The sequence below is a fragment of the Phyllostomus hastatus genome, unplaced genomic scaffold, assembly GCF_019186645.2.
Source record: "Phyllostomus hastatus isolate PE091 unplaced genomic scaffold, TTU_PhHast_1.1 phas_contig_159, whole genome shotgun sequence".
Taxonomy (NCBI): domain Eukaryota; kingdom Metazoa; phylum Chordata; class Mammalia; order Chiroptera; family Phyllostomidae; genus Phyllostomus; species Phyllostomus hastatus.
The window spans coordinates 15,888,611-16,132,403 of NW_025333640.1; the positions used below are offsets into that span (position 1 = coordinate 15,888,611).

The following is a 243,793-nucleotide window of genomic DNA, read 5'->3' on the forward strand; positions in this document are numbered from 1 at the left end:
TTTTATGTTTTTTTCCAAATTTACTTTATCTGAAAAGAAAGATTATCTAGAAATGTTTTATAAAAATGCTCCCTATTTTGCTAATATAAAAATAATCACAGAAAGGCTTTGATGCAGTGAACTTGGGTAGATTTTGTGTGGATTATGATATGCAGGAAGTACTATCTACCTTTAGTCATTTGCATGATTCAATGGAAGTGAGCACCACTTAATGCACTAATCTGAAAACTTAAGTGACCCATTCATTAGGTATATGGACCAAAGGGAAAACAAACACATAAAAACCACCGAGTCCTCCAGGGTGCAAAGTTCTCAGATGTCTCAGCTTCTTTCCTCTTGAAATAGATGGCACTGAAAGAAAGACATGTTTAGGTTCCTCCCGGGCAATCACAGTCCAACTCAAGTTCTCATCTGTCTCTCTGTGAGGGAACAGAGGAGCGGTCAGTGTTAGGTCTCCAGGCATCATCCTAACAGCAGATGTGTAACACGCCAACAACACCAGCCTCCCTCCGACCCTCAGGCTCAGATCTTTTAATAACAAGAATCTCCAGTCCAGAGAAAAGACAACCTCTCCCTCCCCCGATTCCTGTTCCCTTAAGGCATGACTTCCTAGGAAGCTTATCTTTCCTTTGGTTATAGCCTCCTTGGAGCCAAGCAGAGAAGGTACATGGAATGTATGTATGTGTGTGTGGTACGTGGGGAAGGGCTGGGGAATCTAATTACTTTTGGTTCAACTTTTCGATGACTTAGGAAGACCAGATTGATGACCTATCTGTGTAGCACTGAATGGTGGAAAGTTATCATTTGATTCATAATATGTTCATGACTAAATGTAAAAGCAGACTAATTATCTGGATCCCAAATATAAATATGGGTTTGGTTTTGTTTTCAAGAGCAGAAAATCACTTCAAAGGAAAAATCCCCCATTTTCTTGTTTTCTTTTATTTATTTTTCAAAACTAGAAGACTAGCTAATCAAAAAACAATTCAAATATCTTTCATAATACAAAAGCTGTACTTTTAAAAACTATTATAAAGGTGTATTCTGTGTGGAATTGAATAACCAGAACTTCTAGAAAAAATGCTAAATTCAGGCAACTATAAAAACATTTCAGTCAAACAACTGGCTATTCAGTGAAATATCCTTGATCTGTCTTATTTTCTCAGTTGTTAGTGCATGAAGATGATGTGTGTGCATGGACATTGGCTTTCAGACATAGTTCTGTCCATGCAGGGATTTCTGCCCTGCTATTTATTATGCACCTATTCTGTGCTAGGAATTATGCTCCATACTTCAAAGATCTAAGACCTATGTTTAAAAGGTTACTAAGAAGAAGCCGCTACCTGCAGTGCCTGCCCTACAGTGGGTGCTCAATACTATTTGTGAAATGAATGTGTGGTTGAATGGGTGTTCATTAAACAAAACCTCACTTCTATTATAATAATTTAGTTTTTCTATGTTATTTTCATTCTAGGAATGAAAGATATGAGGATTAAATGCTTTTTCTTTCAGGTTATGTTTTAAAAATTACAAAGAGCATTTTTAAAAATATTAAAACTATTATGAGTCAGTGAAAACATCCATATATAAGAAACTGGATGAAAACGGGGAAGGGATTAAAAAGTTCAAATTGGTAGTTACAGAATAGTGACATGATGTAAATTACAGCATTGGGAATATAGTCAATAACATGTGTAGGGCCAGGGGGGTACTTGAAATATCAGGGGGACCACTCTGTAAAGTACGGGGTTGTCTAACCTCTATGCCATATATCTGTATCTCATACAGAATAACATTGAATGTAAGCTATAATTTAAAATAATATTTAAAAAGAAAATGTTTTATATTTAATATCAGAATTACATATAACACAGTAAATATCACAGCCAGTAGGCTCCTCCTTGACAACATGTGGATCCTAACAATTTAACTCTCAGAATCCAAATAAAAATTTATTGTGATTGAAATGCAACAAAATATTTGAAATTGTCAACTAGTATAAGAAATATTCATGAAATTGTATAAGTAATGCAATTATAAAATGGTTTATCATTTAAAAACTGATATTTTTAGCTAGGATTTTGGGACACTCAGACTTTCTTTGACTTTATTTAGATGAATTGAAAGCACATTTTGGGGGGCTAGTTAAACAAGAACAACAACTAAATCAGAATAATGCATGTGTTCCTTCAGCTCCTTTTTCTTTTACTGAAGACATAAAGTTTACTAAATTGAGCAACTTGTAGTCAGAGGCAGTCAAGTCTCACTTAACCCCATAAACTTGAAAACCTCTGCATAGATTCACAAAAGAATGAGTGTAACAGGATCAGGTACACTTACTTATGTGCTACAATTTTGCTTCAATTGTATTTGTCTTTTAGATTTTTAAAATGTTCCTTATTTAATCTTTTCTATCAATGTATCTTAACTGCTGAAGTATTTTTAAGATCAATTTTTTTGGAAACTGATTCTGAAAATCATTGTTTCATAAGATAACAAGTTCAATAATCTCATGTTGATTGATAAAAAGTCATGAACTCAAAAGCATTATTTAAAACATAATTTAACATTAAAATATTTTAGTATAAGAGATGATTAAGTTGAACCTGCAAAGAATTTTGTTTCCTATGTTAAGATACTGAGAAAATTCTAATATACTTTATTTGTTTCTAAGACTCATAAACAGACACATCATGCCATTCTCACACTGAGAGAACCAGAAAGAGCCAATAGTAGCAGAAAGCTGTAAAAGTACTATTCAAAAGCTCATGTGATAGCTTCTCAAAAAGTATTTTATTGAAAAGAAAATGGACAGGGAAATTTGTTCATTTTAATTTGCCTCCTCTAAACATGCTCTGAAATTCATGTAAAATGTAATACAACCAGATTTGGTTGGTTTGTTTTGCTGACGTAAGAGTTGTCAAAAATCACAGTGGAGTAACACGACTCCTATATGATGCTATCTTTCAAAAACTGAATTCATACCTAAAGCAGTACAGTCAGGGAAGCATGTGCAAGTTTAGTTTGAATAGCACATCTCATTAGCAATATCTTGATTTTGTGACCAAAAATAAGTACACTCTTGAGCTATGAACTGAATTCTCCTTGTCATCCGTCACTCAGATAAGATGACTTTCTGGTGGTCTGTTACCATTTGGAAAATAAGCCAGCAAAATGTCAATGTCACTAAACTGCAACAATAGTCTGTAACTCTGAAAAATAAGAATGCTATAATCAGTTTATTTTCAAATATTATGGTATAATACACTCCAGTTTAAATGATCCAATGAATAAAACATGATAATCACCAGTAAGCAACATGAGGAATATGATCCCTTATGATATTTTCACCTTTCTTTCCAGGTTAACATTTAATTGGATTTTGGAAATCACAGCCATAAAAGCTTATTAAAACCTCAAATCATACTCATACACTTTGGCAGAGTTTTCAAACAAAGAATATTTTGAAGGGGGTAGGACTTGCATTTGGTTCCTTTCTACTGATTTCCAGAGGACAGTCCACAGTTAAGGGAAGGTTTGAAGAGAGGAAGGAAACAATAACAGAGTCATCCTAGAAAGGCTGGAGGGGGCTGGCTGAAGAATGCCAAGCATCAGGGATGATGAAAGTAGTGGACGTTCATAAATTATGGGGGAAAGAACTTAGAAGAATTTTTAAGGAAAGGATTTACAGTCCACAGTCACAATAGTGCAGGTATCACAGAAAAGTCAATGTCTGTGATACCTGAAAAGCCAAGTTCTTCTGAAACAAGGGCTGACAGCCATGGTGCAGTTTGCCAACAGGAAATGGCAGAGCATGGACAAACATCCCACTGAAATGACTCAACAGTCCTATGAACACATAATGGCTGTACCTATATGGCTATCAAATAACCCACTGTCTTGCTCTGACTGCCATGACAAAATGCCATTCACTGGATGGCCTAAGCAACACACTTATTTTTAATCACAGTTCCAAAAGGCTGAAAGTCTGAGATTAGGGTGCCTGCAAGGTCATTTTCTGCTGGGGACTTGCATCCTGACTTGGAAATGGCCGCCTCACATGGTCTTCCATGAGTGTGTGTGTGTGTGTGTGTGTGTATGTGTGTGTGTGTAAAGAGATATCTTTCACATCCTCTTCTTATAAAGCCCCTAGGCTCATCGTGAAGATGCCATGCTCATGACCTCCTCTAACTCTAAATACACCCCAAAGGTCCTGTCTCTAAATCCCATCATATTGAAAGCACAGTTTCAACATATCAATTTTGGAGGGACATGAATATTCAGTCTATATACCCACCTCTGCTGAAAGTGGTGCTTATTGATTAAAACTAAATTAGTGAATCTGACATACTAAAACATAATTCTTTCTGGTTTGTACTTTGTGCAAGCTATTTAAAATTTTTATCTGATTACTGCCAGCACAAACATTATCCATGTCAGAGAATTTTCAGAATCAAAAAAAAAAAATTCTCTACCTTAAGTAAAAATGTTTAACTGAATTAAATAGTAGTTTTTATTGATAAATTCTTATTGCTAGCAATTTTGTAGGGACCATTGTCAAGCATGTATATTTCTATTAAACTACTACAGAGAATTAGATATGTGTCATATATTAACAAATTAGCCTTTAAAATGCATGTATTTCAATAATGCCTTCATAGTAGGATTAATTTTTAAAAGTCTGTGTGTTTATGGCATGCTTAATTTAATCTTTCCTGACAAACTGGAGCACATAAATAAAAAACAAAGCCATTTTAAAGTTTTATTAATTACTTAAAAACAAAACTTTAAAAAATAATTTTTAAAACAAAACCACTTTAAAGTATTAGTGAATATTAGTTTCATCTATAAATAACAGAAAATTCAAAATACTAGGGCTTTAAGAAGTTTAATTTCCCCTCATATGTAAGTCTAGATTTTGATAATTTCATGGGTGGGCAAGATAGCCTACTAAGGCAACAAAGAAGCTCTACAAAGATCTCAGACACTTACACTCTTTATGAGTTATTCCTGTATTTCTAGATGTGGGCCTCATGGTTTATCGTCCATGATGGGGCTCCAGCCATCACATCTACATTCCGGTTGGAAAGAAAAAAATTTTCCCTTCTTCCCTTCTGGGTTTTCTGGCTGGCCTACTAATTAAATTGACACAAGACATATTAACAGGAGAAAAAAAATAACTTTAATGATGTATGTATGGTAGCCCCACAAAGACATGAGACTCACAGGCACTTAGGCAGCTGAGGCTCATATACCATCCTGAGCTAAGGAAAAAGGGGGTGGGGCCTGAGGCTTCCAAGGTGGGAAGACCATTCCAGAAAGATGAGAAGAATAAATGTCTGGTAAATAGATGTTTGCCCTGCCATCAGGTAAGTCCTTCTGATATAAAAAGGTAGGTTTTATAATAGCTCTTTTCCTGGTAGAGGCTCCCTATCTAAATTCATTGATACAATTAAGAGAGAGGTAAGAAGCTCTTCCTGCATCTGTTGGTCCCCAACTGTCTTCAACTTGAAACAATCCACAGGCCAAAGTAGCACATTCAGCCTGTCCTGAACCCCCTCACTCAAAACCAGGAGGGAAAAAGGGAAAAACAGGGCAGAAAGTGTCCTCAGGTCTTTCTGACGGGATGCTCCTAGAAGCTGCTGCAGACTCTTCCACTTACACCCCATTGGCCATACCCCATCATCAAGCCTCACCTAAGTAGCAAGAAAGGATAGAAATGTGGTCTTTACTCATGAAGGCCCTATATCCTGCTGAAATTTTCATTTCTATGAGAAAAACATATTGAGGGCCAAGATTAGAATGACTTTTTTTTTCATATTTCCAAGTGAACATGTTGTCTTTTTGATAAGACTATCATTTTCTCACTCTGAAATGCAGTCTTATGAAGAAATAGGAACATCTGATTGCTGAGCTAGACAAAGAAGTAGCACAAGAAAAAAAAAACGATAAAATTAGCCTGGCATTTCATTTTAAACAAAACAGCTCAACTGGCAGTTTTTGCCTGAGGGGAAGCAGGATGAGAGCCAATATTGAATTACCTTTCATCTATGGAAAACTTGGCCTTCACTCAGGGTACAGATTTGGCAATTCATAGCAGGTTTGGAAACCACTTTCTGTTATTTTGTTTGCCAGATCTCTTCCACTGGCAAACATTATCCTTCTAGAGAACCACATGGTGAGTATGGGAAGAGAATTTTCAAGCATGGAGGTTCTAAGGGCTAGAACCTTGGAAGTCACTCAAAATGCACTGTCAATGTTAAGGCCTAATGAGCAGACAACTTCAACTAAACAATTAAATCAGCTATTTTTAAACTGAGCTGCACAGGCCAGAAGCCAGTCTATCACCTTTGGGATAATTACAAACTACCAGCTTTGCTTTTTTCCTAGTGCATACCATACTTTTACCATTGACCTTAAAGCAGTTTTAAAGCTCTGGGAAAACCATTCCTCCCTTGATATGATATGTAATTTCCAAACATTCAGCCCTAAATTTGTTAGTCCTTTTGATCAATTTATAGTGTCATTTAATTAAATTTCAGTAGTAACTTCTGCATAATGTCCGCATTCAGTAACAAATAGCAGTAGTACTTAGTGGCACCTAGTGAGGTGAAACTATCTATATACCAATAGGCACCCTCCACTCCCTTCACCTTGTGCTATGGGAGCAAGAGTCAGAGTAACTAGTTTCTTCCATCATAGCAGTCAGCTAAGCATCACAATCTGTCATTTTGATTTCTAACATCCGTTTATGATTAAAACACTCAGTACACATAAAATTGGTGTAGAAGGAAAGTACTTTGACATAATAAAGTCCATATGTGACCTTTATTATGTGACAAATCCTCAGCTAAGAAGAAACTCAATGGTGAAAAACTGAAAGCTTTCCCTCTAAGATCAGGAACAAAACAAGGATGCCCACTCTCACACTCTTATTCAACATAGTATTGGAAGTCCTAGCCAGAGCAATCAAGCAAGAGAAAGAAATGAAAAGCAACCATACTGGGAATGAAGAAGTAAAAGTGTCATTTTTTGCAGATGACATGATTCTTTATATACAAAACCCTAAAGACTCCACCAAAAGACTATTAGAAACAATAAACAAATTCAGTAAAGTTGCAAGATACAAAATCAATATACAAAAATCCATTTCATTCCTATATACTAACAATAAAATTTCAGAAAAATAAATGGAAAAATGTATCCTTTTGCAATTGCAACAACAAAAAAAATTCTTAGGAATATGAGGGGAGACCCTAAAAATGGAATTTAATTATAAAAATTATGTATGTATTCTTACCTGTTTAAACTTCAGCAAACTTCAAAGTACTCTCCCTTTGTTGCAATACACCTATTGACTTTTTTTCACTGCTCAAAACAGTTTTTGAAGTCATTGATTTTTTTATGCCTTTTAGTGCTTGTGCCATTTTTTTAGTTTCTCCTCTTCCACATCTGCAAAATGTTTCCCTTTGAGGATTTTTTTCATCCGGGGGAAAAAAAGTCATTCAAAACAAAATTGGGTGAATAGGGAGGGTTGGGCACAGGGATCATGCCATTCAGTCAAAAACTGCTGAACACTCAGTATAATGTGGGCAGGTGCACTCATACATCACCCATCATGAAATGGGCAAACACACTGAAAGATTCTTCAAAAAAATTCACTGAAGCCCAATACAGCCTCTCACAACAACACCAGCTGCTACACTGATACAGATGGGTTCCTAGAACACTCACCTAGCAGGGGAAGCCTGTACTACAAGGGGCCTGACCTCCAGAAGATAATTCCATTTTTTTAAAGTTTCCCCCTCATAAACTTAACAAAGGGAATGAAGGACTTATATACTGAAAACCACAAAACATTATAAAAGATATCCAAAAAGGCAATGAAATGGAAAGATATTCCACGTTCATGGATTAAAAGAATCAATGTAATTAAAGTGTCCATAGTACCCAAGGCAATATACAGATTTAATGCAATCCCCATTAAAATCTCAATAATACTTTTAAAGAAATAGAACAAAACATCATCAGACTTGTATGGAACCACAAAAGAACCTGAATAGCCAAAACAATTCTGAGAAAAAAAGAACAAAGCCAGAGGTATCACACTCAAATAAAACCACATGTATATGGGCAAACAATTTTCAACAAAGGAACCAAAAACGTACAAAAAGCCCCTTCAATAAATGGAAAATTGGAGAGGTACATGCTAAAGAATGAAACTTGACTGCTATTTGTCCCACATACAAAAATTAACTCAAAATGGATCAAAGGCCTGAATATAACACTTAAAGCAATAAATAACATAAAAGACATAGGTACTAAACTTATGGACCTCGGTATTAGAGAAGATTTTATGAATTTGACCTCAAAGGCAAGGGAAATAAAGGCAAAAATAAATGAATGAGAGACTATATCAAACTAAAAACTTCTAAACAGCAAAAGAAACTATCAACAAAACAAAAAGGTAACAAACCAAATGACAGAAGATATTTGGAAACAATAGCTCTGACAAGGGATTAATAACCAAAATAAATAAAGAACTCATACAACTTAATACCAAATGATCCAATTTTAAAAATGGGCAAAGGACCTGAACAAACACTTTACCCAAAAAGACATAGAAGTTGCCAACAGATACATAAAAGATGCTCAACTTCATTAGCTATTAAAGAAATGCAAATTAGAACTACAATGAGACAGCACCTCACACCTGTTAGGGGCTATTATTAATAAGACAAGTAATCACAAGTGTTGGAGAAGTTGTGGAGAAAAAGGAACCCTCATTCACTGCTGGTGGGAATGCAAACTGGTACAACCACTATGGAAAATAGTATGGAGGCTCTTCAAAAAATTAAGAATAGAGTGACCATATGACCCAGCAACCCATCTTCTGGGTATCTACCCCCAAAAATTGAAAACATTTATTTGCAAAGATACACGCATCCCTAAGTTCATTGCAGCATTATTTGCAGTGACCAAGACATGGAAACAATCAAAGTGTCCCTCAATAGATGATCAGATAAAGAGGACATGATACTTATATACAATGGAATACTACTCAGCCATAAGAAAAGATAAAATACTGCCATTGGCGACAACATAGACGGAATTTAAGAATATCAGGCTAAGCAAAATAAATCAGACAGAAAAAGTTAAGAACCATATGATTTCACTCATATGTGGGATAAACTGAAAGCAACAAATGAAAAACAAGAAAAGCAAACAAATAAAAAGTACAGTGGTTACCATAGGGAAGCAGGATGGCAGGATAGTAAAGGGTAAAAGGGGTCAAATACATGATAATAGAAGATGATTTGACTTTGGATGGTGGACAGCCAATGCAATATACAGATCATGTATCACAGAGATGCACACAGGAAACCTGTAAAATCTTATTGACCAATGTTACCCCAATAAGTATTATAGAACAAAAATATTAAAGTGTAGAAAATTTTTTTAAAAACTTTCCATTAAACAGAAAACATAAAATGGGAATAGTACTTGAAATTCCTGAAATCAGGTTTATGGTTTTACCTGCACTAATCAAATAATTGGGATCAAGAAGCATGAATTTTGTTACAAATGTGATAAAACTTACTGCTGTGGACATTTAACTTCCCCCTAAGTAAAATATTTATTTTTCTTAAAAGTCATACATGCCATCCATAGTCTCATGAATCGTTTGAATTACTTACTGAACATTCAAAATATTCCAGCATAAACCCTGACATGCTCTTGTCTTTTGTTTCCTTATTTTCCTTCCACTATCACCATACATCTTTTGACAATATCACAACTATATATCATCTTTCTTCATCTGCAAGACTCAAAAGGCATGTGAAGTTGAATGAAATATATTTTCCTTTTAATTGTTGCTTACCCAGGTTTTACATATTAAATTACTTTGCTATCTTTCATAAATCAATGTTTCATCTCTTTATGACATCAATAGCAGTGTTCAATTTATTAAAGTATGTCAAGCCAATTTGAAGTTTTATAATTTGATACTATTTCTATAAGACACCAGTCTGAACTACTAAATAGTGTTTTGCAGGGACCTGAGATTTTAATAGTAGTGACTGCATGAAAATATGAAGCCAGCTTAATAATGCTCTGGGATTTTTCCTGAGGCAATTTAAAATGAGAACATTTATTTTTATTCTATTTTGTCCAGAATGGTATTAGGTAAACAGCTGTAATTTTTTATTCTCTCTTACTCTGACAGGGGCTGACAGTCGCTACTTGCCTCCCAAGCAAACCACATTTGACTAGAGACTAATGAGGTGATGAAGGCTTGCTCGTGAACACATTTCAGTCGAGTACAATCAACCTGACATGCCCTGATGAACCAAAAGTTGGACGGGGAATAAAAATGTATCTTGGGTAACAACTAAGCAAACAATTTCTAACTGGCCCAACCACCTTGAAATAACAAGTGTCAGCAGATTTCCTTCCAGAAATAAAAAAGATAAAGCAAAACATATATTTTTTCTAAAAATGGAAAGACGCTTGCAAATAACTTTTTCAACTTTTACTTTCATTACTTATTTATTTCATTTTTAAATTGATGATCAAAAACACACCTACTTCAAAGGATTCATGTGAGAATAAAATAAGCACAATGTTATTTATGATAAATTTCTATGCAAATATTAAATTAACGCCATTAAGCTAAAAAGATGACAGTAGTAGCTTTTTTTGCTATCACAGTGAGCATAGTAACCAGTTGGTGTATTTTTAACTGATTTGTTGGCAAAAGGGCTCAATCTAAGTTCTTTCCTAAGAGTCCTCCTGTTCCTTACTTTCAGGAGATCAGCATGCCCTTGTGATAATTATCATAACCAGCTAGAAATACACCCACTTGACTATCACTCTGTGTGTTTATATTGTTTCTGGTTTTTATTTTGGTTCCCAAGCCATATAAAAGCTTCTCAAAAATCGAGAGACATTGATCCACATATCATTTGGCTGCACAGTAGGCACGAAATCAATTCACATTCTGTCCATAAGAGCTGCTGCACACAGAGGTCTTTAATCATAAATCTCTATTCCAAAATCCAAACAGTTAAGCAAAAACATAACTAAGCTATAAAAGATCATCCTCTTATTCAGACCTGTTGCAGTCTTGATTCATAAAAAAAGAGAATACAGGTTGTTTCTCGAACAGTAATATGTTTCCCTTTACAGAAAGACACACTCTCAATATTACAAGTGGCTCTAGTAATGGAGAGATGATTTTTAAACCACCTCATAAGATAATGCCATTCAGATAACGCTCTCACTTCATGAATATCCCATAACTTTAGGCCATAGGGAACAGGCAGTGAAACAGCCCGGATGGATTCTATTTCTTCCTAGCTGCACTTCTACTTTCTATGTAATTTTAATGGCCAATTTCTGACATGCATTGTGTCTAGATAGCTTTTTAGAAAACTAATTAGAGCCTAGCCACTTTAATCCACACTGATTTTATATCCATCCAATTCTCATTATCACATTCAAAAGCACTTATAAATTGACATTTATTATTTACTAACATATCTGATATATATATATATTTAGCATAATCTTTAATAAATATATAATGTACACTATTAAAAGCCTGATTCTCCATTTAGATTCTGTTTATTGAAGTAATAATAAATTCCAGGACCTGTAGTGTTATCTTCACATAGGAAATACTCAACAAACATTTGTTGATAAAATTCGTGATGCTGACAATATTCTTAAAATCAAAAGAAATACACCAATTTAATCAAAACAAAATCAAACTAGCCCAGTCCATCCATTTTCTACATAAATTTAGAATAAACATAAAAATACCACATGCATATTTTTGCCATCTTGAATATAGATTTATTAATTTTCTCCTTAATGAGTAATAAAAAAAGACATATGTCACTCTATTTACAGCTCTTTCAGAAGACTAATTTAGACCTTTCTCCCTCAAATATTAAGAATTTGTATTAAGAATTTATATTATCTTAATATATATAATTTATATATTAAGAATTTTATCAAAAGAATCTAAGTCAAAGATAAAAACTCTTATCAATTATATTAAAATTCACTTCACTTTTAGAATGCAGACTCCCATATTAGCAGACACAATTCTTCTATTCCATTACTATCACTATTTTTAGTGTTTAAGAAGCAAACACAGCTTCTTTTTGTTTCTTCTGTTTCCACAGAGCTACAAATATAGTAGATTAGAAAGCAGTTGATTCCGTCAAATTCTTCTCAAGCAAGTAAGTCTTTGCAAGCAAACAAGTCTTCGAGAAAAGGCTTCATGGCCTGACTCCCCTCCTCCACACACAGCCGTGAAATACTAGATCCCAGGCATGTGCTACCACACCCAAAATTTTACCATTGTGGGTTTATTTAGCTTAACCGATGCCTTTTTCAGGCATCTCCTAATAGAAAAAACAAATTGAAGTACACTGTTATTTATTCTATTTTCTCAAAGAATGCCAACTTCACCATCTTCGTGTGATCCCTAAGACAAATGAATTCACCCTTCCTTGTCACAGAGACCTGCACACCAGACCAAGAGTAGGGAGTAACAATGCTAAAAGTAGAAACCGTTTGCAACTGTCTTAACTAGATCTTATTATATTGGCCTTTACAGAATTACTCCCCAGTAAGTTGTGTGTTTAAAGTAAGCTCTGAATTTTATCAGGAAAAAAATACCTAAAATAGCCTATCAGAACTTATATCTTCATTTGTTAAAAAAAATTTTAGATGACTTTTCTTAGGTTTGCTTCACATAGAATCCCATTAAAATCCAAACAAAACAAAAACAAATTATTTTAGACTAAGTACTAGGAAAGATTTTGTTTCCTTGAAGAATGATACACATTTTATTCAAAAATATGGAGAACTGTGTAAACAGTCATTTTTTCTTACTGCTTTAAACCTCCGTGGATAATCAAAGTTTTAAAACAGACAAATTAGAATCATTCATTTCAAACAGGAATTATGTGACCTGTTTATTTTTGTTGCTGTTGTTATTCTTCTGTTATGGTCCAGCATGTGAAGAAATCAGGAGGGAGAAGTGGTGAATTCAAGAAAGAAACCTGGAGAACATGGCTTCCCAGATGACCCCCAACGATGCCCCTCACCTCCTGGCATTTGTGCTCTTGTATAATGCCCTCCACTTGAGGGCCAGTAAGATCCACGACTGGCTTCTAACTAATAGAACTTGGCAAAGAGGGGCTGGATAGCACATTTTTCATAGGATAGTGACCTCTGCCTCGCTGGCCAGCTCTCTCTCTCTCTTACTGATTTGAAAAGGAAAGTTGCCATACTGGAGAGGCCCACTTAGCAAGAAACTGAAGGAAGGTGGTCTCTAGCAAACTGTCATCCGGAATACATGCCCTCAGTCTCACTACCCTAGGGAAGCTGAGCCCCATTGACAATCATAAAAGGAAGCTTGGCAACAGAACCTGCCCAAGTCAAGGCTTCAGATGAGGCCTCTGTACTGGTCAGCACATCAATCATGGCCTCAGGAGAGACCCTGAAGCAGAGAACCCTGATAACCCACAACCACCTGACTAACCCACAGAAGATAGTAACTGTGTTCTGCTTTTATCCAATAAGTTTATGGTAATGTGGTATGTTAAAATAGATAACCAACACACAAAAAAAACTCATACCATTTACTTATAATTAAATCCAGTACCAATCTTGCTTTGTGGTTAACACATGAAGAAATGTGCTCAGCTGGCTACCAAATAGGTATCTTACCTCTGACTTTATATTTTTAAATCAATCAGATGGGTATTCCAAATTATTTTATCCTTTTTATATAAATCATAGTAAGATTATTCCTTCTTCATGTTTAAGCCATTTTTAATGCTATGCCTTATAGTGGATTTCCATTTTATAAATCATGTTTGTAAAAAAGCTATTTTCCACATAGGACATTTGAGTGCTTGGATAACAGAAGATTTTAAAAGTCATTTCCTGGTAGTCAGAGGCCTGAGGGACAAAATGTAAATGAATGATGGCATGTTTTTTTACCCTCTACTTTCACAGACTTCTCATAAAGCAAACCAGAAACACTTTTCAGTTTCTTCTGATTAAAGATACTGTCCTCTGTAAATAATTATATATTCTTTTTTTAATGTATTTTATTGATTATGCTATTACAGTTGTCCTATTTCCCCCCTTCTCTCCCCTCCACCCTGTACCCCCTCTCCCACCCATGTTCCCCCCCTTTAGTTCATGTCCATGTGTCATACTTATGAGTTCTTTAGCTTCTACATTTCCCATACTATTCTTGCCCTCCCCCTATCTAATTTTCATCCTACTTTCTATGCTACTTATTCTCTATACCTTTTCCCCCTCTCTCCTCCTCCCACCCCCCTGCTGCTAACCCTCCATGTGCCCTCCATTTCTGTGGTTCTGTTCCTGTTCTAGTATTTTACTTAGTTTCTTTTGGTTTTGCTTTAGGTGTGGTTGTTAATAATTGTGAGTTTGCTGTCCTTTTTCTATACATGTCTTTTCTTTATCTTCTTTTCTTAGATTCTAAGTCCCTTTAGCATTTCATAAAATAAGGGCTTGGTGATGATGAACTCCTTTAACTTGACCTTATCTGAAAAGCACTTTATCTGCCCTTCCATTCTAAATGAGAGCTTTGCTGGATAGAGCAATCTGGGATGTAGGTCCTTGCCTTTCATGACTTGGAATAGTTCTTTGCAGCCCCTTCTTGCCTGTAAGGTCTCTTTGGAGAAATCAGCTGACAGTCTGATGGGAACTCCTTTGCAGGTTACTGTCCCTTATCTCTTGCTGCTTCTAGGATTCTCTCCTTCATTTTTACCTTGGCTAATGTAATTATGACGTGCCTTGGTGTGTTTCTTCTTGGGTCCAACTTCTTTGGGACTCTCTGAGCTTCTTGGATTTCTTGGAAGACTGTTCCCTTTGCCAGATTGGGGAAGTTCTCCTTTATTATTTGTTCAAATACTTGCTCAATCTGTTGCTTTTCTCCTTCCCATTCTGGTACCCCTATAATTCGGATGTTGGAACGTTTAAAGGTGTCCTGGATGCTCTTAAGCTTTTCCTCGATTTTTTGAATTCTTATTTCATCATGCTTTCCTGCTTTCGTTGATTCTATCTTCCTTCTGGTCCACTGTATTGTTTTGAGACTCAGATTCCTTCCTTTCACTATTGGCTCTCCTCCACGTATCTTCCTACATCTCTTTTATGGTAACCTGCATCCTTTCATCTAAATTGTGCCCAAAAATCAACCAATTCCATGAGCTTTCTGATCACCAGTGTTTTGAACTGTGCATCTGATAGATTGGCTATTTCTTGGTCACTCAAAAGGATGAGTCCTGGGGGACTGATCTGTTCTGTTGGAAACATGTCTTATGTCTTTCCCTGTCTCTCCTCTTTTTTTTTTTTGGTCTGGTCACTCTTGTTATGGTGTGGGGGCGGAGCCTTAGGTGTTCACCGGGGCTGGGCACCCCGGTCGCTAGATTGTGAGGTTGTATGTGGGGGCGGGGGTGGGAGCGGGAGGGAACAATGGCGGTAGTTCCGTTATCCTGGGTTCAGACCCCTCTCTGGGGTCCTGGGCTGCGAGCTCCGCCCTGGTCCACAATCGCTGCCCCACTGGGTCCGCCAGCCGCAGCTTGCATACTCAGGGATCACTGCTGCACTCCTGCAACCTGGATGGCTGTCACGCCGATTTCGCGCCAAATTTTCCCCGACCTCCACGCGCCGCCGACCCGTGCCAGCCCGGCTTGTTGTCTCCTACCAGTCTGGATGTACGGGTCTAACTTCAACCTCCTGGCTGTCCAACCTCCACTCAGACAAATCCTCTATCAGTTCTGAGTGATGTTCTATCTGTAAATTATTGTTGTTCTAATCTTGGTTGTGCGAGGAGGTACGGTGCGTCCACCTATTCCTCCATCTTGCCAGAAGTCCCAATAATTATATATTCTTGATGATGAATAAAGTCTGTGAGTCCTAATGCCATCACTGGAAATTGTTTCTTTTTAACATTGCAGCATTGAAGTATGCATGCTGTTAAATCCCTAGGAGGCTAGTTGTTTGATTAGCCAATACTGTTCATCCTCTAGAATACACTGCCAAAAAATGGTTCTGTGAATGTTTTTCCCAAAAGTAACCAAGACTTCTTACACTATGTTCATTCCAGTCAGCCCCCTGTGTATCACAGGAATCCTACTTTCTAACTAGTTCATACTATTTTATTGCTTCTCTCTGACTTCTTCAGTCTTTTTATAACAGACCTCAGATTGCAAAGCAGTTAAAATTAATGACTTAGCCAAACAGGGTAGGAGTTTGACTCTGTGTTCTTTGCTCTCCTTTTCAGCCTCTGTGGGAGATTGGATAACTTCTCTGCTCCAGAAACTTCTAATTGAGCATAAAGAAGGCTGGTAAATCACCGTACTGTAGCAACAGAGATCCAATGTTTTCTCTGCCTAATGATCCTAAAGCACATTCAATACATGTTCTTCACCTGAAATCTTAGCACTGTTCAAGGCATATTTATAGGTATTTGGGAGCGGGTTGCACAAATCCCCTTTGCTCCATTTCACAGTTTACTTCCATTGCTTTCTCTTTATATAGGTCAATGAAACCCTAGAAGATTTACTGTGAGTAAATACTCTAGATATGGGATTTGCAAGATGCTAATACCAGGCACCAGCTGGTCATATAACAGAGATTATCTACACTGGAATAGGAACTAGTTTACGAAGTATGTTTCATCTCATAGTCCCAAATCTCATACTCATTTACATCTGTATCACTGCACTGGTTTAGTAGCTAGCAAATTCTGCTATTTATTATTTATATCCTGCTACTTTCATAAAAGCTCTAAATTTACTTGAAAGCTACTATGCAACCAAATAACAATAGAGTAGAAATACATATATTAGACAGGTCTTGAGGCTGGACATACTCACAGAACCCTTATGGAGACCTTCCCGGGTGACCCATCTGGCCCAGTGTTCCAGTTATTCTCTAGGACAGCACCCACACGTTTCTTCCTGAGCACTTTTCAAGAATGATAATTTCTTTAGTTACTCATTTGCTTAATTTTCTATCTTCTCCCTTCAACATAAGCTCCATAAGGACTGGGACTTTGTGTGTGAATGTGTGTGCTGTTCAAGATTATAATGGGACACCATAACTCACGAAATATGGCAAAGCAACTGGCATGTAATAATAATATAAGCTCAATAAGTATGTTACTAGATGTTTAATTTATATGGAAATGGGAGAAAAGGACTGTCACTACGTGAATGTCAGTGCTGTGATGAAGGCCTGTGGCAGCCAATTGCATTAGAGGAGTTTCCAGTGAATTAAGCTTTGTAAAGGCTTGGTCTCAGTGCCAGACCAATTGCCTGGGTCAATCAACAGGACCCAGCGGTGGAGGACATGCTTCCAGAGATGTCATCCTTAGCTCGCCAACAGCAACCACCACCACTGAGGCATCTGTGCCAGCTATTTCCTGGCGCTCAGATATAACGGGAGTGAGTGAGTGATCATAAGAAGTCTTCATAAAATCCCATCTTCAGTCTCCCAGGTTAGGTGAGGCACAACATGGAAGTGAACATTTTATTTTCCCAACACAAATAGAGACTTTGAGACCAGCTACTCCTCTTTCCACTGCAAACCTTGATGATTCAAATATTTAGGAAGTAAGCATATATCCTAGCTGTGCCCTATGAAATCAAGAGGTTCTGAAGGATAAATAAAATTAAAAAATTATATTTTTACATCTCCTTGGAGTTTATGTTTTCCCTTATCTTTAAGCTCCAATGAGAGCTGGAATTAGAGCTTAAAGTTATAAAATAACATATATATATATATCCATACACACACACATATAGATAATCATTGAGTGCTGCTAAGTGTTGTACTTATCACTGTTTGTACCCTAACTATATATTCATCTGCTAAAGCCTAGAAAATATATCTGTTAAAGAAAGAAAGAATTATATCAAGACATGCTGAATAGAATAACAGAAGGCCAGAAGAGAGAGCATGTGAAAGTGACTTGTTATACCGTTTCTATGGTTACAATGCAAATATGTCTCAAACTACCTATCAGCCAAAAAAAATCCTAGATTTATTGAGAAATAAAAATGACTAATAAGAAAAAAAACCTTCTAAATATGTAATTTTATGTAAAATATTCAAGTCATGGAACAAAATAATAAATTTTACCCATGGATTTAGTTACTGACCTTCAACGGCTTATACTAATCCTATTTTTGTCCAATTGATCAATATAAAACTAAAGCAAATTGATAATTACTGCACAAATTTGACTTACATAAAAGCAATTGCAATATATGCTAACAAACAATTATATCAAATTTTCCTTTCATGTAACTATACAAAACAATATCTGTTTTAAGCCTGGCTGGTGTAGCTCAGTGGACTGAGCACTGTGCTGTGGACCAAAAGGTTACCGGTTCGATTCCAGTCAGGACACATGCCTAGGTGAGGGCCAGGTCCCCAGGTGGGGATGTCCAAGAGGCAACTAATCAATATATCTCTCAAACATCGATGTTTCTCTCCCTCTCTTTCTCTCTCCCCCATCTCTAAAAAGTAAATAATAAAATATTTTAAAAAACAAAACACAATATCTGCTTTACTGATGGAAGTTTTTGAATAAGTGATTTCATCAGGTTGACCTTTGAGAGCCATACAACTTGACTAAGTAATGAAAAAGCCCACTATCATGTCATCATAAGGCATTCAGTGACTTAAATAATCAAAAGACATCTAGTATTACCTTTCTTTTTGATTAATGGTTGGAAAGAAATTTTCAGAATTTTCCATTAAAAAAGCTTTTTCAAAAGCTAAACAAAGATTCCCTTTTTTTTATAACTATAATAAAAATCATATTTGTAATCTATCTAGTTAAAATGTCAAATAATATTAGGTCCTCAAAATGGGTGTGAGAAACCTCAAAATGTTTTATTAGATTCAATTTTATTTATTTATTTATTTAAAGATTCAATTTTAAAAACCCATAAATATCGCATAAACAGTAATCAATTTAATTTAATTCCAGTTAACGTATGGTCAGGGTGTGGACATAAAAGGAAGGCTATATGAATTGTATGCCTAAGTACCAAATCAATTAGTTAATCATTCTAATAATGATTACTACTACTATTTTATGCAAGCCCATGAACTTGAGTGTCAGAAGCATTCCATCTGGCCTTGAATCACTCATGAAGAGGCTGTGTGGTACTGTGATGAAAAGCACGAGCTCTGGAACCTGTGTCTGGGTTCGATCTGTGACCCCACCATTAATTCACCATGTCATCTCAGATAATGCAATCAATCTCTCTGTTCCTTGGTTTCCTCATTTCTAAAATGAGAATGATATCAGTTTTTTATAAGATGTTAAGGAAGTCAGCACATAAAGCATTCAGAACAATTCCTATTTCCATAGATGTAATGGTTACTTCTACTAACTTGCCTTTTCCCTTAGCTTGTGTGTATTACATGTTCCCAATAAAAGTGAAACATTGGGTAGTATAAATATGTTTTTAAATGTTTATTCTGCCTCAGCACAAAGAAGAAGTATAATTAAAACTATATACATTATATAAATATAATATTGTATCTTACGTGTCAACATGATTTTTTACTTGTAGAAATAATAACATGGTGCTAAAAATACCTACTAATGATATGGCATATGAATGAATACAGTATTACTCTTTTTTTTTTCTGAGCTAATTTTGTAGGGAACCCCACCTCCAATGCACACACACACTCACACATACACACACACTCACTGGGATCACCTTCGAGGCCACCCATATAAAGAGACCAAGAAGACTCCAGGATTATAATTGGTTCAGCTTTGATACCTGAAGGCTCTGTTCAGTACCTGACACTCTTCATCTAAATATAGTAGACATGAGCTACTCTACTGGAATTCTTAGTTCATAAAATTTTAGTTTCACTTATCAGAGATTGCTATTTAAAAATGGTGAAACCGGTATATTTAAGGCAATTTAATCTAAATATAAATATGAGTTGACTATTAAATTTCCTTAGCATACTTCAGTTAAGTCACCATACCAAGCATTGAGATACCCAAACACTTTGCTGGGGACAACCTCAGCAAGTAACTAGACCTTAAGCACTTCTGTGTTGCCCAGCAGCCTTAAAATTTTGCCTTCTTAATTTTTTTCATGAAAAGTTGCTATTTTCAAATTTTAAAACAAATACCCTAACTCTGAAGATTGATCATTCAAACTTCAAATGTCATAGTCCCAGAAAAGTAGCATTGAATAGTAGACTCTGCTTTCCTGGTAAAAAAAATTCAGCAATAAGATTCTGACTTACTAGGAAAACGCAACAGAATCCGGCTGACTGTCACGGAATGGATGTCACGGAATGGATGGCCCAGGAAATTACCCCCCTCAGAAATTTTCCCACTTAAATAGGACTCTGAAATGTTCAGAAAATGATTAATGAATGCTTGGGAAATATAGCTCTTAAGTATTATTTAATAGGGGAATGACTGTACCGCAGGTGCTATTGTAATTAAGGCTCTCATTTATATATAGTAATACATTAGACTCGTTCAGTCAATATGATCCTTAAATTATAAGTATAAAAGATAGACACCATTTTCAGAAAACTAAGAATGAAAGCCTACATTTTACAAAGAGACAAAGTAGGATTATTTTTTGTATTGTCAAAGGATTTTTTACTTTGAGAGTAATTTTCCGGAGTTCTTTTATTAAATAGTGACTAGTTGGTACGTGGGAGTGTTTTTAGGTTGTTTACTTCCCAGGCACAAAAACCTCAAAGCTAAATGTTTAAAATCACTGACAAATAATAAAGATAAAGCATCAATGAAATTTTCATATGAATCAGTAAAAAATATATGATTCCATTTATTAAAAAATTAATTGATAGATATCTTTTGAAGAATACAGCTATAACTTAAAGCAAGGAACACATATAGTCAAATTCTCTGCTATTCTTGTTTCTTCTTAAATTTGAAATATACTCTGAAAAATCTACAAACACATTTTTCCATGTTTGCAGTCATGTCTTAATTTTTTCTAATGGTTGAATAAAAAGTAAAAACATATAACCAGTTTAAACACTAAGAACGAAACTGCTATTTCTCCCTAACAATACAAGTCTTTCCACTAGATTCTTTTTTAAACCATAACAAAATGCCATCTTTATAATCCTCTCAAACATCTGCCATACTAAAAAAGATGACTTGATACTAAAAACACATTTAGAAACTGAGAAAATTCTGAATTTTAAGGAAGATACAAAAACACTTCAGTCACAAAAATCCCTTGTATCTTGAAAAGAAGAGAAATAAAACACTTCGTCAAGATAAAATATCTCATCTTGTTTGATGTGGTAAATTTAGCTAAAATACTTAAAACAATAGAAAGTCAGTAACTCAATCACTATTGGTGACTTGCTCAAGCTAAAGGGAACTAATTAGGTCTTTGAAATAGTCATCAGAGAGAAGAAACAAAAAGAAAAAAAATGGTTCAATTACCTAAGTCCCATACCTGTGCTCATAAAAGTACCAGAGAAAAGAGTTCAAAATATAGGAACTATGTGGTTGGAAATCTGTTGCAAATCTATGACTGCTACTCATTTCACTATTTACATTTTTCAGACATTCTCTTAGACATTAAGAAATCCATTTTGTATAGTTCAGCATTTGTCTAAAAAACAAGAAGAAAAAAATCCTTATAAGTCTCAACTTAAATAAATGTTTACAGTTCCTATAGTTCGTTTTATAAAAATCTGAGAATTTCTGCTATAATTCTTTTAAAGATATGTGTAAATAAACCTTCCTTTTTTCCCTCACTTCAATACTTCAATGAAATGACTCTGCACTATAGCATATTTCCTTCCATTCTTCCATCTTTCTTAACAGGGTGGGACTTATTTGGGGGGGACTGGGTAAGAGAAGGTCTTTGTTAAAGACTATTTCTTCTCAGTACTCCATTGCCCTCTAGTGGTTCACGGCTAGACGTTCGGAGGCTTCCACCATCTACAAGGGAAAGACACCATTTTATGCTTCACTGAGAGACTAGGAATGTTCATGCTGAGTTATCACAGTGATTTTGTCTCTTCATGAGAAGACAGCCTTTGTATTTAGCCAATTTTTATGCTTTTTGCCTAAAACATTTTAAAATGCTTGGAGTTTTTTATTGCATGCCTGATTCTTTCCAAGTTTCCACTTTCCTTCCTTCTTTCCTCCCTAGCCCCGTCCCTTCCTTCCTTCCTCCCTTCCTTCTTTTCCCCAATAGTCAACCTAATTTATTTAGAGAGGAACCACTTGTGACAAATGGGTACTTAAAATCATCCTGAGCTACAAACTTGTTTGTAGCACTTGCAAATTCTTCCTCACAAAATTCCAATTGGCACATTACATTTACAGAGGCTGGACAAAGTCTGAGACTGCAGTACCCTGACTAAAGACCACGAGTTACTCCTCTTTAAGAAACTCAGATTTGTGTGCTGAGTATTTCCATAAAAGTTACCAGAAGACCAAACGATAAGCATGCACCCCATTTTACCATAGAGAGACTAATTTTAAGTGGTATGATTTTTAACGGCACTCTCCTTTGTTCTAAAACATACATTGATTTGCATGAAAAATTATATAGTCACCCTGCTTAGCAACTCTCAAATCCTACTACTTTAAATCCCCTAATAGCAAACATAGTGCTTCCCCTTTTTCCCTTCTGGGCATGATTAACAAGTGGCAAAAATACTAAGATAGAGAAAAGCAGATTAGCAAACTGTCACCAACAATGGTCATTTAATGAGTACTTTACTGTTCTATATTTAAACATTCATTATGAAAACATTCACCATGAGAGAACAAACAACCCTAGAATGGATATTTAACAGTAGGCAATATATATCATTACCTATTATAAGCAACATAAGCTTTCATCTACATAAATCAGGGCTCTATTATAAGCAATATAGATTTTTCTCTTCATGCCCTGATTTGTAGCAGGCATGTCTGAAAAGACGAATGTGAAAGCGAGCAGCATGGGCCAGCAAGTCGGACTTCACAGGTTGTCCTTGTTCCCATATTTGCTCTGATCTTTCTAAACTCCGTTTTGGTTTTTACACGAACACAGGACCATTTTTCTTCAGAACCATGTCACCTGCTCCAAGAAGCTGAGTGCTCCAAATAACTGAAAGCTTGGAGCAACGTTTGAAAAATACAATCTACATGCTTTGCTTCTTAGAGATACATAACAGTTGGGATATCCCCTCCACACCACTACCATCTCTCCATTCATGAGAAGGCGACACTCGATAAACTCAGAAAGGTGTCCTGAGAAGCCCCGTGCACTGGGAGCCAGAAGCCCGCAGTCATCCACAGGATCCTCTCTGGTCTCTGTTGCAGAGTGCCACATGTGATCTTGACCCGGATTTCTGGGGGTTTGGGCCTTTTCTGGCCTTTTCAGGGTGATATGCTGGCGCCTACAAACTACTGTCAGACCTTATGGTTCCAGCCATTTGCTTCGGATCATAAAGTTTCCATACATTACTATCTTCTCATGCCTGCTCATGTCTCTGCCTTTTCATTGGCTCTCTCAGCACTTCTCATCTTCCCATTATTAACTGGTAACTTCTAGAATCCCTGTACCATTCACTTAAGTCATGAAGAGTTAGACATGGACTGCCGCAGGTTCATCTATTTAGGTCATCAAATCAAATATCCCTTCCCTTTAGAGAATACAAAGTATAATCTTTTTCAACTATGGTGAAGAAGTAAATTACCAATTAGCAAATCTGGCCCTCTGCCTAGCAGACTTCTGTTAACATGTATTATATATAGAGCAATGGCATTTGCTATTATGAGGAGGTTTAATAGAAAAGAAAATGCAAATCATAGTCCTAAACTATAAATTTACAATCCAAATCCACTTAGAGACATAGCTGTTTGGAACAATTAATCAGTTAGAATGCAAAGGTCTTTGAATATGAATTCAGAATTGTCTGAAAGTACATTAACTCTTAATTGTCACTCAGTTCTTAATATCTGTATGAGTAGAGAAAATAGAATTAAGTTCTTACCAAAGCAAACCTGACCAGGTTTGATGCCATCAGGTAGACAAATATGAACTATGACAGCCACAAAGCCAAATGAAATTAAATTGAGTTTGCAGAGGAGAAAGCTCTTTATAAATCCAATAAATAAATTAATGGAAAGAATGGTGAGCATGCCAATATTGAGTATGTGTCAGGACTGATTTTGTTTAACCAAAAGAGACATAAATGTAAGATATTTCTCAGGCTCTTCATCTTAACTGGTGTCAGTTTTTTATCAGGACAAATTGTTGTCAGACTACTTATACTCTTACCCTTGGAATGATATTTTTAAGACAAATTTTCTGCTAGGCTGAAAAATCAAGACTTATGGACTAAACAAAAACAACATCTGTCTAACCTGCAAATGAGAGCACATTTTATAGCATTATATTAAAGAAACAGTGCATTTAAATGCAAGCAGATGTCTAATAAAACTTCTATTTAATAGACAAATATCCACTTGTATATATTTACATATGTGTATATGCACATATGTATTGAAACTGTAAAGTAATAACACAGACAAAAGGTGGCAACCAAGAAAAGCAATAATTATTTCTAAACACTTAGTCTTCCTTCGTGCCTGGGTATCTAGAGCTGGGGCAGCCATTCTGCAACGCTGATACGCAGGCCCACAAATACTGCCTCTAACACACTGAGTCCTGAGGCAGAACCAGGTACTGCCTGTCTCCAGACTTCTTGTTATATGAGGGGAAAAATTAAAATTATTTCTATGTAATCTGCTGTGAGAAGACTTTTCAGAGATGTGCAGCCGAACACACTCTTAGATGACACCCAGCTTCAGAATAATTCAGCAAGGTGAAGTAGAATTACCCAACTAGTGGCTATTACTATATGATCTGGAAATCCAGGCACCGCCCATCATCTGATGCCCAAAGGAGAGAGCAGTCTGACCTCACGGAAGTCTGCTAGCAAAGACCCAGGCTCTGGATTGATCAAAGCAGCACTCGCAGCCTTACAAGAAGAGAAGAAACCAAGATAAAAGAAGCAAGACCTGGATGGGGTCTCTCCTGTCTCTAGAAGTAAATGTATAAATAATTTAGTTACCAGATCTGGACCAAGGGTCAGAGTCAAGTAATGGGAAAAGAGTGCTTCATGTTGAGCCTTGTATTCAGCAGTGGAAGCTTCTCGAAGCCTTCAAGGACCAGAGAGTAAGAGGGGATAGACAGAAACCATGGGTATTAGGAATTCTGGACCATTCTATACACTATGTAAATAATCAGCAATGTCAAACTTAAATGTTACTAATAGATAAAAAAACTAGATAGATAATATTGGCATTAACTCCGTTCCAGGGGTGTCCAACCTTTTGGCATCTCTGAGTCACACTGAAAGAAGAGTTGTCTTGGGCCACACAATAAATATATTGCAACACATAATGACAAAAAAATCTCATAATGTTTTAAATAAGTTTACAATTTTGTGTTGTGCTGCGTTCACAGTCATGCTGGGCTGCACACGACCCGCAGGCCACAGGTAGGACACCCCTGGTAGACTATCTAAAAGTAAAAATCACCTTTCTCCCTCTCCCTCCTTCTCTTTCTCCTCTGCACCCTCCTTCTCTTTCTCCTCTGCAATAACATTTTATTATGCAATAGAATAATGAAATGGGGCTAACATAGTCTCAACTTTAGCAGAAGCTACAAGGCAGTTGATTTCTGCTCTCCTTATGAGATGCCAGCAGTCAGCCAGAGAGAACACATCACACACATCAGAAAGACACAAGAGAAGGAAAATGAGCTTTAAATATCTCACAGGCTCGCAGTACAGAATGCCAGCTCATGATACCGTGACGTAAGAACCTTCCCACACTTCCCTGTCACCCAGACTGTCCCCACCCAGTGTCAAACACTGGAGGGGTCAGAAATAGCAATATGCAGGGAGAAGGATTGAACATGGAAAAGAAGCCAACTTATGGCCCCTTTCTCACTAGAGGAAACCAACATGTAATAACCCTGAACTGACAAAATGGGCCCATTTTATCTTTGCATAAAGTTTAAAGTTTTAATTATCACTCTGGACATATTAATTACTCATTGAGGGATTTTTATTAATAAAAATGACTGAAGAAATGCGGTGACTTGCCATGATTTTTATCCAGTAGAAGGCAAGGCTGGCCCCACTGAATAAATGTAAAGGAAGGCAAAGACAAAGTTGGCTAACAATAACATCCCATGAGTCCTGTTTGTTCAACACAGCAGATACATTTGTGGTAGCCCCGATCATATGCACCTCGGATTTGGTACATCCCTCTGTCTCCTTCACTGTATTTTAAATGCCTTGAGAGCAAGAAACTACTGCCACACCTCCATGTTTACTGACAACACAGAAACTGTTACAAGGGCTTCCCGCCTCCACATCTTCCCACCTCCTTTCAGTCGGGAGTGCCTAACCCTCCATCTCTCCTATTTCAAAGGAAAAAAATGATTTGCTCCTTGTGAATGTGAAACCTACCTGAGATCCTGGCACCTCTCCCTCGAGGATGTGACGTCAGCTATTGTCCTCTCTCTGACTTCATCATTTTTTCCTCTCTGCTGTATTAGTTCCATCAGCATAAGAAGTAGGGTACTTATCCTTTCTTAATGTGCACCTCCCTTCTTCATTCCTTCCTTCTTATCCTTTGTTGAACCCCATACCAGTCAGACTCTTATCATCGCCATTACAATTACTCTTGAAAATGCTACCAAAGAGCTCCTGTTGCTAAATCCAGAGCTGGACACTCAGTCTGCACCTCACATGATTCATCCGAAGCATTGGCACAGTTGGAAACTCTTCCAGGATGCCACGCTGGCTCTCCTCCTCCCACGCTGACCTTCCCATCTCACTCTCCTTTGCCACTGTCTCTCCCTCCCCAAGCCCTTCACATTGGAAAGCTTGAAATCTAGCAAAAACAGAAAAGCTTTTCCTCCTTTCTAGGTACACTCCTTTCTTTGGTGGTATCCTTTTAAATGGTATATAAATATACAATTCCTGAACATTGTATCCCATGATAACTCCAGGCGAGGCTTCTCTCCTAGAATCCAGGTTCATCTGTCTGACTCCTTACTCTCATTCTACTTAGAGGTCTAATCACCACTAACATGTTCAAAACCAACCTCCTAATCTTTCTCCTAAAGCATGAAACACTGATTTCCTTTTTTCATTGCTGTTAATGGCAACCTGTCTTCCCATCTGTGAATGAGCCCAAAAGCCTAGAGTTTTGGCTTATTTTTAATTTCTCTCTATCATACTCCATATCTATTTATTAGAAGATCCTATGAGGTGTGTCTTCTTCTGTTAAAAAATCTGCCCATGTCTTACCACCTCCACTTTACTAGTTTGGTCCAATCCATTATCAACTCTTGAACGAATTACTGATAGATGCATCAGTGACCATCTCCTGCTCCTACACATTCTTCTTCTTGGTCTTTTAAAATTTTCTAAGTGACTCAATCAGAAGAATACATCCACAAGCTCCCACCTCATTCTTCTTATTAAAAATTATTCCTATCATCTCACTCATGCTTAAAACCTTTCCACATCCTCCAGAATGGGAGCTAAAGTCTATACAGTGGTCTATAGGACCTATTTGCTTTACTGCCTTCTTTTTTGTCTGATATCATTCCTGTCACTCTCCTTCTCTCCAACTCTGCTTCAGCTGCATGGAACACTCCCTTGTACCACTCAACTGGGACACACTCTGGTCTCAGGGCCTTTGCACTGCTGTCTACTCTTCCTGACGTGCCCTTCCTCAGGTAGCCTCATGGCTGGCTCCTTCACCTGTTAAGTTTTTCACCTTATATCACCTTCTCAGAGAAGTCTTCCTTGTCTACTCTATTTGGAATTGTAACTCTCTCTGGACGCTCTACCTCCTTGCCTGCTTTATTTTTCTTCATAACTCTCATCACTATCTAATCTGCTATACTTACTTTTGTTGCTTATTGTCTGTCTCTTCATATAATACAAACTGTATCAGAGCAGAGCTGTTATACATGATGGTCTAGGTATTAAGTAGAAGATCAAGCACCTGGTACACACTCAAAAAATATTTTTGAAGAAGAATCTGTGCACTCCTCTACCCCTACCACCCTCCTGTACATATATGCAGGTGTTATTGCAAAGAAGAACCAACAGATCAATGAAATGGCACAGACTGGAGCAAAGAAGGAAAGGAAACCTGAAATTAGCAGGAGAATGAGGAATACTGCATGGTAGGAAGCATACCAGACTTTTGGCAGCCATATAATGTGATTTCTAATCCTTGTCCATCACCAATTAATTGATGAGCTTCATCAAGTAAATTTACTTTTATAGCCTCAGTTTCTTTAGTTTAAAAGTGAGTTGAATTCTGTGATCCCTAACATCCTTCCAATTTGGGGGAAGGGAACTTAAATTTATCCTTGTGTTGGAGTTGACAGTGGAACAACCAAGGGGCATGCATGCAGGAGACCACTCTACATACAGAATGGGGACTGAGAAAACCAGTCATGGCTGGAGAGGCTGGCTGGAGAGGTATCTACGTGGAGATAATTCTTAAAGAGAGCAAGAACATAGGAATGAAATGAAAAGACAGAGGAAAAACTTTATAAAATACCCACCCTAAGGATAAAAAATAGAAAGTGGTAACAAATGAATCATAGATGAGTATTTCCAGGAGGGAAAAATAGAATGGTGGAGGTATGAATTTCAAAAACTATAGAACAGGATAGCTCCAGGTATTCATCCATTTGTCTTTAGAATAGGATGAGGAGTTTGGTGGTGTTATAAATTCAATAATGACCTCTACACTTAAACAAGTCAGGAAATTGTGATGGCAGGCTAAAGAGTTTTAGAATTTAACAAAAGATAAGTCCCCCCTCTGTTTTTTATTGTCATTGTAGGCATTATGGTATAGATGTTACCATTTGGGGCATCCATTGAATAAAAGAGAGCTTCCCATTTTTCACCTTTAGAAATGTGGAAGTGATTGAAATCTTACTTGAAGCCGTGAATTTTTCATAACAGCCAGGTGGCTATTCACCCAGCACTCTAACTTTCCAAGCCCCAGCTGTGATCCAAGCAAAGTCAAATGGAAATAATATTTGAAGTATTTCACTGAGCCCTATCATGCATGCACGTGCCACTTTCTTTAATTTACTTTTCATGCACAATTACTCACTCATATACTAAAAAAAAATCAGTAAACACAAAAATACAAATTTGCTTTTCATTCACAAGCAGTAAAACACCTTTCTGAATTTTATTGTTCTTCATTGTTACATGCTGCATTATTTCACACTTTAAATTCTATATTCTATACATTTGAGAGTATCAGGTGATTATATAATCTGTATATTTTCTATTTTAATGGCAACGTGATGATGTAATTTTATTATATAGTAACATACATTAACACACACATGTGTATATATACCCTTTCATAAGAATTTCTCAATTTAGGCCATTTTTCTTAATTCCTAACTTTTGTGCTATTATGTCTGTCAAAGTTACTAATACCTTTGTAAAAATACTTACATTTGTTTCAGTTTATATTTTTCAGTTGCTTTCTCAGGAATTAATTGTACCTAATATGGTATGCTTAGCATAAGAAGCAAAAAAATGTGTATGACTCTATTAAATACTGTTTTATTGCCTTCATCCCCAAAATAGTATTCCAATTAACATTTCCACTCCTACTACTTTAATAACTTGGAATATTGCTTTTCTTTTTAATAGTTTTTTTTCATATTAGTGAGTAATTCAGCCAATTTATTCCTTGAGACCACTGGTGTTAACCTTAAAGCAAGATGAACATTTTACCTGTACATTGGGAATCTTAGAATTTTGGCTGTCCCTAAATATTTAGTTCAACACAATAATTAGAATATTAATTAGATACTGATTGATTTAAAAAGAAAAAATACAATACGAGCCACTAGAGGGCAGCAAAGATCAGAGAACAGACATGAATTCAAATGCTGATTCTCAATCCAGGGTAAGACAAAACTGAAAGTTCTAGAGCTATCAAAGGGCCAAGTGCTTTCCCCAAATGTCTCTGTGAATCTTAAAGCCTTGGCTCTTAATATCATCTTGGAATAAAAAGCTGCACAATCCTGTCATCTTTTGCAAGGTCGACTGCCTTTAATTTGCTTATCTGTGAACAATGAATACTCTCAGGCATTCTCAAGATATAAAAAAACACTTTTATGGGTAACTTCCCAACAGTTACGGTATTTCCAATTTTTTTAAAGAAATAGTTATGAAATAGGTCAACTGAGATTTTCTGTGGGATTTCTGTTTCTTCAGAGAGACCAGATGTTTCCTAATGACTTTTGTTTCCCCGTCTAGGGCACTTAAAAATGAAACATTTTTATCTCTTTAAATATGGAGTTATTTTATGGGTCTTTAAGAAATGCACAAATGTGTATAAAGGAAAAAGTATTACACAACTAATCATTTCAGTATCTGTTACTACTAATAGAAATTGTTTAACATATTTTTAAAATTTTTTTAATAAATTAATAGGAAAGTCCAATAATCTACCTCTTCCTTTTTGAATTCTCAACATGTTGTATATACATATTCAAACATTTAATAAATAAAATCTACTCTTTAACATCAGAAGGAAATTCTAAACTTATAACAAATTCTGCTTGCAAGTGATTCACCCTACTCTTATTCTGCATTTCAAAATTCATATTGGAAGTCCTAAGTCCTTAGTATTATTATATTAGTATTTACTCTAGAGCAGGGATGTCAAACTCATTTTCACCAGGGTCCACATCAGCCTTGTGGTTGTTTTCAAAGGACCAAAATAATTTTAGGACTGTATAAATGTAACTACTCCTTAACTGTTAAGGAGTTGAAATTATATTCATCCCTTTGAATGCAACCGCAAGGCTGATGTGGCCCTGGTGAAAATGAGTTTGACACCCCTGCTCTAGTGGACTTTAAGATCTCCCAAAACATCAATTATATGGGGATTTCTCTGGATATAAAACACACAAAGTAACAGAATTCTAGAAGTAAAATAAAATTATGGTTATTTTATAATGTCATCCTTCTAATACTACCCTTGACTTTGTGATGTTGACTTTGCTTAGTGTCTCCTGAATACCCTGGCAACGAGCGGTTTATGTCCTTAGAACTTGGAAATGAAAAGTGAAACAAGAGATACTTAAGGAGATGTGTTGGGGGCTTAGAAGTGGCTGGTTAATTTGAAAATTGAGAAACACATAAAAAATTTAAAGACCTCTCAATATCATTATAGGTTTCCCATTTATCTGCATGAGGGAAAAACTAAATTGGTTTGAAGGCTTCTTAAATAAGACATAAAATAGAACACAGGGAAAAAATGAGGGCACGGTGCATGAAAAAACCATTTTCCTTGTGACTGCAAAATTTAAAATTTCACCTTAATGCTAATGGACCCCAAATCTACTTTCCAGCCCATTTTTCTCCCTATAACTAAATTACTGCTGCACATTTCCATGAGGATTCAAGTGCTCTGAAATTCCTCAAGATCAATGTGTTGAAAACTGAACTCATTACCATCTCATCTGAACCTAAAACCTACTTCTCTTATTTTCTCAGCTTTACATTGGGGCATCATGCCTCACCCCTTATGAAAGCTGAATAACTGAAAATTATTCTTGATTGTTTTCTCTCCTTCATAGCCAATCACTAAATCCTACTCTTTTTATTTTGTGAATATTTCCTAGATGTTTCTTCATTTTTAAAAGACCTGACATATCATCCGTAGAAACTTCCTAACAGTCCTCTCAAAGACATTATCTATATTGTTATCAGAACACTAATAGAGATATCATTATTTTACTCCACTGCTCAAACATCTACAAAGTCTCCATTAACCTAGAGAACACACTCTGACTGCCCTAAGAGGGCATACAAGATTGTTACTACTTTTGCATTTAAAGTATAGTCTTGATAAATTTTTGTTGAATAAAAAAGAATTCAATGCCCAATATTTCTGTGTTGACACAGCATTGGTACAGAAACAGAATTATTGTTGGGGGTTGTATCAAAAGATTTAAGGTAAGAAAATTAAAAAATATATATGTGTGTGTGTATATATATGTAAAACATATATATACATATATATAATGTCAGTTTTATTTCTTAGCATCAAAGGAAAACCTGGTGAAAAACAAGCAGAGTAGGCAGTAATCATGACAAAAACTGATGAGGCAAGTATTTCCCACAATATTGCCAAAAGCAATACAGAGAAGCATGGAACCGTACTGGAGATTTAGAGATTTAAATCCAACACTTACAATCCAAATACAGTATTTCTGTCTCTTAGCTACATTTTTTTTTCATCACATGTCCCTTTCAAAAAGCAATCATCAGCTCTGGAAAAACCTAATTCCTTAAGACATTTATAAACAGGGAACAGTCAGGACCGGACACTTCCTCTGAAGACAAGATGGAAACCAAACAAAGCCACTTTCATCTCCCGTTGCACTCGGTGAGCTGGCAGCACTGGGAAAGCTCTGTGTGTTCACTCGGCTCCTCCTGTGTCCAGGCATCCACAGGAGGTGTTTACAGAGCAAAACAGCTCATTTCTTTCTCCAGAAAGTCAAACCACTGCAACTGGTAGTGATTAATTAAAACAGCATGAGTGTGGAAAAGGAAGTAGCTGGTTAGCCAGGAAAGAGTCAAGACCAAATGAGCCAATCTTTCATTAAATCTTAAAAATGATCAAGGCACATGTCTCCCTGGATCCTGAACTCCTGAATATGGTTTTTTTTCTGCCTTGCTTAATTTTCAATTTGCATGAAAGTGTATTTTAATGGTAGAGTGGCCTTTAGTTGGTCCACTTGTAAAGAACTTTTCCTTTCCGTTATTTTGTACATCTTAAATATTTAACTAAGCAAGATTAGTTCTCTCATTTAATTTATTTGGTATCATATGTGCGTATTTGATCCATGAGACACCCCAAAATTACTGATTTTGACTAAATTTAACACTATCCTGAGACACTTAAATAATCAATAAGTAATGTTAAAATGATCAATGTAAAAAAGCTCTCTAGGATAGTGGTAAACCAGAGTAAAGAAAATACATGATGAGGTACTATTCTTCAATAACTTGAATATAATTAGAGTAAAAAATGGACACAGAGAAAATTAAATGACACTATGAAACACCAGTATAAAATTTCATCAAGCACTGATTGGTACATCAGGTGATTGAAATCCTGTTCATACTGAAAATTACTAATGAAATCTTGAGTTCCAACCCATGCCATGCCCCAATTTTGTCTTTTTCCTATATTTAATTTATCCAGTCAATACAATGTGAATGATATCAGCACTTGACAATACTTATTTGCATTTAAAATGCTATTGTTTTTCTTCTGTTGAACGTGAGATGACTACACTCACTTTTCTAAATAAGGAGATGCCTGATTATAAACTAGACACATAAGAATTTGGCGGGGGAGGTTAATGGGGGTGAAAGAGGGTACCAGGGGATCAATGGTAATGGAAAAAATACAATAAAAACAAAATAAGGATTTTTTACTTATATCTTCATCATTTATTAATTCTTCATTTTTTCCCTAAAACTCACTATTAAAGAACATGGGTTCATGTTAGATGTGGGGAGGGTTTGAGGAAATGGGGTACTACTATAGATTAGAGGATGATGGGAAGGAGTCATTCTATGATGACTTATCTTCCTTTGAGTACAGTTGATTGAATTATTTACCCTGACACATATTATCTGGAAGGAGAGAAGACCAGGCTGAGACGAGAGCTGTTGGTAGAAAAGCAGTGGCAAGCACTCGCCTCAGCCAGGACAAGGAAACGGTCTGGCACTTGGTAGCCCGGGTAACATTCATGTTTTGTCTCTGTTCAGACAGGACTACTAAGTGGTATTGCTTTTCTCTCCATTTATCCTGGTCACATAGTGGCCTCTTCTGATGTTGATATCCTGTGAAATTGTTTATGATCAGAAGAGAAACACAAGGCCTGGCCACAAGTGTTAGGCCAGCTGGTTGCACCAGCCACGCCAGAAGCACCAGGTCAGCAGAGACAGCAGACACTGCATGCTCCTTCTCACTTTCCCCTTGGCCCAAGTAAGATGTTTCTGGTCTGAGGGTTTTAGAGAGAACACAGACAACAGCTGTACTAGGGTTCATCACCTGCCTGCTGCTGCTGTTGCAGGATGACTTGTTGAAGACTCTGGTGTGGCAACTGCTGTGTGGTAGCAATCAAAACTCAGGACAGAATGCATCTGCCAACTGCAACGTGACAATTAACAATCAGATACAACACGATCATTATTAGTCCTTGACACAAATCTGGAAGCCAGAGTTCTAGATTATAAACCAGGCAATACATGTATCTGTGTTTGTTTTATAAAGTCAGGTACTTCGTTTGTCTTAGTTGAGTTATGGATTTATGCATTTGTCTTGTAAGAGAGGTGCCACAGAATTGTTTTCACTGTGGCAGAAATCTTGGTTAATCAAGAGGAAAGTGGGGACGAGGCAAAATGTCCATGATCCTTGCTAATGAATGTAGACTAGTGTTTGGGGCATTCAGAGTGGAAGCTGTATTTATGGCTTTTGCTAGATTCAAAGTCAAGTTCTGCACCATTTTGCCAATGTATTGTCTCAAGTGTGAAAATCACAGCCCATATATTATGTCTGAAGGGGTCAGATATCTCTTCTGAGAGTTTTTTAAAGAAACATGCATGAACCTTCATTTGGAGGTTTATGGGCGATATTTTCCCCCAAGAAAACATGATTTGCCAGACAGATAGTCTTAAATATCTAAAAATCTCTAAAAATGACCCTGAATATAATATATAAGATAGTGTGTGGCAGGCCAAAATAAGTCACTCAGGGAGAGAGTGTAGCTGGAGAGAAGAAAAGGACCAAGGGTATTATTACAACATTTGAAAGTCAGGTAAAAAAAAAAAAAAAAAGCCAGCAAAGTAGACAGAGAATAAGTACCTGATGAGTTAGGTTTAAAAAAGACTGGAGAATATGTCAAAGAGGCCACAAGAGGAGAGATTATCAAGAAGGGTAGGTTAAATATATGGTCAAATGCTGCTGAAAACAAAATTTAAAAAAAAGAGAGAAATGATCACTGGCTTCTGCAAAAGAGAGGTCATAGTAATCTTGTCAAGAAACACATCAGTGACTGGTAGTGACAAAGGCCACTCTTGAGTAAAACAGGGATCAGAGCAATGAGCAGCTGGAAAGTATAATTTTTAAATATTCTTGGCAGCATCAAATTACGAAGAAGTCTAATGGCTTCACAAAACCCATATTAATAAAATATTAAGTAAAACTACCCAAGTTATAAAAAAGAAGTTAAAGTTGAAATTTCTATTGTGGTTGTTCTTTGATGAAATATCATAAATATGTCTATTTCCCTGAGATAATTTATTCATTTAACTTGATCCTAATACATTTACTCCAGAATTTTTCATGGAACTTTGCAAGTTGATTCTAAAGTCTATGCAGAGAAAATGAACTTACAACAATATTCGGGAAATTCTGAAGCAGAAAATAATGAGCATTAGCCATATGAGATGCTAAAAATTATTATAAAACAGTAAGAAATATTAGTACTGGCCACAGGTATTCAATATAACAGAAACCATAGTCCTAAAGATATGGATTGTTAGTTGCTGGTGAAAGTCTCATTCTAACTTAGTGAGGTAGGGGAACAGGGTGAGTGTTGATTAAATGGTGCTGGAATAACTGGATAGTTATTCAGGGGAAAAGAAATGAGGTAGAGTCCTCCTTTCAATTCTCACACTAAGTGATTTTAAGAAAGACTAATGTTTTAAAAATAATAAGAATCAAACCATAAATATGAATGGAAAATTCTCTTATATTCTTGTGTTTGAAATGTCTTTCTAAGCATGGTTCAAAACCTCTCTAAGTATAATACAGAATCTACTAGAAAAAAATATTAATCAATTTAATAAAAATTAAAAGCTTTTTCATGGAAAGGAAAATTTTAAAAAAAACACAAATTGCAAACTTAGTAACTTGGTTTTTTTTAGTAGCACACATGCTAATAAGCTAACACCCTTAACTATATGTCTGCCCATACATATCAATTGAAAAATGATTAGTAACCCACTTAAAAAATATGTAGAGACATGAATTCACAAGAAAAATATGCAAAGACTTTTAAATTTTGAAGGTACGATTAGCCTCAATCATAGCAAAATGAATGTAAGCTAGAATTTATGCTCCAACTGCACAAGTGAAACTGCACCCATTGGACAACTACTCCCATCTGCTGCACAGCGTGGCGCCTACAGTTAACAATACAGCATTGTGCACTTCAACACTGGTTAAAGAGAACAGACCTGGTGTTAAGTGTTATTGCCACAAAAGAAAAAGGGGGTGGACACCAGGAAACTTTGGGAGATGTTGGATGTGTCTCTCTCCTTGACATTGGTAATAGGTCACAGGTATTTGCATATGTCCAAACTCACCAAATTATACACATTATACATGTGCAATTCTTTGCATATCAATTATACCTTAATAAACCTGTTTTTTATTTCAAGTTTTGGATACCAAGTTTTCAATTAATGCTTTTGGCAAAAGCAAAGTTCCTTTCATACACTGTATCAGTGAGACTATGGGGAAACAGTCTCCCTCATACAGTGCTGGCATGAACATAGGTTGATACAACCCTCTAGAAGGCAATTTCAGAGTATCGATCAAAGTTGTAAGTATATCCTTTATTTGATAATTCCACTCCTGAGTTTATCTTTAAATATATGCCATACAAATATAATTTAAAATATTTTTAGAGCAGCATTTATGAGACAGCAAGCCATGAAGTTGTTAAAAGGAGTGAGGTGTACCTATGTACACATCCCTGAAACACTCCTATATAAACTGTTTAGTGGAAAAGCAAAGTGTATTATAACTTGTGCAAAACAAAACAAAAACATAGAGAAGAGAAACCTGAGTACTGGAGATTAAGGGTAGAAAAGTTACTTACTTCTTACTGTCTAACATTTTGTGCTGCTTCAATTTAGTACCAAGTCATGCATTGTCTTCCCCCCCAAAAAATATTTAAAAGATCTTTTGAGAGGACAAAAGTGTGAATTGATGAAAAGTGAAATGATGGCAATGAGTGAGGACAATTATGTGTAGCTTACTGAGGACACAGAGAAACTGAATTAATGTGAGGTCAAAGTTTTGCTGTTTTTGTGGTGAGTGTAGCTGTTCTTCAAAAGCAAATGAAACACTCTGAGGGTGTGGTTGTGTCCCCATCGGAAGGAACCAACTGGCGAGGAAGAGACAGGTGATTCTAATAGAGGTGGATAGCGAAGTCCTTGAGGAGGCATAAGGGACTAAATTCAGGTGAGCAGAAGAGTCTGCCTGTGATTAGTACAGGGGTGCTTCCATTTTAACAAGTAAAATGAAGAAAGTCGGTGGTGGTGGGGTGTGTGTGTGTGTGTGTGTGTGTGTGTAAATGACAAAACTATGGGGGAGAAGGAGGCCTTGTGGAGACAGGGACACCTCTTCCATTTTTACAAGGAGAATACAACACTATAGATACAAAATCTTCTGAGAGCTTGCTGGAGGTGGCTGGAGAACTTTGAAGAAAGAAGGTCATGGGTGACATACTCATCTTGGATCATGGGAAACTGAGAACTATCAGACAGGGTTGAGTATGTTCGGAGACTTGTGGTTAACGTACAGTGAAATTAGATTTTTTTCTGTGTTCAGCTATTATGTTACAAATGCAGTGGAGGTAGGTAGTTGGGTTAATTGAGGTTAGGGTATCAGCAATTATACAAGGGAGTAAGAGAGTAATAAAGGAAGTGAATCTGTTTACCAGGGAGTATGATGATTCACCTTGCAATCTCAACGAGGCTAAAAGTAAGTGAAACTGAAGATCAGGAGAGGCAAAGAAGGATGTAGTGGTAGGACAAATGGATTGAAGATCTGTTCTACTTCAAATGATAGTCACTCTGGGGACTGGTAGAGAAAGTTAGCCAGGGGATAAAAAGTAGGGCTAGAGGGGATGTCTGAAATAGCGATCCAAATAACAACAGACTACAGAGTAGAACCATGAAGGTGGGTGGCTAGTGTGGACCAGAGGAAGAAACTGGAAATAAAATGAGATTTTCTATTTCTCATTTTCTAAGAGCTTTGACAAGTAGTAGGTATTGAACATTATTAAATACATTTTAGCCTTTTAGAAATGAGCTCTTTTTTCTTAGTGGATATGTATATAATGTCTGACCAGAATAAGTCCAGCCATTGTTAATATAACAAGAATGGTTTGTGCAACATCCATGTAACCAGGCAGCCAAGGAGAGTGACTGGAATGCACATGTGTGAACAATGACGACTTCACTGTACCAGTCAGTAGGGGTGGTAGACAGCACTTGAGTGAGCATGTGTACTGTGTGGCCGTCACATTTAAAATGAGCAAGTAGAGCAACAGACCTGCATCCAACTTTGTGTGAAGCTTGAACATTCCTTTGTGGAAAGTATTTGGATGATTCAAGGCTGCAGCTATGGGCAGCTGGTGACTGGCAGTTTCTTCAACAGAATGTGCCCACTTATGCAACATGTTTTGTGCAGAGTTTTTTGGCAGAACATCAAATCACCCAGGTGACTCAGCCCACCTACAACCAAGATTTGGTGCACTATGACTTCTAGCTTTTCCCAAAACTAGAATCACCTTTGTAAGGGAAGAGATTTCAGACCGTTAATGAGAATCAGGAAAATACGACAGGGTAGCTGATGGTGATTGGGAGAACTGTGTGAGGTCCCAAAGTGCCTGCTTTGAAAGGGACTGGGGTATCAATGTCCTATGTACAATGTTTCTTGTATCTTGTATCTTCTTCAAGAAATGTCTCTATCTTTCATAGAACGTGGCTGAATAGTTTCTGGACAGACCTCTTATATACACATATATGTTGTATCTTTTGTTTCTAATATTAAGCTATCTTCTCAAAGAATAAAACTACTTGAAAATAGTATAATTTTCTTAATGATGTTTTATGTAATTTGCTAGGATTTTATTTTCAATTTTTATATTTCTAATCATAAAAGTGATTATACTTTCAGAACAGTATTATCGTCAAAGGCTTAATTGGAGAATTTTCTATCCTTTTTATACTCTTGACCATCTGATTTGGCATGGAAATGTTAAATCTGTTCCTTGTAAATTTGTAATAAATCATCTGTTTTTATTTAAGGTTCTATGTGAAAATAATTTTTCAATTTGTCTTTTTTATTTCCTAATTCTTGGTATGCTTTAGAAATTTATTGTCTTCCATAAAGGAATTTATTTCAAAAAATTTTCAAATGTATTAGCATTAATGAGTATTCAGAATTGTCTTATAATTTTAATATCTTATTTACATGTGGATGTATTCTTTCTCTCTCATGAAAAATTTGCAATTCATGAACACAGTTTCTAGAAATTTAACTTTTTAATTGTCCCCAAAGAATCAACTCTTATCTTTCCTTTGCAGTTCCACTATTTTTTCTTGTTTTTAATTCACTTATTTTAATTCCTTCCTTATTTTCCTTCTTCTTCTTTTCCTTGCTCTTGTCTTTATAATTTTTTTCTGGACCATTCTAAGTTAAAGGCTTAGTTCATTTTTGTGTTATTGATTAATCATAAAATCACATCCAAGTTTAGCTTTGAGAAAATTATATGGGTTTTGTATTGTTGGGTTCTCATTTTTATTATTTTTAAGTAGTTTATAATGGTACATTTTAATGATTATTTTTATCCTAAAAGTTAGGTCAATGAGAGTTTACATTTTATGGTTATTGCTTCTGCTGTACACACTGTTCATGTTTTAAATTTTGGCTGACACACATCAGAGCTTTATTTTTGTATGTGTGTTGAAAGAACTGACCTGGAGAAATCTTATGTGAGGACAAGCCTGAGAGCCACAGAAATTACTTTGATATCTGAGGCACTGAAATACTTAGTAACATTACTTCGGTTCGCACTTGGACAGTCTCTAACTCGCAGTTAACTAGCTGTTCGCTTTTTTGTTTAACTGTCATGGTGGGAGGTTGTATGTTTGTTGGCTTTTTTAACAAAAAATTGCTCAAATAAAAAACTCTGGGCAATGGTTAAGTTTTAGTACCTTGGGCAGAGAAGAACAAAGAATAAATAAAATACCATTATCACTAAGGCACCTATTATCTTACTAAATTGATTTAAAATGTATGTGGCATAGCAACAATTGTTATGCATATGTGCTCATATTCTGAGAACAAAACAATACTGTTAGTATCTCTGGATAATGCTTTGAATTTTATAATTGATACTTGACAAGTGCCAATTTTATGTTTGAAATTCCTGGATCAATCATAACATAATTTGTTGTGAAATGTCTGTAATTATAGAGTCAAGCCATGAGAAAATAGTTCACTATATCCATAAGAAATAGACAATACAAAGATATTACACAATTTCATGCTATTTTCCTGAGAATCTACCATATAAACCACAAAGCCTCAATTTCCCTGAGGTTCTCTGTTAAGGTGGTAGCCTTAAGTGAAAACACAGGAATCAATTTTTTAAAATTAACTTTAAAAGTCAGAAATAACTACAGATAATTTATTTATGATGCATATGTTTCTTGTTAGGAGACATTTGAAAATGTTACTAATAACAAAATTACAGTATCCCAAAATGTTACAGTACTTACTGAAAATTATTTGGTATCCTATGATAAACTTGCATAAATTGTCAAATATTCATATAACTTTTTTTCCTAAGAACAGATTACTTTTTACTCAGTTCCTATCTTTAAAGTCATTCTTATTTTCAAATAAAAGAATTTCCTACTATGTGTGGTTATTAATCCAAACTTTTCTTCCTATTATAAGATCCATTTCTCATTTACTTATTCAGAGCTGTGCATTACCATAAATGCATTTAAAAAATTGCTTAAGCATATAAACACTGAATTTTCCTGAGCATCTATGTACTAGTCTAATGAAATCATTAAGAAAAGACTTCCATTTTCTTGATATATTTTATTATTGTTTCTCAGTCTCCTTTATCATCATCCTTCTTCCTTTACCCTTAAACACTTGGTCAACCCCAGAATTTCAGCCTAGTGTCCTTCTCTTTACACTGACAGCTCTATGTAAGCAAGTCCATGATTCTGGCTCAATTACGTCCCACTAATCTATACTCCACACCATAGCTGACCATCCTTCAACAGCATAGATCATTTCAACTATCTGATGATTTTTTGAGCAACCACTCTGTTGCCAGCACAATGCTCAGATAGAGAAGACAAAATTAAATGGAAGAGTTAAAAGTCCACTGGGTTATGTCAGCCCTCTACTTTTTAGAATTCTCAATGACTCTCCATTCTATAAAACGTGTTCAGACTTTCAAAGTATCCACAGATTATAGTCCACCCTGTAATGAACACTTTGTGCCCCTCCCCCCATAGCAACATCTTAAACTTTTTTGGAAATCAGCCCCTCCCTATACAATGCACCCAGTTTCATTAGAATGGGAACATATGACTCAAGTCATATGTTGGCAAATCATATGATTTATGATTTAGCATATGATTTAGCATATCATATGCAAAACGATATGCATTGGCAAATCAATACACTGAATTCCCTAGAATACAGTGATTAATTTAAGGATGGCCATACGAACCATGCTTAGCCAAGAAGCGGAGTTTTCCTAGTTATAAAGATTTATAGAAAATTACCAGATGAGCCAAGTTAATCCAAGCTGGACTCGTGAACAGACACAAAACCTTTCCACTGGACTTGAACTTGGGAAGATGTCAGTTGAAGTTACTCTTCTTATATTGTGAACACAAAAAAGAGAACCTATGTGTATTAGTTAGGGTTTGACCAGGGGAAAGCCCTTCTCAACATTCTGAATGGATTAATATGTTTCCAGTCATTACTATTTCTAAGGTGACAACTAAAATGGCTGGTCCATCTATGTGTATGTCTCTTAGATGTAATAAAAAGCTTTTGGTAATCAGTTGGTGTGTTTTTGTTTTTCACACCCTACTAGTAGTTATGGCTTAAAATTACTATGTAGGATTTAAAATAATTTATAATGAGATCCTGGCAACAGCAGTTATATTGTCATTTCTAAAAAATATATTCCTTTTGTAAGATCACTTTTTTTTAAATGTATACCACTTCTTTTCTGGGTAAAAAAAGTTATACTTTTTAAATAAAATTCTGCTTATTGTAATATTTTTACACAGAGACTCAATGAGTGTTAACTCCTAGTTATCTATATTTTATGCGTTTTTCTTTGTTGCATCCCTCCACAGTATTTTCTTTTTTTTTAATATATTCCCATTTCAGTAAGTACTGGAAAACGATACTTTTCCAAAGTCTCACGAACGAGAAAGGTATTTTAAGGTTGACAACACTCTATTGTTAAGAGTTAGGTTTTCTACCACCTACTTTATGGGGCATGATATCCTTTCTAATGCTCCAGGGAGAAGGTGACACAGTCGCAGACTATGATTATCAAGACTATTTTAGATGCTTTCCTCATGACCAAAAAAAAGAACATTTATTTTTAAGTTGGGATGTTACAAAAAAAAATATCATATCCTCCGCTTCCTTTTAGCTCAACAAGTTCCAGATTGGTGTTTTATAAGCTATTTTTCAGATGTTTATGGCACAATGCAAACTGTTTTTATTAGGAAATGGCCTGTTGGCTGAGAGCCCATTCATTATATTACAGCATTTTCTCTCAGCTGTATCAGAATAACAAACCAAGAAGTTCATACTTCCTCATTAATTCTGGAAAACCCATTACCATGAATAACATAGCATGAACCTTTTTATGTCTTGACAATTGCTGGAAGTGTTTTATTTTATAACAGAATTAAAGAATGTCCAAGTTAAATAGCTAACAGTGGTTTACTGTGGAAACCAAGTCTATAAGTCTCATAACTCTCTTAAAGGGCAATAATTGTCTTTCAAAACCCCATGAGTTAGGCACTAATAATTGTAAGCTTGTTGTTTTCTTTTCAATGGTTTCTCACTTACAGAATACAGTCTCCTAATTTGTGACTGTGAAGGATACTATAAGGGATAATTTTTAAAGTCTTGATATTTCCTACAGTTTATAGAAACAATTGAAGTCACTTGAGTCATAAAGATAAAGCTGGAAAGCCTGTGACTATTAGCATCCAAGTGAGAATGTTTGTTCACATTTAGGATAAAAATAATACCAAGAGAAGGAAAAGTGTGGATTAATAGGAAATAGTCTTATCCTATTCATAACTTTAGTTCCCATCCATTTGCTCTTCCATTTTCTGCCTTTGTATCAACTAAAATCTCACTCTTTCTACATTAATATTTATAATATGATATAAAAGAATGACCTTGGGCCCTGGACACAGAATAATCTGGGTCTGCTTTCTGATTTCCTATCTATGTCCTTTTGTTCAATTAATTTACCTAAACCTCAATTCCACTCAGTATACGATGAGAAACTGACTTTGCTCACAAATGTTATGGCTGTATTAGAGAAAATGGATAGAGAAAGTTCACTCAAAAAAAAGATGAGACTTGGTGAAACTCAAGTAGGCATTCATAATAGGTCCTCAACTAATAACCTCAACAACAGCAGCAGTATTTATCAACTGTAATTGCTTCGGGCCAGGCATCCTTACAAATGCTACTTCATCTATCATGTAAAAACTAGTAGATGCTGTTGCCTTGTCATTGCTGCTGTTTTGTTATTTTGCCATTAGTCCCCCAAGTTTACACACAGTGTACTCTACTAAATTAAATTCTTAGATTAGAAGAAAAGGTCACTGATACTCTGGAAAGAAAGACAAAGCACAACTTAAGAAGACCACACACATTTCCTTTCCTCCCTTCAAAAACAAACTCACTATCTACCACTTCCTGATCTATCTCCCAGATGAGAATCAATATTAGCTGTTCTGGACATATATTTATTTGTTTTGGTACAGAAAGCTTCGGACTGACCAGTAACCAGAGATTACAGACAGATTCATTGGCCCTCTGAGCACAGGCTGCTGTGGGCTTTGGGGCAGGTCTGCCCAGTCCGTTTGTCATGTTCATCCATCAGCGCCATCTATTTACCGCTGACTTACACAGGCACAGAAGGGCCTCGAGAAATATCTATCCTCAGAGACCTCCCCGGCCCCCAAAATGCAGAGAACCTTTTTCTTTTGAAATGGATGTTTCCCACTCCCAGTTCAGCAGTTTTGAACTTGAGACAGCAGAGAAACGGAACAGTGGCTTGGTTCGTCAGCTGCAGCCCGGCCACTTCCCCACCCGGAGGGCGAGTTCCTCAGCCTCACTGCCAGGCCTTGTGCCCTGCCTCCTCCGACCAGGCTGGGCATCGTGAAGGCTCCCCGCGAGTCCTCGGCACCGCAGGCACCACTCCCCCTGGGTTTCCCCGTGTGATCTCACCTATATGCCAGTGGACACGCAATACAATATACAGACGACGTACTATAGATTTCTACACTTGAAACCTATATAATTTTATTAACCCATGTCACTCAATAAATTCAATTTAAAAAAATTTTTAAAGAAATTTAAAAACAGTGTGTCCAGGAATATAAGTATACATATAAAATACAATTAAATAAATAGTCATTCTCATTTATAAAGTCACAAGAGCAAGCTTTGTCTAAATTTGTCAAGGGCAGAGGTTCACATTATGGTTAAGAACAAATGGGTCAGGTTCAGGCCCAGCTCCACAGCTCTCTTGAGACCTTGGGCAAGTTACTTACCTTCACTGTGCCTCACGATCCATATGCTATCCATACACTTGAACACACTCAGTAGTTTGTTTGGATAAGGAACTTTATTGAAAGGAGCTTAGAATAATGATTTGGAAAACATGTAATAAGCGCTAGCCAATATTACCTTAAGAATACCCAGGAAATGACTATTATTCTAAATAATTTATATGGTCCAGATTCAAAATTTTTAAAAATAACATTTTTTAATTTTAATAGACCATAGCATTTGATTGAACAAAATGTAAACCAAATGTTTGGATAAATGCAGTAATCTCTTTTGGATTTGCATTTGAATATGTTAAAATATGACAATATATTCAATCTCTGATTAATTCATTATAAACTTTTATTAAGATGCACACATGCTGAACTTCTAATTTTATGTGTATAAAGCTTGTTTCCAATTCAGATTTTCTGTAGCTGGTTTCTTTCCATAATTCAGGTACAAACTCTGAGAATGGCCTTGCTTGATTACCCTGTCTAAATTAGACCCTGGCTCCCAAGAATTCCTTATAGCACTGTCCTATTTTATTGTCCTTCTAACCTTAGTTAGAATTAGAATATATCTGAATTAACTGTTATTTGTTTCAATCTGCCTCCCTCCACTATTGTTTACCACTACATCACCAGAGCCCAGAATACTGTCAGACTCAAACAAGTAATAAAGGTAGCTTACCTTTATATATTTTGTACATAACTTACTTGTACACTTCATGTGTACTGACAAATCAATCTTCACAGCAACCCTGCAAGATAATGCTATATTACAGTCATTTTAAAGATAAGAAAGAAGGAGGTGAAGAGTGGTAAAGTAATCACACAAGTAAAGAGTAGTCACACTGTTGTTAAGTAATGACTAGCTGTGTGAGGTTTGGGGCAAGGAGCAGAATATGCCAAGGTGAGGAAGTCCTACTCTCTCAGGGCACAGGATGCAGTAGTCAATGAAAGGGAAGGAGACATGGTAAGTTAACAAGCAAGGTAATACCTTAAATTTATATGTTGGCATATATCAGTTATATCTCAATAAAACTGGCTAATAAGGTAGATTTCATGAACCACTATAGAGGCTTTGATGGGAGCCTCTACAGGACACAAGGATAGTATAAACGGGGACACGGCACTGCCTTTAGCAGTAAGGTCCAGTTTCCTCATGGGAAATGATGGGGAGCGTCTGAGGGAGAAGAGTGAATATGAGGGTCTGAAATTGTACAGCACTGAGAATCTCTAAATTCAACATTATACAATGCAGAGGTTCTTTTTTGGCATAAAGTGGCATAGCAAGTTGGATTAGTGTGCTGAGCTTGGCAAGGTTTATGTAAGATTTCTTGATCTTAGCAGGCAATAAAAATATATTTTTCTGTCAAAAGTTTTCTGTTAATATTATGATAAAGGAGTAAGTGGCCTTTAAAATGTACTTCCAATTAGCCTTAAAGTTTATATTATATAAGGCAAAAATTATTTGGAAAATAATGAGACAAATATTAAGAATACATATAGTACCCTGAAAATATGCAGACAAACTACATTTTAATTTCTCTAAATAAGTCATTTTCTGCCACTTAATGGTATTTGGAGGAGCAGGAAAATGAGAACAAAGAACACATAAAATATGAGCAAAAAGAAAGGAAATTAAAGGATCTGTGGTATATATTCTGAAAGTAGAGAAATCAATATCTAAGGATATTTGATAATATTAAAATTTTAAAAGGTCATAGGAAAAGAATCACACTATTCTCAGTGCATAGTGATCAAAAGAAAAAATGGTTCCACTGGGTTTTTGTAAGAAAGTGAATTAAATTTCCATTCCAAGTTGGAAATTCAAATTTGCTCATTCAAATTTGCTTAAATGGATCTGATACACCTTTTTAAAATGAGACCATGTTACTCACTCACCTTGGGGGGAAAGAAAAGCTTACAGGACATTAGGAAGTTCACAGTATTTTGCAAGTCGCTGTGAGCAGGAAGAAATAAAACACAATTGCTTATTTGTGTGTTTTCAGTGTACTCTTTTTCAGAAAGCTTTTGAAGCATCCTCTTGATTGGCATTGTTCAGTCCCTAGGTAGTGTTCCATTTGAAAGGAGCAAATAACAGTTGTTTTGAATTGAAAACACTCAAGCACAGCCAAGGAGTTAAAGGAAGAGAACAGCCAAGGACAGCGAATGCTCCTGTGCAACACGCAACCTCTCACACTGCTACTGCCGGGCAGTTGTTCTCTCTGCAGATCCCAATGACAAGAAAACAAACCCGCACAGGAGGCCTGGTCATATACAACACCTGATTTGGTCCTGTTTAATGTACAGACTATCTCTGTCCTCACACACTAAACATTTTGTCACTCCTCTCAAGAGCCCAGAAGAGGAGACAGACTGCTGCTGCTGTGGGCAGAGAAGGAAGACACTCGGCTCCTAAAAATAAGCCAGTGACCTCAGGAAGCATTATTCGGGTCAGGCTGACAAAGAAATTAAGTATAAACGACAAAAACCAATGTGTTCATTTTAGGTATTTATTTATTTAAAAAGCTATTCTAAAATATTTTCATTTTATTCTTCAACTGAAGCTATAGATTTTCTGTCCAGTATATTTTATTTATATTGCCTTCATAAACACAAAATTCTTTTATTATTGTTATATTTTTAATAAATTGGACTTACTTAATACATGCAGAAGCTATTAAAATTCCACATACAATCAATCGGTGTCCACTTGATTCACTGTTACCACTTTTCAGAGATAACCATTCTAAGCTCTTTCTTATTTTTCTTCAGTTACACTGGTGGTTGCCATAGATTATTTTTGATAGATTTATAACTCATGAAAACTGTTCCCCACAACACTCTAGGGAATGATTAGGGACATACTCTTTGAGTCATATCTAAACTACTGGCCTTGACACTTTTAACATTGTCTTTCATTCATTGAACACAATGGTAGTTCATGCTATTCTGTGCTGAGTATAGTTCCAGATACTTTGCTGCTAACACATTGTTTGAGTAATAAATGGTTATTGTTTGTTACTGTATCCTCAGTCCTGAAATAACTTTATTATTCCTGTTTATTACTATATCCTCAGTAATGAAGAAAAACTTGAAATGGGTAATTAATAAATGCTATATACTCTACCTTGTAATACCACTAGGAATAGTCCTAAATTGTGGATAATTTATGTTGGTAATTTCCTTTAAATTGAAACATGAAATTTATGAAAGGATAACAATATCACATCTTGTTCACAGTTATTTACATAATTAATTTCCCTATCACTACATGTTTTTAATTCCTGGGAACACCATTGCAAAACATAAATAACCTGATACATATTTATTTCATTATTGAATTTAATTGTAATCACAAAATACTGATATTAAAACCATGAAGCCTCAAAGTGACCTCAAAGTTCAAGACCTTTATTTTTATTTGAATTGTTTAAAAGAAGTTGCAAATTTTCCTATGTCAGCCAGTTAGCAATTGAAAGAAATAAAAGAAATTTAGATCTTCTACTTTCAGAATACACTCTCTTCACTGAAACTTTTTTCTTTACCTAGGTTTTATCTAGGCTTTTTGAGCACTGTGGAAAATTTTTTTTCACAAAAAAATTTTCCACAGTGCTCACGTTATGAAATAAAGTTGTCACTATATTTTAGATTTAAAGTGATGAAAATGAATGAAATGGGGTTGACTGCTGGGCAAATCCAATATTTCTAGTGTGTTTTAAAATTTATTTTCTCCTGAAAGATTAGTGCTAGCTAGAGATGCCTAGTGGTTTGTCAGGGATTCTGGTAAAGCTGGGTATGGAGCAGTAGAATTTTTCTAGGAACTGGCTGCCTTACCATCTTGCATTCAAGTGGGATCAGATAATTGCATTCTGGCCAAGAGAATGTGAGAGATGATATGAATTACTACTTCTCAAACTGGAAATTGCATTTAAATTGCCTGGGGAGCACATTAAAATATCTATTCTTGAGTCCCTCCTACTGTATGTCTAACTTGGAAGGTCTAGAATAGAACCTGTGAATTTGCATTTTTCACTCCTTAGTAGGTGACACTGACACTGCCTTCCATGACCCACACCTTGACAAACACTGCCACTACTGTCCCCACATCCAGGAAAAAAAAAAAAAAGATGTTTTTTAAGTGAAGTCATTATTTTTTGTTAGGAACATCTATTTACAATGTAACACATGAATGCATTCTCTACTACCATCAATTTTTAATTACAGAAGTTGTGGGCATTTACAAATTCAGTTTTTAATGTGGATATTTCAAAGGAGAAGACCCAGGGGATAGTTATAAGAAAAAAGATGTAGGAGGGAGATGAAAAGTAAGAACAATGAATTTAACGCATAATTTATCATCTCTAAGTTATTTCATACTTATAGAAGACAAAAAAAATCATACAGATAGAGTAAGAAAACTACTAGTCCATATTACATGGAATTTGGAAGACCTTTGCTGACCACCATAATGATGTTAATTACTTTCTCATGTAAACTACAACAATTTAAGCCATTCCTAGTACACTAATTATGAACTTCAGAGAATCATAAGCATGTGAACACAACTACACACCTTGATTGTGGATTCTTATTTCTAACAGAAAAACAAGATGTTCTACTGGTATGCTAGGAAAGACTCTTTGGCTTAGAAGACTTTCCTTCCAGAACCACACTTATTCTCTTATCTTTCAGTCCACTTTTCAGTTTATTTGTAACCTGCTCACAGCTCAACGGCTTCACTCTTCACCTTCACCTTTCCACCTCCAGCACAAAGTATAAACAGCTTATCCAATGTGTCACTCAGTCTCCATGGTTTCAACACATTATTTCAACATCTTTAGGGAAACAAGCACTCCATATTTTATTTCATAATATGCCTGCCATTCCAATCCTCTATATCTGCTTAAACCCGCAACCTCTCAAATTAGGCTCACTCAGGTGGTTCCCCCTTATTATTTTGAGATTTAAGATTAGACTTTCCTTGGTAATAAGTATTCAAGGTGGACAAAGGAGTTTGTGTTTGTCTTCCTTGCCTACCACAGAGCTGAGAACTCTAGCGAAAACTTACATCATCATTTTCTTCCACGTCTGTGGTAGATATTATCATTTTATAAATGAGATACTTTATGTAAAACATAGTCACAACTTGCCTAATAACACAGTCAACATTTTTTAGCAAAGCTAAGGTTAGAAGAAAAACCTCACAAACCCAGTGTACATATATTTTAAGGTATTTAACCTTATAGTAATACCTATGTTATGAAACTTAAATGGACCCAGAGCACCCAGACCTGTGACTGCAATACATGAGAAACTGATCCATGATTTATATTTCATGATCTCTCTAGTTCACACATTCCATGTGGTAAACACGGTATATATTATTTACCATACTACTACCAGTATAGCATGACACTTTAAATTGAGAAGGTACTTAATAAACATTAGTTGAACCAATGTTGAAAATATTAAATAAAATCATAAAGTATGATTAAAGAAAACCCATTTATTACTGGCTTCTTTTTCTTTTACATAATATGGTTGTTAAGAGGATAGTTTCTGAATCAGACTGTACACCACTATTAAGTTATCTTCACTGCTCAGTTTCCCTATCTGGGCAATGGTATAAAAACAGCAACCAACTCATGGAATTTTTGTGAGAATTAAGTGAGAAAATTCATGTTAGCCTCTTAGATTGAACACACTGTAATTACTTAGTAACTTCTTATGGGACTTCCCATTGGATACTGGCAAATACCTGGGTTTTTTTTAAACTTATGACAAATGTACCAATCATAAAGAGATATAAAGAATGGAAATTAAATTGGAGAATATCACAAAAAGATATTTTCATCATAAAACAAATAAAGGGCTTCACTACTATTCTAAAAATTATTTTCATAATATTGTCTAATATACATTTCATCTTGATAAGGGCCTTACTAAGTAAAAGGAGTTTCTTATTATCTTGTTCTTTTGTTCCAAGACAGTAAAATAAAGATATGCCATATTTTGATCAAAGTTGCACATCCCTAAGGAAAATACTTGATATTCAACCTTTAGTCCTCCAAACCACATGCTAGACCAGGTTCAATAACTTATTCAGTTAATATCACTGAAAAGAACTTCCACATACCCCTCACCATATGTACCTCTTACTGAATGTTGCTTCCTTTTTTCCTCCTTTGCTCTCTTTCTTCAACTTCATCAGCTCTTCTATTGCAATTGGGTTTTGGGATTCTATTCTTGTTGTTGGTGACAGTGATGGTGGTAGTTTTTCAAACAGTTTATTTTTCTTTTCTCACCATACTTTTACTTCTTTCTCTCCTTGAACCAAGAAGTAAAACTACCCAGCAAGCATAATTTAGGATTTAAACTATATGACTTCTGTAATCATTTGCTCTAGAGAAGACTTCTTTTTTTAAGATTTTATTTATTAATTTTTAGAGGGAGAAGGACAGAGAGAGAGAGAGGAAGAAAAATATCGATGTAAGAAAGAAACATCCATCGGTTGGCTCTTCTACGTGCCCCATCCAGGACTGAACCTGCAACCCAGTCATGTGCCCTGACCAGGAATCAAACTGGCAACCTTTCGATTTCCAGGAAAATGCCCAACCAACTGAGCCACACCAGTCATGATCTACAGAAACCTTTAAAGAATCATTTAGAAATGAGCCAATGCTCTCAGGCATTCTCTGGTCACTGGCAACATTTGCCATCCATCTTCAAGTGGGTAATTCCCTTGTCAAAGGCCTAGTCTCTCAGATAATTCTATATAGTATATCATTATGTATTTTCTCCAATAATACTTTGGAATCATATCAAATAAATTATGTGTTGTGGTATTAAATGCTGCTGAAATAAATGAACATGAAGCTTTAGAGCAGCATGCCCTAGGAATCCAAGTACTTATTATTGGACACACTTATCTTACTCGTTCAGGAGCTGACACTGGGTTAATATTTGGAAAGGAGCATCATAATTTACAAAGGATAAGTGCACTTACTTCTACTGAAAAGATTTCTGCTTGAAGAGGGTCATTTATTTGGAGAGATTTGGACTCCTGATACAGACCGTTCATACTGCTGTTGAGCAATAGCTAGGGTTTGTCCAGACCATCCTTGTGAACATGTAAAAATACAAAGGACGTGTTAACTCCAAAACCACTAAGCTGGCTCAGGTAAACATCATATTCTGCATAACATTGGTATCAAGGGGTCATGAAGAATTCTTTTCTCTTCAAAAGATGATGTGCGAGCTGCTTTTGAAAATAAGTTTAGAAATAACTTTTTATGCCATGGTATATGTATATGCTGCAATAATAAATGTATAAGTGGGTTATAAATATGATTGATAAGCACTATAACATTATCATAATTATGTAAGTAAATCATGAATATAGAAAAGTAACAGGGTTAAAATGTTCCCCTTGGATAACAAGATCAAATTTGGGTGACTTTTTTTTTAAATTTATATATTTCTAAATTATCTACAAGTATTAATTTTTTATATTTGGAAAAATAAAATTAACATACTTAAAATATTTTAGTTGCTAAGTCACAACTCATAAAGCAGCACTTTCTTCCTATTATTGTCTTAATGATTTTCATTCAAGCTTTCCTGTTGTCTTTTCTCTACTTAACTTGTATTATTGCTTCAGATAGTGAACATCAAAGGGTTACTGTATTAAAATTACTTGAACTAATAGGTTTTCTCTTAAAATTCTTAACGAGAATTTGAAATTTTTAAATAATTGTAACACTAGCGCATAATATAGCTCAAAATAAAAAACAGGGGCCAGACCACCTGGAAAGAAGAGAACCTCATCTCTGCCACTTGCTAGCTGCATGACCCTAGGCAAGTTACTTAGCCTCTCTGTGTTTCATTTTCTTCACATTGTAAAGAGGGATATTAAAGGAATCCATCTCACTCTTGTTATAAGATCAAATAAGTTATTCAGTGTGACTATTTAGAACAGAGTTCCACATATATTAATGTCTACGTAAGTGTTTGTACTATTCTAAATTTTGGTGCACCTTTCCATATTGCCCCTATGGCTATGTAAATAATCATCATTTCCCCCTAGTATTTCTCTAGTGCTCCCGATAGGTTCCATGATGGCAGAGAACTTACTGGTCTCGTTCAGTCCTAAGTCCCAACTGTTTTCATAGTGCTTGACACCTGGTCTGTACTCTAGGAATATTTGTTAAATAAATAAATCTATAATGAATATTACAGTGTCTTGAAGCTGTGTCTAAAAATGAAATTTTATTTAGTTGGTTTCTAAAAATGGCAAGGCTGTCTTTTTTTTGCAAAGACCAACTAAAAAGTGTTTCAGTTGAACCATTTTGTGGGCTCTTACACTATTGTTTATGTTTCAAGTGAGATTCTGTTGTTCTTTAATGACCTTGCATTCTTTCTTGATATGAAGCTTATGTTGAATCTGAGGAAAGGGTCATGTTTTCTGAGTGGGACCAACATGTGTTTACCATCTGACTTTCCTCTGTGTTGCTTTCAAAGTCCATATACTGAAGGACGGTAGAGGCCTCTCCGTGCCTCAGGAAAAACTTCACACTGAGAAGTTCTACTGGCCAGATCCCCTGACTATGAGTCATAGTCAGAACATTGCTTGAGAATAACTTTACAAGGCATGAAAAGCACAAACCAGTATAATGACTGGCCCAAAATGGTCTGTAATTGCAAACGCTTTCAAGAATCCATAGATGTTTCATTCCACGCACTTGATGTTTAGGAGTATGTGAGGGGTATGTATCACCTATTTTATACTACGGAGATCATTTATAACCGAGTATGACAGTAGGCATGAAGCTCAAATTTGCCTGTTGGTCATATTTAATACTTTTTGGTAAACTATATTTTCACAGCATTAAGTATATTTTAACCCGTGGATCAAGCTCAGATCGTTAAGATCTTTTCAGTTCTGATTTATACAGTACAATTATAGGATGTGGCAGGATTTTTAAGACATTTAAGTGGCTCTATAAGCCTGAGACTGGAAATGAGTCACAGAACTATTTTTCATTTGGTCAGTCCCCGACATCATGCTCAAGGAATTCTTATAGAAAAACAAATGCCTATTCAGAGAGCATTAGCCATTCCATTCCCTGGTATCATGTCAGAGAAGTAGTCTCTACAAAGAAAGTTTGAAAATATGCAATCACACCTTCTACAAAATACACATGCATAAAATTCACTAATAATTAGGATATTCATTATCTCACAAGGGCAGCATAAAAACAACAGGAACAAATCTAATGACCCACACACCCTGAGCCAAAGAGGCTACTGGATTTCATCTAGCATAGAAGAGTTGTACATGTAAGCAGAGTTATTTGGTATATTATTATTGACTTCCAGATATTCTGAGGAAAAGCCATAAGATTCAGTGGTAGACAAGTCTTTATTCACATCGACTCCAATATTTCTTCAGCTTTGACTACACTGTAGAATTAACTGGGGAGCCGTTATAAATCCCTATACCCAGGTCAAATCCCAAACCAGTCGAATCCATCTCACTAGGAGTAGGAACCCAGGGATCAGTATTCTTTAAGCCTCTTATATAAAGCCAAGGTTAAGAGGCACTGCTTTAGTTATATTTTGGTAGTATGGCCAAGTGTAGGAACTATCTTTGGGTATGTTGGTAAGGGGTGGGTAACTCAAGGCAGAACTCACTATTATTATATGCTGGCACCTTCTTAAGTGCTTCGCCTGTGGTAACATTTAATCCATCCTAGTAAGTAGAAACTATTATTATCACCATCATTTTACAGGTAAGGAAACTAAGAGAAAGGTCATACAACTATGAATAGTGGAGTGGTAATTCAAATCCACCATTATACAATGATATTTACTTAACACTAATTTTTAAGTTCATATTACATATCAAGCACAGTGTCAAAATACTTGTTGGAGTCTCTATATGCTTAATGCAATAAACAAGGAGATGCCTTCTACCAATAAACACCTAATTATCAGCAACAGCCTCACCACATGTGCTAGAATTAAACATGAAAAAAAATATGATGTTGTCCTTCATGGTATCCAGGAAGAACTGATAATAGTAACTAAAATAATAGATAAAACTGACTAATGATGACCAAAATTCTACTTCCACTGACTTATGTCTGACTTCCAGAAGGTCAGCAAAGTAGAATCACAGCCACTGTTATTCCAGCAACACTGAACCAGACTGGAACCACATTCTCACACATATTCAGCACCCAAATGAAACAGTGCTCAAGAAACAGAATTCATAAGAACAGAGAACAGATTTCACAGTGTAATTTAAGTCCTCTCTAACCTTCTATAAATGGAGCGCTGTTTAAGACATGCCTTTTACAGGGCCATTCCCAGGAGTAAGGGCCACAGATGAAATGACCTCGTTTATGTGCAGTACTCATCCTACATACTAATGCTGACTTCCTGCTTTCCCAGAAAAGAAGGCATAAGAAGACTGCCGTTGCTTGCAAGGAGAATATTTTCTGTATTTAAGAGAATCGAAAAGCAACAGTTGAGAAATATCAAATACATTCTTCTCTTATATCTCGGGATGAAAAACCAATATAGACCCAAATCTGAGTAAAAATGGTCTTATATAAGTAAATGTCAGGAAATTAATATATGTGAGTTTAAAATAAACCTATTTTTCTAGCCAGCGATCACCTGTATTATTTCAGAACCATTCAAAGGAACTAATTCCTCTTTCAAAAACTCACTATCCACAAGTACGTCTACAATGAGCTCTTCATTTCTTTAGCTGTTTTGCCATTAAAAACAATGTATTTTTGAAGGAGTTAAATGTATACCACTAATAGTCATTTACAGTCCAGTTTGAATGAACAATCCAAAAGTAAGCTTGTTTCTGGTTTCAGGAACGAGAACATGTGGGTCCTGAGAGCTGGAAATGCTGAGAAGAGGAGCTAATTACCAGAATGGGAGAAAGAGAAAGTGTGAAAACTCTGGGAATGCCAAAGACCAACTTCAGCCATCTCTCAAGTTTATCTTGGAACCACAGTCAGTAAGGAAATGGGAGATATCTGCGAAGGGAAACTAGAAAAAAAATTTTCTTTTGTTCCCTGATGATACACATTTCTGAAGGCTAATTAAACTATTTAGAATGTACAAAGAGAATAAAGATTATTTTAATTATAGGTAATTTATTACTAAAATTTGAAAATGGGTGTAATATAATAATCCTTAAAAAAATGAAAAAAAAAAGAAAGAGAAGAAGAATTTACATCATCTTCACCATTGTCATCATCATTATGATAATTTGGCCCAATAAATAACCAGAGAGATAGGGGCTTCGAAAAGTTTGGCCATATGAGGTAAGACTGCAAATAAGAACTATTCCTGGCATAGATCAAAAAGCCACTGACCACACTAAAGTGCAGAGAAACTACACTGCAAAACATGAAGACTCAACCGTGCATGAAAATTAGACCAAAATGATGAGCTTTACAGAAGTAGAGAATACACAGAAAGCCATGATTATCTCCAAATGATAAAAATACTAAAATAGATTGAAGATACATTACATATCATATAAAGGTAACTTCCAATAGTCTTAAGGTAAAAGAAGATACTGCTGATTCTTAGTAATGGCACTGATTTAGAAAGCAAGGCATCATCCTTGTGCTGTCAATTTCATTTATAAAATTCAGATTCATTTTCTCCAAGAGAGACAGAAATAAAGAAAGAAAAAGAAGTGAGAATTACAACTCTCACAGGTCGAAGAAAATGAATATCTAGCAATAAATATGAGAAGGAAAATAATGTCAACTCTAGAAATTAGGTATATCATTCTTAAGATAAATATAATCTGACAATAATGATTTTTCTATTTACTGAAGAAATCTTTCAAGAAATAAATTTGAGAAAGGGTGGAAAAATCATCTCAGTTACTAGTTCTATAAAACAAATCTCTCAAAAACTGAGTGGCATTAAAACAATAATAATGCTATCATTTCTCAGAATTTCTATCTGTTAGGAATCCATAAATAGCCTGACTGGGCAGATGTGGCTCAGGGTCTCTTGGGACACTGCAGTCAGATTGTAGGTAAAAACGGAGCTGCTGGGGGCTGGCCAACCACCTCTCTCTCTTCATATAGTCTCATGGCTTTTTCATGGGATCATTTCGGATAGTTCATTTGGGCCCCCTTACAGCACGGCAGCCTCAGGCAGCAGAAGTATTCATACTGTAGCTCAGGACTACAAAGTGAGTGTTTCAGTGAGCAAGGTGGAAGTGGACTCCCCTTTTAGGACCTGACTTTAGAAGTCAGCTAATTAAACTTATATCAAACTTTATAAACCAAAACAATCTCCACAGACTTCAATGCATGGCATATAATCCAATCTCTACATGGAAGGCATATGAAAGACATTGTAAGAAAATTATGTGGAATTGGAGATAGTGTTGTGACCACCTTTGGAAACTACAGTCTGTCGCAATAGTATCTCCCACACCACATGATCTTGCAATATGTTTTTCATACTCCTTACATTTGGAGGAGAGACTTATATCCCATGCAGGTTTATTTTTTACTAGACTACTGCAACACTGAAGACAATAATATGATTTAAAAATAAAGTATCTCATTTAATCCTAGTAGTCCCATTTTATTGTTGCAAAAATTGAGCTTCAAAGAGTCTACTTAGCATACTGAAAATCACACTACAAATAACATAGCCAACATACAAACATAGATCTATTTCAAATTCCAGATGCTTTCCATTACATCATTGCATAATTATTTTAATCCTAACATAACCAATTACCCTCTTAAATCCAGTTCATCACTGAATTCTTACTTTCTGTAAGGATTACTTCTCAATGGCATTTTTTAAGTGGAAAATCAGCACTAAACCCACCAAAACAATGGCAGGAAAATGTTCCTCTTGGCCCCATGGAGGGTTACTAGGTCTGCAAAAATCAGACCCCTGCTTGCCCATCGATACTGCTCTATAATATACAATTTAACTTTACTCATATCACTTTCCCATTTCATGTCAGTTGTTACAAATTTGTTTGTTTAATCTAAATGTCAAGTTTCTTACTCTTCACAGACAACCAAGTCTCTGATTTGAAGTAGCAAATACTATCAGGTATAAATTCCTTCAAATCCCTCCCTTCCATGTCAAGTTTATCTTGACCCATTTTTATGTCTTTTCACTCTATTCCTACTTGTGTCCAAAGCTAATTCCTTCCCCTGTATTTTGGATCCCCTCCCTTCCTGTCTGCTCTTGAGAATTTTCTTTCTCAGTTATGTCCCATTATTTTACTTTCTACCTCCCTCTCTATTGGCTCTTTCTCTTTTAAAAACAAGCACCATTCTTTATCCTGGAAAAAATAATCCTTCTAGTATATTCCCCTCTCATTTAAGCAACTTCCTTTCCCAGGTCCTTTCAAGTGTGAACTGCTTATCAGAATGGTTTACATTGGACAGGTTCACTTGATTATCTCCTACTCTATAACTCATTTTGGCCTGCTTTCAGCTTCCTATTTCCTTCAAGCTATTCCTTCAAATGACACATCTCTTTAATACAACTTTATGACTAGGGGTATGATGGTAACATAAGCAGCTTTTATAGCAGATGTCCTCAGAGTATTTATCCAAGAGTTAGTATTTGCCATGCAAAAGGTTTAGTTTCATAAGCTCCTCATCAAAAATTGTGTTTTTTCCCTTTCCTTTTAGTATATATTCAGAAGAAAAACTGCTACATCATATGGTAGTTCTATTTTTTATTTCCATACTGCTTTCCATGTGGCTATACTAGTTTACATTCCCACCAACAGTGCACAATTGTTCCCTTTTCTCCACGTCCTCACCAACATGTTAGTTCTTGTCTTTTTTGATAATAGCCGTTCCAACAGGTGCAGCACAATGTCCTAGTAATTTTTAGTCTGCATTTGATTAGTGATGTTAAGCACCTTTTCATGAACCTTTGGAAAAAATGTGTATTTAGCTCCTTTGACATTTTTTATTTGGGTTATTTGGCTTATTGCTCACATAATGAGAGTTTCTGGAGAGAACTGTGCAGCCTTTCAAGCAGGTCTGAAAATGGCTTGAGAGGCAGCAGGGCAAGGAGACTGACTGGCTGGCTGGTACTGGAGTCAGCCATGGGGCTGGGGGGAGGAGTCCAGCAGGCAGACCAAGCCTTGTTCAAACTTCCTGCTGGTGCCAAAGGAGGAAAAAATATAGATTATCTTATCACCTTGCCCAGATGTAGGGCAAAAGAGGAAGGAGAGGGATGTGGCTTGAAAATTGTCAACAGTCAAATGTAATCTATGGAGTCAGATTTTTTATCACAATCCAGTATACAAAATTTTGAAACAGCACAAGAGTTATACTTAAGGAAAATCTTATTATTGGAGATTGTAAAGGCTAAAATAATGAAGAATTTATATAGGGCTGACTATTTTCTTCTTGAGTCTATAACTATGTTCCTGCATGATAAATGAGACAATGCATAAACATCCAATTATCTCAATTCCTAAATTAAACATAACTCTCTCAAATGCAGAATCTTGGAGGGATATTATCATTTGCTTTGTATAGCAGCTAACACAAGTTTAGTGTTATAAGAGTTAAATAACAACTAAATTAATAATTTTTCACCATTATTTTTAGTTCCAAATCAGAGAAATCCACAATGAACTAGAAAAAATAAGTAAATGTGAACTGGGTTGTAGTCATATAAAACCAAACTGCATAATTCCAGAAATATACTTGATTCAAAGATATCTTTATGTTTGACGGTCTCAGATGTCCATTTTAAGGGACTGTTGCCCTTTCAATACCTATTTCATAATAATGTTTTTGAATTGCTGCTTATTTTTGCACAATACTCCATTTACATATGGAAAATATAATGTTGTCTTGTAATTGTAATCTGGCTAAAAGTTCTATGTTAACAATTACCAGTCAGTGTCCAGTATATTTCCTTCTGAGAAAAAAAAACCACACAGATACATCAGAATACATGCCCAAAGGGGGAAAAATTGGGACAACTATAATGGCATAATCAATAAAATATACTTAAAAAAGAAATAATACCTGCTAAATGTTAAATTTGCTACATGTGAACAAATACGCATCTTTATTACTATTCTTGTAAGGAGATACATATATTTATCTTTGAAAATTTTTCAATTTAAATATTAAGGCTAAATAAATGTTAAATGATGTCTATCTGAAATCCTAGAAGGGAAGGACCAAAGTGAAAATTAACAAAAGATATAAAATACTGTACTTAGATCCAGCTAGCGAGATGGTCTTCCGTGTTTCTCATTATTTTCAAAGGGGATTAAATCAGGCACGTGTGTACTATATCAGCAAAACTATTTGGTACACCCCACCCCACCTTCCCAGTCTTTGTGGTAGATCCAGATCACTGAGGTAGAGAGGCCTGCCCTTTCCGATCCAACATTCCCAACGTCATTGCACAGATGGATCCCAGGAAAGTCAACAGTTTAAGACTGTGTTTACGTGTGACCACCAGGTCTCCCATGTTATCTTGAAGCAAGACAGTCCTATCAGAAGTGGGTAACAAGGAGTGTACATACAATACACCAGAACACTGCAAATTGAGATTGCACCACTACCAGCCCTGACAAACCTTCAGACCGGTATTGTTTTAAAAAACTGCAGAAAAATTTTTTACCACGTTAACACTTTGGTTAGACAGTTCCATAAGAATGCAGCTCTCCATTTCATTTTCAGTTTAGAATTTTAACAAAGTACATTTGAAGATCAAATCCTTCTCTCTATATATGTATTTTTATTTATATGGCAATAAATAAACCTAGTACTGTTTTTTGTGATTACTGCTTATTATTATTTTTATACTTTTTCTTTATTTCCTATTGTTTAGCAATATGGCTACTTAAACTTCTTGGAGGGACTCAGAATTGTTCTTATTCTTTTTTTTGGGGGGGGGGTTGGTTAGGTGGGGCACAGAAGGGAAGTGATGAAAAGCAAGATGTGTCAATCTTAAAAAAACAAAACCCTGGCTGGTGTGGCTCAGTGGATTGAGTGCCAGCCTGAGGACCAAAGGGTAGCCAGTTCAGTTCCCAGTCAGGAGATATGCCTGGGTTGCAGGCCAGGTCCGCAGTAGGGGGCACTGAAGAGGCAACCACACATTGATGTTTTTCTCCCTCCCTTCCCTGCTCTCTAAAAATAAATAAAGTATTTTTTAAAAATATGTGTCAATCTGTGACTAATCACTGAAACTATTGCAAAATTGAATGCAATAAAGTGATTATGGCATATCTGTAATCCTACAAAAAGGATTACAGATATAATCTTGACTGGTGATGAGCTAAAATTAAAGGTAAATAAGAAGTGTAATAACCTTCCCCAATAAATACCCTTAGTTAAATTTTTTTTCTTATCTCTATATGATAAAGAAACTGTGAACAATACTTAAGGAGAAAATTAAAATCATATAATCCTATTATATAGAAATATCTACTTTTAACATTTTGAAGTTTTACTTCCAAAAATAATAGTTTTAATGTGTGTGAGAACATGTTCCTTAGAATGTTACTGAATGTTTTGTCCATATATAAAGATAAACATGCAAACAGAAGTAAGCTACTAGTTTTAATTTTATATAATGTTATGCTTTATTTCTCCATGCTGGTGAATTCCCTTCAATAATATGGATTTTATGTGACCATATAATCCTCCAAATTATAAACATGCTACAATTCATTTAAATTTATCTTATTATTAGACATTTAGTTTATGTCCAGGAAAGGGTTTGAATGTCTTTGTCATAAATAATATTTCAATGATCATACCTGCATATAAAGATTTGTACTAATCTGTAAGTATTTCATTTAGATCTAAGAATTATTTTACTGGGTCACAGTAGTCTGCCATTATAGTCATAACCAAATTTCTTAACCAGTGAGTTGTGCCAATTAAGAATCCTAGGAGTCAGCAGTCCATCATAATGTCCTTTCTGAAATATGTTTACATTCTATGTTCATTTTTAAAAAAATCAAATTAGTTTGCCTCAAGCAAGCAGCTGTAACTCTCCAACATTTCTAAACAGGCACAAGATTACACATGGAAAAGAAAACAGCAGAACATCTCTTGCTTCTTTCTCCCACCATGACCCCTAGGCATAGTTTTTGTATTTGCATCTTTAACTTGAGTGGGAAACATACATTCTGTATGAGAACGGAAGTCATCATTTCCTTCTGACGTCCTCTTCATCTTTTTCAGTCTCACTGTGCATAATAGCTGTGCCCACTTACACAAGTGCAATGAAATTTGATGGATTGTGGAAAAGCATTCTTTTGTGGGGAAAGAGTGCCACACATGTCTTTGAAATGTAAGGAATTTGACCCTAAGTAGACAGGAGCCACATTCTATATAAATAGTCCTCTATGGCAGTAACTTTCATCAACTTGGACTCTTATGTTAATTTTAAGGAATAACAAAAGAATTGCTACATTTTTCATAAGCTTTCATTAGAGAAAGGGATGATGTTCCTGAAGCAAGACTTGGTGTTGAAATCGCAAATTCAGCATTGACAGGAATTTCAAGTCCGGATCTGCCCTCTTGACAACCGGGCAGTTTTTTGACCTTTGACTTTTAACAAACTGGTTAAGTTAAACAATGCTTGGAAAGCCTTCAGTTAACATCTGTAGCTATGTAAAAAATGGCAGAGAAACATACAAAAATATGAAAATCATTTTATCTAAATCACTTCAGTTTTGTTCAATGTCTTGAGATACTTATTATATAATATACTGTCTATAAAACTTCTAAGAGGCAAAGACATTATACAGATGGGAGTGTAAGTAAGAATGATAAGGAGCTAAACAATACTCTGATGCATAGTTGGAAATATGTTCCCTGATAACACGCACAAGGGTCTGTGTCATATGTATTAAAAAAGGTCATAAAAAGGACCTCATAAATCCAAAAATGTAAATATAATACAAAAAAAATTTCTGATCATAATATAAAAAAATCCAGAAGTTAAAACAAGAATAAGAAACAAGAAGTCCTTACATTTGAAAATAATTTCACATTTTATAAATTAAAATCTAGTCATTAAAAAACTTTTAGATCAATAAAGAATTAGGAATCAAAAATTCAAAATATCCAGAAAGTAATGATAATGAATGTATTATATATTTTGGATGTAAACCATAAAAGATGAATAAATAGAGAAACAAAAGCAAAAGTGAATAAGTTAGAATACAAAAAGTAGGAACAAACATATAGGACAAAACTAATAACAAAATTAATTAATTAAAATATAACACTAAAAATAACAAAAATCAAAACTTGGTATTTTTTAAATCAATAAACTGGATCAAAACTGGATCAAACCTATTATAATCAAGAAAAAAAGAAGGAAGAAAGCTATATGTACAAGAAAAGATGGTAAGAATGAAATACATATAGAAGAGTAATTTTAATATTAAAATATTATTTTCATAACTCTAAATATAATGAAGTTAAAATGTGGATGACATAAGTATTTTCCAGGAAAATACAATTTGCCAAAGTTAGCCACAGAATCTAAACCCTAAAAAAGAAATCTAAAAGTCAGACAGAAAAGAGCTAGCTCCCAAAATAAAAACACTAGACCTTAACTGTTTCACAGAAACTTTTTGTAAACTTTTAAAGCAATGTTGGTTTTAAACCAACAGTTGAGATTCAACTATTCTACAGCACATTATAAAATAAGATTGTAAATTATTTCAATAAAGTATGAGTTACATTGTTATTAGACTACCAAAAAGACTGCAAACAGAAAAATAAGCAAAACAAAATGCTGACCAATTCTCACTATCTAAGAAAACCCTACATAATATTGTAGCAAGCCCATCGAGAAACATATTAATGTAACAATGAATCAAAGTCAAGAGGAATTTATTCCAAGAATAAAACAAATTATTTTTATTGCAAAATAATTTTTAAAATTTAATTCCCTTCATAGATCTAAGGTTTAAAAATCATATGATTATTCTCCTAGATGCTGAAATGGCATTTGATAAATTCTACACTTATTTTTACCCTACAATAAAAATTTTTTCAAACTAAAAAAATCAAAATTGGTAAAATATTCTCCAACACACACGGGCGTCTCCTCACACCCAGAAACCAGCACAGTGACTGGGGAAACGACACTGGGGGCAGAAACAACACAGACATGCCCACTGTTACCATGACTAATGAACAAGGTGCTTAGCAGTAATACCCACAGCAATCAGGGTAAACATATATTTTTATTAGAATTTTAAAAATATGAAATAATGAAGTACTATTAATGCACATTTCAGATGATATAATAGCACAATTGGGGAAAATCCAAGGTGAGTTACAAATGGAACAAAAGTAACTGCAAAGCATGAAACCATAAAGGTATAAAGAAAGTAAGAAATGTATTTTCAGTAACATTAGAGTGGTAAAGGAAGACCTTTCTAATCATGACACAAAGTACAGAGGTCGTTAAAGTAAGATTCATAAAATTAAGTGGGATTTTTTAAATGCCATTATATGAAAAATGAGTCACAAAGACATTATAAGTAAAAGGAAAGACAAGTGCCAAACTTAAAAACTAAAAAAAGTAAATTTTATTGCAGGCAAAGTGTAATTTTCCAATTAACATAAATTTAAAATCAAGGAAAAAAAGCCAACAGAAAAACTCAACAGAAAAACAAGCAAAGCCATGAACTATTCATTAAAAATCAAATAAAGATATTCCCTGAGAAATTAAAAAATGTGCAACCTCACTCATCATAAATGAAATCTTAATTAAAATATGATAATATTTTTTCTCTATCTCATTGGTCAATACACTCTGTTGGTGAGGTTATATGGAAAAAAAGCATTGTCATTCCTTCCTGGTGGGAGCACAAAATAACATGACCCTGTGGAGGGCAATTTAATAAATTTTACAAAATTCAAAATGCACTCACCCTTATATGCAGCAGTTCTTCCTATGGGGATTTATTCTGCAGGAACACCTGGAAAGATTTACATACAATGTTATTTTCTTGCAGTACTTTTTTGTTAGCAAAAGAGCCAGTAACAACCATCCATACCCACCTAAGGGGGACTGATTAAATAAACTTATGGTATAGTTACATATATGAAGAATGCTTCTATATCTGGATATGGAAAATTCTCTAAGATTCACAGTTAAGTTTTAAAAAGTATACTTAAGTTACATGATAGTGTTATATCTTTGTGTAGGAAAATAATAATATATATTTACATTTTCCTGTATTTACATAGAGAAACACTGGTAGGTTCCTCAAGAACATAAGAAGACATGGTTACTCGAAGGGAGTCCTGTCCATACAGGGTGGCTGGGGATGGTCATATTGTAATGGCTGTCTACACACATATATTTGTATATTTCATTTCAATTTTTTAACTCTATGAATGCACTACAAACTCAATTTTTTAAATTCAATACATGTAAAAGATTTTCCCAAATTACAGAATATCATATAATAGAAAGTCTGTATAACAGGTACTCATGGAATATTTAATGATAAGAATAAACTTCTCTCTCACATAAACAAATGAAAGGAAGAAAAGAAAGAATAAATGTAAGGAAACAAAGATGAGGGAGGGGAAAATTCCACTTGACTTTTGCATTCACACATTCTATTTTTATTTGAGGTTAATTTTAAATGTAACATTTGTTGCCTTATCAGTGAGCATTTCATGTAAGTGCCAATAGAGTCTCTGTAAGTAATATTGTATCAAAATTAAAAGTATTACAGCCTGTTATGAATACATACTGTGATTTTTTGAGATATTGTTCAAATATACACACACATGTATATACACTCTGCACATTAGTACATTAAGTGCTTCATTTGAAAGAAATTTGAGGTAGAGAGCACTATTACTTAATTTTACATTTTCAATCAGAATAAAACTTGATTTCAATTTTTAAAAATTGTTTCCAAGAGTTGTATATATGTTCAATTGGGCTGCACATTTGAAATTTATTTCAACTTCATTTTTCATTTGCTGCCTTAAGAAGATATTAGAAACGTTTCATTTTTCAGACTGGCACTATGTATGTGTGCAGATAGAGATAAGAATTCATATATTTTTGTTACTAATACTAAAAAATTTTACCCACAATAGAAAAAGTGAATTTCAGGCAACATAATGCAGTTTGAGTGAAAGATTCAAACAATAAAAAATGAGACATTTTTAAGAAGATGGGGGATTTCATGAGCACATCATCCCAACTGCGAATTCTTTGCTCAGGGGTAGGTAGCTTCGGTAAGCAATTCCCAACTGAGCTGTAACCACACAAACTCAATAACTGTTCAATGTGTCCAGCCATGTGCAGGAAGGCTCTAGTTGCAGAGGGAATGAGTCTGTTCTACAGGTAGCACACTTTGCCCAAAGAGCACAGTAATAGATATTTTTACTGAAGTTGTCCTGAACCTGACCTGTCACTGTAAATTGAGTATATGCAAAGTAAATCACTTTTTTCTACTCATAAATCTGCAAGGTGCCACACCTGCTACTGAGCATCAGCTGCTGAGATGGAGACCACTGAGCATCGCCAGAGACCTGACCTTGATGCTGTGATGGGATCTGGCTGTTGGACTGTTTCCCTTAGAGAAGGACTAGATCCTCAATACTGATTGTTACCAACTTTATCCCAAATGAGCAAGTGAAGTGGAGATACTCTGAATCAGAGACAGACTACCACAATTCGCTTAAAAAGCAAATGATGACAGTGTGGTCCCTCACATTCTGATTCTCACCCCAGGGGTCACACAAGGCAAGTCGGGTAAAAGGTCGTTCCCATACCAACTGCAAAGTCTGTTATCTCCAAAGGAGTAGAGAACAATGGATTTTTCTCTGTTTATATTCAGTAGCAAGATAGCTGTCCACATTCCCTCTTGAAAGAAGGAAAAAAAACACACTTTGGGTCCTTTAAGAGGGGAGACAAAGATCCTGGATTCTCACCCTAAACTTTAGGAATGTAAACACAAATCTTCCCAAGGTCCAGATAAACACTAGCTGTTTCCTGCCTTTGTGACCTAGAGATGTCGCCAAGCGCCCGCCTCCACAGATTTTGGAATGTAAATACCTAGGAAGAGAGTTCTCCAGTCTTTTTGGCACTTTGAGGCTTAACCTAGGGACATAGTCCAAACAGCCATTTTCAAATGTGAACGGTAAAATGCTTCCACGAAAAGTCAAAGCAAACATTTCCTATTTTTTTTTTTTGTCTTACACATTTCCTTGGGCCAGAAGGCTCAGTGTTTCTGTAAAAAAAAACAGAAACCCAGAGAGTTTTATTTCCCTGCATGAAGGAGAAAGTATATTTTTATGCAAGATGAATAATAATCTGATTATTTGTAACTGACACTCCATAATCATCATCATTCGTATTGTTCATTAATATTTTATTACCATTTCTTACTCTCCTCTTTCAGTAATGTGGTTAAATTGTGCTTAATGGCCCCTTGAAGTTAGGCATAATCACATGACTATGTCGGCCAGTGATTTAGAAGTGGCAGAATTATGTGTCATTTGCAGGTGGAAAGCTTGAGACACCACAACACTGTCTTCCGAAAATGGCAGACCCTGACACCGGCACCGCTGAGTGAGGACGATGTGGCATAGAGCCCGGAGGCAGTCCTTGAAGCACCTACAGAACGAGCAGAAAGCTACGCTCTTGGTATTTTAAGTCACTGAGATGTGGCTGGTTGTTTTCTATATACACACATAAAATAATGGAAAAACTGCTATTGATCTAAACTTCCGGCAGCTGATGTGCTTCGAGCTATGCATCACTCCTCCCCCTCCCACATGGCATAAAATGCTCAAAAAAATTTAATATTTCAGAGATTGCATCTCTGGTGTCAGCAACAACCCACAGAGTCTGATCGGTTTCCTATCAAAAAACAATAAATACTAAAGTTGACAAGACTTGAATTCCGTGAGATCCCTGTGTCAACCGATTTCCAGTCTTGAAATATACATACACAGTAAAAGTTAACTTCTCTGTAAGAAACTTGCTGGGTTTAAGGAAATAAACCTTAGTTCACTTATATGCAAAACTGGATAACAAACAGAATTTTAGTTTACTTCGCTAAAATAGGAATAGGATTTCAACATACCGGAGAGTGAATCTGAAGGGCCTATGGAAAACAGCTGAGCTTTAAACAAAGCGGGGGTTAGGGGCACAGAACACATGCTTTAGAAAATCCGGGTGTAACTGATTCCCCCAAAGTTTAATGCTCCCTCGATATCTACTAGGCCTGAGTTCCAGGAGTCCCGCGGGTCCCTGGCTGTTCAAACCCTTTATATAACCTTAAAATAGCCTAGGCATGCATACAAGTCAGTTCACCGCATCCGCAAATTCCCTACGTCCAAGGTAAACAGTGGTTCCCATCGAGGCTGCTTGAATCTGCAGATGCGAAACCCCAACTAGAGAAAGCCAATTCACTGGGGATTTAGTGCGGGGAAGGAATCCACAGATTGGTGGACCTGCACAGTTGAAACCTATTATTCAAGGGTCAGCTGTATTTCCTTGGTTTTTTAATATTCCGCAAACATGGTCATTTTAAAAGAATGGTCTTAAATATCTTAGAAGAAAAGTTTTTCAAATTTTCTGTAGTCAAGATTCTATTTATTCCCAAAATTAACCTCTTCTTCATTGAGTTCCCATTCCTGAGGTTTATTTACTTTCTTGTGAGGTCCTGTAGGTAATTGATGATAAGAAACCTTTTAACAGCCGGTTATATACCTACAGTTCAAACTCCGAGCAGCTGAGGTCCACAAGCTATCATGGCCATTCAAGCAATGCCTGGGAATTGTATTCGTGACACACTCTCACTAGAAGCCAGAAAATAAATTTAGTGATAAGTTTAACTTCTCATTTTATAATCTCAGATTTAAAATTGGTGTTTCTAATTTAAAGAAGCAGTTGTACTTCAGAGAGCAACACATAATTGTCCACTTTATATATAATTACAGTGTGCAGAAAAGGATAAATTGCTGCCTTTAAAATTATTACTTATCAAAGGGCTTAAGACTAAATGTGCACATAAAGTAGGCAATTAATTACACAATTCAACACACAAAAAAGAAAAGCCTCATTATTGAATTTGAGCTTGAAGCATTGAGAGGCCTCAATATATGTATAATATCACTATTTTCCTTTGCTATGCCTTTTTTGTTCTAAATGAAGAAACCAAATCCTCTTTTTGATGGCATCAGCTAAGTGAGCAAGTTTTGTTACTTTTACCTCCATTCATGAAAGAAGAAAAAAAATATTATTTGAGATCTTGTTTAAGCCCTGATTAATTTTTCAAAATCATTGCTTTTCTGAAATTATTTTCTGCAGAGCCTAAAAGAATAACTTCATTAAAGATTAATAAGACACAAAATGAATAAAATGTTCCTATCTAAAATGACTTTTAATAAACAATTGAAAGTTTTCTAAAGATAACTGATAGACTAAATAGTTTTTGTTTTATTTTTGTTTTTTGTTTAAGTTGGTTTTTCTTATTAATTCATACACTGATCAAAATGTGAAAAAAGAGAACAAAAAAAACCCCTTTTTTAAAAAACTACACCTGATCAAACACATATCTATTATCAGGGATGAAAACTATTTTATTTTTAGAAGGAAGGGATTGAGAAAGAGAGGGAGAGAAACATCAATATGTGAGAGAAACATCGGTTGCCTCTTGTGCACTCCCAACTGGGGACCTAGCTTGCAACCCAGGCACACGCCCTGACTGTATTGAACAGGTGACCTTTGGGATCGAAGGCCGGTGCTCAGTCCACTGAGCCACACCAGCCAGGGCTATTTATTACAATTTTTAACACATTTGTTTTAATGCAAGTCAAGACCAATTGATCTGCACAAGTATATTTAAAGGTAAATTAGATTTAAGAATATTAGCATATTAAACTTTTTCAGTGTTTACTTCCACCTTTAATCACTAAAACAAAATGTCCTGGATTAACTAAATAAGTGATATTACCAAATTCTTTTCTTTTTGTCTAGATCAGTGCTGTGCTTTCTTTCAGTGTGTTAACTCTTTCCTCCCATTTAATTAGACCAACTCTTTGAGAACATGTACACCACTCTGTTGATGAAAAAGGTGCTATGAGTTGGTGATTAAAAAATAATGTATTGAATCATATAAATATCCTTTTCTAAATAAATGAAATTGAATTTGGGGGTAACAAGGTGCTCTGGGTATTAATATGAACATCATCTTTCATTTTAAAGTAATCTAGCTCAGAGCAAAATTGTAGGAGAGTGAATTTGGTGTTTGCAGTCTAAAGACCACAGATCTTGCACTGTGAGGGTGACCAGAAATGGAAGACTGAGAGATGCCGCATTTCACTGATTCAGCGAAAAAGATGAAACCCTTCAGTTTCAACATGAGGCTGAGAATGACAGAAGGAATTGGACGCCACACCAGAAAACTTTTGTTGTATGTATAGTTGTCGAAATCTAAAAAGACAGCTGTTTAAATTCTAAATCATTCTCAAAAATTTGTATGTAATTGACTAAATATGCAATTTGGAATCATTAAACCTCTTGGGACCTGTGTTACATCATCAGAGATTAAACTGAAAATGTATAAAACTTTAACGCTCTAAGTAGTTGTTTGAAACAAATGATCTGTTTATTCTCTCCTTTAGAGTCGACCTTTGACTTTATAATGCACAAAGAAGTGAAGGAGTTTGTGTTGCTTTTCCTCCTTAATATCTAAGTTGTCCTTTTGCAAATCTCAAAAAAGTAAGAACAGACCTCAAGCTGAGTCCCAGCTTTCCCGACTTTCCCAACTCTAGTTCCCACACCATCTCTTGGGAAAGAGTTCCCTCCCTCATTGTGAGTGCTCAATGAATCAGCTCTGTCATGGGCCTTGGGATTCAAGAGGAAGTTTCGTAATGATACTCTTAGGTTTTGGCTCTGCAGAGGAAAGCAGGAATTTTAAGAGCTTTGACATATTATGTATCATTTTGTCTCTGTGTTACCTAAATTAACAACAATAAAAAAGTATTCAGAAAAAAATTTTTTCCTAAATACTATGGTACCTAAGGCAGCATGGAGACCTCTGTCAGAGACTTGGAAAGAGTACCCACCCTGAGCCGATCTCAGGGTAACTGCATTAAAGAGCATCAGGAGAGGAAGAACTTTAAGGAAACCCAACACCTTTGCATTCCAGGCAGCTGAGACCTGGATAGGACCCCATCTGCTCACAACGTTGCAGAACTGTACCTCTCAACCTTCTCAGGGACCTTGGATATTTTAAGTTTTTTCTGTTGGCATCATATAGCACAGAATAGAAGGTCTATAATAAGAAAATATAATAACTCTGTCCTCTCTTCACCTCTTTTCCCCACTACTTCCCGAACCACCAGCAGAAGAATTTTGGTGATATTTCCGAAAAGGAATGTGACAAGGCCTGTTTCATTTTAAAACAGTAGCTGTTGAAGCTATTTCCTTTGACTAAGCATCATGACGCTATCTTGCATTCCTTCCAAAAAAGAAAGGCTGATATCATTGGTTAGCTTTTTTTAATCTACTAAGTTATGTCTCTGAAAAGAACTTATTGAAATAATGGATGTGGAAATGGCTGCAATAGTGCCTGGTGTTTAGAAGCCAGTTAATAAACGTGCATTTTATAAAGGATGACGAACACTATTAAATTTATTTGTGAAAACAAAAATCCATATTTAATAGATTATATAGGCTTTAAACTATTGAATTTCCTAAACCTGAATGTTCATCAGAATCATCTGGAGACTTTAAAATCAGTGTCATGTTTGCTTAAAGCAGAGGACCTCTGCCCTCATCTCCGGGCAAAGTCACCTCTGCTATCCGCATGGCTGGGAGGACCAGCTGTTGAAAGTCAAGGCTTTACAAGATCATAGAAATTCTACATCAACAGAAGAATGTGAAAATATGACATATTTTTGGCTGCCAATCTATATGATAAAAGCATATATGACTTACATGGTAACTCTTTCCTAAAAGTTGTCTTTAAATCCTATAGGATATTAAGATATTTTTAAATAAATGCTCACTTACTACACAAATTTTTCATCTTACATATAATTACAATAAAGTATATGTGTTACTATGTCCAATAGTTTCTTCAGGAATAAAATGTGAGTATATACAGACCTTATAAGAAACCAAAGTTAGTATAAATATGAATGCCTCAGCAATTCACTCATGTATCTGTCAAAGCTAACCTCTGAGGATGAACTAACAGGATAAAGCATAACACAATGAGTAATGAAAATATGCCTCACCTTGAAGTACATTTCATAAATAATCAACTGCTTATCAATGTTAATAATTTTTACCAAGATTAATAAATATATTGATGGGGGACAAAGAGCATACAATAAAATATTTGGTATACTGTGCTCCTATTTCTCAGGATAGCACCCATGACAAAGTCTCCCCGTGTTATTTCAGAGCCTACCAGAGGTCAGAGGGCACTCCATATGCTGACTGGTTTTAGGGGCAGTAAGCAGTTTCCTCTGTGGTGGGATTCAAGGATGCCGGCAAGCTAGCATGCCCTTCCAAATCCCCCCCCCACCATGTGCTGACTGATGAATGACACTCCAGAATGCTTTATCCCTCAGATCACAGGTTCTAAGCAGGGGTGTCCTTCAGTGTTTTAAAATACCTCTATCTAAAAGTACAGATGTCCAAGCCCCACCCGGAATTGCTGAATCAGAATATTTGGAGATTGGATAAAGTACATTATATGTGAAAACTTCGGTCTCTACTAAATACTAGTTCCTCTCTCTATCCCACCCACACTCCTAGCAGAGTTCTCAGCTAAAGTCATACTCAAGCATCTGTATTTTAGCATGAATTATCTGAAAATAGGTTTTGAGGAGGTAAAGAAGAGAAGAATCCATTAGTATAAACTGTGGAAAGACCAAGGTACACATTTCAGAAAAGGGTGGATTTAATCTAATGTTTTAGATCTAGCAGAAACTTACAAGAAAATGAAATTTTATAGGACTTAACAAAGTAGACAACCCTCAGCTTATTTTATTTTTAGAAAGTAACTATAACAGAATAAATTTCTTTTTTTATTTGTAAAAAATCATATTTATTCTTTTTCTTTTTTGATAACATTTTTTAAATTTTAATTATTGTTCAAATACAGTCTTCTGTCTTTTACTCCCATCCCAGACCACCCACCCAGCCCTCCCCTCCTCCCTCCCTCCCATTTCTATCCCCACCCCCCCAAGTTTTTGTCCATGTGTCCTTCATACTTGTTCCTGTAAACCCTTCCCCTTTTCCCCTGAAATTTCCTCCCCTCTCCCCTCTCGTCATTATTGATCTCACCTTTAACAGGAACCTAAACAACAAAACAAACAAAAAAGAGTAAATTTTTTAACAGTTTGAAAGACTTTTAGAAAGTTACAAACTAAAGGAAAAATAAAAGCCAAGGAGAAAAAATTTAAAAAGCGCCCTTACCCACAAATGGACAACAATTATAGAGAGATAAGTAATGTATCACAGTACTTACAGTATTTATAAAGCAATGTAATATTTTACAGTACTTACACCTTTTAGATATACTATGTCATTGTCTTGTAGAACTAGGTGTAAGTAGGTCATGATTAACACTATTTTACACATGAAGAAACTCAAAGAGGTTAAGTGGCTTTGCCAAGTCCCATCCTCAGGACACAAGAGCTTATACTTGAAACTGTTTGCCTCATGTTAAATGGTCCGCTCCTAAATCACAGCACTCTGTGGAAAATAAAGAGAATGTGATCAATTAAGGCACAATTCCTGTCTTTGCAACCCAACAATTAAAATATGTGTTTATGAGCAATGTCTTTCTCAAAGGAAAAGCATTCTTCTTGGATTCCTCATCAAACCCTTGAGGATTCCTCTTGCTCATTGCTTTTTGGTAGGTTCTAAAGCTTTCTTCGTGGCACAGAGAATGTTTGGAGCTCTTTGGAAGCTCATTGGCATTACAGGAGGCTGGGAACTGGCTCAGGCCCTCTCTATTATCCCCATGTCATTGTGGCCTAGGGAGTATCTGTTCGGCTAACATCCCCTAGTGCTCCAAATAAAACTGAGACCCTCGTGGCCTCCAGTCTTGATTTTCAGATTTATCTCAGGAGTTCCATTATCCGCCGTTATATCTGGACAAGATAAAATCAGGTCAACACTTAATGTTTGATTCTCCTTTTACTGCTCAAGCTTCCATCTCTCTCGTTTTTATCAGTTGCAAAATATCTATTGACTGAGCTGATCTTTACAGAAAACTAACTTAGTTCCATTGATTTTCTCTAATCTTTCTTGTTTCTCTTACATTGATTTCCACCATAATTTTATTATTTTCATCTTCCTCTTATTGGCATTGGCTTTGCTGTTCTTGTTTTCCTAGCTTCTTAATGTGGACACCAAGATATTGATTTTAGGTCTTTCTTCCTTTCTAATGTAAGTGCTTTAAGTTATAAGTGTTCCTCTAACCACAGACTTCTTCCTGTTATTTATTTCTGATGTAATTGTATTGTGGTTGGAGAATATGCTTTGTATGACTTTCATCCATTTGAAGCTACTGGAACTTGTTTTATGTCCTCCCATAAGTTCTGCCCTAGAAAATGAGTCATGTACACCGAAAAGACTGTGGATTCTGTTATTGGGTGAAAAGTCCTCTATTTGTCAAAGTCGGGTGACAGGGATATTCAAGTCTTGCATATTCTTACTACTTTTTCTTTTCCTAATTGCCTTGTCAATTACTGCAAAAAGAGTATTGAAATCTCCAACTAAAATTGTTGAGTTGTCTATTTCTCTTTTATAAGATTTTGCTTAATGTATTTAGGAACTATGTTTAAATGCATTCACAGCTGCTAAATCCTCTTACCATATTGGATAAGTCCTTTCCTGTCTCTAGTAATATTCCTTGTCTTAAAGTCTACTTTGATATTAATACAGTTACTTCAGGTTATTTATTGCTGTTTGAATGGTATGTCTTTTTGCCATCTTTTACTTTCAACTATTTATTTCTTTGCATATAAAGTATTTCTCTCAGAGAATATGGAGGGTTATATCTTGCTTCATTATTCAGTTTGGCAATCCCTGCCTTTTGATTTGAGTGTTTAGTCTATTTACCTTTAAAATTATTATTAAGGCTGGATTTACATTTAGCCACTCTTTTCATGTATATTTTGTTCCTCTTTTACTGCCTTCATCTGTTATAGAGAAGCAGTTTTAATTTACTATATTACTTTCTCGGTTAATGTTTAGTTTTATACATAATACACACACCCACATGGTATTTAATTCATCATTGATTATTTTACCATACCAACACTTCCAGTGTGTCATTGGATACTGCCATTTGGTCTCCATTGTTTCCAATAGGAAATCAGTTGTTAATCATAATTTCACAATTCGTTTTTGTTTTGTTGTTCACAACATTTTCCCTTTGCCTATGACTTTCAGCAGTTCGACAGTGTATTCTTTTGAATGTTTACTATACTTAGGTTTCATTGCATTTCTGGGATCTGTGGAACTGTATTTTTTCATCAAATTTGGCAAGTTTTTAGCCATACTTCTTCAAATATTTTTGTTCATTTCTCTCTCTCTCAGCTGGAGATAAGAGAGCTAGGATTTATAGTTGGAATGCATGGCTTTGTGACGCAGGTCTCTGAGACTCTTCATTGTTCTTCAATCCTTTTTCTGTTCTTTGAATTGCTGTTTTCTGTGGTGCTCACTCACATTCGCAGTGGTTCTTTCTTCTGCTAGCTCACATCTGTTATGGATCTCCTCGTTCCAGTTATTGTAATTGTCAACTTTAGAAATTATTTTCCTTTATATAGTATACATTTCTCTACTGATATTTCTTATCTTACTGTCATCCTGCTTTAATTCTTTGAAAACTGTTTTACTTATTTGAACATATTTATAATGGTTGCTTTTAAGTATTTGTAAAATCCAGCAAATGGACCCCATTCATATTCAGTTCCTATTGATTATCCTATAACTGAGCATGAGCTACACTTACCCAGTTCTTTGTATGTCTTATGATTTTTATTTGAAAGTGTATGTTTTAGATTATTGTAGCAATTTAGGATTCTTGCTTTTCTTTTTTTTTCTTTGACGGTTATTGGACTATTTTTTTAAGGTCTTGTCTGAATTTAAACAGCAGAATCTATCTGCTCCATGGTGTGCAATTACTAATGGCTCTGCTGTGGTCTTTTGTTCTTACATTTGTTTGTTTTTTAGCCTGGTTCCTAGGTGTGGCCTCTGATAGCTGCCTGACTAAGAGATTAGCTAATGCTTTGGACAGAGGTTTTGCTCAAACACCTTGAACATGTAAGGTTTCCATCCCGTGCCAATGCGTCTTACGTGATTTGAGAAATGCATTCAAAGGTGCAGCCTGTTCTCAAGTCTCTCTAGGCTTTCTCTTTTTGTTTGGTTTGGTTTGGTTTTGTTTTGCAGGACTCTGTTGGGTCTCTCCTAAACACGAATAGGCTCCCAGTCAGCCCGTGGGCATGTGGAGAGCTTATCTCAGCACTTCTGTGTCTTTCTTTTTTCCAGAATCTCCCTATGAAATGGCTGGCTGAAAGGTTTTCTCTGCTTATCCCCAATTGAGTCTGTTGCCACTATTAATCAACACAGAAGGGGTTTCTGTCTCCTTCTCTGCATGGAATCAGTCGGCCCCAGCTGGCAGCAAAGCCACAGGTGTTTCTACCCAGCCACAGCTTGTAAAACTCAGGCTGTTGCCACCCAGAGACTAGGGCTGTGGGCAGTTCCAGAAAGGTGGCCAGAGACACCTGCTGTCCTGACTCAAAGCTGTCACAGGTTTTAGGGAATTCTTTTCAAAGTGTTAAAGGCTTTTTCTTCTTTTCCAGGGCCTTAAATGATTATTTTTGACACTTTTGTCCAGTTTTATACTCTTTTTTGTACTGATAAATTGCCAAAGCAATCACAACTATTATCCCATTTTACAAAAGGCAAAATCATAAAAACCAGAAATATATCCGTGGTTTCCAAGCACTTAGTGCAGAGAGAAGTCCTGACTACAAAAGAAGTAAAAGGAAACTTACCAGAGTGATGGAAATATTCTGTAGTCTCATTTTTGTTTTGGTTATATGACTATAAGTATTTATCAAAACAAAAAAAATGTACACTCAAAAAGGGTGAATTTTACTGTTGGTAATTGATACCTTACAGAATCTGGCTTTAAATAGCAATAACATACGTGGAGTAAGAATATTCAAGTTCAATTCCCAGTTCTGCCTGTGAATATCTGTGTGACCTGAGACAAGTTAACCTGTTTCGTATTCCAACATTATCAAATAAGTCTAATAATTGCATTAGTTTCCTATTGCTGCCGGCACAAATTACAAACTTAGTGGCTTATACACACATAAATTTATTACCATATCATTTATTATCAGTTCAAAAGTCCGAAGTAGATCTTACCAGGCTAAAATTAAAGTGTTGGCAGGTCCGTGTCCTTCCCAGGGCTCTGGAGAAAAATCTGTTTCCTTGCCTGTTACAGCTTCTAGAGGCTGCCTGCATTCCTCGGCTTTACCCTGTCCTGTGTCTACCAAGTGTGGAGCACAACACCTCTGCAGCTCCCTCGTCCTTATTTAAAGGACGCTTGTTGATTGTATTGGGTCCACCTGGGTATTCCAGCATACTATCCACATTGTGAGAGCTGAGTAGTGTCCTTAGTTCCATCTGAAACCATCCCCCTTGCCATATAATACAATATGTAATACAGTATCTTCACAGGTTCTGGGGATTAGGAACTGGACAATTTTGGAATGCCTGGCACAATAATAGTAAGTACCTCATGGGTAGTGAAGGTTAGGTTGTAAGTGCAAAAAACCTAGAATTATACCAGCACGTAGCAAATACTGCATTATAACTCTCCAGCTTCTTTTTTTTTTATTTTAATCATTGTTCAAGTACAGTTTTCTCCCTTTTACTCCCAATCCAACTCCCCAGCTTCTTATACTAGGGTCAGGCATGGAGTTAGCAAGCACTGTGGATAATGATGGTGATGCATAGATCGACAAGAGGCTGCCACATTCTCAATGAAACTGAATGGGGAAATGTCAAAATATAATAACATTCACTCAAAGACAAGTTGTCATTCTGGGGTTTTTTGTTTTGTTTTTTGGGGTTTTTTAGTAGAACAAGAGAGAAAGAAGGGAAGGGAGGGAAGAAAGAAAGGGAGAGAAACATCTACCAGTTGCTTCATGCATCAGGACCGGGGACCGAACCCACAACCCAGGCATGACTGGGAATTGAACCAGTGAACCTTCAGTTAATGGGACAATGCTCAACCAACTGAGCCACCCACCCTGATCAGCACCATCCCTCTGTCTTCCTGTCCTAATATCAAACCTATACTTTACCAAATCGCTCAACCATGTGAGGGAGATAAAATTTTAAATCCTAGTTTTCTTCTCTTCAGGCCATCCCCCAGGTAAATAAAATGATTGTGTATTATGAAAAATGGGCTTGTTCTCAGAACATCCATAAAACTCAACTACTTTTCATGGATCCACAGACATGCACAGCCTCAGGCACTGTGGAGTTCTTTGTTAAATCCACAGCAGGGTAGGTCACTCTCAAGCTTGCGGATGCCCGTAGACCGGAACAGGAGCAACCCAGTTATATGCTTCAAATTTCTTCGAGGCTGGTTAGAATAGAAGCCATTATTCTCAGTCTCTGCCTATGTGAGCCATGTAAGCAGAAGAGAGCTTTAATGATTCAAACCAGAACCTTTGTTTATTCATTTCTATATGATTGCTGTTTTGTACAATAAAAAGACTTCATTATTTCAGATGAAAAATACGTATTTCCTATGTATATATTTGGTACCCTATCATGTTAGGCAAATACATTTTACTTAGGAATTATATAAAGCCACTGCAAAGTAACTAAAGTAAATTAACTTTAATTTGGCTCAGTAAAATCAAGTATTAGAAGTGTTTTTGTATAAGAAAATAACTTTGAAAGAAATACAAATTTACACTAGGGGAGCAAAATTTGAGAAAACTTGTGTAATACAACTGAAGCACTGCACAGAGGAAAATCTATCATTTTAAATATCACCTTAATATATAAAATATAAAATGAATAAAATAGGAAAATGAATTAATAAAGCATTTGTCTTAAGAGGCTATAAAAACTAAATAAATGTATGGCAAGTAAATGGGAGGAATTAATAAATATAAAAACAGAGTTTAATTCATTAAAATTATTAATAGAATACAAATAAATCTAAGAATTGTTTTCTCTAAATTATAAAATATGTAAACCATTAATAATTCAATCAAGAAAAAGCATAAGCAGAAATACAAAATATTGAAATGTTTTTGTGGAAATAACTATAGATAGAAAAGACACTAACAGAATCATAAGAGAATGTTTTGCTCATTATTCTACTCAAGGACAACGAGAACTTGTATGGAATAAATTATTTTCTCAGAACATATAAATTAAAATTAAACCCAGAAACACAATACAGTATTTCCAGACCAATCACTCTAGAAAAAGATAACTAGAAAGCCAGTAGACAGCAGTGAAAGCGGAGATTTACATTTTACTGCATATTGAGTTTTTTTTTTTAATTTTGTGCTCTCTGTGCATGAGCAATTCAAACAAATAAATGAACGATGTTGTTAAAGAAAACATACACCAATAAAAAAATTGTCTACTTTGAAATTAGCAGTGAGTTTATCATAGGCTAAATGATTGGCTAAAGTTAAAATTTAAATATTTGTGATATTTTGATTAAGATGATAAATGGCAATAATGGAAGCAGAATGCTGTGAAGTCAGAAAGTCTAAAAATTGTCCATGCTTTATTTAAAATTTGTTTTATATTCAAACACAGAAATCTTTTGCTCATGCTTGCAATTTTATGTTTTTATAATATTTATTGTACTATAATTCTTATAAGTAAAACATTGGAAGTTATGCCTTTAATAAGTCAGGATTTCTTTTATAACTCAGCATAATTAGTAGGATGGTAATACCCCTTTTAGGATACACACAAGCTTTTCTACTTTAAATAGCCCAGGGTCGCTAGATGCTAAGGAGCTCCAAAAAAATGCCTCATGACAATGTGGAATGCATCATGCTGCCCATGTTCTGGGAAGCTTTCATATGAAAGGACCTTACCAATATGAGAACCAATTCCAATTCTTGTCTCTCCTTTGAGTACTTTCATTCAGATATTCACTTTAATCTCAAAAGGCATTCACTTAAATTGCCCTTGATATGCCCTTATTCGTAGCTCTCTGGTACACTTTCAGACTTCCATCAACTTGCACTCAGAAAGCTCTGAATCGTTAAATTGAGGACAATTTCTTTCCTAAAGCTCTCTTACACACCTCACTTAACTGATTGGGACAATTCTATCTTGCAACAACCCTACAAAACCTTCATAAGCATTGTCTGTATTTCTAGAGCAGAATCTGTAATTAATGGCGTCATCAAAGATTGTCTTTCCTCAGGAATTAGACTTTGACTTACTTTGATCATACCATGATCTTGTCAAGAGCAATAACATTCTTCATTGTGTGCTTAAGGAATTATAGAGGAGTAGAAGAAAATAAGTAAACAAAAAATTGAGAACAACTTTATTGCAGATATATACTTCCCCAGGTCTGGCTACCAGAGAATTAAAATTTATTAGAAGGATTAATAAATATTCAACTAAAAGAAGTGAACAGTTTATTTATTCTTAAAATGTTAGTAAAGATATTCAAATATTTATTTGCTTAATAATTGAGACAGTAATTGCTAACATGGATAGTAACTAATACTGTGATTTATCTGCCATTTGCAAAATTTCAGGAGACACCCAGCACCATTAACTTTGGTAATATTTTCAAAAGGAAATATTTTAAAGGAAATACTCCCATATGTTTAGGTAGATAAGTTGGAAACACAATGTTATTCCCAACTTCTGCACATAATAAAAACAATAAAAATTAAAACATCCAGATAAACAGGAATGAATCAGTATTGATTTTTCTGCCACATAGAAGGAAAATGAAGTGACCTCTCATGTTGTTTGTTTGATTATTAATTATGTGGTTCTTTTCAGGCATCAGCAAGCTTTTCCTATAAAGGGCCAGGTGGCAAATGTGTCAGGCTTTGTAGGCCCCGTGGTCTCTGTCACGAGCACCCGACTCAGTCACTGTAGTGCAGAGGTCACTATAGACAACAGGTAAATGAATGGGTATGAACTTGTTCTAGCAAAACTTTATTTATAAAAACAGGAGGCAGAATAGATTTGGCGTGCACTGTATGTTTGCATCCCCTGATCTAGTTGAAATAAATGATTCATAAATGTATAGTGAAAAGCAAACAATAATTTAAAGCCCCAAATCTTATCAGCTAGGTGCCTCTCGTGGCAGAGGTAGCATAAATCCATGAATGCACCCATCCGATGTGGTCTGACACTGTACACTGACCCTCCCCGCTCTAGTGCACATTGCTTACAATGGATAGAATTTATAGATTCATTTATATTTTTATTTCACAATGTATTTTCTAATCTAAAGATTTCACAAAGTAGCCCTGGCTGGTGTAGCTCAGTGGATTGAGTGTGGCTTGCAAACCAAAGTGTTGCAGGTTCGATTCCCAGTCAAGGTACATGCCTGGGTTGCAGGCCATGACCCCCAGCACCGCACATTGATGTTTCTCTCTCTATCTCCCTCCCTTCCCTCTCTAAAAATAAATAAATAAAATCTTTAAAAAAAAAGATTTCACAAAGAAAACCATATTGTTTTAGAAAATATTCTACAGAATTCCAATTCTGTCACTAGAATGGTATAATGTAAAGGATAAACATATGATAAAATAGCAGAAGAAAATTTGAGGAAAGGGAAACTTTTCAACATAGTTAAGAAGTATGTGTTAAATAAATTATTGAATTGTGTTTAATTCAATAAAATAAAATAAAATTCCTAAGTCTCCATGCTTGCATGAATGAATGAATGCTTAAAGACAGCATGCTGAAATTAAAAGAACTAGTAATAGATGCAGAAAAGTTTTTCAGTTTTTCCAACTTCCTCTCTTCCAAGTCCTATTTCAGTTTTTCATGGAAAAATCGAGCCATGAAATGTCACAAGTTAAAAAAAATAGTAATTCTATCTTTATTTCATTATTCATTGTCTAAGGTAAGAAAAATAACCAACAAAAAAAATCAAATAAATGAGCAAAGTTCAATGTCCACATTCTACATTTTGAATTTTCTTCTTAAGCCTTTTTAATTCTGTTCTCTCTTTTGAAATGATAGGTAATACATAGAAATTATCTAAGTAATTAATTTGTGTAATAGATACAAATCTAAGTTAGTGCTGTTCTATTCTTCCTATTTTTTTCACCCTGGTACTTTTCCTGTCCATAACAAGTAACAATCTCTTTATGCTAATTATGCAGTTAAAAATGTTTTCTCTATGCCCAGTATGGCTAATGGACATATCTAGATAATTAAGAGGTACACTGAGAAAATTTTAGACAACTCATTATATTGATTAATATTTTGTGGGGAAAGATCTTTTAAATATATGAAGAATTATAGGACCCAGTACATTGTATTCAGACTCTGTTCTAAAGTGCTGCAAAATAATTGATCAGCAGTGGAAAATCGTCATATTTATATAACATTTTCAAATACCTATACCACTATTAAAATGCTTTATTCTTTAAAACTCTCTAAAGCATTTAGAGTAGGTGGTAATAGATTCATTTTGCAGATACAGAGACGGGATCCGAGGGCCTAAATGATGCATACAAAATCAGAAGATTAGTTAATGATAAAACCTAAATTAGAACCCAAATGTCCTTCCTTTCTTTTTGGATATACAGTCTACAAAACTCCACTGTAATTAGTAAGTCTTGAGATGCACACACCATGATGCACACTATACATTTGAATCTAAACACAGCAAACTGAGAATTTTTTTTGGCTTTTTGTTTTGTGGTTTTGGTTTTTTGCCATTGAACAAAAAGGGAATTCCTTTCATTACTACAATAGGATTCACAGTTACATCAAACTAATCAGACCACTATCCATCAAGTAAAAGGAAAAAAGAATGCTGAGATGTAAGGATACTTGCTTCTTTTGAACTTTAGTAGCAGAAGCAGGTGTGTTCTTATAATGCTCTTGATAGTACTCATGCCAAGGAAGGGAGGAACCTAGGGATCCCATGCACCAGACTTCAAAAACTCCTCAAGTTGTTTCATCTTTTCAAATCGGGCAAGATATTCCTGGTGCCCTGATGCTAGGTTCAGAAGCACACTCTTCACCTGATTTTTGTGCATGGGTTGTTCGAAGATGGTGATTTCAGCTAAGTTTCCAGAGTTTACTATGTCAACCGTCTACAGGACCTGGTTCATTCACTCTATTTCCAGAATTATGGCTCAATCTGGGCAGAAGGTAAAGTCAGCCAGCCATGCTTCCAGGTAAAACACCGACAGGTCTCTCAGTTCTGCACAGGAAGCTGTCAGGGTCAGGTGCGAATCTGTGGTAGTGGAAGTGGTATCCTCAGCAGCCCATCCAGGCACTGGGCGGGATGTCCATTGATCCCCCTGGACCACAGCACCTGGCTGGAGGACCATGCTGGGACCAGCAGCCCAAGAGCAAGAAAGAGCAGCTCTCACATTACTTCCAAATTGGTGGGGGTAGGGAGGAGCCCAATTCAAAAAAGCTGGACTGGGGCACACACAGCATTAAAGGCCAGGAGCAGAAATGGTGGAAACATAGTCAAGAAGAGATTATCTAAGCCAATTTATCTAATACAAATTTTAAAGACAGAAGAAGTATCTTCAGAAACAAGACTGACTAAAATGAGACTGTCTCCAGGCAGTAGGTTTGGGCCAGCAGAGATCTGAATCCTCTGGTTCTGCATACCCTGGAGAGGTTTGGAGAGAACACCCAGACTTCCCCATGAAGGTGTGTGATGAGGCTGTCCTATCTATTCTGTCTGGAAAACATGGGGCTTCGATCCTCTGGTAGGAGAAAAGTTAAACTTATGTCCAACTCCTACTGTTTCTTGGGCAAAGGGGCAATCATATGGAAGTATATGTACCACTCAGCCTGATTTGTTTAGTCCGGAGGAATGGCAAGGCAATTTGCCGCTGTTTGGGGATTTATTCCTGACAGTTAGGAGGGAGGTAAAATACTGCTAAAAGAGGAAATGATTATTGATGCCATTAGTAGTTTTCCATGAGAAAGTTCCTACTTTGAAATAGTCATATCTAGCATGTACTCCGGTGCTTTCCCACCAAGTTATTACCTTAGTGTACGGTCGTTCTTCACCCAACATTGCACCCATTTGATTGATTAATGTACAGACTTAGCAACTTCTTTAAAAGATTAGTCAAAAAATAGTTTTAAGCAAGGCTTTGGTCTAATTCTTAATCATTGTTCTAATACATATATTATCTCATTTAATCCTCATGACAATTTATGGTTATGATTGTGCTCATTTTATGAATGAGGAAACTGAAGTTTGAAAGAGATGAAGTAAGTAACTTTAAGTTTTTACAGCTGTTAAGCAGAAGAGCAAGAATTCAAACCCGAATCTGTAGAGTTCAAAACGCCAGGGCTTTGTCATTATTCTAATAATGACATTTATCTAGAGAGTTAAGGCTTAGACATAGAAAAAGGAACCTAACAGTAGAAAGCAGTACAATTGTCAAATAAATAGCACAATTCCTGAATAAGAAAAGATGGCTGTGATTAATAAAAAGGCATGAGAGGAGATTATGGAAATTTTGTCTCATTAAATCTTGCAAGTTAAGAAACATTCTGGTAGATGGAGAGAGTAGGGGCATTTGCCATGGAGAAATGTGGAAAGGAGGTAGGACAAAGATGCTAAAGAAGACTGAGAGGTGGGAAGACTCAAAGCATGTTCAAGGACAGAAAATAGGCCAGTCCATGGAAATAAATTTAAAAAACTGTGCAGCCACACACATGCACATACGATGTCAAAATATATTTGAACAAATATAACCAAGTTTCCCCTGTCACAGTAAAGATTCTGTGCCTTGCTACCTATAAAGTATCTTCCTGTCCTATGAGAATCCAGAAATAATAAAACCTGCTTGGATAAAAACAAAGAAGAGAATGAACAGGCACTGGCTTAATGTAAAGGTTGAATATAAAATAGTTTAAGAACTTAAACAAATAGCATAATCCCAATGAAGTATTCTGGTGCACCGCAGCTTATGTCATCAATAGAGCCCTATGAGTAAAAAGTAGGAGCTTAAAACGCAAAGAGGTGGCGAGGTAAGGTCAGGGCTAGGGTCAGATTGCCTGAATGGGCACAGGGCTTCAGGGGCCTCCAGGCTCTTAACAACTCCACCCCTAGTGTTGGCCAAAGGGACAATAGTAGGGCTCTCACAGGAATGTGCTTATCTTCATCATTATCACCATTCCTAACTCAGCATCCTTCTTCCCTCCAAAACATCCTGTGCTGGGATTCTTATGTACTCCTATCCCAGTATTAATGAGACATGACTACTGCCATTCCACATAATTAAAAGTGGCTTTAGAAAAGGGAAGGCAGGTCAGAGTCAAGACACTAAGAATACTTATAAAAGCTATCCTCTCTTGCCTTGACTGGTGTGGCTCTGTGGGTTGGGCGTCATCCCACAAAGCAAAAGGTCACTGGTTTGATTCCCAGTCAGGGCACATGCCTGGGTTGCAGGCCAGGTCCCCAGCTGGGGCGTCCAAGAAGCAACCGAATGACATTTCTCTCACACATCGATGTTTCTCTCCCTCTCATTCTCCCTCCCTTCCCTTCTCTCTAAAAATAAATAAATAAAATGTTAAGAAAAACGAAAGCTACCTGTTCTCTCAGTGAATAGAGAATAATGCTAATTTCCCTTTTAAACAAGTTTTCCATTGTCCATACATGTTTGTTTGTAAGACACAAGAGAAAACGTTCCTTCTCCACATACAACAGGAAACTATATGTAGAGAAAAACAAAATCTGTTCTCTGTGGAAAGAATTTTAGCAACAATAGAGGTGTGACTTTTTTCCAGAAAAACCTGTGTGTATGTGTTCCCCTATGAATAGCAACAGGAGCTGGACCCTGCACAGTGCTTGCTTTCACGTGTTCTCAGATATCATTCAGGTCCTACAGAACACAGTCTGTACAGGCACCATGCTGCTTTATTACAAAATACCTCTGGTAAACCATTGACTTTAGAAAGACTAGACTTTTTTTTTAAGATTTTACTTATTTATTTATAGAGAGAGTGAAAGGAAAGGAGAGAAACATGAATCATTCGCCTCTTACACATGCCCCGCCTGGAACCAGACCTGTCACCCAGGCATGTGCCCTGACCAGGAATCGAACCAGCGACTTTTCTCTTTGTGGGACAATGCCCAACCAACCGAGCTGCACTGGTCAGGGGAAGACCAGACTCTGAAGTAGCTCTGTGCAACTGTGTGGAACCTAAAATCAAGACCATGATGCTCAGCCTCACTTACCTGTTCACCCACAGAACAAGTGCTGTTAGCACGAGCGCTTGTTCACCGCAGCCCTACCTGCGCAGGCCCAAAAGGAAACAATGGCTCTGCACAAAAACAATAAAATGAAACTGTGGGGCCATTCATTATCTCAACACCCAATCTATTCAGCTCCCTGTGTTTTTCTCTACATGGTTTTATGTTATCACATTGCTCCACGAACCTCTCAGCAAGAATATAACACCAATACCTCAAACTCATCAGGTTCACAACCAAACTACTCATCTTTTTACCCTCGAATCCATCCTCCTCTGTTTCCTAGTTTGGATAATGACAGAAATATGCCCCCAAGGCTGTAAAACTCAGTAGCAGTGTTGCCTTCTTCCTCTTATTCATTACCTAAATTCAGATGATGGCAGTTCTTCACTACTTCCTACTCCTCTGGCCCTGACCCTAATTCAGACTTTCAACATCTCTCACCTGGAACATTATAGTAGCCTCCCACCTTAATCTCCCAACCTGCTATCTTCCCATTTTATTACCTTCTTCGCACAACAACCACAACTGGCTTCCTAAATCTTAGATCTGATAATATTAATTCTCTGTTTGGAAGATCCATATTGATTTTTCACTGTTTATGGCACCATTGGGAAATTAGTTTGGGCTTGTTCTAGAAGGCTTTGAAACCATGGGGAGGGAAAGAAGGAAGTCAGGAAGTCAGGAAGGAAGGAAGGAAGGAAAGAAGGAAGGAAGACATAAGAAAGTAAAAATAATTTCAAAATCTAAGATATTTTTACTGCAAATTTGGCTTTGTATTTTATATTTAATGGACTTATTGTACAAAACAATCCTATTTAAGGAAATAAGAAAACATATATCTGTTTATGTTTGCAAAAACAAAAATGTCATAAATCAGAAACTAGTGTAATTAGTTATGTACAAGGGGGAAATGTAGATTAGGTAATGTCAACTTTCCTGAGTTTGCTAACTGTAGTATGTTTATGTAAGAGAATATCCCTGTTGTTAGGAAATACATGTTATAATATTAACAGATGTGCAGTCTACTGTCAAATGGTCCAGATAACACGAATTATAATGATGTGTGTGTATGTGTGAGTGACAGACAGAGACAGTTGGGGGTGTGGGTATACAATAAAGCCAATTTTGCAAGTTGTTAAAAAATTTGGTCAATTAAGGTCAGTCTTTTTTTTTCCTGACAGTAAATCTGTAACTTCTTGCTGCTGAACTCTAAGACTTTCCCCCAGTCTTAATATCTATTTCTCATCACCGATGGACTTGGATCCCTGATCATTTGCTGGTTCTTCATCTTTGACCATACGTGGCATATGTTTAGCAAGGGGTTATTTTTTTGCATATTTTCTATTTGGTAGATTTGTTGCAGATAGTTCATTGTTACTGTAATCTATTTTCATATGTATTGCCTGGTCTCCTGTGTACTTTCTCCTGAAATGAATATTGCTGTACTTAAATTTCCTCATCTTCAGGATAAGAACAGTTGAGTAATCACTAGATAATATCTCTAAGATCCTTTCTTCCCCCCAAAAATCTCTTACATATTTTACTTCCTCAATTTTCTTTTAAATGCAGAAGAATTTTAAACATCTCACCCTTTGCATTTCTATATCACTAGAGGAGAAAAAGCAGTGCATTTGTGCTTGTGGCTGAGGTAAAATGAAGTTTGTTGTCATGCTTATTACTTTCTACATAATTTTAATTTCTTAATTGAGCCTGGAATTGAAAGAAGCTTATTATAACTAGGATTCTAAAAATACTAATTCATGCCTAAGATTGCTTGCATTCTTACAAGTAAAAGAAAATCGTTGAAATAATTGATTTGTTGCCAGATGAATGCTTTCAATTTTTATTATTTCTCAGCACAGGCTTTGCCGCAGTGCTAATTTGGCATTTGCTAAAAATATTCAGTAGCACAGAGGAATGATGTGCAGGACAAATGCTTTATAGTTTGCTACAATCTTTCCAATGTTAACCAATGTTTATTTGTTTTGTAAAGCAATGGCTAAAGAATGTAAAAAGCAAATGCATTTTCTCTTTGTCTTTCCCAAGGAGAATGCAAAAAGAACTGAACAAAACTGCAACTGAGAAGGTGTGCATCTAGCTGAAATTCACAGGGTCTCGGAAGTGAGAGGACAGAAGGCTCAGAGACAGCACTGCTCCACAGCTGTGCCCTGCCTGCAAAATCCATAGACAAGAGTTGGATTCCTCTTTGCATTAGTGACTCTCAGAGATACCCGACACCATAATAGAGAGCCTACCTTAGAAAAAATTGATATGTAAAATTTTATTAAGGAAAGCAAGAAGGAGGATCCAGAGTTTATCTTCTGGGTCCCTCATGAAGTCTGAATGACTTCTGAACCAAAATAATGTATGTTGTCTCCAGAAATGACACATGAAGAAGCTGACAGGGATCAAACATGAATTATGAGTAAAATGCTGCAGGGTGACCAAGGACCACTGCACCCCAGCAGAGCAGCTTCCGGCAGTGCCGGTGTCTCCCTGGAGGACAGGCCTGTGTAAGCCCCGCTCCATAAGGCTGCCTGAAGCATCTGGCAGCCATGAGGGTGGGGGGCGGTGTTGCAGGCTGCCCCTCTTGCCAGACTGCTGAGGGTCTGAGAGACTCCCAGCAGGAGAAAGGGAATCCCTTCACCCTGGTCTCCACACAGTCCCACCTCCACCTGGACCTTCCACCTTCCTCCATCCCTGAGGGCTCTCGCCTTCCCAAGGACTTTTAATCTTCTGAGTTGAAGCAGGCCAGGTTCCCCCCAAATATCCCAGTTTGAGGGTGGGGGCTATATTTTATAAAGTATAACATTATATTGATACTTTTAAATAAAATCAGTGATATATTTTAGGCTTACGCTGAACAAGCTCTACACTAAAGTAGAACCATTCTTTGAAAGTCATTTAAAACTCACCAATTAAACATAGCTTTAGTTCGAACATTCAGTGAACATGTATTAAGTACTCTTTATGCGTCAGGTTCTGTGGTCCACAAGACAGGTCTCTACTCTCAAAATACTTACAGGTAAAAAAATTCAAGAAAAATTTTACTCTTTAAGTATGACATTTTTTAAAATAAAAAAGATATTAATGTATGGTGGTTAAAATAATGTAATATGTCTTAATGTAAAAGAGAAATGTATATAAATGATGAAAATGCCAAGAATATAATTTTTAAAAATATTTACAAATAACAAGTGATATGTTCCTAGAGACACTTTTAAAATAGCCTTGAAAAATATACTAATAATGCTGCTTTCTTCTAGACATTTTTAGTATTTCATATACATACACATATATTATAATTTACCCTGCTGCTCTCATTTTGTGCGCTGTTCCTTAGAGAGCTTCCGTTAAAATGAAATACATAAGTCCAATAATCCTCAGCATCAATATGTTAGAATGTTGCTGTTTTGCAGAAAATATTTCTATTTTCTCCTATGCCACCCAGCCACCTTTAAGTTTTTAAGATTCAGACATGTAGCTGGTGTTGACAATATTGTTAATCTTCCTACCCAGACAGTCAGGGGAAAACTACCAAGACAGGGTAGGAAAAAGTTAACGTCATTAAAAAATGACTTCTACTTAAACAATATTGTTACTGTCTAAATGCCAAGGTCTTCTCGGAACTGCAGAAGTTTTCAAGATATCGAGCCCTACTGTTTGTTAACTAGTAAGCTCTTCTTGCTTTCCAAAATGTTCTGTTTCTTCCCAAGAAATGTTATCTTTGAAAGAGAAGTTAGTATTATTTTAAAAGTACTGCTTAATGAAATCATTCTTCTGTCATTGATTTTTAAATATAGTATACAAGTTTACATGCTAGGCTTAAGTAGAACAGGATCTACATTAACAGTGAAAATCATTTTTTTAATATTTTTTAAATTTTTAAAAATATTTTATTTTTAGAGAGAGGGGAATGGAGGGAGAAAGAGAAGGAGAGAAACATCAATGTTTGGTTGCCTCTCACGTGGCCCCCACTAGGGACCTGGCCCACAACCTACGCATGTTCCGTGACTGGGAATCAAACCAATGACCCTTTGTTTTGCTAAAGCTCAATCCACTGAGCTATACCAGCCAGGGTGAAAATCATTTTTTAAAAAGTCAGTTAAAACTGCCAATTTAAAAATAGCTTTAGGAAGACCACTGTCATTAATTTAAAAAACAAAATCTACAACTCAATCATAAAATGACAAATAGCCCAATTAAAAACCAGGCAAAAAATCTGAATAGGCATTTCTCCAAGGAAGATATATAAGTTGTCAATAAATACATGAAGAGTTTCTCACCTCATCAGCCACAGAGAAATACAAATCAAACCTAAAAGATACCATGACCTCACCCTCACTGAGATGACTATAATCCAACAGACAGATTGTAACAAAGTTTACAAGGGTGTGGAGAAATTGGAATTTTTATAAGTCTCTGGAAACTATGTAAAATGGTGCAGCCACTGTGGAAACAGCCTACTAGTTCATATTCCAAGTGATAAAAAGCAAGGACCTACAACCCAGCTGGGTGGATTACTTTACCCAGCAAAGCTATCAGTTAGAATGCAAGGACAAATAAAGAGTTTCCCAGACAAGAAAAAACTAAAGGAATTCATGACCACCAAACCAGTATTATATGAAATGTTAAGGGATTTTCAAGAAGAAGAAGAAAAAGAAGAAGGAGGAGGAGGACAACGACGACAAGAGGAAGAAAGAGGAGGAGGAGGAGTAGAAGAAGGAGAAGGGGAAGAAGAAGAAAGGAGAAAGAGAAGGAGAAGAAGAAATTATGAACAATAAAATGGCAATAAATACATATCTAATTGGAAATTGGATCTAAAAACAAAATAAACAAGCAGAACAGAAACAGAATCATAGATACAGGGAATGTTTTGATGGTTGCCAGATGGTAGGATGATTGGGGCAATGGTAGAAAAAAGTGAAGAGATTAAGAAGTGCAAATTGGGAGTTCCAGAATAATCATGGGGATGTAAAATACAGCATAGGAAATAGACTAGCCAAAGAACATATAGGCGTGACCCATGGACATGGACAATGGTGTGAGGATTACCTGAGGGAAGAGGGGAACCTAAGTGGAGTGGGGCAAAAGGTAAAAAATAGAGATGATGGTAATAGCATAATCAATAAAATATAACTTAAAAAAAACTTTCCATCTCCTAAACATTCAGTTACCTTATGATGAGCAATTCAACTCCTAGCTGTATACCCACAAGAAACAAAAACATATGTTCACATAAAAATTCTCAGGAAATTTCATAGTAGCATTATGAGTAATAGCCAAAAAGTAGAAATAACTCAAATGTCTATCAATTGAAAATTAATATATAAAATGTGGTACATCCACACAATAGAATATTACTCAGTAATAAAGATGGGTAAAGTATCTATACATGCAAAAATATGGATAACCTTAAAAATATTATGCTAAATGAAAGAAACTACTCTTAAAAGATTATCTACTGTAGACTCTATTTATATGAAAGTTCCAGCCCTGGCTGGTGTAGCTCAGTGGATTGAGCACAGGCTGCAAACCAAAGTGTTGTAGGTTCGATTCCCAGCCAGGACACATGCCAGGGTTGCAGGCCACAGCCCCCAGCAACTGCACATTCATGCTTCTCTCTCTCTCTCTCTCTCTCCCTCCCCTCTCTAAAAATAAATAAATAAATCTTTTTAAAAATATGTAAAATACCACATGCAAATTTATATGGGAAAATTATTTTTTAAAAAAAAGAAAGAAAGAAAGTTCCAGAACAGGCAAACCTATGCAGATGGAAAGTAGATTACTGATTGCCTAAGTCCAGAGCTGGGAGTGAAGGAAATGGTAAGTGACTGCTAATGAATTTATATAACAGTTTAATTGGAGTGATGAAAAGTTGTAACAATGATTGCAGTGATTGTTACACAGTTCAGTGAATATACTAAAAGCCTTTGAAATGTACACTTGAAAGAGGTAAATTAGATGGGATATGATTTATATCTCAATGAACCATTTTTTAAATATATGAATTGTATAAAATGTTCAAAAATCACAATTCTATTGTTCCCTACTTGGAAAATAGCTGGAAAAGAGTAACTAAATAGAAGTGGCCACTGGGGTTGCTTTAAAATGTACAAGATCCATTTATAATGAACACATGTATTGAATAAGAACAATTCTACTGAAAACCTAAAAATAAATTTATATTCAAATAACAACATTTTCTAAGAGTGTTCACTATTAATTTATCTGTATTTTTTACCTGAATCATTAAATAATTATTAATTTAACTAAGCCAGATTTGGCACACATTTTCATGTAATATAGTATGTATTACTGGAGCTCTATGGAAACACATTTTTTTAAATTTTTATTTAAATGTCAAATTATTAGTGTACCTACTTTCTAATGTGTTAAAACAATGCAGTTAGAATGGTATTACCAAAAATATTAAAATGCCCTTATATTGCTAGATAAAATTATAAATACCTATACTAGCAATAATATATGTTGAAAGTATTTTAATAAAAATAAGTAGATGAATTAGAGAAGTTAATATTTTTAAATGCTTGATTGAAATACTTTGGTTATGCCTCATAAATAAGAGTGTCTGCCAACTTAACTAAGAGTTTGCTCTAAAGAAAAGGAAAGGAAAATTAATTTAATTCCAAAAATTATTTAAGAAATAAGGGGGAGCATCTTAGCAGATGTGGTATTAACAGCACATGTGTCTGTTTGCACCTCTGCACTGAATAAAAAGTCAGACAGAATGGGAACTTTTGACACAGGCTGTGACAGCCCTTCACTAACACCACATAGCAAAGAGGAAGCGGCGGAATTTCAAAAAGCAAGTGTAACAGACAAAACAAAAATTAGAAGCACACTGGTAACTGAACTGAAGAAACTAAAACTAATGAAACTAAACTGTGCACTGAACCTTGGGAAAAAAAGATTCTGAAATTTTTACACACACAAAAAAAATAGGTCATGAAGGAATTTATTTTGTTGAAAGTTTGCTTCATCGAAGGCCACAAATCACTCACAAACACTTAACTCATGGATGGTTTCCATGGTGACACAGAAGGCCCAAAATGGAAACAATTTTTACCGGTTCTTAACCCACATAATGACCAAAACTGTCTAGAATAATGGTTACACTCAAAACGTAATGGCTGTAAGCAATTCCACAGTAAAGTAATTTTATTAACAATAAAGAAATGATAAATCACAGTATTCTAAAGCAATACACACAAACATTGAAACAAAGTAACACTTCCATATTTCTTAAAGTGTAGACTATTTTTACACTATTGTTGATTCTGTTCTTTTCCTTTCATATATTGAACTTGACTCTTTGTGGTTGAATAAAACCCACATAAGCTGCTGTTGTGGCATTTATGTACTCAGTACACGTTTCCTACAAGATAGTTTATGAAACTACATTTATAAAGACATTCTTATTTACAAGTTTGGCTATGCACACAGGGAACAAAAGGTATTATTACAGGGCACTGGTGAAATGGTATTTGACTCTAGTTACTCATGATCTCTATTAAATAATCACCACTGCTTTCTGGGCTTCCCTCCTCTCATTTAGTGGAAAGGAAATTGCTGTACTATTTGGTGCCACCAACATAGCCTTTTCTAGATGGGAGAATTGCTGTCAGTGATTTGCTTCATCTTTGGATTTCTCTAGCATGTATTCCTTCCCGATACTGGAAGGAAAAGGATGGATTATTTGGGCTGACACACTGTGCAACAATCTTTGCTCCCTGTCTCACCTCTAACACTGCTGCATAAATTGAGAACTAAAATGCTTTTTAGGTTTCCTTGCAGAAGGCCCACTTATACTATCTCTGAGAAGATCTAACAGTGTATTTCATTCCCTCTTGCAACAGACTCAGAGTGATAAAACCCAAGGACTAGAATTATGAAATAGCTTATCTTTTCCTGTCATTATTCTGCAATGCTCAATATCATCAGGATGCTCTTTACCACTAATTATATTTATTAAATAAAAAGACAATGACTTCAGTTCTATTAATTATCACTTTGTACATATTAAATGTTGGGTCTCTTAATATAAAAGCTGATCAGTCATATAAAACATCTTTAATGGAGTTTGTTGAAAGCAGGCACATTCTTCTAATGTTTGTGATAAATTTTTTCATCCAAAAGATATTTACTGGGTTGATATTTTAATCCAAGGACTATGACACCATCCACTGCTTCCACTAACAAAAATATCTAGTGTTAGCAAAAGAAGTCGGCTTCCATAGCAGTAGGGCTGCCTTGTCAGAATGAGAGTAAAAGGATAAGTAAAACAAACAAAAAACCTGTGACAGACAGAGGGTGAAGAACAAAACCACTGGAGATGAAAGAAAGGCTCTAACTATGAGAAATTGAGTTGAAAATTAGAAAACTCTGATCAAAGCAATACCTCAGACATCGTATTAGTATTTAGTAATTGCAAACATTCACTTTTTTTACACATTTCAAGGCTTCCCAACTATACATGTACTTAACCCTAGCAGCCCATCGGAGTGACATGATGTATGTATCGTCAAGCCCGTCACCACGGTCAGAACAACGACGTGTCCACTGCCCCCAAACTCGTCACTCTCTTTGCTTCTTCTCCTGCTCTGGTAAACATCGATTTGCTTTATGTGACTATAAGTACAGTTGTTGTTGTAACATCTTTGTTGTTGTTGTTGTTGTTGTTGTTGTTGTTGTTGTTTCTAACATTTGTGGCAGTTCCAGGGCAAATTCAACTTTCTGATTACCCTTCCCATTATGAATTGTGTTTTCCCACTTCTTTCCATGCCTAGGAATCCGCAGTTTAACAACTAACATGGTGAATTTTGCCTTGTTTGGTTCTTCATTCTGGGATGCAGTTAAGGTGCTCAGATATAATTTAAGAGTTGGGTTTTTGGAGTGGGTTTTTTTTGGATCTTGCCTTCCTGATTTTTTTAAGCATCTCCCAAAAGGTACTCAGTCTACAGCTAGTAATTTCCTAGTACTTGGGCAGGAAGCTTCTTGAATTATGACTTCTTCTAGTCTGGCTGGTGAAACCAGCAACTATTCTCAGCCCTGGGTGAGTGCCGGTCACTGTCTCCTCTAACCCTGTCAGTTGGCTGTTCCTCAGCCATGGGTTGTTTTTTCTCCCTAGCCAGGTACTGCTCAGTGCTCTGCTAATTGCTCAAGGGTGCATTCTGCCCATCTCTAGGGACCTAAATCTGCAGCTCTCTTGTCTCCAGTACTCTCTCCTGAGAACTCTAGTCCCTTGGCCTGCCCAAAACAACCCTCCCATTTAACTCCTCAACTCAGGGAGCACCCTGGGCTCGCCTGGGCTCCATCATCCTGTCCTGTACCACGAAGGCCATAAACCGGGGAAGTGATAACACGCATTTTCTTTGCTTTCAGGGATCACTATGCTTCGATGCCTGGTGCTCAATGTCTTGAAAACAGTTTTTATATGCCATTTGTTTTTATTGTTTTTGTGTTTCGCTCTGATTTTTGGTTTTATCAAGGAAGAGGGTATTTTCAGCTGCCATGTGTCTTGTACAGAAGGGGAAGTTCTCCTTACCCTTCAAAAAAACTACCAAAGGAACAAGGACAAAAGCTAAATACAGTTCAAGAGAGCAGGGAAGGGCTGGAAACATCCCCTTCCTTGCTTGTTTAATGATGTGCAGTAGCTGACAGATTAGCTTTCAATTTGTGCTGTTATAAATTACCACAAACTAAGTTGCTTAAAACAACACAAATTTGTTATTTATAGCTATGTGGGTCAAAATTCTGACACAGTTCTCAGGGGGTTAGAATGAAGATGTCAGCAGGGCTGCATTTTTTTTTCTAAAGGCTTTAGGAAAGAATCCATTTCCTTGCTTTTCCCACTTCTAAAGACCACCGGAAGTCCTCCTCCCTTGGCTACCTTGCTTCCGTCAAAGCCAGCAACCTTCTATCTCTCTGACCTTTCCTCTGTAGTCACATCTCCCTCTGACCACATCAGGGAATAGGTGATCTGTTTTTAAGGATTCATGTGATTAGATTGTGTCCAAACAGATAATCTAGGACACTCTCAACTCCCTCAAAATCCTTAAGGCAACCATATCTGCAAAGTTCCCTTTGTCACTTCTGGTAAAATAGTCACAGGATCTAGGGATTAGGAGATGGATATCTTTTAGACGATCATTATTCTACTTTCCACAGCTAAGATCTTATGACTTAAAACTTACTGCTCTACTCAGTGTTAAGTAATGAGAGTGACATTCAGAGAAAGTCTTTAAAGAATATTTAATCAAACACAAATTTTTAAGAAAAGAAATTTCCCAGTTTTTCTTTCCCATGTATTTAATGAAAAAAAAAAATTAATAGGGCAACCTGTTCTCTCTACACATCCTACTGGCAAACCCTCCTTTCTTGGCCTTTGTTACTGTTTCCTTCTCAGTTACCAAGATTAAAATAATGAAGTCTAACATGCAATAATATGTTCTGTATATTTCAGGGTTGAAGCATGCTTCTTAGCATTTATTCCCAAGAGTCTTCTCTAATTGTGTTTTTTTTTTAATGTTGGTAAGTACTGGTTAATACTGTTCCTCAAACCAATTTTATTAGTAATATCAGTAATATAACAATAGCCAATATTTGATTCAACAGCCACTTAAATCAGCAACTACTTTATGGTTTATATACTCAACATCATGCTAAGAACTGTGAGGCTACAGAAAGTGCAATGTGTATGATATTAGGAGAGATCAACCAATCCAGTCTTCTCATTCATTGTCCTTGGAGGAGGGAACTAAGACTCAGAGAGGTTAGCTGTTTCTTAAGTTAACCTTATAGTTAGTGATAGCGACAGATATCCCCAGGTACCAACTGCACCTAACCTTTTCTTATTTTCAATTCACTACCACACCACGATGCCTATATACAACAACACAAAAATATATATGGGGCAGTGTTGTTTCAATTTTTTCTTTCCTTTGCTCTCTCACCTTGATTTTAGCCAATGTGGAGCAGAGGGTTATCAATTTTGTCTCCAGGAGAGAAATTCTCCTCTCTTCATTTCACTCTGAAGAAATAGAATGTATTATAAGATGACAATAGGACAAATGTTCGTTACTAATACTGTTTATTTAATTAATAAACCTGCAGGAAAAGCCAAAGTCTCCCTCTGGTTCTATGCAGCTGCTTAAGTCTCAAAGTCAGGTTTCTTCACACAACTCTCCTAACTCTTCTCAACATTAACATTTGCACAAAAAAGCACTAAAGTGTTTGCTTGGGCAACTTCTCTCATCTAGCTCCGAATATAAAAACATAGTTGCACGTAGAACCATCACATTCTTAATCAAATCATGATTTATGCTCTTGAAACTGGGCAATAAAAATTCAGATGGACTTTTTTGTAAGTTATGGCTTCACTGCAATTCACTCATCCTTTCTCCAGTTCTCATTTTCTATGCAATCAGAAATCTGACACTATTGTGGCTTTATACTTGCAGAAATAAATTTTAGAACGAAGCATGATTAATATTACCTCAATCCTTTTTTTAAAAAAATGAAAGGAGATATTTCAAAATATGCAATATTTTTGCAGTATGAAATGTGTTCATTTTTTAAGTTAGTTATCCACCATCCAAGAAAAGGGAAAGCTTGAGAAACTATACAGGAGAAGGAAGAAATTTAGTCAAGATTAAAGGTAAAACAATCCAATTAAACACATTTTAGCTCAGTTACTAAGACAAATACTCCTTAAAGATGTTGCTAACCATAATTTTGATAAGAATTAGACAAAATTTTGAATAGTACAATTAACCTACATAAAGTAGTTTGGAGCCCATAACTCATATCTTTAATGAAGAAACATGGTAGAACCCTGGCTGGTGTGGCTCAGTGGTCAGGGCACAAGCCTGGGTTGTAGGCCAGGGTCCCTGGTAGGGGGTATGCAGGAGGCAACCACACATTGATGTTTCTCTCCCTCTTTTTCTCCCTCCCTTCTCTTCTGTCTGAAAATAAATAAATAAAACCTAAAACAATGTAAAAAAAAGAAACATGTCAGAGTTATTTTCTGGAAATAGAACATTTTATTTTTAATCTACATAAATTCCACCCAAAATAACTTTGCAGAGACACCATATAGCATAACATTCAAATCAAGAACCCTAAAGTTGGGCTTCTTGGATTCAAGGCCAGATGTTGCAATTTACTAGCCAAATGACCTTGGGCAAATTAATTAAACTTTATAAACCTTCATCAATTTTCTTATCTGTAAAAGAGAGATAATAAATAGCACCTGACTCACAGGTACGTTTCAGCAGATGTAAAGGGATAATTCATATAAAGCGCTTGTAGTAAGTGCTCCATAGGTTATCTATTATTACCTGCCTTACGTTGATATGTTAAGTAAGGCATTTGGAGCATAAAATATGGAGCATAAAAACTAATGGAAAGAAAATGCTGCAGAAGGTTAACAGTGATTGACATCAGTATAGTACAAACATGACCGATTTTTTCCATTTTCAAAAAAAAAGTTAAAAGCAATTTAAAAATGTTAAAAGCAATTATATTGTATTAAAAACAAAATATGATTTTATGAATGTCATTAGAGCAAATATGTAACAATAGAAAACTTTAAGTTATTCTTAATATTTTCTCTATGGAAACCTCCAATCCCTAGAAGCTAGCATCTTTCACAAATATGCCCACTTCTCACCCCAAAATGAAGCTTTACCAAAGTCTAAATCCCACAGGGCACACGCAGAGAACTCATATAATGGTGTTGACTCAGCCAGCCCTTTAAGGTTAAGAGTTCTGTTTTAAAACATTGCTAGAACTAGAAATTTGTATTCTGCAGAACTCAAGAAAAATACAATTGATTCATTTTCATGAGATATGGGTTGGTTTTATTATATCAAAATGCTGGTTTGCATTAAACACTCTCATAATATATTACCCAAATGTGATTTTATTAAAGTTAACTGGTATTGATTGAATATTGCATTAAGGAATTGGGAAAAATAGACATTCATTTAACTTTGGGGATGGCTTTTTCAATGTTGAGATTATGTGTGTCAACCTAAATGTCTCAAAATCTAACTAAAAAATTGCAATGATTTTTGGTGGGAAAAAGGGACAAAATTGACTTATTTATTTCTTAACAATAAGAAATTTAGAACTGATTTAAGGTAGCTTACGTAAATACATCTAGAAGAAAAACTACGTACATATAAGTGAAACTTTTTGGAAACTGACCTATGTGTTACATTAAGTGAATTTGTGAGTAACTCACTTTGAAAGCACGTAAAACCCATACATAATTATCATGTTGAAGTTAGTTATTTTATTTATTTTACATAAATTTTCAAACACTATTTTGTTTATAAAAGGGGTGGGAATTGTGCATAAAGATAGGTAAGAGACTTTTCATAAAAATTTTTAATAAGGCTGCAAAAGATGAAAGTTTGGCCATGACCAGTGAAATTAAATCTGGGTTAATTTCCTTTTCTAAAAAAAAAAAATGGCTCATATGCTCCCCTGGAATTTAAAAGAATAAAATATTAAAAGCCTATTGTTTGCATAGCCTCCTCTGCAGATGTTTAAACAGAAGATACAGCAAATGGTAGTCAACACAGAGTGTGGCACCAGTGACATTTTCTATAGATAAAATGAAGAAAAAATATGTATCGGAGATGTCATAAAGTGACAGTTAGTCATGAAAGAAATAGGACAATCTGCCTGGACTTCTTGTCCCCCTATGAATTTCCTTTGAGCCTTCACAATCTGTGAGCAGAAAGGGTAATGGTAGACACTCTCGAAGATGGCATGTGGGGTTTTAAGCAGTGACTGCACACAATGTCATTGTTTTCACCTGCAGACGGGGAACTCTGCCTTATTATCTTCCTGAAGCCGCTCATTCCGAGCAACATAAAGTGGGAGCAACTCTAGAGGCACATATACTTGAGAAGAATATTAACATGAAGAAGTGTAAAAAAAAAAGTGCCATTTACTCCTTACAGAGATTTGTGATACCAACCTAAACGAGAAAGCACTATTGAAATATCGTTGTTTGGGCCATCATTCTGAAATTTTTACAAGATCAACTGCAGACCAGCCAGCATTAGACTAGAGATTAAGTCCAGACACCTCTAGCAGGGAAGGTGAGACAGAGATTTTTATGCCTGCCAAAGAAGCAAATGTATAATTTATGGTATTTTTCATCTCCCAGAAGAGTGCCATGTTTTATATTATTTTTAACTGCAAAATATTCTCATTCCCATGAAATCCTTTTTAAAAATTACTTATTTGCAAAATGTTAAGAAACCTGTGTTTTCTGTTCTTGGGAAATAACTTTGGCATTAGCAACTGTGGAAGCAGATGCTTGTCCACACTGTGATCCAGGAAAAATAAAAAAATATTCCAAGGTCAGAGCTATCTGGAAAAAAAAAAAACAACAACGGTAAATGGAGATGAAGAAATTACAGGAAATGAAAGATGAACAAAGAGAGCCGGAACCAATGACTCTGTCACTGACTTACACTGAACTCAACAGTGTGTGTTCAGGAGCAGGGAAGGCCAGAAGTCCAGAAGCATTCATTCTGACCAGTTTTTATTATGATTGGTTTTTATTATTAATCACCTGGGATTATAAAATTTTAGCAAAAACTTTGTAATTAGGTTAAAGGCAATACCCTTAATTCCAGCTTTGTGAAATGTTGCAGAATTTTTTCCCTACTATGCATTGCGATAAAAGATTTTTTTAAAGCTAAGATTAAATCCAAAATCCATTCTGCAAAACAGAATATTCACCCCAAAAAACATGCAACAACAGAAATTTATCCAATGTCAACTAGTTGGAACAAAACGGGATAGCTTTACTGCTGTAAAAGATATTGCTGAAAGGAATAGTGAAGTCTGTCCCATCCGGACAAAACACATATAAAAGGAAGTGCCAGACAAATGCTGCTCTTTTATGAGTTTGTTTCAATATTGCTTCCATGCACTTGGTTAATCTGAGGATTAACCCATGCCCAGAAAAAAGAAAAAATGAAAACAATGTCAAGGTTATAGAGTGATTAATTTGCTCTAATTAGAAGTAATTCTGCAGAAACTTTTACAAATCTAATGGCCTGTAAAAATACTATATAAACATTCCCTGACCAACTGTTGCACATGATTTAACAGTGATTCTAGCACTTACTAGTGCTTTCTAATGCTTATCTGATATGTCAGCTTGGTAATAAATATCCAGGTTAATTTCCAAGTCTCTATGCTTGGAGACGGGGATCAGGTGAACAGGCCTGTTAGTTAGCCTGGAGAGAAGCACAATTTTTATTTCCTGCTAGTAAGTTCAGGGAGGCAAATATCTTGACCCAGATTCGAGAGTTCCAAGAGGTGGCTGTTAGCTGCCATTGGTCCCCAAGGCAGAAGTTGTGGTTTTCACAGCTGGCCCAGTTCCTTTATTTCCCTCCTCCAGGGGCCTGGCAATTTCCAGGGTGTCAGGAGCACACAGGCCACAGGGGGCAAAGACAGCAGGTAGTTGGTGTTAAACTTCTTCATCCTTCCCCACACTAAAGGGGAAGTTCATTTTCTCCACATTGGCTGAGAAATAATAATTGGAGATATTCCTAAAATATTAAAGACAACTTCGTCTTCAACAAGGAGGTATTTGATAAAGCAACATTTTTGACATAAATTTAACTAATATCTTGGCTCAGGTAATAACTAGTTCCTAATTACTTTTATTAGGGAGCCACTCAATGTTATGATCCTGTTTTTCAGACATACCTCTGAGTACTAGATCCTACATCTCTTAAAAGCGGATATTTTATTTTACTCATTTTTGTAATGTCCACAGCATCTGTCCAGCACAGTGCCATGAACAAAGGCTTATTACTGTTCTCAGATCTCAGCACCGAATCTCACTATTTCCTCACCTCCTGCGATGTGGAAATTAGGTCCTATGTCCGTTAGGGGTAAGTAATTAATTCCATAGTCTCCATTTCCAGGATTCACTTCTCTTTCAGCCCCCACCTTCACCCATTTTCTGCAGCTCTAGGTTTTTGCTTTCAGGGGTTTGTTTGTTTGTTTGTTTATGTCAATCCCACCACTGTTTAGTGATGACAGGTCACAGGGGAAGGTGCAGGCATGGGAGCTCATCAATAAATGCATGCCGTTTGCAATTGAAAGTTATCAGGGAAAACAGAACAAGGAAAGTCAAGGAAGGTGCAGCAGGAAGAAAAAAAGTATATAGAACACAAGCCGAAGGCACCAGCCTCAGGGATGTTCTAAACATAGAACGAGAGTTCCTGATATAAAACACAATAACCTAGAATTTACTGTACAATTTGGTCTCTCTGTTCTGAGAGTCAGCAACCTACCATCACCTGTGGTATTTCCGGACACTAGTTAGCGAGACAAGCGCAGCCTGAGGCTTTCTGTTGGGATCTTCACTAAAATACACCCATCAACGTGAAAGGAGCTTTCTCACGCAAATCCCAGGAGTTTCTGTTTTAAGGCCAGAAATAAAAGGGAGAACTGTTGTTCAAGTTTGACTCTTCCCTTTGCCAGATAAGGGTAATCTTTCATAAAATAAACTAGATCAGCATGTCAGGCTTGTGGAAAGATATGACAGAATTAATGGCTGCTAACTTGCTAACAAAATTACAACCAAACAAGCTGTTTTTGGCTGTCAGTGTGATTGATATGAGCATTGTTGAATCTAACTTGTTTGAGTATCCACTGGTATTTTATCTAGAGCTACTGTTGCAATTTCCTCAAGAGTATCTTTAAAACAATACCGAATTTCAGGGACAATGTGATAATGATTGGGGCTTTTAAAATTTCCTGCAGTAGATGGAAAATAAAGTTTCATGTTCATAAATGTTTATCATGGAAACTTTTGATTTGCTTTAATGTGACAGTCCTTCCAATGCCATATATATGTATTCGAAAATTATATGAATACATCTAAACTATGCAAAAAACGTTTAGAATCAAACACTAGCTTAGGAATCTCATCTGGAAAATTTAAAATTGATGTTTATATTTGAGTAAATATAACTGTATAATATTAAATGTCTTTACCATAGAGATAGGTACTGCATCTGAAAATGTATGACTTAACTGATGGATCATTCCATAAAATGTGATAGAAGATGCTCTACAAGAGGCGCTCTTGACTTTCATATTGGTTTGGTCCTATACTGTGCAAACAAGCCTTTAGTGAATGAATTATCTTCACTTATCATGTATAGCCCTTACATAGGATGATCTATGGGAAGATCTGTAGAGAGAGATAGAGGGGAAAAGGTCATGGAGTGCTGAGAAACCCAAAGGGCAATGTAATGAAATTAGACTTTCCAAGTGACATGAATTTTAAAATTGTTTTATTAAACTAGACCATATTTCATTATATACTTGTCATCTCCAGTTTCTCTCCTCACTTTTTTTTGAAAACCACTCCACTTGGACTTTCACCCCCACTACTCCAATGAAACATTATTTTTAAGATCACCAACGAATGATCAATTCTCAGTCTCCAGACATAATTTCTCATTTCCTTCTCTTAGCTATATTCTATTTTGTTTTGTTTTTTCCTTTTCTTGGATCACAAGCCATTAAAGTAGCTTGGTTTTCTACCTATGTTGTTAGTCACTTCCTTTCAAAACTCACGATACCTAATAAACATGTCAATCTTAAATTGCTCCAACGTGAACTGGTCCCTTTGCCCTAAACCTATAGTCTTCCCAGTCTTGAACATCATCGACTCTTCTGTTCTCATACCCACGCACAGTGTTATCTGACCACCTCTCTATACTGCCACTGCTCTACTGTGGTCCAGCCACCGTCAGGGCTCACCTGGATCACTGCAACCGCCTCTGATTGGTCTCTCTGCTTCTGCCTTTTCCCTTATAGTGTATTCACACATCAATTACAGTGAGCCTGTTAAAAGGGAAATTAGATGGTCTCAACCCTTAAATCTTTCAATCTGACAAAAATCCAAGCACTTACAATGGCATACAAGTCCCAGCTCTTTGTTACTCTTCTGATACTATCTGTTGCAACTCCCTCTTCTCTAAGCACGCTGGCCTTCCTGTTCTTCCCAGAACACCAGGCAGCTATCACCTCAGGACCTTTGTTGATAGGTGCCGCCTCAGTTTGGAATGTTCTCCTCCCAAGTACAGGTCTGACTCAGTCCCTCACTGGTGGGCTCAAGCATTTCTTGAATGTCACCTTCTCACACAGGTCTTCCCAAATCACTCAATTTAAAATTAAACCCCATTACTTTGGCACTCCTGGTCCTCCTTTAACTTGCTCTAATTTTGTCCCCATTCCACCTACAATCTTTGAACATTCTATGCAATTATTAGATTTGGTTATCATCTGCCTTTGCCCTCCACCCTCACCACCTAGAATAGAAGCTCCAGGAGGGCATGGATTTGTAAACTGTTATTTATAAATCAGACTCTCAGTAAATATTTTAATTAATAAATGATTAATATATAAAAATAACACACTGTTTACTCATGAAAGGCTGATAAATAATACCCTACAATGGTCCCTGATCACCCACTTTCTCTGTTTATTATTTCATTCCCCCCACCCTTGATTTTTCTCTTGTCTCAGTTTTTTCTTCTGAACGACTGTCTGAATGGGCACGTATCTGCAAAGTTTGGGAACTGCTGATCTAAAAAATCTAAGGTCAAATCTACCCCACCCAACAAGGGATTCATCATCTCAAGTCAAACTTCTTCAGAAAGAGAGAATTTATGAATATCTCTGATTGTAAGAAAGTTTCTTAAGTTGAAATGAAATTACTCTCCCTATATCTTCCAACCACAGGTTCTGTTTTTGCTTTTAAGTAAGGCAATGAATATTTTCCCCCTTAGACATGAAATCGCTTCAGATATTTGAATATAAAAATATGTTCCTTCTATTTTCAAAGTCTTCACTTCTTTGCAAAATAACATTTATTTTTCTTATTAAATGGTTTAAAATTTTTAAACACAAAATTTGTTCTAAGGCAAATTATAGCACTCAGGGACTGTATTAGGAAGCACGTCAAATGCATTATTTCATTTAACTCTTGCAATAATTTAATCAGACAGGTGCTACTGTTTTATTTCTCACTTTACAGATGAAGATCCCAGGATTCAGTACAGTTCAGCACCATGTCCCAGGACACAGAGCAAGAGATTGGCCTAGCTGGGATTCAATGTCAGGCTTTGTCTAGCCCCTGTACCGGATTGTTATCTACTACACATTGTAGTCTCTTGACAAATTACTGAACAATTAAAACATTCAATTGCCCATTACCAATTTATAGTCTGCTAAAGTCATTGATCGTTTCAAAAGATTCTATTTGTTGTGTCTATAAACCAGGTTTCATGGTAAAGAAGTTCTTCATATTTTAATTTTTAATTTTTAAGAAGTTCTTCATATTTTAATTTTTAAGTCTGCACTTCTTTCAGAGGGGTTTGTTTTTGGCTGGAGTCTCCTATGCTGACAGGCTGACACCCCAGGGAACTTTTGCTCCACTTCTTCTTTGCATCCCAAGGGTATCGTGAAGACCAACTTTATATTACCATCTCAGCCAAGTGATTCTGGTCTTCTCAGGTACTGCAAAAGAGGCCCCAAAACAAAAGAGGATATAGGGTCAGGCTTCTCATTGCTTAGAGTATCCTTTTCTCCAAACAGACAAATATGAGCTTCCTTGTCAAATGTTGGGTCAAAAATGATGTATATATGATGCCATTTTCACTGAAGCTTTAGTTTTTTATGGTCCAGACTTTATGAAAGAGGTTTTTCATAAAGATAAATGATATACATGCATATATGCACACAAAATACACGTCACACACATAATATATACCTATCATGCTGTATATATATTATATGCATATTTGTGACTATACATATGCGCAAGCATGTATTTTATGGGTATGTGTATTAAATATACACATATGAATATCATATCTGTATATATTAACATATACATATATGGCCATATATCTAATACTTTCTATTCATATTTAGTATATATACTATATAATGGAAATGTATTATACATATTTTAATTTGGTTCTAATACTGGAATTGGTGAAATTTTTATGTAGCTGTGACATTGGAAACACATCTCTCTTACAGATTCATGAAATCTGCTTACACTTTGATTGCTCTGGTCCTGAGCGATTTGTTGATTTTTATGTTTTAATTTCATGAGGTCCTGTATTTAATACCAAACTTCTTCAGAATAATCACTTATTCCTTAGTTACTTTTCTATTTTTGAAAGTTCATATTTGAAATGTTCATGGTACATATGTGTTTTTATAGCTTTAAGTATTTTGCTATTCTTACCTGGAAACTAGGTGTTCCAAGTCCTTTTTGGAAAGACATAGGTTAATGCATTAATACAAATTAATCAATTGCTATACAAATGCATGCCTTCATATATACAATTTATGGAGTTCTGTTTTCCAACAATAGCCTCCTATAAAATGGTTTTTCTATAACCAGTTTTTTGAGAATGGCCTCTCTCTCTCTGATGTCTCTGTTTTGGCAGTGGAATGGATTTGATAGATCATCTTGGCTTTATGAGAAAGAACACTGTATTCTTAAAAAGCACCTTGTCCCCCTAAAAATCTGAACCGCAGCCATGAATTCTGCATTGCTCTGTGTATCACGCTCTCAGCTGGCCCATTGGCTACAAGCTCTGAAGCTGTTTCATTCTCATGATGAGATAGTTATATGGAGACTCCCAGTGTTCCTTTAAAAGAAAACAAAACAAAACTGTGCATGCTTATCTATGAAAGATGTGTATGTTTCTACATCCCAATCTTCTGCAATCCTCAATATGAAAGTGTTAAAACTTCATATAAGCCAACAAAATAGATACTAGATTGCAGACCATACAGTGGGACTTAGTAAAAATTTTAAGGGATTGTTACTCATATCACTGCCAAGAAGAATACCAAAAATTTTAAAAATGTTTCAATCAAATCAATGGAATACAATTTTATAAAGTATCATTGTTTTGTCATGAAAATAGCTTTTTTATATGACACTAAGTGAAAGTAAGTCTTTCCCAGCACAGAGCTGATTTTATGAGTTTAAATCTGCTCTTTGTTTTTTCCAATCTCCTGCTTTAAAACATGCTAACTAAATCAGTTGACCAAAGCTCTACTGGCTATTATATATACTTGCAAACTAGCAAATTCAATTTTTGACATAACAACACAAAGTAAAATGAAGTGGAATGCTGTGATTTTAAGGGGGCTTTGCCCTCCTTTGTTCTATGAACTTGACCGGCTTTCACACCATTGCAGCCTCACAGCCCTTTGTTCAAATTCACATCAAATGTAAAGAATAGCTTTACATCGTGCTTTTCTTACCCGAGGAATCCAAATGCATCAAGAAAAATGCTCATCCAGGCTTGGAACAGAAAGAGGTATTTATTTAACATGTGCCTTTGTTCCGTGCAACTCAGCATCATGACAAATGAATTGAGATTGCAATTGAGAGTTGAAATTCTCTTTGTCTCCTATGAATCATGAAGCCCAACATGATAACACTTTCAAATTTTAGGAACTGATACTGGGAACATTAAAGATTACCATCTCACATAACATGAGTAGAACCAGACATGAGAGAGATATTATAAATATGACTGGGTTATGCTTATCTTTATCAGACGTCTATTAGTCAATTTTTCCACTTAAACACCTAACCATGGTTTCTGCAATTTATCTCAGAGGGTATGAGAAATAGAAATCTCTCAGAGAAGTAAGTCACTGTGACGGAGTGGAGAGAGCACTGGATGGCATTGGGAAGGCTCTGTGGCCTAAATGGAATAAGTGTAAGTTGTGAAATCAAATGGATTTGCATGTGAACCTCCAGATGGTCACTTCCTGGCTGTTTGTTCTTGGACAAATTATTAACTTCTCCATTCTTCCATTTTCTTATTCGCCAGATAGTCATCAGGACTAAAGTAGATAATATTTCTAAAGCAGATCACATCACATCAGCCTTGTAGCAAGAACCTAATATGGTGTTATTATTAGATTAGGACATCTGTCATAGTGTTTTATATCACAACGCTCTAGAATGCATATGTAATAATTTTCAAAATGTAAATGAAAAATTTGTACCAAATGAGTCTCAATAATGGCCACTATCCAATTGTGTCATTCTATTCATTATTTGCCTCTGGCTTTATCTCATGCCCTTTCAGTTGATTTAAATAGTGTCCAATTCTTAGATAAGAAACTTTTAGAGTTGAAAGGTGAGACAAGCAAGAGGTTTGTGAAGGTATCCAGAAATGGCCAGGCTAACTTAGCAATCATTTGCCAAGGCAGCAGAAACAAACTTACGAATTTCTTGAAGTGACAATATGGAAGCGAAGAGCAGATAGAACCTTAGGGAAGTGAGCAAGCATGAGAACAGGGCAGAATATCAAAGCCTGTATCTCTGTGCCCCAGAGAAAGGGGGAGAAATCAGCATTAGTAAAAAAAAAAAGAAAGAAAGAACCACTGGAGATTTTAAAAAGGTGATATGACTATATATAAAATAGAGGTAGCAATTCTTCAGTGCACGTGAAAACAAAATGCAAAGAGAAGAAAAGAAGGCAGCTGATAATGAAGAAAGAGATCTGGGATAGTGACGGCCCTTGAAAGGGATTGTGTTGCAACAAAGGGAAGCCGTGTAAGGGAGGATGGCTTCTTGAACTTGGCTGTCTGGTTCCCATTACTCTTCCTCTTTAAAAAATGTCATCCATTTCTTTCAGGGCAGAACATTTGCCAGATATGCTATTTAAATATTGATTTTAGAGCATTTCCTTGATTTGAAAGCATACTACCAAGATTGGCAAAAATCCAAACTATTTCTTTCTGTACTCTTTGTTATGATTTATATAGGCAGGTTTTTTCTACCACAGATAAAATGGAGGAAGACCAGAATGCAAACTATATAAAACACACAATCCCTGATAATAAAATGCATTGGCTGGAGCTATTATGAAGCATATTTGAGCTATTGCTCAAGAGATTCTGATTATGTACATAAAGATGTCTGAAAAGTGATATTTCTTTTTTAAATAGGAACATTTGAAGAAAGAAGGGAAGGTTAAGAAAACTCTATATAAAATTAGCTTTTCTTAAGTATGAAAATTTTTTGGCTAATGTTGCTGATACCTCATATACCACATATACACAGATACTAACTTACAGTTTAATGATCAAAGAGTTGAAGAAAGGGAGCTGCTAAACATGAAAGTACTCTCTTTTTTTTTTCTTTCTCTCTGCTGTATCTAAGACCCAAGTGCCTGGCACATAGCTGGCACTCAGCAAATACTTGTTACAGGAATGAATAAATAATGTCCTAAAGCAATTAAATAGCAAATGAATTCTTTAATGATTACCAGCTGAGAGCAAATTGGGCCAGAAAATCCTGAGCCATGGGTGTTATCTTATGGTTCTGAACACCCCAACCTGAGTTCAGAGTCTCAATCCTGATAACAGTAACACTTTATAATCAACTGTAAAAAGAAATCAGTTCACTAAGACGAAAGAAAAGCGATCTAGCTCCTTATCTGAACTTCTTGTTCCGTGTGTGTGCTCCTGTGTCTGGGTCTGTGTCCATCCTCCTGAAACTTCCTCAGTGATACAAACCCAGATGGCTTTCTCTGGTTTAGATAGATCTTTTTAGAGAAGAGTATGAGTGCGATGACTCTAGCTGAAGAAAATGTATCTAAAGCCCAGAGCAGTCTGTTTTACTAAAGGGTGTTTCTAAAATATCTTTTCAAGTTGTCTCATAGCAATGACATTTTTTCCAGAGTGGTCAGTTAATTCCCTTTGAGTCGTAACATATGCAATGATACAAGACTACATATGAAAAATACTTCAGAATTAGACCCATCCTACCTCATTCCTTAATTATCTTACGCCTGAGTAATTTCTGGAGCTTCCTAAATTAAGCATACTTCTCCACATCTTCCCCATTTTCTCCCCACAAAGTACATTTCAATCCACTCTAACAAACACTAAGCCACTGAGATTTGATGGCATTTTTTCATTGGAGCATTTCTTAGCCTACCTTACTGAGATCCACCCTCTCCCATTCTATTTCCCACTCTGATTCTGTACTGCCCATTCATTGCTAACTGCATCATGGCTGAACCTTTCCACTCTAATTCCTTTTTCTACTCTTCTTCCACTTTTGCTTGTAAAGAAACATCCTTCAGTTCTTTTGCCCCTCTGCCAGAGGAGGCTCCCACAGGGCTGGTGTGCCCTGATGAGAGTGTCTTCATTATAGTGCAGGCATCTTCTAAAGAATACAGATACTGGACCCTGGGACAGAGGGAAGGAAAGGTACAGATTTTCAAGCACTTTTACTTCCAAGTACATCCCCCCACTTCAAAATTTTTGCCATGATATTTTCTTTGTCATAAGTCCTACATTTATTTTTCATCTAATTTTTTTTCTTAGAGTCACGTATCTTCCTCCTGACTCTCAGGTAGCTTGTTTCAATGATGCCTTTCCCCAAGCCACAATAACTCTGGGCTCTGATGGATGTCATACAGCGTGGCAAAGCATTCCAATACAAGGAGCTGGAAAGGGAAGCTCTTCACAACCTGAATAGAGAGGCCAAAAGAAAAATTTATAGAAAACTTTCCGTCAGTGGGAAAAACACTGGTCCTCAACCAGATGATTTTGCCTCTCCAGCGATATTTTGCAATTTCTGGAGACACTTTTGGTTGTCACAGCTTGAACGACTGTTACTATTGGAATCTGGTAGCCTGGGTTAAAGTCAAGATTTAATTAGGAATTTGTGTTTTTATTAGGAATTCGCTAGTCTGGATGCTGCCATGCCATTCCTCTTTAAACACAACATAGTATCTCTGCTTACAACCAACAAGAGTAAGACAAAGGAAATGACACAATACCAGCAGCAAATAGCATTGTCACAATTGTCACCAAAACTCTTAGGAAAATCCTTATTTTTACTGTCACTTGCTACCTGATTTAAAAAAAGAGAATGACTGACTGTCTCCTAGGAGATGCTATGAATTATTTCATCACTCTCTTATGAAAATTCTGACTCTTACAAGCTAAGCTATAATGCATTCTCACAAAGTAGATGGGATACCTAAATTACAGTTTATTTTTTAAAAGTACTGTGAAGTAAAAAAAAAGAAATGTTGACCTCGATGTTTAATACTCCTGAGGGGCTGAAATGAGGATACAGAACAAGCTCTCTTGTTGTCCTAAACAGAAGTTGAGCCAATAACATAGAGTACTTTATGAGCCAAACAATGCGTGGTGTCCTGGAGCTAAAGGAAATGTTGGCACGTGGTGCTAAATCACAGCTGTTTCAGCCTCATTTAGTGACTGGTCCCACTCTCTGCAGCCCAGTTCTCCTTTTGAAACATAGCACAGCTAGCTCTTCTGCAGCATGTGATTAAAGCCAGTGACAAGGGAGGTTTTCTTTATATTTTAGCTCTTTGTCTCAAAAGCTTTAGAAATCTTGACAAGTGTTGCTAAGAAATACAGATCACTCTTTTAGAAAGAAGATGCATAGAGTTTTCTTAATGTGCACATAATCGTGCATATTTTTATCAACAAACTAAATGCAATCACGAGGGTAAAAAGATACCTTTCTAAGACGAAAAGAAGGAGCTAATTTAACCACACACAATGGTGTTATAAGAAAGGATTTCTGTGACTTCATTCACTTACCATGTGCATTTTTAGGTTGCAAGACAGTCTGCCAACTACCTGTCAGAGGCAGACCTTTCTAACAGCAGAGCCCCGTCCCAGGAGGGCTAAAGAGCTTACAAATTAGGGAAGATGCCATGTTTTGACTTGAAACAGCTGCGCCTGAATGAGAAGGGGGATAAAAGGTGAAATAAGTCTAGACACTCGAATCCTCTGAGTGGAACAGTGAGAAGGGAAGAGTAAGAAAGGGTTACAGTTCTTTTCATAAATGTCAGGGAAATAATTCCATTGGGATAAGTTCATTTATTTTTGTAGGAAATTGTTTTATAAAAAGCAGGAGCATTATGCTCATGTCCCGAAAGCCATTGGTGGTAAATCAAATAACTTCATTTAACTGCATACATTAACTTAACTTTCCTCATACTCTAAGACACTACAAAATAAGTGAGCATCTGGGACCTTTAGTACATCAGAGCAAAAATCGGGTAACTGATAATCTTTAATAAATTAAAGGATTAAATGAAAACAAACTCAAAGGGTTTCCATCTCAATTTAACAGTGAATTTGGACATGGCCTAAAATTATTAAGGTATTACTAAAGTAAATGGTCCCTTGACTTTTATTGGTATCTCATTAAACACTCTCAATTTTCATTGGTAACTCATTAAACATTTTATTTAAATAATTTAAAGTTAACTTTAAATATTTTTAAAATTACTTAAGTAATTTTCCCAGATCCCAAGTTTCCACCTTTGTACAAAAACAAATTTCCAATGCATTAGGTGAAGTCTCTGTCAAGTGTATAATATTATTTCCCACATTCAGACTATACTGTAAATCAAGAGTTCTTAACCTGGGAGATCACAGACCTGAGATTTGGAAAGGGTTCCATGAATGCCTGTCTAGGGAGCCAAAAGCCCTTTGAAATTATCTGCAGAATTATGCATCCAGGCTGCACTTTCAATCAGCTTCTGGAAGTGATGCACAATTTACATAAGCTCACACATTTTTGATTAATCAGGATAGTCATTATGAGCATCTACTATGGTACCATCATACTGGAACACAGTGACATCCTCGGGACATGCTTATATAAATAGGTCCAGTCACAAAAAGGACTCTAAATTATCATTTTAAACAGTAGTAGTCAACAACAGATTAGAGGTACAGCAAAATTATCTGCAAGAAATCCTCACTCTAAGAATTTCTTTCTAGATATTCCTCAAGGTATTTCTTTCTTCAACTTTTTCCACTAAAGCTATAAGTTAAAGTCTAATTATAGGTCTCAATTGATGATTAACACATTAAAAGTTACTTATTAATTTGTACATCTACCTTGCCCAGCACACAGAATCCATGACACATTGTACATTTTCAATCAACTGTGTGATGTGATAATCAAAAGTTTCATAGTATGAGAAGCTTCCTTGTTGATTCCACTCCCTGCCAGTTCACAAAAAATATGCCCTAAAATTATTAATACACACATATATGCCTATGTAAGACCTTTGGGGTTTATTAAGCTAGTAATTCTTATTTTATTTTGTAAATAATGAAATCTCTGAGAAAGTTATGGTTCTCTAACTTTTTTAATTGGTTCCAACACTAAAGATTCTAAATCAATTACTTGGGTAAATTCAGGCAAGTAACTGCCTCTTAGCTCAGTTTCTTTATCCGAAAGATAACAGTGTTGGACAAGATACAGATCACATGGTACCATTAAGATCTTAAATTATGTAAATATGTTTTGGACCTTTGTTAAAATAAAATTTTCAAAAATTTAAAATCATGACTCCCAAGCAAGTAAAATTACATGAATTGGCCGTCAAAAGTGTATTTAAGCAAAACTGTTAAAACGGTAAATCTGTGACTCTTAGGCAAATGTAAAATAAATATATGTCAAAGATTTTATTCAAATAATTAATTAACAAGGGAACCAGTAAAGTGGTAAAATCATTTCAAAAGTATTTCAAAAGCTAGTATTTATAGTCAATGTTAGGATAAGATTGCTTAACTAGATATAAAACTGGTTAATGTACAACAGGGTAATACATTGTAAAACCCAGGGTTACTTTTTCCACCAGACAGAAATTATTTGCATCTCTCAGATATAAAAATCTACAAGTTAACCTCTGCCCTACACATTGTTAAATAGCCTATTCAATATAAAATCAAACCCAGCACTGCACTGAAAACCACTAAAAAATCTCCTCTGGCTATGAACTTGGAGTGGTAAACACACAATACAATATGCAGATGATGTATTGTAGAGTTGTATTCTTGAAACCTTTATAATTTTATTAACCTATGTCACCCAAATAAAGTCAACACATATAAATAAACTAAAGTTTTAAAAAGATATCTTCTGGCTATTGCTAAGTGTGAGATAACTTTTCTGATGAGTTGAATTATCTTTCATGAATCAAAGCTCTTAATTCTTGATGATCCCCTTTAGTTTTTACAGAAAGGACTTGATCGCCTTTATTTAATCCTCGTAGAATTTTCAAAACATATTTTCAGACCAGTGCCCTAACGTGCCTTACTTTGTTCTGTGCTGAAGTAAGCCTTAGAATTTCATAAGACAGTGTTTTGATGCCTCTGCATCTAAAATATTTTATTCATTAGATATAATGTAACATATTTAAAGGTACAATGGAAAAAATAAGCTATTACACAAGTTCAGAGATTATAAATATTTTGATCATTAGAGTCTAAGACATTTTATATTTTTAGAAGTTCCAAAGGTGCTTAATAAACTTAATAAATATGTATGCTATAAAGGAAACTGGAAACATAATTGTAAGACTCACACAAAGGAAAGAAAGCCAGAAATTATTCTCTTATAGTTTATGATATCTGTTAAATAATTTGCATACTACCTAAAACAATGCTTTATCTACACCAAGAGGAAGTATAATATCACTAATAATAATATCAAATATATGTCTACACAAACACAATCCAATAAAATTCTGGACTATTCAATTGTCTTTTTATAATGGATACAGGTGGCAAATATTCCTCTATACCTAACTTCCAAAAAGTAACCCATCTACAAAAGAAAATGAACCTATCCACAAAAGAAAAAGCGTGCGTTTTTAATTTATAATATTTTTATTACAGATTTTTAAGATAACATTTTTATACCATCAGCTTAAAGAAAATAAATCACATGAGAATAGCTTTTGTATGTCTGCCAAGGTAAATTATTCTATTTTAAATTTATCAAGTTATAAATAAACCACATAATGTGCTTATGTGAACTAACCACAGCATAATCTGAGTACACTTGAAAGGCACCGCGTTTTTCATTGTTTCAAGTAAAAGAAATGAAGAGCATTACTTATTAGAATTAAAAGCCTAGCCTTTAGCTATCCATTATTCAAAAATAACACAGCATGAACTATTCACTGATTCTAAAAGAAAATACATTGTTCAGGAAAGCAAAGATGACTAAAACTAACATGTATCCCTGGACCTTTATTTAATATTAAGCATTTTGGAATAACTGAAGGCAAATAAACAAAGCCAGACCCCCATGTGAGAGGACCAAGCTGCCCCAAAACAGGTGGCTTGAGACACAAAATCAAAGCTCACTTTTAAGAAGCATGGAATTCCCATCACCACTAGCACAAGTTGGAATGGAGATGGTATAGTTCATTAAAAGCATATTAAAACGCAAATATGCCACCTTAAAAAGACAAGGGGTAAGGCAATGACTCTTGACCAAGAGTTATTTCAAGTTAGTGGCTCAAAGTAGAACCTGGGTCCCCAAACTACTGGTAGGCCAATTTTTCATTAATCTAATAATTAATCAGAAGGAAAAAAAATGATCTTAAAAAGCCCCAAAACAACAGGTAAAAGTGAAGACTCAAGAGAGCCAAAGAGTACTCTGAACATGTGAGACCACAGGGAGGCTACAGAGGGAACACGGAACAGGAGGATGGCCTACAGACCATCTCCCCAAAGGTTAGCCCTGCAGAGAAGGGAGCTAAAGGGTCGTACTTGGCTCTGAGCCTAAAGAAGCTATAATTAGATGATAAAATGATTCCCTTCTCCTTGCTCTATTTTCTTTTGTACTTAACACGTTATGTTAACTCTTTGTCCCTATACTTTTGTAAATATTAGAATCTACAGATAGGTTGTCATTACTATTAAAAAACATTCTTAAATTGTAGTATTATTATTAAAAACATTCTTAAATTGTATTTTTAAACTTCCAGGGAAAGGAAAAGTCAGCGAATCAGCTGTTCAATAAGGGGTTGGGGGTATGGGGATGGGAGAATAATGATAATTTATTCAAGATTTGAAATCGCCATATGAATCTCTGTCATCCAGGATGACATATCCTCCAAGGATATAAAGATCCAACACATGAATACTTTATGTCCACATCCTTCCACCTAATTAAAAACTTGGTAGTGGGGGTTTGGGGAGAATTATTTAAGGTTCAATAATATCAAAGTATACTGTTTTTGTTCTAGTCGTGTTCATTCCTCGAGGAGAAATGACCAGAGTCAAGTTTTAATGTATTTGTTCGTACTGAAACAAGCCAAACAATATATTTCAACACAGTCAATACCTGATCTGATTGTCAATATCTAGACAATATCAATTAAATCAGTTTAAATATAATTACACAGAACAAATTTGAAGAAACCCACTATTTTAATGAAATATACAGAAATTATAGTATATCCTTGTAAAATCAACAAAAAATTTAAAAAGAACTTTTTAATGTGTTCTATAAGTACAGTTTCAAATAGGTAACTTTAAACCTTGATATTATTTCATTTTAAGCAACTAGACATAAATTAGCCCTAAATTGAGAAGGCAAAACTACCTAATGTATAAATTGTCAGATTTAGATGTTTCCTACACTGACAACAGAATGAATATCTGAAGATAAGTAGAAAATGTGATTCTCGCTTCTCAGAATCATGGAAATGGCTGATTATTTATAGACACAATAGGATATAAACTGGTGGTTTTGCAAATAACTCATCCTTTCCATTTAGAATGATTGTAGGCACTGATGTATTTACAGATCACGTGCATGTTTCCCAGTGCAGAGTCACCTCCGAGTGAGGGCTGGGACTGCTGTTTTAACAATTAGCAATAAAACAAATTCAAGGCTCATTCCCATTAGTATTTAGTCAGACCAGTGAAAATGGCATAAAACATAATTTATAAAAGAAGTTGGTTTACACTGTTCTGTTAAACAACATGACCCATGTTTTACCAAATCTAGCTGGAATAATAATTGCAATCATTCTGTAATCAGACATTGAGACTCACATGACAGTGGTAGTGAAATATATAAACAAATATTTTTTTGAGGAGTATGTTTCTTAAAGCTTTATGAGCTGCTTATCATGCTCAGGTCCATCATATATACTTGGTTAAATTCACTCATTTTGTGTATTCATTTACTCTGTCTCATTCCTAAAAGGAGTTGAGGTTTGTGTACTTGATTTAAAAACAACAACACATAAATATATCTAGTACTCTAGCCAGAAGATCCTTTCGTTATTCATTCATAGGTAATACTTTGGCCCCATGTGCATTGATGTAGGTGAGAAGGATTTTGGCTCTTTGTTCTATTACATCGATAAGCTTTTCAATTCCTTGTCTACCTCCTTGACTCTCCCAATAAACTTTATCAAGAAACAGAGATTGAAGGAGTTTCTGCCGTAAGTGCTGGCTCTTCAAAACAGAAACTGCAGATTCGGGAAACCTAAAATGATAAAATGATATTTCATTTTTAATAATTGTTTGGAAATATTATGCTTTACCCAGTTTCTCTCCCTTCCACTAATCAGGCATAGATCATACTACCAAAGAGTACATACCTTGAGAATCAAACTTTTGTCACTTTTTTTGACAAGTTCTTTGTCACTGGCAAGCAGACACTTCTCTTCATATCTTAGAAGAATATGTTACAAGAGAAGTAAATTATCTATACCTTTCAGAACTTGACATACTAACATTTGGCTTAAGGTCTTTATATGTAGGCAAAAGGAGGCACAGAATTAAAAAGATCTCTGTTAGCTGGCAAAAATACTTTCCTCAATCTTAAACATCATTTCACCCATGGAAACCACTTTAATCTGTCATGAAGAATAGTATTCTCATAAGTGTCAATGTGTGGAGTTTATGCCAGAAAATGTGAGAAGCAAAATACTGACAATTTCGGTAAAGTTCTCTTCCAGAGTAGAAGTTGCATGATTGAATTTAATGTGAAATAATCCATAACATACATAATAAGAAGAGCAAGAAATCATTCCAAAATGCCCAGTTAAAGGAAGAGTTGCCCTTGATTCAGATTATACTTTGGGAATTCTGAGGATCAGGAAGCATTTTATGATACTAGAATACTAAATTGTTTTCAAAGAAATGTAGTGAAACTCTAGTTTTAGAGTCAGGGCATTCCACAATGGACCATCTCTCTGGAAAATCCAAGGCCCATTCAGAAGGGTCATTGCTGAATTACCTTAAGAGAGTGCATTGTGCTTTCTACTCTTCATTCCAAAGTACAGAGCCAGGGTTCTAGCTCATACATTATCTGAAGATTTATTTCATAAAATTTCTGGTTTAAAATCATTAAGTAATGTTTTGTTGAATCACCAATTTGGCCTCTCCCAGCTTTGATTAAAATGCTGATGAAAGCACAGTAAGAAATGTTAGGGTTTACTAGCAATTTTCAATTAAACTTAGTTGTTCCTTAAAAATTAAAACAAGAACATACACTTGTTTGAAGAGCACTGTTTACCAGAAGTTTCAGGACTTCTAAGCACCTTTTCCAAATGTCAACAGAGCAAGTTGGGGACGATATTCGGGGCAGAGTGAGGGGAACATGAATGCCAGGGGAACCTGAATGCCAGGGACACAGGTGCTCCTGCCCTTCAGACGCTGCAGAAGACCGAAGGCCACAGAGTTGGATGCACTTAATGAGTCTGAGTGAGTGTGGAATTAAATAATGCTGATAAAATGCTCTAATCTCCCTGAAGATGTATACTATGTAATTTAGTGACCATAGTATTAAGTAAGCATTTTTGCTCTATGAAGTATTAACAATCCATGATCTAGAAATTCTATGGCTCTTCAACTAATTTAGCTGTGGCAGAATGTATGAGATGAAATTGTTAAAAACCATGGTTCTTTCCAGTGATGAATCTTTTTTGTAAAGGGAAAATTTTAAATGATCTGTTTTCACATAACTTTGATTAATAGCAATATTCTATGCATGAATCTAGGTTAGCAAGGCCATCATTTTTGCTTTTCAATGTGTAAATTCACATTCAAAAAAGATTTAGCTTTAAACTCATTGCTCTTCATAATGCATTTAAAGTTCAATCTTCTTTGAAAGCATAAATAAAACAGTATTCATACATATATGAATGAAAGGACTGTATATTCCATGCACTCTTAATCCTAAAAGAAAATTTAGGGTTAGGGATTCAAGATGACCCATAATATTAACTCAGTAAATGATGCCTTAGGCTTTTAAATATTTCTACACACAAAATTTCCTTAGTGTAGACACTTAGAAGAGAGAATCTGTCATATACTCATATTCTACCTTTAATCCACAAAGAAATGTGAAGAACAGGTATTAACAGGGGAAGACTTCGCAAAAACTCATAAAACTGGGGCTCATGAAACTCTCACAGGAAGAGCACTGTCTCTAGTATTGAAAGTACACAAAATTCACATTATCTCATTGTCAGTGCTAGGAAGAACTACTGAAACATGCTTCAGAGTATTATTTACAAGAATGATAGCAACAACATGCATGTTACAAGTTACTGTAGATAAATTATTGGACTTGAATTTGGAAGACCTAGGTTCTACCTCCCCAATTTTAGATTTGCTCATGTGTTTTCCAGCAGTCACTGAGCCTCACACAGCTATTTATTATTAATGCACCCCTTTATTTTCAAGTCTCGAACATACCCCAATTTCTTAGTCACTCTAATTTCTAAGGTGGGAGCACCATGAAGAGTGTCTATAGGTGGACCCTGCTATCTAGCCTCAATCTCCATCGTGGGTTGAATGGCTCAGACTCTACAGCAGGGTTTCTGCCACTAGTAAGTGTCTCAGTTTCCTTTATTTTCAATTAGAGGTAGGTTCGAGGTACTTTATTTCATAATCTATGTCTACTAGAAGGATTTCCAAATGCTCAAAAATTTTCCCGCCTCATTAAATAGCTGCTGTCCTGTGATACTGTGCTCTCATCTGCAGAGTGGCTCTAATTTTTCACCGCATTTCTAAAAGTCACTTGAGTTTACTGTGTCTTTGGACACCCTGCCATGTCAATATCTGCATGTCTGTCAGTTCCCCCATTCCATGCCCAATAATGGAGCCTCTGTCACCTGCTTATCCCTGTTCTGCCAGCTCCTATTCTAGAGATTCCTGCATGTTTCCAACCGAATCCATGCAGATTCTCACAGTGGGGCCAAGCACCATGATGGATGTGAGATGTAGCGGGAGCTTTGTAGGTTGCATTGGTTGCTGATAGTGACACCCTGGCTGCCCTCTCATTCTGTTCCTCTTGGGTTTGTTTCCCTTTTCTGGGCCTCCATTCCCCAGGTTCCACAACCACAATTCATTTCAAGGGTTAAAACTGATCAGACATAGGATGTCATTTTTCTCCACACCCTTCTACTTCTTTAATATAAATCTGATGTTACTACATTATAAAACTTACTCTTTAATGCCTGTTAACAATTTGAAGTTTAAGTTATCTTCACTTCTGTCAAAGAAACCCTTGTTGTCTATAAAGACCAAATGCCTTGGGTCGTGCTTTCGCTGGATAATGTGTGCAAGAGCCACAGAATCTTGGTCGTCACATTTTGGCTGCAGTCCATTCTGTACACAGGCATCTTCCTTTCGAGGTCTGAATCCACAGCAATTTGTATCTAAGCGATTATAAATCTGAAAATGGAGAACAAAAACAAAAATCCAGGATGCTGAGTAAAAACAAAACTTGGGAAAGTTAGAAGATTTCCAAACAACTGCTTTCTAAATAGCTGACTGGCCAGAATCTAATAGGACCAGGCTCATTTAATTAAAGGCAACTATCAGAATAAGTGCAAGGTTCATATCCTGCTGACTAAGCCATGGTTATAAGCATTTCCAGCTTCTGCTAACAGCTCCACAGTAGATCATCCAAGTCAGGCATCTCCACCCTTAATATTCAAAGTTCCCACTGACATCACATGTAGATGCACAGCCAGAAGAATATCTAACTCTATTCACAATGGAAGACAGACGCTGCAGTACTTTTACATACCCACAAGACTATATCTTGTTTTCTTCCTCGAATGGGGTTATAGAAGACGTGAGTTATCTCAGTGGCTCTAAAATTTACTGCATCTCCTAACGTTTCTGGGCCTCAGTATTACTGTAACTACACTGAAATAGCATAGAACAAGTCTATTGAACAGAAGTGGCATTCAATAATGAGAACTAAGAACACTACCTATATGGAGCACACAGACAGATTCTAAATAAGTGAGCAGAACAAACAAGATATTGGGCCTACCGGGGTTTCCTATGGGGAATAGGGCTACTGCCATGTAGAAGAGGCTAAACAGAAATATTAATTAGAAAAGGGAGAGTTGTCTAATTTCCATTTCTTTAGAGCGAGGAAGGAACTAATATTTATTAATCATAGTAAATTAAAGTCTGGGCTCAGGTATTAGATAAACTTAAAGTCAAATCTCTGCCCTCACACTCGTTAGCTCTGCGGCCTTGCATAGATTCCTTTACATCACCGCCTCCCAATTTAGTTACCTGTGTAGTGGCAACGATACTATTCACCGTGCACAGTTAGTGGGAAAATTAATGGAAATGTTTGTACACCCTCCAACCCTGACCTAGGCATCTACAAGATGCTCAAGAAACAAAAAATGTTATTATTGTTTTGAGATACACAGATACACACATATGAAGTGCTTTACCTGCAAACAAGGCAAAAGGTTTCCAAGGCTAAAGGTAATGTCTCCATTTTCATAAGGAAAACTGAGCCTCAGAGGGGCTAAATAATCTGCTCTGAGTAAGATATTAGTTAGTGGCAAAGTTAAGATTTAGACACAGTTGCCTTGGTGTCCAAAATTCCATGATCTTTCTCTAATATATCATGCTGAGTAGTTTAAGGCCAGTTAAAGATGCTACAGATGCTCATGATTCAAACGATGGCTAGACACGGACTGTCACTTTTATTCTTTGGGCGCAAAATCCCCATCCTTTCTCCTCCTCTGGTGATTTTTTGTGTATCCTGCAGGGCTGGCCACTTTAGGACACTAAGAAATAGATGCAACAAGAGGAGTTCCAAAATTTAGCCCTCTTTGATATGATCACTCATTCATTCATCCAACAAAAGTTTATAAAATATCTTCTACCACCAATCACTGGGCTATACACCCAGGCAAACGCTGGCCATGGCCAGCACCTCCCACCACCACTACTTCCAGAGGAAAATGGTCATTTAATTTTGTCTCACTACCACAGTAAACTTCCACGACTAGGTCTTCCTCTTTCCTGCATGCATGTGAACTTTGTAGCAAGTAGCATACTTTCAGATATTATAAGAGAAGTTAGCCTGAGCAAATTTTCCATGAAGTTTATGTAAAACCAGTCACGTGGGGCAGGGGTGGTCATTGAGTCGCAAAGCAGTTCAGCTCCAAGAGCTCACTGCTGGTCTAGAAACAATATGTAGATAAGGGAGGCCTCGGTCAGGACAGGTTCCAGGCAGCTGATCCACTGGGGCCATAGTCTAACCAATGGTTTATCCAAAAGGTCACAAGGCTGACTCCAGGAAACAGGAAGTTCTCCCTGCTGGTTAAAGCGCATTTGTTTGACATGAAGATAGGAGTTTCCCAAAGGTGAGCAAGACTGCCCCCAAGCAAATCACTATAGGTTAAAAGAAAAAAAGCACACATCAAAAACTATTAGAAAATTTTATTGAGCCCTTTCTATGCCATTTCATTCATTTTATATAGTACCTGGACTACCTTTGACTATAAGGAAAACCAGATGGTATAAAGAGATTGAATCTGATTGTAAATTATTTAAGATCAGGGGGTCTGGGAGAACATGAAAAATAACTCTTCTTAAAGCTGTTTCTCATCCAATCTCCCTTTTAAAATATTCACTAGTTAATAATTGTCAAAGAATTTCTAGACCATTTCCCATAATCTTTATCTGTTTATGCCCAGTTATAATGACGCTACACATGGGGGGTGCAGCTAAATTCTATTTCATTGTGATGATAACATCAAGGTCTGTTAGGTTGGATGTACAAGTTTAGGACGTAACCCTTCAGGACAAATCTACCAACCGCTTCCTAAGCACTGCTCTAAACACCGAACTCGTCCTTCACTGTTGATTTCAGAGTAGTGGGGAAAGGACTAACACACATACGGCTACAGTTCTGCTTTTTCTACAACACAGCCATGTGAATCATATATATTAATGTTAATAAGCACGTTACAGTTTAGGCCTTAACTTTCAGTACTTCTGTAAATATTATACTTTTCTATTTTTAAACGACATAAAAAACATTAAAAATTAGAGGTGGAAAAGAACGATTTAGGTCATCTTTTCATTGCCTTCCCAACATTACATTGTTTCCTACAGGGTATTTTTAAAGTGCTTCATCTGATCTAATTTTGAATCACTCCACAGTCTGTGATGATTTCACCATTTCCCCGACAGACCATTTGTGCCACTTAAATCTAACAGACCTAATTATTGAAAACGAATGTGTGTGTTTGACTCAACCCCTCCTCCAGAAAATGTTTACCACTCCTTTTATTCAGCTCTGCGCATGTGCTTGGTGGGTATGTTCACGTGCATCTAGTTCATGTATATTCATGTGTGTTTGTGTGTGTATATACTAAAGACATAGGATTGAATTCAAATCTGGGATTTGCTTTGCTTTTCTCATCCTCCAACTACAGTGAATTATGTCTTCTTATTATTGCCTTTGTCAAGCAAGGGCTTAAATGGCTCTCAAATCTTGTTCCCTAGCTCTGCTCAGTATTTCATTTATAGTGTTCCTTTGAATTCATATCCAATATACCAAAAATAATTTGACCACAAAACCATAATCCACTCCCTTAAATTCAGTGCCCTTCCTTGGTATTTAATTTGGTTACATACTGAATATATTTCTGCTTACTTTTAAGAGAGTTTGCCTACTTTTTAAAGCCTAATAAAGCATACTCTAGATAGCTATGAACCTCTAATACAGTTTTAACACACTTGTTTAGTGAACAAATACAATCACTTCATTTAACTATGACATGATTAGCATGGTAGTCCGAGTCTGTGTTCTTAGATAATTATCCTATGAAGATTATTTGAGGGTAAATTTTGCCAGTGAAGCGACTGTGAGTACTGAGCATCATTACTGCAGTTCATTCAAATTTACATCTGCTCACTCTTTAAAACAAGGAAAATCTTTTGCAAAATTGATCTGCTGAATCTGAAGATTACTGCCAACCTTCACTTTCCATAAAATTACTCTTAGCTCTTTTAGGAAAATATATCTTTTCAATGTTTACCTAACTAAAATTATACTCAGAAAAATCCAGGTGTTCCAGCCAAATTTTTTGTTGGTGGGATATTTTTAGATATATTGCCTTCTCTCTAAAGTTTCTTTTTTTAATTCTATTTTTCTTTGGCAGTCTTAGCTTTGCCTGTAAGAAAAGCATCTTCTGAGTGACTTCCATGATGCCCACTTACAGCGCCTACACATGATGCCTCTGCTCCCCTGACCTGCTCTCCAAAGCCCCATCTACAGAGCCCTGGGTACTTGATGACTTTCTACCCTTCTGCACACCAGCCCATTCTAGCTGTGTCTTCAAAAAATGGGTCTATCAAAGCAGTTGTGGTAGTTCTTATTCATATATTCATTCTCCTCAAAGCAATGTGATTAAATGATTAATTTCAGGCAATCCCTGTGAAAAAGCAATAAAAAATTCTAAAAGTGCTGCTAATATTAATAATGAGAAACATATTAGGAGTCATTTATTGAGTGTTCAGTATAAGCCAAGAACTGTACACTTAATGCTTTACATGTACTATTTCATGGAATCCTCATAGAAACCTTCAGGTGCTACCTTATGGCTGCTACCAATAGTCCCATTTGACCAATGAGAAAACTGAGGCACAGAAATGCTAGTTGACTGACCCCAGCTCAAAAATGACAGAACTCAGGATTCTAACCCAAATGTCTATGACTTTAAAATCCATGCTCTCATCAATCCTGATGGTATCTCTCAGGTGTGGCCTCCAAGGCAGTATTTCAAAAGGGCAAGCATATTTACATAGAATGTTAAATGATACTAGATTCAATAAATACTGTGTATAAGGTTTCAACAGAAATAGAACATCAGAGAAAGAAAAACTCACAAAGGAGAGGATATTAGAGTTGGGTTTTTGGTTTTTTGGTTTTTTTAAAGATTTTATTCATCCATTTTTAGGGAGGGAAGGGGGGGAGAGAGAGAGAGAGAGAGAGAGAAAGAGAGAGAAGGAGAGAGAAACATTAATGTGCAGTTGCTGGGGGTTATGGCCTGCAGCCCAGGAATGTACCCTGGCTGGGAATCCAACCTGGGACACTTTAGTTCCCAGCCCGCGCTCAATCCACTGAGCTATGCCAGCCAGGGCAGAGTTGGGATTTAAGAGACAGGCAGTATTAACTAAAAAAAAAAAGTGGGCAAGGACATGAAGGCAAGTAATTGAAAGACATGTTTGGAGAAACTGAGACTACATTAGACCAATGCCTCTCAAACTGCAATGAAAGATCAGGCGTTAGTCATTTTTTTTTCTGGCTCCACAACCCATGTGCATTGTTGCTTGGTTAAAATAATAAATAAATACTTTATGGCTAGAAAAATACAATATAAAAGACCAATATTTTGTTAGATTCAATAAACGAAATTGCTAAATTACTACCAAAGTGTTCAATGCTTACTTGCAAGTTCAGTGCTAATCATGGGCTGGTGTGAACTGGCTCGAGTCCCTGAACCGCACTTGAAATCAGCACAGTGCGAGACTCCACCAGCCAGCGAGGGTAAGTGGAACGTGAAGGCAGGTAGTCAGCAAAAGATGAATAAGAGCATTCTGCCTATAGGAAAAAGCCGTTTAAAAAAAAAGCTGATGTGTTCATAAATTTCCCTCTTTTCCTCATGTAGAGTTGGAAGAAAGGTAAGAGGCAAGGGAGAAGGGCGTCATGTGAAAATGTTAACAGAGTAAAACTGAAGGAAACCAAGACCGAATATAGTTGGAAGCTGAAGAGTTAAAGGATGTTCTTAATGTAGTTTATAAATTGGCCTCAACCAAATATTTTTATATAAAATAATTATTCAGTTATTTTAGTTAAACTGCATAACCTTCTGTATTTTTCTACCTCTGCTTTTGTCATTTAAAAATATCACATTTACCCAAAAAATTCATCTGTACGGAGAAAGTTTAAATTATGCAATAAAACATGTAATGAGTAGAATCTGACAATTCACCATAGTAACTCATCCAATGCCTGACATATAGGAGGCACTTCAGGAATGTTTGTTATTGAAAGAACTCTGCTGAAAGTTGATGTTCACTTTCCATTCAGCTCTTTACAAAGCTCCTCCAAAACACTGTCTTGTACTGGGAAGTGTCAAATAAACTGAATAATGGTGGTATATTAAGATGGTTCTTTTTAAAGTAGCATCTAGTGAATGGAGTTGGAAAAAAATAGGAAGGGAGCAAACAATGGAACAGCCTGTGCTTGTCCCTTGCTCTTGGTTGACTTTTTTCTTTTATAAACCCTGTCTTTTTTTTTAAGATTTTTTATTTATTTATTTTTAGAGAGGGAAGGGAGGGAGAAAGAGAGAGCGAGAGAAACATCAATGTGCGGTTGCTGGGAGCTGTGGCCTGCAACCCAGGTATGTGGCCTGACTGGGAATCGAACCTGCGACACTGGTTCGCAGCCCACGTTCAATCCACTGAGCTACACCAGCCAGGGGTTGGTTGACTTCTTTATGCAGGTTTAATTTCAGTAATCATGAACCATGAGCTCATATCCCACTGAGAGTGCACCACGACACCTTGCATATAATGGGCATTTGATAAATACACAACAAACAGATGTGACAGAGCTAACAATAGGACATTTTTTTCTATAATTAGAATTTCTTCTGGAAGTTTCCTTTGAAACTTATCTCACAGGATATCTCATTTGTTTTTAGAAAATGCATGGAGGGGAAAAGTCATATTTTTAGCAATTATCTTATTTCAAAAAGGCCAAAAATAAAAAAAAAAAGATGGTGAGAATCATTAACATTATCGGCCCCACCCTAAGTACAGAGAAACACAAAAACATATGGATTTATTTAGCCATCAGCTAACAACTCACACTGAAAAATTCTTGTACATGAATTTGTCCTGATTTAAACCAGTGTATGGTTGGTTGCCATGTTATCAGGCACACTGGACTTGAACCCCTGTAGTCTGGTCAACTTGTGAAGGCAGGGCAGATCACAGAGAAGGGCAACTTCCAGACAAATCCCACAATCTCCACGGAACTTGTGAATGCAGATCTAGCCTCTTACTTTGGGAGCTGTACAAAACGAAGCGTATTCACCAGCCTGCACCTGTATCACTTGGGAACTCTCACCTCATAAAATAATAGATTTCATTTTTGTTCTGTGCTGCCATGGTAACAGGTCCCTGTTAAATTGGTGTGCATGCAAATGTGACTAGCAGAGCAGTTGATGAAGGATGATAAAAGTAAAAATAGTTTGCAACATCTACGTCTAACAGAGAGCATAGGCTCCCTTGAGCTTCTGCCTCGGTGTATAACAGCACTGATACTCTAGATTTCCGCCTCTAAAAATAGCTATCAGTGTATACCAATTCCATGCAGAATCTCTAGTTTCTTCCACATTACTGAACCATAAGTAAAAACATGCCAGTGTTTCTTATGTATAAGCACAAACATTTTAATGTTACAATATCTTTAAATCTATTTCTATAGATACAGAGTTTAGAATCCATACACTGCACCTCTGAGTATCAGAAGTCAAACACAGTTGGGCCACAGGAAGATTTTTGAGTCACCAGGCAAGTGACAATTATTTTTAGAGAAAGAAACTCACATTCTATAATTTGCACCAGCAGAGCTGCATGAAAATAGGCTCTGCCAAAGGCACTCCCACCTTCCTATAAAGATTTATAAAAAGCACTCAGACTAAGAAAAACAATCATTTTTATATTTTATAAAATTCTGATTTATAGATTTATATTAAGCACATAAAAATTTAAAACAGCAATAAAATAACCTTCATATAAGTAAAATATTTAAATGCTTTCTTTCAATGAAATGAAACACCATTTGTAACGATTTAACATTAAATAGCATTGTAAATAAGCTTACATCAATGTTGTCCTTGAAATCATTTCCCTTGCTTGATTTGATGTATATTAAGTTTTAATATTCTTACAGAATTTCTGTCAACCTTAGCATCCCCCAGAATGCAGTGTTTTATTATAAGGAAATTGACAAAAATAAGTAAAGATAAACTAAGTGATTATACTAAAACTCAATTCTAATTATGGTGACAAGGATTCTCTGCCCAACCAAACTTTAGTCAGGCTCCCAAACCTCCTCCTAGGCCTGTGTGCGCACTTCCTTATAAAATCTAGAAATCTGCTTTTAGCAAGAACCCTGCTAAGTCATTTTAACCAGAACCTACCCCTCAATTCCCTCCTTGATATCTGATCACTCCCAACATCTAATCCGGTTTCTCATCTTCCACCATCCCCCAGATGACCCTGACCTGTCTTAAGCAAGAATCTGGTCAGGCCAGTCTACCCAGACCTCCCCTTCCCCCTGATGCTTCCTCCTAGCAATTTTCCATCCACTGACCCCCTCCTCAGCTCCTTGGCTGCCAGCTCTTGCCCGTACATGCAGTTCTCAGGGTGGAGCCCAATCTCTCTCACCCACAGTAAAACCCAATGCACTGGTGCCTGTGTCTATCACAGCGGTCCTGAATAAAGTCTGCTTGCCATCTTTATAAAATGTCATCTGATCATTTTTCTTTAACGATAATTAACACAGTCTAACGTAACATATCTAAAAGCTACTTAAACTCGGTTTTTTTTTTCATGAAAATCAGTTCTCTTTACAAAAATTTAATTAATTCTGACAGACTACTGTTTGGTTATTTAAAAATAAAGATTGCTTGAGAGTAGAATGGTGGTTGCCAGGGGCTGGGAGTGGGGAAATGAAGAGCTGTCTGTGAAAGAGCATAAACTTTGTTATAATATGAATAAGTTCTGAGGACCAAGCGATAGTTCATACAGCCTACAGGTTCTGCACCACATAGTTGAAATTTGCTAACAGGGTAGACCTCAGGCATCCTCACGTGAGTGTTCCCACACACACAAAGGGTAACTATGAAAGGGGATAGATGTGCTAATTAGCTTGATTGTGGTAAATGTTGTACAAAGTATTATGTATATCAAGTTACCACATTGTACACTTTAAATGTATACAACTGTATTCATCAATTATATCTCAATAAAGCTGGAAAAAAGATAAAATAAATAAATTCTGCTTTATTAAACTTTTCCAACGATTATTTTTACGTGTATATATAAAACTTCCCATTTGAAATAGATTTGTTGCTCTGCTCCTTTGGTTAGCAAATAGCTACAAAATAAAGCCCTGTCTCCACATTGTTACAGAAACAGTTTTGACCTTATTAACCTCTGAAAGGGCCACAGAAAAGCCATTGCCTCACTCTTTCAACTTGACCATAAATAGTAATAACTTTTTGAAATTCCATTCCTGTCTTATTCATCTGCGTAAATAAACAACTTGAACGTAGTTTGGAAGAGCATGAATTACCAGAAGCCTTATGAATCAGTTTTCATTTAACCCTTTCTGGATCTACTTCAATGAGCAAAATTAACCAGAAATTTTCTTAAAATAATTACATACAAAAAAATATATTGAGCCCAATGAATATTTGCCTGCCCTCTCTCTTTTGAGTTTTCCTATGACGATATTACTGGGTTAACTTTCCCATGGTTTTCTTATTTGCCTCCTGGAAGAGTTATCTAGAGAGCCAAATCTTAGGCCTCCTATTTGAACCTCAGTCAAGCTCAGTCAAGGTTAGTTGCAAATTGTCCATGGTTCAATGGCATAGAATTAGTGGCAAAGCCATTCCCCAAAGCTAGCTCAAACAATGCATTAAACAATTTTTGAATATCTAAAGGTTACTTATGGAACCATACAGGCTTCTTCAAATCCCTGAAGTCTCCAGCTCAGCTATGTATACAAAAAATTTAGGATTTGAGCATACTAAGTATGATTGATTTTAGCACAAGATAAAAATTCCATGGCGAGGATTGAAATAAGCAAAAACGACATAAATTACATAACATATGCTGCACTTTTGATCAATAATTTAATTAGAATTGACTCAGAAATGTTCAGTTGGTTGTCACTTGGCAATGAGGTTTATGAATAGAAGTTATTTGACTGGACATTTTCCCCTTTAATTCAGACTGATACAAGAGCAAAGACCTATATTGTCAATCAATTTCCTAGCCCATGTTTTATGCAAATGAGGTATTAACATAATCAATACCAGAATAAATGGGAATAAATGCTAGCCATAGTGCATGTAAAGAATATACAGAGTGGGGCCAAAGTAGGTTTGTATTTGTGAGTACGCTAAACACAGATTTTATTCTTGTACTATTTATTAATTACTGTATTATTTTCCATACAAAAAAATTTGTAAATCATTTGTCAATCCCTTTGCTCCTTTGGTTAGCAAATAGCTACAAAATAAAGCCCTGTCAAAAAATTTGTCAATCCCTTCTACTTTTGCCCCACCCTGTATAAAATTCTAAAGGCTTTTAATTTGGAAGCAGACATTTAAGGAACCTGTCTGCTTCTTGACAGAAGGGATATGCTTTGAGACATAGAGAGCTTTTGAACTGGGCCAGGATCCAGAGAAATACGGGGGTGTTGCAGAGGCCAGGCAGCGACAAGCTATGCCTTTGTGACAAACCAGGGTCAGTGTGGTGAGACAACTTTTTCTCTTCAAAGTTGCCTCCGTGAAAAATCAAATAAATAACAAAATTCTGTGAAGTGAGAGTAAGTGGCTTCTACAAGGTCTCCACCAGTGAAATAATGTCAAAGCTCAAAAGAGAGACTCGTGGGTCGATGCCTTTGTATTTACGCTCTCCATCCTGTCATATTCTTGCAGAGAATTTTTAGCAACAAAAACACATTCCATTCAAGGGCCACAAAAAGTGAAACTATTTGCCTTTTGAAGTTTAGGCCAATATAATTCAACCATTGGTTTCCTAATCTCCCCCAAGATTTTGAGAAGGTCCAGCTTCGACTCAGGAAAAAAGGTATAATCTGGCAGGTCAGTTTCTGTAAGGGGAGATTTTATAGACCTCCTAGATCAGACTCTCTTTGAAAGGGAGGACCCTAAGGAGCCAGCCTGTGTAAATGTACTTATGGGCAGTCAAAGTGGAATTGATTGTGTGGGTCAACCAAGAGGACACGTGGGAAGGAATGGCTCTGAGAAATAAGAGACCAATAGTTACACAGCGTGAAAATAACATCAGAGTCGACAGCCAAGTCACAAAATATCAAATGATGACTGAGGTCCACAGGTTGATTGGGAATTGTCTTGATAGAACACAGAAATCCCTCAATTCAAGTTTGTTGAATTTAACTAAATTCCATAAGCAGTATCCTGTATGCTTATCATTCCTAATTTCGTTTATAAAGTAAAATAAAAAGTACAAAGCTATGCTAACAGAAAAAAACAGAACAAAGAATTTTAAAGCAAACTATTCAAATAAAACACAAAACTAAGCAAAGCCTTTTACATAATGCTAAAGTGGCCAAAAGCAATGAATAAGTGTTCTGTGGTATTAGTCACATTAAGATTCTGGTTCCCATCTAAGGGAAATTTCTTGGCTGCTGCCATGCAGACCTTTGTTCTCAGGAATAGACCCCCAGTAATATCCACCTCCCACTACACCCTTATTACTGGCATCGTAAAAACCACAGCCTGGCTAGACCCTGCCCCTGTCCAACTGTTAAAATAGGAGTAATTGTTAAAAACAGGAGTAACAAGTTACATACAAATGTACGTGATCAACTGCATTTACAATATGTAAGTTTTAAAAAACAAAGACATCCACTTACTCTGCATGTAAAATGATTTTTCAATTGGCTGAAAAAATGCATACTAATCTCATGAGAGTGTTAGCCTCTGAGGAGAAAATGCAGGAAGAAGACATAAAGAGATGGTCAGAAGGGACTTTAACTTATTTTTAACATCTTTCTATCTCTAAAGTAAATACGGAATGCAAATATGCAAAAGAAATAATCACAGGATAATTCTAGAAAGTAGAAACATGATATTTGTTTAGTTTTTGTTCTTTGGGATTTTATTTTTAATGACTCAATGAAGGCAATGAAAACCTTGAGGAACAAAATCTGGGAATAAAATCCCAACTAGCTTCCCAAATTTTGTAGGCTGAGAACCCTGCGCTTATGACAGCCCCTCACGTCAGCCTGACCTGAAGGGCATGGCCATGGGAACTGCCGTACGTGAGCTCAAGTGTCCCCACAGCATCACATGTTATAATGAGCAGCTCTACTGTGCAGAAATTTGAAAAAAAAAAAAAGACCTACATGATCCCTACCATTACAGGCCTGCAGTATTTGGAGATGTATACATATAAATACAATAAATTCAAATTCTTATAAATGGGGTGGTTCTAGATAACTGAGTCGAAGTATCGGCTCGTTGCTATCTGTCAGTGTCTTAGTGCATTTGGCTGCCATAACAGTACCACACACTGCGTAGCTCATAAACAACAAATGTGTGTTCCTCACAGTTCTGGAGGCTGGAAGTCTGAGATTAGATTACCAGCCTAGGCTGGTTTGGTGATATCCCTCTTCTGGGTTGCAGGCTTCCCTGCTGTGTCCACACAGGAGAAAAGAAAGTAGGGAGCTTTGTTGGGTTTCTTTCATAAAGACACTAATCTCACTCATGAGGGCTCTGTCCTTATGACCTAATCACCTCCCAAATACCCCACCTCCTAATATTATCACATTCACATATTAAGAGTCAACATATAAATTTGGGGAGGGGCGTGGGAAAACAGACATTTAAACCACAGCAGCCAGCGACCATGATAAGTACTTCATGTTCATTACTTCATGTTATTCTCAAATTTTCAAGGGAAGTAAAATCATTTCTATTGAAATAATGAACAGAATTATTAGAGAGATTATGAACTTGCTGAAGATTACATAGCTGACTACTGAAGAAACTGGGATTTGAACCCAAGTCTGTTTTACATAAACATTGTTCTATGCTATTTCTCTATACATTTAATGTACTAAAAACTTGTAGAATTTTTTTTGAAATGATATTGGAAGTTCAGAGTAGAAAAGGAACTTAATCTCTTTAAATTACTCCCAGAAGTCTTTGCAGAGAGGGAATTATAGCTGAACTTTGGGGGATGAGCAAGCTATACATTAGACAGGAAGGAACAGGAGTGGTATCCAGTGGTGAGTAGGACATATTCAGCTGACCAAACTACAAAACACATGCACATGTATGCACATACATGCACACACCCTGCAGTTAAACGCACATGTCTCCTTATGTGTTTGTTAACTGCAGTGTTCTCAGCCTACAGTACACAATAGAGTAGCAATGAATCACAACAGATGAGAATGAAAAGGAAGTTAGAAGGTCAGGTCACAGTGTTTCTTAAAAGTAAATGTTGATTTTTTTTCTATATAAACTGTACCACAAGGTAACTAGGTAAGAGAGGAAGGGAAATTGCTTTTAAAAAGTATGCCAATTAACAAATGAGGAAGTCATGACAAAATTAAAATATGACCATTTTTCAATGCCCAGTGAATCAACACAGAACATCAAAAGCTGTTACTCTCATGAAAAGAAGGACTAACCAGACATTATGTTTTTCCCAGTAGAAAAACACATCAATATCTATAAATTGCTCTGTCTCTTAACATTATCACATTATAAAGAAGCCTTGAGAAGATGAATTAACTCTCAATCTGATCACATATCTGGAGCTGACACCAATGTATATGGCATATAGATGACAGAAAGACACATAAAGTCACTGTAGAAATACAACTAGCCAAATCCAGAGTCTAGAACCCTGCAAAACAAGTAATCTGATTTATTTAATAAGTAAAAACGATATGGAAAAAAGGAGGAGATGCTGGTGAAGCCTACATATTAAAAGACATACCACAACTGATCACAAAGTATAGTGGTCACCTGAATCCTGATTCACATAAACAAACTGAGATAGATGGATGGAGGACAGACAGATGGACAGATAAATGGTTGAGTAGATAGATACACAAATGTGAATGAGAAAATTAAAAATTTGGCCACCGATTAGATATTTGCCTGGAATTATTGCTAATTTTTCTTTTTTGGTGTGATAATGGTAACATTCTTGTATGTTTTATCTCCCAGTGATTCAACATATTAAAATATTTACAGATGAAAAAACATTCTGTGGGATTTGCTTCAAATTAATGTGGGCGAGGTAAATAGAAATAGAAATGAAACAGGACTGGTCCTGGTCATGAGTTAATTATTGTATTTGGATGACAGATATATGAGGCTTTATTATGTCTTCTATCTACTTTTTTATATGCTTAATTTTTTCCATAATAAATTATTTAATGCACTAAGGCATTTAAAATTTATTTTTTAACCAAATGAAGTCTACAAAAGTTTTCTGCAAGGAGCAATATGATTAAAAGGGAAGTAGGAAAGGTAAATTCAGCAATAATTTGCACAACAGTGAAGTCAAGAAAGACCAGAGATAGGGAGATCAGTTAGGAGTCTCTTAACAACATCTTGACATATATTCTTCAGAGTCTGATCATATTAGTGTTAACAGGAATAAAAAGGAAAATGTGATTGGAGGGATTCTGAGGCACTGTCAAAATTTAGCGCTACTCAAAGAGGAGGCACTGAGCAAAAGTAGGTTCAAAAGATGACTCAAAAATTTCAGGCCCTGGCTGGTGTAGCTCAGTGGATTGAGTGCAGGCTGCGAATCAAAGGGTCGACAGTTTGATTCCCAGTCAGGGCACTTGCCTGGGTTGCGGGCCAGGTCCCCAGTGGGGGCATGTGAGAGGCAACCACACATTGATGTTTCTCTCTCTCTTTCTCCCTCCCTTCCCCTCTCTCGAAACATAAATAAATAAAATCTTTAAAAATTTTTTTCAAACATGGCTGATTTTTAAAACAGTAATGTCATGAATAGAAATAGAAAGTCAAGAGGGCAAATTGTTCAGGGTTGAGGTGACAAATTTACCTCTAGAAATCAAATTTGAGAGGCTGAAATGACAACGTGCTGTCTGAAGTATAAATTCTTATTTAGCTATATGTGCATAAACGTGATGTCATTTATTCTCTCGTGCCAACTATGATGACTGATTTTAAAATAAAGTCATAAATTAAAATTCTATAATAAAAGAATTAAATAAATAATGTAAGTCAAATTTTTTGGAACTCTTATGATAGCTCAAATTCTTCTTTAAAAAAAAAATGCTTTCTTTCAAGCCTACCCAGGGACCCCAAACAAACAAACAAACAAACAAACTTTCTTGGCATACTGTCACCATTTCATTTATATTCATTTTCTTGCAAACATTTTTTTTAACTCAGAAGCAAATCCATATGCTTCTTTTATATCACATCCCCTGTCTCTACACAACTAAACATATAAAGCAAGAAAGACATTGTAGGTGCCCATTAAACACCAAGTTTTCTGGCCCATTTGCTCATGTATTGCAAGCAATGCTCAGAAGAATAAAACTATAGTGTCACAAGATAATTGGAAAGTCTTCTGAAGCCTCCTTAAATAAGATAAGCCTTATATTGTAGCATTATTAACACTGAAAATAACTTCTCCTAGTTCCACATATGTTTAGAAGAAACTATGTCAAACAAAACTTTTGAATTTCATTTATTTGTTGTAAAGGGCACAGTTTATGCAATTGAAATTCTTTAGTAACTACAGTAAATTTCAGTACTTATTTAGCATGTCTATACCTGTGAGGATTAGAGTGCTATTTTTAATGGCCTAGAATGACACACTTTCCGTGTCCTCTACCTTAGTCTCTGTAATCAATTGAACATTGTGAGTCTCATCATAAAAAAGTAACTTTTTTCCAATAAACAAAAAAAAAAACAGGACTATATTGTTCCCTAAACCCTCTGATCCTTGGCAGTCTTTACTCCCTAAATCCCAGCCAATTCTGAGTGCCAACCAATATTGCCAAAGCAAATCCCCATATTTCTTTACTACTTGAAGCCAAAATCGTATCTGACTGCATCATCCTTCATTGTTGGATTGCAAATGAACAAGAAACTATATCATTTGCTCGCTTGGTTTTGCCAATAAATAATAGTTAGAGGCTATTTAGATTGGAAATGTACTAATTCTGCAAAACAATAAAACTGACCCAAACTATCTGAAATCCCAGTGTCTTGTAGCCTCGGTTGCTACGCCTCCCCCTGTCAGAGCATCTGCTTGTAAGTCTTTTTCCTCACTGACCTCTGAAAGCAGGAGGGGAAACAGTTGATCACTAAGTGATGGATGTAAGAGGAGGGAATAATTGGAAGACCCTCATAACTCTCACAGTGGCTGTATATGAAATCTTTCTTTGCTTAGCAAATAGAACATTTCTGCAGAAACAAATATTCTTCTATTGAAAGGTAGCATTTCTTCTTGCTTAGATTACAGTTAGTTGGAATTTTTACTTTATTATACATTAAGAGTGGAAAAATGACACAGAATATAAGTGGAAGAGAAGAGGTCAAAGATTAGCAGCTATTAATATAATTCATTATACTAAGTAGTCAAATCATTAGAAGCCAATAAGAGTTAAAAGAGTTTACTGAAGAGAGACCAACACCAATTTTACTAAAGAAAGCCATACCAATTCATATTTGCTTGTGGAATTTAGGAACATAATTTTATTACTCAGAGTCATCTGACAAAAAACTACCTTCATGGAACAGGAAGTTTCCATAAGCATCATTTTCCTACTCTGAACATTTTCACACTTGCAACACTTTGTTCAGAGAATCCCTCTCTGAAACTCTCTTCCTGTCTCCTGTGCGCATCTCATTTCTATACTAAATGCCACATTCTCAGTCCACACTCTCTCACCTCCAGTTCCTCAGGAACAAATACCATCCTGTTTGTTTCCATAGGACGTTAAACTTAACTCAATTTTGACACCCGATATATTCTGCTATGATTGTGTCTTTTCAATTAGGTTGCATAAATCTTGAGGGCATAGATATGGTTTCATCCACCTTTTTATCACCAACACTAAACCCACTAAGTGAAAGTAACAGAGAAGAGCTCAGAAAACACCTGTCAAATCTAAGTGAAAAGAAACTGTAACTTATCTTGTTGATGGTGGAAGCAAACATCTCCCAAGATACATCTCTGTTGGCTCCCCTCCCCGTAAAAACCTCTTAGTTTCTCATCAAATAGGAGCAAGATTTCTACATCTTAGAAAATGTAACTGCAGCGAGAACTTCATTAAATAGTAAAAATATTAAGTATTTTTATTCATTTGATTTTTTTATTTTCTAAACTTCTCTTTCCTTAGCAACTGTGTTTCTTATTGAAAGTACACTTTATTTATTATTTCACTTCTAACATTTTTTAGAAGATTTTATTGATTTATTTTTAGAGAGAGGGGAAGGGATGGAGAAAGAGAGGTAGAATAATATCGATGTATCAATGTGTGAGAGATACATGAACCAGACACCTCCCACACTCCCCCAAATTGGCGACCTGGCCCACAACTCAGGCATGTGCCCTGACTGGGAACTGAACCAGTGACCTTCCTGTTCACAGGCCAGTGCTTAATTCACTGAGCCACACCAGCCAAGGCCATTTTTAATTTGACATTTGTATTTAATATTTTAATGTAACTAGGTGGTTTTGATTGATCAAAGAAGCTATGCCCTGAGTAACTGACATTTTCAGACATTCTGCTGCTCATTGAAAGTTTACAAACCTGAATAAGACAGGAACTGCCATTGAGAGTTTCATGGCTTATAAAAGAAGACAGATTAGTCAAAAATAATTAAAATGTAATATCCTAAGATCTATATAAGTATGAAAGTACACAAGAGTAGGAAAAAATAAAAGGATCTGGGAATGACACAACTTAGTGAATAAAAGTAATGATAAAATACTTCAATTAATTCTTATGTTAATATTTACCTCTATTATTATTGCTGGATGATCAATTTCCTAAGTAATATGTAATATTCAGTGAGTGCCTACTATATATATATCAGGAATGTTCTAAATCCTTCATGTGTATAAAAGTATTGAATCCTCTAAGAGCCCTCTACACAAACCATAGCATTATATCTAATTTTACAGATGAAGATACTGAGGCGGAGGGGTGTTAAGTTACTTCTCAATGTTAAAAAAAAAAATTAGTATTGGCAAGTGGGATTCAAGTTTATCAGGCCAGCTCCAGAACTTCAGTTCCTAACCATTCCCAAGTCAGTTCCAGACTATCTCTGAGTTCAAGGAGCAAGATTTCTACATCTTAACTCTTTTTTCATTATTTTATATAATCTTTTGGAAGAAATTTAACCAAATCTGGGAAACTCAAATGCTCTCTAGAATACTGCTTTCGTCATCATAATAGAGGTGAATTTTTGTCTACGAAGTTTGTCCCCCCCACCACGCTTCATGAATAAAAGGTCATTTGTGTCTCTGTCACATTCTATAGACCCAGTAAAATGGTGTCGTCGTGATGAATGTGGGTTTGTTGACTGGCTGAAACAAAAGGAATGCTGTGGACAGAAAACAAACAACAGGGCTCTGTACTCTCTCGCCCTCACTGCAGCATCCCAGAACAAGTACTTCTAGTTTGCTTCAGGCGTAACTTTCCTAAGACTGTTCACAACACCCATTCAATACACTCCAACACACCATAAATAAAAAAAAATCAGTGAAATTAACAAAAAGGATCACTACATAAAAGATAATGACTTCTTATGATACTCATCAAAAAAGGCCCAATTGGCTTATTTATTCATTTATTTGCTCAGTAAACATCCCTCTACGCAGTATATGATGCTAAACATAAGAATTAAAATGATCAGTTATGGTATGATTTATTTAAACAGTGTAAAATTTCTCTGGAGTAAAATCTAACTACGAGCAAAGTCCAAAGAAAAACAACAAAGCATGAAAAATAATCTAAGACATATAGTACTGATAAAGGCAACTGTTCATGATATGCTATACAAAATGTTTCTATAAATCAAAGAGAAAATATTACGGAATGTAATATTAAAGGGCAATGATTTGAATATACAAGTCATAAAACATGAAATACAAATAATCAATACTTGAAAATATGTATATGCTCAATCTCTCTTATAATGAAAGCATTGGAAATACTGCAATATAAGTAAGACCCCATTACCCTCCATAAAATCAGCAAAAACAGTCATTAGTTTTCCACTTCCCAAAGTTGGCAAGAAAGAGGCAAATGGGCACCCTTATACCTTACCACTGACGTAAAGTACTGCGACATCTAAAGGAAATTAGCCTTTAGTGCATTGCACAGTGGGAAGTAAATAAATGGTGGATAAATGAAAAAATGTAAGTCCCTTCTCACAGATGCCATACTCACATAATTCAATATGCTTATGTAAATAGTAAGCAAATTAACTTTTAATAATAGATTAATTTCTGATATCAAGATTCAGGGCTTCTTAACCAGAGTCAAAATTAAAAACACCAGTCTTAGTATCATAACTTGAACAGGTCCGGGAAAGTGTTGCAAAGATCTTGTCCTCACGGATTATCAGAACCAAGAAAACCCCACACACACACCTCCCGCAGGCCGAAAGAACAACAGGGTAGACTACAAAAAGAACTGACCTACCAATGGAGAGGTCGCAGCAGCTTGATGCCTAGTATCTCAAGCCAGAGGTCATCTGGGCTCATACAGTGTGAGAGGATTGGAGGGAGTCATCCAGGTAATAAATGACAAAGCCTGAACTAAGATAGGAACATAAGTTATACTTAAAAGGTAGATTTGGGTGATATCGAGGATATCACTTTATGGATGTGTGGCTATGTATCACAAAGCATCCAGGTGACTCCCAAATTTCTGACTTGGCAAATTGGATGATGATGGTATACTCCCCCATAAAGTAAATAAAAGCATTGTTCAGAAGTTCGTCTCTTAAGCCAGAACTCAAGTTCGACTCCAAGCTCTATTGCATACCAGCTATGTGACCCTGCCCAAGTTATTCCATTTCTCTTTGCCTAGATTTCCTCAAATCTAAAACAAGAGTAACAATAATGTCTATTCATAAGGTTGACATGCAGATTACATAAAATAATAGCTTAGTGCTTAGTATCAAGTTCTTGGGACAGTGCCAGGAACATAACAAGGTAGTATAATTGTTAGATTGTTAGTATTATAATATTAGTTTAAGGATTTGAAATATTTATCTTTGTTGAAAATTTATAATAACAATTCATGTGCCCATGGTTGTCCTAAGGACCACAGACAATGGACACGGTAACAAAGGCTGTCGATGCACTCAGACTGGAGTCTGTTCTTGCTCAGTCAGGGTAACGAACACACGTCTTAGGAAAACAGCTCTCTTCCTCCATGTGCTGTCATATTCCTCCAGGCAGAATATATATTGCTGCTCCCCTAAACAGCTCTGCTTCAAACGAATGGTATATTTAGGATGCCCCAAATACCATATGAATGCTGCCAATTCCGTGTTCCTCCTCACATGTTGCCTTATGCTCTTTATCATGTGATGCCCACAGTCCTGCTCCAAACTCTTCCTCCTCCACTAGCTATTTTATGGCAAAGTGTGCTCCCTCTTTTGACCTCATAACAATAAGAACTTAGATTATTTCAATCAGTCATTCTTACATAAATCTATCTTTTTGTTTTACACACTACATTTTTCAAACTAAATATATTTTTCTAAAAAAGTCAAACCCGGGATGGGGCAAAGGGTATACAATCTTATACTACTTTGTTACCCCTGTGGTTGTTTTCCACAGTATAATGCACGGTAGATTTGTGTAAACACATATTCAGTGGTTGAATGACAGTTGTAGCTTCCCTCAACGATGAAGACAGAGAATAAGATGAGATTTAACTGAAGATTCCAGAATTAAAACAAATGTCACTGGAAACAACTTCTGAAAGTGTTTGCTCTTGTACACAATATAGGTTAGCTCTTAGGTTCATCAGCTACAAACCTCAAGACTTCACTACCAGAGTCATAGGTTTCCTTTCCATCCTCCTATCATTCATCATCCTTGGAACCTCAACATCTGTGCTGACCACTCCCCAAACATTTGGCCACATAGTGAGTACATAACCGTACAATTCTTCATTCGTTCTCCATTTGATTGCTAATGCATTTTTATCACACCAACTTCTTTTTAGTAACCAAAAAATAACTTGGCAGTTGTTACACAATAACGGTTAAAAATATGAAATCTAGAGTTAGTCAAACTTGCTGAAATCTCTTTTTGGGAACTTATGAGCTATATAACACTGAACAAGTTAGTACCTGTCGAGAGACAATTCTTCAGGGCATTTCTGTACCTCTTCTATCAGGTTTTATTCTGCATTATCTGTACAGGTATGCTAGTATAGCAGTCAGCCTTAGAAGAAACAAAAAGTGTCTCCCTCTGGGAAGGAAGACAGATTTGTTTTGTGACCGAGATAATAAAGACACTGTCTCCTTCTGGGGCAAATTTTAAGCAGATTTGCTAGCAGCCTCTAATGAGATTGGGAGTTTCCTGAGCTTCGAGTTCTGAGCTGTGACACATTGCCACCACATGCAGCATTCACCAGGGCCATTCAGTACCACCCCACTGGGACCTGAAGGGCAAAGGACCATGACGCTCTCACCACCGGCAAGGCCATGAGGAATGAGGTCATTTGCGTCTGATTGGGGAGCCTTTCATTTCTGCTAGCATCCATGAACACGTGGCTGGCAAACTTGTTCATTTGCAAGAAGGGTAAGAGCTCAGACCTATCACTGTTCTTAATAATAACCTCTTTATGCCTCCCTACCTGTAAAATGGAGAGGGTGTTTAAGACCAGCCTGGGCCTCACAGCAAGACTCTTCAACAGCATTTGGTGACTCTTGACTGTCTCCTTGCCAAACCAAATTCCATGCTTCCCGGCCCAGTTCTGATGGTGGCTCTGCGGCACTAACAGTATAAATCATTCTCCCCTTGAAAGTTTCCAAGCCCCAGGCTGTGACTCTGCACTAAACTCATTTTCTTTCTACATTTTTGTCCCTCTTTAGCTCCTTCCTGAAATGGCACACACATACACAAAAAGGAGGTTTTGCAAATGTCCGAAGACTGTCCTAAACTTCCAGAAAATACTAATTAACAATACAACAACAGAAAACCAGTTTTTTTTAATAGAGGAAGAAAAAAGGAGTAATTAGAATGAAGGGTAGACAGAGTCATGAGATCTTTATCAAAAGGAGTTAAGCATTACAAGAAACCTATAAAATGTTGGGTCATTCAATTATGTAGATGGTCAATGTTTATTATTCTCTAAGGTCTAATCTTAATTAAATATTTCCCAAAAAATCACTGGAAAGAAAACTAGGGATATGCTGGTTGTAAGCTATGTGGCCAAGTGACCACTGAAACACAGTGAGAAATGACAGAAAGATGACAAACTATTAACACATTGACAGATCCCAGGGAATCCCAGCTCCAGCTTTCTGTAGTTTTAAGAACTTGGGTTAACCTCAGTTAACTTGGGTTAAGTGAGAACTTAACCTCACCAAGCTTCAATTTACTCACTTTCCAAATGGGGTAAGACTATCAACCTTGAGGAATTGTTGACGGGTCACCCTGACTGTTGAGGATCAGTTGGATGGAGCATCATCCTATGAACCAAAAGGTCACAGGTTCGATTTGGGGTCAGGACATACACCTGTGTTGCAGATTCAGGGTGTGTGTGAATGGTGGCTAACCAATGTTTCTCCCTCACTTCAATGTTTCTTTCCTTCTTTCTCTCCCTTCCTTCCCTTCTCTCTGAAATCAATGAGCATGTCCTCAAGTGAGTATTAGAAAAACAAACTGTTCATGGGTTAGCTCAATACATTTTTATCTATGGTGAATATAACTATTGCAAAATTGAAATACTAAAGAATTGCTTCTTAGTAAACTAATAAAAGAGTTGAGAGACATTTCTAAATATTTCCCTAAAGCAGCAGTCCCCAACCTTTTTGGCACCAGAGAATGGTTTCATGGAAGACAGTATTTCCACGGGCCTGGGGGCTGGGGGTGAGGGGTGGGGGGAATGGTTTGGGGATGATTCAAGCACATTACATTTCATCTCACCTCCTGCTGTGTGACCCAATTCCTAACAGGCCCAGACCGGTACTAGTCCACAGCCCAGAGGTCTGGACCCCTGCCCTACAGGACATAAAATTGTATAATGTGGTACTATACTTACCAAATACAGCATTATAGAACTTAACCTCTGGTTTGTTAAAATTCAAGATGCAGATAATTCCTTAGTGTCAGACTTACATAACTCAGTGCTAGTCTTAGAAAACCACTTACTAGACTCGATGAACATACCTGCAACAAGAAATCGAAGAGGGCCATCTTGGACCACTCGTGATGATGCACTGCAGTACAACCCCGGTCGGGTTTGGGCGCTCGGCCGTTCTGCCAGCACTTCTGCTTTAGCGACTTCTGGTAAGTCCCCCAGGTGAGCTTAATGGAAGAGTGGGTCTCATTACTTGTTGGAGATAAAGATGAATCCCAGAAAATGACAGGACATGGGCGGCCATCTAGGGAAATGGAGACACAAACGCGCTTTTAGCCTGCTATTGCTCAGTGCGTGCCCTTGGGCAGTCGTCCATTTTCACAGCTTCTCTCTCTCACCTGCCAAATGTGAGAGTTCGATTAGATTCCACTTTATGATCCCATTGCTCTCTGAGGCTTCAATATTTTATACCTCAATGATGCTTCCTTTCCGTTAGGAAACGGAAAGGTACTGTTAGACAATGAAAAAAATTTTTAAGCAAGATACTTTATAGATGGGCAACAATTGCCCACTAACCACCAATAATGACGCCCTCTGGTTAATGTGGTTTTATTCCACATCTAAAAGTAGGCACCACAAAAAAGGAAAGGTTCCAGACATTTATAATCATCTGTTCAGTGTCTGAGTGGAGCTGCTCTCTATTTGTAATAACAACTGTCTGATTTTCTGAGGCCGCATTATGAAGAATTTTTAGAAGTCGAAAATTTAACAGTGAAATTGTATGGTTCACACCAGTCACTATAATCTCCAAAGAAAAGAAAGCAAGAGTGTTTTTGTTTTTTGATAGAAACATCAGTGCTCTTGGCAATAGATCCCGTACTCACGTACACCCTCACAAAGTGCATTGAAGCAAACGTCATTCCTTCAACTGCAAGTGTACAGATGATTTTCAAAACATCTGTCACCCAAATGGTTCTTGCCTCACCCTTGATCACTTAGAAATTTCATTGCTGACCTGCATAAAAAGGATAAGCCTGACTGAAGTCACAGTAAACAGGGAAGACCATGACGGGGTCCACTAAATGACACTTCAAGCTGAAAACCAGGAACATCACTGCCAAGCTCCCATTTCTATCAAATAAAGCCGCCAAGCGATGACCCTGAACAGGTTGGCTCCTAACTAAAAAATTAGAATGATGCTCTTTGGGAAAAAATACAAAAACAAACAAACAAAAAAAAAAACACCAACTAAGTCAGAAAGATCTGAAAAAGCCCACTCAGCTCACTCTCAGCAGGCGTGGACAACAGAAGCCTCTGAAATTATGAGTGGAATGTCTAGACACAACACAGGAATTTTTAAAAGCCCTTTGAAATAACTGAAGAGGTTGTCAAAATATAACTTTTCCATGTTGTTCAAGGCTTTCATTTTACCACCTTGCTTGCCTGCCTTCTCGCAGAGTTCTTATCTAACCACTCTTGAATTTGGTGTTACAGTGACCTCAGTAACTTTAACAGCCTTCACTTAATCATTCTAACCACCTGTATTCCATTTTTGTTCAAAAAAAATAAAATCTTTCTCCTCTTAGCCTTGAAAGTTAGACCAGGGTATGTGAAAAGCCCTTTAGATTGTAGAGACTATGCCACAGTCATTGTCATAGTTAAGAGAAAAACAGAGAAAAAAAACACAAAAAACATGAACCATAAATAAAGAACTTCATTTTTAACATTGCCCACCTCTCTCTCTCTTTTTTTTTATGTTATTTTGTTGAATGATTTGGGACTACGGGGATCTCATTATCTTCTTAGATATAAATATAATTTTAAATAAGGGTACTCCAAATATTATGACAATTTTTAAAAAAATAATAATAATATATTCAAGGCAAAAACAGTCCATTATGCGGCAGGAGATATACATAGACCAGCGTAACCAAGTACGAGCAGAAGACAAAACAGCTTTCAAAGACATGGGTACTTCAGACTTCTGAAGATAAACACCAGGAAGTGCTATCAGCCAGTGTCTTTGACCCAAGTTAACAGATAGCACTTTGCATTCCCAGGGCTAGGATGTGTTCACAGGGAGTTGAAACCTGATACTGAAGGTTAACACCACAAATCAACCCAGGAGACAGGCCAGGACAGTCGCCTGGGCAATTCCCTTAAGACCCTCATAAAAACAAGGAAATGATCTACATAAACAATGGAAATGGTTAATTAACAACCCTCTGAGCTGTCTTTCCTTTCCTTTAGAAACATTTGTTTTTTTATTTTAAAAGTAATTAAAAGTAAACCTACTCATTTTAAGAATCATCGAAAAACATTGAAATGTGTAGCTAAGAAAACAAAAACGCTATAATCTCCTATCCCAGTTTTTTGTTCTGTTATTTGGGGGTTTCCCTCTGGTATTTTCCCATCACTTTCTTTCTCACCTGAAAGACAGGTGAGAAAGCTAAATTTTTGTTTTTAGAAATTTAAGGAGTATAGGTTATAGTTAGAGCTCAGACTCTGGAATCCAACAGACCTTTCGATTGTGGTCACATTACCCCTTAGCTTTGTAACATTAGACATGTTTGCAACCTCTCCTTGCTCTTTTCTTCTGCAAAGTGAGGGTGATAAGTGTACCTTCCAAAAGGACTTTCTTAGGATAAAAGGGTTCACACACTTAAAATTCTCAACCTGGTACCTGACATATATGCATATCTCAGGAAGGTTTTGGTATAATTATTATTATATATATATGCATTATACAATTACTTAATTTAGAGTCTTAAACTGGCCTTTATTTGTTTATGGAGCATCTACTATGTACCAAGCACTATTCTAGACTTCAATTAATTAGTGCTTTTTTTTTTCTTTCATAAAGCTTACACTTCCACCAAGGGAAAGAGGCAAAAATTATGCCAAGAAAATAAACTATTTGGGATCATCTTTTATATACAGTTTGTTATAATTGTTTCACTAAATATTGTACCATAAGCATTTCTCTTACAATGAACTGTTTTTAAATAGAGTCACTTTAACTACCTACCATACAGTAATCTAGTCCAGCGGTCAAGCAAACTTGGTTAAGGGCAGATAGTAAACATGAGTCTTTGAGGGCCACACTTTGAACAGTCTGCACTCACTGTAGCTATTCAACTACTCAGGTGCTCAACTGTCGTGGCATGAAAGCAAAGACACTGTATCAGTAAATGGCCTTGACTGTGCTCCAATAAACTTTACTTCAAGTGTCATAGTAGTATGATTTTTTTTCAACCATTTAAAATCTTAGAAGCCATAAGTAGCTTACAGACCACACAAAAAACAGGCAGTGGGCCCTCTTTGTTCCGCAAACTGTAGTGTATCAGTCCCTGATCTAGTCTATGAGGATGCGGTATTTCACTGACCACTTCTGTACTCGACATCATCAACTTTTTGAATGGTACATTTTCTATACCATTGTTTAAAATGTTCTCCAACTGCCAAAGAAAGCTTTCAGCTGATAGGAATAATAGACCTTCAATTAATATTCTATTTTTCTCTACACCCATTTGTGTTCCCTTAGCAAAATATTTTGAAACTCTCACATAAAGACATTCCATCCTGCCCTGCTGGAATCAGTGGACCTCAGCAAAAGGGGCTTTACAGAAAGCAAGGGAAAGGCAGGGAAAGCAGTAATTTTCACGCTGAGCCCCCCAGGATGGGGGTGGGGGGCTCTGGGGCCTTTTGACACTCAGATCACCTTGCTCTGTATCCACACATATGGCCCTTGAGATCCTAATAGTAGTCAGGATGGCTCCAGACCTCAGAGCTAGGAGTCCTTGTTAGAATGTCCTGGGGCATGGACCTAACCCACCGCCTATGCTGGAACAAAGAAGGTATATGTCACCAGCTAAATACCTGACCGTGAGATTCCCCATATCAGAAGCATAGCCGCTGGCATCCTGCTGGAAACCTATAGAATCCTCATTGCCCCCTCCCCTCTCCTTCCAACTAGCTACAGACTCAGCCCTCCCCGGTCAGATACCCAGGACACCTGGAGCAGATCAGCAGGGGAACTCAGTCTGCCACACAGTGGCATTAATAGCCCTTAATAGCCCTTCCACCCTTTCCCTGGGACAGCAGTCGGTTTGGACCCAGCCCACCTGATCACAGTGTTCCCCCTCACCTTGAATAAAAGCCCTTAATTGGATTTTTCTGGCTCCGGTCCTTTCTTAGCCACCTCAGCTACCTAACAGTACTACTGCAAGAATTCCACTTTTCATAAAAGATGGCCATTAAAAGAATTAACTGAACTTTGATAGATCTGAAGGGATGACAGAAAAATAGCCTTTGAAAACTGGAAATGGATTAAAGGAACTTACCCTGAAATCTTTCAGAGATGAGGTGCATTCATCTCTTTACACCCAGGTTTGTCAAAATGATGCAGTAATGCACTCTCTAGAGAAACCTTAACAGTGAAGAGGTAAAACTCTGTCAGAGTGGTGAGAAGGCAGGTTTTAAAAGCTACATGGGTGTTCAAGTGAATTAAGGGTGATCCAGCTGTCTTAAAAATTCGACTTGCCAGTCAAATTTTTTCCCCAAATCTCAATATTTTCCCTGAATTTCAAAGTTCTACCAAGCTGTTTTTTTTAATTCAAAATCACCAAAAAAAGACATTCTTTTGAGAAGATAAATGTGCAAATTTGCTGAGAATGAACTCCTTTGCCTAGCTTTCTGAAATGCCCTTCACTTTGAACACTGGCTGACTGGTTTCCTTGAACTGTGTGTGGATACTGAACATGGTAGAATGACTTGTGCATCTCAGTCTGTATTTGTCACTGAGCAAAACTAAGCAAAAAATGGCCTGAGCACTTAAAATAAACTCTTTTCTGTTGTGTGGGCCAAGTTCTTTCTTGTGAACAAGGCAGAAAAGGAAAGTGACAATCCAGCTCAGACCCCTTCGTTAAAAACAACTACAAAAGCCACTACAGGAAGCAAGGGCCACTCCAATGTGAGGCCCATCTTTGTCCTAGGGAACAGATTCCGTGGGATTCCATCACCACTGTCCAGCGCACTGCAGGTAAACCTCAGTGCTGCAGGTGTCTAACTGATAAAGGTAACTGCTGGTGTTGATGAAACTCCAACGACAGCATAGCAGGCGTCTAGCTGTTAGTGATCCCTTAAGTACGGTCTACTCTGTTTTTTGGCAGCAGGGTTTGGCAATAAAAGTATTAGACTGAAGTGAATAAGAAGGTCAGATCTCTTGGCGTACAGCTGTCGAATGTGAACAAGTTCATCAGTGGGAGCCCTGGGAAAATAGGAATGCAAAGTTCTGTAACAGCCTGGAGGATGGAGAAAATGTGAAGGATTATGTGAAATTTTACTCCTAGTCAGGGTTTTAAGTATTGTTAACACACTTACTTTAATAAAAAAGAAGTATGTACAATTGTGCCTTCATTGTCCTCAAATAGACCTGTTGGTTCCGGTGCTTCAGATAAAAAGAGTTCAGAGCCAGGCATGCTGAGAATGGAAGCCCGTTCTTCGAGAGCTTCCAGTGCAGCGGGAACAGATAAGGGCACATGCACAACGATGATCGAGTGAGCTGTTTGCCTGTTTAATGAGTGTTTTGATGGGAACAACTGAAGGACTAAAATAAAAACTGAGCTCTCAGTGTAAAGCCAAGAAATGAAGAAATGCAATGCCCCTGAATAGCAAAGTGGTGAAATGTCGCAGTTAATCAGGAGAACCTTTGCTAAACGGGAGCTGAGAGTATGGGTTAGGAAAAAAAAAGTCACGATGTTGATTCTATTCTTGACTCCATCGCTGGTCTCCCCAGGACTTGAGCCAAGTCCTTCAGCCAGCCACCCTGACCCAGGCGTGGGGTTCCCTCAGGTGCAAAGAATACCCGCCAAGTCAGCCTGGCAGGGCTGTGTGACAACCCAATGAAATACTTAAAATGCAGCACCGTCAAATACGAAAAAGAACCAAACCTATGCTCAGATTTTATGACTTAAAAAAGGGGTAGGTGGTTAGGAGGCAGAATTCCACAGATTTTACATGTATAGATTCTATACAGACAGCCAAGGTTTGGATATAGGGACTTGTCTTAGAAAATCGAATACCTTGTTCAAACAAACAAAAATAACCCTATTTACTTATCTAGTAGTTTTTCACTTCAAAATTTGGTTTCTCTAGGTTGAGCTGAGTTAAAATAATCTCCATGTTTCCTCAGGAGTTTGCTAAGTGTGGAGCTGAGGAAGCAGACAAGGAGAATGTCTTGTGACTTCCTTCATCACAAACTACTTAAACAATCTAAATCGTGAATTCTAATTTTAAAAGTGTCCTTCTTTGTTCTGAACCTTTGACTAACAACAGGAACTTCCGCTTTCTAGGTCTGCCCTGGACTTCAACTATGTAAATGGAAACTCCCAGACGCTTCCTATCTCAATATTCCATTAAAAAAAAAAAAAAAAAAAAACAGGAATCAAACTTGAAATCAAAGGGTGGTGATGATGCAGTCATTGTGCCAGGCTCCACAAACAATCACATTTTGCAAAAGAAGTGCTGGTGACATCAGGGTGGCCCAGTCTGGGGCAATTCATTGTTTATTAATGTAGATAAAGGAACCATGAGGTCCTGACCAGAGTGACCTTCACACAGTGCAAAGCTCATTACATCACTCCTCTTAAAACCCCTTCAATAATTCCCTTATGTCATATAAGACCTTATATGACATAAAACCCACCCACTCTCCACAACCATATCTTACCTCAGCCTCACCCACAACCCCTCACAACCCTCATCTCCTTTTCACAGAACTATCTGCATTTTCCTAAGCACACTCTGCCTTCACTCATTTTTTACCCATCTATTTTTTTACCCTTTCTACACCTACTCCATTTCACTCCACCCACAGTGACTTTTAAGAACCAATTCTGACATTACCTCTCCTAAAAGTTTTTACAGTCCCCAACCTACCCTCTTACACACACACACACACACACACACACACACACCCGAGAGCAATTCTCCTAAAAATATCTCCACAGAGGTCCTTAGAGTACCCATCTTGCATGATGGGTTTGCTTAGCTGTCTCCTGCCCTCCAAGATGAGAACTTGGAGAAAACAGGGACCATTTTCAAAACATCCGTGGATCTCCAACTCTTGATATAATGTCTAAGCCAAAGCAAGCATGCAAAGTTGTGATTAATGAATGAATGAATTTTTCAGAATCCCCCAATTTTTACCTACAGCCCTTCAGTTGGAAGGAACAGTTGATGGGCTCTGAATAAAAGTTTGGTTGGTGTGACATCCTAGCAAGCAATGATTTCACTCTCCTTATTCTCAGTGGATTGGGAAGGACTGGAGAGCAACTCGAGAAACAGAGGTGGGAAGTGCAGAGGTTTCCACACCCTCGGTCCACCCAGCCTGGGCTCAGTTGTCTTGGTCCAGGTGTCCCTAGCGCTAGCAGACCCTGGAACAGTGAAGAAGTAGATGGGAGGAACACCACAGCCTCTCTCCTCCTGACACCTAATCACTGTCATGAGAAGGGAAACAGGTAAGCATCATGGCTACCTTCAAAAATAAGGCCCAAAGGCAGGGGGAAAGTGGGTTGCAATCTGGATATAGGATGAACTGGGAAAGCCCCAGGCCTCAGCCGTTGGAGGCACACACGCCACGCGAAGGGCTGACGGAAGACAGCGCACACGAGTGATGAGGAACGAGACTACGGAGTCCTCCCGACCGGTATCTACACCCCGGTCCCACCGCACACGACCCGTAGGCCGTTAGAGGACGTGCGTTCCTCTCCGAGCCTCATCTTGTCCCACAGAAAAATCCATCCCAGAATATCTGATGCCTGGGGCTCCTACAAAGTTTAGGGAGATAATGAACACAGAGTGCCTGGCACTCCACAAATGAGTTACGGGCATCATCTACTTTCAATTCCAAGCACTTTCTTTAATTGACAATTTTAGGTGCTTTTTACTTAGTTCAAGCAAACATCAGTCTAGATAAACAAACTAAGGAAATCTAAGGAAACATCACAAAGAGCCAAATCAGCTTAGAAACTGGATGAAAATAAAAGGTAGCATTTACTGTTACTACGTGTAAGATACTGTCCTAAGTATTTTATATCTATCAACACAATTTTCATAACACCTCTATGAGATAAGCGCAATTATCATCATCATTATTTTTATTTTCATCATCCTTATTACACTAATGAAAAAATAAGGTATGAAGTGATTAACTGTCCTAGGTCACTCAGCTATCAAGTAGTGGCACCAGGATTCAAACTCAAAGAGTCTAGATTGCCAGTTACGGGCTAAAGGGCGTCCTCTCAAAATTCACATGTTGAAGCTCTAATCCACAGTACCTCAGAATGTGTCTGTACTTGGAAACAGGCCCTCTAAAGAGGCAATTTTGAAATGAAGCCCTTACGGAGGGCCCAAGTCCAATGTGACTGCTGTCCTTATAAGAAGAGGAAATCAGATCCCACAGACACAGGGGACAAGCCATGGGAGGGCACAGCAACACGGTGGCCCCCCATAAGCCAAGGAGAGAGGTCTCAGAAGAAACCAAATATACCGACACCTTGATCCTGAACTTCTGGCCTCCAGAACTGTGAGAAAATAAATTACTGTTGTTTAAGCTATGCAGTCTGTGGTATTTCCGATGGCAGCCCTGGCAAACGAATACACCTACCTGTCCACACTCTTAACTACAAAGCCATTTGAATTAAAGACTACATAGCTTCTTCTCCGCGCCTCAAGCAGTGCCTCATATAGGGAAAGTAAATGTTATCGATTACAACTGAACTAGACCGAAACGCCAATATTTGCCCATGAACTGAGGTGTGAGGGAACCCTGGGGCCCGTCTAGTCCTCCCTCACTTGTGTTGTCCTTGGGGACTGAGACAGCAACAGATTCAGTTCTAACAGAAAGGTCATGACCTTGAGATCAGCCTGGTGTTGAGTGAATCCTGAAATAGTGGCAAAAAGAAGATTCCCTCCAGGCCACTGAACCCTCACATGACCAGCTAGTGTCAATTCCATGGGGGCAGGGATTCTTGACAGTTTCCCGCCCCCTCCTCTGTCCCCCGTGGCTGGCACAGAGCAGGTGCTCAATAAATATTTCTTAAAAGAAAAAGAGTTAAAGGTGATACTATAGTTCAAGTAAACATCAAGGGAACGAATTGCATGTAGCCGAGGCCCGTGCACCCTCTACATTGTGAGCTCCTTCAACCATTCATTGTCCCTCGGTGCTGGCCTGGGTGAGGTCAGGGCACAAGTGGCAGAGACACAACAGAGAAAGTTACCAGGGTGCCCTACTCTGTCTATGAAGGTATGTGATGAGCTGACAAGTAGACACTGGTGCAGAGCTGCCGGGAGCAGATGCTCGGAAAACTTCTGTTTGCTGAGGAATGAAAGCATTGAGCTGACCAGCTCAGTTTGATGGCTAAAGAAATGCCCTTAGGGCTTTTCTGATTACAGAACACAATGTGCTTTCAATCCCAATTTTAAAAAATAAAACATGATTCCTGTGCTCCCAAATAAACATTATAAGAAAATGTGCACATATGTCTAAGATTTCTAGGATTTCAAAGCCTGTGTGTGTTTCCAAGTAGTGAGGGCCCCTGGGTTATTCTCATAACTCCCTGCAAAACGGCCCTGTCCTCCTCACCCGAGAGCAGAAAGGACATGAAATGCACAGCTGCCATCCCTCTGCTCGGGAAACTGCACCAGCGCCAGCAACTCACGGAACTGCTCCGGCATGGAAGAGACCATGTATTTCTCCTGCGTTATAATAAGAAGAGGCGATACAAGTTGGAAAATAGCGAGCAACTTGGGATCTACAATGAATTTCAATGGAAATTAGTGGGATGCCTGCAGTTTGTCATCTAAGCAGCCTTGACATACAGAATTCCTGGAACTAGGCTGCCTTAATTCAGTACGACAGCTCTGTGGCAATAAAGCAGCAACCTAAAAATAAAGAATACATAATACATCTTCCATGTGGGGCATGAAAAATAGTACAATGCTTAAATGCTACCAAAGTGGCATCCCTTGGGATTCATTCCCATTACCGTGCAGGCTGCTAGGGACAGCTTTGGCAAAGCTGCTAAATTGAAGATCAGAGAGTGGTGCTGATTTTCCTACACTTTTGACTTTAACATAGACATAGTCCGCTTCATCTTGTTTTAGACAAATGTGTTAAAACATTTTGTTAAAATAATTATCTAAATATACCAGCACCACACAGTATCTCATGATCTTTGTAATGATTTATGACTTTTGCAAGGATGGTTTGGCAGAAAACATGCTAATATGTTCAGTTACGTTAGCATGCATGGGATTGTTTTGGTTAAAACAAGAAAATCTGGTCATCACTGTCTTGCATTAAAAGCAAAAAACAAAAATAAAAATCTCTCAGATATATTATCAATGTTAAATTGTTAGCTTGAAAAAGAAAATTAAATGGAAATGTTGGCATGGTGGTAAATCAGAAATCACCATGCTTACATTTGCACATTTCTGTCACTGCCCCATAATTATATCAAGTTATATTTGAGAGATGGAGTGGGTGAAGTAAAGCAACATGAGGAGGATTTAGTATCACAAAGGACTGGGTACAAATCCCAGTTCCACTGCTCACTAGCTAAGCGTCCTTAGGCGAATTTCATAAGCATGCTGAGCCTCGGGATTCCCATATTTACAGCATCAATGCTATCTGTTGTGTGGGAGTGTTAAGTGATTTAGTAGACAAAAACACAGACATAGTATAGGCACAGGAGACTTTATAAAGTCATAATTGAAGATTTCATTATTGCAAGTATGGGTTTTTTTAAGCCCTTTGATGCTATATTTCAAAATACTTTTGCATTTCCTGCAAAGACATGCATAGGATGAGACTCTGCTCCAAGGATAATTGCTGGATTTTGCAGTACAGTACACTGCAGGCATGCTATGTAATTATAACCTTGCCCTCCCCCACGTCCACCCTTCTCATTTTCTGGGTTATCTTCGGGGTAACTAACACCTGTCAGAAAACGGTCTGGCAAACAATACAAAGCCAATAACTCCACTAAATTCACATACATTCAAGAAGAATCAACTAGAATTCATTGTTATACAATCAAGAACCTATCTCAGACTAACCTGCGCTTATGGCTCTGTGCTGATGTCAATTTTACTAAGTAAAAAAACAAACAAACAAAAGCCACCTGAAGATAAACTTTATAACTGGGACTATTTGTCTGTGGACTGAATCAACAGAAAGCTTCATCTGAGAAGCTGGGGGCAAGGAAGTCATTCAAATCATAGTATTTGATTCTCTTACATCTCCTTTTGCATATTACAATATATACCCGTTTAACATCCAGGCAATTTATATGACCCTGAGCAAGGTATGTACTTAATTACTCTGGGCCTCTATGTCCACATCCACAAAATGTCTCTCTTAGTGTACCCACCTCGTAAAATTTTTTATGAGATAAACACTAACCCGATATACAGTAACGTCAATCTCACTCTTGCTATGATCAAGACTGTTGTTTCCTTCAGAAAAGAAAAAAAGAGGTTTCCATAGCAGCCTGTATCTGTGTACCAGTGAGTAAATCATCCATTTCTAGTTATATTAAATAACTAAATATACTAACAGATTGTGGTGATGGAGAAAGAAGACATGCCTTAAGGGCCCTTAAATGATTTGTCAAGGGAAGAAGATTGGTGAAAACAAGAAAGACTTGGAAGTTACAAAACAAGGGTTTGAATGTCAGCTGTTTTATTACTTTTCCTTCGTCTCAAAATTGAGGTGATAAAAAGAATGCCTACTGCATAGGTTTCCTGGAAAGGTTAACTGAGATAAGCCAAATATCTATATTCAACCAACGATAAAGACTAGTTCTGTTCTTTGTACTAGGTATGACTTTATTTCCACAAACATTAATCAATAGAGAACAGAAACAACATTTAGAGAAGATAACTTACAGGATTTGCTAGCTACCTAATCTCCTAGATATTAAAAGATTAAAAGATCATCAGAGAAATATATACCTAAATAAATCTTATTGTTCCTACTATAAAAAAATCTCTTTATCAAATTACATTATAGTGTGAGGCCAGCAGACCATATTGCTAGGCTTTATACGAAAAAGCTCTATAAACTTCATTATTTGAATTACACAGAGGATGCCAAAGACCTTTTTCATTATCTCTGCAATGACCTCTTAATAAGATTCCCTGGGGAGAAATGGTCTTAGGACCAAAATCAGTAGCACTTGTCCTGAGTATTGGAAGCTAAGGATAAATATAGATTCGCTGTTTCGAGTCAGTGAAACAGGCCAAGAACGTGTTCCCGAATTATTCAAAAACATTTACTGAGCACTTACTATGTGTCAGACTCTCCACTAGGATCTATAAATGCCATAATAAACAAAACTGGAAGTATCTCTGCCTTCACAAACCTAGAGGCTAGTGGGAAGGAACAGATTAGTAGACAAGAATTATAATACAAAGTGATGAGCCCCAGCTCCCACCAGCCACTTTATTCTCCCAGCTCCTACTGGGAGCACCACAGGGAAGCTAATCAGGGTACTGCGTTACCGAATATATTCTCACAATCCTATGATGACATAAAAAGGAAGGGCAGTATGACATAACAAGGATGACCACATGCCCTGCTTGGCCCAGGACAGCCTCACTGTGTACCAGTTGTCTCAGTGCCCATCCAAATCTTCTCTTACTCCAGGGTGTGCCAGTTCAAAAAATAAATAATAGTCACCTAAGCCCAATGGTTAAGAGCTTATGTTTTCATGTTTGCTGGGCCTAGGCTCGAAACCTAGCTTAGTCATTAACATTAGCTGTGGGAGTCAATTACTCTGCTTAAATAAACCTTAATTTTCTCATTTTCTAAATGGAAATAATAACAGTGCCCACCTCATAGCATTGCTGTGCATGAGAACCATGGGAATCAATGCATGTATGAACTATACGAGTCACTTAGTACAGTGCTTAGCAAACAGTGAACATCCAATAAAAAATAGCTTTACCTTTCACTGACCATCGATGAAAAGTTTGAGAGGCTATCACTCAAACATTCACAAAATCATGATGGACTATTTTGTGAACTTGAGACATTAACACATACCTATGAGTCTGAAGCACTTAGATGTGAACCAGGGTAAATAAGAACTGCCAAATCTCTCGAAGTAAATCACTGGTATTGCAAGAAGTATCAATTCTAAAATTAAATTATAATCCTAAAGCCATTGGAAATCCAGTTTAGTTCTCAGCCACTGTCAAGAGTTTTAATCCATTCCAGTCTAGACCCCACGAGAATCTCACTAAAATACTCAATTTCATGGTGACAGGGAATAAGGAAAAACCTGCGAGTTTACAACCTTTTGAAGCCCTTTTCAGCCTTTTAAGCCAGCATGGATTCACAGTGGCAACTTCTGGGAGTCTTCTGCTTTTAAACCCAAGCCACTGACTCACTCTAGTTTGTATTCCAGCCTTGGAAGAGCCTCCAGACTCAGAGAATATCCATTAAATGGCAAGTGCACAGCCACAGACCAGCCCTTTGCCTGCAACGGAAGTGACTGGCTACATACTCAGAACCTGCCAAAATGTTTGTCGCCCGAGAGGTTCTTGGAAATCAGGCTTAATAAACCATTGTCATGGACTTAAAAAACTATATGGCTAGTCAGCAGATATACTGAGAAAATAACCTATTTTTGTCTCATTTTCCTTGTTAAATAAAGGGGTTAAATCCATTGTGAAAAATCAAGAATTTGAATCTAATGTGGTCTGGCTCTGGGCTTTTTAAAAAGATTCCATCTGCTGAAGAGAGATAACCCACTTCCCCCTTACTTTGGGAAACAAACAAACAAAATTTTGCTTACTTCCATAATAACCTGCTTAATAATATGTCTGTCAACAAGATCTTTGCCTCCACCCTGGCTTCCTTTCCTCATCATGCAAATTGCCATTGGCTTTAATTGGATTTAATAAGCCACTGGGAAGTGCAGTCAGGGAAATGGGGAGCAAAGTTGATACACTGTAGGCATGTTGAGTACAGCATTTCCCTGAAACTCTCCTACCCTCCCAAAGCTGGGAAAATAAAGAACGCCAAGCATATGGAAACAGGCGCTGCTGCTGCTGCTGTCCAAATGTGAAACGTGGGAGGAGAAAATCGTTTAGAAAAAGAGAGTGAGAGAAAAGAGAAAATCAAGCCCAAACCCCAACAGCTGCAAAGACCGAAGCATATGAAGCTGTTACCTTGGATGAACTCTGATTTCCTGCTCACAGAAGGCAGGGTCCTGTTGAGTCCCAGGATCCTGTCCAGGTGGAAGGCAAACACCTCACTCATGTCCAAAGGCTGCTTGACCAGCCCGCAGGGGCTAGGGCCGCAGCCAGGCACAGAGCCAGCGGCACTCCCCTCGAACATCAGCAAGCGCACTTGGCTGTTTGAGGACACTGGCTGGAAGCCCAACACAGCACCATCGGCCAACAGTCGCATTCTACGGATGTCTTCTTTGCTCAGCCATGAGGGGGCGCTCTCGCTGTAGATCCTGATGTTGCTCTCCCTGGCCTTAGGCAGCTGTAAATCTGAACCCCCAACTCGCACTCCCGGACCCCGTATCAATGTCCAGTGTTCTTCCCCAACGTTGGCCAGATTTCCTCTCTGGACGTACCCAGGCACGTCAGCATCAGCTGCCCTTGCAGCTTCCTGTGGCTGAAGGGATGGTCCCACCAAAGCCTCCTGTCCCGGGGCTGGAGATACCACTGCATACTTCTTCCTGCGCTTCGGTTTCACCGTGCCACGGATATTGGCGGGCTTGCTTCGTCTGGAGCGAAGGGTAATGTACACCACATTGGGCTGCAGTGTGGATCCATTGTCCTGGGACTCTGGAGGGGCCAGGGTACCATCCAAGGGTATCTCAGGGAAGGGTGCCTCGGGGGTGCCTCGGCTCTGATGGGCCCCCCTTTCCGCAGCGGGTCTGTGCTGGAGCGATGCGCGCCCCACCTGGCTCACTAGGAAGCCCAGGTAGATGGCGCAGGCAGTGCCCAGCAGAAGGTTCCTCCGGGTCCTTGGACGGCGGCTGCTCCAGAGTTTACACACCCGCGGGATGCAAAAAGAGCAGATGAACCAGTTTATGAGCTGCCCTGGCTTGTCTGGACAGGTCATTTCTCTGCCGCATCCACATGTTGAACACAGTTTAAAGTCTGCAGTTGTCTCCTGGTGACATGATGCATGGTTTCCTGAATCCAGCTGTCGCCTTTGCGTAGGTGTCTAAGTGGTTTACAGTGGACACAGATGGAAGTAAAGGGTTGGTGATGGGGATGGGAATGTTTGTGACACCCGCCACCACAAACCTTTTAAACTCCCATCAGCCTCCCCGAGGAGCAGTGCGGCTTGTTCCTGGGAATGAATGGAAACAGAGTTAACTGAGTCACAGACTCATGCTAGTTAGGTTCCTCTACAAGAGTAAAGGGGAAAAGTGACTCTTTCCTTTCATAAATGTCACTACTAAATTTTTTTAATGAAGTGTAAAAACCAGAAACAAGATAGACGTATAAACTGATAGTCAGTATAAACTAGTGAGAACAAGCCCCCAAAATCCAAGAATATTGTATAACTTATAACTAGAGTAACTTAATTTGATTCTAAAGGAAAAGCATTAAAATTTGACAAATCCAGTCTCTTCCTTTTTGAAATTCAGAAATAATTAAAAAGAAGTAATAGATTTTTTTAAAAATCTACAGCTATTCCATATTTATTTTTTAAATCCTGCACTAATTAGTTAACTAAATAGCTAGCATTCAAGTTCAGAAATATATTATCTAACACTACAATTTTTCTTCATAATGTTCCATTACTTTATATTAATAGTTATTATGACAAAACGCCATAAATACCTATATAACTTAAAAGCAGTTACATTTATTACCACACACCCACACAGACACAACACACAAATCTGACTGCTTTTTACTCCTTTTCTTTCCACCAAAATCAGCTGAAAGAAATTAAAAGGATCTCTTGCTCTGCTTTTTTCTCATGTTATTAAAAAGAAGAAACCATAAGCAACCTTACTTACACAGCTGGCCCCATGCTTGACTCCAGAAACAATGTAATCCCCGACTCTAATGCAAAGAACTTTTAAAGGCTGAGGCATGTAAGTAGAACATATTTCATGGTCAAGAGTGTTCCTCATTTCAAATATTTCAGCTCGGCTTCAAAAGCTCCCTTGAAAACTACTGATTACAAAGCAAAAAAAAAAAAAAAAAAATTCCAGTTGCTTGCACACTGGTTTGTTATATCCCAATTTTCAGAGAGGTGATTTTTTAATTATTTAAAAAATAAACTTTAATTTTAAATCCTGCAAAAGCAAATGCCGTACAGAGCAGTTTTCATTCAAATAATTTTCCACTTATAGTTAACCCCTGGGTGCCCTCTAGTGTCCTGTTTGGAAACAGACTCAAAAGCGTCAGTCTCAGAGTTGAATTGAGAGTCTTTGCTTAGCCGCAGAATAAATACCTTATAAAATGAGGAATGCTATCACCCCACCCCGCTGTCCATCCCTTAGCTGGGGGTTAAAGCACCAATGTTGATGGGACTACAACTCACCTTACCATCTCAACTGTTTGCAGAAAAACATTTGTCTCCCACCACTTCTGCGGAGGCCTGGAGGTTCAAATAAGATGAGAAAGGGTTAACGCAAATGAGGAAAAAAATAGAACAGTGAGATAAGGGTGCACATAGATAGGGAAAGACTTTTGGAGTGTGCAGTTGAATGGAGCAACAGTTCACCAAAAAAAAAAAAAAAAAAAAAAAGTCATGGATTCTCTCTGATTGGAGGTTTTTTTAAAAACCGGTTAGTAATTGGCTTAGGTAGTTTGCTTGTCCTGGCACAAAGGCAGGGGTGGATGACCTCGGGGCCTCACTAAGGCTTATTCTTTTGGCTTCCGTGGCCAGTAGAATCAGAAGGCAGGAAGGGGATGGTATTGTTTTCCCCCCTACAAAAGAAGTTTGTGATACCAGGGTGTGTGTGAGAGATCAGAGTATGGTATATACAACCCTAAAAATACATTTCACAAAGCAAAGGAGATTAACGAATTGTAATCTATAGAGAAGGAAGGAATAAACTTCCAAGTGATAAAGTGACAAAACTTATAATAAAACTGTTACTTTAACACTCTTAAAACTCAGACCTCTCTTCCCCTGTAAACATTCTGCCACCTGGGGGAAAGAGAAGGTGCAATTCCAATATTGACTGAGCCTAGAAGTACCTGCTGATTTGGGATAAACTTCCTAAGAAGTCAAGCATCAAAGCAATTTTCTTTGTGCTCCAAAACTCTTAAAGCACACTTTCATAAGCACCAACTTATTTTCTAGATAGTAAATGCTAACTTCTTGAAAGGAAACCATGAGAGAGCTGTTTTATTATAACTACCTTACTGTTTTCACATATTGAATATAATAAATGACCTGACCCTTTAAAAATTAAAAGTACACCTTGGCAAAAGCCAGATTTAAAAAGCAGAGGCCTTTGCTAACCGTTTATAAAGCAACTTCTTTAGTGGAAAATGCTTAGGAATTAGATAAGAATTATATGACTTAGTAAATTTGGTTGAATGCCCTTTCACTCCCTCCTCCCCCCCCCCCACCAAATATCTCTTTATTAGAGGAAGAGCAATACATTGCTTCCCCTTACAAACAAGAAAGGGATTAGTGGAGGCTGAAGGCTATAATGTTGAGAGAAGGGACTCCAGAGGGAGAACGCCTGGGTTTGAAGCTTCCCGCCTTCACTGACTAGCTCAAGTCCCTTGTGGCAAGTAATTTGACCTCTCTCATCCTCACTTTCCATCTCTAAGAGAAAACCATTAACACCACTTACCTCATCAGCTTCTCTGGTGATTAAATGAGATAGTGGTGAGGGGGATGACAACCAGGCAATGGGTTTTTATCCTTCTACAAGCCTCTGGACAATCTAGGCAACCAAACTTCTCTATTTCAGCTGTGGATGCTGAAGGGCTCAATGCTCTGCATCCCCGCTGCCTGACCACACACACAGAACCAGGAGAGACACCTGACCCAAGTCATTCTTGGCGTAGGACAGAGTAACCCAAGCAGCAGTGGTTTTCAGCCTCTGGAGAGGAATAAAGATTGGATAAAACTGTCTTGATTCTTTGGCTCCTTCCTAGTGCGGAGCTACAAATTCTCTCTCCTCTCCTCACCTAAGGCATAGTTTGTGTAAAAGAAATAGGCTGCAGAGTACTTTTAAAAGTAGGAAGGCCCTGGTTACTCTAGATTAAATCTGGCACATCAGAAATGCACTGAGATTATAAACAAACACCTTCAAAGAGGTAGAGAGAAACTTGGGGTCCTTGTTTCATTCATATCTAGTAGTTTTGAGACTCAGTTATGTCCCCCACTGCAATTCAGACGTGTGTGGCATATCTGATAAGTTGCTGGGGTGCAGAAACTACACATGCATGTTTTATGAATTGATAGAGAACTAGGATTAAAAAAAGCAGACTGTGTTAATATTACATACCCTGTTCACCCACCCATCCCCACCTCTCCAGCTCTGTAGATTTAAGCCCCGGGAAAGAATATAGGCAAACAGTGGCGGACATATTTACATGTACTGGATTGGCTAAAAAGTTCATAGTTTTTTGCCGTAAAATAAAAGATACATTTTTTATTTTCACTAATAACTTTTTTGATTTGGATATTTTGAGTGTGTCGGCTATCTCCCACGTGGTATCATGTTGATACGTCTTAATTAATATCTCACTCTGGTCTACCCAACTGCGGAGCGAGAAATCTCCAGCATGAAACTTTGCAAACCAACTTTGACACATTTGATCAGTCACAGCTCCTTCTCCATGCACTGCACAAATCATTTTCTTTTTTGCACTTCAGTTGCATGTTTACCTTTCTTGAAATAATAAAGCATAATGTTCCGAGAATGCGTATTTTCTTCTGTCTTTAACATTAAAATGACTACACAAAAAATTCACCAGTTTTGATATGTTCTTTTTTAAATGCACGCTGGTATGACAGCTGTCACAATAAAATCTAACGAAATTGTTTCAAATGAAGTTAAAGACAACCAAGCACTTCTAGAGCCATCATATGGGAAAAAGAGCAAACAAGCTTTTTTGGCCAACCCAGTATTATTCTGTGAAATACGGAGGCGCCAGCAGCGCACTTCGGTTTACAGGCAAGAAAATGTGACACAGGGTCAGGGAGCATCCCACGCTCCCTGCGACTTCCAGGTGTTGTCTATTTTGGAAGCACTGGTGGGCAGCACTGCTGGCATGGACCTCATGGTTGCCATGGAAGCAGCACCGGTAGCAGGAGCAGCAGCAGTGGGCTCAGCAGAGAGTTAGTTACCTTTAAGTAGATGCACAGACAGAAAACATCCAAAGAGAAGCTAGTGTGTGGTAACCGGAAATGCTGGGTTATGGCAAATGAGTGGCGAGCCTTTGCATTCTTGTGACACAGTTGAGTCCTTTTGAGGGGTGATGGAGGTCTTGTTTCATGGAGGACAGACTACTAGGCACAATTTGAGTCACTCCCACTAAAAAAAGTGCTTGGTACCCATAGGCCAGTGATATTCAGGAAAAATGTAGGTTGCACAGCCACTTAATATTTATTAAAGACGCATTAAAGAACCAGTCACTAAAGCTGGGTTCTGCGGGAAGTATACAATGTCTGAAGCACTGCGTGGCTCGGTAATGTCTAGTAAATATTGAATGAAGGAATGACTGAATGAACAAGTGAATGAAAATATCAAGATGATAAAGCGCCATCCCTAGATCAACGGTCCTCACAGTGTGGCCTGGACCAGCAGCATCAGCTTCATTTGGGAATTCGTTAGAAATGCAAATCCTTGAATCCCACCCCAGACCTACCAGATTAGGAACTATTGGAGGAGAGGCTCTGTAATCTGTACTGGAACAAACCCTCCAGGTAATCTGATGCATGCTAAAACTGGAGCACCCTTGCCCTAGGTAAGGAATTCCAAAAAGAATGGGGCAGGCCAGGAAGAAAATAGGAACATGCCAAAAGAGGAAAGATAGAAAAAACTGAAAAGTTGGAGAAAAACTGAAAACATCATTTTCAGTTTACATAAGACTTTTCTGTACCTTTTCCTTCTTATGAGGGTTTCATTTCCTTCTCAACATTTCATCCATTCGTTGGAGAAGACAGAATGTGTTAATCACATACTCTGAGGAGCCAGCTACCCTCACCTCCCCAGCCCTATAGATTCTAGTCCCTTTCTCAAAGCAAGGTCATTGCGTGTAAATATTGGGGAAAGGAGAAATTTGACAGATTACAATTCACGATGCATGGAATAAAACCCAGGAACACTTGTGGCTGGGTATGGAGGGGCTGTCTGAGGAAAATTGCAGGAAGTCAAATCCTCTGTAGGCCATTCCCAGTTCTGCATCCAGAAAGATATCTCTTATAGGAAAATCACACTGTTTTCCAAAAGTCAGTCAGAGAGTTCCCATGGTCACATAATGTGTATCATAAGCAAAAATTATAAGTCAAAAGGATTTGCTAGGAAGCCTGGTATGGGTTTTGAAATTAAAAAGATGGGCAGATATGCCTGTAACATATGGAAGAAAGTTAAAAGTTTTGATAAGAATGAACATGCCATTTCTCTAAATATAACACACCTCATTTATTTTTCCACAGGAAATCACCCATGCTTTGGTTAAGAATGCACATTGTTTTGAAGCTCTTTAGAGAATGAAGACAACCTTGAGCTAATCAATAGTTCAATCGCAACATTCCTTGCTTTATATTTGCAGTAATTTCTTACAATATAGAAATAGCTAAGCAACAAAATAATTTATTACAATAAATCTGCATTTAAATTCAGTCGAGTTGAGGATTTGTAAACAAAATATTCTTACCTCAGCTAGGTGCTTTTGGCAAGTGTTATAGACTGAATGCTTGTGTCCCTTCCAAATTCATATGTTAAAGCTCTAATGGCCAATATATTTGCAGATGAGGCCTTTGGGAAGTAATTAGGTCATGGAGTTGGAGCCCTCATGATGGAATCCGTGGCCTTATAAAAAGAAACAAAAGAGAGCTCGCTTCCTCTCTCCCTGCTCTCTGCCCTGTTAGGATGCCGCAAGGAGACAGCCATCTGCAAGCCAGGGAGAGGGCTGTCGCCAGGACCCCACCCTGTGGGCACTCTGATCTCAGACTTCAGACTATGAGAAATAAATTTTTGTTGTTTAAGACACCAAGATATTTAATTTTGTTGCATTTTCTCATCTGAAAAACCAGGATTACTACATTTAGTTCCCAAGTTTGTTCTAAAAACTAAACTATGTGTTATACAGAAAGCACTTAGCACAGTGCTTGCTTGATACAGGGTAAGAAGGAATGGCTCATTCACTTGCTCTCTTTTTCTTGCAAGGATGACGCTAGTGACTCAGCACTCTCTAAAGAGACCATAAGAAGACACTGATGGATAAACCATAATCAACATATAATTCCAAATTCAAGAAAGTTGTCAGTTGTACTAAGTTACTAAATGCAGCAAACTACTCAGCATTTGCTCACTCTATCTTTCTATACTTAACAAAGGACTTCAAAGATAATCAAGACTACATTCTGTATGCTACTTTGGATTCAACTCTTTGATAGTTTTGCCTTTGATATTTAGTGTTAGTCTACAGTAACCACTGTGAGGCTGTATACGTAGTAGGGTGGGTCCTTGGCAATGTACAGTAGGTCCTTGAATAACATCAGCTCATTCAATGTCATTTCGTTATAACGCTGATGAGACACAGTGGGAACTTAACTCTCCTTGTTACCAGTTAGCCCATGGTAAATTGGTTTCCTTACTCCTTGTTTCACACGAAGTCCAGAACCAATACACGACCTTATATGAGGACTTACTGTAATTAAAATCAGGGGGCATTTATCATACAGAGTTATTAAGCTTCCATCACACACTGAATAGTTTCGTTCTAGGTGATATGATACCTCCAGACTCCTTGAACAAACTCTCCCCAAGCCTCTGGCGATATTATCAGGGCAATAATGATTAAAGGCAATAGTATAGTTGTTTAATATTTGTTTTAATATTCTTGAAAATAGGACCTCATAGGGTTGGTGAGGATTAAATGAATGAATAGAAGCACTTACCATGCCCCCACCCCCCAAAAAGTGAACTTTGTCATTACTAGGACACTGTGGTGGGGAAAAATAGATCTTAGAAACATTCACTTCTTATGGACATAGAGATATTCAGAGTTGCTCATGCCTATTTACATATTGATCAGAGGAACTATCACCTTCTTACTGGATCAATTCATCTAGCCAGTTCTCTTGGCATGCATCTCCCGATTAAGGAGAAGCTCGTGGCATGTTATCTGAGACTGAGGTGTGTGTTGCCATGACTTTAGATGTCTATAGTATTCTTTCATTTTTTTATTAAAAACATTTTTGGAGCAACTACTATGTAACAGGCACTATCAAATTGCTTTGGATGTAGCAGTGAAAAGATATTCAATGATCTAACAGTCAAAAAGTGTATGGCATCTTACCTTTCAGACTGGACTCCCTTCTAAAACCTTCCGCTCTACCAGTCTACACCTTCCTCCCCATCTACCACCCTTAGACCCTGTCCACACCTAACAGATGTGCCAGGTTTCAGATTTCAGGTCTTCCCATTCTGTCTTGTCTCCATATAGTTAAACAGATCAAGCCTACACAAAGCCTCAAGTATGACAGTTCTAATCAGGCCAAATGTGGTGCCTGCCAAGTGATGGTACTAGACTGCTTTGATTAGTTTTATGATTCTTCACTTCAGTTTGATGAATAATTCACCTACCAATCTCTCATGTGTTTCCTACTGAACCAAAGCTTATTTTTACTTATTCTCTCATTGAATCTTGAAGGGGAGAAAGAAAACATTTTCTTTTTAAGTATAAGGGGAAAAATCTAAAGGATTAAAGAAATTTATTTAATTTCAGCTAATGGATAACTTGCCTTCTAAAATATATAAAATTTTAAATAAATGAAAAACATTTAATGGGATGGGTTGGAACTTTGGTAGCTAAAGCTTTTAAATGTTAAGAAGTTTGGTGAATTTAAGTTTATCATTAAACATTCTTTTTACTTTTCTAAGTTTTCCACAGAGAACGTAATTGAACATTAAAATGTACAACTTCTGCTTCAGCAGTACATCAGGCTAGATGCTCTCAAAGGCCTTCTTACTTTGAACCTAGATGCAGGATAAATTTAAGAAAGCATATGATCCACTGTTTACAAGCTCTCTAAAAAGAAAAGATTTCCAAATTTAAAAGGTCCACAAATTAATATCAGTTTATATGAGGTGAATACAAGAAATCACCAAGCAAACAAAGAATAGAAAACAAACACACGAAGAAATTTTAGGATCATCAAAATTCAAATATAAATGTAGTTAGTATACACAGAAAATGTTTAAAAGAAGGCAAAATGAGCATGCAGTAAGAAGGACTTCAGCTCTGGCCAGGTGGCTCTGTTGGTTAGAGTATCATTCTGACATGGCCAGGCTGTGGGTTTGATCCCCAGTGAGGGCACATACAAGAAGCAGCCAATGGGTGCATAAATAAATGGAACAACAAATGGATGTCTCTCTCTCTTTCTTCTTTTTCCTCTCTCTAAAATCAATAATTTTTTTAAAAAAATGACAGAGTACATATTAAAAAACACTCAAATGATTTTTAAAAAATTGTTGAAATTAAAATTCAAGGGATAAAATCCTGGGGGCCTGAACTCAACAGTGTATCATATGTTGAACTAAGCCTACCAAAAATAACTTTAAAAGTTGGGGAAACACACAAATAATCCTTGAAAGGCGCCGGAGAGCCAAGCACAGAGGTATGCTCCATATTCACCTCAGAATGTTCCCGGGGGGCATTTTCCAAATTGTGGTGAGGGTGAAAAATGCCCAGAAAGAAAGCAGCAGCCTCAAAGTTCTGGGGATAAAGAGCTCAGGGATTCCAAAGGAAATGGGATTTGAGGAGCAAAATATTGGAGAGAAAGAAACCTCAGAGAAAGTCCTCAAAAATCTGCATTCAAACTGTCCTCAAATTGCTCCTCAAGTTCTGAGCTGCAAATGTGCAAAGCAAGCCCGAGGAAAATCAGTGAACAGCAGACGGAAGTGTGGAGAGCAGAGCTGGATGTCTGCCTGGGCAGCACTGGAGTGTTAACGATTGTCATTCAAGACAGAGAAAACTTCCTAAACACAGAGAGACCTGGAAGGGGGCGTTCCCCAGGGTTAATGGTCACCCCTGTGAGGAAAGCCAAAACCGAAACAAGGTTGGGGACAACTAAGCTTAAAACCAAGTCGTGACTGGATCACGGTCATTCACTGAAACTCTTTATGTCTAAAAACCTTAACACTTTTTGGAAGACCATCACACAGAACCTTTGGAGTTTACCATCCATAATCTGAAAACCATAAACTGAAAATTATAAAATATGCTAAAAATAACAAAGCCAATGACCAATATATGAAGAGAAAAGGCATGAAATGCAGTGATCCAGAAGACATGCACAGGGCCATCGAGGGGGCAAAAGGGCCCCTTGACCCTGGCCACCTGGAAAAACCCCAACCAGTGCTGCCTGGCCACTTCCTAGGCCTGCGCGTGCCCTGGACTGCACACCGGACTCTTCGATGCTGTGTGAATGGAGCTGCTGGCTCTCGGGTGGCCACTGCCAGTCTCCTTCCTGCACACCCGCACAGCCACTGTCCTCTGTCCCCGAAAACGACCCATGTGGTGAGCTGCCAGTGGTCATCTCCCACAGAAGCAACAGGAAATTTTGTGTGGGAAGAAATTTGGTTGGCATCCCCACAGGTCTATAAAAAAAGACTTGAAAATGTTGTCCCTCTCTCTGACTGGCAAAAATCTTGTTTAGGTCGCCATACCTTAGAAGGCAGGGAAAAGATGGGTAATCATCACGTTATTAACTCTGCGGAGGATCTCTAGCTTTTCCAGGAGACAACCTGAACTTACAAGATTCAGGCATTTTAGAAAATCATTTGTTTACTGTAAAAAAAAAGATTAAAGAAATCATGAAGGAAGGCAAGAAATTTCACCAAGTGTAGTATAGTCTTTGTAGGATCAAGTGACTGTGGAGTCCCATAGTCTCTGTCACATCCACATGACTTTAAAAGTGTAAATGTTTATCCTAAGACTACGTGGTAGTCGAACTGGTGAAAGACCTCAATCCAAAGATTAAAAAAACTCATTAACTCAGAAAGGACATATAAAAAACTTGTCAATAAACACCTTATAGTATACACACTAAAAGTCAAAATAGATACAGCTGAATTTATGACCTGAAAAGTTCAGAAGAAAATATCCAAACCAAAGCACAGACAGTTAAGAAGATGGAAAATAGAAAAAAGAGCATCAGAGACTTATCAGACACAGTAAAAGGTTTAAAAAAGGAGAATGTGACAAAAGCAAAATTTAAAGAAAAAAATGGCCAAGAATTTTTCAGATTCAAGAAATGCTACAAACCCAAAAAGGATTAATACAAGTGTTTTATATAAAGGAAACAATACAAAGCTTGGATAATTGAAGTACAGTTGCATTTTAGTGTCGAATCTTAGAACTGAAAGAGGTCTGAGAGAGAAACTAAAGCATGGATTCTATAGAGGAAGCAGCTGGAGAGCCGTACAGGTAAATGACTTCTGGAAAGTCAGGGCACAGCCAAAATCAGAGTTCGTGAATTCAAAGTAAGTGGTCTTCTTGCTATATATATGACTTTTTCTCTTCATTAATTTTATGTGTCAGCAGCATTATCAAATGATATAGATCATTCTATCATTTCAAAGATAGATTTTCTTCATTAAACTATTTTTGAATCTTTCTTACTGACTTCCATTGCCAAACAGGATGACAATGTAAAAAGGTAATGGTGGGTCAATGAAATGATCAAGATTACTTATTGTTAGTGGTAGAGCAGACACTAAAGTTTAAGTTACTGAACTTCCAATTGCAGAGTGTTTTTCACATTCAGTTGTTTTGTTTTGTTTTGTTTTGTTTTGTTTTGTTTTGTTTTGTTTTCCCATGGCATTTAAGCACTGCACCTAAGACCACAAAACTCCTGGTCTTTCACCTTTATCTTTATCCTTAGCAATTATTATTTTGTGACTCATTCAAAACTTGTTAGTGTTTTTTCACCTGTGTTTAAATACAATGAAATTGTATATATTTAAAGTGTGCAGTGTGATGATTTTATATGAGTATAGATTGTGAAATGATTAACAGGCACACAACTCCTACAGAAGCTAGTGTGACTCAGGCCAGTTTCACCTGTTTCCTTCACCCTGTCGGCCTGAGGATGTGAGATACTAGATAACCACGAAGCCTCATTCTTAGTGTTCAAGGCAGAGCTGAGAGCAGGGAGAAGTTCACATCCTTATCATCGAGGTTAAAGATAAGGCCCAGGCACTCCACGGGGCCAGAGTGGGGGGTTGGGGGGTTGTTAACTAGAGACCAGGAAAATATAGAAATCATGGAAGCAGTCCCCCCTCACTTTGCCCTCAGCCCAGAAACACCACCAGCTTGAGAGAGTGACTTTCAAGCTGGGGCAGTCCAGTTGCTAATCCACTGGGGCTGCTGCTTTCATCGCCAGCCCAAAGGGTCAGTGTAAGTGAAGGCCACTTGAGCTTAAGCTTCTTTAGGTTCATGACACATCCATCTCTGCATAGAGCCTGGGTTCAGAGCTGCCGATTTTGTTGGCAGCCCGCAGTCCCAGAGAGTTGGACAGTCAGGTGCTATGCTGACAGCAAAGCTGAATTCTCTACCTCATAACACAGAAAACTTCTTGCAATTTTCTTCACTCCATTCTCCAAGCTAGAGTTACTTATGACTTCCTTTCTCTCCCTCTGATTTATCTTTTTTTTGTGCACTCATAATTCCCTCAACTTATTGCCAACATTTCACTTATTCTTGGGTATTGTTTTTCATAACTAGTGGAATGCTTTTTTTATTTTTGGTTTTCAGACAACAAAAAAGCCCTGAAAACTCAATTCAAACTTCCACAAAAATGAATGTTAGTGTCAGTCTGACACCCAGGGGTAGAGTGGGCTTCAGTGCCGTTCAGTCACAGCAGGCCACGTCTCTCTGTTGTTCTCCTGCCTGTGCCCTCGTCCAGTGGCTGACCTCATTCTCAGGCTGCCTTTCCTCCTGGTCCCAGGTGGCTTCCCGAAGCATCGGACTCTACATGATCCCTCTTTCATGTCTACGGAGAAAAATTGTAAGCACCTCACAATCACTAAATGAGGTTTCTAAGCTTCCTGCAGAAGCCAATCACCATAGATAAAGGGAAAGTCACATAGGTTTGCACCTTGGTTATATGCTCTCCGCTGAAACAATTACTATGGTAAACGATTTTGAATTGTCTCTGGAGCTGGATGTGATATCAGTCCCATACAAACCCTTAATCTCCCAGCGGCTACACAGGGGAAAACTGCTAGAGTGGTGTCTGGCAAACGAACTAAACATCCATTATAATTGTGATAGATTTCTTTTTCCTATTACTCCCATAAAACCCGCAAAGCCTGGAAGATAGATAGTACTGACTTATCTCTGTATCTAGGTCCTACCCAACACCTGACATATAATCAGTATTCAACAGTCACCTGAATAAATGAACAAATAAAATGCTTGATTTTCCTCAAAAATATATTTGTCACCAACCATTCCTATAATTCTCAAATCACATTATAGTTGCAATAATATTTGCACAATATCTTATTGTTTAATGCCACCCTGCATGGTTATAATTTTTACCCATTGCTTCCCTGGGTCTTTCACTTGATTTCAACACGTTACCGATTATTTTTAGAACTGCTATTAACACAGACTTCAATTGCTATGCTGTTTTCCCCTTGAGCAGTGAAGCAGTTGCCATGGAAACAGAATTCAATACCTCTCTCTAGAGCCTCACATCAATGCAATTTGATGAGAGGGACTAACATACAACCTCCCACCTCTATTTTAGAAGTCTGGAGATCTATTATCTCAAAAGATGCAAGTCATTACTGGGGTAAGTCATACTTGATGAAATACGGGTTTGATAGCTTGTCCAAGAAGATGTATCAGAGCTCTCGCCTAGAAGTAATTCTTTAATCAGACTTGAGAAAGTTTTGAATGAATGAATTGACTAATGATTCCAAGTCACAAGTTAGATTTTATTTAAAGGTGGGAGGAAGGATCATTTTAAATGCTACCACTAATTCAGGACAAAGTCACAGACTTACAGGCTTTTACAGAGAACCAGGCATGGTGATTAGGTGGGGAGATGCATCCTTCCCCCCAGTTCCAACTACACAAAGAGTGAGATTTAAAATCTACTCCAGGTGCACTGATGGAGAAGGCAGGAGTAGGTTCCCAGGCATCTCCAGGTAAGGCAGCTCCTGTTAACCAAGGGCGATTCTCTGGACAAGGCTGTAATTCTAAGCCTTAGGTGCTATACTCTTAGCATCTGGGTGAAGGATATAGTGGCTATGTGAGGAGCTGTGTGAGGAACCAACAGCATCATCTACATATGAGTAGACATGATTCATCACCAGGTGCTAAAGTCTCAGCTGGAACAAATTTTCATAGTGTAAAACCAACCTTTGACCTTGTTAGCACTCCAGAATCTTTTATTTGATAGTTTGATGTGCTGTGATGGAATTTTCTACCTTGTCACATGAGCTGTTTGCACAGAATCTATCTCTGTGGGTATACCTCTGAGGGTGATCTGGGTTAACCCAAAGATATGGTCTGGAATACACCAGGATGGGGTAGATACAAGTGAAAAGGGAACAGTGGGGGACAGATTGCAATACTAAAGCCAACTGTATCAACAGGTACCTAAAGCATAGGGACCTATACAAAGCTGGTAGTGGGTAGATGAGTCATAGCCAAGTAATCATAAAGGTATTGAAACTGAGACACAAGCAGATAACAATGAGCTTGTGGATAAGAAACAAAGCCAAAAGTTACTTGTACAAACTAGAATAATGACAATAGACTAAGATCAGTACCAGAAAAAGAAAAAGAAAAAGAAAAAGAAAAAGAAAAAGAAAAAGAAAAAGAAAAAGAAGAGGTGGAAGATGAGGCTAGACTACAAGGCAACACCCTGATTTTTGTTGTGGGATCTTTTTCTTAGTGCAATGGTTTTAAACTGGACAAGCAAAAGGTTTGCTTTTGGCTGTGTTTTGTTTTTAATGATCTGCTTGTTTGGTTTACAATCCTAGCTCTACCAAATGATATTTTAAAGATGACCGTCATTGTACCTGTTCTTGGTCTATGCCTTCTCCATCTCTGAAGAAGACGGGAGATTATCCACACACTAGATCAAGACAGATTTTCCCAAGTGCCCTAGTCACCACAGTTTTGTTCTCTGCTGTGTTAATCCTTGCCCTCATCTTAGCCCCATTCCAGCTGTTTGTTTCCAAGGAACATTAAGTTCTCATTAGTAATTTTCTAGGATAGGAGCAGGTCAATATTATGAATGGAGTTTGTTCTACATACCAGCAAGTTTGGAAATACTTTTTGTCAAGACATGCACAGACTTCCTAACACTGAATACCTCTGCAAAAATGCCCGGCCACACTTGGCCCATTTCTGCCTAGGACTCAGGCACATTCAAGGTTGCCAGATTCTCTGCAGGGTACTAGTTGGGGCTGTTTTCTTGCCTTCTCATTAGGCTCATTTCCAGGTGGCTGGGAATAGATAATTTTCACTCAGTCTGTTCTGGACAGAATTTGTGATCTGCTTCTACTCAATCTGACTCTTATGTTTCAGCCTGGTGTATTACTTAAACCCTGCCCTCCAAGCCTGTACCCATTCATTCACTATGTTCCTTCTTGCTTCCTCACCCATCCTTCTTTTCACAACCCTACAATACCCCCCTCTGTCACTCCGTTATAGAATGGCTAGAAATGCTGAACTGGATTGAGGGAGTGTCATAAAAAGTGTCAGAGGGGAGCTCCTAGCAGGACAAAGGCCTTGTGGGCCAAGGTAGAGACTTTGGTTTTTAATCCTAGGAAAATGGAGAGTCAGCTGAAGACTGAACATGGTCTAAAAATGATATAAAAATGTCAATCCTGTTGTTATGTTAGTAATAGACTCACTGGGGGGTAAAGAGTGAAAGCAGGAAAACCCTTCATGGGACATCAAAATAGTTCAGACTGCGATAGTGGAAGCTTCATCCAGGATGGCTGCAAGAGACGTGGTCAGATGAGGTCAGAGTCAGGTATTTGTTTCTGTTTTTGTTTTTTTAATTGAGGGAAAAGGGTTTCTTGACAGATTTGACATGGGATATGCCAGAAAGAATGAAGTCAAGGCTGATTCTAAGAGTTTTTGTCTGAGCAATTATTTAAACACTTACATACTGTTTCAGGAAACCATTATTGTGCCAGGCATTATTCTAGGTACTTTGCCAGTTGTGACTCATTTCTTTATAACAATGCTCTGAGATGGATGTTATTAGAATCCAGATTTTACAGATGAGTCACTGGCGTGGATTGCTTAAATGACATGTGCAAGGTCCCAGTGAATGTTGTTACCATTAACTGACCTTGCACATGGATCAATGTAGGGATGGAGTTGATTTGGAGCAGAGTTGGGTGCTTACATTTTTACTTTTTAATGGCTAGAAACTACTAACTCCCCACCTGCCCAGACTTACTCAAGTACCGGCTTTTCTTTCAGCCAGTATTAGCCTATATGGTATACCCTCGGCAGGGAAGGAAGGCACTTCCTTTACCCTCAAGGTTCTTTCTGCTGGTCTAATAATTAAATCCACATGAGACTGACTAACAAGACAACGTAACCAAATTTAATCACATACATATGTATGGGAGCCCCTCATACATGGGAGAGTCAGAGACTTCCTATATATAGAAGTTCTGGGGCAGAAAGGTGAAATAAGATATATGTGGCATTGTGAGCCTTGGGGCTGCAGAAGGGAGGAAGGTCCTTCACAGGACAATGTGAGAAAATGTTTAGTAATTTGAAGCTTGCTCTGCCCTGTAGATAGGTCATAAAGCATTGTTCGTGGTAATAACTCTTTTTATAGGCAAGGCCTGAACGTTAAGGAAGGGGTAAAAGTTTCTCATGAGCTTCCAGGGTCTCAGTCCCACTTACCTCAACATAATTTGCAGACCTCAGAGGCACATCTTGGGGTGGCTTGTTCTGGACCCTTACAACTTCTTACCTACAGGGGTTATACCAAGTGCTCAAGGATGCCACCTGGCCTCCCACAGCTTGCTATTCTCCTGCAAACAGCAGGAAGATGTTAAATGTTTACCAGTCCTTCCGGGAAAAAATAAAAAGTAGTACTTGATGAGTATTTGGGGATTTCTGCGGTGCACATATTCCTACCACAGCCAATTTCAAACAACGTGATTTTTTTGACTATGGAGTTTGAGGAGATGCATACCTACAATCCACCCTCAGCTGTAGTATACCACTAACTGGAACCTTTATAATAATTCTGAAGTGCCAGTGAACATCTAGCAGTGGTACTTCATGGCTCCCAAATGAGAAGGAGAATTTATGGTTGGAGATGTAGCCCAAGCAGTTGGGCAAAATAATTTAGACTGGAACTAGAGATTGAAATATAGATAATAAAACAAAAATAGACAATAAGTCCAAAGATATGGGTTAACAAAGGGGCTATATAACTACAGGAGAGTGAAATGTTTGAAATAGTGATTCTTGGTTGATGGCACAAGGGTCCAGTGCAGAGAAGACTAGGACACAAACCTGAAAAGACTTCAAAGTCAGGTCAGCTCATCAAAAGTCTCAGGAGTAGGCACAGGAAGAAATCCAGTCCGTGGAGGAAAGAGGCATCAGCAAACTCCAATAGCTGGCAATAGCAGAGACAGTCAAGCCTAGTGTTTTACTAAATGACTGCTTCCCCAAACCTTATGCTTCAAATCTCTAGGAGTTATTTTTAAAAATATTTCTGATGCTATGTGTCTGGGTTGGGTCAAGGAAATACGTGCTTCTTAAAAAGTCCATAAGTGATTTACATATAATGCCACGTTTGGGTGTCTGGTAAATATCAAAGTCAGAAAGTCAGGATTTCCAGGAGTCCCAAGAGCAAATAAAAGCCAGCTAATTATGAGATTAAAATTTAAGGCCAGAGCAGTAATGCCGGAAAGGAATAGGACAAAGTTAATACAGCAGCCAAATAAATACATAGGTCAGAACAGATGCTGGGACACCAAGGATACATTAGGCATCCTTAAGCAAAAGTTCATAAAGGGTTCAATACCCATTTTCAAGAACTTGACAGTGGGAGGGAAGAGAAAATTTTATTCAGGGGAATAGCATAATTATTTTACTTGCACAGTTGGGTAGAAGATGAGTGCAAAGAAACATGACTGGAAGAATACTAAGAAGGCAAATCAAGCAAAGGATGATGAAGGCATGAGCAATGACTGTGACAGTAGGGATGGAATAATGAGGTTGGTTTGGGAGAAATTTTAGAGTTAGAACTGACATTGCATGTATGATCAGACATGTGGAGAAGGAGGGACGGGCAGAAATTGAGGATAATTCCCACATTACTACATATGGAGAAGAAGGAATGGGGAGAAATTAAAGAGGATTCCTTCATACCCAGCTAGGGTGATTCAGTAAAACGTGTGTCCTTCAGTGAAATAGGCATCTAAGGGAAAAAACAAGGAGATGAGAAAATACATATTCATCAGGACTCTTGATTGCAAATTTGAGAAAATAACTCAATTGGTTTGGGGGGAAAAAAGGCTTTTCTTGCTGCATGAAATCTAAGAAAAGATTAAACTAATGATGGTGTAGTGGACGATGGCAGCTACAGTACTGTCTTCTTAGAATGTATTTTAATATCCCTCCTAGTAGCAATTTTTATGTTTTGAGTGCAGTTATGTCTAGCATATGAGCTGGGTCTGGCCAACCAGAGAGCCTATGCATTTGACCAGCATGATTAGATCAGAGGTAGAGAGCAGACCTGAGCTATGCCAATCGGGAGCTTTTATGAGACTTTTCCATTAAAGCCAGCAGAGACTTTTCCCCTAGAGCTTTGTCTTCGTTGTCACTGTTTAAGAAGGATGAAAGGCTGAAACAGCTTGCAACCCCCTTCCGCAGCCCTCTAGAAAAATCTAACTGCATGAAGCCCAATTGAGACCAAGTTAAAACTGAGACAAGCAGAGACGACAGATGGATAAAAAGAGTGACCCAGCAGTTCTGGAGTGGCAGTTCCAGACATTAATAGAGGACTAGTTGATACAGCTATTTCTTTGATCATATTAGCTTCTTCAATATTCTTCCTAACCATTTCAGGAAATAAACTTCATTTCCCCCCTTAGGCCAATTAGCAATAGATCTCTGTAATACAAAAATATAAGATTCTTCATTAATACCTGCTGAAAGTCTAGAGATATAACTGGACCTTGGTAAAAACTCAATCCAGGGACTGGAATATCACCAGAATCTAGTCCTCCACTTATCTTTTTACCTGAATACTTGTTTTATTCTCTCACCACAGATGAATTCCTTTTACTCAGCTGGAAATGTGACTACCGATGACTTCCTGGTTTTATATCTCCATAGGTTCTATATTTGAACTTAGTTCTATATTTTTACACTTGGAAGCACAGAGATGAACTCCATGCTTTTCACTCTTTGTGCTTCCAAGTTCAAAACGCTAAGGAAGGCTTCTAATCAACCCACCTTGTGTCATATAACAGATCAATCTATTGTGAGCTGGGTTTTGAAGTGTAATTGGTTGAGCTTGGGCCAAGGTAACATCCCGAACTAATCAAACAAGGCCAGCAGGGTGGACTCATGTGAGAAAATAAAGTTAGAGGAAGGAGAGAAGTAGTTCCAGGGAGAATAGAAGTTTTATTCCCAGAAGAAGGGCAAATGTGACTATAGGTACCCCTTACTGGAAGGATAATGTTTTAAACATGTTGGATTTGAGACCCTGTGACAGGCCACAAGAGGCCAAGGAAATGCAGCCAGTTAAAATTATTACCAGTCTGTAAGAGATGATCGGTGCACATAGTTGATTCTCATGAAACACGACATCTCGGACTATAAACTTGACATTTAAACTGTAAATTGTATATAATTTTACCCCAAGATTACCTACAACTCTAGTTTTCTAAATAATTTTGCTACTAAACACTTTAAAATGTTTGTCCTATAGTAGAGTAGACATCGTGAAGTAAAACAAGAGAAAGGGTTGTGAATCACAGAGGCAGGACCTCAGGAACAAAAAATCCCAATCTAGCTTTCCCCCTCATTGGGCAGGAGATGAGACCATGGCTAGCAGAGCCTAAGGACCCCAAGGTTTTTGCTCTGAGCAACCGAAATAATGGGGTTGCCACTGACGAAGAAGGGGAAGATTATAAATTAGTCATGTTTGGGGTAAACTGGAGTTTTCTCTCAGACAGGTAAGTGAAGATAGCAAGTAATCTGTTAGAAATGTGGGACTGGATTTCGAAAGCGCAATCTGTCGCCAGTATTAGGAGGTCCACGGTTACAGTGGTGTAGGCCCTTATAGTTGGTGTTCGTTCCTTTTTGTATTGCAAGTGCCTGACTTAAGCTTCGATTGCCTAGGCATCCACCTCAAAGAGACATCCACTTCCTACATGGCTATCTCAAATAGACATAAAATAAACATATCTCAAATAAAGAGCCAGGCCAACTCCCCACCCTAAGGCCCTTTGCTTTAGAGGTCTTGGTTGATTTCAATACTGACCATTTATACCACATTTTTTCTTCTCTACCAGCACTTTAAATTTCCTGCTCTAATGTTTTATATTCACCAGTGCAGAGTGAGGCCTCATTACCCTATGTCCCACCCTTGGCCCCAATAAAAGCAGAACCCCAGGCTCAGTTCTTTCTTTCTCCTGTGACTTTACAGTGTAGCCCCACTTGCGCCACATAATTTCCAGAACCTGTAAGTAATAAACTTTTCCCCCCAAAGTTTCCTGATGGTTATCGCTGAGGGTAGCCTGTAGTCCTCATAGGAAGCACAGGACGGGTCCAGCGACAGTGATGGATATCAATAGTCTGAGACCCAGTAAGAACACTCTCCAAGCAGACTGATGAAGGAGCCCCAGAACATAGGAGGAAAACAAGGAGAATGTAGTGTTCTGAAAAGCATGTGAATGGAAAACATGAGAAAAACAACTGTGGCAGATGCTGCTCAAGGGTTGCATAAATAATGACAGAAGATTAATCATTGAATTTAGCATAATTGGTAATCTTGACAGTTTCCATGGAGTGATGGAAGCAAAAGATGAGAGTTCTACCTTAGTCATAAATCCCAATAGGAAAGACAGAAATTAAATTGGGCACTGTTTTGGAAACTAGAAGATGCATAAGACATCTTAGGACGCTGCATCATTCATCTTCATAGTGTCCAGTTAGCCAAACCCCATTCCCCATGCACAGCAACACTACCTGAGTGAGATAATTAGCAGATGGGGCATTGAGAGATTGAGAGCCTGGGTATTAAATAAAGCTAGTGTTTAAATGGACAGATCAGGCTAAACTAAATCAAAGCCAATGCTTTTCCTTTATACCAGCAGGTGGGGCAAAGGACCAAATCTACTAAAGACAAAATTAAAGGAACTGCATTTGTTCTCATATTGGATTTGTTGCCTGTGTTAAGTTTTTGACCTTCACTGGGTCAAATATTCCCTACCATTTTTTTCAGCTTTATTGAGGTATAAGTGATTTTACACACACACACACACACACACACACACACACACACACATATACACACCATATATATATAAATGATTACCACAATCAAGCTAATTAACACATCCATCGCCTCACATGGTTACTTTGTGTGTGTATGAAGAGAATACTTAAGAACTACTCCTTTAGCAAATTCAAATAGGCAGCACAGTATTGTTAATCATAGTCGCCGTGCTATACATTCCATCGCCAGAACTTCCTTATCTTATAACCGGAAGTCTGTACCCTGGGACAACATCTCCCATGTCCCCCAGCCCTCCTCATCCTTGGCGACCACCCTTCTACACTCTGCTCCTATGAGTCTGACTTTTTGCAATTCCACATGTAAGTGAGATCATGCAGGTGTTTTTGCTTCTGTGACCAGCTTATTTTAGCCAAAAGTCCTTCAAGTTTATCCATGTTGTCTCCAATAGCAGGATTTTTTCTTTTTTATGGATGTATAATATTCCATTAAAGTATATAATAATCTTTCATTATATATCATTTTCTCCTTTATTCTTTCATCTGTCAAGAGACACTTAGACTATTCCCCTACCCTGGCTATGCTGCAATGAACACAGGAAGCAGGTATATTTTTGAGACATTGATTTCATTTCCTTTAGCTATCCACCCAGAAATAGGATTGCTGGATCCATTATAAATTTTCATTAATAAACTTCCCATGTCAGATCAATAGCCTATGACTGACAACTTTTTCAAACATGTATGGTCTTTTTCTTGTGATTATTTGGCAACTGTAAAGCTGCCTCTTTCTAGTAATTTTGGTCCATGAAATTGAGTAACCTTGAAGTGAGATCCTTAAGGGAGAAATCAGTATGTTAAGTTTGAAAAAGAGACATCCACTCAAAAAATATAAGGATCATGGGAATAGAGTCAAAATAGGAAGACTCAATAGTCAGAAACAAGGAAGTCAAGATGTAATTGACTGGCAGTGGATTAAGCTGAATTAAGAATTTAGTTACATAGACACATTACAGTTTCTCATCTGCTTCAAATACTTGCTTTCCTGTCCAATTAAGATCTCTTTAATGAGATCAGAATGAGGTTCACATCTCATAATAGTTTGGAAAGTATATTGTTAATAACCCAAGCACTGAAATCAGATTTTGAGAGATTTTGGCTTGAGAACTAGCACTACCATGTATCAGTCGTGTGAATGTGAGCAAGTTACTCTTTGAACCTTGCTTTGTAACCTCACCCATAAAATGAAGATAAGATTAGCATTAACTTACCAAATTGTTCTAGGAAATGAGCAAGACAATGCAGATAAGGGTCTCTGTGCAGTGAATGCCCAAAGTAAATGCTCGGTAATTATTAGTTGCTATTGTACACCACCTAGAAGGCTTCCCTTTAGAGCCTTATCAGTATCTTTCTTTCCTCAGTTATTTCCCACTCCACCTAGTAACCTCACTAGATCTCATCAAGGATACTTCTCATCAGTGCCCTCAGTGACCTTGCTCTTCTGTCCTTCCACCAGAGGTATTATGTTGACTCTCATCCGTGAATTCATTGGCTAGAAATACTGTTGAAGAAAAATCACGTGGCCATGTCAACAGGTAAAGTAGGAGAGGCCCTATGTATTCCCCAGAGAGCATTTTAATGGTTACTTAAGCCATAGAATATCTGGCTAAGATTGGACTCAAGAGATGTACATTTTTTTAATGAGTAAGATCAAGTAAAAAGTTTAAATGTGACGCCCTGAGAAGTTTTTTGGTTTCTGATCATGGAGACTTTAAAACAGCTGGACAGGCCGTTCCTTTGTTCTTGGAAAAACAACAGATGCACCCTTTAAGTACACACACTTGCAGCAAGATCTTCGTTCTTGACAAAACTGTGAGGCCCCGCAGACTGAAGGTAAGTCTTCAGAGCTAGGTCTCTGAGAATATTGACTTCATTTCTTCATTAGTTGAACTATTTGCCTCTTTGTTCCTGTTTTACTTGTTTTCAGTTTTGAAGATTGCTTTCGGAAAACGAGACATGAAGACAGGCAGCTTTGCGGAAAGACTGAGCATGAACAGGATTGCTTCAAGGCCCAGAAGACATCATGGTGAAGAGAGACTTCCTCTGCGGTTCTCACAGAACTCAGCAGTGCTCTGCCCGCCACTTTGGGAAATGCAGCTATGGGACCATGAGCATGATGCCCCATGCCCATCAGTCACAGCAGCAGTGGGTTCTTCCTCAGGCAACTTCAAGGGTAGTGGTGCACGTGGATGCTGAGGTCCTGTAAACACAGGCAGGGGGCACTGTGATTCAGGCTCCAAGAAAAGAGCTCTAATTTTATACAGACAGACTGGTGCATGGTCTGCAAATTAGAGGACTTCTTCCAATCTTTTTATATTATAAATTAAAAATATGTGATACAAACTCTTTAGGTGTCTTGGCCAAGATTATTCAGGGCAAGTGGCTTATGCATCAATATTTTGAACTATATAGTAAGTTATAATGATATAGACTAGAAAAGGAAAATTTTGCTTGCAGTAAGAATACCTTCCTTATCATTTATCAACCCAAAATCAGAACTTCAGATAAAGCCAAGTACAGATTTATCAGAAGACAGTATTTCTCACAAATACGAGGGCTGCTGTAAAACGCTGTAACAGCCCAACTCCTGGAGTGACTACTTATTTCTTACTAAGACATCATCCTCTCTAAAATTATAGACTATCAGAAGATCTCTTTGAGCTTATTTCAGTAATAATAAAACATCCCGCTCTTGGCGGAAGGAGTCAGGTCATGTGACAGAGAAAAGCAGCCTGATTTATACTCCGTGTGCCGAGCTCCAGGCAGCAGGTTTCTGGACGTAACAGTTGACATCTTAATTTTCTGTCCAAGAAAACAGAACCAGAGGTCCGTTTCACAGTCTCGAACCAATATTGACCCTTTCACACACAACCCGATTTTGCTTTCAGCCCATCAAGCACTGCTTCCTTCACACTGCCTCTTACTCCGGTCTTTTGCAATGTCCTGTAACAACTCTCTTTTCCTTTCTGTGCTGAAACATCCCACAGTTCCTTTGATATTTGAATATTTAAATGAGTCAGTGAACCTTACTTAGTTTGTCTACATTTTCGTCCATGGTGGTTTTAGGCTGATTGGGCTAGGAAAAGATCATGTCTTATATTTTAAGTGCCCCTTTAAGCACACTTAATTATGTGTATTACATTTTGTCCCATAAGCAGAAGTAACAAACTAATCTAATTACAAACCAGAGGATGTTTATAGCATAAACGTTTCCATGCTACAAAGTTCTTGAGGCCAAAGAGAAAAAAACTCTTTAAAATGAAAAAAATCAGAGTTGCTTTTCTTTCACTTTACTAAGACTCAGGCTATACAGCTTATAATATAACAGTGATCAAAAGGAGGGCTTTTTTTCTGGCTGGTGTGACTCTGGACTGAGCACCAGCGAACCAAAGGGTCACCGGTTTGATTTCCAGTCAAGGCACACGCCTGGGTTGAGGGCCAGGTCCCTGGTAGAGGGCTCATGAGAGACAGCCACACATTGATGTTTCTCTTCCTTTCTTTCTCCCTCCCTTCCCCTCTCTAAAAATAAATAAATAAGATCTTTTTTTTTAAGGAGGGCTTTTTTTTCTCTTTAGTAATATGACCCAGAAGTAATATAACAATGAGACCCTGTCTTGAAATATTTATGAAGCTCCAAATCCTCCTTCCAGGACCTCATTGTTTTCTGTTTCACAGAGAAGCAGGAAAGAAATCAGAAAAGAACATGCACAAGCTCCCACCACCACATCTTCCCCGCTTCCTGCAACTGCACTGGTGTATTATGGATGACCTCTCTGCATCTCACAAGGGCTGTTCTCTCTGCTGTTGCCCTAGATCCCATCTGTTTGCACCCACACAAGGATATCCATCCAGTAATTCTCTTTCTTCTTGCTGGTAGTTTCTTCTCCCTGGTAGTCAGCATCCAAGACAGCCCATGCTGACCCTCAGCTCTGGGAGCCAGGCTGCTGGGTTATCCCTTCTCACACTGAATCAGGGGTGAACTGTGTGACCAACAGAATATTGCAGAAGTGATGGTGTGTGATCTCAGATGTTAAGTCATAAAAGATAGGGACACTTCAACTTTCCACTCTGGGGAAAGACACACTATGTCACGAGAACACTCAAGCAGTCCTCTGAGGAGGCCTGTATGAAGAGGAACTGAAGTCTCTACCAGCAGCTCCAGCCAACCTGTCAGCCATGAGAGTCAGCCACCGCGGATGCGCAGCCAGCAGGCCAAGCGCATCCTTCCTTCAGATGACTGGAGCCTCAGCCCACCTTCCGAGAGACTCTGAGAACCCTACCCCGGTTGCTCCCAAATTATTGACCTATAGAAACTGAGAGAAAGAATAAATGTTTAGTGTTCTTTAAGCCACTACATTTTAGGATCATTTGTTATGCAGCACTAGATAACTAACACATCTCCTGCGATCTAAATACGTCATTTCCTCAGAGGAAAAGCCCTAGTCCTCTTATGTCTCACAAGACCCCTCACACCCCCTTCATTATCTATGACTTCTCTAGCTTCGTCTTCTGCCACCCTCCTTTGCCACCCCAGTTCCAGCTGTCATGACCTCGTCACCACTCGTCACATGTGCTTCAGGGCCTCTGCGCTCGTGCCATCCCTCCCTCCTCCCCCACCTCTCTCAGACCTTCACTCAAACAACTCCCTCTCCCAGGGAGGACTTGCTGATCACCCTTCCAAAAACGCAGCTTCCCTACATACGGCACCCCACACACACATTCTCCCTTTTTCCTCCCTCCTTTATTTTTTCCTTAGCCCATGTTATATTTCGTATACCACATATATTATTATCTAGCTTATTTTACTAGCTGTGTGCTGAGTTGGTGCAGAAGTTTTTGTCCATTTTTAATATTCTACAACAGTGTCTAGTACATAGCTCATACTCCACAAACATTTGGCAAATGAATACACAAATCTTAAGGATAACAGTACCTTTAATAGTACCAGTTAACAGTACCTTTAAAAATGCCTCAAATGTAGACCTTTTATGGATCATTCCCACTTTACAAAGCTGCTTCTAAAATTTAGTGCTAGTATTTATGTGGGTCCTTAGAATCTGCATCTTTTGTTTTGTTTTGTCTTTATTATTTCTCTTATTTGTAATTTCTCTATTATTACCCTTTATTCCTGTTATTTTATTATGTTGCCATTCTATACTGCTTCAAAGACTTTATAAAGATAATATAAATACTGTTTTATTAAACTCAGAATAGATGATTAAAACTACCACTGGCTCCTAATCAATTATTTCTTTCATTGATTGAACTTTTAGTATTGTATATAAAAGCTTATCACCAAACTAAAAGTCACATAGATTTTCTTCTGTGCTGTCTTCTACAAGTTTGAAAGTTTTGTGTTTATATTTAGGTATATGATATGTATTGAGTTAATTTATGTGAAAAGTGTAAGGTCTGCAATGAGCTTCATGTTTGGCACATGAATTTTCTATTTCTTATTTGGAGAGTCTGGGCTTACTATTTTTTCCAAGGGATTGCTCCATTTTATCTAGGTTATCATATCTGTGTGCATAGATTTATTTTTCACATTCCCTTTTCATTCTTTTAATATTCATAGTATCAGTAGCCCTTTGATTTTTTAAAAAATATATTTTACTGATTGTGCTATTACAGTTGTCCCAATTTGTCCCCCTTTGCACCATCCATCTGGTACCCCCCATTTCCTCTGGCAATCCCCACCCCCAACTTAGTTCATGCTCATGGGTCATGCATATAAGTTCTTTGTTTACTCCACTTCCTATACTGTTTTTAATATCCCCCTATCTCTTTTGCACCTACTGTAAGGTTTTCTTAGACCCCGCCGAGGAAATAAACAGCCAATTAGCCATGGAAACAGGCAGATGAGCTTTATTTTGGAAGTTTGTGCTCCCAGGCGACGTTTTCCCTGCCCGGAGAAAGGGCTAAGAAAAGACCGCACAGGAGAAGGGAAAGGCTGGGAGTTTTATATGGCTTGACTTCGCGCGGGAGCCAAGGATTGGTTCTTGGTGAACAAAGAAGCAACTTAGCATTGGTGGCTTCTGGTCTGATGTCGGTCACCTCTTCTGGGTCAGAGTTCAGTTGCCATATTACTTGTAGTCCAAAATGCTAATTGTAACTAGATTCCCACTTGTCCTACCCTGCCCATCCTGACACCTACCAATTTGTAGTCCTTAATCCCTGTACATTTACCCCCATTCTCGTCCTTCCCCCTCCCAACTGATAACCCTCTAAATGATCTCCATATCTATGATTCTTTTTCTGTTTTGCTTGTTTCATTAGTTTGATTTTTAGATTCAGTTATTGATAGTTGTGAATTTATTGCCATTTTAATGTTCGTAACTTTGATCATCTTCTTTTTGTTAAATAAGTCTCTTTAACATTTCATATAACAATGGCTTAGTGATGATGAACTCCTTTAGCTTTACCTTGTCTGGGAAGCACTTTATCTGCCCTTCAATTCTAAATGACAGCTTTGCTGGATAGAGTAATCTAGGTTTTAGGTCCTTGCCTTTCATTGCTTTGAATACTTCTTGCCAGCCCCTTCTTGCCTGCAAAGTTTCCTTTGACAAATCAGCTGACAGTCTCATGGGAACTCCTTTGTTCCCATGGTAACTATCTGCTTTTTCTCTTGCTGCTTTTAAGATTCTCTCTTTATCTTTAAGCTTTGGCATTTTAATTATGATGTGTCTTGGTGTGGTCCTCTTAGCATCCATCTTGTTTGGGACTCTGTGCTTCCTGGATTTGTATGTCTATTTTCTTCACCAAATTAGGGAAGTTTTCTTTCATTATTTTTTTCAAACTTAATTTCTTCCTCATTTGCTTCTCCTTCCAGCATCCCTACAATTTGAATGTTGGTTTATTTGAAGTTCTCCCAGAGGCTCCTTAGACTATCCTTATTTTCTTAGATTCTTTTTTCTTCTTGCTGTTCTGATTGAATGCTTTTTTTCTTCCTTACATTCCAAATCTTTCATTTGATTCTCAGCTTCATCCACTCCACTGTTGATTCCCTGTAAAGTTTTCTGTATTTCACTTAGTGTAACCTTCATTTCTGCCCGGGTCTTTTTTATGCTATTGAAGTACCCACTGAGTTCCTTGAGCATCCTAATAACCAGTATTTTAAACTCTGCATCTGATAGATTGCTTATCTCCCCTTTCTTTAGTTCTTTATCTAGAGTTTTGTTCTCTTCTTTCATTGGGGCCAAATCTCTGTCTCCTCATTTTGGCGGCCTCTGGTGTGTGTTGCTGTGTATTAGGTAGAGCTGCTTTGACTCCATCTTAGAAGCGTGGCCTATTGTAAAAAAGCGCATCTGTAAGCTGGGTGGCACAGTGCCTTAGATAATTGCTAGGGCAGGGCTACCCATGTGAACCAGGTTGAAGGAATCTCTGATATGGTGTCACCACTCTGTGGCTCTGTGTCATGGAGGGCTCAGAAAGGGGTCTATGTCCACTGACTGGCCTCTGGAGTTTTATCCAGGAAGAAGTTGTCCCGTAGCACTCATGCTGATGCCAGACACTTCAGTTTCTCCCCATATGCCACTGATACCTGTCCAGCTGCTGCCCTAATGCTGGAACCCAGAGGGAGTGAGTCTGTGTAAGTCCTAAGTCCACTGAGAGACCTTTAAAAGGAGACACCTGAGAATCCTCCAGTTTCTTCCACCATCCCAACCTCCACTGGTTTTTACAGCCAGAAGTTATGGGGACTTATCTGCCTGGCATTGGAACCCTGGGCTAGGTGGTCTGGTGTGGGGCAGGGATCCTTCACTCCTGAGATATCCCTCCTGATTTTTATCCACCACACGTGGGTATAGGACTGTTTATTCCACATCTCCACATCTCCACCCCGCCACCCCTCCTACCCATCTGGATAAAGCATGTGATTGCTTTTACTCCTTGGTTGCTGGACTTCCGCACAACTCAATTCCCTGACGATTCTGAGTTACAGTTGTTTTTCAGTTTAGTTGTAATTTTCACTGTGGTTGTGCAAGGAGGTGAGCTGTGTTTTTGACACATCCATCTTGACTGGAAGCCCAGATTTCTAATAATAACATTTGTGTCATCTTTCTTATTCTTTTATTTAGTTAGTTTGTCTAGAGGTTTATCAATTTTATTGATCTTTCAAGTAAGGAGCTTTTTGTTTCATTGATTTTCTCTATTGATTTCTTGTTTTCAATTTCCTTGATTTCTACTCTAACTTATGTTATTTTGTTCTTCTGTTTACTTTGGATTCAGTTTGCTTTTCTGTTTCTAGTTTCTTATATGGAAACTTAGATTATTGATTTCAGAGCTTTCTTTTCTAATATATGCATCCTATGCTGTAAATTTTTCTCTAAGCACTGATTGCACTGCATCTCATAAATTTGATAAATAACCTTTTCAGTTTCATTCACTTTGAAATATATTTTGTTTTAAGAACTCTTCTTTGATCCATGAGTTATTTAGTGATGTGTTTTTAAAATTTCTAACATTTGGGGATTTTTCATCTGTTATTTCTGGTCTGAAGCATACTTTTGTATGATGTCTATTCTTTTAAATGTTTAAAGATGTGTTTTATAGCCCAGAATGTAGTCTATCTTGGCTAATGTTCTCTGTAAGCTTGGGGAGAATGTTTAGTTACCTATGGTTAGATGAAATATTATATAACTGTCAATTAGAGCCAGATGATGATGGTGCTAGTCAGTTTCACTAGCTCCCTACTGATTTTCTGCCTGCTGCATCTGTCAATTATTAACAGAGAGGTACTGAAGATCCAACTAAAATAGTGGATTTGTCTTTCTTTCTTCTTGTAGTTTTACCTGTTTTGCCTCGTATTTTGACACTGTGTTGTGAGGTGCATACACTGGATTGTAATGTTTTCTTGGAGAGTTGATATTATTATTATGCAATACCCATCTTTATCCCTGATGATTTCTTTGTTCTGAGACAAAGTCAGCTTTGCCTGAAATTAAAATAGCCAGCTTTCTTTTAATTAATGTTAGCATGGTGTATTTTTCTTCATCTCTTTAAATCTGTCTTTAAAGTTAAAGTGAGCCCTTACCATTGTGGCTAGGTTGGTTGGGCATTGTCCCGCAAAGTGAAAGGCTGTCAGTTCAATTCCTGGTCAGGGCACAAGCCTGGGTTGCAGTTCAGTCCCTGGTCTAGGCATTTGCTTTCTCTTTTTCTGCTTTCTCTGGTTTCAGCTAATATTTGATATAATTCTATTTTCTGTCTTCTCTTAGCATATCAGTTATACTTCTTTTAAATTATTTCTTTTTTTTTTCTTTTGAAATTGGCCTAGAGTTTGCAGTATACATTTAGAGCTCATTTGAATCCACTTTCAATAACATGATACCTTTCATAGGCAGTTCAGGTCATTTATAATAGACTATTCCCAATTCCTTCCTCCTCTCCCTTATAACATTGCTGTCACTCATTTCACTATCCACCAGCTATAATCACTTAATACACTGCTCCTATTATTACTTTAAAGTTATCTGTTAAATAAATGAAGAATAAAAATTGTTCTACCTTCATTTATTCTATTCTACTGTTCTTTTCTTCGTGCAGATCCAAGTTTCTGACCTATATCATTTTACTTCTCTGTGAAGAACTTCTTTCTTCCAAGGAAGGTCTACCAGTGAAAATTTTCCTCAGTTTTGTTTGTCCGAGAGGTTTTTATTTCCCCTCCACTTTCAAAAGTTAATTGTACTGGATGTAGAATTCTAACTTGGTGGGTTTTCTTTCAACACTCTAAATCAATTTCTCTCCATTCTCCCTTGCTTGCATGGTTCCCAAAGAGAAGTCTGATGTAATTCTTCTTCCTGCTCTCCTATAGGCAACGTGTCTTTTCCCCTCTGGCTTCTTTCAGTATTTTGTCATTGTTTGATTCTTTTGAAAATTTTGCAATTAAACTTATTGGAGTGACATTGGCCAACAAGATCACATAGGTCTCAAGTGTATATTTCTATGATACATAATATGTGCATTGTGTTGTGTGCCCACCATTTGAATATGATAGGCCTTTGTGTAGATTTTTTTTTTATCCTGTTTTGTGTTCTCTGACTTTCTGTAACTGGTTTGGTGTGTCATTAACTTTCAAAAATTCTCAGCCATTATTAGTTCAAATATTTCTTCTCTCTTTTTTTGCAGTATTCTTATTACCTATATGTTATACTTTTTGCATTTTTCCATAATTCTTGAATATTCCATTTCTTCCCATTTAAACTGTTTTCTCTCTACATTTAAATTTAGAAGTTCTTATTGACATATCTTCAAGATCACTGACTATTTCTCAGCTGTGGAAGGTATTCTTCATTTCTGGTGCAGCATTTTTTGGGTTCCAGCATTTTCTTTTGATTCTTAGCGTTTTCATCTCTCTGTTAATATTTCACATCTGTTCTTGCATATTGTCCCCATTTTCCAACAGAGCTCTCAGCATGTTATAAATACTTAAAACTCCCAGTTCAATAATTATAAAATATCTGCCATATCTGAGTCTGGTTTTAATCTTCCTTTATCTCTTCAGACTGTATTTTTTTCTTGCCTTTTAGCACACTTTGTAATTTTTTGTTGAAAGCCAGACATGATATATTGGATAATAGGAGCTAAGATAAATAGGCCTCTAGTGTGAGGCCTTATGTTTATCTGGGAGGAGTTTGGCTGTGTCCAAATGTTTGCTCTGGCTGCAGGAGGCAGAGGCTTCAGTTTCCTTTCAAGTCCTTTTGTCTCCTCCTCTGTCTCAGGGTTTTCTTAGAAACTCCTTCAACAGTGTGTCTCGCAGATCTCCCCTTTGTAATCCACTCTTATTATCCTGGAGCATCTTTATGATGGTAATAAAGTACTGGGGAATTTTATGATTAAATCTCCATTTCTCGTGAGCTAGAATTCGTGGGCTCTGACCTTCCAAAGAGTTTCTTAACCAGGCCAGCTAGAAAGGCAGGAAGGGGTCCGGTTGTCTAATTGCTCTTCTTGGTCAGAAAACACTTTCATAAAGAAGTTTCCCTTGAGGGCTAGACTTTGTTTCAGGGAACTGAAGGCTGGGTATATTTCAAAATGATTGTTCTTTCCCTGCCCTTGCCAGAAGCAGGAGGGAATTTTTGTCTGATCTTCACTGACAGAACCTCAAGGTGCTCCTGAAGGTAAAACCCACTGAAGTCTGAATACTCCCTTGACACTGGGTCCTGCCTCCCCAGGTTTTCAATGTTTCATTTAGTCCCCATCAGTTTCTAGCAGGTCCCCAGTGACTGTTTAAGTGCTCTCTACCCATCATCGCTACTCCAGCAGCTTCTGCTCCTAGTAAGCTGTGATTCTCTGCATTCACCTGCGTCTTCAGTGCTCAGGGCAATGATTTGCCCTGTGACCTCAATTCTCTGGTATCGGTGGTAGGAATTGTTGATTTTCAATTTGTTTTTGTCTTATTGTGATGATGGCAGTGCCCACTTTGAAGATCTTCAAATACTAGTGCAGAAACCAGAAGTCCTAACAATATTTTACATATAGCTTTTGACTACTGAAAATGGTGAGAGATACACAGATCTTACTATTGATATTTTATATACAAGAAAACTGAGGTGAAACTAATCTTGATCTACTTGTGAAGGGTCTTCCAATACAGATTTTTATGTTTAGTCATTAGTGCAAATGAACAACTTGAAAGAAAAATTTCAGCTTGAGCAGCAGATCGCCTATATTTGGTCTGGCTCCGTGGTTTGACGTGGAAAGTACTGAACTGAAATATTCTGTTATAAATATCATCAAGTCTGACTTAGCCCCCAACTCACTTTTAGACTCTAGGGAATTTACACTGGGAATCTCATTTTCTCCATGTGAATCTGAAGCAAGAACAAACCACACAATCATGGAGGTCTCTTTTAAACACAAAGATCAACAGTTGTATTCGGGCCCTATATTTCTCGGAAGAGAGAGTTTGGGTATATGTGTGTACCTGTAAATTTGTATGTGTGGAAAGGGGAACTTCAAATTTCTCTGAGCTGCTTAATTAATCCCTTCCCTTACACGAAAAGCCTTAGCTTCTTTAATTCTTCAAAGGACATGGTACTCTTCCTCTTCTTTATGATACACTATAGTTTATAAATGTGAATGTTTAAAGCAGGACTTCCCTCCAGGATACCTCCTCTTTGGACAGTCCTTATGGTTTCTCCTACTAGTAACTCCACAACCATAACTAACCAACCACTGGATTGCCTCAGTTAAAGGCCGCTTCCTCAGAGAGACCCTCTTTGAACTCTCAGACTAGGAGAGAACCCAGCACTTCCCCTTTCTGAACTTGGTCATATCTGTGTCCCTTGCCATTCTGGAACCTCCATGAAGGGTAGCACCCCATACAGGCCACAGATGCACTCCCAGAGCTAACAGTCTAGAACACAGCTGTTCAACAAGACTCTCTGTGATGACCAAAGCATTCTAAAATCTGCAACGTGGCTATGGAGCCCTCAAAAAGTGTCCAGTACAAGCGAACTACTGAATTTTTAATCCTCATATAAATGTAATAGTCATAGGCAGTCTGTGGCTACATACCAGAGTGAGAAACTAAAGCAATGTTTCTTAAAATCTAAACCAGAATGTCAGGAATCTGCATTTTAACACATTCCCCCTTAATAGATTGATTCTTACTGTCAATATAATTTGACAACTATTGAGGTACAATGTGAGTCTCATGGAGGAGACTTAAAAGAAAACGATTCTTGCCCTGGCTGGCGTAGCTCAGTGGATTGAGCACAGGCTGCGAACCAGGGACCGCAGGTTCGATTCCCAGTCAGGGCACATGCCTAGGTTGCAGGCCATGGCCCCCAGCGACCGCACATTGATGTTTCTCTCTCTCTTTCTCTCTCCCTTCCCTCTCTAAAAATAAATAAAATCTTTTAAAAAAAAAGAAAAGAAAACGATTCTTGAGCCACACCCCTCCAGATTCTTGTGCAGGGCCCAGGTATCAGTATTTCAAAAACAAACAAACAAATAAATAAATAAATAAGACAAAAAAATCTCCCCTGGCCATTGTAATGCGCAGCCGAGAGTGAGAAGCCTATATAGTTCTCATGTGGCACTCAGCACGAATTAGATAAATGTGAGGATGCTTGTTCTGGTGCATTTATAAGGCCCAGTGATGACAAGTAAAACCTTGTGATGTCACAAGAGATGTCAGTGACATTAGTGATTCAGATGAATTTCTGAATTAAGAGGCCTTTGGTTTTATCCATAAATAGTACAAATAATGCCTAGTTCTGTGATGTTTAGAGAAGGTGACATGGTCAGAGTTCCCTGAAAAATCACCTCTCCAAATGAACAAAAGCCTCTCTCATTTGCTGGTAGATTGACAAAGGGCCTGACGACCCCTGGTCAGAGTCACGGGAGTCACATGACCACGCACTCCCGCACAGAAGATGAGGGGAGGTGTTCCCCATCCTACCACTCTCAGGCCAGGCCTTCGGAGCTCCTGTGATAGAACCTTCCCCTCCTCCAGCCAGGTGTGTAGGTCCTTGTTCCTACAGGAAGTAAAGACTGGCCTGGCAGCCGGGAGAGCCCAGGGAACAAGGCCTCAGGGTCCTGGTTGCAAGAGCCCTTCTGGGCCCCCTCCCAGGTCTCCCATCACAGATAACTGTCTGAGAAGGAAGTGGAGGCTGTGGCTGGCAAGGTGCCTGGGCGGCAGAAGGAAGAACAGAGCAGGCTCCGCACAGCAGCGCGGTGGAGGCGGATCTGATCGTGTCAGCACAGTGAGTACAGCAACTGAAAGTAAACCCACGTAACTTTGCAGGGGAGTGTCTCATGTTTTTTCAAAACATGATAATGATTAAAAAGAAAAAAATTAAAACTCAGAATAAGTACGTTAAAGAACTGCTAATTTTAGCCAAGACACTGGCAGAGGTTGCCAGAAGATTTGAGGAAATTAACATGAAACTAAAACTGAAATCCCTGGAGTGGAACAAACAGATCAGAAAACAGCAAACATACACACACAAAAAGCCTGCATAGAAATTTAAATAGCTAGGAGAAATTTGGAGAAGTATTTATTAATAAAATTATTTTAAAGTACTAGAAAAAAATGTGCAAATATAGTTCAATAAAATACCAGTAGGCACTTGAAAGTAAACATTAAAAACTACTTTAAAGTATATTAAATTAAAGTTTCTTTACAAAGTGATACTGCTTTTCTTTTCCACAAAAATTTTATTGATTTAGAAAGACGTAAGCTTCCTTAGAGCATATTGCAACCCACACTGAAATTACATCACACACTTTCTGAAATGTACCAGAGCTGTATGCAATAAACTTCATTTATCTGCAGGAAGTAACTTTAAGTGAAGTAACACTGATTAATGTGCACTCAGCAGTCAAAATGCAGGTCGTGCACCCTGATGAGCACTCAAATTACTCTTTCAGGGGTGAAATCTGGGAGGTTCGGGGCTGTCAGTATTCTTCATAGAGCCATCTTTTCACTAAAATGATTTGCTACTTTTGAAGTTTTGACATTCTCCTATCAATGTGCTTATGAAGGTTTTGTTTCATTTTGCTTATTTTTATTAATATTCTTTTAAAAAATTGGTTTCTTAGCTAACACCTAATTCTGTGTCTCTTTAGTCCTGTGATATCCTTCCCAGGCACCTCCTAGCCCTGTGACCTATTGCTGTATCTTAGCAAATTTCACCTGCCTGCTTATGTAAGCCATTGCAGGACTAAAACATTTTTTTTGAAAGAGTGTGACTGTGTCTGTGTTTAAATAAGCCTCCGTGTGTCTTCCTCAACTCCAGCCCCATGGTGGATGCTGTCTTACTAGCAGTTTTGTTGTTGTTGTTTTGTTTTTTAAGAAAGTACACACAATTTCAAACAGATATTATTCTTACTAAAATTAATTCAGCACTTTTGAAGTTTTCCTTGTTTTCAGTCAAATTATCCATAATAATGCCAGAGAACATGTATTGTGAGTAGTTTTATATTTAACATTGTCTGTAAGAACACTTAGGGAACGACACCTGCAAAAATGAAACACCTTTAAAGTAAATGCTTATCATTGTAAAATAACAAGGAAATGTGATTTCAGATGTACTTTATTCAATATATATCCAAAAAGAACTTATCACTATGACATTAAGTTTGGAGGGCAAATTTTAAAAAGACTAGATTACCCTCAATTCTGTTTCAAACAGTTTACATGGAGAAGTGAACCAGAAGGTCAGTGTGCAAACTATAAATTCAAGATGGTATTGTGGGAAGACTCTGGTTTCTTCCTGTGATTAAAGGACTCTTTTGTGTCATTTTTTTTCTTATGTAGCTTGCACAAATAAAAAAGTGAATTATGTTCAGTAGCCTTTTCCAAATATTGTCTTATGAAAAATACCTGATTCCTGGCTACTTGTGGTTTTAGGTCTTCTCTTCATAGGGGAACCAGAACTTCCGAATAAGCTCAGCAGTGCTGTCCGACAGAACGTTCTGCAGTGAGGGGAATGTTCTCCATCTGCACAGCCCAGCACAGTAGCTGCTGGTTCTGTGTGGCTGTTGAGCACTTAAAATGTGTGTAGCGTGGTTGAGGAACTGAATTTTTTTCTTTTACTTAATTGTAATTCATTTAAATGAAATGTAGTTGGCCGTCTGTGGCTAGTGGCTACCAGATGACACAGAGGGCTGCTGAGCTAGCTGCCTCTCACTGTTCTGCTGGCCGGCTGATAGGATGATGCAACACACCATGGGTGAACTACTTGAGGATGTTCCTGAAGGGATTTTTCAAGAATCTAAATTTTGAACAGATTTAGGAGATTCTTGAAAAGATCTTTGGGAAATTCTTCTACCTGCTGAGTTTCCTAAAAAGTCATAAAGATAGAGGATTTTGTGAAGTATTTAAAATAATACACACTGTGGTACTAATGATGAAGAAAAGTACATTTACCTCTAGGGGATCCTGAGCACGTAGCAGCAATTCAACCTAAACATGCCTAGAAGCTCCTGTTGGAAATGCAACAAAAGGTTTTGCTTGTTACTGCTCTGATAGTCCTGAAAGTCTTCACACACGTGGTCTCATTTGATTATCACAACAATCACCTTAAATAAACAGACTTCTAAGTCCACAGATCTTTTCATTATACCTGTCTACATACAAAGAGTTTTTTATACTGTAATAAAACTGTTTCTGTTACAGGGTGCAGCCAAGAGGGGGACCCCAAATGGGCATTTAAAATGGGGTCCAGAACTTAAGGTGTCCAGGAGATTTTAAGATGTTTCCATCCCCCCACCCAGGGTGTGGGTTGGGGGAAGGGACAAATGGAGCAGGGCCATTGAGATCTGTTTTGCATAGCAACAGCCTTGCAGCTACCCTCTGGTGTGGTCATTTAACATATCTATAGCCTTTGGCTGGTCGCTTAGATATGTTAAATAGCTGTGATCATCTTTGAGCCAGGAGAATGGAAGTAACTTCCTCACCAAGACGTGACTGGGGGCAGATCCCCCAAGCTACAGCGCCTGCGTGGAGCTCAGCTCGGAGAAGATTGGCTCCAGGACATGGGCCACACCTGCCCAGACTCATGATGGCAGCCCAGTAAAGCTGGAAGGATATGAATTCTGGCAAGTGAAGCCGAGTGTGGGAGGAGTCAGAAATGAGGCTGCAGAGGAAGATTGGCTGCGGGGATTTAAAACCCAGACTTGGCAGCCATTGCAAGGAGAACCATGCTGCTTTAGGAGAGAGAACCATGCTGCTTTGAGAAGGAGAGCCATGCGCATCCCAGAGAGGGAGAACCACGTGGCTTTAGCAGAATGGGGAGGACCTCAGCCATTGGGGGAGAACCATGCTGCTTTAGGAGGGAGAACCACGCGGCCTTGACAGAGTGGAGACTCCCGCAGCCCTGAGAGGGAGAACCACGAGGCCTGGACAGAGCGGGGACCCCCACAGCTTTAGAAGGGGAACCACCACCTGGTTTTAGCAGAGATCCCGGCGACTCAGCTGAGGGTGCTGGGAACCCAGGGAGGTCTCCCAGTCGAGATGGAGTAGTAACTGGGAAGAACCAGAGGACTGCCTGAGCCATGGACTTCTATTTCCTTTCCTGAGATACGGTACTCTGGACTGGGCAAAGGGGGAAGGAAGGAAGGACTGTGTCTGTGGGTGTTTTAAGGGACTTTAGGATTTTTGATGAAGACACTAGGTCACTACTTGAAGTCTGTATAGCATTAAATAAACATTTCCTTTCCTTTTCACGAATCTCTGGCATTGAGAGATGTCTTTCCTCTGGCAGCGGACATAATGGACCCGGAGCCTTCTTTCAATAATAGTATATTGTCCCAGGCCCCCCTTGTCTGTTCTGTAACATTTCTAGACCTTAGAAGAAGTGAGGTTTTCCAAATGTGAAGACAAAGTTTTTTGTAATTAGAGATTAGAGATCACAAAGTTTTTTGGTAAAAAAAAATAATAATAAATGAACGAGAAGTATGAACATACCACCATTTTGTAATGTCCTAATGCTTTATCCGGAAGAAATAATTTCACTATGCTTTTCAAAAAATCAATAAATATCATGTATTGATCACAGTTGGTTCACAGATTCACAACTTATTCATTTTTTAATCTTTATTTCTTTTATTTCAGAAACACTTGAAAATTCCATCAAGTCTAAAGTGAAGCAGCTCACCCTCAGGCAGAACTGGAACCATGAGCAACAATGGAACAGACCTAACCATCGGTTTCATCTCCTCTTCTGCAGCCATCCTTTTGTTTGGCTCAAACTATGTGCCACTTAAAAAATATAACACTGGTGATGGTAATTACTTTTTCTTCATTGTTAACCTTAAGTTATTTTTAAATACAAAGTTCTCTATTTGGGTCTTTAAAAATGATGGCTACAAAAGTAAATTTTTTTGAACGGGGTACCAAATGAATTGAGCTTAAAGTAAATCATTTGATAATGCCAAGCCAATTGATCTGAGAGGTAGTCATTGTAGGACAACCTTACGACTGTTTCATGGTAAAGCTAGGATGGATAGTCACTGAAGATTTCTGGCTATATCTGTTACGTTTACAAAAGAAGGAAGGAATTCATTCTACTAATAACACTTGTTTTGAAAACAGCAACTTCCAAAACAATTGATAGAACAGAGGACAATTTTAGTATAACACGAATTTTGTGTTTCTTTAAGTGCAGTTTTAACTCTGGTCAAACACTGGGCGAACACAGAAAACTTCATCCAGATAAATGAAGATGCACGGTAATCCATAAAATGCACTCACACACACACCCCTTAAATGTCCCCAAGCTCCTGCTGTACCACAACCTTTCTTGTCTCGTGTTAAAACATCCCGTCCACCACCTTCACAGGAGCTTCCAAGCTGCAACCCTTCTGATGCTACTTCCATAAGCAAACTTCAGGCCTTTTCATGTTATAGAGCCATATGTATTGTAGCATTTGTGAATTTCTTAACTACCTCACCAGTGCAGTAAAACTATACCATCATTTTTATTAGATTCTGATCTTTTTTTCTAACATGTTGTTGATGAAGTTTTTGTGTTGTACCCTAGCCCCAATTTCCCCATAAGCTCTATGGTTTTGACTGCATGATTTTGCATAGTGCAGTGATTTTTAGGACTGTAATGTCACATTGTAGTAGAACTGACTGTAATGAGCATTTCAGGGAAGAAGCAACAGTTCTTTCTATCTACTTGCCTTTTATATTAATGCCAGGAGAAGGGACTGGACATGTTACAGTGAACGCCTGTTAGGAAACAGATGCGTTGTCTCCCCGATTCCTTATGTCTTGATGCAACTTAGACTGAGGAATTACAATTCTTTTTCCTCTAGAGCCTTTCTTTTCCTTTGGAGTTAGAAAAGGAATGGAAACTACTAAAAGAGGAACATAAAACACACTAAGGGAGAGAGAACCTGGCTTTTCCGTGTTTCTCAGCTGTGTGACCCTGGGCAAGCCTCATCAGCTCTTTCGTTCTCAGTTCCCATATATAAAATGAAGAACTTGTAAAATGATGTCTCCTTTCATTTTTATGATCCTACATTTTTTCATCTGAAAGGTTAACAGCCATTTTTATTTTGCTCCACAGAAACAGGCAAACATCTTCCAAAGTTAGAGTCAGAAGTGCTACATTGAGTTATCACTGCCTTAGTATTTCTTTGAATGTCAATGTTTCCTTTATCTTTTTATTTTTTAATTATATTTTTCCATTACTGTTTAACTCCCTTATGCCCCCCTACCTCCTGCAATCACCACACTGTTGTCCATGTCCATGAGTCCTTTTTCCTTTCACCCAATCCCTCCACCCCCAACCCTTGATGGTGCAGAAGCCTGACAAAGGTACAGATATATTGCACATCACCACGTGTTGTTCAGATAGCTGGCAAATGGCAACCCAGAGCATAGGAGAAGAATAGCTCTGACCTAGAAGGCTAATTCTTAGGTTTGTAACATCTGGCTCATCACAGGCATTCTCTAATGGTGTGAGGTTTATGTGTGACCCTAAATGACTTTTTTTTTTTTTTTTTTCACAAAGGTGGCATAAATGATCGCCAAAGGTTGATCACTGTTATATGATTCTGAAGTTCTTAATGCCATGTTTTTGATGATGAACAGCACAAGATGAGGCATCTGAATACAAATACAGACTCGATCTTGCCAGTACTCTTTGGTAGAAAATATTCAATTTGTCTAATAGGTGGGAAAAGGTGTTAGGCAGGAATGCACTGCTTAGTAAGCTATAGGGTCAAACAACCTAGGTTTAAATCCCAGTTCTGCAAACTGCTAGCTGTTTGGAGAAGTTGCTTCATCTCAGATTCATTTTCTGTCTTTGAACTAGGGTTAATTATGATGGACAGCAATTGTGAGAATTATATTAAATATGCAAAGTTCCTGGCATACAGGCATTTGATAAATTGGTATTCCTAAGCATTAACCCACTCTCATCAGTTTGAACCACTGACACCAATTTCTTCTATTTCCAGGAATGTTTCTCCAGTGGGTACTTTGTGCTGCCATTTGGTTGGTTGCCTTGGTGGCCAACCTGATATTACATTGCCCTAAGTTTTGGCCTTTTGCAATGGTTGGGGGCTGTATTTGGGCAACAGGTAAAGTATGAAATAACTTATCATTTAATACTCTAATCAATTTATTCTGTGATTAAAAGATAACTCTGGTTCATAATAAAAGGAAATGGCACAAACAGCAATTCTGAATAGTCTGTAGTCATAGATACTAGAAATTGACAATTCAGTTTCTCTCATTTCAATGTTCCATAAATACTTTTGGTGTACTTTCTGACTCCTCTTAACAATATATTTCTTGGTCCCTGATAGAAAATTACAGCAAAAATATTACAGCTGCTCTATATCTGTTTGAACACAACTCATATATGAGTTTAAGTGCTCCGGCCTTTCTTCCTCTAGCATGTTTATCAGAAAATATTCATTAAATAGTACTCTGTATATATTGTTTTTAGGACTTGTGTTTAAATTGGGAAAGCACAGATACATTATTTCAAAAGTACCGACAAAAAACAAGAACAAACAAAAAACTTCCCTCTGTTGCCTTATCAATACCTGAAATTATATAACTAGAATTTATGCTTTTGCTTAGCCAATCAAGAATTTATAAGTAACCCCCCTAGAGAACTTTCTTCTTTTTAGCAAAGAGAAGTATCAAGGCTCTTTAAAGGTAATGTGATTAAAAGCAAGTAAATTTTAAAATGTCAAAAATTTATTGGCCACTCAATTGGAATAAATGATTTAGTGAAGTTCATGAGTTAGAGGACAAGAAAGTTAACTTTTAAATTTCCCCTAGCATTTAAATTATTATCCCTCACTTATACCTTAGTGTGATTGTATTTATCATGTCTGCTTGAGATAGAGGAACAAAGAAAGCATTCATTCATCCTGCAGATCTTGATAACCACCCCAGAGCATTTATATTCAACCAGCAGGTTCCCCTGGAAGTCAGTTGAGGAGGGGTCTAATTTTAAATATGTTGCAGATGTTGGTGTTACAGGTAATAGTAACTGATTGGATTGGACAGTAGACACAAGAGAAGCCTATGATGATGTAGGGATTTCATTGTAGGTGATCAGGAGGTTGGTGGTATCAATGACCAGATGAGGAAAATGGGGGAAAGAACCTGTTTGAAAGGGATAATGATGAGCTCAGCTTAGGACCATCTGAGTTTGAAGTCCCTGATGTTTCCTCAGTGGGGAACATCTGGCTGGAGATCTCTTATTGACAGTTGGAAGCATAAAATTGTGAAGAAGGTTCAGACTAGACCTATGTACTTAGAAGCATGCCTCTCTAGTTGATAGCTGAAATCACAAAATTAGCCAAGTGTCCAAAGTACGATATAGCAAGAGGGGGAACCTGTTTTAGGGAAAATGTTTGGTAGGTACCTAAATCTAGAGAGAAAGAGCTGAAGAGAGGAACAGGAGGGAATCAGAAGATGAAGTCATCTTGGAAGTCAAGAGAGGCAAGCTTTCCAGAAAAGATTTCTGTACTGAAGCAAGACTGCTGAGGGGCTAAGAACTATAAAAAAAAAAAAAAAATCATGGTTTTGGCCTGAATGACCCTCAAGAGAACAAAGCAATGAATCCTGAAATACAGAATATGAGTCAGTGAGGATGGAAGAGCAAGATCTGGGGTCATAATGGGCCAAAGACAGTGGCTGGCGCTGGCTCAAGTCTAAGAGGATGATCACTACTAATTTAATCATTGATGGCCACTGCAAAGACTCAGAGAACAGAGACCAATGCTAAGGTCGAAAAATATTGGTGCAGTCAGGCAAGGAGCTGTTCAACTTTGTTTTGTTTTGTTTTTTTGGCATGATTTTACTCTGAGCCTAGGTCTTTTAGCAATCATAATTATGAGTTTAATGCAAAAGTGTGGTTATTTTATCTAAAAATGAGGAATTGTGCTTACTAAATTTGGTCAAATCCCATTAGTTTCAGTTAAAGTTAAAATAAAAATTAATTCAATTTACAAATGTATTTCTTGCATTGAAAATAATACCTTTCTTCTGTATGTTACATCTACAGGGAACATTGCTGTTGTCCCAATTATCAAAACCATTGGTTTAGGCCTTGGACTCTTAATCTGGGGATCATTTAATGCCTTAACTGGTTGGGCAAGCTCAAGGTAACTCAAAACTAACTATTTCGGCTAAGATTCTCTGAGTTCATACTGTCTGTAAGATTACCGTTAGGGATTTGTCTAGCTGAGAGTAATAGCAGATGGTTCTTATCCTTTCAGAGATTGCAGCTAAGATACATGCATAAAATATGATACCCTTAATTATTATTTACACCCTAAGTTTTAAAGAAGCAAGCTAGACATTTGATCAAGATGTAGTAAAGAATTATCTCTATGAAAAAAAGTAGGGAGAGACAAAGGGAATGTTTATCTTTTCTTTCCATTGTGTGGCAATTTGTTGGGCATGTTGTATGCATCATTCTTATCTTATTTTTATGAATATATGAGGTAAACACTATCTTATAAGAGAGCTGATACTCAAAGAGGTTGAATTACTTGCTGAAGGTCACAGAGCTAATAAGCCAGGATTCAAGCCCATGACTTCTAGTTCTGAAATATAGATATTCTTCCCTCTACAGTCTGGGCCAGGGACAGCAGACCTGGGCCCAGCTTCCCAGACTTGTTTGTAAAGGAAATATTATTGGAACACAGCCGCACTGCTCCATCTCAGTATTGTCTCTGGCTGCTGCTAGACTACAGTGACAGAGCTGAGCAGTTGCAAGACACCATCCAGCTCACAAAGCCTAAAATATTTACTCTCTGGTCCTTTAAGGAAGAGTTTGCCAACCCAGTTCTAGAACGGGGCTGTCCAGTGCAGTAACCACAAGCCTCACGTGGCCATTTATATTGAAATTTACAACAGTATGGTGGCTACCAATGAGAGGGTGTTGGGAAGGGTAAAGAGGGTCAACTATATGGTGACGGAAGATTTGACTTTGGGTGGTAAACACAATGCAAGTATACAGGTGATGTATCACAGAACTGTGCACTTGAAACTGGTATCATTTTATGAACCAATGTCACCCCAAAATTTTTAACGTTGAAATTTTGTTTAAATGTAAAAATAAATAAAAAGCCAAAAAAATTAAATTAATTAAAATGTGATCAAATTAAACATTCAGTTCCTTAGTCCGTAACCGCACTGCAAGTGCTCAACAGCTATATCTACCTAACGGCGAAGCTGTGGTCCAGTGCAGCCGTAGAGAGGCCCCTAGTCCCAGGGAGTTCTGCTGGCCTGCACTGCACTGCACTGCACTGCTCGGTCAGCACTCAGACTAACATTCAAGTAGAGGGTAGAAAATGAATACAAGGGAGGCTATCACTCTTACCTTCCGTTTGGATTGCCTCTTCCCACTTAAGCACTACAACAACTTCAGTAATAACCAAACAGACTAACCTGCAATCCCTTCCTTCCTGTCCCTTTCCCCATTTCTCACCCTGCTTTTCATGTTTACTGTTTTCTTTTTTCCTTCTTTCTTCCTTTTCTCTTGCTCCTGGGTGTTTCACTGTGATTGTTGGTAATGATCACTACGATGTCAAGGTGTGAAATAAAAGGAAATTAAGGTGATGCCGAAGAATGGGAGTCTTTAACAAGCAGTTATTTACAAGTCTATTTCAAATACCATACAAAACTGCAACCAACCAATTAGCATTCAATTACCCACTTAATCTATTTTTTTTCTTCCTTCATCCTTAGTAAGAAGGGGACACTGGTACTGGTACTTTTTACATGTACTAACATGTACTAACTCATTTAATCTTCATAATAAATCTATATGGTAGGTATAATTATCCCCATTGAAAGATGGGAAATTGAGGCACAGTGAAGATAACTTATCCAAGTCACAGTAAATGAGGAACATGGGATTTGAACCTGAATTCATGCCCTTAAACACTATGATGAACACAATTTCAACAGTATCAACTAATGTGACCTTCTTAATTTCCAGGTTTGGCTGGTTTGGAATGGATGCAGAAGAAGTAGCAAAACCACTGCTCAATTACTTCGGAGCTGGGCTCTCAGTAGTAAGGTGCACAGCTATTTCTAATGACTTTGTTGTTCTTGGAAACATGTAGAGTCCTTTTTAAGCATCCTGACGTGTTTACATTTTGTAAATCCGCATTTCACAAATTGACAGAATTTTCCTCAGATTCTTCATTTGCATTGACAGACTTGGCTTGAGGGGACAGAAAGCTCCAGCTCCGGGGTCAGGAGCCCAAGCATTGGCTCTCAAAAGGTCTGAGACCCCAGGGAAAATGCTCTTTTTAAGCTCACTTTCACTATCTGTAATATTTTGAAAATCATAATGCATGGATCAAAAAATAGAATTAAATAGCACAGTAAAGTATCTTCAAGCTGAAAAATGCCATGTCAGTAAGCGTTGGGCTGGCTTCCCGAGGGCCCCGGAACAGCCATTGTTTGTCTCTTCTTCTTCTCATTCAGTCCGTGCCACCTAGCTTCCACTTCCCTGTCACCTCACCCAACTCTTCTTAACCCGGTTAGGTGACCAGATCTATTCCCTATGCTAACACACACCCAGTTAAGTGTTTGTTAGATATATCTGTGTCTAGCTGTGCACTCTGTATGAATGAGGATGAACATGACTCTGAATCTCTATTTGGCAGTGTTCAGTCAGTGAAACTCGAACAGAAATTAGGTCACCTCACATTCCATCCCTATTCCTCTCTGGACCGCATTTATATTCCCCGTCAGTCCTTCACATAATGGATAGCACTGCCTGGAAAGATTTTAGTACTTTTTTATTCTTCGGGGAAAGAGCACTCTATTTCCCTTCCCCCTGCAATGATGACTTTTCCCCAGCCACACTCAAGAACAATATCTTTGTCATTGAAATGTTGCCTTAGAGAGTGTTTTCAGGCCAATTGAAGAAGAAATAACGTTGATTATTCTAAAATAGCAGATTCCTGACATTTTTGGTTAGAGGCAATATTATGTATTTTGTACAATTCACACAGCATTCTAGCTTTGAGTAGCTCTCTCAAAAACAATTTCTTTACACCTAAAAATTGTAATGTTAGCATGCTGTAGTTTTGACTTAATGGCGATTTAAGACCAGTTTACCCACTCACCAGGCATGGTTTTTCTCCATATTCTCTTTCTTTATAAAATGTATATTCTCTAAAATTACAGATTATTCATGTTCTACCACCTCTACTTGTGTGACCTTGGGCACATCACTTAATTTCTCCAAGCTTTGGTTTCTCTATCAGAGGATAAATTTGGAATAATAATTGCATCAGCCTCATAAAATATTTTGTGGATGAAATGAAATAAAATATGTTAAGTTCTTTGTATAGTGCTATTGTTCTATATGCTGGGTAATTTTTATCATGACAGTCATTATTTCTAATAACTATTTCATCTGCAATCACGGTTTCCCCCTTGGATGTACATTGGCCAACTCTACAGTAAACTAGTCGCTGCACCCGGGACTCCTGCGGCTTGGTTTGGAGCTTTGTCTGTGGCTGGAAAATGCAATGATCTCTTTTCCTACTGCATCCTGCCTCCCTTCTATGCTTCTTTACTGCAAGAAGTATCTGGAGCCTTTTATTCCATTATCTTAATTCAGTTAAATCAGTTTGTTCTGGAGAGCATCCATTGAATAAGCTTGGAGCTTCATGGTTAGTATAAGGAAAGTTGGAATATGATTCCACTAGCTTAAATGTTGCTTTTCTTTTTAAAATTGAAATTATTGCTTCTGTACAATTCAGTTTTTAAAGGATTGGGTAGATCATTTCTAGCCTTCCATTTTCCATGTGTGATGTCTAAGGTAACTATTAGTCTCTACAACCAAAACTGCTCCAGGTATTTTAAATAGCAGAAGATTTAACAGAGGGGATTGTTTACAAAAGTGTCATGAGGCCCAGAGGAGCAGGAGAAAGGTGATGCCACTGTGTACCCTGGCGCGCCCAGTCTGGCCAACACCACTGAAAAAATTGCCTCTGTCCTGAGCAATGGCTACTACAGAAATTTCTGGAGCCATCATCAAAACAAAATGGTATCTCCCACCTTTTAATCCCATGCATATCCCTCCCATTGGCAAAACCTAGCTACCAATACAGTCTGAGAAAATGCAGTGTTCCATCCTCTAGACCCCATATTCAGGAGAGAGTATCCATGGGTGAAGTGGAGCTGACACCAAGAAACAGTGTCCAGGACACTTTGGGTATGTTTTAATGAAGATTCAAAAGTCAGAGTTCATAAAAAGACAGATTTTCTTTTCTATTACAAAAGAAATGTTCTGGATTATCCTTGAGTTTACTCTCCATTCTCTTCTCACTTAACTGGAGACTTGTGTTGTGAGGAAACCCAGATCTTTGTTTCTAGCCATTACCTTTCTTCAGAGCCACAGTCCTCACGTCTCACTCCAGACCAGGCTAGACACCTCTGCATAGATGCCTCCCAGGCATCTCCCACTCAGTCTCAGGAGAGACAACCTGTGCATGGGGGCCCTGCTAGTTCAGGGATGGTCAGAGACAGAAGTCCATGTGGGGAGTTGTGTGATGAGTTGGGCAAAATGCAGAGACCAATGAAAATCAAAAAGGAAAGTTAAATTTCCAGTGGAAATTATTATGGAGCCATTCAAGTTTTTTAAAGCAAGTAAAAGATTGAACTAAGGAAGCTATCTAGAAAACATTTACTTTTTACATGAAAAATAGCCCATGATATGCACTTTTTTGTACTTAGCTACCTACACTGTTTCAGTCCTATATGTACTCTGGAAAAATTATATATTGTTGTAACTTTTGAACCATGCAAAGGTATTAAAAAAGAATGTTAAAAGTGTATCAAAGTCATGAGTTTTCTTACATTGATTTAATATTTTAATATGTTTGCATGGTTCAAAAGTCAAGAGTAAGTGAGATATTTATTGCAAAGATTTTGGACATGAATAGACAGTGCATTATGAGAGATGTTGAAGGGGAAAAAGTCATTAGGCTATGCACATGCTTTTATATCTTAAAATACATTCTAGAGGTCTTTGTTTATCAGAGCATAAAAGGCATCCTTTTTATAGCTGCATAGTATTCCATTGTATGACCATGAAGGTCACCTTGCCTGAGCGTGGAGGCACCTGTGTTATAGGTCCTGGAACATATTGGTAAGGCCAGGAGTGGGCACACCTGTGGCTTTGGTAGATGGCCCCACAGTCTCCTCCATGGGAGTTGCACAGTTCCGCACGCCCATCAGGGATACCTGTCTCCTATAGTTGTCCAACTGAAGATGTCATTAAATTTGGGGATTTTTTTTTCAACATAATAGGTAAAAACTATTATTTCAGGGTAGTTTTTATTTGTATTATTTTACCTTGTAATACCAGGGTTAGGCCGGAATAAAAAGAAAGATGGAGACACTGACTGAAACAAGAAAATCAGGAGAAAGATCTGATTGAGGGGAAAGCTTATGAAATTAGCTTTTAACCTGCTGCGGTTAAGGACAATGAGAGGCACCAAAGAGAATGGCGGTCCTGGAGAGAGGGCAGGGCCCCTGCAGAGGCAGTTTGGAAGTCATCATCATGCCAGTAGAACTTGACTTAAGCTGTGTTTTTCCTTAAAATTCAAGCAACTTGATATGAACCAGGGTTCGTGATAAATATCGCTAACATTTATCTTCTTTACAGTGCCTTCATATTCTTCTTCATCAAAACTGAAGTACCAAAGAACACATATTCTGTGGACACCACACCATTAATGACAGAGCATGTGAGTACAGTATGGGAGACAGTGTGCTTTGAAACATAAAATTAAGGTAAAAGGAAAGTACGTAGATTTAAAAGAAAAATGGGAAGATGATGTTTTTTGTTTTTTATTTTTCCAGTCAGAGTTATCTAAAATATTTATTCCAACTAAGTTTATGTAGCAATCAGTATTTCTCCAGGAAAGCTTCTCAGCAAACACAGAAGTCTATTTATTTTTACTAACAGTAGAGTCCTACTAGAAGCTGTACATGCAAGCCCATATTTTGGAATGATTTAAGGGTTTCTACAACAGGAAGGCCCTGAATATTGCAGAGAACTATGAAAGTTACTTTAGAAAGGAGGAAGGAGGAGGCTTTTAACCTAGGCCCAGGGCCAGATAGATCAGAGGAAGCCAATGAAAGTGTAAGTCATGTCATACAAAAGTAGGAATTGCACTTTATTTCTTTCCTATTTCTGTTTTCTGCCACATCCTGTTCCACCCAAAGGTAAAGATAGGAAATAGGTAAGCAGTGACTGTGTTGACTTCGATGACCCGAAACTGATCTGGAAGAGCAAATCTAGATTAAATGGGAACAACGTTTAAAAGAGACGTGACACCGCAGACGTGCCGTGGCTACTTAGATACAGTGGTTTTAAGGCAACCCCCCATCGCTGGGAGCCCCGTTGCTGAAGGACTAGAGAGTCCTTCCTCTTTCAAGTACCTTTTCTACCTGCAGACGGCTCCGCGGTCTCTGGTTGATGCTGAGTCTGACATTTCACACCTGCAGGGAGTATTGCCTTCCTGGAAGATGCTGCCTCTCTACTCCTTACTTCCAAATTAATCTTTTCTTCTCTCTTCTCCTATCAAAACTCTTATCCGCTAAGATGACTGAACCCTCAGTGAAACTGACACTCAGGTTAAATAAAATCAGTTAAGTGTAAGAGAAAAGAGATTCATGCATCCAGAAGCATCTCTAATCAGGGAAGTGTTTTCATGCGAATGGAGGAGTCGGGTGAACAGAAGTTGTCTGGTGTTCCTTGCCTATTTTAAGGTTCCAGGGCTCCTTGCCCTAGGGTTCCTTGCCTATTTTAGGGCTCCTAACCAAATACCCTTCAAACAAAGGAACAAAAAATTAAAATAACATAAATGCAATTTGTTGGTAGATAATCTGGAAGAGCAAATCTAGATTAAATGGGAACAACGTTTAAAAGAGACCTGACACCGCAGTTGATCAGTCCTGACATTCTAATACATAGTAGGTTAGATTGTTCTGGGAAAAATGGAAGTATACAAGTAAACCAAGTTTAAAGATGCATAAACAGCACGATCAGTTAGTATGCAACCCTTCAGCATGATCTCCTCACTTATCGCCAAAGGAAAACTTGACTTAGCACATGACAAAGAATTCAGATTGAGTTTCTTATCTCTTACAAAAGCAGGAGGAGTGTAACAGCAAGGAACTTCAGCTAAGAGATGAAGCTGATTACATACAATAATAGAAATATGTTTTTATCAATACTTTCCATAATTTGTCCTGATTTAGAATATTAGCCTAATCTTGAAACACGGCTAGAACTTGTTTACTAATTTCAGTAAAAACAAAATTTTCTGAATAAAAATATGCCTATCAATCTAAGGCAGTCCATAGGAGAGTCTGAGTTTTCCTTGGCTCTCATTTCTTTGCAGATTATCAAAATATGCAAATGAAATAAGCATTAATAACTTTTATTAATTTTGATAGGTATATCAAAATAACCATATGTCAAAACTGTAAAAAAATTTATGTGGACAACTTACCAACTACCAAACCATTCTGAATTACAGAGGATAAGAATTGGAAACAATTGGATAAGAGATTGCACAGAATCAGAACACTTAGTATAAAATGTTCACATTTTTAAGTATGTTTGAAAGAGTCGAGAAAAACACTGAAAATCTTTTTGTCACCACTGTGATTAACAACCGAAGGCTGTTTTGGTTTTGGTTTGTGCTGATGTTTTCAACAGGTGACCAATGGCGAAACTCAAGATCCCTGTCCTGGTTACTCCTGGGTGGACAACCTTTCCACCGTGCACTCCCGCATAGTGTAAGAGGTTCTATTACCCTGTCTGATATTTGGTTGAAGCAAGGATTACCAGAGTGAAGTGATGTTCATCTGAGTTCAAGGAGAACGTGGTAACACAAACTCTGACTTTCTTAGCTCCTTGGTGAAGAGCCTTTCTTGGGCCCTGCTGAATTTTTAGATACAGAGGTCCTCGGTCTCGGTGCGTCTAGGAATTCCTAAGCTACTCGAGTTATTTCTGCAGCATTATATTCCTTAAAGCTCTATGAAAATAGACTTTAAAAATTTGTTTTTAAGTTTGGAGAGGAATGGTTTTGCCTAAAACTCTCCCCTGTTCCCATACCATTTCATTGTCCTTTTGTATTAAGTTAAAGGGACTGTTTCAAAACACTAGTCACCTCCCCTCAGAATCAACAGAAACACTGGCTTCATGGCAGATACCAAGTCCGAGGAGTCACCAGGACTCCAGTGCTTAAAATGAAACATGTCCTTCTTACAAAGGGTAATGTTTTACCTTAAATACTTAGAGTATTTTATTAAGGCAGGACTTCCTCTTGACCATGTCGTAGTCAAATAAGATGCAGGAAAATCTATGGAGCTCCACAGTTGTTTTGAACAGCCTCTGTTTAGAACTTAACTCTGGCCTGGCCCTGTGCTAGATGTCATGCAGGGTTTTTAAAAACAGAATAGGGCTCAGTGTCAGTCCACAGATACTTCAAAATGTAATTAGAGAGCCAGGTTTATTTATGGAGGCTGTATAATATGATAGCAACATTCTCATCTGTGTAATGACAATTTATATTAAAAATCGGTATATAACTTCTATAAATCATGTGTTTCCAAGATTAGACAGTGGAGGACCGATGCTGCTCTCAGTCCTGATGCCACTTTGACCCTGTGGAGTTTCTTTAACTTGTGTCAGCCACAGAGCTCAAGAGAGAGGGGCGATTGTGGCATCATTGCTTGTGACTTACGCTTTGAAGCATGCCTTCATTATGATTCCATTTGTGTGTTTGTCAGAAATAGTGTTTTTGACCAAGGTTAATAATGATTTATTTGTGTTTTAAGGGGCTGCAGTCTTGCAGTGATATCTGGAATACTCTATGGATCAACGTTTGTGCCAGTCATTTATATCAAGGACCACAGCAAAAGAAATGACAGTGTATATTCAGGAGCAAGCCAATATGGTGAGAGTAAAAAGCTATTTTATTTTATCAATAAACTCAATACCTCATTTTCTACTTAAGAAAGATGAAGGGATTAGACCTGGCTAGTGTGGTTCAGTGGATTGAGCACTGGCCTGCAACCTAAACGTCACAGGTTCAATTCCTGGTCAAGGCACATGCCTAGGTAGTGGGCCAGGTCCCCAGTTGGGGGCGTGTGAGAGGCAACCATTCACTGTATCTCTCACATATAGATGTTTCTCTCCCTCTGTTTCTCCCTCCCTTCCCATCTTTCTAAAATAAATAAAATCTTTAAAAAATGATGTTTATAAAAGGTGAAGGGATTAAGCAAAAAAGAAACAAACAAACAAAAACTCGTAGACCCAGACAACAGTATGGTGATTACCAGAGGGAAAGGGGGTGGGGGGAGGTAGAAGAGGGTAAAAAAGGATAAATGGTGATAGAAAGAGGCATGACTTGGGGTGGTGAGCACACAATGTGATATACAGATGACGTATATAGAATTGCACACCTGAAACCTGTATCATCTTATTAACCAATGTCACCCCAATAAAAGCACTAAAAACGAGTGTGATCATAGTAAATATTGCCACATAGATTTGATCTTAGTCTTTCATTGTAGGAGGTGAATTACAAAGGCACTAAAGGCTAAAAGTAATAAAAGCCTGTTGGAGTATTTTCATACAAATATAATCTCTAATATACAAATATAATCAACTTCTGTCAACGTTCATTTCCTACTGGATCTAAACACACAGTTTTCAGGTTTACACTAAGATCTGGAGATTATTTTCTGGTTAGATGATTTCTGGGAAAATATATATTCTTATTTTCTTTTAAAAAAAAAGCTAAACTTGAGTACATAGTACTTTAAAATCAAGTAAAAGTCAAAGTATAGGCTTCCTAAAGGTCAAAATATAGCCTATTTAATCAGAGGATATTATTTTTTAAGCACAGAGTGGAACTTTGAAATGCCTACACAGTGCTCCTTAATAATCTGTTTCTAGTGACAGAATTAATTTCTTAGGCATAAATTCAACACCATGTGCAATAGCCTCATGAAGGCTCAAAAAGAGGTGGAAAGTGTCTACTTCAGAGGTCCTGTAATTACGTTGAAACATGACTTACATTCGTGACATGATAAAAGGATGAGATCATGGATAATAAAGTTCTAAATTGGATGGTACATAACATTAATGTGATCAGTGCTCAGGTAAGGGAATAATGTGGACCGCCAAAGTCTGGGGGTAAGATTGGTGAAAAGGCTGGAATTTAACTCAACTTTAAATGAGTAGACAGACCTTGAATAGGTACCACAGTTGCCTTCTTCCTTTTTATATTCAGCTCCATAAAAAATAATCAAATCCTTTTATTCTCTTTTCCTTTAGATTTTATAAAAATTCTTTTCATATTTAAAGAGTAAAAACTAATAAAAATAGAACATAGAATAAATTTTAAAAGAAAAACAAGAGTGAAAAAATAAAATGTAACCAGAAATTAGTCTAAAAACTATACCACACTTGTACACTTGACAGAAATGAGCCCTAAATCTGGCTCTGAGATTTCTTATAGTACCAGAGAAGTCAGACCAGTGCCACAGTTTAGTGAGCACAAGATAAAAACAACTAATTGTTCAGGAGTACAGTTGTCCTTAGTACTGGGATATAATAAACAATGTCCTTAACAATTTCTTCACATAAGTAGTACAGTCAGTTCTCAGGGAGCTTTCTGATGACAACTCAAATGTAGTCTGAAAGGAACACACTTTATGAAAAAATAATTCTGGAGGGGCATAATTTTTTTATTTCATTTATTGAACAAACACATTAGTAGTACATGCGCTGATAGACACTCTTCTAAGCACATTACAATAATAAATCATTTGTAGCAATTGTTCCTGCTTGAACTGCATTATTATTTTTGTTTTATAATTGAAAAAATTTAGACAGAGGGGTAAATTAACCAAGTCTCAAAGATAGCAAGTAGTGGATTGAGAATTGCTATGCAGCTGATTTGCGCTTTTAAAAATTTTTTTAAGTCTTCATCTGAGGTTATGTTCATTGGTTTTAGAGAGAGGAAGGGAGAGAGAGAAACATCGATATGAGAGAAACAAGAATCAGTTGCCTCCTTAGGCACCCCGTCCAGGGATCAAACCTGCAACCCTTTCGTGTACTGGATGGCGCTCCACCAATTGAGCCAGCTGGCTAGGGCTGGTCTGTGCTTTGAATTGTTTGTTGTACTGTCTTTGTCCTGGTGCATAGATGGGTATGTTGTTCTTATATGATCCAGAAGTGGGACTTCATGTTTTTGAAGAATAGATAAACTCTTTGATCTTTTAAACTTTCCTCCCTAAAGATGGCCATTTATGTTAGTCATAGTTTTAGTTGAGAGAAATATTGAGTCCAATGTGACCTTCCCAGCCCAAACCTACCTATCTTCATGGCCAAAGTACTATCTACTTAAACACTCAGTGGAGATGGGTTTCTCAGACATTGGGTGACCATCACATGTCATTATATCCCTCATGGAATTAGGTTTATAGTAAACAATCGAATAAAACTCACTTTGGTGTAACTTCATAATATTCTTCTATATAGGTGTCGTCTGCAACAGAGATACTGGTCTCCAACTCAATCAATAGATCGTATAAAATTAGCGGTCCCCCCAATTTTTCACACCCACTCCCACTACAGTCTACTGGAAATGTGCTACAATTGCTGTAGCCATTAGTGAAATTAGGTCTGAATACCTATTCTTAAAAAAAGAAGATATTGTTTGTTGTTTAGCTTAGCTTTCCAAAATAATCATGAAGATGAGTCTTTTAGATTTGATTATAGTAACTAATTTACTACTTAATATTTCTAGGTTTTAAATATGTTAAATAAAATTCTATATAAAGAGCATGTAGAAAACTAGAGTGATAAAATTAATGGTTCTTTTATGTTTAAGGTTAATTTTAGTGAGTTTGTTTTGTTTTAGAACTCTAGTTATATTTGAAATGACTAAAATGATACACTTGAGAGTTTTGTAATCTGTATTTTCAGATTTAGACTATGTTTTTGCACACGCTAGTGGCATCTTTCTTACAAGTACGGTCTACTTTCTGGCTTACTGTGTAACCATGAAAAATAATCCTAAACTATATCCTGAAGCAATCTTGCCAGGTAAGAATATTTACTACAAAAAATCTTCTTACTCTATGAAAGTATCATTCTTTACTTGTTTAACTTAAATAATCATCTTCTGGAAACCAAGCCATCCTGTGTGTGTGTTTTCACTCCCTTCATTGCTTTGGCCCAGTTCACCAACAAATATGAAGAATTTAAAAACCATGAAACTAAATATAAATTGCTCATCATTATTGTAAAACTTAAAACTTGAACGATGAAGCTAAGATCATTTCCTATGCCAAAGCAGTGTATATTGACTGTCACACTTTATTATTTCTTCTTTACTATCTAAGAATTTCTATAAAAGTCAGAGTCCTGTGACTTTATTTTTTTTGAAAGTATCAACAAACAGGAATCTGCAGTCACGTGGGAAAGCGAACATTTTTTCCAAAAATTAAGAAGAAATTGTTTTAGAGCTAAAAAATGTATATGTTAAATATACATGTTTTTGGACTTAATCCATTAGCCATTGATGGTAAAATATATATAATTTCTCATTTATGATTTTGCTGCAGTTCAATTTATGGAAGTATGTAAGTAAAATTTTTTGTAGAACAGACTAAAACATATATGAGAGACTCATTTTTGAGTGCCTGATTGATTTAAGCCAAAGTATGCCACTATAGTGGAAATGTTATAGAAAGTGGTAGAATATTTACTGAAGGCTTAGTTCAATTATCATGAGATTTTTAGCTGCTGTTTTCATTCCAACTCTAGGAGCTTTTTTCCTTAGGTATAAGCATCATTCTGAATTTCACTTGTTTTTATGTTCATGGTCTAGAGTAAATGGTGTTTGCAGAGCATGTTCAGATCTAGTATCTTCACTAGCGCCCCCTCCACTACCCAATCGTTACTTAACTATTACTTTGGGTACTTTATTTAATGTCAGTAAAGTGAAAGGATTGATAATTATACCCACAGCAGTCAACAGCAATCAGTGGTTTCCAAAATAATCATCATAAAGCATATGTCAAAAATCCATGTTGGCCAGTAACGCTGAGAGGAACGCATCGATCTGTGTACTTTAATATTCCTGCTAAATCTAGAGTGCGGCTTTTTCCAGAGGGCAGTGTGGTTTGTAAATGCGTGGTGTCTGTGTGTGTTTCAGGATTTCTGTCAGGACTACTGTGGGCCATAGCTTCCTGCTGTTGGTTCATAGCTAATCACTCCCTGAGTGCTGTGGTTAGTTTCCCGCTAATCACTGCTGTAAGTAGCTGAATTGTTTTTCCAATTCTTTCTCTTTTAATGTAAATCTAGTTTTTCTGAAGCATTCTTAGTGAATCACTGAAGATTGTTATAGAGCTTTATTGTTTAGGAGGACAATTAGTATAGTAGATTCATGTGAATAAACTGATAGATGCCTTCTAATCTCATGTCCTTGATTGCCAAGAGAACATTGCTAACTTCGTTTTAGGTTTCTTCATCTTTGATATCCTTGCAGTGTTTATTTGGTCATTTTACCTAATGTCATTTTAGCTATATCATAACTTGCTATTTATAACAATAACCATCTCTATATGACAGTTTATAAATAGAAAAGTGCTCTTGTGAAGATTATCACCCTTGAGTGACCTGACAACCTGTGAGACAGAAAGTACTTCCTACTCGTCTTCACATGAAACTTCAGTATTTTTAAGGAGGGCTTTCAGAAAGTGCTAAAGCGAAGTATTTTCTCTGCGTAATGCCATTTAATGTGGCATACGTCATACAATTTGCTTCATCTGGCTGGGGGGAGGGGTTTGGCACTAATTATGTAGTACATAGGTAACAGAAAAACAAAAACATTTCTTTCGACATAGGCAGGACAAGTATCAATAGGATTGTCCCCGTTTTTGAAGATGAGAAAATTGAAGCTATCGCCAACAGCGCTGTCAGAGTGAGAAAGCCAGGGGAAATCTCAAGGCAGAATTCTAAGTACAGGGTTTCCAGTGCACAGTGCTCCATTTTGCCACATTTTGCCATCAGTGTAGAATCCAGCTTAGAGTTTGTTTCAGGTTCATTATGGTAACAGGACTGACATATACACCCAGGAATGAATTGTTTTAATGTTGGGATCTTAGGTCCACTCTGGGTATTTGCAATTGCTGACTGGTTGTTCACCTGTATCCCTTGCTTCTTAAATCATCATCATAAATAAAATTTGCCTGAAATGTTTTATCAGCCCACCTGTGCAAACCTAGAAAATGGGTTTTTTTAAAAACACATTATCTAATCTAAAACATATTGCATTAAAGTTTGAAACATCCTTAAATTTTAATATAAATTCTGGGTTTCAAGCTATATATTTTTGACAGTTTTATTGTGTTCATAAAATAGTTAGCTTTAAAGTACAACTAAATTCAAATAAACTAGTTTTTTAATATAAAGAACTCACATTTTGACATCTTTAATCTCTGCTAGGGGAAAATGTTATTGAAATCAATCATGTTACAGGGATGTTTTTAGGTTTAAGTCCTCATCATTGGAATGGCAAAGGACCCAAATTTTTCCCACAAAGGAGTTTGTTTCTCATCATTCCAGGGTTATTTAATGCTAGAAGTGACCACATAACACAGGGAAATATAATGGACAATGGGGTATAAAGCTTACCAGCTAAATACTTAAAAGTAAATTTGCATTGAGAAGTATACAGTATGATAATTCTTCTCAAGTAGGGATACAAATGTTATATTCTTGAACAATGGTGGGTTCCCCAAAAAGGATTTGAAATTATTTTATGTAAAATATACATATGCAATCAAGTCACACAAGGCAAATAGAAATACAAACACAGAACATCAAAACTATAGTAAAAATGAGAAACAAAGCAAATAGCACAAGGGGTAAATAGTTATGATTAAAATTGTTTTGCACATGTAAAAGGGGTAATCCAATGGGGTAGCTAATTATTTTTGACTGACAATATATTATTTTCTCAGAAAAGACAACTATTTTCTAGCATTAAATTTTAAATAGAGTTTATAATATGGGGCCTTTTACAAGGAAAATTGAACAACAATAAATAAATATTTTTATTTAAAAAAATACAGTAGACAGAGAGATAGATTTCCAACCACTGTTTCTTATGTCAAAATTTTGGGAAAGACTTAAGGCAAAACATTAAAACCTAGTTCAATGGAAATAAATTGCTGAGGTAGAAGGCGTGAGCAGAGGGGTCAACAAGAGGGCTTTTGGAGACTTGCCTGTCAAAAGAATTATTCTTGAACCATTGGATATAAGCACAGTCATCCCACCCAGCGGGTACAGCTTCCTGGTGCTTGAGGACTGTTACCTGGGAAGGGCAGGTATTGCTGGGAGATGAGCAATAGGTCCTTACTGCCACTGTGTTCTTAACTTGGTTTTACTTTTTTGTTACTCTGTGTAAGACAACCTTATCAATGTGCAAAAAGGATTCAGTCCCTACCCTCAAAGATATTACATTCTTTTTAATTTTATTTTCCTAGCAGAGTAGATTTAATATTTTCTAATGGAAAATTTCAAATATACCCATCACCAGCTTCAATGATTATAAATATGATCATTCTTATTTTTTCCAAAAAGCACATTTTTTTGAATCCCAGTAGCTCTGTTTTTCCCAGGTACATATATTTCCATTGTTACTTATCTATTGGTGAGTAGATTATGAGTTCCTTGAAATGGAATTTGTACTGTTTATTGGCAAATAACATTCAATTAAAAAGCAAAAAAAAGAAGAAGTAGTAACAAAGAAAAGAAAAAACCCACACAGCATGAGGAAGGACTTGCTACCTCTGCTCCCAGTCTTCCCTGGAAGTCTAAAAGCTGAATCCACCCTTAAAGATGTCTCACCTTGTCTTCAAAGATTGATTTACAAATGCAATTTGTATAAATTTACAAAAGGAAAATACACAATTCCAATTGTCAAAACAGGTGTAACTCTTACCTAGGATGCCCTTCCGCTTTGGCTCTCCTTCAGAGTCCGCACACACTTTCACTTAGAACAGCATCAGCCAAGCACCACTTCCTATGACCACATTACTCATCACAATAACCTTTAGGTGCTGTCTCAGCAAATATTTAGAAAATCATCAGCCAAAAGGCCTCAAAGATCAATGATACCCTTTTGGTATTATCTTCTACCAAGTACTCTGAAGGGAAATGAATTTCCTGACTAAAGAGGATAAAATTTTTAAGCAAATGGCCCGATACATTAATATTATATCCTCTGGTCTATTGTTTTGTTCCATCCTGTCCAAAGTCAGTGTGGACCCAGATGCTTTTTGTCTGGCTTGGATTTTGAGCCTTAGGACCTTACCTCATTGATAACAAACAGTTCCTTTGACCTATTTCTCTGGCTCTTTTGATGTAGACTTTTCCAGATGCTGACAGACGGAGAGCAATGTATTTTTATTACTTTGCCTGCACGGCAGGAGTGAGTCTGACTTGGCTGACCCAGTCATGCAGACAGTGGAGAAGCGGAGGAGGGAAAAACATACTGGAATTGTTTATTTAAAACTTCCAGGGTTTGTGCAGGCTTCAAAAGGAATCATAAAAATGCTAATGCAATACACCTTCTCTACAAAAACCATGACTATTTCAAATTCCTATTTTTTCCCTTCTCAGCTAAAAAAATAATAATAAGACTCCAATACCTTAAGTTTTCAAATTGCACCCTCATCCTTTTTTCCCCATCTCCTTTCTTCTCATGTCCTTTATATTATTTTATTTCAGTCTTTATTTCCTGTTCATGAACCCATTATTTATTTTTCCTTACATGGTTTTTCTCTATTCCCATAGTACTAGTTTTAACATTTATAAGAGTTTAAAGTCAGATAGAGTTGATCACTCTGAAGTAGTATCATCTTTTTTAAATTTTAAAATACATGCTGCTTCCATATGTACATTATTTGTCAGATCCAAAAGAACATACTAAAATTTCTTCAGTTATGAGATTATCTTACCCAGAAAAAGTTGTAAATTTCTTCAGACACTTTTTCTTATTAATCCTAGTTCTAGTACCATAAGTAACTAATACACTAGAAAAAATAAACTACTTATTAAAATATTTTATTATAAATAGAATACATTAAAAAAGCATTCTATAACACCAAATATAGCATGATCAAAATAAAAATGAGAACCATAAAGAAAAAATAAATATAAAAGCCTCCATATTTTACCTAATGTGACTTAGGTTAATTTAATGTTAAGTTAGGGTTGAGATTATTTCCCTGACAATATTGTTATATTGCTTTTACAATAGAAAGTTATATGGTTAAAGTATCAGTTTAGCTCTCCAATTTAGAGTACAGCCACAGAAAAATAACTGATTTAATTAAAGTTTTCTTTTAAGGGTCCAGGATTTGTAGCTGCGTTGTGGGGTGTCTTCATATTTAAGGAAATACAGGTAAGTACAAGAAAGGGCAGAATCATAAAACAGGTGTAGATCCATGTACAAAGGGGATTTAATACTGTCTGGGTTATTTTCTGAGGACTGCATGTAACTACTGAACCCAGTGCAGAAAACTCATGAATAGAGGTGACAGGTCAGATGGTCAAAATGTTTTTTCATCCCTAACTAGTAAAGAAAATAATAAAAAACTAGTAAAGAAAATAATAATAAAAAATAAAGATAATTATTATAAAACATGTTTCTACCCCAGCCCCTAGGGGAAAAATGCTTTAGTTGTATTTCCTCATATTTCCATAAGAGATTTGGTTAAATAATTCAATAAATTATGATCCAGGGAGATTTTATTTTGTGTAAAACATGGTAGATCAACAAAAAAAGATTTTTTTATTCCCAAAATTAAAATAACCCTGAGGCAAATGGAATTTGGGGATAGACATTCCTGTGGGTTCTCCTGCCTCCCCATGGCCTCCATATCAAACCAGCACCTTTGCAGGACAAGTGACTCCTGCCTCTTCCTTCTCCAGTGCCTTCAACACTCTCTCCAGGCATCACAGGCATAATACTTTCTGTCTCAATATGCAGCTGTATAGCAAATAGTTCCTGGTTCTAGAAGATCTGATCTTGGTAGTGTCTGGGGACCATGAAGTGAACTATGTCCCTGGCTAATCCTTAAAATGATCCTTCAATTTTAGATTTAAGAAATCATTTCTTTCATTCTAAATGACATATGTTGATTTAGAAAGGCACAATTTGATAATATAAGCTTCTCAGATGAAGTAAACATGTTTAGAAGATACTTGGACCATGATCTTAATTTTTTTTTTAATACCCAAGACAACTTTAAAAATGTATAGACTCATAAGTTACTTTTATGCAAATGCTTCTCATTTATTTTATAGTTAGGGTTGCTTTTCACAAAAATAATTCTATCCCCATAACATGCTCTAAATCTCTTTGCAAATATTTCATCTGCCTTAAAAGCATAATGATTTCTATTTAACAATTATTAGTCAGCATAACATTCTGAAGCCTTAGAAAATCACAAGTTAGTGATCAGAACTTATCTGCAATTAAGGGGTAGAGAAGCACAAACTAAGAACAGATTTATTTTAAGCTTTTGAAAATTATTTTGCTTACTACTACAGTAATAATGATACTGAATTAAAAATCCATTTTTCTAGATGTAAGAACTCCCTCAAGAGAGGAAACCTCAAGCCATTAAGCTTAGTGTTAAATCCCCAGAGTCCTCTAAAAAGATGCTAAAAGACACTCAAAGAGTTTTGTTTTTTTTTTAAGATATCTTCAAAAATACAGACCAAGCAGAGGAGGAACCTGTGAGAATGATAAGCCCTGACCAAGTAGGGCTTAATTCAGGAATGCAAGGGTAGTTGATAATATGCAAATTAATCTAATTTATTATAATATTAAATGGGAAAACTATGTGATAATATATTTTCAAAAGGCATTTACTAAAAATAAAAACCAGTTTTTAAGTAAGAAAATAGCCTCTTAGTAAAGCTATAAATAGGAGGAAGCTGCAGATAAGATGTCTAGTAAAAACAACAAATACATAACTAAGGTGAAACACAAGAGTTCTCTATCAATTATTCCTCAACAAAACTGATATAAAGAGTTCTCATTGGCTGGAAGGAAAAGATTTTTCTATCCTTGCCATTATTCATTATTTTCTGGAGCTCCTATCCAGTGTGGTAAGATAAAATCAAGAATAAGAGGAATAGATATAAAAAGGAAATGAGATCATTGTCATCTCGATGTCGTGTTATAGTCTTTAAAATTTTGTGAAAGTCTTATTATCCAATAAGATCATTTACTAAGGTGCTTATAGATAGCATAAATATAAAATCACTGTCCTTCTAATATGCCACTAATTATCAATTACAAAGTGGAAAATGGACACTATTAATACCTACCGTGATTATAAAAATATATGAAAATAATTAACAAGAAGTATGCTAGATTTATAAAACGTTTTACTTTATCACAAAAGTTTACGAAAGGACATAAATGAAAATCAGAGCAAATGGGAAGACTCACCATGTTCCTGATGGGAAAACTCACTACTGCTCCTAAGCAGTTCCCTCCAGGTACACTCACTGAGATTCCCATAAAATCCCAATGGCATTGCTTCTGGAATTTAGGAGTGAGTGTTAGTGTGGCCACGTGTGTATGTAAAAACAGAGGGAGGGAGTGCCAAACTGAAAGCAAAGAGTAAGTTTTGTTTATCTTCCTAAAGTCAGAAAACCTTACGCATCTCATCTGTCTACAAACAAAGCTAAAAGCATGTCCAGTGACACTTACCATTCAACACAAGTGCCTAGCTACCTCCTAACAACTAAGCTGAAGGCAGTTTTAAATACTTTACATGCCAATGAGTTTAAGAAAAATTTATCAGCTCAACACTGAACTCAGAATCCTATCAGAATTAAAAAATGTATTTTTCTTAGAAACAACGTAAAACCCCTAGGTAAAACAAAAGCAAGACATTATGACTTTTAGTCCATATCAGTTATGTCTTGAAGCAGTCCTTGCGGACACAGTTAAAAGTGTACAACCTGCAGCAGTAAGAGCTGAATCGGAGACCCAAGCACTTCTGAGTGAAAGAATGTAATGATTTTATTTAGTTTTGATGCCGCCAGTGCTCCAGAGGGATGCTTTGCACACCTAATACTCTTTCATATCTTTTGTATCTGTTCCTCTTTCGGAAGTTTGCTTTAGAATTTAATGTTTAGCTATTTTAAGCCAGGTGTTCACTATATTTTTAGCAACACTTTTTTTTTAGTGTATCTACAGTAATCCCAATGCAGGGGATTATTACCGCAACAATTTATGGATCAGTAGCTCCCCTCAGATAAAGAATGAGTTGTTTTTTTATCTCAATAGCTGTTTCAGAAATCCAAGTTAAAAACTTTTTGCTTTGAGGAGAATGTTAGTGTGATCTTTCTAAGAGCTAGCATTTATCTTTGACCAAGGAAAACTATTACCCAAATAAAATCAATGTTTTCCCCCTAGGAGACTAGGCAATTTAGGCAGATTCTTAACCTTAAGGAGAAAAAAATATTTTATTCCCTGAGGACATTCCCTGTCTATGTAGATAATTAAACAGAGCGCTTACCAAAATATTCACATAACTAGGCTGTACAATGCCGACAGTCAAGGCCCCATACATTGTTTTTTCCTTTTTTAAGTAATCACATCAACTGTCTCATTTAAAGTACGTTTAGCAATCACCTGAGTGTATTCATTCTTTGAACGATATTTATGGAGAGCTTTTTCTGCTTCAGTACTGATATCTAGGTAAAGGCACGGTTGTAAAACTAAGAAAAAAGATGTCAGAGGACCTTAAGGCTTCAGTGCGGGATTCGAGTGTGAGTGTGTCTGTGCTGGTCCGCACTTGGCAAGGCCTCGTGCTGCTGCCTTTCACTTGTAGGACTCGTACTACAGTGACTTCTGACTGTGCTGATTCTCCCAGTGAACCCGACAGCACCACTGACTCCAGCCCACTTTACAAAGACCTCTCTCTGGTCATCAAGAAGACAAAATAATCCACTCTAACCTAATTCTTTATTAAGTTGGAAAAAGGAAATATGTACTGTAGTGTATATGGGCTACTTATTAACTGGTAGTAACCGTGATAAGAGCTAATAATAGTATTATATAATCTGACTGTCGGGAGCTCTCCATGTAATTTTAGATCATCTATCTAAAATTAGGGAGGAGCTAATCTTGTTTTACATTGTGATGTTCACATCTTCCCTTTTGGTGACTGACGACCTGGCAGTCAGTCACTCAGAGGGAAACAGCCAGAAGAATGAGGGAGCTTGAGATGGCTCTGCAGGAGAAAATGGTCGAAGGAGCTGAAATATTGACCAGGAAAAGGATGCTTCAGGGATATAAGGCAGTCACTTTTCCATGTTTAAGGGTTTTTCTTGTAGGACAGAGATTAGAAATTGATCTGTCTGTACCCCTAGAGATAGAACTTGAAGGAAATAAAATATTTTTAGTTAATACAGGGAGGTATTCTTTGTCTCTTTAAAGATGGACTGTCCCCATTTGGAAAGCGGTTCTCGGAGTTTTCCATCTCTGTGCCAGGGCCCCGGTCACATACAGAGCTGGACAAGCCAGACCTAGCCTCTGTTTCTTCCTCACCCTTTAGACTGCATTTATTTATTCAGCTCTATTTATTTACTTATGTATTCATTCTCATTTATTCATCTGAGTTGTTCATCTCTCCCCAGGAGGACTGCTGTCACCTTCTTATTGGTCTCCATTCATACATCTGGTCCCCTCCAATCTCTTCACCACTGTCAAAAAGTGTGGGCTTCTTCAAATGCAAATCCAGTCTTTCCATGTCTAGCTGTATCTGTTTCTTTAAGGTCTCTCCATTGCTTGGAAACATAAAACCCCAAAGCAGAACATGTCCTATTGGGTCCCTGCCTTCCAACCTCACCTTGTTCTACTTACCTCTTATTGCTCTAGTCACACTGACCTTCTTTCCTCACCTGGCAAGTATCCTGCTTTCTCTTACAACAGAGATTTGCACGTGCTGCCCTCTTGCCCCGCCCAGTTCATTGATACTTAGAGCTCAACTTCCCACCCTCCAAACCACCTGGTTAAGATTCTTTTGTAACACAGTCAAATTACTTGTTTACCAGTATCCCACTCACTTTGTAACATTCTTTTCTGTGATTATTTTCTGTGATTATGTTAACTCCCATACTATATGATTAGCTGAATAAGGGCAGTTTGTCCTCACTTTTGCATATTTTAACCCCAGCTCACACTGATGCGCAGTAGGAGTCCACCTGTGTTTATTGAATGGCTGGACTGATAAAGCTCTTGTAGGTTTTCAAAGGAATCTGGATGACTACTTAGAGAAATAGCGTGTGTGTGTATATATATATAAAATAGCATGCATATATATATAAAATAACATATGTATGTGTGTGTGGGTAGAAAGAGAAGATGGTTAGTTAGGTTCCTAGTAATCTCGAGATTATGTGCTTTTTGCATGTTTGATTTAGAAGTTTTTAATTACAGTTATTCTTTTTTTACTATCCAGGGTCAGAAAAACTACCTATTAATGACATTTGCATTTTGCATCATCTTGACGGGAGCATTATGCACTGCTTTTTCTAAAATCTAAGAATCACACGACCAGCAGGTGGCAGCAGTGGTTAAGACAACGCCTCTACCGGACCCTAGTCAGATTATTCTGAGAACAGAGCTCATTTTCATACAGCAAATGGATCTCAACTCATCTTGGAGTGGGTAAATTATAGTTTTCACAAGTGTGGGAATGAAGAAAAACTGATTTTCTGTCAAGTACGAGGTGACTAAAATGTCTCCATTCTTACAACATTACATCTAAGGGTGCCTCTTTGCCACAATATGTGTTTATAATGTTGCACAAGCCAGAAAACAGCGCGGAGTTCATACAGAAAGAATTCCGCGTACATCCGAATCTCCAGGATATTATACTCGTTAATGAAGGGCGGCAGAAAAGAGGAAGAGAAAGGGGTGGGGTTGGTGAGGGGAGAAGAGTTAGCTCACAGTGGAATTAGATTCCAAAGATACCCGCATCCTTTGCTAGAAAAAGTAAATGTCAGCATTGGTAGCTGAATGTTAAAAAGGCCATTTCATTATTTTTAGCCCAAACTTATTTTTACTTCAAATTAATATTGCCCCACTCTACATCACTCACCCATCTTACTTAGCTCAAAATGCTTTTCATTATCTCCGAATAAAAATTCATCTTCACAGAACAAAAATTTCTCATCATTGAGAGTATAATACCGATACATAATGTGCAAGGACATATAAACACACACGCTATGTATGTACTATTCCAAATTTGGGAGAAATTCTAGAGGTACTGAAAATGAGGTTGTAGCTTATCAGAGAGAGTCCCAAGAGACCAAACACTCTTTGGGAGATATGTGTATGTGTGTGTTTCCTAAAAAAAACCTTTTCTAAAATCTTTCTTTTAACCAGAGGTTTTCTTCCTGTTTTCACTGGCGGCTTCTACTAGGCAATGGAAAATGACGGACATGCTGGTTTTATTTCTTTAAGAAAACTGAAATGGAACTGTTTGTACAATGTTCATCACAATGGTTCCCAAACTTTCAAAACAGTATGACCCCTGGTGCAGTGTGTGCTTCACCCACCCCACCTGACAGTCCAGCACTTCGTTGTGCAGAAGAGACAGCACAGCGTTCTGCTGAAGCGTACACACTATGGATGGAGGTCACCTGTGTGGGTTTAAATCTCCCCTCCGCTTCATTGTACTTGGTTGGCTTCGGCTAAGTTTCTGAGTCCCAGCATCAGATGCCTTGTCCATAAACCAGGGAGTCTGTCTGAACAGGCATTTGCCAAACCTCTGCTTTTTGCTTACCTTAGGAAGTTAATGTCTGTCTCTTTTGAAGCATTGAGGTTTTATTTTCCCTAGTCTAATATGATTAAATTCTTGTGTTTATTTGAACTTTCTCTGGCTTGACTTTCTGCCTCTGTGCACGGAGATGGTGATGCGTTAAGGAGGGAGGCAGTAGCCCAATGAGGCTGGCATCCTCGTTATGGGAATTTCCTCCTATCAGAACAAACATCTCTAGCTCCTAATGAGCTTTAAGAAATTAATACAGCATTTCCCTTGAGTTATCAAATGTCCTCTTATTTCTGTATCCATTTAATTTTATGAAGAATTTTTAAGAGAAAAAATGAAATACTTAAACCAACCTTCTACATGGAATTTTGGGGGAAAAATAATAATAGCTGTGGATCCCACTCCCTCTTTTGGCCCAGACCACTTAACTTGCACATGTTGAAACATCTCCAGGAGGTCAGTGGCCAAGGCTGTTTTTCCTTCAGACCCTGTGGAATAATTACTCCTTTTCCAGTAATAAAATCTCTAACACAATTCATCTTGACAAGGGTCCATGAAAACAAACAAACATTCCAATTTCTAAATGGAGATTTTTCCAAGACCTAGTGAAATAAATCGCTGGGAATGAGCTGGAGAGAGAGACAAGACAGTGGGCTGTAAATCAGAACCTAGAAGTGCTGATGCCTCACAGGTGCTCCTGAGACGCCGCTTGCCTGTTTTCATTCCCTTAACCAACAAGGTGCTCAAAAGCACTGTTTCTAACTCATCCATACCTTACATGATTAAAAAAGTTATAAATCTGTCTTTCACATACCCCATAAATATTGATTTATAAAACTCACCTCAAATAATTTGTTTCCAACAGAAAAGGCTGTATTGTTTCTCTTTCTTCCAAACTTATTTGAGAATTATATTGGCTTTATATGCATGTGACAATTAAATTTATTGTGAGCTCCTTGAGAGTAGAAGGTGTTTTATTCATCTTTATATCTCAAGAAGCTAGCACAGCACATGGCATGTAATTTTTTAAAAAGCAAAACACTTTTGTTTTATGAATATCTTAAAGATACAGTCCAAAATTAATTAGCCATTGATTCTTTAAAAACTGGTCCTTAGGAATTCACTGAATCACACATAAAATATTAAGTGGTTTCTTTCTACCTGGCTATGATATATAATTAGCTTATATTGTTGGATTTAATTTCCTAAAATTTAACTAAAATATTTTGCTTTTGAACCCAATTAAAACATGGGCAAAGGACTTGAACAGACACTTCTCCAAGGAGGACATACAGAGGATCCAGAGACACATGAAAAGATCCTCAGTATTGCTAGCTATCAGAGAGATGCAAATTAAAACCACAATGAAATACCACTTCACACCAGTCAGAATGGCCATCATAAACAAAGCAACAAACAACAAGTGTTGGAGAGGCTGTGGAGAAAAAGGGACCCTAGTGCACTGTTGGTGGGATTGCAGACTGGTACAGCCACTGTGGAAAACAGTATAGAATTTTCTTAGAAAACTAAAAATGGATCTGCCTTTTGACCCAGCAATTCCACTGCTAGGATTATATCCTAATTCTGAAACACCAATCCAAAAGAACCTATGCACCCCAATGTTCATAGCAGCACAATTTAAAATAGCCAAGTGCTGGAAGCAACCTAGGTGCCCATCAGTAAATGAATGAATGGATCAAAAAACTGTGGTACATTTACACAATGGAATTCTATGCAGCAGAATGAAAGAAGGAGCTCCTACCCTTTGCAACAGCATGGATGGAGCTGGAAAGCATTATGCTAAGCGAAATAAGCCAGGTGGTGAAAGACAAATACCATATGATCTCACCTTTAACTGGAACCTAAACAACAAAACAAACAAACAAGCAAAATATAACCAAAGACACTGAAATAGAGAACAGGCTGACAGTGACCAGAGGGGAGAGGGGAGGGAATTTCAGGGGAAAAGGGGAAGGGTTTACAGGAATAAGTATAAAGGACACATGGACAAAAACTAGTGGGGGTGGGAATGGGAGGGAGGTGGGGGAGGCTGGAGGGGTGGGCTGGGATGGGAGTAAAAGGCAGAAAATCGTACTTGAACAACAATTAAAATAAAAACAAATAATAGCAGCTAGAAAAAAATTTTGCTTTTGAGTTCATAAGTGATATTGGATTGTAATATCAGGGTAGTACTGGCTCCAAAAAGTTTCTTAAAACTCGATATTATTCCTCCTTAAATGTTTGGTAGAATTCAAAACTGAAGCTATGTGGGCCTCAATTTTTTTAAACAAAGTGATTTAGGCTATCTGTTTCTTTTTGAATGAGCTGTCTTTTTTAAAAAAGATTTTATTTATTTATTTTTAGAGAGGAGAAGAGAAGGAGAAAGGGGGAGAAAAACATCAATGTGTGTTTGCCTCTCACGTGCCCCCCACTGGGGACCCATGAACCTAGGCATGTGCTTGACTGGGAATTGAACCAGCGGCCTTTAGTTCACAAGCCCGCACTCAATCCACTGAGCCGCAACAGCCAGGGCTGAATGAGCTTTCTTAATTTATGTCATTCAGGGAATTTGCTAAATTTGTGTACATTGTAGAAATTATTGACATAACCTTGTTTATAATATTTCTTTATTCTCCCTTCCATATCTGCAGAATTTGTAGTGATGTCTAATTTCTCAGTTCCGACATTGGTGATTTGTTCCTTCTCTTTCTTTGCCTGAACATTGTAACTAAAAGTTTATCAATTTTGTTGATCTATTCAACAAATTAGCTCTAGGTTTCCTTGTTTTTGCTGTGTTTTTACCTTTTATTTATTGATTTGTGTTCTTACATTATTTATTCTGTTTCATTTAGTTCCTTAACATGCTGTTATTTCCCACCCCCTTCCCCTTCTTCTGAAGGGGACTGCTTTAATTTTTCCTACGTGTCGTAGATTCTCTGTTCATCTTTATTCAGTTCTAGTCTCTGTTTTATTTTTCAGTAGTGTCCATGTTTTGTCTTCAAGTTCACTTTCCTTCTTCAGTGTCAAATCTACTATTAATACCATTCTGTATACTTTCTGAGGGACTGCATACAAAGTCAGAAATGCCAAGAAGGGAACCACAGGAAAATAGAGGCAGAGACTTGAGCACCGTAACTACAAGTCAAGGCCGAGGACTGCTGTAAGCCCCTGCGGTCTAGGAGCCAGGCTCAGGAAGGGACTTCCCCTCAGGTCCCCCAGAAAGAACCAAGCCTGCTCATTGCGGGCTTTTAGCTGCTGTCACTGTGAGAAAATAGCTTTCTGTTGTAAGCCATCAAATTTGTGTAAGTTACTGTGACATCCCTAGGAAAAGAATACAGGTATTTTTAACTCCATCAGCATTTGAGACACAGAACAGAATAAGATCCACGAATGCACCCCATGGCCATCAGCACTGGCAACACTGCTGCTAAGATAAAGATGTGGCGAAACCGCAAAGCAACACACGTAGAAAATGCATGTTGTGAAGGTTTTAAAAAGTGGCTTTTTTGCCTGGACAGAACTGAGCATTTCATCTTTAGGGAATACGGGGTGGGGCATACTCCTCTTCCTCTATAAATACAATACAGTGTGTCGTCGGATTTTTTGTTTAAGAAGGAAAAGAACCAAATACTTGGAATGTTGAGTAAAGCATTCCAGCAAGCCATCTCTGGGTAGAAAAAGGTCTGACAGAAATTACATAAGAAAATTTATAACATTCTTTAAGCATCTTGCTATTGACAATAAGATTCTTCTAGCCAACAGAGGACATCAGAGTGAATTCAGTTGCTTTCCAGCTGCTGAAGTCCTCACAGGGGAAACTCATGTCATTTTTTCTCATAGTAAAGACAAACTGTCTCTCTGGAAAATAGTTATATTTCCATCTTTTTAAAGATCCTGAGGAAAGTGAAAAATAAAATAAAACACAGAATTTCAGTATGCGTGCTGTGACTTCCTTGTCATTTGTTTATACTGATGCTGGAGTGACCTTTATACTTATATATTTATAGAGAGATTTATTATAAATCATTGACTCACGTGGCTGTGGAAGCTAAGAAGCCCCAAGGCCTGCAGCTGGCTGGCCGGGGACCTGGGAGAGCTCCTCGGTGTAGTGGCAGCCTGAGTCCAAAAGCCTGAGGAGCAGAAAGGTTGATGGTGTAGATTCCGGTCTGAGTTCGAAGGCCCAAGAACCAGGAGAGCCAATGCTCCAAGTTTTAGTCCAAGTCCAGGTCCTCCAAGGACCGGAAAAGACCCTTGTCCAGCTCACAGATGGGCAGAGAGAGTGAATTCTCCCTTACTCAGCCTTTTCCTTCTCTTCAGGTCTTCAGGGGATCAGGTGGGGCCCATCCACATCGAGGAGGACTACTGTTTTACTCAGGCTTCCTATTCAAATGTTAATCTCATCAGGAAACACCCTTACAGACACACCCAGAATAAGGTGTAACCAGATACCTGAGCACACTGTGGCCCAGGTGATTTGACACATAAATTTATATAGGTGTTAAATCCCACATATAATAAATCATTTATCTGATATTTAGTTCTTCAACCATAAAAAGATTTTGAGTTTAAACTCTTAGTTACACAATTTGGTAATACTGTGACCCTTAAACAATGCAAGGGTTTAAGGTCATATACAGTCAAAAATCTGACTCCCCAAAACTTAACTACACAGTTACTTGTCATTCTGTATCTGTGGGGGACTGATTGATTGATTCTAGGATCCCCTGTGGATACCAAAATAGATGAATGCTCAGGCCTCCATATGAAATGATGGGGTGCCCAACCTTTTGGCATCTCTGGGCCACACTGAAAGAAGACTTGTCTTCAGCCACACATTAAATGCACAAACACTAACGAAAACTGATGAGCAAAAAAAAAAAATAAGTAAATTTGTGATTTTGTGTTGGGCCTCATTCATGGCCATCCTGGGCTGCAGGTTGGACACCCCTAGGTGGAGGCACACAGTCAGCCCTCTGCATTCATGCAGTCCCAACCTCAGATCAAAACCCATGAGGTACTTACTGAAAAAACAGTGGCATGTAAGTGGGCCCCTGTTGTTCAAGGGTCAACTGTACTATTTTTAGAGATTGTTTTACGTGTCTGAGGCTATAGTAAAAATGTTTATTATAAACAGAAAAAGGAATGGGGGAAGCTTTCAACTTTGTTCGTAAAAAGACATGCTCACTTAGCCCTATTCCTGGATCATTTCATAACAGCTCCTCAGTATATACCTGAAAGGAATGAATGCACATACCCATTGAAAGTCTTGCACAAAATTGTCCATAGTAGCTGAAAACCAGAAATAATCCCATGTTCATGAACAGGGGAAAAGATAAAAAATTATGGTATATTCATAAAATGCAATGGAATACTACTCATTAATAGTCACACAAAGTGAGACATTTGGTTACCTTACCTTTAGCTATTAGTGTATATTAATCATTTAATTCAGCTGAATACATTTTTTAATTTGACCACCAGAGGTCAGTATGGGTTTAATTGTGATTGTCTTCATGTTAAAAAATGTAATTAACAAAAATTGGGGGTTCCTCTTTTTTCCCCCTTGCATTTTCCTCTGAACTGACTATACTTTACCACTTACAGGTTTTTAAAATCTAAATTACTATTTATCTTATACCTCATAGGTACCAATTGAATGTTCAGTGTGATGTCTGCTTTTCAGTTACTGGGTTTTCATTACCTTTTTACTTTGTTGTTTGGACCTTATCATTTAATTTTCTAAAAGTTGAACACATCAGAAAGTACACCTACTTTTGGAGTATTTAAACTGTTGCCTTAGAATACGCAGGACACAGAAGAAGTCCCACAGCCAGCACTACCAACATCAGTGAATGTCGCTGAATAAGTACTAAGCTAGAAGCCACATGTTTCTCTAACCCAGTGACAGAGACATCATTACTAAATCATTAGGCTGAATGGCCTCAGGTTTCTCTAAGATACTCTAATAATTCTTCAACTTCATTCGACATTTTGGGTCACAGAGACCTAGAACTATTTGCCCTGTTACTTTTGAAGACCTTTTTGCAACCAAGAAGCTGAAATGTTTCCCAATAGGCTGTTAAGTAATCATTTGCAGCACTCGGATGGTTCTGAGTACAGATTCCTATGGGTTATGCCATGACCGGTAGACTGGCCTGAGGAGGGTGGTCCGCAGTTTATTTCCTAAGGTGAAAATGTCTGGCATAAAGCAAGGCAGCAAAGGAGCCTGATGCAGCCCAGAAAGGCCCAGTGGAAGCCCCCCATGGGACAGATCCCATGGAGCTAGGAAAGTTGGGCATGTCCAGAATGCTCCGATTGTCAGCTGAGATATTGTCCACAATCTTCTTCCTTTCTCTTTCTTGACACAACAAAAGCCCTCTAGACTTGTGTTTCTTCACTTGTACCATCTTGTCATGCTGCCTGTTGAGGACCTCAGATCTGAAATTTAAAAGCACATACACATGTTGTCTGCATAATAAGACCATCCACTTTAATATGGGAATCTGATATATTTCTTAAATGTGTGGTAAGAAAATGTATATAAAACTAAATCTCACAAAATATTCCAGTAAACTTGTGTGCATGTTACCATGGGGGAGGATTGGAGGCACCTTGGTGTCTGACACTTGTATGCAGAGGGGATTTTTCCAGGCTCCTTCCGCACGCTGTGCCTTTTTATACAAACATGGACCTCTTTTCCATAGTTGTTGCAAAAATTCTAAATGCCCAGTCACTGCTTCGCTTCAATGCTTTGTGGAATGGATTTATCCTCCTAAAAAGATGTTTCAAGATCATAAATCAGAACAAGAAAATATAACTTTCCTTGGCTTTTGTGTGATTTTACTGGATTCTGCAGCTTCAGCTGTGTGACTGGCTTACTATTGACTCAGGTGAACTCAGAAAATTCTCTGCGCAATCCAGCAAGGCCAAAAGGGTCCTTTCTTAGGCAGTTTACTTGTTCAAAAGGCAGAGTAGCAAATTACATTGGCTTATTCCATGGCTTATTTGTTCTCTTGTTCTTCCAATCTTAATTTCTTTCTGTCTTACACACATGCATACATAGTCTTAGAGATTTCTGGAATTTGTCACTAAAAGAAAATGCTGCCATGAGTATCTCTACACATATATTTTATGAACTTGTATGTATATGTTTACCAGGCATATCCATAGTAGAATTATTGTATCACAAAATAGATACACATTTTAAATTTTGACAGAAATTGCCATAATGCTCTGCAAAATGTTGTACATTTTGCAAAATAGATACACATTTTAAATTTTGACAGAAATTGCCATAATGCTCTGCAAAATTCCAACCCTGCTATCAAATTTTCCACACAGTTGCCAATAGTTAAGAAACTGATTTTTCTTGTGATGCTCAAATGTGATGTGATTAAAATGATGTCTAAGCACCTAAATGCATCTACATTTGCATTAATTTGGGGGCAGAATTGATAGATTAGTTCTATGCCTATTGACTCCTCATATTGCCTTTCTTGTGAGCTTCTTGTTCACTCTTCACAATTTTTCTAGGAAGTCTTAGGATTTAAAGTTATGAACTGTAGAATTTCTTTGTATTTTAAAGGAATTAAGCCCTTTGCCTGTGTGTAATTATTGCTAAATATTTTTCCTAGTTTACTTTTTATTCTGGTTTTGTTGATGGTTACCATACATTTAATTCCTAGAATAAGTATTAAACACTCCATTTTAACAGAGAGATTTTGGTCACATTCTCAAGATAATTATTTTTTCATCTGCATGATTTTTTTCTAGCACTTTTGTTTTTATGTTTTACATTTAAATTGTTAGTCCATATGGACTCAATTTTTGAGTAAGGGATGAATATTTAACTACATTAGTTTTCCAAACACCTCATAAGTTATTTCAGCAGCATTTGTCGAATAATTCTCCTTTTCCTCAGTGTTCTGAGATGTCGTTAATGTATGCCAAATTTCAACAGGTACTTGATTCAGTCTCTGAGTCATGGAATTATATTTTTGTGGTAAGACCATAGAGTTGTAATCACTATGTTTTACATACCTTAAAATTGTTTAGCTTATTCACTATTGTTAGTCATCTAGTTTAGGTTCCAAGCAATTCAAGCAATCCAAGAATTCCAAGCAATTCTTATGTTCGCATTTCAGGATGAATTTAGAATAAATCTATCAAGTTCCAAGCAAATAAGCAAACAACAGCAACAACACACTTATTTGTATTTTCAGTGGACAGCACCTGAATTTGCACATTAAATTCAGGGACAATCAATATTTTTCAAATATTGACTCTTCCCATTCAATAACTTTGCGTATGGTTTTAGTAGAGTATGGTCATGCTACTGTGTGGTTTTCTGTTTTATTGTTATTATTTTAAAGTACCAGTCCTTGGTTCTATTTATCAATTCTATTATTTATCTAACTTTTACACTTATTTCAATCACTGTAATCCTTTTTATTTCAAATATGATTAAGTGCTTAATTAAATATTCTATGTCTTTTAGTAGGTAGATGTGATTAGGACTATTAATTTTCCTATGAATATCATTTTAGATCAGTCACATAAGTTTTGATATCTAGAATTTTCATTTTCATTATCTGGATATTTGGCAGTATCAGTTTAAATATTGTATTTTACACAAAAATCATTTAAGATACATTTTAAATTTTCCAGGTGGTTAAATTTTTTAAATTTTATTGTTAGAATTTCTATTTTCATATAATTAATACAATTTATATTTTTACTAAAATTTATTGAAGCAGTTTTTGTGCATTATGATAGGAAGCTTGAAAATAAGATGTCATAACTGTTCTTGGGTCTTTAAATTCAGCATAACGTCCTCTGTTGCTGCAAACATTCACCAGGATTTTAAAATATCGCTGAGGTTCTACAGACTGCACACATAGTACCACGCTGCAGTCCATGAGAAGTCCATGAAAGCTTTCAAATGCAGGAGAGAGATGGTCAGAATTGCCTGCTACAGCAAGACCCTGGTGAAGGTCAGCAGAAGGAGGCTGGGACCCTTCCTTATTTGAGGGATCCTGCAGGAGGGAGGAAAAAAGTGCAATGGTCAAGAGTTGATTGATTGGGTGGCAATGGTAAATGAAAGGAGGGACTCTAGGCTAAATACAGGCGTGACCAGTGAATGGCAGTGACGTTAACAAATGGGAGGATTAAGAGTGGAAGATGGTAAGTTCATTTTGTCCATGCTGACTTATGCCGCCATAACTAAGAAGTGCAGCAGGCAGGCAGATAAACACTTCTAAACCTAGAGGAGGCCTGAAGCTTATGAGACCGCAAAAGGAGAGGACATAGAAAGTGAAACCGAAGTGTAACACCATGAATGGTGGGAAATATCAAGATTTAGAGGACCAGGGGGCAGGGGGTCGGGAGGTGTGCAAATGAGGTAGAGAAGGAATAGAGGCATCGAGGAAAACCAGGAAAGTTTGGAACCATGGAGTTTATATGGAAGAAAGAATCGGAAGTAGAAAGGAATGTGCTCAATGCAGACTCCTGTATTACAGTGGGCTGCTGCTATGAAGTAAGAAGATATGGAGATAATCTGGTCTAGTCTGAACCTCTCATCCTGCAGGTAGGAAACTGAAGTTCATAATTAACTATTAGTAGAGCTGGAGTTAGAGCCCAACGTCCTGATAGTAAGACCAGGATTCACACAACTGTCATTGAAGGCTAGTACTTAAAACTACCTGGGGCCAGTACTACAGTCACTGTAAATTTATACCTTTCACAGCTTTGACAGGTGTTATGAAAATTAACTATTTTAATTTAAAAAGATTGAATGTCACAAATTTCATAAAATTGAAACATTTTAAGGCCTTCCCTTTGGTATGGTGTTTGTGGCCTGTTTTCAGGGAAGGATTGTTAAATTTTTCATCTAGAGTAGAATTTAAAGAAATGTATTGCAGGTCGAGGGCTCCATGTGCAATAATCCTTCAGGGGAGTGGAAGAGATTAGCCAAAGAGCACATGTGCACAGCCCATGGGCACAGATAACAGTGTGGTGAAGGCAACCGGTGGGGAGGGGGGAGGGCCCGGGGGCTGGCTGAAGGGCAGCAAAGGGGACAAAATGGGGGGACATCTGTAATAGTGTCAACAGTAAAAAACAAAATAAAATAAAAAAGAAAGTCAATTCTTCTTCCACAGATCCTGAAGATTTATGAAACACAATCCACACAAACAAGCAACCTGGTATTTACAGGAAACAGAAGCTTAAGGAAGGTAGTATAAGGATATTTTGCTTTCAGGTTTTACTGGTGCAGTGGAAGCAGCAAAGAAGAGGGTCGTATTCTGTGACCTTGGCCGTGGCAGTGCTGGGGGTGGTGTGGTTTTTCAGGGAAAGAAGGACTTTTGTGGATGTTCAATGCAGTATTTACTTGGAGTAAGAGTAACAGCGAACATAATTATTTTGTTGAAATTTTTTTATATTCTATCATATAACCCAGATTTCTTTACTAGTATATTTTAAGATAACTTTTAAATAATAAAACACTTTATAAATCTAGACTTAATGTAGCCATTGTACAAACTCACTATTTCCATTCTCTTGTGTCATTTGGGTTTTTCTTTAGGTTTATTAAAAAATAGTTTTAATTTAATCAAGGAGGAGAAAGATGTCAAAACACTGTACCAATTTAATTACGTTTCACAAATGCATTAAAAATATTTAATTTAATTCCATATGCTAAAATTCTTACGGTCTAAGATAATGCCCAGCTTTTAGAGGAATCTGTGTGTGTGCACAGCAAACTCTGCAACTTTATCCACACAGGGAAGAAAAAAGGCCATGGCTTTAAAAACTGATTAAAACACAAAGATGAAACCAGATACCACAATTTTTTTATTTCCACAATGTTATTGCATTCTTGGCATAAAATGAAATAAAGCCCCATACATCAATGGTCGACCAGATTGACCTAGAGATGAGTGTTGCTCCTGAACATTTCTCTGCATTAGAGAGAAAGTACCAGTGTTGTCTACTCACTCTGTGAGAGGCACTGTATCAGCTATTACAGGATACATCTTGTACCTGCACAAGAAGCAACAGTGCGTCTCCGAGGCTAAGTGGTAATCCGACCCAAGCAGTGCCTCCCTGCTGCTCTAATACGATGTACCAGGTCAGATCACTCTTTTGCCTGCTCATTTCACTAAAAATAAAAAAGAAGTAGTAGTACATTACTGCAGCAAGTGCCCCAAATATAACTCCTGAGAATTTCCTGAGAAAGGTACAAGTTCTCCTGGAATTGGTCCGCTAACAGAAATCTCCTAACATAGTATTATGAAAGGTAGTTTCCTTATGGGTCATTAGGAAAATGCCTTGAAAGGATTAGGGATTTATGTATTTGAAACTTGGTGGAAATTTTTCTTTCCAAAGATGACACTTCATTGATACTTATAAAAAGACAGGACAAGGTAGATTTGGCTAAAGTAGGGTGAGGTCTTAAGTTTGAGACCATCTATAAAATTGGGTTAAGAATTCAGCAAGTTATTTTTCTTGAGATATAAAGTCAAATATCTAAGCTAAAGGCTATTCAGTTACATTTTTGTAATTCGATGAATTAGAATAAACAATAGCAATGAATTACCATTGTGATTTCCTAAAATAATAAAAGTATAACAATTTTTTTATAATAATTATAATTTCTGTGAAAAAAGTTTAGGTAATGGATATGTTAGTCAAATAAAGAGGTGCTGGTAAAGTGCAGATAGGAAATATCATCAATAATATATTAAATATGTTATTTGATATAACATATTTAATATATTATATGTTATAATATAATGTGTATATTATAATATAATGTTTATATTATAATATAAATATATATATGTTTAATATATTATAATATATTAAACAGAGGGGAGAGGGGAGGGAATTTCAGGGGAAAAAGGGAAGGGTTTACAGAAACAAGTATAAAGGACACATGGACGAAAACCAGGGGCAGGTGGAAATGGGAGGGAGGTGGGAAGGCTGGGGTGGGTGGGCTGGGATGGGAGTAAAACATAGAAAATTGTATTTGAACAATAATTAAAATAAAATTAAAAAATATATATTAAATATGGTGTCAGGTACTGGAAATATCAGAGGGAACACTTTATAAAGTATATGACTGTCCAACCACTATGCTGCACACCTGAAACTAATACAATATAATACTGAATGTAAACTGTAACTGACAATGTTTTAAAAAATTAGAAAAAAATCCGAGGATCTTTGCATAGGAATATGAAACATTATCTTATATTCTAATTGCCTCATATTTGGTGGGTCACACAGATACTAAAGTTATTCTGTTTTTAAAAACAGGCATGTAAAATACTTCATTGCAAGTGAGGAGAAGGGAGTGGGCTTACTCTCGATTTTAATGTAAATTGCAAAGCGCACCAGACCAGGAGGTGAGGCTCCTTCTCCTGGCCTTGGGTAATGCTGGCAATTCTACTCTTCTGGAGCAGCTTGCACCTGAAGACATCACCCACATCACACCTACACAGGGTTTTAACACCAAAAGTATACAATCACAAGGTTTTAAACTGAATGTGTGGGGCATTGGTGGACAGAGGAAACTCAGACCACGCTGCAGGAATTATTTTGAAAACACTGGTATTCTTATACATGTAATTGACAGAGCAGACAGAAAAAGATTTGAAGAGATGCATCAGGAACTAGCCAAATTATTGGAGGAAGAAAAGCTGAGTTGTGTTCCAGTGCACAGGCATCTTTGCTAATAAGCAGGGTGTGCGCTTGGCAGCCCCCGCCTCTGAGGTTGCAGGAAGGATGGGACCTGCACACCCGCCGTGGCTGCGCCTGGCAGATCCAGCCCTGCTCAGCTCCCCAGGAGACCGGGCTCAGCACTGCGGGGACTGGGTCTGCAAAAATGTCATCGCACAGAAGAAATAAAAGCTAGACAAATGGAGGCGCGGGACCTTTGGGAGCTGAATTCTGTCCTGAAAATCACTGATTTGCTGCTTTCTGACCAAATGCTTTTCCTTCTGTGTATATAGCCACAGCTGTTTGAACAGAGGCAGCAACACATTTTTAAAAGAACCCCCATTCTAGCAGTCGATTTCACGGATCTCTCAGGTTCAGCTTCATTTTTCAAATAAAGGAACTACATTTTTTCTCAAAAGAAAAAAAGATTGAGATCATATTTAAAAAAAAAAAAAGGATCTGGCCAAAGACGATCTGGCCAAGGATCTGAACCTAAGAAGGCAGTGCAGTGCACATGTGGCCACACTTCAGAGCTGGACTTATTCTGCCCTCTTCTAGGAGTTGCTGCCTCTTCTGCACTCAAGAAGTACTCTGCAGAACCATCTTTTCATTGCTACCATCTGTCACCACACACAAGAAGGTGCCACAAACAGAAAATCCCTGTAACCCTGCTACTACTATTTTCTCAACACCCAAACCAACTGCTGCAACCTGCATCCAGAAAACAGATGCTCTCCACACTGCTTCTCAATATGGACATAAAGGCAGCTCATGGCCCGTGGGGTCTCTGCAAAGACTTCAGGGAGGGGAAGAAATGTCCACCATTCTGCTTGCCAATGGAAGCGGCAAAACCAGCAATTCCAGAACCCATGTGAGTGCATCTGATTGGGCCTAAATCACTGCTGGAATCTAACTGTAAGGAGCCTAGCAAGCACAGTCTTAGGGTCCTTCAGCCTCTTCATTCTGGGAGGCAGACAAAAAGGAGGGAGCAATGGATGATCAGCATCAGTCCACCAGGTCCATCAGTCTGCTCCTGTTACTCAGGATCTATCTCCCAATACTTAATCTTCCAAATTAAGAACGTCAGCACCAAAAACAGGCTGACACCTAAAATAGTCCAACTTATCCCTAGGACATTTTAATTTCGCTTTCCTTCTCAAGTTATAATTTGGCTGTATAGAATTCTAGGTTGATGATGATTTCCATTAGAACATGGAAGCTATTGTTTCACTGTTCTGTAGCCACTTGATTGCAGCCACTAAGAAATCTGTTGCCAGTCTAATCATCCCTCCTTCATAACTTATTTGATGTTTCTCTCTAGTGAGCTAAGTTTTTCTCTTCTTATTTGATATTCTGCAATTTTGCTGTGGTTTTTCTGGCCATAAGTTATTTTTCTCTTTCTTGAGGGATCTCGTTGTACTCCTTCAACCTGAGATATGCCTTCAATTCTAGGAAGTTCTGACCCATTATTTTTTTTTAATAAAACCCTTTGCCCTATTCTCTTATTCTTTTTTTCCTAGAATTTTATCAATGTATACCTATAGAGTTTTAAATGTATCCTCTATAGATCTTACCATCTCTTTTATATTTTTCATATCTTTATCTCTATGTTCAATTTTATTGTTTTTTCATCAAACTTTCAAACCACTTCTTCAATTCAAAGATTATGTTATTTACTCTTTTAGTTGCATTTTTGAAGCTTCAGTTTCTACAAATTTTATTATTATTAAATATTCTTTTTTGGTTAGTTTTTGAAGCTGCCTCTTCTTTTGTGTATGTCTACAATAGGCATACAAACTCTGCTCTTGACTGCATTCTATGACTCTTGTTCATTGTTGGGAACCACCCTTCCTGGTTTCAGAAGCTGTAACCCCTGCCAAGGCTAAGGCTGGATGAGTGACCTTGGGACTGTAAGTCACCAAGGAGACAAAAGCTTATCTCCCTGGCAGGAGCACCACTTCTGCTCCTTTTACTTCATCCATAACTGGTCCCCAATGCTTGGTCAGTTAGCCAATGACGGGTAAGATTCCCCAAGCGGGTAATGATCTAAGACAGGCATGATCACATGGGAGGCCCCCAAGGAAGGACTTTGGGGGCTACAGCAAAAGGGGGTGATGGACCCTCGCCCCTCAGCTTTGACAAAGCCTGAGTCCTCATTGTCTGTGAGAAAATCTCCTTATCTCTTGGTTGCCTTACTTTCCTTGCTCCACCTAACCCTGAAACAATGACAGAGGGTGGTGCAGCTCTGTGCTGGAAAGGGCAGGTTCCCCAGGTGATCAGGCCTAAGAAAGGATATGTAAAATCCTGTGAAACCTGCTTTGTTTAGAATGCTCTCAATTAACTGATAAGGGTCCAAGCAAGAAGTAAGTTTGTTCCCCAAAGTTTTACAGCTCTTTAGCTATCTGACTCTGACTCAAAATAGTCCCTCAGAGTTCTTTGTTATCTATTGTTTGATCTTTACTTCCTGGCAATGAGTAATGAGCTTTACCTGAATTCTTGTGCAAACGAACCAAATAAAAGCCCATGAGGAAAAGGCTCTTGGCTCTTCTGCTTTGAGAGATCGACCACCTTTCCTCCCCAAGCAGATCCTGCCCTGCGGGCAGAGCCCCCCCACAGTTCCTGTCTCTCGCTTCTTCCTGGTAGTCATCTTCAGCTGTATACAGGGGGAGAAGCCTATTTTCCAAGGGAATCCAGTGTCCTCTGGGTCATCAGACAATGCTCCAGGCAATTTTGAGTTTTCTTCTTCTGAGAACCCTCTGGGTTTCACCAATCTAGCAGCAACATTGGGTGAATTTTTGTCTTGGTCAGTGGGGGCGTCCAGCTCCAGGCTCTGCAGAGACAGGGTCCTAGCCAGGCCTTCATGTCACATCCAATTCACTGTCCTGAGTTTGTGTTAATTTACCTGATGACTCCACTTTCTTAGGAGCTCAAGTTTGAGGTGGGGGTTGTTCTATTTGTAATTTCTATATATATTGAAACTCGAGAAAGACTTCCCATATCTGCTTCAGCTGTCATAGCAACCAAAAATAGTATGCCAATGACATGTTCGTCTTCCATATGTGTACTGAAGAAGAAGAAACAAGGCCGCATGAGCACCCCTCTGGAACTTGATGAACCTGAGCTGATAGTAATAAGACTCTTTCTTTAGATGAGTTCCCTTGTCGGCTCACAGATAGGAGAAGGGCACTACATGGAGAAACAGGAGAAAGATCGTCCTCACACCTTACCCTGAACACACTCTTGGCTGTGACTGGGAAAATCTTATTTTGGAAGAAGAATAAAATGTCTGTCTATGTCAAACACATTTGCAAGTAGAATGCAGATGTCTGTCACACTATCTTGTGGTAAGAAAAAAGTATTTATTTTTATTATATAACCAAGTCTTTGATAAACAAAAAGTTAATGAGATGAAGCCCAGTTGTTGAAATTCCTAATAATGTGCAAATATATTTCTCACAGGGGGAGCTCTTTCAGCACTTTGTCCTGCTTCAAAACTTCACCTCATAGCTTCCTCTGCCTGCTCCCCCGTCAACACAAAAGGGACCTCATGCAAAAGTGCTTCATCCCACAGCCCTGTCCACCCTAAAATGACAACTGATCAAGACAAAGCTGGCAGCCACACCATGTAACCAGTAAGGGAGCGGGATCTGTGCAGAGGCCAGGCCTGCCTCCGACACTGCAGTGTGACTCTCCCTGGCACGCTGCCAGCTGGGCAGAGACTTCTCTGTGATCTCTGGGCAATGTCAGGCTCAAGGAAAATGGTAAAGGCATGAGAGAGAACTGGAGATTACAACTCCAAAATTAGTTTCTTTGTTTTGATTTCAGTAAGTTTACAGGACCAACGCAGGCGTGCTGACATGAAAAATGACCAGGAAAATGTTAGCAAATGTAGGTTAGCTTCTTTTGTATAATGTTAAGGAAACTGCGACTGAACACAAATGCCTTTGCAATTAAAATGCATCATCAGTTTGTTGTTGGCCCTTTTAATGTCAACCATTACAAAATGAATGAAGTAATTTTTCAGAGGAAATACTTTGTTCTAATTGAGAGTTGAACACCAGGATTTTTTTAATAAAGTAGCATCCTGTATTTTAAGATTAAGCTTTTAAGTCACTTTTTCCTCTATCCTGGGGATAACACACTAGAACTTGAAAAGGGGCCATTTGTATTGTGTTTTAGAGTGAAAATATGTGTTCTGTTAGAAAAAGAATTTGAATATATGTCTCAACCAAGGTATAACTCTGTTGATTATTTTGAACATCTTTGTCCCCTCAGTGGATTTAATTGTCTTGTAACCCTACACTTGATTTTTACCTTCTTGGAATGTGTGTCTGTGATTGGCCAAGAAATTCTCAGTAGATATCAATCAGAGCTGAATCTCCTACATGGTTATTGATTCAAGCTGGACAGTAAACTTCAAGAAGCCCTGGATTGGGTCTGGCTAAGTGTATTAGCATGTTGACTCTGGGACAGTGCCAGACAGAGAAATAAACACTTTCACACGCCAAACCCCATGCTGGGTTCTGGGGTCAGTGTCATGGTCTCACTCTGGGTCACATGCAGCCTCCCTTCCCATGAGAGAGACGGAAAACAAGCAAGTAAATGAAGGAACCCACACATCATACCCAGGAACGTCAAATAGCTCTAAGATCAATGACAAAGATCAAGCAGGTAATGCAGTGGTGAGATGACAAGTGGAAGTGAGGGGCTATTTAAATGGAATCATCTGGGAAAGACTTTCTGAAGAGGTTCTGTTGTGCTGAGGTCTGACTATCAACAAGAGAGTCATGAGAAAATTGGGGAAGAGGGCTCCAAGCAAAGGGCAGCACGGGAGCATGGGCCCTGAGGCAGAAAGAGGCTCAGAAGAGTGAGCCAGAGCAAGAAGACCGTGTGAACAGAGTACGTGAGGGAGTGAGGGAGGGGCTGCCGATGGAGACTGGACAGGTGGGCGACAAAACCACCCAGGGCTTGGTACGTGTCAGGAAGCCCTTTGAACTTGATTTTAAATGTGACAGAAGGTCAGTTGGGGGGTTTCAGTAAAGGTTCCCTCTATTGCATTTATACGAACCCAATGCAAATTAGAATCAAGTATAATCTTTTCACTTTGTATCTCATTCATAGCATTTACCATAACAGGTGTTTACTTATTTGAAAGGCTTTATTTTCGTGTTTCTTACATGCATCTTCCTTCTCCCTGTAAGCTCCAGGAGAGTATAAAAGGGACTGTGTTGTTTACTGCTGAATATCCAGAAGCTACCTGAGAGTCTAGCACACACATCTTGGATGCTCAATATGCGGGTGCATTGGTAAATAAGTGACTGAGCTCAACGCTGAGTTACAATTCTTTTTCAGGTCACAGGACACTGAAATGATCCTCTCCATGTAATGACTGTGAGATAGTGGCACCAGGTGAATTGAGACACACTTTTATGCACTTTTCCATATTTGAAATCAGTGTACTTATTCCTAATAAGACAGAGAGAGCCCAAAGAATAAAAAATATATATTTCTAACACACAAAGAAAATAAAGCTGTATCAGAAACTCCACAGGTAGGATATCAATAGCTTTTGTTTTACATGGTAGGAGCTCTATAATGGTTTTGCTCATAAGCTGCAATTCAGTGGACTGAACAGACTAAAACTACATTAGTA

General features: G+C 37.4%; 2 protein-coding genes and 1 pseudogene across 10 annotated transcripts; 2 read left to right on the forward strand and 1 right to left on the reverse strand.

Annotated features, from left to right (window-relative positions):
- Nucleotides 1–114,111: 114,111 nt before the first annotated feature.
- Nucleotides 114,112–229,720, reverse strand: GASK1B (golgi associated kinase 1B). 6 transcript variants are annotated; one of them, XM_045831116.1, is made up of 6 exons: nt 229,456–229,720; nt 160,369–160,425; nt 158,016–159,159; nt 143,864–144,078; nt 120,819–121,045; nt 114,112–117,845 (listed from the first exon to the last, which is right to left on the reverse strand). In XM_045831116.1, exons 3-6 carry the CDS (start codon nt 158,923–158,925, stop codon nt 117,638–117,640), a joined length of 1,560 nt encoding a protein of 519 aa, XP_045687072.1. In that variant the 5' UTR covers nt 158,926–159,159; nt 160,369–160,425; nt 229,456–229,720; the 3' UTR covers nt 114,112–117,637. The 6 variants fall into 6 exon arrangements, with proteins under 6 accessions (XP_045687072.1, XP_045687067.1, XP_045687069.1 ...); XM_045831111.1 differs by lacking the exon at nt 229,456–229,720 and adding an exon at nt 159,839–159,998 and having other exon boundaries at nt 158,016–159,030; nt 160,369–160,504; XM_045831113.1 differs by lacking the exon at nt 229,456–229,720 and adding an exon at nt 159,839–159,998 and having other exon boundaries at nt 160,369–160,504.
- On the forward strand, nt 193,049–225,699 carry TMEM144 (transmembrane protein 144). Of its 4 annotated transcripts, none has more exons than XM_045831117.1 (12): nt 193,049–193,261; nt 197,116–197,287; nt 199,473–199,595; nt 201,542–201,641; nt 203,486–203,566; nt 207,179–207,260; nt 209,243–209,322; nt 210,367–210,485; nt 213,527–213,646; nt 214,761–214,858; nt 218,964–219,017; nt 224,104–225,699. In XM_045831117.1, exons 2-12 carry the CDS (start codon nt 197,179–197,181, stop codon nt 224,185–224,187), a joined length of 1,050 nt encoding a protein of 349 aa, XP_045687073.1. In that variant the 5' UTR covers nt 193,049–193,261; nt 197,116–197,178; the 3' UTR covers nt 224,188–225,699. The 4 variants fall into 4 exon arrangements, with proteins under 4 accessions (XP_045687073.1, XP_045687075.1, XP_045687074.1 ...); XM_045831119.1 differs by having other exon boundaries at nt 197,116–197,281; XM_045831118.1 differs by lacking the exon at nt 193,049–193,261 and adding an exon at nt 196,530–196,586.
- A 5,148-nt stretch (nt 229,721–234,868) lies between the features above and the next one.
- On the forward strand, nt 234,869–238,329 carry LOC123813946 (annotated as a pseudogene).
- The last annotated feature ends 5,464 nt before the right edge of the window (nt 238,330–243,793 follow it).

Excerpts from the sequence above, each read along its gene's own strand:
- GASK1B (XM_045831111.1), bottom strand. The coding sequence starts at position 159,955 with ATGAGGAACACTCTTGACCATGAAATATGTTCTACTTACATGCCTCAG. Across the intron at positions 144,079-158,015 it reads GAAATCAGAGTTCATCCAAG|ATGGCCGCCCATGTCCTGTC; the intron begins GTAACAGCTTCA and ends CCATTTCCCTAG. Across the intron at positions 117,846-120,818 it reads TTGTTAACAGGCATTAAAGA|GTTTCCCGAATCTGCAGTTT; the intron begins GTAAGTTTTATA and ends TTATCATTTTAG.
- TMEM144 (XM_045831117.1), top strand. The coding sequence starts at position 197,179 with ATGAGCAACAATGGAACAGACCTAACCATCGGTTTCATCTCCTCTTCT. Across the intron at positions 197,288-199,472 it reads AAAATATAACACTGGTGATG|GAATGTTTCTCCAGTGGGTA; the intron begins GTAATTACTTTT and ends TTCTATTTCCAG. Across the intron at positions 209,323-210,366 it reads ACCGTGCACTCCCGCATAGT|GGGCTGCAGTCTTGCAGTGA; the intron begins GTAAGAGGTTCT and ends TTGTGTTTTAAG.